The 213074-nt window shown below is 45.8% G+C and overlaps 8 protein-coding genes and 1 long non-coding RNA gene across 27 annotated transcripts; 4 read left to right on the top strand and 5 right to left on the bottom strand.

Moving 5' to 3' along the window:
* Positions 1-4539: 4539 nt before the first annotated feature.
* On the top strand, positions 4540-5609 carry C28H10orf95 (chromosome 28 C10orf95 homolog). The gene is made up of 2 exons (XM_025467048.3): positions 4540-4776; positions 4931-5609. Exon 2 carries the CDS (start codon positions 4950-4952, stop codon positions 5607-5609), a length of 660 nt encoding a protein of 219 aa, XP_025322833.3. The 5' UTR covers positions 4540-4776; positions 4931-4949.
* An 8739-nt stretch (positions 5610-14348) lies between these two features.
* Positions 14349-16578, bottom strand: LOC112672250 (uncharacterized). Its single transcript, XR_003144138.3, has 3 exons — positions 16161-16578; positions 15761-15930; positions 14349-14802 (listed from the first exon to the last, which is right to left on the bottom strand). It is a non-coding gene; the product is annotated as an uncharacterized LOC112672250 (long non-coding RNA).
* An 83-nt stretch (positions 16579-16661) lies between these two features.
* On the top strand, positions 16662-24210 carry CUEDC2 (CUE domain containing 2). The gene is made up of 9 exons (XM_035707872.2): positions 16662-16717; positions 22236-22322; positions 22670-22813; positions 22911-22972; positions 23061-23188; positions 23274-23456; positions 23589-23650; positions 23732-23792; positions 23876-24210. Exons 2-9 carry the CDS (start codon positions 22249-22251, stop codon positions 24020-24022), a joined length of 861 nt encoding a protein of 286 aa, XP_035563765.1. The 5' UTR covers positions 16662-16717; positions 22236-22248; the 3' UTR covers positions 24023-24210.
* A 120-nt stretch (positions 24211-24330) lies between these two features.
* On the bottom strand, positions 24331-26454 carry FBXL15 (F-box and leucine rich repeat protein 15). Its single transcript, XM_025467047.3, has 4 exons — positions 26330-26454; positions 26005-26158; positions 25179-25684; positions 24331-24661 (listed from the first exon to the last, which is right to left on the bottom strand). Exons 1-4 carry the CDS (start codon positions 26380-26382, stop codon positions 24472-24474), a joined length of 903 nt encoding a protein of 300 aa, XP_025322832.1. The 5' UTR covers positions 26383-26454; the 3' UTR covers positions 24331-24471.
* Positions 26455-27318: 864 nt separating this feature from the next.
* Positions 27319-47944, top strand: PSD (pleckstrin and Sec7 domain containing). Of its 3 annotated transcripts, none has more exons than XM_025467034.3 (17): positions 27319-27452; positions 30074-30810; positions 31092-31194; positions 31689-32055; positions 32794-33234; positions 34431-34625; positions 34778-34858; positions 35049-35161; positions 35696-35754; positions 35870-35959; positions 39529-39572; positions 40954-41144; positions 41229-41299; positions 41409-41566; positions 41737-41881; positions 42155-42298; positions 46303-47944. In XM_025467034.3, exons 2-17 carry the CDS (start codon positions 30157-30159, stop codon positions 46348-46350), a joined length of 2904 nt encoding a protein of 967 aa, XP_025322819.3. In that variant the 5' UTR covers positions 27319-27452; positions 30074-30156; the 3' UTR covers positions 46351-47944. The 3 variants fall into 3 exon arrangements, with proteins under 3 accessions (XP_025322819.3, XP_025322817.3, XP_025322818.3); XM_025467032.3 differs by lacking the exon at positions 46303-47944 and adding an exon at positions 42757-43567; XM_025467033.3 differs by lacking the exons at positions 27319-27452; positions 46303-47944 and adding exons at positions 28663-28818; positions 42757-43567.
* Positions 43654-51504, bottom strand: NFKB2 (nuclear factor kappa B subunit 2). 3 transcript variants are annotated; one of them, XM_025467036.3, is made up of 23 exons: positions 51346-51504; positions 49991-50085; positions 49633-49714; positions 49478-49518; positions 49114-49212; positions 48883-49034; positions 48544-48650; positions 48293-48451; positions 47897-48001; positions 47695-47780; positions 47447-47585; positions 47063-47191; positions 46727-46933; positions 46507-46648; positions 45984-46098; positions 45678-45891; positions 45358-45527; positions 45128-45230; positions 44840-44991; positions 44643-44712; positions 44270-44442; positions 44038-44149; positions 43654-43939 (listed from the first exon to the last, which is right to left on the bottom strand). In XM_025467036.3, the coding sequence occupies exons 2-23, from the start codon at positions 50009-50011 to the stop codon at positions 43815-43817; spliced, it is 2703 nt and encodes a 900-aa protein (XP_025322821.1). In that variant the 5' UTR covers positions 50012-50085; positions 51346-51504; the 3' UTR covers positions 43654-43814. The 3 variants fall into 3 exon arrangements, with proteins under 3 accessions (XP_025322821.1, XP_025322823.1, XP_025322822.1); XM_025467038.3 differs by having other exon boundaries at positions 43654-43936; XM_025467037.3 differs by having other exon boundaries at positions 49991-50056; positions 51346-51487.
* Positions 51505-57963: 6459 nt separating this feature from the next.
* GBF1 (golgi brefeldin A resistant guanine nucleotide exchange factor 1) lies at positions 57964-178779 on the bottom strand. 9 transcript variants are annotated; one of them, XM_025467018.3, is made up of 41 exons: positions 178639-178779; positions 165633-165738; positions 162924-162990; positions 91238-91369; positions 86090-86208; positions 85406-85514; positions 84833-84893; positions 83522-83576; positions 82702-82797; positions 79638-79785; positions 79083-79306; positions 78402-78570; positions 77750-77961; positions 77114-77212; positions 76355-76549; positions 75933-76122; positions 74630-74770; positions 74214-74302; positions 72579-72781; positions 71996-72119; positions 71530-71655; positions 71179-71261; positions 70278-70514; positions 69659-69752; positions 69117-69293; positions 68722-68786; positions 68515-68638; positions 68270-68341; positions 68032-68126; positions 67637-67790; positions 63521-63746; positions 62849-63009; positions 62469-62715; positions 62143-62348; positions 60847-60997; positions 60616-60746; positions 60310-60411; positions 59919-60032; positions 59587-59767; positions 59294-59422; positions 57964-58814 (listed from the first exon to the last, which is right to left on the bottom strand). In XM_025467018.3, exons 2-41 carry the CDS (start codon positions 165726-165728, stop codon positions 58534-58536), a joined length of 5685 nt encoding a protein of 1894 aa, XP_025322803.1. In that variant the 5' UTR covers positions 165729-165738; positions 178639-178779; the 3' UTR covers positions 57964-58533. The 9 variants fall into 9 exon arrangements, with proteins under 9 accessions (XP_025322803.1, XP_025322805.1, XP_025322804.1 ...); XM_025467020.3 differs by having other exon boundaries at positions 62155-62348; XM_025467019.3 differs by having other exon boundaries at positions 78402-78567.
* On the top strand, positions 178738-194050 carry PITX3 (paired like homeodomain 3). 6 transcript variants are annotated; one of them, XM_025467028.3, is made up of 6 exons: positions 178738-178878; positions 179717-179789; positions 184247-184366; positions 191595-191724; positions 191888-192090; positions 192642-194050. In XM_025467028.3, exons 4-6 carry the CDS (start codon positions 191607-191609, stop codon positions 193227-193229), a joined length of 909 nt encoding a protein of 302 aa, XP_025322813.1. In that variant the 5' UTR covers positions 178738-178878; positions 179717-179789; positions 184247-184366; positions 191595-191606; the 3' UTR covers positions 193230-194050. The 6 variants fall into 6 exon arrangements, with proteins under 6 accessions (XP_025322813.1, XP_025322811.1, XP_025322814.1 ...); XM_025467029.3 differs by lacking the exon at positions 178738-178878 and adding an exon at positions 178885-179052; XM_025467026.3 differs by lacking the exon at positions 184247-184366.
* Positions 194004-198393, bottom strand: ELOVL3 (ELOVL fatty acid elongase 3). Of its 2 annotated transcripts, none has more exons than XM_035707860.2 (4): positions 197470-198393; positions 196440-196571; positions 195428-195579; positions 194004-195170 (listed from the first exon to the last, which is right to left on the bottom strand). In XM_035707860.2, the coding sequence occupies exons 1-4, from the start codon at positions 197484-197486 to the stop codon at positions 194743-194745; spliced, it is 729 nt and encodes a 242-aa protein (XP_035563753.1). In that variant the 5' UTR covers positions 197487-198393; the 3' UTR covers positions 194004-194742. The 2 variants fall into 2 exon arrangements, with proteins under 2 accessions (XP_035563753.1, XP_035563752.1); XM_035707859.2 differs by having other exon boundaries at positions 197533-198391.
* Positions 198394-213074: the final 14681 nt, after the last annotated feature.

Raw genomic sequence — 213074 nt, 5'->3', positions numbered from 1 at the left:
GTTTTTATTCTCCAGGCTTGCTTTGACTACCACACAGGCAACAAAGCCAAAAACATGTGCCTCCACCTCTATTCAACCCTCTCCACCCAGGCAGTTATACGGGGTCAAATCTAGATGAATCTGCTCCCATCTCTTTTCCGTCCTTTGCTCCTGTTTTGGTTGTCAATTTTCCTGGGTTAGTGTGAGAACATCTTCCAAGATTAGCTTCCAGCCTCTCACCAATCTATCCTCTATTTTGCCAATAAGAGAACCTCTAATCATGGAGTTCACTGATCAAAAATTTCACAGGTTGCTGCATTTTGGAAAATTTTCCTAAAATGCTAGGGAAAACACTCAAGGTGTATTGGTTGCAAACAACAGAAGACTCCACTCCACAGTGTAATAACCCAAACTTTCAATTTTCTAAGGACTCAGGTGATGGTGTTTTGTAATTAAAAATAAAAGTCTAGAGAGACCTGGGTGGCTCAGTGGTTGAGCGTCTGCCTTTGGCTCAGGGTGTGATCCCAGAGTCCCGGGATTGAGTCCTGCATCGGGCTCCTTGCATGGAGCCTGCTTCTCCCTCTGCCTGTATCTCTGCCTCTGTGTGTGTGTGTGTGTCTCATGAATAAATAAAATCTTAAAAAAAATAAAAGTCTATTTCCTTATGTCTTCTGTAGTTAAATTTATATAAAGTAAACACAACTGATGTGTGAAATGAAAAAAAAAAGACCCATTCAAACCAGATTAAGCAAGAAAGGAATTTATTGGGGGAATGGGTGGGAGGAGGAGGCATTGGATGAAGGTAGTCGAAAGGTAAAGTTCTAGGAATACTAAGTACATAATGTACAACTTGATGATTGTAGTTAACACTGCTGTATGCTGCATGGTATATCTGAAAGCTGTTAGGAAAGTAGATCCTAAGAGTTATATGGGAAAATTTTTTTTATCTATAAGATTATGGAAATTAACTAAATATGGTAATCACTTCACAATATTCATAAGTCAAATCATTTGCTGTATACCATAAACCTATACAATGGGGTATGTCAATTATATCTCAATAAAACTGGAGGGGGAAAAAAAGAATTTATTGGCTTATGTCACTTTGAAGTCCAGGGTTCAAATGAGGTCATTGGGACTTCTCTTTCTGTCCCTTGGTTCCACTTCTTTTGTGGCTCCACGTTCAAACAGGCCTTCACCTCTCCACCCAGACTGCATTTTTTCAGATTTCTGTCCAGGGGAAAGAAAGCAATTCCTTCTATCCCAAAAGAACAAAGTCCTGGAACTAGCTCCCACTGACCAACTGAGTCACCTGTAAGAGGAATGGCAGTGCAACTGATCTAGCCATAAATCACCCCTAACTTTAAGGATAGACTAGAGCCAACTCACCCAGAACAACTTTATTGAGTAGATAAGGTATGGGACCCCAAAATTCTAGAAGCTGTTACTAGAGTCAAGATGAATGTTGAGAAACTCATAGTTTGGTCTTTATTTTTCCAATTTACCTGAACCACCCCCAGACTAGCAGAGGTCTTCAGCAAGCATACAGGGACCAATTATTAAAATACAGGTTTCTCACTCTCCCAGCCTCCAACTTGAGCTGGGTCTCACATGCTCCCCACCTCCCACCCAGGTGAGACTAGATCCTCATGTGGTAGCAGGTGGAGGAAAGGGCCAGTCCCATGGGGCCCAGATAGAGCCCCAGGCTAGGGTGAGGTCAGTTTATAGGGAGTCTTGGACATTCCTCAAGTGCTGGGATTTGGAGAGGGCAAAGTTATAAATAGGAATGAGGGGATGCCTGGGTGGCTCAGCGGTTGGGCATCTGCCTTTGGCTCGGGGCATGATCCCACGGTACTGGGATTGAGTCCTACATTGGGCTCCCTGCATGGAGCCTGCTTCTCCCTCTGCCTATGTCTCTGCCTCTCTGTGTTTCTCATGAATAAATAAAATCTTTAAAAAATAGGATTGGGGAGGTAAATTAATTAATTTCCTATCAGCACTGTAACAAATTACCAAAAACTTAGTGGCTTAAAACAATACAAAGTTATTATCTCACAGTTCTGGAGGTTAGAAGTCTGCCTCATTAATGAAAATCAAGATATTGACAAGAATTGTGTTCCTTTCTGGAGGCTCTCGGGAAGAATCCATTTCCTTGCCTTTTTCAGTTTCCAAAGGCTGCCTGCATTCCTCAGCTCATGACCCCCTTCCGTCTTTAAAACTAGCATCATCTGGTTCACTCTCACATAACATCGCTGACTCTCCTGCCTTCTTCCCCACATTTAAGGACCTCTATGATTACAATGGGTCTAGCTGGATAATCCGGGATAATTTCATTTTATTTTTTAAATATTTTATTTTAAAAAATATATAAAATATTTTATTCATTTTTCATGAGACACAGAGAGAGAGAGGCAGAGACACAGGCAGAGGGAGAAGCAGGCTCCATGCAGGGAGCCCGATGTGGGACTCGATCCCAGGACTCCAGGATTACACCCTGGGCCAAAGCAGGCCACTCAACCGCTGAGCCACCCAGGGACCCCCTAGGATAAGTTCATTTTTTTTTTTTTGATAAGTTCATTTTAAGGATAGCTAATTCACAACCTTAATTCCCCCTTGCCAAGTAACATAAGGTATTCATAGGTTTGCAGGGATTAGGTTGTAGACATCTTAGTGGTGGAGGCCTGTCCCAACAAAGGCCACTGTGTCCTGGGACCAGTTTTTTTTTTTTTTTTTTTAATTATTTCTTTATTTATTCATGAGAGACAGAGAGAGAGAGGGAGATACACAAGCAGAGAGAATAGCAGGCTCCACGCAGGGAGCCTGATGTGGGATTCGATCCGGGGACTCCAGGATCACGCCCTGGGCCGAAGGCAGATGTTCAACCCCTGAGCCACCCCGGCGTCCCAAATTTCTAAAGTGCACAGAGGATGAGGCTTCCTTCTTGGAGCTCTGGGGCAGGGAGGGGAGTGTTTTTTTTTTTTTTTAATTTTTATTTATTTATGATAGTCACACAGAGAGAGAGAGAGAGACAGAGACACAGGCAGAGGGAGAAGCAGGCTCCATGCACCAGGAGCCCGACGTGGGATTCGATCCCGGGTCTCCAGGATCGCACCCTGGGCCAAAGGCAGGTGCCAAACCGCTGCGCCACCCAGGGATCCCAGGGAGTGGAGTGTTAAGTATATACCCTAGACCAGTTCCAGTAGCCATCTCCACCAGGCCAATGACTCAGGTTAAGACTTGGAGAGGAGCTCAGTCAGGAATATAAAAGTGTGACATCATGAAGGTGAGTGTGGAACTTCCCAGAGGGTAGCCGGACTTTGAGGGATGCTGAAAGGAGAACCTGTGGGAGTTGCTAGTGATGCAGCTTGAATCAAGTGAAAAGGAAGGAATGTATGATGGCCTGGAAGCCCAGCAGTTAGGATAGAGTATCAGGTTTTTTGGTTTTTTTTTTAAGATTTTATTTATTTATTCTTTTCTAAAGATTTATTTATTTATTCATGAGACACACACACACACACAGACAGAGACATAGGCAGAGGGAGAAGCAGGCTCCATGCAGGGAGCCTGATGCAGGACTCGATCCTGGGACTCCAGGATCACGCCCTGGGCTGAAGGCAGGCGCTAAAGCACTGAGCCCCCCAGGTGTCCTGAGAGGGTATCAGTTTTAAGCATCCAGCAACTATTACTCACCCCGATGGGAAGGAGAGAGGTGGAAGATTGTAGCTTGCCGCCAGAGGGGACTGGAGCTTAGAGCTTAGCCAGGGCTTCACACCTGGATGAAGCAATCTATCTGGTTTCACCCAAGTAGCTTCTGGGCTTTCACCTTAGTTGGACTGAGTTCAAATCCCACTGTGCTACCTAGACTGTGTAAACCTAGGAAAGTGGCCTAACTTCTCTGAGCCTCTGGTTCCTTATTGATTAAATGAAAATATTATCATGTTCTTCATATGGCTATTAAGAATTAGTTCTTATGTAACACTCTAGAGAGGATTGGGAGACAGTGTGAAAGAAGTCCCAGCATGGATTGGCTATAAGGCTAATTACCAATCATGAGTCTTGAGACAGACACAGGGCTGAATTTTGCTCTTACCATAACTAGGTGTGTATGTTTGGGCAAAATACTTAACCTACATAAGCCTACAATATGGGAGTGTTTCCTAGTCATAGAATACACTTAGCATGTACCAAATCTGAGGCAAACAGCTTCCTCCTATGTAAAGTGGAAAAAATACTAGTACCTGCTTTCTAGGGTTTTTTTTTTTCCCTAGGGTTTATACAAACTTAAAGTTAGATGCTCATAAGTAACTTGATTCAGTGCCTAATGTAGGAGCTTCACTCAAATATTAGAATATTTGGAAGGGCTGGGAGGATGGGGTGCCGGGAACAGGTGGCTAATTGGAAAGAGCACCAAGATATCCTCAGTAATGTAGTGGTGAGGGCATCCCTAAGCACAGGCCTCACCATTTGGGGCAGGTGGGTATGACCAGAAGTGTCACCAAGCGTAGACACAGACTAGCTGGCTTCTGGCCAGCAAAATGTGTTTCCCTTTGCCTGGAAACCGGGAGGAGTGGCTGAGGCACGCACGGCATGGAGGAGAGCAGTGCCACTAAAAACTGGTGAGGAGTCTGCTCCGGACCTCTCTGGCTCCCCCAAATGCTGGGGACCAGCTCCCCTGGGCTGAAGGAGACGACTGGGGAACCACCTGGGAAGAACACTTCACCGCTAAGGGCTTGAAAAGGCCTTGGGTCCTTACTGCCTACTGAGAGCCAGGGGTTCGGCCCAGCCCTGGGACAAGAGGTGAGATGGAAAGTGAATGCCTTAGGAAGAGTTCCCCAAAACCATCAGGCGCGGTGCATGGGCTCCTGCTGTGAACCAGAACTGTGGGTTACAAGGCCCCAGGGATGGGTAGTGGAGGTAGAACAAAGGGTTTCCCCACACACTCCCACTGCAGGTGCGGACCAGCTCCCAGCATGTACTCCTTCAGCAGCCTGGCGCCCGGGGAAGGCATCTGGCCTCCCCTACAGCCCCTCCCCTATGCCTACCTGACTGGCCCTCTGCTGCTGCCCCCCATCCACGCTCACAGCTTCTGCAGCCGGCCCCCCGGCCTGATCGCAGGTGAGTGGCCGGCTCCGCGGGAATACCACTGCTTCCACGGCCCGGGCGCGCCCCTGGCGGCCGCGCCGCCCTCGTGGGCCTTCCCGCAGGCCTACGCCGCGGCCCTGCGCCCGCGTTTCCCCGCTCCAGGCTGCCTGGGGCCATCGCTACGAGGGACCGCGGCGGAGGGGAGCGCGGCTGCCCGGCGCGAGGCCCCGTGGCCGGAGGGCGCCAGCCAGCAGGCCGAGCTGCGCTGGGGCCGCGTGGAGCGCGCGCTGGACCCGCGCCTCGAGCTGCCGGACCTAGTGCGCCGGGAGCTGCGGCGCGTGTACGGCACGTACCCGCGCACCGACGTGCGCGTCACCTACCGCGGCGGGCAGTTCCTGCTTCGGGCCGCGCCGCGCGTCCGCGAGCACGAGTACCGTGTGCAGAGGCGCGTGCTGCGGCCGCCCGCCAGCGGCGACAGCGGCGACAGCAGCCAGGCCGCGGAAGCGGCGGAGTGTGGCCGCCGGAGGAAGAGGAAAGGCCCGAGCTGAGGACGCCGCAGGGCCCGGCGGCCGGCCCGGTGAGCACGCGCGCGCCTCTCCTCTCCTGCGCCCGCCGCCTCCGGCCCGCTACTGGGGAGACCTCCGCGGCGCGCCGGCGCCGGTGCACCTGTCACCTCGCTTTTTGCTTTCGTTTTTTACCGAGCCTACACGCCGCCCACCTGCTGCACTTCCCTAATTTCCCTCGCGTTTTTGCTGGATAGCGGGGGAAGGGCCAGAAGAGATCCAGAACATCTCGGGCGGGTGTCCTGTTTCTCTTCCCTTCCACTCGGACTTGGGAAACGTGGGTGTGAGCTGGAAGAGGGGCGTGGACCCTTTGTTTCGCCCGCCCCTCCTCCTCCGGGTCTTAGAAGCCTGCCCGGCACCAAGCCCCCACTTTCCCTTCCCCTCTCCTGCGTCTCACAGAGCTCCCCGAATTGCCCAAGCTCCTCTCCAAGCTGAGGGCCCACCTCTCGGCAGATTGTAGGGAACAGTAAATAAATGAAGTCAAGTGTATGCTTCGAGATCATTTTTCTGTTTGAGGGGTGGGGATGGGATGTTCCTCATCTCTGTAATGTGAGCCTTACTTCCCCGTCTCCGCACGGGCTGCGCCGGGCTGGGCCGAGCTCCCTGCTCCAGCAGCTGTGTTTCAGGGTGGCGGACGACATGCACCTAGGCCCGGCAGTGCACCAGGTCCCGCGGCCTGCCACCCACGGAGAGAGTCTTGAGGACATAAGCTCTTGTTGTAGCATGGGTGGTAGGCGTGGCTGAGGAAGGAATGCCTAAGACATAGATTTAGGGCTTTAACTGACATTTTCTAGTCTTGTAACTAGGCTTTCTGAGCCTCAGTTTCTTTATCTGTAAAAGAAGCATAAAATCAACCCAGCCTACCTAGAAAATTCACTAGGTTTGAAATTTAAGTTTCATGTCACTTCTTGTCTCCTCATTCTTGCTAACAGTCTTTAACGGGCTGAGTTTGCAGTATTCCAGGAGTTTGCTGGCGGGTTAGGCCACACATCCAATTTTGACTATGGGTCTGGCAAGACTCCAGATCTGATGCCCAGGCTGTACAAATGTGGCTCCTTGTGGAATTGCTTTCATTGAGTTTCCTTTTGTTAGATGGCCAACAGCTGCCTGGGTACACAGGTAATTATTGAAGCCATACACCACTCGACTGAATATATTGCTGTATTTACGAACCTCACGGAAGGGCTTGCAAGCCTTACCACTTGGGAAGAGTGTTTCTTCTGATGAGTGGTTTACCTTTATCTTGGAAGCACCAAGGATCTCATAACTGATCATATTTTTCTTTTTGCCCTGGCTTCTAGAGAGCTCAGAGTCAAATTTGCATAGCATCTTTTGTGTAAAACCTGGATCCTGAATGGTCACCCCTAGTTTCATCTTATTTTCCTGTCCTTTTTTTTTTTTTAATTATAAAAACAGGGAGGTGGTGTAGTGTAATGCGTCGGCTGTGTGACCTTAGGTAAATTGCTTAAAGCCCCTGAATCAGTTTCTACGTTGCAAATAGGGATAGTATTAGGACCTCTATCTCATGAGGTTATTAAAAAGATGCCGTAGGGATCCCTGGGTGGCGCAGCGGTTTGGCGCCTGCCTTTGGCCCAGGGCACCATCCTGGAGACCAGGGATCGAATCCCACGTCGGGCTCCCGGTGCATGGAGCCTGCTTCTCCCTCTGCCTGTGTCTCTGCCTCTCTCTCTCTGTGTGTGACTATCATAAATAAATAAAAATTAAAAAAAAATCTTAAAAAAAAAATGCCGTAAAGTGCTGCACACAAAATGTTTACCACAGTGCCTATAGCATGTACTAAATGATCAATTTAGTGTTTGTTTAAAAAAAAAAAAAAAAGTTTGTTGGGGCAGCTGGGTGGCTTCATTTGTTGAACATCCTACCTTTGATTTCAGCCTGGGTCATGATCTCAGATAGTGAGATCTCTCCACACTCAACGGGGAGTCTGCTTCTCTCCCTCTCTGTCTCCCCTCCCCTTACCCCTCCCTCCACTTGTGCATGCTCTTTCATTTTTTTTTTTAAGATTTTATTTATTTATCCATGACACACACACACACACACACACATACACACACACAGAGGCAGAGACACAGGCAGAGGGAGAAGCAGGCTCCATGCAGAAGCCTGATGTGGGACTCGATCCTGGGTCTCCAGGATCACGCCCTGCGCCAAAGGTGGTGTTAAACCGCTGAGCCACCAGGCCGCCCATGCATACTCTTTCAAATAAATCTTTAAAAAAATAAAAAATGGGGATCCCTGGGTGGCGCAGTGGTTTAGCGCCTGCCTTTGGCCTGGGGCGTGATCCTGGAGACCCAGGATCGAATCCCATGTCGGGCTCCCGGTGCATGGAGCCTGCTTCTCCCTCTGCCTATGTCTCTGCCTCTCTCTCTCTCTCTCTCTGTGTGTGACTATCATAAATAAATAAAAAAAATTAAAAAAAAATAAAAAAATAAAAAATGGGATCCCTGGGTGGTTCAGCAGTTTGGCGCCTGCCTTTGGCCCAGGGCGGGTTCCTGGAGTCCCAGGATCAAGTCCCACGTCAGGCTCCCGGCATGGAGCCCGCTTCTCCCTCCTCCTGTGTCTCTGCCTCTTTCTCTCTCTATGTCTATCATAAATAAATAAATCTTTAAAAAAATATTTAAAAAAATAAAAAATAAATAAATAAATAAATAATATTTTGCTATACAGAAATATATAAAATAGGAAGTTAAAATTTTTTTAATATCCTTATCCCCAAATGATTAGTAGGGTCCAAGCTATTATTTTTCCTTTTCCTGTGCACATAGTATTAACTACATAAAAGGAATTGTACTGTTTTACCTGTTACATCTTACCATATTTTGGACATCATTCCATGCCAGTGCACATGGAGCTACCTCATTCTTTAACAGCCACCCAAAATTCTATACTGTTTGGATTCTTTCCAGTCAAAAGTCCATCCAACAAATTTCTTGAGTGCCTATTATTTGCCAGGAACTGTTCTAGGCCCTGGAGATAAAGTAATGAATGAGAACTATGACAGTTTCTGCCCTTATGGAGCTTGCATTATAGAAGGAGAAATGGAGATGAGGCAGCAGGCAAATAGATAAAGGAAAGTTGTTATAAGTACTACAGCAAGAATGAGAGGCTGAGATAGGAAATGCAAGTGTGGTCGTGGAGCTTAGAATAAGGTAAACAGGGAAGTTTTCTGAGGAAGTGGCCTTTCACCCAAGATCTAAAGAATGTGACATGGGACACCTGGGTGGCTCAGCGGTTGAGTGTCTGCCTTCAGCTCAGGGCATGATCCTGGAGTCCCACATTGGCTCCCTGCATGGAGCCAGCCTGCTTCTTCCTCTGCCTATGTCTCTGCCTGTGTGTGTGTGTGTGTGTGTGTGTGTGTGTGTGTGTGTCTCATGAATAAGTAAATAAAATCTTAAAAAAAAAAAAAAAGAATGTGACAAAGCTAGCTGTGCAAAGAAAAAGATGAGGAAGAAGCCAGGCAGAGGACATGGTAGGTGCAAAAGCCTCAAGAATGAAAGTTATCTTCATTCCCTCAGCAGGTATTTGAGAATCTCCAATATGCCAGGCAGTATTCTAGGGACTGGGGTTACAGGAGAGAACCAAACAAGCCCTTGCCCTCATGCCCCTTACTTAAGAGATGTAACACAGAGAAAGAGAGACTGATAACAAGCAAATGGGTGAACATATGATGTAATAATGTCAGACAGTGATTAAGTGATAGGGTGCTGTTTTCAATAGGTTAGCTAGGGAAGGCTTCTCTGAAGAGGTGATTCTTGAGTGGAGACTTACTAAAGACCTTCACAAGCCATTTGAATACCTGGGGGAGAAAAGCAGGTACAACAGCCCCGTGGCTGGAGTGTCCTTGTCCTGTGAGCAAGCAAGAAAGTGGCGGTTAGTGAGGTTAGGGATGATGGCAGATCCTGTGGCACCTTGAAGCCATGCTGAGAATTTTGGATTTATTCTTAGTGGATGGAGTGTTATGAGCAAGAGAGAATGTGATCAGAATTTTTTTTTAATTATTCTGGATGCTGTGTGGAAAAGAGACTGTAAAGGGGCCATTGCATAAATAGGGAGACTCGTTGGGAGGGGCTTTTAAAGTAATATAGACAAAATCAAATGGTGGCTTGGTCTTACTTGGAAGTAGTGAGGGTGAGGAGAAAAAGAATGTCCTTGAATATGCATTTTTGTTCACATATACAAGTATTCAATTGTTGAATCTAAAGTCTTAGAAATGGAATCATTAACCACTGCCATTGAGCACTGGTAGCAACAAGTACAGCCAGCACCCTGATCTTTGATTCCACATTTCATTCTCCACTAGAAGGAACCAGGCCCACCAGGAAAAGCTGCTTCCGAGGCTGTAGCCAAGAAGGTATAAGATAAGCCTGAAATGTCTTGTGCCGTAAAATAAAGATTTGTTCAGAAATGTCAAAGAAGCCAGTTTGAAGGGACTTCCACTGGCTAAATCAGGGACAATTTAAGCATCAAAATAATCACAGTTGGGTGCCTGGGTGGCTCAGCCGGTTGAGCATTGCCTTCTGCCTTGGGCACAGGTCATGATCCCTGGTCAGCATCATGCTCCCTGCTCAGCGAGTGGGGAGCCTGCTTTTCCCTCTCCCTCTGCCCCTACCCCTACATGTGCGCTCTTCCTGTCTCAAATAGATAAATATAAAATCTTTAAAAAAAGATGGGATCCCTGGGTGGCGCAGCGGTTTGGCGCCTGCCTTTGGCCCAGGGCGCGATCCTGGAGACCCGGGATCGAGTCCCACTTCGGGCTCCCGGTGCATGGAGCCTGCTTCTCCCTCTGCCTGTGTCTCTGCCTCTCTCTCTCTCTGTGACTATCATAAATAAATAAAAATTAAAAAAAAAATCTTTAAAAAAAGAAAAAATCACAGTAACAGATTACCTACTGATTAAATAATAGCTATTACGTACATCCTAACATTAAACAAATATGAAAGGAAAGCTCTTGCTCACAGCAGGAGGAATAATGAGGTCAGAAAATCTGTCTCCAATCAATAATAATTGATCCTGGTGAGAATCATTCATGGATACTAAAATGAATGGGTAAAAGTTTGATGAGAAACAGTGTTTATTTAGTTTTGAAGTATGTTCCAAGAAGATATTTGTTAATTACAAAGAAAAAAATAGTAACCTAGTAGAATTGTAGGGAAAATTGATAGACAACACTTGAAGTGCACTGCAGTGGTTCCTCTTGAATAAAGTCTTTCTCACCATCTAATGAGTGTCTTGAAAATTTTTTCCTTTAACATAAAGACAGGTCGACATTATGTGCTTTATGATATATTAAACTGAGAAAACACAACATCAATTCAGCAGCAATACATAATCATGAGGAAACTTCAGATAAATGTAAACAGACAACCACAGTGGTCTTTATTGTTAAAAAATATCAATGTCATGAAAGACAAAGGAAGGCTGAAAAGCTCTTTCAGGTCAAAGGAGACTAAGAGACATGAAAACTAAATGCAACCCATAATCCTGTGTTGGATTCTTATTTGAAAGCTGTTAAGAAGGACATTAATGGGACAAGTAGCAAGATTTGAATAAGGACTGTAGATTAGAGAAAGCAAAATGGCAAAAGGTTAACGGTGAATCTGGAAGAAGGATAAGCAAGATTTCTTTGCAGTATTTGCAAAATTTTTGTAAGTTTAAAATAATTTCTAACTAAAAATAAAAATACTAAGAGGGCATCTGCCTTCAGCTCAGGTCATGATCCTGGGGTCCTGGGATCATGCCTCCCGCCTGCATCCAGCTCCCTGCTCAGTGGAGAGTCTGCTTGAGATTCTTTCTCCTTCTGCCCCTCCCCACTGCTCCTGCTCTCTCTCTCTCAAGTAAATAAAATCTTAAAAAAAAAAAAAGTAGGGGATCCCTAGGTGGCGCAGCGGTTTGGCGCCTGCCTTCGGCCTAGGGCGCGATCCTGGAGACCCGGGATCGAATCCCACGTCGGGCTCCCGGTGCATGGAGCCTGCTTCTCCCTCTGCCTGTGTCTCTGCCTCTCTCTCTCTCTCTGTGACTATCATAAATAAATAAATAAAAATAAAATAAAAAAAAATAAAAAAATAAAAAGTAAATTGACTCTCTGGGTCAAAAAGTAGTAAATGTATTACATAGCTATGTCTATGTGTTAATTTTTTTTTTATGTGTTAAATTTTAATCTTGGAGAACTATCTGCATGCCAGTAAGTCTCCTCAAATCCTTTTTTTTTTCTTAAGATTTTATTTATTTATTTATTCATAGAGAGAGAGAGAGAGGCAGAGACACAGGCAGAGGGAGAAGCAGGCTCCCTGCAGGGAGGCCGACGTGGGACTCGATCCTGGGTCTCCAGGATCACACCCCGGACTGCAGGCGGCGCCAAACCACTGCGCCACTGGGCTGCCTTTTTTGAAACAAGGCAGGTTTCACCTAAATCCTGAGTTTCATGTCACAATAAATGTGTTTTGTTATCTCCTTACTTCTCTCTCCTCTTGGGTTCAGACCTTGAAGTTTCTTAACTTCCTCCATCTCTGACAATCTGCATTGCTCACAGACATTTCTCCCCAGGGCTTCCACTTCTGCCCTAGAAATGCCCATAGGTTGCACATCAGTTTACCCCCAGCCCCACTAAGGAAGGGTCCCAAGCCTGATTACAGGCTTTTTGAAGGAAGTACAGCCACTCATCTCAGTCCAGCATGCTGCCATACACATCTTTCCAAATCCCAGTGCTTGCTCCAGGCCCTGTGGATGTAAGGGAGCCCTGCAGGGAGCCTAGGTGCCTCCTTCTTTGATCTTTTATTTGAACTTAACCCTTAGAAGCTTAGAACTCATAAAACATCTCCGCTGCCAGGGACTTTGCTGTTCACCCGGTCCAATCCCCTCAATTTACATTATGCTGGGAATCCAAGGCCAGAGAGAAAGTGTGACTCAACCAAGGTTATCCAGAACTCCTGGATCTCAGCAGGGCTTGGGCCACCAAACTCTGGCCTCCTCCTGGTTTTGCCCCACCCTTACCTGACCCTGGCATCTGGTCTGGAGCCATTCACTCAATAAACTCTGGCTAATTTTAAGCCTTATCCTACCTCCCAGTGGGGTAGCTCACATTCTATTTAAGGGAAGATAATAAGAATCATAATAAACTCACACACTTAACTGAGAACTTACTGTGTGTAGGTACTATGTTAAAGCCCTGAACAGAAACTATCAAATCATTTAAGCCTCACAAAACTTTGATGTCCATATAATTATTTTTTCCATTTACTGAGGAGGAAACTGAGGCCTATAGGGACGACAGCTTACCAAGGTCACACATGGATAATGCATCTGGGAAATCTGACTGTACCTTAATTTTTAGGCCAAACTGCCTCTTCATACATTAGCCACACTTAGCAAAATGCAAGCAATATTTACTGAATAGCTATGAGGTGCAAAACACAGGACTAGATGTTATGGAGCTCATGAATGAGCAAGCCCCTCTAGAGAGGAGTATAGAAGATTTGCAGGAGATCATCTGCACTGTTGGGAAGTTGAGGCAGGCTTCTTTGAAGAGGCATCTCAGAGAGACTTCGTGAAGGATGTATAGGATCCCAACAGACAGTGATGGGAAAGAGGTGTCCCAAGAAGAACTGAGGAGGGTTCAGCATGAGTAAAAGCAGCAGAAGCAGGGAGCAACGGGGGTTTCATTAGAGGGCAGGTTATGACTGCCCTCTAATGGGCAAATGAGCAAGGGAATCTCTGGCTTGAAAGCTAAGTGGAAGCCATACTGTGAAAGACTTTAATGACAAAGGGGCTTGGGGGAGCCATTGAGGTCTTTGAGCAGAAGGGTAGCCCAAGTTGAAGTTATTAAAAGATCTGGCTGGTGCCTGGAGGAAAGCAAAATGGCAAAAGGTTGGAATGCTGTGAGCCCAAGCCAGCAGCTTCCCCATGGCCTCCATATTGACGGTAGAGCACAGCCGGGCACCAGAACTGAGTCCCTAGGCTGTTTGCTCAAGCTCACAGCCTATGGAATTCAGTTCTCAGAGCCAGGTGGCCAGCGTTCTCTCAGCCTTGATACTTCCCCTCCTGTGTTCTCTTCTGTGAATTCCCCCCAATCTCATGGTGGGTCAGAGGAGGAACCTGTGATCTCAAGATTCCTCCTATCCCAGAGAGGGTCTGAGCTTACAGCTGAAAAACAGGGCCCATCCCCAGGGAAAGGGGCAAGGGCTTTCTAAATTCCAATAGGATTGATACAGGATATGAGAAGGTCTCAGGGCCATGGCAGGGATTCCATGAGTACTGTGGAATCACTTCTTGCCCAGATGTGCTCGTGGCGGGGCCAGATGTGGAGAGGTACTCCAGGGGGATTTGGGGGCTGGGAGAGAGCCAGAATATGTACACCGAGGAGGGCATCTCTCGGGAAACTGGGAGGCTTCCTGAGCCAAAGGGGACCCCTAAAATATGAATCCCCCAAATTCCCTGAAACACACTTTCACTTCTGGAGAGTTAAACTGAGGGATGGATGCTCTTCCCCTTCACCAGGCAGAGCTGCAGCCTATCCCTGGAGAGGGAAAGGCAAGCCTGCAAGCTCAGGAGCCACCCTACCCCCACCCTGCTTGAGTTGTGAGCAAGGGCCCACACTTACCCATGAAGCCTCCTCTCTTGCTCCTAAGGCTGGATCTGCAGTGATGCTCTTAGAGAATGCTCCTTAAATAGGGCCCCCTCCGTGCCCCAGCCAACTCCCACCCCCGCCCCATCCTGGCTCTTCTGAGAAAGGAGGAAGGTGTGGGAGGGCTGGGCACCTTGCCCAGAGAGCCCTTTCTGACCTCAAGCAAGAGCGGGGACTGCTCCCTTCTCCCCATCCTTTTGAAGTGTCCCCTTCCTCACCTCAGTCTCTAACTGAGTCCCTCCCACCTGTTGAGACCAGCCAGCTGGGCTTTATCACTGCCCTTAAGGTCTGGGAAATCAGCCCTTTATGCCTAATTCAAGCCCAATTTCTCATTCTGGGGTTGGAAGATGGGGAATTGATGTGCTAGGCGAAGCTTCAGCATAGGCTTCTAGCTTTTCCCTTCAGCGGAGGTGGCCTAGGCTGCAAAACCCACTTGAGGGGATCGGAAAAGAGGGGTCATTATGTCACCTTCCTTCACCCCATGTAGCTTCTAGCAGGTGGAGTCTGTTCCCATCTTGGGGATGGAGAGACTGAGACCTGAGGGGACAGAAAATCAGGGGCTTGAGGTCCAGCCAGCTGTGGAATGCCTAGCAGGACAAGTGTCCCTGAGCCCCTTCCTTACAGTTTGTGTGTGTCCTCGTGTCGGTGGCAGTCCCTTTCCTCTGCCTGCCTTCTGTCCTCTGACCCCAGAACCAAACCCCTGCTGCACAGAATTGGGACCCTTCCCGATTTGAGCTAGGAATCAAGGGGCTCCCCCTAAGAGGTCTTTCCCATCATCCTTCTCCCAAAGCTCTGGAAGTTCTTTCTGATGATATCTAGCTACATTCACTGCCAGCCAAGAAACAGGCCAGAGGGGTGGGGGGAAAGGCACACAGGGATGGCTGCAGGGATCTCGGGCCAGAATTAGGGACAGCTCTACTGAGGAAACCTGAAAGTTCCCGTAATGGGGGTGGTAGGGAGAGAAGAGTCATCAGCATTGTGCAATGAAGCAGGAGGAGATGGGGTGGCAGGGAGGGGGTGGAGGGAGGGATGGCCAAGCCTTTAAAAGGCTGGTAGAGGCTGGGGCTGATGGAACTGCCCATCACCCCCCTTCCCAGGGGCCAGCCTAGCTGGAGTTCAAAGTTGCTGTCTCTCCACCTCTCATTAACCCTAGCAGCGCCAGGCTGGCAGCGGCAGTGTTTTTATGGGAGACGCGACGCCAAACGCGCTCCCTCCTTCCTTCCTCCCCTTTCCTGCCCTCTTCCCTCCAGCCGTGAATGTTCTGCTCTTTGAGGCCAGAGGACCCTGGTGGGGGGAGGTGGAAGCCTGCAGCAAGGGAAGAGGGAGCAGTGAACCCCGCTTTCTCCATATTTTGGCACTACCTCAGCCCTTAGGGAATAAGAGAGGATGGGACTTTCTACCTTGGACCATGAGCTCCTGAGGGCAAGGACAGTCGCTGAGTACCCAGCACCTTATGAGAGGCTCATCCCTGCTGATTGGGGATGGGCTAGCTCACCCTGGAAGAGAACCCTTTCCTTTCTGACCCCCAGCGGGAGTCCTGGGAAGGAATGGCTGTGGGTCTCCTCAGAGGATGGCACCTGGAAGCTGAGGCAGCAGGAACAGAAAGAAGCAGATGAGGCCTTGCTGGGTCCTGGAATTCAATGGTCTTGTCCTAAATGAGAGGTCCTGCCAACACGGGCATGAAGGTCTTGGGTGTAGGCATGGCCTTTAGACTGTCCTGGATTTGGGCTCAGGTCGACCGCCCCCTCCCCGCCCCAGCATCTGCTCCCCTCTACCCCTGCCCAAAAGACGCTCCTCAGTCCCAAGACCCAGACGGCATAACCCACGCTAATCTTGGGGGAGACATCGCTGTTAAGGGAAGGCAAAGGGGACAGGTATGGGGGGGAAGTCATCACCTAAAAAGTTGACTGGATGATGGACCTCGAGCCTAGACTGGACTTAAACGGGGAGAGACACTGGGATTTGGGAAGAGCACCGGATTCTGGGTGTAGGGGCCACCAGACCCAATCAGGGAGCCAGGTCTGTGGAAAGACCGCAGAGACAGGGAGAGAGGAGGAAGCTACGGGACTTGAGGGCGGAGATTTGGGGGCAAGGAAGGCGGACGGGAAGACAATGGGTGGGGTCGAAAGGTTCTTGGTCTTTCGCAGCTGATAAGGAACCAGGCGGGGTTACGGTCAGCCGTTGAGACTCCACCCACTGGCGGGACCCACGCCGAATTCCTCCCAACCCGCAACAAACATGGCCGCTGCGGGAGCCTGTCCAAACCCCGAGACAAACGAGCACGGGCCCAGAAGCCCCGCCCGGTTGTGGGCACTTGCCCTTCTTAAAAATGGCTACCGCAGCGTTTCTGAAAGAGAACCGCTCTGGGCCTCGCCTTTGATCTCGTTGGTGGGGCTGGGGGATGAGAGCTGCACCGCGCGGGACAAGTCGCCGGCGGCGCCCGTCGGAGCAGGTGATTTCCCCTCCGGCCCCCGGCCCAGGGCTAGGAGAGTCGCAGAGAACGCTGCTAACCCAGGGTACCGGTCCTGTGTGTCCCCCCCATGGTACTCCCTGGGGCCCCTCGGCCCCCCATCTCTGATTCTCGCCGTGGCCTGTATCAAGGCACATCCCAGCTTCCTCAGGCCTCTCTAGTCCTGTTTCCCCAGGGCTGCAGCCGCATCCCGGTTCCCCCCGGGCCCACTGTTCCGGACCCTTATGGGTACCCCGCTAGCTTGTGGGAGCTCCGCTTCAGGGGTGGACCAAGATCGCGGTCCCACTTCCTGTGCACCCCACTATCCCCGTTTGTGCTCCCGCCTGACTTTGGATGCCAGAATCCCTTGTAGCCCTAAGTGTCCTTGGCGCCTCTAAGACTTGACTTGGAGAACAGGGGCAATGATGTCCTCTGGAACCCGTGTTATGGGACTAGAGGGCTCCAGGAGCTGGGCTTCATAGCGGCTGAGAAAGCAGTGAAGACCTCCGTGCTAGACCCTCTGAATGCCCACACTGCTTCCCAGGACTCCTTCCACATGGCCTTCTGCTTTCTCTCCACCTCTTGAGCACCTCCCCACCCCCAAGGGAACAACACGGTGCTCCTTCCCCGAGTCTCACTTAAAATTTTCCAGAGGGTCTGTTTTGGGCATGGGAGAGTCCAAGGTTGTGCCTGGTCCTGGAGAGCTCTCAGGCCACCTGGGGGCAGTGAGGGTGGGGTAGCCAGGGTTGGCTACAGGAAGAAAGTGAGTTCTGCAGAATGAGAGGCAGAGGGAAAGACTTTCTGAGTGGGGGAGAAGGGTGTAAGCAAGGATCCTGAGGTAGGCAGGAGGGCCAGCCAGGCAAGATAGGAGGATCGGCACATGGGCCTAAACTATATCGTTTACTTCATGAGAGGTGGTGTAGCCTAGTGGTTACCAGTAAGGGTCCTGAAGTCAGACTGCTTAGATGTAAATGTGCCATTAACTTACTGTGTGACCTTGGGCAAGTTACTTAACCTTTCGATGTCTCCATTTCTTTTTGGGTAAAATGGGTTAGTATAAATATTAGTATCTATATTTTAGGGTTATTGTGAGGATTGGGTGAGTTAATAGGTATAAAATACATAGAACTATTATTACCATTATCATAGGTATTTATTTATTTTTAAAGATTTTATTTATTTCACAAGAGACACACAGTGAGAGGCAGAGACACAGGCAGAGGGAGAAGCAGACTCCATGCAGGGAGCCCGATGTGGGACTCCATCCTGGGATTCTGGGATCATGCCCTGAGCCAAAGGCAGATGCTCAACCTCTGAGCCACCCAGGTGTCCCTATCAGAGGTATTTAAACAGGACTTATGACAGGATGACAATCACATTCCATGGACACCACTAACCAGTAAGCCCTGATTTGAGCCTCAAGGAAGTAATGGAGCTTTGTAGACTACATCCAGAATTTGGAAAGTCTCATGAAAATCATGTTCTTACCCTGGAGAAGGCTGGCTGCTTAGGCTCCAGCTTCCCTAACTCGGGGACTGTGGAGGAGAAATATTAGTAATAAGAAGCCTCTGAGCAGGAAAGCAATGCTGAGGAAGGCTAGAGGGATGGAGAAGGGTAAAAGAAAGAAAGAAGTGCACAGCAAGCTTTAAAGGCTGGGTAAAATTTGGGCAGCCCCAGAATAGAAGGGGGGGTGTTGCCTTAGGAGACAAGCTAAAGCAAAAGCTTAGGGGAGGAAGACTTTCTTTGGGGGAACAAAGAAGGAGAAACTAAGGAGTTTCCAATAACTCCCTGGCCCTCAGACCTTGATTAGAAACCAAGAGGCATCAAACACATCCCTGAACACTTCCCTAGAAACTAGACTTTCTTGCAGCAACGTTTGTCCCAGCAGAGGTTTCCAGGCAACTGACAGCAGCCAGGATTTGATATAACCTGGGCTATGGGATCCCTGGGTGGCGCAGCGGTTTAGCACCTGTCTTTGGCCCAGGGCGCGATCCTGGAAACCCGGGATCGAATCCCACATCGGGCTCCCTGCATGGAGCCTGCTCCTCCCTCTGCCTGTGTCTCTGCCTCTCTGTCTCTCTCTGTGTGACTATCATAAATAAATAGATAAAATCTTAAAAAAAATAAAAAAAAAAAAAAACCTGGGCTGAGTGTAGGTCTCTGCAGAGGGCTGACCTCTTGGGGGAACTGCGTAATAGTATCTGGCATGCCTGGTCTGAGCAGTTTTTTGTTTTTTTTTTTTAAGATTTTACTCATTTTATTTATTCATGAGAGACAGAGAGAGGCAGAGACACAGGCAGAGGGAGAAGCAGGCTCCATGCAGGGAGCCTAATGTGGGACTTGAGCCTGTTGTGGGACTTGATCCCGGGTCTCCAGGATCAGGCCCCAGACTGAAGGTGGCGCTAAACCGCTGAGCCACCCAGGCTGCCCTGAGCAGTTCTGCTCCTCTCCAGGGCCCATGCTAGAGTCTGGAGCAAGAGGCAGCCATCTCCCCACACATACACAATAGGCTAGGGCTTCTTAGTCTTGCTGTTCAAAGTGACCCCTGTGCTGTCATAGCAACACTATATTGCTACTCAGGGGACTGAGGAACTGTGATCATAGATTGTAGCTCTGTCTCAACCCCTTGAGTCTTGAGAGGCCCCCCCATCCCTTGGAATATACACTCAGCTAGGTGACCTGGATTTAAATCTTAACTACCACAGCGCAGCCAAGTGATGTTGGACAAATCATTATACTCACAGAGCTTCAGTTCATTTGTAAAGCGAGGAGTAACTATTTGCTGAGTATCCTACTTCACGCGATACTGAGTGAACAAGCCAGGAGTGTAGTCCCTGTCCTCATGAAACAACTAGAAGAAACATTAAACATTGCCCAAATAATTGCTTAATTATAGCTATGAAAGGTACTGCGAAATAAATGAAAGCACAGTCTGCAAGGAGGGTGTAAGATGGAGGGGACCAAAGTAATTCTCAAGGGTCAAGGGCAGTGTCCCTTGGGGAAGAAAATTGTAAACTGAGACCCTACAAGTGAGAAGGTGTTAGACAAGTGAAGGGGTGGAGGTGGAAGGTTGTCCAGGCAGAGGAAACAATTTGTGCAAGGGCCCTTGCCATGAAAGAGCTTGAATGTTGGCAAACTGAAAGAAAGCCAGGGTGGAGGGGAGTGATCCAGGGAGGATGTGGTACACGGTGAGGCTGGAGAGATGCAGGGGTAAGGAACTGAAGGGCACAAAAATAATCTGAGCTAATCAGAAGGGAAGGGGGAAGTCAGTGATAGATTTTAAACAGGAAAAACATGATTTTTGTACAGATAATGTAATCATGATCTTTATAAAGAATAGGTTCTTGGGGGAAAGATGGTAGTAAGGGGAAGGGTTAGGAGGCTCTCGCAGTGAAGGCAAGAAGTGGAGCAGAATGGGAGGAGAGATGGAGAGAAGCACATGGGTTGAAAGGTGATGGTCAGGGTTTGGTGACTGGATGTGGGAAGGCCTGGAAGGGATAGGATGCTGTCAGGATAATTCTCAGACTTGCAGGGAGAACAGCTGGGTAGGTGCACGTGCATTTACTGATGACAGCCTTGGAGGAGCAAAGAAGTTGGAAGAATGTCAGTTTGGGACATATTAAGTCACCCACATGGAGGTCAGTGAGGAAGATATGCAAATGTGTAGCTCAGAGGAGGGTACTGTGCTAGAGGATTTGGGGATTGGTGACATAGAGTTGGTTCATAAAGATGTGGGCCCAGATTAGAGATGGGGTGCAGAGCAAGGAGAAAGGAAGAACAGCTTTGAGCCTGAGCTTTCCTGCTGGCAGAAGAGAGGGGGACAGGGAAGGGAGCCCAGGAAGAGATGGTTGGAGAAGAAGGAGAGTGTGATGCCTCAGAAGCCAACACTGATACTGCTTGAAAAGGCAAATATTAGGTGAAACCATAAGAAATAGCCTTTTCTCTCTTTTTCTTCTTTCCTTCTTTTCCTCCTTCCCTCTGTCCCTTCCTTCCTTCCTGTAGATCAAAACCAGGCTGTATTGGCAAGCTTATATGGTTCAACCTAATTAGACCAAAACCTGAAAAAGTAACTCATGACCTTGGACTGAGAAATTTTGGTAGAGATATTGGAGCAGAAGCCAGATGAGCTGGGGAGAATGGATAGAAAGGAGACTAATAAGGGAATAGAATCAACAGGATTGGATTGGCTGAGTGCAGAGATGGGGTTGAAAGAGGGTGAAATCAAGGGTAATTCCCAAGTTTCAGGTTTGGCTGCTGAGTGAGTGGTCGGGTGAAATAGCAGGGGGCATGTACACCGATCATGAAAATATTATGACTGTAGGGTAGGTGGAATTTGAGATACCTCTGAGACTTCTGAGTGGGATGATGAGCTGACATTTGGACCTGTGGGAGTGGAGCCATTCATTACCATCTTTGTGTTCCTGACTCCCACATATAGACTGTTGAGAGTCAAAAGTATGTAGATAGGAATGAGATAGACCAATGAGTATTTATTGAACATCTCCTAAGTACAAGCATTTTGGTGCTGGGGTTACACCAATGAATAAGACAAAGTCCCCCTGCACTTTAGAGCTTACAGTCTATGAGGGAGGTCAGACAATAGGCAAACATAAAATAACATTAAGCTGTAGTAAGTACTATATAGAAAATAAAGCAGGGTAAGAGATTAGGAGTATAAGAAATACCTATTTTTGGTAGGTTAGTCAGGGAAGGTCTCTCTCAGAAGGCAACATTTGAGCAGAGCATAAAAGGAGGTGAGGGGATGAACCATGTGGATATTGGAGGAGATAGGAAGAAGCTGGGGAAGTTTGAGGACTAGCAAAGAGGCTGGTGAGGCAGGAGTGGAATGAGTGATGAGGGTGGAGAGGCAGGCAAAGGCCAGATCTTGTAGGACTCCATTGGCTTTGGGAAGAAGGATGGAAAGTGCTTTGTAGATAGCTCCAAGCTGCTGGATTGGGCAGGAAGAGAGAATTTCTGAAAGACTTCCCCTTCCATCAGAGCCCCATATCCAGAAAAGCCCCTTTGTGCAGTGGGTGGGCGGCCCATTCTGGCCGAGGGAAGGCTGTGCCAGGTCCTGAGGCCTGCTCCTTGGGGTGGCTGGACAATGGGCCCCTTGTGGTTGAACTTGAGGGCCAAGTGACCCTCTCAATGATGGGATTCCTCAGCCAGGAGGCATGTGACCCCAAGACCTTGGCTTCTTGCCAGAGGGTCTGGGCCTGCTGCTGGGGAATGGGGTGGCGAGATGGGGAGAGGTTGGGGGATGAGGGGACCACTGTGGAGGCCTTCTCCAGAGACAGGTCAGAGCCCTCTCTCAGGCTAAAGGAGGTGGAAAGATGGGCAGGGAGGGGGCTGTAGCTCTGCTTGAGGGAGCAGGGCAAGGCTGCAGAGCTGGAAGCTATGGATAACATCAACAAGTGTTTTCCACAGCAGGGCACGAGGGAGGAGCTGGCTGCCCCTGGGCCTTAGTGGGTAGGGGCAGACAGAAGAGGGCCTGACAAACCTACATCTTCTCTCCTTCCAGAAGAGGAGAGAGCATGGAGCTGGAGAGGATTGTCAGTGCAGCCCTCCTTGCCTTCGTCCAGACGCACCTCCCAGAGGCTGACCTCAGGTAGAAGCAGCTCTCCTAGAAAGATCGTGCTAGTGTCAGTGTTGGAGCTGATGGGCAGCATATGGGGCCCTGGGCAGACTAATGTGGGAAGCTCTCAGTTCTAATCCTAAGGTGGAAAAGAGCTGATTCTGATTTGCTGGTATGGCCTTACATCTTAACCTGTCTCTGTCACCTTGCTGGACAGATGGGAAACCAAAGCTCTGTGGCAGGGTGGATTACTTTCTGGCTTCAAAGCTTGAAGTCTGGCTCATGGACCCAGTGAAGCTGAGAGCTTGAGTCTCAGGCTAAGTGGGGGTGCTGGAAGTACCGGTGTCCTACCCAGGGCTTGTTTTGTCCCCTTCCTGCAGCGGCTTGGATGAGGTCATCTTCTCCTATGTGCTCGGGGTCCTGGAGGATCTGGGCCCCTCTGGACCATCAGAAGAGAACTTCGATATGGAGGCTTTCACTGAGATGATGGAGGCCTATGTGCCTGGCTTTGCTCACATCCCAAGGTGGGAGCTGGCTGGGGGGCAAAGAGGGGGTGGAGGACTGGCTGATTGTGGAAGGTGGGCAGAGTTGTCCTCTTAATCACTTTCCTTGTCTTTTCAGGGGTACAATAGGGGACATGATGCAGAAGCTCTCAGGGCAGTTGAGTGGTGCCAGGAACAAAGGTGAGTTTGGGGACTGGGCACTTGGATGATTCATAACACCCACCCCACAAAACCCTGGCAAACCTGATACTCAATCTGCTTCCTTAAGAGAACCTGCAACCACAGGGCTCTGAGGTCCAAGGTCAGGTACCCATCTCCCCCGAGCCCCTGCAACGGCCTGAAAAGCTCAAAGAAGAGACTAGGGCTTCTACTGCTGCTGGAGACACCCAGGATGAGGTACTGGTAGAGGAGGGTACTGGTGAGAGAGTTAGGGGCCAGGAAAGAAGGAAGTACTGCTTCTTGTCAACATCTATGCCCACAGGCAGCTGGTGCTCAGGAGGAGCTGCTGCCGGGGGTGGATGTACTCCTGGAGGTGTTCCCTACCTGTTCAGTGGAGCAGGCCCAGTGGGTGCTGGCCAAAGCTCGAGGAGATTTGGAAGAAGCCGTGCAGATGCTTGTAGAGGGGAAGGAGGAGGGGCCTCCAGCCTGGGATGGCCCCAACCAGGTATCCTCTGCGAGACATCCCCCTCAACCCAAATAGCCTTTTCCACCTTAGTGTTAAGTCCCTGCCCCTAGCCTATCCCTGTCTGCTTCTGCTGGTGCCCTAGGGTTTAGACTAGGCTTCCCTTCTCTGCAGGACCTGCCCAGGCGACTCAGAGGCCCCCAAAAGGATGAACTGAAGTCCTTCATCCTGCAGAAGTGAGTCTGGGCTGGGCTGGGCTAGACCCTTAGAGGGTCTTCCCAGGGTGGCAGGAGCTTCACCCAGCCAGTTTTTGGCAGGTACATGATGGTGGATAGCGCAGAGGATCAGAAGATTCATCGGCCCATGGCTCCCAGGGAGGTGAGAGGGTTATGGCTGCTAGAGGTGTGGCAGTGGGTGGACTGTTACCTGGTTTCTGCTGCTCACTACCCAATGCCTGACAGGCCCCCAAGAAGCTGATCCGGTACATCGACAACCAAGTAGTAAGCACCAAAGGGGAGCGATTCAAAGATGTGCGGAATCCTGAGGCTGAGGAGATGAAGGCCACATACATCAACCTCAAGCCAGCCAGAAAGTACCGCTTCCACTAAGGCATTCACCAGACTCTGCCCGAGCCTTCTAGGCTCAGATCCCAGAGGGATGCAGGAGCCCTACACCCCCACACAGGGCCCGCTCTAACTCCTGTCCCCCTTCTCCACTCTGCTTTCCAATTTCTTGCCCCACAGTGTTAACCTCCTCTTGGAGCTGCCCACGGGCACAGTAAAGGTGGCCCCAGGAAGGTGTGAGTGCATTCTGGTCATTTCTGCTCAGAACTGGGGTGCTGGGGTACTGTGTCTGTCTGACTTATCTCCCAGTTTCATATCCCTTATCTCCAACAGGGCAGCAGCGCCAGGCAAGAGGGGGTAAAAAGCTCTTTATTTGAAGCTCCAGGGTGGGGCAGGGCATCCGCCTCTATCCAGAGGCTCCCACGGTCCAGTTTCCCTACAGTTCATAGTCAGGCCCCGCCACACAGTCCAGCTGTGCCCCATTCGCAGGCAAGTCAGACCTGCAGGTTGACAAAGGGTGCAAAGCCTGCCATGTCCTGCAGCAGCACCAGGGCCTGATGCAGCGGCGGCTCCACGTCGATGTCCACGCCGCGCTTCCGCAAGCGGCTCAGGCTGGGCTCGGCCACATGGTGGCAGTGCCGCACCCGCAGCGAGCGCAGGGCCGGGCAGTACTCGGCCAACGTCCTGGGGGAGGAGCCGGGTGAGGCTAGGGGCCAGGAGCCGCCTCGCCCGCGGTGGGGGAGCCAGCCAAGCCCCTGTCTCCCTGAAACTCAGCATACTTTTTCCCTCCATAAACGAGGGAGGGGGCCAAATGGAGTCATACATTCAATGTCTCCCGTGAAACCGAGACTTCCTCCTGCCTCTTAAAGGGGAGAACTGATCCTCAACTCCGCCCAGGATTTCAAGGTTTTCCCCTTGTTGAAGAAAAGCCAGAAATCTGACTGTGAAATCTGCCAGTGTGTAAATACTGGTTCAAAAGTGTTTTTTTGTTTTGTTTTGTTTTGTTTTTTGTTTTACTATGGGCTCTATGGACTAGGCAATCTTAGAGGCCTTTCCTGGTCTGAATGGGGGTGCCGTGGTAGCAGAGAAATCCAGACACCACGGTTTTGCCTTTCGACAGCTACAGCCCGCCCCTAACCCAGAAGTTAAGTAAGTGATTGTTTTCTTCCCAACCCACCGATCCCATGCCATGCCCAGGCACCTGACGCCGTCGCTCCCGACGCGGAGGCAGCCGGTTAGGTCGAGGTGCTCGAGTTCCGGGCAGTTCCGAGCCAACTCCTGGACGGCGGCGTCCCCCACATTGGCGTTGACTGCCAGCGAGAGGCTGCGGAGGCCCGCGCCGCGCCTCTGCGCCAGGTATACGATGGCCTCATCCTTGAGCTGACGGCAGGCGGTGAGGTCCAGCTCCTCAAGCGCCGGACAGCGGTCGGCGAGGCCGCGCAGCGCCAGGCCATCTACCCAGTCACAGTGCGCGAGCGAAAGGCGCTGCAGGCGGGGGCAGCCCTCCGCCAGCGCCCCCAGCGCGCGGCGGCTCAGTTGCCCGCAGCCGGCCAGCGCCACGCTCCGCAGCTGTGGATTCCGCGTCAGCACCGGCACCAGATCCTCGTCCGACAGCCATTCGTGACACGGCGCCAGCGCCAGCTCCTGCAGCCCCTCAGCGTCCCGCAGCAGCCAGGCCAATGCGGCCCGCGGGATCTGCGGTCCCACCTGCGGGCAGAGAGGCACCTCGACTCTCAGCTGGTCCCGGGGGCGGGACGGGTGCCGCCTCTCCGCACCTGAAGAGTTCTTCCCCGGGGGCAACCCGCCCTCGGGGCTTGCCATCTGCTCTCCCAGGAGAGATCCCAAGTGCCTACAGAGTTGATACCCGGTACTGCCCTTTGAGAGTACTTCCCGCAGGGGGGCTCGCTTCCCGGGCATTCCTGTAGGCCCGGGAGGACGGGTAAGGGTAGACAGCTGGGCTGGGGGCTGGGCTGGAGGCGGGGCGGGGGCGGTACCCCGACGAGGCGGGGCTCTGGCCCCCGGCTCACCTGAGCGGCGTCGAAGCGGCGCAGCCCCGCCAGGTGCAGCTGCACTAGCGCCCGGAAGGCCCGGCTGACGCGCTGCAGCCGGAGCAGCTGGCGCAGCGGCACCCGGCTCAGGATGTGCGGGAGCAGCACGTCTTCCCAAGGCAGGTCCAGGAGCCTGCGGGTAAAGGGGCGGTGGCGGTGGCGTCCCGGGCCGCTGTCACCTGCGAGTCCGCCTCGGTTATGTTTCTGCGCCCGGGCTCCTAAGAACGGCCCCCAGACACGGCCCAATTCAGCTCCCCTCCCCTAGGTCCTTCTTCCCTTTCTCGGCCCCTCCGGTGCTCGGTACCTGACGGCTCCCGGCTCTTGCTCCCCTCCGGACGGCTCCATCGGTGGCTCCATCGGCTGCCTATTGCGCGTGCGCAGTAAGGTCTTCTCGCTTTGGCCGTGGAGCGGCCTCAGCGAATCCGCCTCCTTGGGCTGCAGAGACAGACCGATTCAATCGAGTGCGGTCTCACTGAGGATCCTATCTGAAAGCGTTCCGGATGGATCTCGAAACAGAGAGCGGAACAGACCGATGGCGTAACATCAGATCTCGCTTTCTCGGCTACAGGGCTTGAGAACTGAAGCTGAAGAACGCGATGGTGCAGAAGAGACTGGCTGTTTTTTCGTCTTGGGCCAGTGGCCGCCTCTGAGTGAAGTGGTGATGGGAGGAGCAGGCAAAGCCAAACGCAGAAGGGGCGGAGCCAAGACTCCAAGGTTCTGGGCCTACCCTCTGCCCTCTGATCGCGCTTAGCGACTTTGAAAAATGGGGAGAAACTATCCAGGCTTTTACTCTCTGGCACGTAGTAGGTGCCCAATAATTGTTGAATGAATCGAATGGGCGAAGCTAGAAGTATTCTTCCTTCATCAAGCAAACTTGCCCAAACCTCTCATTCCTGGTTAGTTGTGACGTACAGAGCTGTCCAGCCCCGTCCACTCCCAGAAGATTTGGAATGGGTTTGCACCTCGAGGGGAGAGACAGAAGGAGCTAAGAAGGACTGTCTCTCCAGCTGGGTCCTTATCTTCTCCCCAGGAGGTCTAGAGTCCTGAGAAGAATGAGTGCTCAACCCAGCCCACCAGGACTACCACTTCTCGGTTGACCTGGGGATTTAGTTGTGGGATTTGGGGCTGGGCCCGCTCTGGGGGCAGTGATGTCCCACAACTCTAAGCTCAGACTCTGGGCGGCCCTCTCACCGCGTCCGCAGTTCCTGGTTCCGGGGTCCGCTCTGGGGAACCCCCGGAGCAGTGCTTTCCCCATCATCCATTGGTGTGGAGGGTGTGAAGGACGCTGAGGGTTACTACTGTCGCCGAGAGCTGCCCCCTAGCAGGGCTGCGCTCTCCCTTCGTGCAGCCGCTTCTTCATCTCCCTCTGCATCACGAAAACTGCTTCCCATCCATTATTTCATCAGGGCTTCGGGCACTTCTGCAAGGTGAGCAGCTCTGTGCTGTTGCTCCATTTTAAAGATGGAACCGAGGCCCTGGAGAGGACGCGTCTTGTCCAGGGTCAAGCGAGTCGCGATAGAAAACTCAGGCATCCTAGTTTTCCCAGAATCCCTTCCACCCTCCCCCACCCCCAATGCAGCAAGAAGGGAGAAGCCAGAAGCAGGGAAGGACCAAAGAGAGTTAATTTGGGTGAGGGACTTGCTTCCTCTTCCTTAGCCTGCTTGGGGAGGGGGTAGGTGGGAGAACCGACCTCCGCTAAGATAGAGCCTTGTAGGCGCGCACCACCTCGCGACGCGCGCCTCCTCCTCCTCCTCGCTTTGTTCGCGCCTCTGCGCCTGCGCAGTGCGACAAATCTGGCGCTGTCCCCTTCAGCACCACGCGGAGCCCGCGCCGCCCCTCCCCGCGGTGAGCCCCGCGCGCCCCCGCCGCGCACGTCCTCGCGCCCCCTGACTGCCCGAACGGACCCCTTCTTCCGAGGTCACCACCTGCATGCCCTGGCGTACCCAAGGAGAGCAGTTGCCATAGTAACTCTGGCAGTGCTTTCCTAAAATAGCTGGGCCCCTTCTACCTTGGCCAAGGGCACAAGGGTTGCCTGCTCCCCACTTCCTCCACTCCTGGCGTCATCCCGTCTAACATTTTACCCTCAGATAGGCAGGACACCTAACTCAGACAGCAAGGAAGTTCTTTCTGACGTCTGACTAACATCCCTCCTGCTGCATCCTGGGCGAGTGGTCAGGGTTGGGTCTCCTGGATCCTAAACGCAGAACCTCTTAGGGTTTGGCCTCTCCCCATATCTCTCTCCCATAAGTTGATGGTCTCCTGGATTTAGGGGGCGGGTCCGGTCTACACCCATACGGTGTGCTTGGCGCGGACGCGTGCTCGTGGGGGCGGGAGCGCGTGTGGCATGTAACAGGTCATGTGGCAACCTCCTAGGGACACGCGTGGGGTCTGGAGCGGGACACGCGAGTGCAGCTGGGTCCGGCGTGTGGCTCGGGGGGCGGTGGAGGCAAGGGACGACTGGGGTGGGGCACGTGAGGGTCTTGGGAACAGAACCGGGGGTTCCATACATCCTCCGCCTCGTCAGGGGCGGGTCTCAGGTTGGCGGGAGAGCCCAGCAGGGACCTAGCGTCGGGAAGGGGGGCCAGCCTCCCGGGCTCAGGGCCGGAAAAGGGCGGGGGGGTGGGTGGGGGGGATTAGCTCTGCCTGAGCTGCGCGTAGGGGGGAGGGGGAGGGACTGAGAGGCAGACGGGCCTGGAGCAAGCGGGAGCAAGCGGGAGCCGCGCTGCCTTCACTGCTGAGCTGGGCCCAGCCTCTTCCCCGCCTCTCCTCGGCCCCAGCTCCAGGCGAGCAGCGGTGAGTACTGAGGCAGCTCCTGTCGGAGCTGCAGTGGGGATGCCCTGGGCCCCCATTGAGCTTCAGAAACCTGCCCGGCAGGATTGCTGCTCCTGACCTCTGCCCCTACCCTGCATTGCCACCAGGGGCCCCTTTACCCCTTTAAGGGCTGGACAAGATCTGTCATTCTTTTAAGAGGGAAGGAGAGACAGGGTCTGGTGCAGCCTTCACACCCAGAGACAGGTGACTGGTGGGGGTTGGGGGAGAGGGTGTGTGTGTTCCTGCTTAAGTATGTGTGTGAGGTACATCTGTATTTTTGTGTGTGACTAGTAGGTCTCTGTGTCTGAATACGCCTGTGTCTGTGTGCATTGGAGAATGAGGGCCTGTGTGTATATTTGGGTGTCTCTTTGTGTGTTCTTGTTTGATGACAGTATGTGTATAAAATAAGCATGTGCCTTTCCATTACACACATATTTGTTATGACTGTGAGAGTGTATGAGGGTGTGTCTTTGGGCAATGTGTATGTGTGTGTATGTGTGTGTGTGCCTGGGTCCATGTGTGCTGGAGGTGTTGCCTAGGAATATGTTCAACTGTGTACTGATATTATTTGTGTGTGTGTGTGTGTGTGTGTGTGTGTATGAGTGTGTGTACCTGTATAGAGAACAAGAATGTCCCTTTCCCATTCAGCATGTATACATTAGGAGTAGAGGCCTCAGTTCTCCCCTTCACCATGTGCCTCTCAGCCCCTCATGATCCCTCTATAACATCCCCCTCCATCGTCCTGCCTTTCCTTCTAGGAAGCCTGAGTTCTCTCTCACTGAGTAAGGGGCCTCCTTAAGAGAGACTCTGGGGTGGGGGGCATGGCTGTATGATGGTTAAGACTGACTGATACTCCTGATCCAGAGGGTGGGCTACCAGTCTTCCCCCTCCTCCACCAGAAGTACCTCCAAAATGCCACAGGGACTCTGAACTCACTCAACTTCTGAAATAGCTTCCTTTTTCCTCCCAAGGTGATGCTCACGGCCCCCAGACAGAAGGAAGAGAGCCTGGGCCCATTAGGGATACAATTCTTTTCTCCTCAGGCCTTCAGGGAAGTAGCCCAAGTAGGAGGCCTGATCACTTCTAGCTAGGGGTGGGGTTAATGATGCCACATTCCTAGGATGGGCTAAGCCTCTGGCGCTTAGATGGCCCATCCAGCTTTCCCCTCTCTGTCTCTGCTCTCCTGCCCATCCACCTCCCCTGCAGCTCACCCTCTGCTCCCCTTCCTCTCTTGCAGGCCTGTCCGAAGAGCATGCTGCCCCCTCACTCCCCGCCTGGCCTCGCCATCCCTGCCCCCCCAGCCTGACCCCAGGCCCCAGCATGGCCCAGGGTGCCATGCGCTTCTGCTCGGAGGGCGACTGTGCCATCTCCCCACCACGATGCCCACGCCGCTGGCTCCCGGAAGGCCCAGTGCCACAAAGTCCCCCAGCCAGCATGTATGGCAGCACAGGCTCCCTGCTACGGCGGGTGGCAGGTCCTGGTCCCCGAGGCCGGGAACTGGGACGTGTGACAGCACCCTGTACACCCCTGCGTGGCGCCCCCTCACCCCGTGTTGCTCCCTCACCCTGGGCACCCTCTTCACCTACTGGGCAGCCCCCACCGGGGGCACAGAGCTCTGTGGTCATATTCCGCTTTGTGGAGAAGGCCAGTGTGAGGCCACTAAATGGGCTACCTGCTCCTGGAGGCTTGAGTCGGAGCTGGGACCTGGGTGGGGTCTCTCCTCCCAGGCCCACCCCAGCCCTGGGGCCTGGCTCCAACCGGAAGTTACGACTAGAGGCATCCACATCAGACCCACTCCCAGCTGGTGGAGGCTCAGCTCTGCCTGACAGACAGGGCCTTATACATGGGCCACCAGCCCAACCTCAGGTTGGGGCAGATGGCCTTTACTCCTCTCTCCCCAATGGGCTGGGGGGACCCTCTGAGCACCTGGCCAAGCTATTCCCAGGACCTGCTGACAGTGGACTCCTGAACCAGGTAAGTGACCTCTCTTGGGCCCCCTGGAACCCCAGAGTCCCAGCAAAGGGGCAAGGCTTGGCCCCTTGGCAGTTTTGGGCCTGTCTGCTGTTCATGCCAAATTCTTCTACCTTTCCTAAATCTGTCTCTTTCTTGCCTTCCGTGTTTGTCCCTGCACCTTGGTACCTCTATATCTGTCCCTGTGTGGTTTTCTTTCTGTGTTTCGGTCCTGTGTTCTTGTGTCTTTGTATGTATGGTTTTATCTCTGGGTGCTTGTGTCTATCTCTCCCTCCCTGGCTTAGGGGGACACCTGGTCCTCCCCCCGGGAAGTCTCCTCTCATGCCCAGAGAATTGCTCGAGCCAAATGGGAATTCTTCTATGGCTCCCTGGACCCCCCAAGCTCAGGTAAGATCCTGGACTGAGGCAAGGGGAACAGGGCAGGGCCTTCTCCACAGCAGCTGAGGCACGGTAGGGAGCCTTCCTTTAAATCTCCCCCCAATCCTTTCCTGGGCTCATAAGTTGACTAATGCCTCTCCAGGCCTCAAATTTCCCATCTGTGTTAGGATGGAGGGTCAGGGGGATCATGGCTGGGTTGAGCACCTGGAGGAAGCTAGATTGTGGAGAGAGGGGATGGCAGGATATCAAGGGTCATTCTATAAAGGACAAAAGAAGCTGGTCTCCCTCAGGCCCCTTGAAGTTATTTGACAATAATTTGACTTGAAACGAGCTTCACTGGCACCAAGAACAAGCTGAGTTTGTAGCAGGAAGAATGGTGGCTAGACAGTGAAAGAACTTCCTGCCAATAAGAGGCAGCAGGAAAGAGCTCCTTCCTAGAACAGAATCCAGACAGGGAGCTGAGCAGGATAACCTCCTGACCAGGATGCCTATGCACACTGCAGGTGCTAAGCCCCCAGAGCAGGCCCCCCCATCTCCACCTGGGGTGGGCTCAGGGCAGGGCTCTGGGGTGGCTGTGGGGCGAGCAGCCAAGTACTCCGAGACGGACCTGGACACGGTGCCCCTGAGGTGCTACCGCGAGACCGACATCGATGAGGTGCTGGCTGAGCGAGAGGAGGCTGACTCGGCCATCGAGAGTCAGCCCAGCTCTGAAGGCCCACCTGGCACTGCCCGCCCACCTGCCCCACGTCCCAGTCCACGCCTTGGCCCTTATCCCAGCCTGGGCAGTGACAATGAGGACGAGGACGAGGACGAGGCAGGTGGGGAAGACGATGTGGACGACGAGGTGTTTGAGGCCTCAGAGGGGGCCCGGTGAGTGGGGGAGTGGGACAGGAACGTGGCCTGCTCCTTGGAGTTGGCCCAAAGGCAGAGCTGGGGTCAGAGGGACAGGAGGGGAAGATGAGGGTGGGCCTGGGAGGGTCAGGACCAAGCTAGTGGTGTAACAGGGCGATGCAGCTGGAGATTCAGGACAGAGGCCCCAGGCCTAGCAGAATGCTGGGGATGTGGGTGGGGGGCTGTCAGAAAGAGCCCATGGGGTAGGGAGTAGCCAGGACAGAGCAGGAAAGGGGTTCCAGTGAAGAACAGGAGGCAGAGTGAGGGGTCAGAATCAAGCCTGGGGGCATGGGAGCATCAACCCGGATCCTGGATCCTGGATCCTGGCAGGAGAATGGGGAGTGTGGGGGCTTTCCTCTCCGTCTCACACCCCACTGCAGCTTGGAGCCTCATCTTCTTCTCCTAAGATGTTGCCAGAAATAGAAATGGGATGGCAGGAGGGGAGAGGATCAGGGAGGAGGAGAAAGGGAGATTAGCAGGAAGGAAGAGAGGAAATGATTGGGTGCTAGGGATGGGTAAGGCTGGGGTGCCTCAGGGGGACTGAATAGCTTGGTCAGCCTGTAGTGGGGACTCCCTACCTAGGTGGCTTTTTTAGAAGACTAGTGGCCTGTGAGAAGGAGGTGATAATCCCCTTCACAGAGTCATATGAGAATTCAGTAAAATGTTAACCAAGAACTGTCCTTTGGCCCCTGATCCGAGACTCTTCTGCCCCTGCAGGCCAGGCACCCGGATGCCCCACCCTGGGCCTCTGAAGTCGCCTGTGCCCTTTCTACCTGGGACCAGCCCCTCAGCTGACGGGCCTGACTCTTTCAGTTGTGTGTTTGAAGCCATCTTGGAGTCACACCGAGCCAAGGGCACCTCCTACACCAGCCTCGCCTCGCTGGAGGCCCTGGCCTCACCTGGCCCAACCCAGAGCCCCTTCTTCACCTTTGAGCTGCCTCCCCAACCCCCTGCCCCCCGGCCTGACCCGCCTGCTCCTGCCCCACTTGCACCTCTTGAGCCAGATTCTGGTACCAGCTCTGCTGCTGATGGGCCTTGGACACAGAGAAGGGAAGAAGAGGAGGCAGAGACTGGAGCCAAGCAGGCCCCAGGGAGGGAGCCCCCTAGTCCCTGCCACTCAGAGGACAGCTTTGGGCTGGGGGCGGCACCCCTGGGCAGGTGAGTGATTCCTTTGGTTCCTCAGAACTGAGGTCCCCGGGGCCCCAGGTACAGCTGCTCCAAGGGAAAGAGCCTCGGTGCAAAGATGTAGTTTATATTCCTGACCCCTGAAAGAATGGCTAGGGGATGCGGATGTCAGTTTTTCCATGTGGAGGGCTACTACTGGCGGTGATGGGGAGCCCCTCACAGCCTCCTCCCTTGGTCTCACATCCAGTGACTAGTAAAACCATGATTCTAGATTGAAGAGTTCCCAGAGAATGCCCTCTTTTCTTCTCAGGAAGGCCCTTCCTTCCCCAGGTAGAGCCTCTCATCTGGTTAGAAGTCTTGTGACCTTTCCCCACCCCACCTGGAGGCTTCTTTCAAAGGTGCAGCCACCAGCCTCTCCCATTGCCTCCCTCCCCTGTCACCTCCCCTTTTTCAGGCAGGAGCCTCTCACCCTTCTCCAGGAAGTCCTGTCACCAGTCTAACCTTTCTGCTCTCCCTCTGCCAGCTACCCTCTCAGTCATGAAGCCATGGCAACAGGAGGGGGTGGCCGGGGAGACAGTTGCCTAGCAACCAGGAGTTTCCGGCCTCTGTCTCTGGGGTGACAGGTGGCTTTGCGAGTAGAGCAGCTGGGCGGGAAGGGAAGGGGAGGAGGAGACAGGGGATGAATGGGGTGCATGCTGACCCCCAGTCCCCTCTACCCCAGAGCCTGCTTCTTTGTGGGTGGAAGAGAAGGACCAAGGAGGAGGCTCCTCTCCCTAAAAGGCCAGAAGGGGAAAGACATAGGAGTGGGATGGTGTCCCTGCTGCCCTCAAATCATTGTTTGACCCTACACTGTTCCTCTCTGGCAGCCTATCTATAGCCCACCTTTGCCCATATTCTCAGAGATAGAGGACTATGTTCTCAGTAGGGCCAGCGTGGACACGGGAAACCTGTGCCTAATAGCGAACTCCATAGGGAGCTTTGGAGAAGCAGTCAAAATTCCCACAGCAGAATGAGGGATGTGGGTTAAATTTGATGTAGGAATACCACAGAGAGATAGTAAGTATGGAATCAGCTGATAGGACCTGTACAGTGTCCTCTGGAGAAAAGAAAAAGACTTTCCCCATGCCCCAGTCTCGCCCTCTCTGCCTTCCGGGTTTGGAGGCCCAGGAAGGATCCAAATGGCCCCAGAGGGACTGCCTCACCTCTGAGCTGGTGTTCTACCCTGGCAGCGAACCACCGCTGAGCCAGCTGGTGTCCGACTCAGACTCAGAGCTGGACAGCACAGAGCGGCTGGCCCTGGGAAGCACAGACACCTTGTCCAACGGGCAGAAAGCAGACCTGGAGGCTGCACAGCGCCTAGCTAAGAGGCTCTACCGACTAGACGGCTTCAGGAAGGCTGATGTGGCGCGGCACCTGGGCAAGAAGTAAAGCCGCTGGTTGGGACTTCGAAGGGAGGGGTGGGGGGAGAATGCATCCCGGACGGTCACACCTCCACATCCCCTCTAGCTAACTGCCCCCATCTGGCTCCTTGACCCTTTCTCCTGAGACTCCACCTATCTGTCTGTCCTGCCCACAGCAATGACTTCAGCAAACTTGTGGCTGGCGAGTACCTCAAGTTCTTTGTCTTCACTGGCATGACTCTGGACCAAGCTCTCAGGTGGGTGGTGAGCCTTTGGAGGGTGGCCCCCACTCTCTGGACCTGGTGTGCCTCCTCCGAGCCCCTGTGCCTCTCCTAAGCTGCCCTGATGTCATCCTTCCCAGGTTGGCTGGGCATGGCCAGAAGTTGGGGCTGCCTGGTTAGGGGACCTCGTGTAGGGGTGATGTGCTCCCTCTTCCCTTATCCCCAGGGTGTTTCTGAAGGAGCTGGCCTTAATGGGTGAGACCCAGGAACGGGAGCGCGTGCTGGCCCACTTCTCCCAGAGATACTTCCAGTGCAATCCCGGAGCCCTGTCCTCAGAGGGTGAGGAAGCCAGGGGGCAGGGGTGGTCACTGAGGCAGATGGGCACATGTGTGTGCATAGGAGCAGGAGTGTGTGTGGAGGAGTGAATGCATGCACAAGCTTGCAGGCCTGTGAGCATGCATGTGTGCAGTGCTGACATGGCTGCATGAATGTAGAACTGTGGGTGTGGGCAGGCTTTGCTGGGGTCTATGGTGTGTTGTGAAGAGCAGGTGTGTTTGCATGCCATTGTTCACATACAATGTGATTTGGCTGCACTGGTCAGCATAACTGGCTTGTGTGTAGTGCATACTCACAGAGGCATGCAGGTGTTGGGGATGAGGTCCCTTTTAGGGATCTGCTGGAAAAGAGATCTTTGGCATGAGGAGGTAGGGTTCACTATGGGGATGTGAAAAAGTATGACTATGTACAAAAGTGTGACTATGGGCCAAAAGGGACAGGAGATGAACTGGAAGGCTCTGGAGGATAGCTGTGGGAACGAGTCCCTGGGAGGTGGCCCTGGGAGATGGCCGAGGCTGAATGTCAACTCTCCCCTAGACGGTGCGCACACGCTGACCTGCGCTCTCATGCTACTCAACACCGATCTCCACGGCCATGTGAGTGGGGGTGGGGGGGTGCTGGCGGGAGGGAACCCAGAAAACAGACTTCGTCCAGAGACTTCAAGGCCTGGGGCCCAAGGCCCCCCTCACAGGCCTCTGTGCCCTCACTTAGAACATTGGGAAGCGCATGACCTGTGGAGACTTCATCGGAAACCTGGAGGGCCTCAATGAAGGCGGAGACTTCCCCAGGGAGCTGCTCAAGGTGGGGGGGCGGGGGTGAGGGGAGGAGGGGTAGGGTAGAGGTTGCTGGAGTGGAGGGATGGGGGCCTGTCGGCAGCGTGGAGGTGGAGGAGGTGAGGGGCTTGGATGCCCCCCAGCTCTAGCGCTGGATCCTCTAGTGACTCAGCTCGGGTACCTCCCCCTCCCCCAACCCCCACACGCCGGCTCCCCCGGAACATGCGCACTGGCGTGCAGTTGGGGCCGCGCGCAGTGGGGGAGGGGAGGCGGCTCTCAAAAACCAGCGATCAGGCGGCCTTGAACCCTGCTTTGGCCTTCTTCAGTGCCTCTCCTCCAGTATTCACTGAGGGTGGGAGGGGCCCCAGCGTAGGGCGGGGACACACAGGTGCACTGCTTCCCTCCTCCTGCTCCGCCCTTACCCCAGGACAGATGGCCACAAAGGCCCTTCTGGTACCAATGCCCAGGAGGGACCCAGAGGTAGAGGGGTCCAAATGGGACAAAAGCTCTTCCAAGGTCTCAAAGCCAGTTACATTCAACCTGGGACTAGACACTGCTCTTCTGACTCCCTTGTTGCCCAGCCCTGCTCTCAGACGCCAACACTTGAGGGGTTTAGCTACACAGGGAGCTACACTGGGACTGGTGTGCGTGGGAGGAGAGGGTGTCCCTGTCCTGTAGGTTCACTCTTTTCTCTGATCCGTTGGTTTTATGCAAGGAAGCTTGGACTCACTTGAAACCTCTAGGGTTGGCAAAGGGGTCTCTGGGCCGTCACATACGTGTGACTGCACAGGAGTGTCTTTGGGTGCGACTGTGAGCTTCGGATGTGTTAGGCTTCCGAGTTGGGGAATATATCAGAGTGGGAGGTGTCCATTGTGAGTTTGGGGTGTCAAAGAGTTGAGGTATATGTTTGAGTTGAGTTGCATATATATGCTTTTCGGAGTTGGTAAATCAGGGGCTTCGGCTTGGGGTATGTTTGTGCTTTAAGGGGTTACGATATAGTGTGTCTGAGTTGGGGTGTACGTTGGGTGTTTCTGTGTATTAGGGTGTATATCTAAAAATTGGCTGAATTATGCCATGCATCCATGAATAGGGGTTGCATGAGTTAAAGACTAAATTCTGAGGTGAGCATCAGAATTTGTAGTGTCTGCGAGTCGGGGTGAGTGGATTGGTGATCTCGTTAGTTGGGGTTTATGTAAACTGGGGTGTGCGTACGTGAGTTGGGGCATACAGCCTCGGGCGTTCGAGCTATCTTCGGCTGGGTGAGTTATGAGGCTGGTGCGATTCCACGCTGCCTCCGTCCTTTGCCACCCCTCCCGCGTGTCCTGTCCTGCCTCGGGGGTGGGGGCAAGCGGCCAAGGGGACGCGTTCCGACCTCCTCTGCCGCTGGTGCCCCAGCCCGGACCGGCCGGGAGGGAGCTGCAGACCCTTCAGGGTCCGCCCACCTTGGCAGCGGCGGGCCGAGGGGCTCCCGGCGCCCCGCCCCCGCCGCCGCCCGGCCGGCCCCCGAGGCCCCGCCCCCGTGGCCGCGCGCCGCGGGCCCCCGCGCGGTCGGGCGCCTCCATTTTGCGCCGTCCCCGCCCCCAGCCCTCGCCCTCCCTCCCCGTCGGCGGCCCCCTCCCGCTCGCGCCCAGCCGCAGAGCCGACAGCGCCGCCGCCGCCGCCGCCGCGCGCTCCGTGCGTCGGTGGGAGCCGGGCCGGGCTCGGGCCGGGCCGGGCCGCTCGCGCCGGCTGTCGAGGGAGCCGTCCGCGGGCCGTCCGGGCCGTCCGGGCCGAGGGCGGGCGGGGGCATGGCCGGGGGCCGCGGCGCGCCGGCCGGGCCAGCATGATCGGCGTCAACAGCATCCACAGCAGCGCCGGGCGGCTGCGCTCGCGCTCGCTGTGCTCCGTGCGCTACGGGCGCACCCACCGCGGCGCCGAGACCCTGTGCTACGGCTGGCCGCAGCGCTCGCGCAGTCTCAAGCCGGTGCTCTACACCGACCTGGTGGTCAGCCGCCTGCAGAGCCGCAAGAAGAAGAAGGCGGTGAGGGCGTTGGGGCCGCGGCCCACGCCAGGCTGGGGGGCGGCCGAGGGGGTTGTGCAGGGCGGCGGAGCTGCGGGGGCGTCTGAGGGAGGCACCGGCCGGACCGAGCGGGGAAGCCCGGCAGGGACAGAGGCCGTGGGTAGCCAGGAGTGGGCATGGACTGGAGGGGGAAGGGCACAGACCGTCGCATTAGGTGGGCATCTCCAAGCAAAGGGCCTTTGGGTCTTCCAGCTGGGAGCGTGACGGGGCTCACCGATAGGGCTCAGGACTTTGGAAAGAAGACGTGGTTGTGGGCCAAAGAGGGTCCTCCGAGGGGGCGGGGGATGAACTGGAAGGCCGCAGACGGGGTGGATCTGGGTGGCCACTTCAACCTCCTGGCCAGAGTTGGAGAGTGAGGGTGTGCTGGGAGGGCTGTGTGTGCATAAGGCTGGGACGTGCTGTGTAGGGGGTGGAGGCTGTGAGATGTACCCACCCCTGGATAGGGTGTGCATGTGTGGGATGCTGGGCTAACCTTGTGGCTGAGTGTGACAGTGGGCAGTGAGAGAGGCAGTGACTGTGGTATGTTGGTGGTGGGGTGGGGGGCTGTGTCCCATCGCGGAGAAGGCACCGACGTCACCACTGCACCCAGCTCACGCAGGCAGCATCACACGCCACACGCTTAGCCCAACACGCACATGCTGGGGACACACCCACTCACAGACAGGCTGGTGTAATCGCCCCCACAGTGGGAGGTGCAGCTGTGGACTCACACTGCAGGCCACTCCCAAGAAGGGTCCCCTCTGCAACTCCTGGAGCCCATGCTCTACTGACTACCCTGCTGCCCCCACAGGTCCCCCATGACAGATGTACAGAAGGGCAGTGACTGCTTCAGGAGGTCACAGAGAGCTTGGGGTGGGCAGGATTTGGAAGCTAAGACTTCTGCCTTTTAGACTGGTGTTCACTCCACAATCCTGGCATTAGACTTGCTGTGGCTGTCTGGGCTGGGTTAAGTGCTCAGTTTGCCCAGGGGTTAGGAGCCATGAGAGTATGTTCTTTGTTAGCCAGAGAGGGAGGTGACAGAGTGAATACCTGTTGCCGGGCCTCAGTTTCCCCATATGTTGTGTGGGGTTTATCCTATGGAAACAGGGCCAACACACACGATTGGGGAAAGGAGAGCTTCGTGGGATGCTCTTTTCTATTCCTTCCAGGGCTGTGCTTCTCCCACCCAGGATCTGGGTTGGATGACCCCTCAAAATAACAGCAAAGATAATAGAAGCTGCCATTTATTGTGCATCGATCATATGCCTGGGTGCCCTATGCTGATTGCCTGCCCTACGTTACACACCGTTACTACGTTTGTTCTCCCCATGGATACTTGCCCAAAGTTCTGCAGCAGAAGTGACACAGTATTGTGTCTTCCGTGTCCCAGTTCTGTTTCAGAGCCTGTGTTCTTGCTCATTACACCCCCTGCTGCCCCACACTCCCCATTGTTTCCTCTCCTGAGTTGGGAGGGAGGGCTCTGAGCTCTGGCATTGGGGTACATAGTTTGCCTCCCCCAGGAATGACCCATACCTGCCTGATTTGTTCCTCCCCACCAGGCCTTGTACAGCTCCATCAAGAATGAAAAGCTGCAGTGGGCCATGTGAGTCCTGGGGCTGTGTGGTGAGGGAGCTGGGGTGTGGGGAAGGGGCTGCCCCGAGAGGCTGAGTGTGCTCAGGCGGCCCCTGTGAGTCCAGGCTGGGTTGTGGGGCAGGGTAGGCGGGTGAGGCCATGAGAAACACTGAGGCTGCCTCACTTCCTTCTTTGGAGATGGCTGCCTGGGCTTGGGGTTCTGTGTCTCTTCTCTAGCTGGGTTGTTATGACAAGCTAGGTTGGGGTGGGTGGCCACTGTCAGCAGGCCTGGGAGAGGAGTGCTGAAACTATAAAGGGAAGGTCCCCTGGCAACTCAAGTGGGAAAGCAGAAGTCTCTGGAAGTAGAGCCCTGACCAATAGCACGAGAGGCCCCTCTCGGGTCCTAGGGAATCCAGAGTATCACAGAACAAGGGACAACGTTGTCTACTCTTGGCAGTCTCAGTGGAAACAGACTCAGAGTTGAATCTTAGAGGAGTCCCAATTAAGGGAGGAGGTCCAGTTTCAGCCTTGGGGCCCCCTGTCTGAGGGGCAAAGCCTCATCTAAACAGTCACTACGATCACTCATATTTGCTGGTATCTGCTGGTAGTCCAGGCACGAGTCACTTGGGTTGGGGGCTCCCAACCTGCAGGAGACAAGACCTCAGAGGAGGCAGAGCTCCGGACTGGCGTGCACACTGGGACTTGGGGCAGGCCTTGAAGGAAGGGAAGCATTTGGCGAGAGGGGAGTTAATATCTGGGAGGCAAATAACTGTGTGGTGGCTGAAATGAGTGTGGGGTGAGGAGACCAAAAGGAGGCAGGCCTGGCTGGCTGGAGGGTGGAAGGAGAAAGAGACAGTGTTGGCAGGGCATAGACTCTACGTGGGAGGTGATAGGGAGCCACTGCAGGTTTTTGATCAACAAAGTGACAGGATAGAACCTGACTCTTTAGATGATAACAGAGCCTGCTGACCAAGAGCTACTCAGTGATCACTAGGAAGCTACTTCTGCCACCATTTAGCCAACAAACTATGAGCAAAGGGTGTTGCTGGGTGTGGTTGAGACCGCTGAGTCAGATGTGCATCTGCCCTTGTGGAGTAGGGTGGGGGGGTTGGTGTGTGTGTGCAGAAACAGAGAGGATGGGGACGAAGGGACAGTCATGGCCCTACCGTGCCAAGCTCTAACATGTGAGGAGATGTGCTACCTAGAGGAATCTCACCTGAGCAGGGGGCACAGCTACCCCCAGGGAGATGTGGTGTGAGGTGGGAGATAAGGCTCCAGCAGCCTCGGGTTGAGGGGAGCCACACCCTGTGAGGGGCAGACAAGGGGGTGCTTTCCTGGGTGGGCAGAGGCTAGGGCTGAGGGGGGGGTCATGGCTGCAAGGCCAGCCCCCTCTGAGGTGATCACACCTGCAGAGACGAGGAGGAGCTGAGACGCTCTCTATCTGAGTTGGCCGACCCCAACCCCAAGGTCATCAAGAGGGTCAGCGGGGGCAGTGGCAGCGGCTCCAGCCCTTTCCTGGACCTGACTCCTGAGCCTGGGGCTGCAGTCTACAAGCATGGGGCACTGGTGCGAAAGGTGCACGCAGACCCTGACTGCAGGAAGAGTACGTGGCTGGGTGGGGAGGGTCTGGGGGATGGAGGGGAGGGGGCCTGTCTCAGGCCCCCTGACCTGTCTTCCTTCCCCCCAGCACCTCGGGGCAAGCGGGGCTGGAAGAGCTTCCACGGGATCCTCAAGGGCATGATCCTCTACCTACAGAAGGTGCGGGGCCAGCCCAAGGGGTTGGGGTTGAGCTGGCTCAGGGGAATGTGGGTGGGCTGGGCTAGGCGGGGCAGGGACCATGGCCAGGACAAGATGGGCACCCTTGTAGGAGGAGTATCAGCCCGGGAAGGCCCTATCAGAGGCGGAGCTAAAGAATGCCATCAGCATCCACCACGCACTGGCCACGCGTGCCAGCGACTACAGCAAGAGGCCCCATGTCTTCTACCTGCGCACAGCTGACTGGCGGGTCTTCCTCTTCCAGGCCCCGTGAGTGCCCTCCTCCTGCCATCTGGACCGCTTTGCCCCTCTCCCACTGTGCTCCCCTCCCTTGTCCCTGGATTGCCTCATTTCTTCCCAGGCCACACCCTGAGCCAGGCCAGGCATCCCTGGACAGGAATCCTGGGCCCAGGCCCTAAGCGGCAGTGTGGTCTCCCCAGGAGCCTGGAGCAGATGCAGTCCTGGATTACTCGCATCAATGTGGTGGCTGCCATGTTCTCTGCACCCCCCTTCCCAGCTGCTGTTAGCTCCCAGAGGAAGTTCAGCCGCCCTCTGTTGCCCAGTGCTGCCACCCGCCTCTCCCAGGTACCCCCAGCTCCATCCACTTGGTGCCAGTGGGATGGAGTGGGGCAGGCCCAGCCCGACTGCGGTGTGGGATTATGTAGATGTCCACCACACGGGGACATTGGCCTGGGGCGGGGGTGAATGAACGCTGAATCATTTCCACTCCAGTTATGAAGGTGTTAAACTAGACGCGGTGTTTGCCTGTCCAAAGGATGGGGCACCTTTTTAAAAAACTTTGCACAAAGGCACTACATGTACTAGAGTGACCCTGACTGCACTCCCCCTGGCCTCTAGGAGGAGCAGGTGCGGACCCACGAGGCCAAGCTGAAGGCCATGGCAAGCGAGTTGCGAGAGCACCGGGCTGCGCAACTGGGCCGGAAGGCCCGGGGCAAGGAGGCTGACGAGCAGCGGCAGAAGGAGGCCTACCTGGAGTTCGAGGTGAACCTCCCGCCCTATGGCTCCTTTCTCCATCAGGGAGGTTCAGGCTAGTGGTTAAGGGCACAGGCTCTAGGAGGATGGGACCAGCTGGGTGACCTTGGAAAGACTGCTTACCCCTCTGTGCCTGTTTCCTTTTCTATGGGCCAGGGATGACATTCCATACCCACTAGGGTAATGAAGTGAGATGAGGTCTGTCAGGTGCTGAAGTGCTCACTTTTCCCAACTAGTCCAGGCTCCAGAAGTATTACCTGTTATAATATGCAGCCTCAAGAGAGCCCAGAGAGGATAACCAACTTACCAGGGGATCACGTCACAGTCCCAGGAGGCTTTGGGGGTCTCAGAGGTGGGCGAGAACCTGCCATCTCCTAGCCTTTTTTGGCACCCCTCCTTGGTCCAGATGGGGGTGAGATGGGCAGAGGGTGGAGAGCAGGCTCACAGCCACTGCCCCTCTACCTCAGAAATCCCGCTATGGCACATATGCAGCGCTGCTTCGGGTCAAGCTGAAGGCAGGCAGTGAAGAGCTGGATGCAGTAGAGGCAGCACTGGCCCAGGCCGGGAGCACGGAGGATGGACTCCCCCCACCTCACTCCAGTCCCTCCCTACAGGCCAACCCCTCCAGCCAGCCCCGGGCTCAGTGTCCTGGCTCAGAGCCTCGCACAGGGGCAAGCAGTGGGCGGTGGAAGCTCTGAGTTGAGGGTAGGAGCGTGGGGGGTTGGCACCTGCTGGGCACCTGCATGACATAGCCCTGCCTGAGCCCGGGCCGGCCTCGGGTCACCCATGAGGGCCCCTTGGCCCAGAGCCCGACCGCGCCGGACGCGGTGTCCGGGGCAGGGCAGGGCTAGGCCATGGGCCTCGGGAGCCTAGGTTAGGGGCCCCTCTGAGACCCCCATTTTGTGATAATGTTTTGCACTTTTTCGTACGAGGGGCGGGAGGCTGGGGGGGGAGGGGCCAGGGCCCTTTGGACTTTTGATGCTTTTTTTGGGGGGGAGGCCTGACGTTTCTGCTTTCTGCTGAGACCACCCCCACCCAACACCAGCAATCCCCCTCCGTCCTGGGGCCTGGCTCAGATAGAGGCCAGGAGTTGGGGCTAAGCTGGTTTTCCCTCCTTCCTCCCTGAGACTCACCCTCTCTCTTTCCAGAGGTGAAGGAAGGGTATCCATGCCTAGGCCCCTTACACAGTCGGGGGACAGCACGGCCTTGCTTTCCCTCCTTCAGTGGGTCCTGCCCTTTGTACAGCCTCCACTCCCATTAAAACTGCTCTGGACTTGCTGGCTGTGCCTCCTTCTCCTCTCTCCAGTACCTGGCTTGGGGCCAGGTTAGGCAGATGGTTCCAGGGACAAGAGTCACATCAGGGGTTGCCATAAGTTAGGAAGGGTGCTGTATCCCCTCCCTTTCCCATGAGAATCCTTTATTTGCCCCAACTGAGGGGTGGGCATGGGGTGTTAAATAAGAACTGGAATAGGCAGGGGTGCTGTACAGAGGGGCCCAGGGAGGGGGCTGGTTGGTGGGCAGCAGTTCAGTGCACCTGAGGCTGGGGGTGCCCATGGCAGAGCCCTCCTGGTGGCTCAGGGGGTGAGCCCAGCTTCTCTGCCTCCTGTTCCACCGACTGGCTCCCGTATGCACTGTCCTCCTTCACCTCTGCTAGGAGAGTGGGCACAGGGAGGGGGAAGGGAACAGTCAAGGTCTTAGGCCTCCCACCCTCAAGGCCCGGATCTGCCTTCCCGGTAGGACCCCTTTACCTGTGCTGGGCAGCTTGTCTCGGGCCTCAGGGCCCCTCAGCAGCCTCACTCCTTCCTCCAGGCCCATGTCAGACAGGGCGCACAGCAGGCCTGCCAAGTCCCCACCAGCCAGCTGGAGAGAAGGAAGACGAGTGAGATCAGAGTGGGGTCGGGAGCCCTGGGGCCAAGGGAGCACCTGAGAGCGGAGACAGCAAAGAAGCCAGGCATGGAGCAGGGGCGGGCGCCAGCTGACCTTGTAACTGCGCAGGAGGCTGCCGCTGGGTGAGGCAGTCTTCCGGTATGTGTCCACCAGACTGCGCAGCCCCAGCCGTTCTGCTAGCTCTGCCCAGCTGCCCTGGGCTCCTGGCCCATCTAGCAGATGCTCTAGATTCTGTAGGACTGCATCCTCAAGTGGCAGATCTGGCCCTGACAGGGACACACACACAGATGTGTCTGTTAGCCCCAGAGATGGACACAGGCAGGCACCTTTCTCTCATGGGACTCTCACAGTCCTGGGGCAGCGGGTGGCAACAGGGAGGGAGCAAGGGAGCCCTCCTTCAGAGGCTCTAAAGAAGAGACCTCTGTGAGCAGGGATTGGGGCCTGGCAGTGGGTGAAGAGATCTCACCTGCAGGGCTGGGTGGGGTCAGGGGAGGTGCCATGGTGTCCTGAGCAGCATTTAGCAGCAAGGTCTTCACCTGGGGAGACAGCCTCAGTTTGATGACCTCCCATCCCAGTCCTTAAGCCCAGGTGCAGCTTCTCGGGTCCCCATCCATAAGCCCAGGTACCCCATTCCCTGGTGCTTCTAGTTCCCACTAGCCTCACCTTGGTGCTACGAGTGAGGTCAAGAGGTGTATGGCCCCGGGAGCTGCCTCGGGCGTCCCTCTCAGGTCCCTCAGAATCTGAGTCACTACCAGAGGTAGGGGGCGAAGGCAGTGGGCACAGGGGCTCCTCATTCTCTGCATGGATATCAGCACCTGGGGAGGGAGGTAGTCGTGAGAAGGTACAATGGGAGCCCACATTAAGAACTGCAAAGTGGGGGTTGGGAGGCACCCCTCTTCCTCCCCCCAACCTTGGGGCATCCCATTCATATGCCCCAAGGATGAGGCTCACCAGCCTTTAGAAGGAGGCGGGTGAGAGTGGGGGATCCCAGTCCCGCTGCCAGGTGTAGGGGTGTGTTTCCCGCAAAGGTGCGGGCATTCACGTTGGCACGGAGCTGTGGGGTGCAAGGGAGTGGTTGATCACAGCACCTACTGACTGGCTGGCCGCCCCTACCCATGCATCTTCACCATCCTTGTTTCTACAACCCTCAGCCCCACCCCCTCAGCAGTCCTCGGTCCCACCTTGGTGACCAGATGTGTGACCAATCCCAGCTCCTCCATCTCTGTGGCTAGATGCAGAGCTGTTCGGCCCCCCTGCCGCTCTGCAGCCTCTACTTCAGCCCCGCTGTCCACCAACAGATCCAGGCACTCGGGGCTTCGGGCACGGACTGCCAGGTGTACTGGATACAGGCCTAGGACAGAGATACTCAGCCTATAGCAGCCATCCCCAACATGGCCCCTGACCAGCTGGCCTCAACGCCTCATGTTCACACCAGGCACTTGCCAGGTGCCCTCCCTGGGCTCCACCTTTGCCCCCAGTCTGCAGGGGGTGAAAAACTCACCCTCGAAGTCCGGCATGTGCAACAGTTGGGGCATGGTGGGAACCCCACTGCGCAACAGGGCACGCAGCAGGTCAGGGGCACTGGTGCCGGCCCGGAGAGCTAGATGCACTGCGGAGTCTCCGTGCCGATCCAGCAGTGCCGGGTCTGCGCCCACCTGCAGCAGGAAGCTCACCACGCTCGTCTGCCCGGTGATCACCGCCAGGTGCAGTGGTGTCTGGGGACGCAGGCAGAATGAGCCAGGTCCGCCCCTGACCTAGGCCCACCTGCCTTCCCACTCCTGCCCCCTCACCAATTGGTGCCCCTCACCTGGTGCAGGTGATTGGTGAGGTTGACAACACCCAGGTGCCGGGCATGGTAGATGACGTGGGCTATTTGCTCGATGACACTGGTCTGCCCATGGATGATGGCCAGGTGCAGCGGCCTGAGGGGTGGGGAGCAAGAATGTAGCCAAGCAAGCCAGGCCACTCAGAGCATCCACTGCCCTCAAAACGCCCACCGCTTCCACGATCTCTGTCCCTGGGGCTTGTGGAACCCAGACGTCTCCGGAGGCATCGCTGCACCTGAACTGAATCCTTCCGAACACCCAGTGCAGTATATAAGTACTATCATTGTGCTCTTTTAACAGCCTACAAAACTGAAGCGGGGAGCGATCAAGTACCTTGAGCACAACTAGTACGTAGTGAAGCCGGACTTGGAACCGGGTCTCTCCGACTCCACAGCCCTGGCTCAGGCTCCTTCCCCGCCCCGCACCCCACGACCTTCCATCGCGCTCCAAGTCCGGCCTGGCCGAGGGAGCCCGGGTGTCCCTTCCTCCCGCTCGCCCACCTACGTGTCTCCGTTCTCGTCCTGAGCCGTCAGCAGGTGGCGCTGTCCCGCCAGCAGCGCGCGCGCGTCCGCCGTGACGCCGTAGTCGAGCAGGGCCCGGGCGCTGCGCTGCGCCAGGCCGAACAGGCGCGCGTTGTACTCCCGGGCTGGGGGGGACAGGGGCGTGGGCGCGGGCTCGGTCCCCACCCGCAGCGCCCCGACCGCCCGGATTCAAGAGGCTGTACCTCGCTGCAGCAGCTCCGGGGCCTGCGGTTCGCGCTGGGGGGTGAGGGGGGACGCGCTCGGCTCTGCGGCTTCCTCCCCGGCATCCACGCCAGGCGCCCCGGCGGCCATCTGCGCCCCGCCCCCGCCTCCGGGGTAGCAGCCCAAAGGGGCCGAGCCGGTCGGGTAGGGGCTGTAGGCCAAGGAGGGGAAAAAGCCGAGGCTGCCACCTGCGGATACAGGCCGGGCTGTGGGTAGGAGGCACCAGCCAGGGCTCTCCCTGATTTCTTCCCCCACAACCTCTCTCCCCCTTACTCCTCCCTCCTCCATCCCCCTTCCCGCCACCAGCAGCCCCTCACCTCCTCCTCCAGCTCCTCCATAACCCCCAGCCGAGCCCCCAGAGCCTCCACCCATGTGGGAGCCACCCCCGAAGTGCTGGGAGAAGGTGGGCAAGGCTTTCCTCCGTTTCCGCTGCACCTCCTCCTTGTCTGCGGCCAGAGGGAAACGAGATGTCAAAACCCCAATTCATGCACCACGCCTCAAGAGCTCTGTCCTGAGTTTGGTCATGGCCCTCCCTCAAAAGCCCTCAGGCTGTCTCCTAGGACCACCTCTTCCTGGGACCTTCCCCACTCCTGACTTGACTCATGGGTCCCCTGATCTAGCTTTGGGACACTCCAGCCCAGGCTACTCCCCCACCCCCACCCCCGCACCCCTCCCTTCCACCCCCTTCAGCCCAGCTCCACCTTCCACCAGAGGGTAATAGGTGAACTGTTTGGAGTCGGAGACATCCCCCCCACGCTTGCGTTTCAGTTGCAGGAACACGGTTACAGGACGCTCAATCTTCATCTTGTGATAGGGAGGTGTCCGGAACACAATGGCATACTGGAGGGTGGGGGGGGCGGAGGAAGACAGAAGGTGTTATTGAGGCCTTGGCCCAGTTCAGCCTCCAGCCCTGGCCCTGGCCCTGGCCCTAGCCCTGGCCCTGGGGTACCTGTTTATGAACATCTGTGGGAGAGAAATCCCCAAAGGCCTGCCATCCATTCTCATCATCTTCGTAGAACCGAACCTCAATGTCATCTATAGGGAAGAGCGAAGCATGGCCATGGCTCCTAATAGAATCTGCAGGGCCTTTTGTCCTAGAGCTGCCCTGGCTCCCCATCTTGATACCCAGCATCCCAGGCTCCCAGCCTCACCTTTCTGCACCTTGTCACAAAGCAGATAAACCTCATCTCCACCCCGCACAGACCCAGCTGTCTTGTCCATTCGAGAAATCTTCAGGTTCGAGGCCCCAGGAGACTCTGTGGGGTGGGATAGCAATTACTTGAGGCAAAATAATAGCCATGGCCCCATTTATGGAATCAGGTGCTTTGTATTATTATTTGAACAACCCCAAGATGTACAAGAACTACTAGTATCTTCATTTCCCCAAGATGGAAGCCATACTAGGGAAATGACTTGCTCAAGATCACTTGGCTCATATGTGGCGGGTCAAGTTCAAACCCAGGCCTGTCTGACTCCACAGCTTGAGGTTGCCCCCCATGCTCCCTCTGGCACCTAGACCTGGCACCCCAGATGATCAGGATACTCACTGCTGTCATGGATGGGCTGAGAAATAACTGGCTTCAGGGGCAGGGAGAAGGAGCCATCGCTGGCTCGAAGGAAGGCAGAAAAGCGCAGCCTCACGATGCTCAGGTCCATTACCTTCTTCAGCTCCTTGGCCTCTTGCTCCAGCTCCCGCCGCTCAGCCTCTGGGTAGTGGACATACATGTGACCCCTGCACTCCTCCTCCTCCTCTACTCCTTCCATGAACACCTCCCATGACCCCTCCTCCCCCCCATACCAGTAAGGCCCTGGGGCCTGGAGCGGAGTCGCTGCCTCTGAAGTTTTTGTATCATAATCTCCATCATGTTCTTCTTGGTCACATGCAGGACGCCCAGGTTGTTAAATCTGGGTGGGGGAGGGGGCGGAGGAGTCAGAAGCTTTGTAGGCAGTTCTTTCCTCCTGAGGCACCCTCTCTACTGCCAGGCCTCAGCTCAGCCCTCATTCCTCCAGGAAGCCTTCCTGGTTTTCACTTGGGGCCTGGGGTTCTGAGGCCAACCTGTCTCTCTCCTTGGTCAGATGCTAAACTCACAGAGGCAGGCTGGGGCCTAGGACTGGGAGGCAATGAGGGGGCACCTACTGGGCAGTCATGTCCTTGGGCCCCACAGACACGGCGCAGACCCCCAGCTCCGAGCATTGCTTGCCCACCAGGCTGTGGGCATGAGCGCGAGGTGGGTCACTGTGCGTTACCAGGTCCACCTCAATCTTGGCTGGTCCCTCGTAGTTACAGATCTGGGAGGGGTGAGGGTTGTCAGTAATGCTCCTGAACACACTGTTAGCCCACCCTCCATCCAGCACCATCCTGACTCACCTTGACTGTGGGATAAGTCTTCCGACCCTTCTCACTGGAAGCCCCTGGCAATCCTCCATGGGAGGGGCCTTCACAGCCATATCGAAATCGGAAGCCTCGCTGAACGTCCCAGGGCAGATTGACAATGTGAACAGGAGGGACCCCTCTTTTCCCCCCAAGCCAGTCACACTCCCAGCCATCAGTGACCACAATTGGCAGTGTCTCTCCTGAACCACAACACCTCCATTGTGATCAGTAGCAGTCAGCCGTTTCAACCCGAAGTGGCCTCCGTGATCAGTGACCCTCCCCATGGCCACCCAACTACAACTACCCCACTGGTCCCTACAGCCGAAGTCCTCCCACACCATCCCTTCCATTCACTCACCTGCTTAGGCTGTTCGACTATCACCAAGTAGGGTCCATCAGCTGGGGACAAAGGGGCCTTGCTGAGCCAGGATTTCAGGGCCATCCCCCAGTCAGAGGGCACATGCTCCTCCCTCCCCCCTCTCTAGGACAAGGGGAGCTAAGGAACTCACTAACCTGTCTCTGGGGCTGGCTCCTTGGGCTCTGCAATGCACGGGTCGAATTTGAAATCATCATATTCAATCATGCCATCCAGACCCTGGTTTGGAAACAGATTAGGGTGGCAACTGAATCTGAGACACCGGAGAGCCTTCCACTTCCCAGCCCTGGGTAGCCACTCCCTTTCCTCCCCAGACCCATAAAAAGCTCCTCTTGGAAAAAGTTTGCAGACAGGCAGGCAGACTGACAAGCAGGTTGAGATAATCAGAGGGCATTACAGGTGTAGGGGGGCAGAGGGGACTCCGACAGACAGGCAGACAGACAGACAGACATGGGGGGCAGCCGGCCGGTTTTAGGGCCAGGAGGCGTGACTCACTGGGTCGTAGCAACTTTCCATGTCTCTGGGCTAGGCCCGGCTCTGTCTGGTGGCTCCGGCCAGGTTCTGTTTCCCAGAGTGTTTCAGGCGCCCGCCTTAGGTGGGGGCGGGGGGGAGTGACGGGGGGGGGGGGAGGGAGAGACAGATCAGGACACGAGGGGGGGGCGAGTGGGCCCCAGATTTGGGGGAGGGTCTGATCTCTTCCAGCCACCCGTCCGGGTGTGGCGGGCGAGATCCGGCAGAGCGCGAGATCCGGAGCTGGGCTGGGCAGGGCCGGGGAAGCGGCAGGAAAGTTAGAACAGCTTAGGAAAGTCCCGAAAATACCAGGGGGAGGCGGGGCCGGAGGGGGCGGGCCTGGAAATGACGCCACTGGCCCCGCCCCCGCGGCGGGAGGGGCGCGAGGTCGGCGGCGGCCTCCGAGCTTGCAGCGGCTCTGAGGGCAGAGGGGCAGCCAGACCCAGGGAGGCGCCCCTGGTGATTGGGCCCCCTTCCTCGTCCCAGGGCAGGTGCGGGGGGCTGGAGGGCCTTTCAAAGGTGGGGGACGCTCTTAGGTCGGGGCGAGGCCCGCCTCCCGCCCCCTCCCCCTCCCCTGTCCTGGAGCAACCTTGGGATTTTCTACCCTGAGGGAGGCCACGGCTGATTCACCCGGGGGCTTTTGGGGGGACATTCCTGCTGTAGGAAGGCCTCCTTTCCGAAGGCCTGTAGGCGGGGGCTCTTCCCAGCGGGGGCCCCCGGGGTTCTGCCCCGAGAACGGACTCTGGGGCCGTGGGGCGGGGGGAGGAACAGGGTCTCCTTCTTGGGACGGGCCCTTCTGTTGCCTCTCCCCGAAACATCTCAGCAGTCATTGGGTTCCCACACCGCACCTGCTCCGGGTGCCCACGCCCCCTGCCCCAGGCCCATGGCCGTGTGTGTGTATCACAGGCATAGTGTGCGTCGTCCCATGTGCTTGCGTGGTGTCAGTATGCATGTACCAGTGAGCAAGGCTGTGTGCAGGTGAGCGTCTGTGAACTTCTCAGTGTGGACGCGTCTGAGCGTGTTTTGATATGTAAGGGCACAGGTGAACATAGGAGTTCGTGCGTGAAGGATATGGGTCCAGGCACCTGTGCACGGGTGAGCATGTTTGCGTGTGCGCGAGTCTGAATGCATGGACAGTGCTGTGCACTCGTTCGCATACGCGTAGGTGCACGTATGGGTCCGCGTGTTTTGTTTTGTTTTTTTGTACAAGGATGTCGATGAGTATCCGTACGTCTTGTTCGTGTGCGTCCTGTGTGTGCTTGCAGATACCGCTCTCCAGCCCTGAGCCTCGGTTAGTTAAGGGCCCTCCTTCCGCCCTTCCCCGTGTCCCGGCCACTCACCGCGGCGGCGGCTCCGGTTCCGGCTTCTCTCCGGCCCGACCCACCTCGGACGGGTCGCGACACTTCTCCACAGCCACCCAGGCTCCAGCCGGGAAAGCCCCTTTTCCACCCCCGGGAGGGGGGAATTCCCGTGACGTTTCCGTGCGTCACGCCCCGTGCCCTTTTTCATTGGCTGAAAGTTTAACTCCGGACTCGTGCAGCCAATCCGGAGCGACTCACGCACGCCCCTAGAGGGGAGATACTAGCTCAGGCGGAGGAGTCGGGAGGTAGGATGACGGGCCGCTACTGCTAGGGCTCTGGCAGGGGGACCTGTCGCAGGCTGGATTCGCTGACCGGGCGCCATCTCCCGGCCAAGGGCCCCGGCTCCGGTCTCTTTACCCGCCCCGCCAGCCCCCAGACAGCTGGCAGTCCCTGCTGCTACTCGGCTCATGCTGCGCCTAACTCTTGCCCACTTCTGAAGCCGGGGAACCCCAGAGGGAAGCTGGGGGGCCCCAGGCCTCGGGTCCCCAGCCCGGAGCGGGGCCCCCGCTGCCGGGAAGAGTTGGGGGAAGAGGAAGGAAGTTGATCTCGCAGTTGGTCCCGGGGCGCCATCTGGCGGCCCCTGGTGGAGGCGCACGGAGACTCGGTAATCCTCTCGTGTTGTCTCAACTCCGTCTCCCTTCGAAGAGAGCATCTGAACCTGAAACTTATTGTATAAATGGCAAGGTCACAGAGGGAGACTTCTAGATCTGAGCTCCGGCTCTCTGCGCCAGGGAAGGTAAATGAGGTGTTCATCTTGGAGACTCAGATCTTGCTCATCCATCACGGAGATTTGGAATATTAGAATTGAAAAGGCATCCAAAATCTTAAACGGTTCGAACTTCCTCCAATGTAGGAAATAACCTTTTATAGAGCTTCCAACCCCGCTTGAACACTTTCAGTGGCAACAAGATCAGCACTGGACTTCATAAAATACTGACTCTGAGGCTGAATATCTGTGATAGGTGGAGTCCTGGTAGAACACAGGCTTTTGTTTCAGTTTTTTTTTTTTTTAAGATTTTTAATTTATTTATGAGAGAGAGAGAGAGGCAGAGACACAGACAGAGGGAGAAGCAGGCTCCATGCAGGGAGCCCGACATGGGACTCGATCCCGAGTCTCCAAGATCAGGCCGTGGGCCGAAGTCGGCACTAAACCGTTGAGCCACCTGGGCTGCCCTGTTTGATTTTTCAAGCAATTTGCCCGTGACCTTTTTTTTTTTTTAAAGATTTTTTAAAAAAGATTTATTTATTTATGATAGACATAGAGAGAGAGAGAGAGAGGCATTGGGAGGGACAAGCAGGCTCCATGCCGGGAGCCCGACGTGGGACTCGATCCTGGGGCTCCAGGGCTCCAGGGCTCCAGGATCACGCCCTGGGCCAAAGGCAGGCGCCAAACCACTGAGCCACCCAGGGATCCCCAAGATTTTTTTTTTTTTAATTCATTTGAGAGAGAGAGTGAGACCACTGGCAGGAGGGGAGCAGAAGGAGAGGGAGAAGCAGGCTCCCGGCTGAGCAGGGAGCCCTATGCCGAGCTCTATCTCAGAATGCAGAGATCATAACCTGAGCTGAAGGCAGAAGATCAAGGACTGCACTACCCAGGGGCATCTGCCTTGACCTTAATAATGGAATTACGGGCCTGCATAGGTCAGCATGAGAGGTAGATTGTTATGGCCCTTGATATAAGCCACTTCCCCTTCCTCTTCCTCTTGCTGGCAAATGGAATGTGGCAGGTACTGTGTTAAAGGTACTATCAGTATAAGTTCTTATTTTTCCTCCCAACAATGCTTGGAGGTAAATATTATCTTTACTGATGAAGAAATTAAGGCTCAGAGAGGTGAAGTAGTGACCAAATACAAAGCTAGAAAGGGATAGAATCAGAATTCAAAATACGCAGTCCATTAATTCTAGGATGAAGCTCTTTCTTAAACTGATATAAAACAAGGCAGGCCTTTCCATCCCACTGTGAGCCTCTCAAGTGAATATCATAAGATATCACCAAAATTTTTGCTGAAATCCGGGGATATTGTCTACTACATTTTCCTGGTAAATCAGATCCTTAATCCTTGAATTAAAACAATTGAGGTTAGTTTGGTATACTCCAACTTCATGAGCCTGTGCTGGTTACCAACGATCACAACTACCCTTTTAAAGTACTCATAAATTACCAGCTGGAATTGGCATGAATCTTCCAATCTCCACAACTGCCTCTAAAAGAACCCTTAAAGGTTGAACTATTTTTAGTTATAAGATTCTGAGCTGTAATTTATCAGAAGATTTTTTAAAGGTTTTATTTATTCTTGAGAGACACACACACACACAGAGACAGAGACAGAGACATAGGCAGAGGGAGAAGCAGGCTCCCGTGAGGAGCCCAATGCAGGACTTGATCCCAGGATTCTGAGATTACGCCCTGACCCAAAGGCAGACACTTAACCACTGAGCCACCCAGGTATCCCTATCTGAAGATTTTTATTTATTTTATTTTTTTAAAAGATTTTTATTTATTTATTCATAGAGACACACACACACACAGAGAGGCAGAGGCTCCATGCAGGGAGCCTGACATGGGACTTGATCCTGGGCCTCCAGGATCACACCCTAGGCTGCAGGTGGCGCTAAACCGCTGCGCCACAGAGGCTGCCCTGAAGATTTTTTTTTTTTTTTTATGATAGAGAGAGAGAGAGAGAGAGAGAGAGAGAGAGAGAGAGAGAGAGAAAGGCAGAGACATAGGCAGAGGGAGAAGCAGGCTCCATGCACCGGGAGCCCGACGTGGGATTCGATCCCGGGTCTCCAGGATCGCGCCCTGGGCCAAAGGCAGGCGCTAAACCGCTGTGCCACCCAGGGATCCCTGCCCTGAAGATTTTTAAAGAAGAAAAACTATTATAAAAAATTTTAAGCTTAGGGCACCTGAATGTCTCAATTAAGTGTCTGCCTTCTGCTCAGGTCCTGATCCAGGGGTCCTGGGATCAAGCCTGCATTGGGCTCCCTGCTCAGCAGGGAGTCTGCTTTTCTCTCTTCCGCTGCCTCCTCACCCCTTTTGTGCTCCCTCTCTCATAAATAAATAAATAAATAAATAAATTAATTAATTAATTTAAAAAAACTTCCCCAAACATATAGAATAGTATGATGAACCCCCATATATCCGTCAGTCAGCTTCAACAATTCCCAGTGTCGGGCCTGGAGATTTTAACTGATTCATAGTAGTTTGCCAGTTGCTGTAGCCTTATCTCTCTGGAATTAAGAAACGTCTTCATTGTTATTCCACTAATTTCCAGCCTAATAATGGAAACAGCCTCTCTGTTTCTGTACCTAGCCCTAGCGCTACACCTGGTCCAAAGCAGAGGTACCATAAATTCTCTCCATTCATCCACCAACAGTGAGGACCTACTCTAGAAAGCAATGTCCTTGTTTGTAGATAAAAATCAAATGGATTGTATCAGTTGGTGATAAGTGCTAGCAGAAAAATTAACTAGGCAAGGAGGTAGCAACAAGGTTTTTCTTTGTAGCAGTGGAGGGAAGGCTTCCCTAATGAGGCAATGTTTGAACAGTGACTTGAAAAAAGTGAGGGAGGGAGTGATGTGGATATCTAGGGGAAACACAATCCAGGAGGAGGGACTAGCAGTGTAAATTTTCAATACAAATGTGTTTGGTTTATTTGAGGAAGAGCAAGAAGCTTAGGAAGGTGGGATAAAGTAAGAACTTTGGACTTTTTTTTTTTTTTTTAAAGATTTTGTTATTTATTCATAGAGACACAGAGAGACAGAGAGGCAGAGACACAGGCTCCATACAGGAAGCCCGACGTGGGACTAGATCCTGGGTCTTCAGGATCGCACCCCAGGCTGCAGGCGGGGCTAAACCGCTGCGCCACTGGGGCTGCCCTTTGGATTCTTTTTTAAAAGATTTTATTTATTTATTCCTAAGAGATACACACACACACAGAGGGGCAGAGACACAGGCAGAGGGAGAAGCAGGCTCCATGCAGGGAGCCTGACATGGGACTGGATCCCGGGCTCCAGGATCAGGCCCTGGGCTGAAGGCAGCGCTAAACCGCTGAGCCACCTGGGCTGCCCTGGACTCACTCTGTTCTGAATGAGACGTAAAGCCTTTAGATGGTTTTGAGCAGTGGAGTGAAACTGATAGGACTTTTTTTTTTTTAAATAGATTTGTTAGAGCAAAAGCAAGAGTGAGCAAACAGAAGGAACGGGGTGAGGGAGGGGGAGACGGGCAGATTCTGCACTGGTCACAGAGCCCCATGTGAGTCCCAATCTCACAATCCCAAGATCATGAACTGAGCTGAAATCAAGAGTCAGGAAACCAACCAACTGAGCCATCTAGGTGTCCCAATATGACATGTTTTATTTTTATTTTTTCCTTTTTTTCCATATGACATGTTTTAAAAAAGATACACTTGACTGCTGTGTGGAGAGAGAGTACAGGACTGGAATGAAGGAGGGGGCCCAGTGGTACAAAAGATGGTGGCTTAGACTTGAGTGATAGTGGGTGAAGATGATGAGAAGTAGTCACATTGCAGATACATTTGAATGATAGGATCAACAAGACTTGCCAAGGAATCAGATGTAGGATATAAGCAGGGATGGGGTAGGTTTGGCATGAGAACCTGGAAGAATGAAGTTGTTCTTTAGTAACATGGGGCATGGTGGTGGGGGAGCAGAATTGTAGGAGGGGAGGAATCAAGAATTTTTCCTTTTAAGTTTGTTATATTTAAGAGCCTATGAGGTCTGCAAGTTGAGATGATGAGGACAAAAAGTCAATGTAATGGATGGTATTTAAAGTCTTAACAGTAGACAACATGACCCAGCAATTGAGTGTGGAGAAAGAATTTGAGGACCAAGGTAGCCCTCAGGTGTTCTAATGTCCACAGGCTGTGGAGATGAGGAATGAGGAGCCAACAAAAGAAATTTAAAAGGCATGGCCAGTGAAGTAGAGGAAAGCTAGTCTCTCAGGAGCCAAGTGAGGGTACTTGAACTAAAATTCTTTCCCCTCAGCTGAAGCCCAGGGACTAAGTGGTTCCTGCTTACTCGTGGCCACTCGTCTCTCAAGCAGTGAATCCTGAACAAAAGTAAAAACCCAAGGGCTCAAATATCCACATTTTTTGTTGTTCCTAGCATTTTGGGAGGATAGGGTGAAGTGTGTGTCCCTTGTAGCTAATTCTGTAATTCATCCTTCCTGTCATTATGTGCTTAGAAAATTCACATTTATTCTTGTACATTTCTTTCCAGTTTTTTAGTCAACTCTTAACTCACTAGGTAATAACCTGCTTCTTCAGATGCTCAACCTTTTATTATTTATTTAAAAGCTTTATTTGTATTTATTTGAGAGAAAGCGAGAACAAGAGATATCACAGAGGGAGAAGGAGAAGCAGACTCCCCACCGAGCAGGGAACCTGACACGGGGCTTGATCCCACGACCAGGAGATCATGATCTAAGCTGAAGGCAGAGGCCTGACCAACTGAGTCAGTCACCCAGGAGCCCCTCAACCTTTTATTTCTTAAGGGAAGCTATGGAAAATTAGCTTTGAAGGGTTTCCATACCACCACCGCCACTTTTAAATTGTTTTAGTATCACAGGAAATGCCATAATGAGGTTTAGTGAGGCAGACCTGGGACTTGGCCTCTTTGAACCCACTGCCTCATCCATAAGAGGAGTAAACACCTCTACACAGTTGTGTGGGCAATGCACTTACTATTGATACATATAAGTGCTCCAACAATGTTACTTCTCCGCATTAGGGTCTTAGGTCTTTAGCTTTCCTCTGGACGTTTTGAAATGGAGAGGGTGAAAAAATAAAATGGAGAGGGTGAGTATCCCTAAATCTCCATGGGGGAGGCCAGCTGGTAATACGACAGGTAGTACCACTCCCTTGCCTCTCCCTAGGGAGGGAGGGGGCTACTGTGGAGGAGGAAGCCAAGACATGTAGATGTTTCAACTGGGAAAGCTTCATACATAGCATTCTGCATCCCACCCACAGTGCCTCAGCAGACAGAAACCACACTGCCTGCCCATGTATACTTCCACTTGTCTTACCCTGACACAAAGAGGAAAAAGTGGAGGGGTTCCCCAATCATGTTAGTAACTGAGACGGAGACTATAGAGCAGGACAAAATTGTCCATCCTCAGTCTGGGGCCAAAATGAATGCCCCGTGCCCAGAAATACACAATCATAGCTGTGGACAAGATGGCTTCCCTCCTAAGCCCCAAAGGCCCCCCTTTGTGCTCCTGACCATGAGGAACATCTGAGGGAAGACTTTTGAGTAACTACAGCTCAACTCTGGTTCATTTTCCCTGAGTCCAGTTTAGGCTGTCTCAAGTGTCAACCTTGGAGCAGTTAGGGAAGAGGACAAATAACCAAACCCCTGGTATATCCCTGGGGACAACAGCGCATTGCTATGGTGGTGATGGTAGGGGCAGCAGCATTGGTGAAGGAATCCTGACTGGAGTCTGGCTGGCTGCTGGCCTGTGGTCACATGGGCCAGACTGTTGGTAGGCTCAGCCTCACTTCTGTTCATGCAAGGCCCAAGCCCTGGGTACCCCAGTAACAGATGCCCATAAGCTCAAAAAGGAAACCAGAGTGAAAGGCAATGACATTGATACTAAGACATTTATTACATCATAAAAAGTCCATTGTTGTCCTGTTTTTCCATATGTACATGTTCCTGTGCGTAGTCCCTCTGTCCAGCCCCACCTGCCAACCCTCCATGGTGCCAATCAACTTTCCAAACTAACTAATCAATAAAAGAGGAAGAACTGGAGGAGATGGCCCAGCGCTGATGAGAGTGGAGATGGGAGAGGGACACAAAGTGCAGAGTGGTTGGCTTGGCTCTTAATGCCTGACCACAGGCAGGAGGAGCACGAGGATGGGCACTGTAGGGTTGGCTCACAGATACCTCTCCAGGGCTGCCAAGTTGCAGGTGATATACCTGAGGGTGTTTCTCAGGTTAGAGCCCCCAGGAATGGAGAGCAGAGGAAGAAGGTCCCCCAGCCTGATTATGGGTTTCAGGCTATAAAACTTCTCTTTTTCAGGTCTCCATCCAAGTGGCAGCCACAGCAGCTCAGGCTGGGCCTGAAAAGTTTGTGCCCTGGGGACAGCCCGAAGGGTGGCTGGGGACAGCCTGGTAGGAAGTACTGGTCCTGATCTCTGTGGGGCCTGCCTTAGTTGACCTCGGAGGTGGGCATTGGGTCTGTGGGGCGGGGTGTGGCCAGGAGGGGCACTGGTGAAGTGGCCTCAATGAGAGCAGGGTTGAGGATGATTGGTAGAGTCATGGGTGGTACGCCCACCTGCAATGGGGAGGCCAAGGGCTGCAGGATCAGTGGAGGCTGAGCCAGAGGAGGAGGCCCATCTGAAGTAGGGCTCAGTCTGTTGGGGCTAGATGCCACTGGTGATCCAGGAGAGCTGCTGTTGGCAGGTCGAGGGCCCTCAGGCTTCTCGAAGTCTACAGGGAGAGCAAGGGGCTGGTCACACTCCTTCATATTCCCCAGCTGGTTTACCTAACTTCTGCTCCTCCCCATTCCTGTGAGCAAAATGACCTCTGCTAGTCTAAGCAGTTGGGAATCTCCCCTTGAAACTCATTCAGATATCCAGCTATCTTCTATCTACCTTCTACCTTCTTTGCTGTACCTCCAGTCAGGTTAGTTCTGGTCTGATCTTTACTAGAATCCCCAAAGGGCAACCTTTGCATATTTATTCCAAGTTCTTGATCTGGCCCCTCTTTCCAAATCTGAAAATCTCAAGCAGATAGCCTATTTGATCCTGCCATTTCCCACAGGAAGAGCAGGCAACCAAAATACTCTGGTTCCCTTCTTCCCCTGGCTCACAGCCCATGCTCAGCAGCAATCCCAAACTACCCTGGGCCTCCTCTTAGGCTTCCTACTTCCTGTTCAACACCCAGGAGACTAGCTAAAAAGGACTCACCACAGGCCCCCAGCTCAGAAGGCATCTCTGGGGGAGGTGGATGGCCAGGTGTCCTTGTGTCTCCAGCAGCAGGAGTCATGTGGGCTGAGGCCAGAGTTTTTTGGGCATGTGGCTCCAGTGGCATGGGGTCTGGGAAGGGCAGAAAAGCCAAATGGCAGCTCTTAGTGCTTCCTTTCAAGCGTAGCCCTGGCTACCCATCAATCTTCCCACTGACGGCAGTACAGAGAACTGATTTTTAGCTCTAGACTCTTTGATGGGGACTCTCTTCAACAAAGTTGAACTAAGCCTCCTACCCTGGATGACAGTCTGCTTGAAGAGCTCATCTCGTAGGTGGGGCAGAAAACAGTCAATGCGCTCCCAGGTGATCTCCCAGAGGGCTGAGGGGCTGCCTCCTCGGGCATCTGCATTGTGGAAAATCTCTGCTGTGTCCATCACCAGGAGCATGTTCTTCAGAGACTCAGGGATGGCCTCTGACTGTAGGTGGCAGTGGGACCATGTGAATAGGAAAGAGGGCATCCAAGGGATATGGTAAGGAGGAGGCAGCCACCAAGGAAAAAAAATGCATGTCTTCCCAGGAGGTGCGAGAGGAAGCAGGCAGTGGGAGTCAGGCTGAGGTAGAACATACCAGTAAGTCACTGGATCCTGCATGCATATACTTGTCCATGAAGTCCAGGATGGTCAGCCAGAGGGCCGCAAAGGTAGAGAGTGACAGCAGTGGAGACAGGTGCTGCAGGAAGACCTAAGGCCCACCAGCCCGTTTCAGTGAAGGGTCAGAGCTGTCTGCATCCTTCCCTAAGGCTGGGAGGCAAGCCTGCCCTATCTTGCATGGGAATCCTAAATCAGAGATTCCTTCGAATTCCAGAATCCTCCCAGGTCCCTGGGTCCTGTTAAGTCTCCATAGCTGGGGTCCTGAGCACCCACATTGCATCTCTAGGTCCTAGCAGAACCCCTAGCTTCCCTCCTCGCAGAAAGGCAGGTGTGGGAAGAGTGGGTAAGTGAGGGTGGTGAGCAGGTACCTTAGACAGCAGTGTGGAAGCCCTCATTCGAGTCTCCTCCATCCCACCCACATCTGCAGGGCTGATGTTCTCCAAGAGTTTGGTCAGTAGAGGAAACAGCACCTGGTGGGTAAAGAGCCAATGTCTTCCTAACAGGGTCAGTTGGCAGCCTTGCTCCAAGGTAGCCAGTGGTTGGGGTGGATGAGCATAGAGTAGGAGGAAAGGTAGGAATGCAGATGGAGGATTGACATTAGGGGCTCTTCAGGCTGCCCAGTTCTCCCTGTCTTAAGGATTTGAACTTTACCTTAAGACTAGAGGAAGTCCCACCTTGTTAAAACAGGACTCCCACTCCAGGGCATCTAGCTTCTGCAGATCATGTACCAGTAGTGCTCGTTGCAGATAAGTCAGTGCTTGCATCCGCACCTGGCGCCGGGCATCACAGCACAAGCAGGCAATGCCTAAGAGTGAAAACAGGCTCAGGATCCTTTAGACATCCTGATCCTGGTACTTCCCAAGTTCCACCTCTGCCCCTGCCCTGCCTGCTCCCCTAAGGTTTACCCTGCAGTAAGGGACACCAGCAGTGGGCCCAGAGGGTACGTGAATCCGCTTCTATCTTCCGGCCACCTGTCTCTAGGTGGCGCTGTTCCTCCGCCCAAGAGCTGTAGATAGAGGCTGCTCGCGTGTGCAGGGTGTGCATCAGATCTAACAACTGGGGTCACAGGAGGGGCAGGTTATGAGTTGGAGTAAGGTCTGGTGGATGCCCCCTCAAACACTGTCCCTGGCTGAATCCTCAAGGGAGCCCCTAGTACCAGTCACACCATACTCCACTCCTCTCATCCCTCTTTTTTTTTTTTTCCAAGATTTTATTCATTCATTCATCACACACACACACACACACACACACACACACACACACGGGGGAGGGGGGGAAGCAGACACAGGCAGAAGGAGAAGCAGGCTTCCTTCAAGGAGCCCATCAGGCCCTGAGCCCAAGGCAGACGCTCAACTGCTGACCCACCCCTCTTTTCTCCTCAGCTTCATGAACTGGTTGCCCCTGCCAGCCAGTGTTTCCCAGAGTTGGGAGAGACATAAGGAGGTGTGAGGAATGAGTGTTTCGTAACAATGAATTGGGGTGCCTGCGTGGTCAGTGGTTGAGTGTCTGCCTTCGGCTCAGGTCATGATCCCAGGGTCCTGGGACTGATTGAGTCCTGCATCGGGCTCCTCACAGGGAGCCTGCCTCTCTCTCTGCCTATGTCTCTACTTCTCTCTGTGTGTCTCTCATGAGTAAATAGATGACAAATAAAGCCTTATCTTGTTAATTTCATTTTAAAAACAAAGCAAACTTTAGTTGCACAGGCTTTGGTGGGCAATAATGTCTAGTCAGCTTTAATAACTTTTTGTTTTCATCATTTTTCTAAGGTTATTCTATTTAAGGCAATTAGTTCTCTATTTAGTGATACGAAGTCTGTTTGTAAAATAAATTTTATATATCTTGAACAAAGAATAACTCTGGAAGGACAAGAAACTGGTGGCAGTGTCTACCTCCAGGGAGGGGGAACTTAGCAGCTGGGGGCAGGAATGGAATAGGACTTACTTTTATCTGTTTACCCTTTTATACTTCTGAACTTGTACCACATGCATACACTACTTATTCAAAACATAAATATTAAATATTAAACAAACAAAAACTTACAACAGGTGGTCTTGGATAGGAGAACATTGTGGAAGCGGTGGACAAGGGCCTAGGTTGGAAAACATAAGCCCTTCCTCTCAGCCCTGGCTGTCCCTAGCCCTGCCTATCCTCCCAATGTCAGGGGCAGGAAGAGGAGAGGAAGTAAAGGATGCCATACTTACGTCCTGACTGACCTGTAAAGACACCGTATGGTAGCTGGCAGGCACCCCTTCATCCTCATCATCGTCACTATGCCCACCCCGAGTGGCATGTTGGCCAGAGGTTCGAGGCCGCCGAAGCACTGAACCTTCCTTGGATTTCTTCTTGAAGCGGTTTCCTTTGCTGTCATATTTGTGACTCTTGCCACGTTTCTCCTGGGACTTGCACCCTGAGCAGAGGCAGATCCAGGTCATATTTCTACATGGACACAAAGGGCCTACCTTTCCTCCCTTTCCCCCAGTATATTCACATAGCTACTCCCCTGCTGCCCCTTCATTGGGTAACCCACCGCCATTCAGACTGGCCTCCACAAAGATACGGAGAGTCTTCACGCAGAGCTCAAAGTTGTCAGGTGTAATGTGGGCAGCATCACGCACAATGAAGGACAGAGATTCTACACATTTAAGCAGGGACTTAGTGTCGTGTGGCCCGAGGTCCAGCCCCACTGTTAGGCTGTACTGATTGACCAGGGGTGAAGGGCCTAGCCGGCTGGGCCCAGGACCTGGCTTGGAGTTATCAATGTCATCCTTCCCCACCTGAAAAGTACAAAGAGTTGCTGGGAAGCCAGACTTGAGCCTGATCTTCCCTCAGATGCCCTCTTGGAGGAACAGGAATCTTTCCCACAGGCCAATGAGGGAAGACTCATCCACTGCCCATATGCTCACTTACCACTAACCAGCCGCTGTTGACTACATCAGCATCAGTGGCTGATCGGTGGATCTTGCCAGGCCTGCAATGGTCAGCATAGACCTCCGAGTCAGAAGTGTATCCTCGGTCCAGGCTCACATCATTCTGATGGTAGGATGGGAGTTCGCTGTCTGATTGGGCCCCTGAGACAGGAGAGAGAAGGGCAGAGTCAGGGTGGAAATGGGGACACTGGGATGAGGGATGATTTCAGTTCTGAGAAATAGGTGCTGAAGCCTGGTCTCTCCTCTTTCTTGGTCCAGCTTTGTTTCAACCCTGTCAGCAGGGTGCTGAAGGATGGTCTGGACAGATTCTCTTGACCAAATGGGGCAGTAGGCTAATTTGGGCCCCTGATGGCATCTAGTAGCAGCTGTCAGGGCATGGGGGTGGTGGTGAGGACATAGTTTCTGAGAAAACAGTCCTCAGGACAGTAGGAAGGCTGGGGTCATAGCCATCTATGTTGCTTTGTAGCCTTCATACTGTTTAACCTGGGAAAAGCCAGTGGCTATAGGAAGCTCTGGAAGCACATGGTGGAAGCCAGGGGTGTTTGTTTAATCTGCTAAACACAATAACCTATTATTTTGTTTTCCTGTCTCAACCCCCAGGGCCATAACTACTTATCTGCCAATCAGAGAGTCTCCCTGGAAAAGGGCTTACCGGCATCAGGTGCTTCAGCCCTGGCTGTGGCCTGCAGGGCAGCTGGAGGCTTTACACCTGAGCCAATGCATTCCAGCAGTGTGAAGAGAGTGGCCCAGTCGTCACCTGAGTGGATGTTGGCTGCGTTGGTCTTAAGAAGTTCATGGAGCCCATAGGCTACCTGGTGACTGACTCGGGACAGCACGCTGGGCTTCATTAGTAGCAAAATACGCAGGGAGAGCAGCACCTGGGTAGGTGGGGAGCAGGAAGTGGGCACATAGCTTCTTTAGAATCCTTCCCCACCAGTTTCCTTAGGCCACTGAGCATGGTTTGGCTAGGACCCACCTAAGAATACTGCTGCTGGTCTTTTCTTTTCTCAGGGTTGTTTTTTTTTTTTTTTTTTTTTTAAGATTTTATTTGAGAGAGAGACAGTGCGAACAAGCGAGTGAGCCAGAGAGCATGAGCAGGGGGAATGGCAGAGGGAGAAGGAGAAGCAGGCTCCCCAATAAGTAGGAAACCCAACATGGGGCTTGATCCTAGGACCCTGGGATCATGATCTGAGCTGAAGGCAGATGCTTAACTGACTGAGCCAGCCAGGCACCTCCTTCTTTTCAGTTTAATTAAAATTCTTATTGAGCTATAGATTTTTTTTTTTTTGCTCTGCTTAATGGTCACATTACATAAAACTCCAGTATATAAAAAAAAAAACATAGTATATGATAAGAGTGATACTGATATTGATACAATCCACTGATTTTATTCAGGTTTCCCCAGCTTTACATTACTAATATATGTACGCCTATACATATTAAGTTCTACACAATTTAATCACCTAATTTTAGGTTTGTGTATCCTTAACTAGTCAAGATGTCAAATGGTTCTACCACCAAGGATTTTCCTCACATTGCCCTTAAAAACACACCTGCTTCTTCTTTTTTTTTTTTTTTTTTAAGATTTTATTTATCCATTCATGAGAGAGACAGAGAGAGAGACAGAGACATTGGCAGAGGGAGAAGCAGCCTCCTTGCGGGGAGCCCAATGCGGGACTCGATCTCAGGACCCCAAGATCACAACCTGAGCCCAAGACAGATGCTCAACCAATGAGCCACCCAGATGCTCACACTTACCTCTTTTTGCCCCCAACCCTAACCCCTGGCAATCTGTCCATAACTTCTAAAATTCTGTCATTTCAAAATGTTATTTAAATGAAATTATATAATATATAGCCTTTGGGATTGGCTTTTTTCACTCAGCATAATTCCCTGGAGATGCATCCAAGCTGTTACCAATAGTTTGTTGCTTTGATTGCCAAACAGAATTCCATGGTATACATGTAACACAGTTTAACCATTTACTTGTTGAAAATCATCTGTGCTGATTCCAGTTTTTGGCTACTACAAACAAAGCTCCTATGAACATTCATGAATAGGTTTTTATGAGAAAGTAAGCTGTAATGTCTCTGGGATAAATGCCTCAGAGTGCAACTGCTGGATTGTGTGGGTAACATGTTTAGTTCTATTAAGAAACTGCTAAGAGAGGGGCTGTACCATTTTACAGCCACTCAGTATTTCATTTCATTAAAGCACTTGTTTTGTTTTCTTAAAGATTTTATTTATTTATTCATGAGAGACACACACACAAAGAGAGAGAGAGAGAGAGGCAGAGACACGGCAGAGGGAGAAGCAGGCTCCATGCAGAGAGTCCCAGGTGTGGGACTCGATCCCAGGTCCTCAGGATCGTACCCTGGGCTTAAGGCAAGTGCTAAACCGCCGAGCTACCCAGGCTGCCCACATTAAAGCACTTGTAAATGATATTGTGTTGTTGGTTTCATTTTCTTTTCCTTTTTTTTTTTTTTTTTTTTAAGATTTGTTTATTTATTTGAGAGAGAGAGAAGGTGAGAAGGTGTGCACACAAGCAGGGGGAGCGGCAGGCAGAGGCAAAGGGAGGAGCAGCAGGTTTCCTGCTGAGCAGGGAGCCCAATGTGGGGCTCAATTCCAGGACCCTGAGATCATGACCCAAGCTAAAACCAAGAGCTAGATAGATGCTTAACAGACTGAACCACCCAGGTGCCCCTGAGTATAAGTTTTTAAAATTAACAAAGTCCAATTTACCAATTTTTCCTTTCATGGATTGTGTTTTTGGTGTTAAGTCTAAGAATTGTTTTCCTAGCTCCTGAAGATATTCTATGTTGCTTCCTAAAGGACATTCAAATCCATGATTCATTTTGAGGGCACATAGGTGGCTCAGTCGGTTAAGTATCTGACTCTTGATTTTGGCTCAAGTCATGATCTCAGGATCCTGAGATCCAGCCCTGTGTCAGGCTTGCTGCTCAGTGGGGAGTCTGCTTGATAGCCTCTCTTTCCATCTCCCTCTGCTTCTCCCCCCTACACACTCACACATTCTTTCTCTCAAAATAAGTTTTCTTTTAAAAAAAAAAAATCTGTGATTCATTTTGAGTTAATTTTTCTATATGGTATGCAGCTTAGGTCAACGTTCACTTGTTTGTTCCCCACCCACAAATTTCGATTGTTCTAGCAACTGAAAAGGCTATCCCTTCCTCCAGAATTGTTTTTGCACTTTTGCCAAAAAATTAGTTGAGCATCTCTGTGTAGATCTATTTTTGGATTTTTTTTGCTGTTCCACTGACTTATGTGGCTGTCTCTTCACAAATACCAGATAGTCTTGATTACTGCAGCCATATAGTAAGCCTTAATAGCAGATGGAATGATTTCTCCCACTTTTTTCTTTTTCAAGATGTTTGGATATTCTAGGGCTTGTGCTTTTCAATCTAAATTTTAAAACAAGCCTAGCTCTACAAAAAAACCTTGCTGGGATTTTCATGGGAATTGCATTAAACTTACAGATGAAGGGGAAAAACTGACATCTTTACTACCCTGAGTCTTCCAATCCATGAACATAGTATGCCTCTTCATTTATTTAGATCTTCTTTGATATCTTTCATTAGCGTTTTATAATTTTTTTTAGCGTTTTATAATTTTTACTGTATTTTAAAGATTTTATTTATTCATGAGAGACACACAGAGAGAGGCAGAGACACAGGCACAGGGAGAAGCAAGCTCCCCACAAGGAGCCCAATGCGGGACTTGATCCTGGACCCTAGGATCATGCCCTGAGCCAAAGGAAGATGGTCAACTGCTGAGCTACCCAGGCATCCCACATTTTAGAATTTTTAGCAGAGATGCTATACATGTTTGTTAGGTGTATTTCTCAGTATTTCATTTTAAGCACTTGTAAATGATAGTGCTGTTGGTTTCATTTTCTATTTTTTTTTTAATTTTTATTTATTATTTATGATAGTCACAGAGAGAGAGAGAGAGAGAGAGAGGCAGAGACATAGGCAGAGGGAGAGGGAGAAGCAGACTCCATGCACCGGGAGCCCAATGTCGGATTCGATCCCAGGTCTCCAGGATTGCGCCCTGGGCCAAAGGCAGGCGCCAAACCGCTGCGCCACCCAGGGATCCCTGGTTTCATTTTCTATACGTTCAGTGTTAGTATCTGAAAATGTGATTTTTTTTAAGATACTGGGACTCTAACATTGTCTAGAATTTGTTAAATTGTTATAAAGGCTCATGTACATATATTTTTTTTAATTCAGATTTAAGTTAGTTAACATATAGTATTTGTTTGAGTAGAATATAGTGATTCATCACTTACATATAATATTCAGTGCTCATCATAAGTGCTCTTCTTACTGCCCATCATCCATTTAGATGATCCCCCACCTACCTCCCCTGTGAGGTGCTAATCTTACATCCTGTGACCTTGCTGAACTCACTTATTAGTTCTACGGTGGCTGTCTTTTATACTTGAGCCAAGAGATCTAAGGAGGGTCCTAAGCATGGGAACCAGGAAAGCAGGTATAGGGCAGAGAATGTCACAAGGCAGTAGCCATCCAGGCAGATTTACAGGAGCCTGCAGAAGTGCTAGGTATCAGCTTCATGCCTGAGGATCATTTTAGACTCATTCTTAGTGCCACCTGTTAGATTCCTCCAACTCTGTGGCAGGTCACTGGACTCATGTACTAAATGTACTCTTTGTCTTAGGCCATGCCCACAACTGACACTGTGGCTTTAGTCTCCTGCATACTTCCTGCCTTCTCAGTTGTACTCTGCTTACCTGGCCACTGATCTCTTCTCTTCGGAGTAGTCGAATGGCCAAGCGGAGCAGCCCCACCACTGCCCGCTCCACAAGGAAGCAGAAATCCTGTGCCTGGACACACAGGTGATATAGATGGTCTCGGACAGTCTGCCACACACAACCCACACGGTCCCTGAGGAACATAAGGGTGAAGACAGTTTCAGTTGGGGCGGCCACTGGGAAATAAGTCTCTCTTTTTGATCCAGGTTGGGCCTTACAGGGCTCATTGGCAGGCAGGTATAATGAATAAGCTTCTCCACTGCCTACAGCTTCATGTGCTTCTTGCCCCTAAAGCCCATTCAGCAGGATGGCTCCTGTCTTCCATCCCTTTGGCACAAGCCCAGTATGAGGCCTGCCTAAAGACTGCCTTCTACCTGTTCTCCAGCACAATCCTCAGCAGCATCTCTAGGCAGAAAGCAGCATCCTCCTCATCATATGTCTCTTCATCTGGCGTCACTGAGACCAGAGCCTAGAGTACAACAACAACAGGAAAGCATGGAGAAGCCAGCCACTGGCTGTGCCCTGACAGAAATTAAAGCAATCACCACTGTCTCCATCTTCCCTTCCAGACACAGCCAGTCCTTTCATCTCTCTTCCCTCTTCATTCTGTACCTTCATGAGCTCCTGCAGTGACTCCAGCTGAAGGAACTTGCTTTCTGTGATCATCTTTTCTGGGTCACAATGCTAGAGGGGATGCAAGAGAGAGGGGGGTCGGTGACAAGGGCTGGAGGGAAAAGAATGTTCCCAAGAGCTAGAGCGAGAGGACAAAAGGAGTCAGCTCTGGTCATAAGCCCTAGATGATTCTACTCTTCAGTTCCTAGGGAAGCAGCTTATCAGGGGTAGGCAGAGGCAATTACCTTGATGCAGTCCAAGGCCGCTCTTTTGGCCTCTTGGTTCTCAGTGGATGGGCCCCGCACACTAGACTGCTCAGTACCACTTAGTGTTAGCCAGCTCACAAAGCTTAGCACTGTCGACTCTCCTCTGTAGAAAGAGTTCAAGCCTTGGTGAGCTCCATTGTTCTGATCCTCCCTCTCCAAGGCCTTTAACTTTTGATCTGCCCTTACCGGTTTGATGGTGTCTCCTCCCTCTGTAGAGAGATCTTGCCATTGGGATCCACAAAATCTTCTACCTGGAAAATCAGGTCAAGAATAATTTCTTTCCACATGCCCTTTGCATTTCCTGCTCTTCCATGCAAAGTTCTCTGGGTTTTTTTCCTATAGCTCAGTGCCCCACACTCCTGACTGGGCCCCCTACTGTTGGTTATTGGCAATGGCTTATCTGGTTACTGGCCTTCTTTTACAGCTATCCTCTTGCCCAAGATCTGTGGTCTTACATTTAAGGTGCTTCTGGTAAGCTTCAGCAGTCACTGGGCCCAGTGCTACTCTCAACCAGTTCTATATGCAGATAGCACACAGTTTATGAGCTTTTGCCTTGTCCATTAATCTCCTACAAGAATTACCTCCACCATAGCTTTGGGAAGCAGTTGGGCTCGGAAGAGCTGCAGCATGGCTTCCATGATATTCTTCCAGCCCTCCCGCAGGATATCACCATGACGATGGGCCAAATGGAATACTGTCTTGGCTGCAATGTGGGCTTTGGGGTTGCTTCCAAACACACTGGGCAGATTCTCAATAGACTGAAAAAGAAGATGAGAAAGGCTTAGGGTTTGGCGAATGTCTGGAAAGGAGATCTCTTAGGCCTTTACCTATAGTTCACTAAGAGTCCTTTTGCTTGCTGTGGTTCAATCTGCTCTAATACTGGTAGGAAGGGCTAACCTGGTTAAGGCCTTTCCCACTGTACATCTCCTCTCCCATCCCCACTGAATGAGGGGACACTATTCTCATCCTAGGGGCTATGAAACAGAAACGCCTAAGTGGTACTGTAGTCTAGAGGGAGTGAAGGAATATGCCGAGGAAAACAGCTCCACAGATAAGGATAGATTTATGGCTAAGAGAGGTCCTACTTTGGAACTCTAATTACACAGTTCTTGCCCCTGCTCACCTCACTGCTAAGAGCTGTGAATTTGCACAGAGATATGATGAGATTGTCAAACACATCGCTGAGGCCATAGTGGGCGGAGATCATGGCGCACTTCCTGTAATGTCACATTCCAGAAATAGAGTGAGTCACTGGAAGTCCAGGCAGCCCTTCCAAGTCCCTGAAGAGGCTTACTTAGGATTCTTTCCCAGGATTCTTCCCCAATCAGTCCCAGGAAGAAGCCTTTTAGTCTTCAATCTATTTAAGACTGAGCTTTCCCTTGGGTGCTGGGTGGCTCAGTTGGCTAAGCACCTGCCTTAGGCTCAGGTCATGATCTCAGGGTCCTGGGATCCAGCCCTGCATTGGGCTCCCTGCTTGGCAGAGGTCTGCTTTTTCCTCTCCCTCTCTCTCTCTCCCCCTCCCCCAACTTGTGTGCACGCTTTCTCTCTCTCTCATGTGTGCTCTCTCTCAAATAAAATCTTAAAAAAAGAACATGATTTTCCAAGCTTCAGCCTCCTTCTAAAAACTCAGAGAAAACCCATTCTAACAAAAATATGAGTAGGAATCAGAAAGGCATGGAGGCAACCATGTTTATGCCAAGACAGGTGAGAGGAGGTCAAGACCAAGGCCATAGCTGGGCTACCTGAAGCCTGAGATGGCTTTCTGGATAATTGTTTCCTCAAGGCTTTTGTCAAAGACATAAGAAAGGGCAGCAATAGTGGGGCCCCACGTCATGGTGAAGAGGTCAAGATCATAGCTGCCAGCAGGCACACGAAGGAATATGCCCTCTGGGGTGGCACCTCGATGAAGTAGCACATTCCACACATAGTTCTCCCGAACCAAGCCTGTCTGCTCTTCAGGCATCACAATTTCCTCATTCCTGTCAGGAGGTAAAGGAAAGTAGGTACACTGCTGTTAACCTGACTGGTTCCAAACTAGAACACCAGGTTTTGCCCATATTGGAACAATCCATCAATGAGAGGTCACCAAAAGTGCAGCTCAGTAGTCGGCTTCCCACCCACTAATGGGATCAGGGAGAAATAAAGGAAGTGTTCAATAATCCCCCATAATCTCAAAGCCCTGTCTCTTAACTGGGGCCGTTAGTTCTGTAGTAAGATCTCCATTCTTTCTGGGTATTAGAGGATGAACATTTCTACCTTTTCTTATTTACAATAAAAAAATAAGTGTCCCATCTCTGACCTCTGACCCAAACTTTGCCCTCCAGTGCCCATCCTGGGTTTTCTACCAGCTTCAGAATACATTTTGTGAGCTGGACAGGAAAACCTAGCTGCTTTGGGTTCAGAAAATGGGCCCATGATATTCCACCTAGCAAAGGAAGTTTAGATTCTAGCTCAGTACTAGAGCTTCAGTACTGTTCAGGCTTCTTTAAGGAAGAAATGGGAAGAGGGGCTGCCCAGCTGAGTCTCAAGGCTAAATCCAGGGCATAAGAATCATTGAAGTCTGATGCAACTCTAAAATCTGGAAAAGCAAGCAGTGTGTTTCTGCTTAAAAGAGATGCCGAACTATGCTCCAAAAATACTCACTTGATGGCATGGTACATGTCCTCCAGGATGTCTTGCTCAAAGTCCTTGCCTCCATTCACACCTTTTAGGTTTTTGCGAAACTCCTAGAGACAGGCCGATAAGCTTTTCCCCCCATGTGTCAATGCTGAAGCCCCACCTAAGGAACTCCTGGGTCTATGGTAAATAGGGTTTAGGAAACAGTAGTGAAAGAGCCCACCTCCCTAACCCAGTTCTTTTCCTGTATTGGCCAGCCCTCCCTGATTCCCTTGGACAAACTCTGTCCATCGTGCCTACTGAAAATGCCATGTATTTCCATCTATACCTCCAAAACTGTGCTGGACCCTCTCTGCCTTGGCTGGAATCCAAATTTACCTCTAGAGTCATGGGTGCATTCTGTTTGCGAACGTTGTGGTTGTGCTGGTCAGTATTAAGCAAGATGACAGCATAGGCCAGAGCAAAGCAGGCATCGCTATTGGCAAATGGGGAGCCATTACAATTCTGAAAAAGCAAAGACCCCACCTGTATCAATACACTTCTCTGCCCAATCAAACCCTTCACTACCAACCCACTGACCAATGCTGGGTACATTTTCTTTCTGGGGGCTAACTTTCAACCCACTGACCAATGCTGGGTACATTTTCTTTTTGGGGGCTAACCAGCCAGAAAGTCCCCAATCTCTTGCCAACTCCTTAACAGAGCTGGTCTCTCTATCAAAAGCTTGCTGATGTTGCTCTCAGCCTTCTTAGGAGACAGCAGCTGGGTCCTTCAGTTGGAACTATAAAAATCTTCCAGTCAAATGAACCTGGGATGCAGGGCTCAGTCCTGCCACTCAACTCACCCTCCAATGCTCTGTGAATGCCTCCAGCAACCTCTGGATGACTGGTGCTTCCCCAGGTAAGCGAAAGGCTTCCAGGTAGAGACGAAGAGCTTCATCCAGCCGCAGACCCTGAAAGCTGAAGGTGCTAGAGGAAAAGGAAGAGGGATAAAGAAGCTAAAGATCTATAAACTGGAAATGTTGGGCTCTGGTCCCTCTAACCTTCTCATACTGGAACAGAGGAGGCTGAAGGCAAAGGGGAACAATCTTGTGGTCATCTCTAACACAGACTAGAATCTGACAACTCCTAATTTTAGTACTTTCCACATCAGTGCATTCTTGCCTGGAAACCTCATCCACTGGAACTCTAACCTACCTGTGCTCAGGAACCCTGTTCTATCCCTTTGCAGTGCTCTCTATGCAGAATGGAATGGCTCCCCAAGCTATCTTGCTGGAGACTCTTTCAGGTCCAACAGACATAAATCATGGGAAGAGGAAGACTGTGTGACCTAGGTCACCAGCAGGAACTGACTGAGATTGTTTTGAGGGAGAGAAGCCTTGCCCTTTGATCACCAACTATATCCCCCATTTCTTGCAGTTTCCTCACCTCACAAAGCTCTCCAACAGGTCAATGTTTTTGCGGTCACTCACAAACTCTCCAATCATTTTCTTGTCCAGCCGAGGGTTCTCTCGGAGCCACTGGGCTACCTCTGTGTTGTCCATTGGGATGGTGAGGAGGCCTTTCTCCTGCAGAAACTGGATTCCCTTCTTTGGTTTCTGGTTGAACTGCTCTGTGCCAGTGATTAGCAGCTGAAGGAAAAATACTAGAGGTGTCACAACCTGCTCTGCTCCTAAATCAGACAAGGCCAGGCTGCATTCCATCACAGTGCACAGCTGGTCACATAAGGGGCTCCGAGGTTGTGGTTCTAAGTGACTCCCAAACTAAGGCTGGATCATACTGGCCCTAGCTTCCCTCAATCTTCATGTCTAATTAGAACTGATTGAGAAATTGGGGTGCCCAGCCAGCATAGTCTATAGAACATACAACTCTTGATTTCAGGGTTTAAGTTTGAACCCCACACTGGGAGTAGAGATTACTTAAAAATAAAATACAGAATTAAAAAAAAAATTTGCACCATAAGGGGCACATGGCTGGTTCAGTGGGTAGAACATGTGACTCCCGATCTTAGGGTCATGAGTTCAAGCCCCACATTGGGCATGGAGCCTACTTAAAAAAAGAAAGAAGGAGGAAGAGGAGGAGGAGGAGGAGAAAAAAAAAGAGAAGAAGGAAGAGGAGGAGGAGGAGAAGAACAACAACTAGCTGAGAGGCTCCTTTTCACTCATTTTCTGAGTTCTCACGATACACAGGGGCAGCTCCTGTCCCTCAACTTGGGGACCAGGAAAAAGTAGAAGAGAGGCTAGAGAAGGTTCTCTCCTTTCCAGTTTTATAGTCACTCCAGCATTTGTTTATAAGCCTAGCTTGGATTTCCCTACTTTCTTCAGTTTCCCAGCTTTTAAGGACAAGGTGAACTCACTGATTGAGAACTCAACTTTTTGTCTGTCTAGTCACAGCCCTGCAATCAAGGGAACACATAAACCAAAGTCATTTAGGCTGACCATAAGAGGAAGAAAGGTTTAAAGAAAAGGTTTTCTTTGTTTAAAAAACATTTTTTTAGGGATCCCTGGGTGGCGCAGCGGTTTGGCGCCTGCCTTTGGCCCAGGGCGCAATCCTGGAGACCCAGGATCGAATCCCACGTCGGGCTCCAGGTGCATGGAGCCTGCTTCTCCCTCTGCCTATGTCTCTGCCTCTCTCTCTCTCTGTGACTATCATAAATAAATAAAAATTAAAAAAAAAAACACATTTTTTTAAACTTTATTAAGGCACCAGATAAATGTCAATTCCCTTTCACTGCCAATCCTCACCCCAGAGCTTGAGATTACCAATAACCTCCACTGACCCACATGATACCAGGTCCCAGGCTCTTGTTACCACAAGTAACACTTGGCTCTCACATAGGGCAGCATTTGCCCAGCAGCACACAATAGGGTATGCCTCATTACATGGCCTAGAAGTAAAGGGTTTCAAAGGAGAATGGGTGGTTGCTGAAGTCCCAACAAACATAAAGATTCACCTTGGGAAACCATTCAACGAGCTGCTAGACTCTTCCTTATCCTCTTTTGTAGGGTTTCTGTCCTAGGCAGAGGCAGGCAGAGGCTAAGCTCTGGGGATAGTTCTACATACCTTCTTTTTGTTTTTAATTTCAATCAGTTCCCGTGGATCTGGCAGGAGACAGGAAAATCGAGGTGGCTTCCGGGTAAACTTTTTGTCAGCTAGGAATGGGAGATGGGAGGAAGAAAAGGAAAAATCTTTAAGACCTCTTTTACCAGTATAATGGCTTTTGGAAGATTGCCAATATACTCTCTAGTGAAGGAGAAATGTCTTAGAAATTTTCTTGTCCTCATCAGTCTTCCATTTCCCTAGAAGTCCTATCTTCTTGGGCTCCAAATGTTTTATTTCCTCTCTCCAGGTTTGAGGGCATGGGTGAGCAGTCAAGGTTCACTCACATACTACCTAGGGTATCTGTGCCCCATTTCCCTCTGCTCTCCACCAGGCCCCCCGGTTGAGGGGGCTGAGGATCATGGACACCCAGTACCCACCCCCAGAGTCAGCAGCTTCCTCCAGATCACTGCATCCTGGCTTCCCATGTTCTGCTGGCAGCCGCCCTCCACCTGGCAGATGTAGACCTGGGATGTCTGCGGCTATGCCTACAGGTTTCCCATCGCTGGCTGCTCTCTCACCTGGTAGGAGAGAAGAAGATAAAGGAAGATGGGGTAGGAAACCAAGTAGAGCTGCAAGAGGAGTACTAGGCCAAGGAGACGTGGATAGGTCTCACATAGACCCACATAGGTGACCAGCCCTGAACAGAACAAACCTAAGCCTACATAAGTAGTCACTGTTCCAGGTTAGTCAAGCATTAGATTCTATAACTTAATAGAGATTACCTATTCCCATTCTCTGATCTTCTGCAACTTCAGTCTCAAAGGGATGTCAGAGAAGATTAATTAGGGTGGAAGCAGATACTGGGGTTGGGGAAAGGTAGGGCCTGGAGCTTTCAGGAACAGTAATCTAGGTTCTCTTTTCTCTCCATAAGGAAATAATAATACTCCTATGTTGTATATCTGAAACTAATGTACCATTGTATTTTAACTATGCTTTTATTTTTTAAAAGATTTTATTTATTTTAGAGAGAGAGAGACAGTACACAAGAGTGAGAGTGTGCACACGAAGAGGGGGAATAATAAAGGGAGAGGGACAAGTAGACTCTGTGTTGAATGCAGAGCCCAATGCAGGGCTCGAGCCCATGGCTCTGAGATCATGACCTGAGCTGAAATCAAGACTCGGATGCTTAACCAACTAAACCACCCAGGTGCCCCTGTTAACTATACTTTAATTAGATAATAATAATAATAATAATCATCATCATCATCATCACCATCATCATCATATAAGCAAGCTAAAGTGTGGAGGAGGAGAAAAGGACAAGTCCATGAGTCTTGCTAACCTGCCTGACCTATGATTCAAACCACCAAATCCTGGAATTGGGAGAGCCCCCAGGGGAAGTAATATAAGGGAAGGAGAGAGGATTCAGTGAGTAGAGATGATAAAAATAGAACTCTGGGATCCTCAGGGGCACCTGGGTAGCTCAGTCAGTTGAGTGTCTGCCTTCAGCTTGGGTCATGATCTCAGGGTCCTGGGATCGAGCCCCATGTGAGGCTCCCTGTTCAGTGAGGAATCTGTTTCTCTCTCTCCCTCTGACCTTCCTTCCTGCTTATGCTGAAAGAAAGAGAGAGAGAGAGAGAGACAGACAGACAGAGAGAGGGGAAGAAAGAGAAAATCAGTCTTAAAAAAAAAAAAAAAAAAAAGAACTCTGGGATCCTCAAAGAAAGAAATGCCTCTCACTATTGCTGGATTCTCGGGTACCATCCACCGCCTCATAGCCAGATCTGGCTGCTTCTTTCTTCTCTTGCTGGGTAAGACTGTTGAGGACTTTGGCCTGGCAATGGGCCTCAGTGCTGTCAATCACTGTCAACAGGGCATCAAGAGACAGGAGGTGTGTTGTATAGAGCTGACCAGACACAGGGAAGGCATTCTGGAAAATAAACAGACCCAGTAGACCTGAGGTGAGAATACTTTACACTTTATCTTTTTCCAAAAACCCTGAAACCTCCTATAACTTCTACATTATCCTGAGAAAATGCCTTTCTTCTTCCTGTTCCCCAACTTTCAAGTGTTTCCCACCCTGCATATAGAATGCTTACTACTACCAGAGAGATTTCCTTAATAGAGCCTTCTTTCTAGAGGCTAGTAATAATGCTCAGCACCTTGGACAGCAGCTTGGTGAGGTCTTCAAAGAGGTTTGAACAGTAGTAGTCACAATCATAGTTGATATAGAGCTCAGTGACAAAACTGGGGATGTGCCAGAGCTGCACAATGGCCTCCAGTGCCATCTCTTTCATCTCATAAGGCATTTTGGGGTTCTCCACAGTGATGATCTCCATGAGCTTTTTGATGTACATCTGGCAATAATCCAGTAATAGCCATTTGGGTGGGGAAGCAGTTAAGATAGAGAAGAAAAATTAGACAGGAAAAACATTAAACACAAGAAGCCCAGCCAGGAAGCATACATTAAGAAACCCTTGAAGGTATTCTATCCTCCTCTTTGGCCTCCATGTTGGGGGAGACCTGGCTCTCTACCTCACACTTGATCAAAAACAAGTTGCCTATTGCCCCTCTTTGTGCTCTCTATGTAAGCCTGACCTGGTACTACTCAGAGTTCCATTTTGCAACTTAGTGCCAGTTGGACTTGACTGCCTGTGCTGCAGAGGAACTGCTGAGGAGAAAAGCCATACCCACTCATGGCAAGGTTCTCCATCAGTCCATATTTGGCTTTTCTCATTTTATAGCCAGCCAGTGCTCCTTTTAATTTTTCCACCAAAGAGGCCAGCCAATGAACCAAACTATGAAGGCTAAAAGCACTCTCTTGCAGGAGCCCCTAATTCCCATTCTTGCAGAATGAGAGAGCTGACCCCAATGAATGTCATACATCTTATTTTTTTCTTCTCCAAGTTCAATAAACTCACCTCCAATTGGAACTTGAGATGTTCCCTCATGCTCTCAAAAAGCAGGAAGCATACCCGCAGGGAAGCAGCATAAAGGTTGAGTCGCTCTACACTGAGTAGCTGGAGATCAGAGTAGGGTTAAATCATTAGGTTTCTGAACCTATGGCTCAACCAACAGAAAAGCAGGAGAGCAAAACTATATGAGGTTGCCACTAAGGTCCTGTGTTCTAAGGGAACTCTATATCTAGTTATTCCCATATTTCTCTATGGCTGCCAGAGTCCCCAGGGAACTAGTAGAGTCCTATTCACAAAGACCTCTGGCTAATTGGGGAAGGAGGTTCCTTCCCAGATCCTATATCCTTTGCACCAATCAGCCAAATCTTCCTGTGCCCCCTGGTCCTTAAGAGACCCTGAAAAATAGTCAGGGGCTCAGAGCCCCTCTAAAAATTCAGTGTTGGGGATCCCTGGATGGCTCAACAGTTTAGCGCCTGCCTTTGGCCCAGGGCGCGATGCTGGAGAATCGGAATCAAGTCCCGCGTCGGGCTCCCAGCATGGAGCCTGCTTCTCCCTCCTCTTGTGTCTCTGCCTCTCTCTCTCTCTCTCTCTGTCTATCATAAATAAATAAATAAATATCTTAAAAAAAAAATTCAGTCTCACCTGGAGTAAGTGGCGGCACATCTCATCTTTGATGAGGCCCAAAAGGGTTTGGCACTGGGCTACAGGGGCAGATTCAAGAGCCACTGTCAGCAAATGCAGTCCCATGTGGATCATAACTTCTGAATTGTGGCGGTCATGTGGATTGGTGAGGGAGATGAGGAAGCGGAAGAGCTCACGGATGCAGGGAAGACCATAGGGAACCAAAGCTGTACCTAGGGAAGGCCAAGAGTAAAGTGGGATTGCTAAGAAACAAACAGCTTCGTAGCTTGGCCTGGGCTGCGCTGTATTATTATACAAGGCAATTTCAGGTAAGTGATTCTCTTCAAGAAAAAAAAAAAGTTTTCTTTCTGGGGAGGTAATATTACTCTCACTTATTAAAGCGATCAGAATTGATGACCCTACTTTCTGTTAAAAATCCCAAGCTTTCTAGTCTTCCCTCTCACTTCCTATTGTCCACCAAAGTCCCTCTGTATAAGCTAGAGAAGGGGTCCATCCATGCCAACAGTCCTCTGGCTTGATTCTATTTCCTGATTAGAAAATGGCCTAGAACCTGAACTAGCAGGCACTTTGGTTCCAAGATAGTCTAGGTTCAGAATGCTCAGTGGGCAGGATGGGGGAGGTGACTAGACAGAGCCTGTCTGAGAGAACTCACCTTCTTTCTGGGAGGACTGTGTAAAGCGCACACCCCGGGGATTGACGTAATCCATGTCATGGACAGAGGCAGAGTCAGAGTGGTCAGCAGGAGACGTGCACTCCTCTAACACTTCGGGGATGGATTCCACAGATGCTGACTGGGCCTTTTCCACATGGACTCCTTCCTGCTATGACCAGTGGCCAGGGGATAGGAAGAGGGATGAAACAAGAGGAACTTGGGACTTACTCCCCTGAAATATCTATGCTCCAAGTGTCTCTAATGGACTACAGGTGCAGGGCTAGATCAGTGGGCTGTGAATCAATGCACAATGCAAGATGGCTCAGAGCAGGGTATGGTGAAAGACTCAGAAAGCACCTCCTGAGGTATCAGTGACATAAAGTGACTAGAACTCTAAAGGCAACAGAGGCTCTCTTAGGTTTGGGATTTAGAAGATCACCACTACCTTCCATACAAAGCTATTACTTCACTTTTGCAAAGTATTACCTGTATGCATGACTTCATAAATCCCATGAGCTACTTCTCACAGTGAGTGATGCTGTGGATTTTCTACATAGGAAATACGAAATAACCCCCACCTCAACCTTCTTTTGAGCCAAGGCCTGGACAAAGGATGCAAAAGATCAAGCCAATTCCCATAGGAGAAGACTAGAAAAGGGCCTTTAAAAATCAAAGCCATACCTGCGGGTCAGGCTGCTCAGGAACCCCTAGCTCACTGCTACCAGGCTCTGTAGCTGTGCTATACCCTGGAGAGCCAGGTTGCTCCAGGTCAGTGAGGTCCTCCTTGGAGGTGGTCTGAGAGGAGAACTCCAGGCCACTGTCTGTAGAGGGGCTGACCACCGTTGAGGCAGCTTCTGAACTTGCAGAGGAGATGGGAGTGGGCACATCAATGAAGGGCATGCCCCCTGCCAAGCAAAGTAAGTAAGGCTTGAAGATGACAGACTCTGTGTGAAACACATACCCTCCATGGCACCAGGGGTTCTATTTCCTAGACTGCATACTAATTTCTGCAAATGCAGGTCTCTAAAGTAGCCAGAGTTCCTCTGGAAGGAGAACCACCTTACGTCACTGCAGAATTGCTAAATGGTCACAGTCTGAACAGACCTGCAGTTTTCCCTTTTTGCTCTTAGCAGAAGGACCAAAGCCCCTCAGTTGGCTGGTTTTCAATGTTAAAATCCCTGAGAGAAGAAGGATGTTTATTTTATCTAATCAGAGGAAGCAACCCAGGGTACTCACCAGTGAGGTTAGAGGATAAGGTGGTTCCATTGGAGGTGGGCAACTCTGAACCTGATGTTACTTTGGTCATATGGCGCAGGGGCCGGGGGGATCTCTTCTGTTTCTTCCACTTGGATGAATCACTCATGCCTCCTGCTCTCATTTTCAGCTGGAAATATCATATCTCATTAGCACTCATATTCAAACTAATATTCTTTCCCTAGAAATCTCCCTTCTTTTATTCCTATTAGTCCCTAGAAAATAGCCTATATGCTCCATCTGTGCCAAAGGAAAAATCTTTTATTATTTTATTTTATTTTATTTTATTTTATTTTATTTTATTTTTTATTTTTCCTTTGGAAAAATATACCATCAGAATACATTCCTATACCATCAGAATACATTCCTACTCCTCTAACCTGGCTTCTACATCTGCCATTTTACAGGTCAGCCTCCTAAACATTTTACTTTTAGGCTTGCTACATATTACTCTACTTCCCTGAGTCCTGGGTCCTGAGCAACCCTATAAGTCCTGTAGATGGTGCCTGACCCTCTTGCACAAAGAGTAAGGGCAGAAGCTCCTTTGCCTGAAGCTTCAGATCTCTAGGTCCTAGATTCCAGGTATTTGCTCAGGTACCTGTAGCACAGCCTCCTACTTCTAGTTCTTACCCAACTATGAGAGCCTGCTCCATCCCTGTCACACTCTTAGCTTTCCCACTGCTTTGTGAACTGGGCCTAGACCCTAAACATATTCCTGGCTCTCTGAAATCTTTGCATCAGATTGGTCAAAGGCTCATTCTCTGGACTCAAGGAAGGAATGGTATCCCAGTTGATTTGTGGAGTTAAGGATGGAGGTCTTGACATGCCTCTGTTCTGCTCTCAATTTTGGTACATCAGTGAGACCTATCCTTCTTACTGTTGGGTCTTTCTAGATGCAATTTTATATTCTCAGATGGTAAGCCTACTGATTTCTTGGACCCGTGCTCTATTCCATTTCCTTCTCTCCTGCTGTATTTCCATTCCTCCCATAGCTTCCTTTTAGTTGCAAAGGAAAATCTCTAAAACCCATTGTGGGAACTATTTTGGGATATAAGTTTTAATGCATTTTCTCCATCCTAACCTCATAGTTACTTTGTTTAGGCTCATTTCATTTTCCTGGTCCCAATGCCTTCTGTTAGGGTTTGAAACAAATCCCTCTAAAGTTATATCATACTACTCCTAGACTGATGGACCATTCCTGGATCAGACAACAGTAATGGTCCAGGAATCATTAGAATGCCTCTAAGAGGGTAGAAGTATTTTTCTTCCCTCTCTAAAGGCTAAACACACGCATGTTATCCTTGGCCTGTTCAATTCTTCTAGTATTTGGGGGATAGGCTTCCTTCCTCAACCTTCCGTAAGCCCTCCTGAACATGGGTAACCACTGATCCTTTGCTTAGAAATCACATAATTCTTCCTTCCTTACCAATAGCTCCACTCAGAAAGGAAAGATGTCCAAGAGATGAGCCCTGCATCCAGCTCTTACTAATGCAGCAACAGCCTCACACTGGATTTACACTTCTTGTCCCTTCATCTCCAAAATGCCTATAGTAAAATGCCTAGAATGGAACTTCAAGTGCTCTGAGCACTGTGGCTAAACAGTAACCAGGGTGCTCTCTCCAGTAACCACTAAAGGTCATCTGTGGGAAGTTCATGGTAAAAAGAATATTATGGGAATAAGAGTCAGCCAAATATACAGTCAAGAAGCTCAAGAGATCAGTGAGAAAAAACAAGAACCCCCCCCCCCGCCCCGACATAATCGACAATTGTTACTGAAGTCCAATAAGTACTAACATCTGGATCCACTTTTGTGAGCTACCTTTTCTCTCTAGGCAGCCTCTCAATTTCAGGGACTTCTACTTCCACTGAGTCCAGTCACTCATTGAGAATTGAGATTCCTTCCTACACCAGGATTGTCCTTCCTGTTTCCTTCTCTAACCTCTGCAAAGCTAGCTCCAACTTGATCATTCCAATTAATATTCTCTGCTTTCTGGCTGGAGTAGGAGACAAGATGCTGCCAGTTCTCACAAATGCCTCAGTCCTTAAAAAGTACAGTTAGGCTCCCTAAGGTTCCAAGGTGGGGGTGGCAGTAGGTGTTCAGGGAACCCTATAACACTTTATCCATATAACTCTGTATTTCCAAACAGCAGTATAAGCTTTACAAAGAACGGGCAGGTCCTAGGTCAATAATCATGGCAAAATCCTGGGCAGCTATTATAGAGAAATGCAACTTGAGACAAGTCAAGCACACAAATGAAAACTGACACAATTCATGCAAACAGAATGCAGGCCTATAGACCATTTAGCTAGGTATATACACACACACAGTTCTTATCTTCCAGAATGTACACTCTTGTGATAGACAGCCTAGACAGTCCATACCTCCTTTTCTCCCTCTTCTTCTAAGGCAGGGATATGGGGATAGGGGTAATCTTTAACTTGAACCCCTCCCTTAGGCTCCCCTACATCTTAACTTTTAAAGGACAGAGACCATCTCTGCAGAGCCCATCCTGGGCTATCCAGCTCCTTTCCATTCATCTAGAGTCCTAAATCTTCGAATAAGTCCTTTAATGTTAACTAAGAAACAAAGACCCTAACTAGATGGACCATCCTTTCTTTCCAAACCCAGTTCAGGTATCCAGATAGAGTCAAGAACTGTGCTTAAGCTCTATATGCCAGCTCTGAGATAGGGAGGGTAGAAGGGGAAGGGCTTTGCTTAGAGGTCCCTCACAGTTCCCCTAGAAATGATAGACATTAAACCTCCTAACAAGATGTCAGCAGGACCCAGGCTCTCTACATGATATATCACCAGTTCAAATCTTCCTTCTGCCTCCAGACAACCAGATGACCTAGGAAAATTCCCAACCCTGCAAAGCTACAAAAACACACAGCTCTTCCAAAGCCATGCCGTGTTACTAAGGAGGGTAAGTTGTGCTCTGCACAATGGAAATGGGACCCAGATGTTACATATTTAAAAACAACAACAACAACAACAAAACATTTAAATAAATTAAAAGGGGGAAAGGAGAGGGAGAGGGAGAGAGACCTTGAGGTTCTTAAAGAGTAGTACCCTCTCTAACTGGTTCAGGGCTTTGGTCTGCTCCCCACTACTTAGCTCCAGTTTGTTGAGACATGGAGAAATCTGTGAAAGACAGGCAAACGAACGATTTAAACAAAGTGAAATAAACTCAGACACACGCCAACAGGGCAGAGGGCAGGAATGGGGATGGATAGCTAGGGAGAAGGGAAGGTCAGGTGCATGCACCAAATAGCCAAGGGTCATCTTCATGGGCAGAACATCTTACGGCTGCAAGTGGGATCCTTATCAGAGGCCTGTGAAGTCCAGGACTTCAGTTCAAGATAGAAAGAGGCCATTCTTCTGACCACCATTCTTCTAGTAGTTTGAGAACCTTCTGATCTAGAGTCAGGCTTGATTTGTCTCATCAACAGAGACTAGTGCAAGTGTGATCCCAGTCTAATCCAGCATTAGGGTGGTACTTAGGGCATAGGGTCCTTGGGCCTCCTACCTGCTGACAAGGCTGGGCCTTGAGGGGATGGTAGGACGTTCACCTTTATCAGCATACATTTTTATTGCAACTTGATAGGCCTCACCAAGTTTTCATGAAGGACTGGCTCACCAGCTTATGTGGTGGGTCAACAAAGATAGGCTGGGAAGGAAAAGTTGGGGAAGAAAAGGTATCTGGGGAAAAAATAAATTTCTCACTAAAGGAGTGACAGGTATTTCTAGATTCCAAGCAGAACTGTATAGACAAAAGCATGTTTTTGCTAAGCAGAGGTATCCAGGAAAATCCCCATAGCACTGAAGTTGGGAAACCAAGATTTGGATGAGGGACAGCAGGTCATACCTTCTTCATGTTGGTCCCCATATAGTTCTTGGGTTCTTCTTTAAACTGAGGTAACCTATAAGACAGAGAATCCCACAGACTGCCATTAGGGATAATAACAAACCTCCCCTGCATGCCAGCTCCAGCCCAAAGATACTCTGGGCCAGAGTATGCCCTGTCTCTTAGGAAAAGCTAGGAAGAGAAGCAGCTTTTTTAGAGCCTCATCAAAGGAAGAAATGGGGGGACTTATAACAAACACTTTCTTAAAAAGAATGTAGTCACTAAGGCAAGGTGACTAAGTGCCCTTGGAGTGTGGTGGCTCTTTTCATCCTAAACTGACTCCTTCCTTTCCTTATTTGGCAAGAATTGATGAAAGACACAATATGGGGACATCATAGTCCATCAAAACCCCAGGACACTGGGCATAGAGTGAGGAGTTAAAGGCAGGTCAAGTTTTGAAACCAGTAGATCTGAGCCTGAGGAGTAACAACGCTTTGCATCAGGGTCCAGGGGCAGATGTAGTTTGTAGATAGTAAGAATTATAACTTATGGATTTGAGAGCAAAATGAAGTCCCCTCAGGAAGCTTTTTTTTTTTTTTTTTTTTTTTTTTTTTTTACTTTTTAACTAGACTAGGTTTTAGAGCAATTTTAGGTTCATAGCAAAATTGAGCAGAATATACACTGATTTTCCCTTGTAGAGTCCTGGCTCCCACAGATGCATAGTCATCCTCATTATTATTATCTTCCTAAAGAGGCTTTAAAGCTCTTGCCTCAGTCAGTTCATCTCAAAGTCTATTGAAAAAAGGTGTAGGAAACAGGCAGTTAGGCATAGTATGAAAAGGCCTCTTAGACCCTAAATTGAGGGCCTCGACTAAGGTAACCAGTAGTCTTGGTTTGCCAGAGACTGAAGGGTTTGCAGGGATGCAGGACTTGCAGTGCTAAAATCAGGATAGTCTAGGCAAACAAGGCAGTCACCCTAGCCTTGGTCCTTCCTCAGAGAGCTCAGCACCCTATTCCGGGCTCCCTTGAATTTGGCTTCCTCTCGGGTTCCCTTTCCCAGCTGCTACCCGCACAGAAACAGACACAACTTTGGGAAGCAAAACAAGGTCTGTCAGCCTAGATCAAATAACCCTCTGCATCCCCCTGAGGCCAAGCCAGCTCTCTCCTCCTCCCTTGTTCAGTAACCCTGGACCTAGAGAACTACCCCATCCATACTCCCAGCAGCCTCTGAAGTGGCTGTGGGGTTGGCCAGGTCCCTGAAGTGGCTGTGTGGAAGCAGGAAGGCTCAAGAGGCCTGGGCAGCCGGGCTGAAGCAAACAGCAGCAGGTTTACCTTGTGAAGAGCAGCTGCACCATGTCTACGAGAGTGTGCTCTGCGGATTTTCTCAATAACTCTGCACAGGAAAAAACAAATAACACAGGTGTCATTACTTGCTGTGCTATTATCAGGAGGCTTCTCAGAGCAGACTCCCCTCCAAACCTTGTTTACTAAGGATTATGCCAAACTTATTAAAACCAGCTCCAGCTCAGCCTGGCAGCCACAACTTCACTATCCCACTAGGTGGCACTACTGAGTCAGGCGAAAAAAAAAGGAGGGGGCAAGATATGTTTTCAAGGTCTACAGGCTAGTCTCAATCGTAGAAACCCCAAGGGAGGAAGATTTGGTGCCTGGGTTGAGTCCGTTAGGGATCTATCCCAGTTCCTGCCCTAGCAAAAAGTACTAAGGTCTCTATTCTAGCTGTACAACAATCAAGTAAAGACTTCTAGACCCCTATGGCTCCACAAGGTAGGTGATGGAGAAGTCCTGAGTTTTCTACCTCTCTGGGGTTCAGAGACAGCATCCTTTATTTATACTCATGGATACTGGCCCTAGGAATGATGGTAGGCCCAATATTAAAGCACCTACCACTGAGCCTCATTTCAAAGCAGATCCGGAAACAAGACTGCATAATCTCACACACAGATTCATTGGTTAGGTGGGCACCCGCTGGGGTCAGCAACAGAGTCCGAAGCACCTACCAGGAAGAAAGTGGAGATACAGTGATAAATAAAGCAGGCTAGGTAAAATGGGGTTACCTGAGGGGAGAGAAGCTGCCTCCTGTTCTTTTAGTCTCCTACGAAAGCATTCAGGGATGAGAAAGAGAGGTTAGCAAGAATGCTGACCTCACTTCAGTTTGGTAGTGGGGGGGGATCTCCTAGGAGCTTGTCTTGGGAACTGTGCTTTCACTCTGTATGACCCCAACACAGTTCAGCACTCACTCCAGCCCTAGCCCACAAGCCCAATAGATGGATGGCACATATCTGCCAGAGGTACAAGTATATTAAGGGCTTCCGGTATTTGATATCAATTCATTTGAAGCTTTTAATTATTTCCTTAGAAAAACCTTTTACAAAAAAAACCCCCCAAAAAACAAAACAAAACAAAACACCCTTTACTTTGGGTACCCGAGCTGCTTGTTTGGAAACAAAGTAGCTCCCTAAGCTCCAGTGGAGTCAAAACACAACTTCAGGCTGCGGGCCGACTTAGGTAAGGAGAGCCGACAGCACCAGCTCCTGGCCATTAGCCTAATTGCTCTTCCCCTCCATTTACCTGAAGGATTTTCATCAGGACAACCTCATCGCTGGCAGGATCTGTGCCCACAAAACGGGCGTGGGTGACAGCATCTGCCATGTTCTCCATGCCCTCTGCTGTGCCCTCATGAGTGGGATCTGCTCCAACAAAAAGAGGGAAGACTAAATGGTATGGAGAGGGAGACAGAAAAGGCAAGATATCCTGTATAGGGACTGCTTTGAGAGACTGTTCTTTCTCCTCTGCAATTTCCTAACCCATGGCTACTACTTGAGCTACCTGAGAATTTTGCCCATAAAGATTTAACCAGCTCCTCAGTACAAATTGCACTATGTAAAATGGTGGTTCTCAAACTTAAGGATATTATCAGAATCACCCATTAGACTTGTTAAAAATACAAATTACTGAGCCCACTCAGACTTTTGATTTAGTGGGGCCTGAGAATTTGCATTTCTAACCAGATCCCAGGAGAAGTTAATGCTGCTGGTCAGAGGAATCATACTTTGGATTCACTGGTGTAAGGCTACTCATTCCACAGAGGAAGGGCCTAGAAATACGAGTTTTTGACCCATAGCAAGGGCCAAGTAGGGTGAGACCTTTGAACACCAACGTTGTAGCCTTTCTCTGTTCATGTATTCTCTTTCAACACATCTCTCTCTGGTTGCTTTTAGAGTTTTGTGTTCAGGTGTAAGCAGGGTAGGGGAGTAGGGGAAAGAAATGGACAGTCCCTCTGCCAATACTAAATCTGGGTACCACATTACAACAAATCAGAGACCTGTTCTTGCTTTGGTTTCATTCTTATTTAAAACAATGTGACATGAAGCAAGAATCATTTTACCAGCTTAACTAAACAGGTATTAGAAGAGAAACGGAACAAACTAAACATAACTAGAGCCTGGCTGACTGGGGAGGAGGAGGAGGAGAGAATTTCAACAGTGAAGAGGGGAGAAGATAGCTCAGACAACCAGCCCCGCTAGAAACTAACACAAATGCTGCCAACGGGGAAACTGCTCCCATTCATGTGTTAAATATCCACAAGGAGAACCAAAGAAGGGGCCTCCATCAAGACCTACAAAAGTCCCCACAGAACTGCCTGGATTATCCTTGAAAGGGAAACATAAGTAGGAAAAAAACGCAAAAACATTACAAAGCTTTGCAAGTGACCAAAAAAGTTGCTCCAGAGGGGGCATAGTATAATATAGGAGCACCGGGATTCCTGGGTGGCGCAGCGGTTTGGCGCCTGCCTTTGGCCCAGGGCGCGATCCTGGAGACCCGGGATCGAATCCCACATCGGGCTCCCGGTGCATGGAGCCTGCTTCTCCCTCTGCCTATGTCTCTGCCTCTCTCTCTCTGTGACTATCATAAATAAATAAAAATTTAAAAAAAAAAAATATAGGAGCACCTGTGAGTTTTAAGTGGTGGGAATTAAAAGACATCCTACCATTTTCTCTTTCCTGGTACCTGAAATTTAACAGAGTTCCCAAGCCTAAAGCTCAGGGGGATAGGTGAGAAACCAGAATATTTCCCTTGCAACAATTAGCCTAAAGACTTTCATTAATTGTAATGGTTTTCATCTTTATCTTCCGTCCTGATTACTCTCTGACACCTGGCCAAAGACTCAATTCGTCCTTACAGCATTGCCCTACTCAGCATCAGGGGTGGTTACTTAGAGGTCATATACAAGGAAGCCAATTTCATGATAATATATAGTATATGGGTGACTCAGCCACTTCTATTACTCCAACTGTCTCCATGTTTCTCCCATTCAACTCATTCTATACTCTGTAGGTCCTTGGCCTGAGTCTTCTCTCTCAGCCCTGCCCGACCATCTTTATTCAGGCCAACAGGGGCCACAGCAGGACCCTTCCTAGCACAGGAAAATTCAGGTCTTCAGTGTTGTATGGTGTTTCAGAGCTCAGTGAATGGCAGTGTTGCTTCCACATCACAAGGCTCCCAGGGGTCTATTTCTTCCCCTCTTTCAGTAATCTCCCTTGTTAAAGTAGTTTAACTGATCTCTTTGTAGCTCTTACCCTCTGAGGTTGAATGAAGTAGCAAAGTTAATTTTCTAAAAAGGCAGGTAAAAGTGACAGTTTTTTTTTTTTTTTTAAGATTTTATTTATTTATTCATGCAGAGAGAGAGAGAGAGAGGCAGAGACACTGGCAGAGGGAGAAGCAGGCTCCATGCAGGGAGCCCAACGTAGGACTCGATCCCGGGTCTCCAGGATCACACCCCGGGCTGCAGGTGGCGCTAAACCGCTGCACCACTGGGGCTGCCCGTTTTGTTTTGTTTTGTTTTGTTTTAAGATTTTATTTATTTATTCATAAGAGACACACAGGGAGAGGCAGAGACACAGGCAGAGGGAGAAGCAGGCCCCATGCAGGGAGCCCAATGTGGGACTTGATCCTGGGACTCCAGGATCTTGCCCTGAGCCAAAGGAAGATGCTCAACTGCTGAGCCACCCAAGTGTCCCAAGAGTGACAGGTTTTTAGAACTACAGCAGAGCCTGTCAGGTAATCAGTGGCACGAATCCTAGTCTGGCAGCTGTGTAGGGCCAAACAAAAGGTGATCCTTGGAGTAGGATCTAAAATAATCCTAGAAGCCTTGGGTCACAGGATTGAGGGGTGAGGGCTATTTCTTCCAGGATAGCCTAAACAAAAGATTGTTTGGTTTAGGATTACTTAGCAGAACTTGTCTGCCCCAGGACCCCTTCCTTAGAATGTCCTTTCCTGGTCACTCTGGAGCAGACTGCAGGCAAATTTGCCAATCTCAACTCCTTTGCCTTCTGGCTTTCATTCACTCCTTCCTGCCCTCTTTCTCATGCCCACTGCAATCACCACCTCCAGCATTCTCTTTTCCCACCACAGGAAACTTCAATGACCAGCTGGCCTGAGGTCTCCAATGACAAGCCTGTCTGCCAAGACCAGGAAGGGGGAGAGAATAACACTGACAAGAGACTAAAGGGAAGAAACAGAGGGCGGCTGGAGAGAGATGACCTGCAGGTGGTGCTCAGGGCAAGGCTGAAAGTAGCTGAGGGATTTTTTTTTGCTTAGGAAAAGTATGAAGCTAGGACTAGTGCCTAGAGAAGCTGATGCACCTCTTCAGAACTTAGCTGGCACCCAGGATTTCTAAGGGTCCTGAATGCTTCAGCTAAGCAAATCCCATTTTCTAGAAAAGATAAAGGGTTTTATTGCCCTGAACTGAAGGCCATTTTTTTTTTTTTCCTGGCTGGCTACAGCCTAAACGGTCTCTTTTCTTGTCTCCTTACTTAGAAAGAAAGACAGCTGCCTATTTTCTAAGTTCCTCACCCTTGCGCATGGGCTAGCAATAAGAGAAAAGGAATTCAGGATCCAACTACAAAGGAATCTGAAAAATACAGCATAAACAAATTCAGAGATAAACAGCCTGAATAAAATATTTCGGCTAGATTGGGAGAAAATATTTATAATACCCTGATAGACAATGGACTAATATTCCCACTATACAAAGAACTCCTACAAATTAGTAAGAAAAATAAAACTCGGGATCCCTGGGTGGCGCAGCGGTTTGGCGCCTGCCTTTGGCCCAGGGCGCGATCCTGGAGACCCGGGATCGAATCCCACATCGGGCTCCTGGTGCGTGGAGCCTGCTTCTCCCTCTGCCTGTGTCTCTGCCTCTCTCTCTTTCTCTCTGTGTGACTATCATAAATAAATAAAAATTAAAAAAAAAAAAAAAAAAAAAAAAAAAAAGAAAAATAAAACTCAATAAAATAACAGGAAAAGAGGAAACTCAAATGTTTAACTTAAAAATACATAAAAACAATAAAATACCAGTTTTTACTCATCAAATTAGCACAAATGAAGAATCTAATATTCAGTGCTGGTGAGAGGGTGGGGAAATGGAAATTCTCAAACATTACTGTTGGAAGTATAGATAACTATGATTTTCTAGGAAAGCTGATAGTACCTATGAAAATATAATATGCACATGGCCATTAATCCAAAAATTTCAAGTATAGGAATCTGTCATACAAAGGAAAATTAATAAATAAGGACATATGAACAAGAATGCTTATTTTAACATTATTTAAAGTGGCTCAAAATAGGATACCCATATAAACTTCCAGTTATATGATACATAAATTCTGGGGATGAAATGTAAAACATTGTAACTATAATTAAAAATACTACATTGTATATTTGTATATGTGCTGCCAAAGCTAGCAAAACTACATTGTATATTTGAAAGTTGGTAAGAGAATAGATCTTAAAAGTCCTCATCACAAGAAAAAAAAAATCTGAAACTATATGAGGTGTTGAGTGTTAACTAATATGTATACTAGTCATTATGCTGTATACCTTAAACTAATACAATCATATCTCAATAAAACTGGAAGAAAAAAGAATAAATCAGATAGATAATTATATCACATACATTTTTTTTTCACGTACATCTTTCTACATTAATACTATTAAGTGGAAAAAAAGAAAATCCGTAGCACATAATCCTATTTTTTTAAATGGTACTTTACATATATTTATATATGTGTAAAGAAAGGTATAGAAAGATTCAAACCAGCCTGTCAACATTATTTGCCTAAGGAAGAAGAAGGAACATCGAGAGAGGAAAAACCATTCATTTTTCTTTTAGTCACCTCTTTATCTTCTTAAAATAAGTATACATATTTGAAAAATAACTTTAAAAAATAAACCAAATCAAACCTCCAAGAGCACCATACCCATAATTCCCTTTCTAAAGCACAAAGAAACCAGAGTCCCAAGGAAACCCCTTCTTCCTCCCCACTCTCCATGACCTGAGTCAATTAGCATGATGAGGGATGCCTGGGTTGCTCAGAGGTTGAGCACTGGCCTTTTGGCCTGGGGTGTGATCGTGAAGTCCTGGGATCAAGTCCCACATCAGGCTCCCTGCATGGAGCCTGCTTCTCTCTCTGCCTATGTCTTTGCCTCTCTGTGTGTGTGTGTCTTTCATAAATAAATAAATAAAATCTTCAAAACAAAACAAACCCCTTCAATTAGCATGATGAGTAACCAATTAAGAGTCTTACTTCTCTCCTACAAGGAAACAGATGGCTAGGAGAAACTTTCCATTATCATCAGCTCACTGTCTAAAACCTGACCACCCCACGAAAGGCAGGAAGTACTGTGGTCATCTAACAAGGCCTGAGTTCTTACCTATGAGTGCATAGGACAGGAACTTGTTGACAGAGGTAAGTGCCAGTCCAGTGATAGGGCCAGTGGTATCTTCAGAGCGAATCACTTCCAGAAATGGACGGAGGAACACATTGGGTTCAATTTCGGAGAGTTCTGCACGAAAAGAAACAGGAATGAAGGGATGCCATCTGACAAACGCTAAACCCTAGAAAAAGACCCTTCTTATTTGTGCCATAAGGCTAGAATTCTTAGTTACTGGGCCAATCTTCCTTCCTCTGAATTAGCTTAAATCATCACAGACACTGTATCATTTTACCTGTAAAATTTTTAGTATGTAGCTCAAAGATTAAGAAGTTAAAAAACAAAAACGCTACAGTATTGAGGTGCCTGGGTGGTGCAGTTGGTTAGGCATCTAACTCTTCATTTCAGCTTGGGTCGTGATCTTAGGATCGTGAGATTGAGCCCTGCACTGAGCTCAGCACTCAGTGCACTCTGCTTGAGATTCTCTCCCTTACTCTCCCTCTGCCCCTTCCAGTTGTGCTTTCTTTCAAATAAACAAATAAATCTTAACCACCCTCCCCCGCCCCCAAAACACAGTATCATTATCATGCTTTAAAAAGTAGCAATAGGGGCACCGGGGTGGCTCGATAAGTTAAGAGTCCCACTCTTGTTCTTAGCTCAGGTCTTGATATATCAGGTTGTTGTTGTTGTTTTTTTTTTAAGATTTTATTTATTTATTCATGAGAGACACAGAGAGAGAGAAAGAAAGACAGAGACACAGGCAGAGGGAGAAGCAGGCTCCATGCAGGGAGCCCGATGTGGGACTCAATCCCAGGTCTCCAGGATCACATCCTGGGCTGAACGTGGTGCTAAACCGCTGAGCCACCTGGGCTGCCCTTGATAGCAAGGTCTTGAGTTCAAGCCTCGCATCAGGCTCCACGCTGGGCATGGATGAATCCACTTAAAAATAAATAAGTAAATAGCAATAAAATGGTTAAGATGGTAAATTTTGTTATATATATTTTACCACAATTTAAATGTTAACAGTAATTCTTTAATATCATCAAATACTGTTGGGTCAATTTTCCATGTCCATTTCACCACTCTTCCTAGTTGCACATAGATAAACTTCATCTCAAGTATAGCCAATGTGGCCAAAGAGGTCCCAAGGTGAGCTACCTTTTTTTTTTTTTTTTTCTCTGTTATGGTTAAGGTCACTTCTCTTAGAGATAAAGAATGTAGCACATCCCAGGAAGATGAGGGAAAACATTGAGGCTTCTAGTCCCTTGCTGAAAAATAAGCCTAAAAAGAACAAAAGCCTGTGCAGTCACTACTCTTAGAGACAGTTTGTAAGCTTGGAAGGTCCTAACTACTCTTCGGCTGCCTTTTTGCCTAGCACAAAGTAAAGGGCTAAAGGAGCAACTCATAATCTTCATTTTACAGATGAGAAAAATAAAGCTTAGATAAACTACATAATTGGCCCCAAACACATAGCTAATAAGCACCAAAGCTGGGATTTTAACACAGTCTATATACATGGTTTCAAAACTTGTGAAACCATGACATCTATTCTACCTACCAGCACAAACTCCTGAATTTAGAAGGCTTCATTTCAGCTCTAAGAATATAGACTGCAATGACTTTGTTCTCTACCCTACTCTATAGAATTTGTTTTTCTAGAGTCTGTTATGCTTTCATCTTTCAGAGACCAGCTCCCTAAAAAGGCTTCCTAAATTGCCCAGAAAGATTTGAGGACGTGATCAAGGCTGCCCACCTTTAGAGACAAAAGAAAGCTAGGTTTTCTAAGTACCTTCATTTTCATGCAAATGTAGGGAGCTCCCACTCATTTCCTACCACCTCCCTCTTTGAGTAAACAGTTCCCTGGGCCCGGTTGCTCCTCTGATTAATGCTTTAATTAATTGGCAGATTGGGTAGCATTTTCCAAGCCTGTATGTACAGTGATCACATCAGCTGTATAAAACCTGCTTCTTATCCCCCAGCTACCCCCACCTAGAGATGTACAATTTGCAGGAAAAACCTAGACAAAAACCTTTGTGTATGTGAGGTGGTAGAGGGTTGAGATGTAAGGAATAGAAATACTAGGAAAAACAAATATATAAAACACTTTTATAAGATATATTTTATAAATATAAAGTCATCTAGTCTTGCTGCTTTAGAAACATTATTACATATGATTTGGTGTGTCATTTAAAAAATATGGCCATGGTAAGTATAGCTGAGATATAAAAGTCTAGAAGGAAAAATAATCTTTGAGAGGTTAGAAAGGAAACATTTTTTGAGCTTTCATCCAGTTGCTGTAAGAATAGTTTCTTCATGTCTTCCTTCATGGTGAAAGACTAGGGAAATTTCACAGCCATAGTTTGACACTTCCAGAGCCATGTGCATTTTCTTTTAATTTGGTAAAACCAACTATTGCTGGTATAGTGTTCTATAAATTTTAACCTAATGTGACAACTGGGACACAGAACAGTTTCATTGCCCCAGAAACCTTCCTCTTATTTCTTTATAGTCACACCCTCCTCCCCACTCGCACACCTGTCAGTCAACTATCACCACAGTTTTATCAAGAGGGTCATGAAATGAAATCATACAGTATGTTACTTTTGAGACTGGCTTCTTTGACTCAGCATGATGCCTTTGGGACTCATCTAAACTGCTGCTCAACAGTTTGGTCCCTTTTTATTGTTGTGTAGTATTCCATCGTGTGTATGTACCACAGTTTATCCATTTACTAATTTTTTTTTAAAGGTGTTCTTTTTTTTTAATTTTTATTTATTTATGATAGTCACAGAGAGAGAAAGAGAGGCAGAGACACAGGCAGAGAGAAGCAGGCTCCATGCACCGGGAGCCCAACGTGGAAATCGATCCTGGGTCTCCAGGATCGCGCCCTAGGCCAAAGGCAGGCGCCAAACCGCTGCGCCACCCAGGGATCCCTCCATTTACTAATTGAAGGACATTTGGCTTCTCCAGTTTGAGGCAATTTTGAGTAAAACGGCTATTAACGTTTGTGTACAGTTTTTTGTGTGAAGGACAATGGTTTGCATTTCTCTAGGATAAACACTCAGGAGTTGGGATTTCTGAGTCAAAGGATAAGTGTATGTTTAGCTTTATAAGAAACTGCCAAACTGTTTTCCAGAGTTTCTGTATCACTTTGCATTCCCACCAGCAATGAGAATTCTGGTTTCTCCATATCCTCTCCAGTACTTGGTATTTTCAGTATTTTTATTTAAGCCATCCTAGTAGGTGGGTAGATGGTGGTTTAAATTTGCCTTTCCCTGAACATCTTTTTCATGTGCTTATACGCCTTTCCCTGAACATCTTTTTCATGTGCTTATACGCCATCCATGTATGCTTTTTTGGTTGACCTGTCTGTTCAAGTCTTTACTCCATTTTTTTTTTAAAGGATTTCATTTATATATCTGACAGAGAGAACAAGCAGTGGGAACAGCAAGCAGAGGGAGAGGGAGAAGCAGGCTCCGTGCTGAGCAAGGAGCCTGATGCAGGGCTCCATTCCAGGACCCTGGGATCATGACCTAAGCTTAACTGACTGAGCCACCCAGGTGCCCCATCATGACCCCATTTTTAAAATTGAATTGTATGTTTTCTTGCTGTTGATTTTATTTTTTTATTTTTTAAAAAGATTTTATTTATTTATTCATAGACACAGAGAGAGAGAGAGGCAGAGACACAGACAGAGGGAGAAGCAGGCTCCATGCAGGGAGCCCGATGTGGGACTCGATCCCGGGTCTCCAGGATCACACCCCAGGCTGCAGGCGGCACCAAACCGCTGCGCCACCAGGGCTGCCCCTTGCTGTTGATTTTAGAGACTTCTTTATCTATTCTAGATTCAGGCTTTTATTGGCAACACAATGATTTACAAATGTTTTCTCCCAGTCTGCAGCTGGTCTTTTCAGTATCTTAATGGTATCTCTCATAGAGCAGGTTTTTACTTTTTATCAGGTCTGGTGTGTCAGGTTTTTTTCTTTTGTGCATTGTGGTTTTGGTGTCATATCTAAGTACTCTCTGCATAATCCCACAAAGATTTTTCCTGTGTTTTCCTCTAAAAGATATAAAGGTTTATGCTTATTGTTTACATCTGTAACCTATTTTGAGTTAATTTTTCTATAATGTGTGAGGTTTCCATGGAAGTTCTTTTTTGTTTTGTTTTGTTTTGCATAAGGATGTCCATTTGTTCCAACATTTGTTGAAAAAAATTCTTTGCCATTGAGTTATCATTGCAGCTTTGCCAATCATTATTTGACCTTATTTTTGTAAGTATATTCTGTTCCATTGATCTGTGTATCTAACTCTCTGAAAGCAAACTGTCTTGATTAACTATATTCTGTCTTAAAATCAGACTCGTGTGATCCTTCCAACTTTTTTTTTTTTAATTTTTTTTTTTTAATTTATTTATGATAGTCACACAGAGGGGAGAGAGAGAGGCAGAGACATAGGCAGAGGGAGAAGCAGGCTCCATGCACAGGGAGCCCGACGTGGGATTTGATCCCAGGTCTCCAGGATCGCGCCCTGGACCAAAGGCAGGCGCCAAACCGCTGCGCCACCCAGGGATCCCCAACTTTTTTTTTTTTTTAATACTTCTTTCAGCATTCTAGTTCCTTCCCCTCCCCTCCTCCCTCCTTTCCTTTCTAAGATTTAATTTATTTGACAGAGAGAGGGAGAGCACAAGTTGGGGGAATGGCAGGCAGAGGGAGAGAGAGAAGCAGACTCCCCGCCAAGCAGGGAGGCCAACACAGGGCTTGGATCTTAGGATCCCTGAGATCATGACCGGAGCCAAAGGCCAATGTCTAACCGACTGAGCCACCCAGGAGCCCCTGCCTTTCCATTTCAACATAAATTGTCTATATTTACAAACAATTTTGCTGGGTATTTGATAGGAGTTGCACTGAGTCTATAGATTACTTTGGGAAGAAATGCCATCGTTACTAAATTGTGCCTGCCTACCAACCCATGGATATGGTAGTTTCTTTATATCTTCTTAATTTCTTTCATCAGTGTATTATAATTTTCAGCATACAGATTCTATATATGTTTTATAACATGTATACTTAAGAATTTTATTTGGTATGCTTGTAAATGGTATTGTATTTCAATTTCAGATCCCAGATAATCATTTTTAATAAATAGAAATGTGACTTACTTTTGTTGTTGTTGTTTTAATTTTTTAAAATATTTTATTTATTTATTCATGAGAGAGACAGAGAGAGAGAGGCAGAGACATAGCAGAGGGAGAAGCAGGCTCTGCGCAGGGAGCCCAATGTGGGATTGGATTCAGGGACTCCAGGATCACACCCAGGGCCAAAGGCAGGCGCTAAACTGCTGAGCCACCCAGAGGTCCCTGTTGTTGTTGTTTTAAATCAGAACATTTATTATGTGACCAATCACTGAAATCCTAAAGATGAACTGGATGCTGCAAGAGCTGCCTTCCTGGGCATAAGTGTTGTTCCTTCAAAGAATCCATGCCTGAATCTGCAGTTCAGATACAGATGTTACAATACAATTTTGAGGTACCTCATTCAACCAGTCCCAGTGGTATTTCATTGTTGTTTTTTAAGATTTATTTATTTTAGAGTGAGAGGAGAGAGAAAAAGAAAGAGAGGGAGAGAGAGAGAGAGAGTGTGTGTGGGGGGGTGGGTGGAGGGGCAGGAGGGGGAGAGAAAATGAAGCAGACTCCTCACTGAGCATAGAGCCAGATGTGGGGCTCAATCCCACCACCCTAAGATCACGACCTGAGCTGAAACCAAGAGTAGGATGCTTAACTGACTGTGCCACCCAGGTGCCCTGGTATTCATCTTTAGCCTTGGCACTCCAGTTATGCTTCTTTTCTGTTTGGTAGGATTGTCCCATTTGCCATAGGTTTACTTCTGAAGGTGGTAGGCCTTAGAGCCACAGTGGCAACACAATGTGTATATCTTACTTCAATGCTTTCCAAATGCTATCCCCTTTGTCATTTCACTTGTGTGGCTGAGACCAAAGAGACAAAATGAGACTGATGTTTTTTTAAAGATTTTGTTTATTCATTCATAGAAGACACACACACACAGAGAGAGAGAGAGAGGCAGAGACACAGGCAGAGGGAGAAGTAGGCTCCCCGCAAGGACCCCGATGCAGGACTCGATCCTGAGTCTCCAGGATCACGCCCTGGGCTGAAGGTGGCACTAAATCACTGAGCCACCCAGGCTGCCCTGATTTTTGTTTTTTTAAGATTTTATTTATTTATTCATGAGAAACACACACACTGAGAGGTAGAGATACAGGCAGAGGGAGAAGCAGGCTCCCTGTGGGGAGCCCAATGTGGGACTTGATCCCAGGACCCTGGAATCATGACTCAAGCCAAAGGCAGATGCTCAACCACTGAGCCACCCAGGCATCCCACAAAATGTGACTGAATTTTGTGTGTTGACTTTATCCTGTGACCTTACTAAACTCACTTATTAGTTCTAGGATTTTTTAGTTTTGGTTTTATAGATTCCTTGGTGTTTTCTACATGGACCATTATGTTATCTGCATACAGTGAGTTTTATTTCTTACTTTCCAATTTACATGCCTTTTATTTCCTTTTCTTATTTCACTGCACTGGCTGGGATTTCCAGTACTATGAAAGTAGACCACTTTCCTTGCTGTCACCTTTAGGGTAAATGCATTCATTGTTTTACCATAGTGTATGATGTTAGTCATAAGTTTTTTGTAGATGTTTATTATCAGGAATGGATTTTTTATCTTATCAAATTTCTTTTCTTCATCAATTTATATGATCAAGTGGTTTTTTTCCTTCTTTAGAAGGAAAATATGGTAGATTAATTGATTTTCAGATTTTATTTATTTGAGAGAGAGAGATGGAACAGGGGTGCAGCAGAGGGGGAGGGAGAAGCAGGCTCCCCACTGAACAGGGAGCCTGATGTGGGGTTCAATCCCAGAACCCTGGAACCATGACCTGAGCTGAAGGCAGATGCTTAACAGACTGAGTCACTCAGGTGCCCCTAAACCTCACTTAGTCTTGGTATATATTATTCTTTTAATATGTTGGTAGTTTTTATTTGCTAATCTTCTGCTTCATAAGGTGGAAGAACTCACTATGGCATGAAAGGCCGGGTTGACATGAGTGATACCATATAAAGGTTTGGACAAAGTTCCTAGAGAATTCTCTGGAGGTTCTCGATGTGGCCCTCGCAGAGTATATATAATCCAGTCAATGGAAAAGGGATCATTAGTTTCACTACTACCAATAGTAGGTATATGACACCCAAACTCATCTGTCAAATTAGGTAGTTGAAATATAAACCACTAAAATACGTTCATTCTGACACTATTCTGTGAATCAATGCTTTATGGAGACTTAGTGATGGAAAACTAGGACAGCTGGACTTTTTTTTTAAGAATTTATTTTTAAATATTCTCTGTACTCAAGGTGGGGCTCAAACTCACAACCCCAACTGAGATTAAGAAGCACACCAACTGGGAACCCTGGGTGGCACAGCGGTTGAGCGCCTGCCTTTGGCCCAGGGTGCGATCCTGGAGACCCGGGATCAAATCCCACGTCGGGCTCCCGGTGCATGGAGCCTGCTTCTCCCTCTTCCTGTGTCTCTGCCTCTCTCTCTCTCTCTCTCTCTGTGACTATCATAAATAAATTAAAAAAAAAAATTAAAAAAAAAAAGAAGCACACCAACCAACTGAGCCAGCCAGAGTTGGAATTTTTAATGAACCCACCAGGAACATTCCCTATCACCCTCACTCCCATACCCCTACAAAGAAAAGAGAATTGTGATATATAAAATTAACTTTCCAAGGGTTTGGTCTAGGCTGAATTGGAGTTTTGCTCTCTATGTTCAACTACTAATTGCTAGGAGCATCAAAGATATTCTAACAGGAAAACCCCTGCAGTTTTTGGTGCTAGGGGTGTGGGACAGACACAGCAGGGGAGACTGTGCTACTAGCAGAGTACCACTAGTGAGGACGTGAATTAAGAGGTACCTCTTTGTGAACATTTTTTTTTTTTTTTGTGAACATGTTTAAAAAACAAAACAAAGCAAAACACCAGTCCTGGAATTTCAATTAAAAATCCTGTTAAGATGTTCAGATGGTCTCTAAAATAGTGCTTCTCAAACAGTCTGTGGTTAAGGCCAATTTATTTTTTTCCTTAATGTCAATCCACTGCAGACTCATCATATTATAAATTACAATAAAATGAACTGCTAGAGAATGATGTTTTTAAAACAAAGACATAGGGACGCCTGGTGGCTCAGGAGTTGAGCATCTGCCTTTGGCTCAGGTCCTGATCCTGGGGTCCTGGGATTGAGTCCTGCATCAGGCTCCCCGAAGGGAGCCTGCTTCTCCTTCTGCCTATGTCTCTGTCTCTCTCTCTCATGAATAATTTTTTTAAAAAATCTTAAGAAAAAAAAAAGACATAAACTCCACTTTATTATTACAATCAACATATATAAAATTACTCTTAAGATATTATAAAAATTTCTAAATGCTTTCCCACAATTTCTGTATACATCCTATCATGTACTAAACAACAATTTAGGCACCTAAAATAGTTTACAGATTATACTTTGAGTAACAGTGCTCTAGAAAAATAAAGCATAATTTTCAACTGGTCATTCTAGAAAATCCTCCAAATCCTAGGATACTATGGCTAAAATAGGCCCTAAAAATAATTTACAAATGAGATAATTATGATTTAGAAAGGTTAAGTATTTTGTACAATGCTACAAAATCAGTTAGTGTTAGAACCAGGACTGGAGGTTGAGGGCACTAGGTGAAAACATGGACTTTTGAATAGGATTCAAATTCTAGTTGGGCAACTTAATGGTTGTGTGATAGATACTAAATTTTTTATCTATTTATTTTATTTTTTTGTTTTTTTAAAGATTTTATTTGTTCATAAGAGACACACACACAGAGAGAAAGAGAGATGCAGAGACACAGACAGAGGGAAAAGCAGGCTCCACGCAGGGAGCCTGACGTGGGACTCGATCCTATGTCTCCAGGATCACACCCTGGGCTGCAGGCAGCGCTAAACCGCTAGGCCACCAGGGCTGCCCTAGATACTAAATTTTTTTTTAAAGATTTCATTTATTCATAGAGGCACAGAGAGAGAGAGAGAGAGAGAGAGAGAGAGGCAGAGACACAGGCAGAGGGAGAAGCAGGCTCCATGCAACAAGCCTGATGTGGGACTCGATCCCCGATCTCCAGGACCACACCCCGGGCTGCAGGCGGCGCTAAACCGCTGCGCCACCAGGGCTGTCCGACACTAAATTTTTTTAAGCCTGTATTTTATCACCTGTAAAATAGATGTTAAAGAATTAAAATTATGTTTAAAAATAAATTAACAGGAGCTAACATTTACTGAGCATATACTATCTGTCAGGCACTGTGCTTGGTAATTTACATAAATTATCTTATTTAAATATAATTAAAATATATTGTACATGCATGGAATACAGTAAATGTGTAACAGATATAACTAAGATATTATTCTAGTGTTTTAGTCTGGGTCTCAGTTCAGGGTTCTTAATACTGTAAGTTACTATGAGTTTTTTTTGTTTTTTTTTTTAAGATCTTATTTATTTTAGAGAGAGAGAAAGAGCACAAGCATGCATGCAGAGGGAGGAGCAGAGGGAGAGGGAGAAACACTCCACACAGAGCATGGAATCCGATGTGGGGCTTGATCCCATAACCCTGAGATCATGACCTGAGCTGAAATCAAGAGTCAAGACATTTAACTGACTGAGCCACCCAGGTGCCCCTATTCAGTTTATTTCTTAAGATCTAAGTAATTATCAAAAACATCAAAGGCAAGCCTTTTTTTTTTAAAGATTTTATTTCTTTATTTGACAGAGAGAGGGAGGGGGAGGGAAAGAGAGAGAGAGTGAGCGAGCGAGCACACAAGTAGGGGGAGCAGCAGAGGGAGAGGGAGAAGCAGGCTTCAAACGAAGCAGGGAGCCCAATGTGGAGCTCGATCCCAGTACTCTGGGATCATGACCTGATCCAAAGGCAGACACTTAACCAACTGAGCCATCCAGGCTCCCAGCCTTCTATCTTTGATTACTAAACCCTAAAAGGAATAAAAATTAAGGACAGATACCAAGATAACTAGTGGTTGTTACGTATGGTGCAATTTGGAATAGCTCTTTTATTTTTTTTAAGGATTTATTTATTTATTTATTTATTTATTTATAATAAATTTATTTTTTATTGGTGTTCAATTTGCCAACATACAGAATAACACCCAGTGCTCATCCCATCAAGTTGCCCCCCCTCAGTGCCCGTCACCCATTCACCCCCATCCCCTGCCTTCCTCCCCTTCCACCACCCCTAGTTCGTTTCCCAGAGTTAGGAGTCTTTATGTTCTGTCTCCCTTTCTGATATTTCCCACACATTTCTTCTCCCTTCCCTTATATTCCCTTTCACTATTATTTATATTCCCCAAATGAATGAGAACATATAATGTTTGTCCTCCGATTGACCCATTTCACTCAGCATAATGCCCTCCAGTTCCATCCACGTTGAAGCGAATGGTGGGTATTTGTCATTTCTAATGGCTGAGTAATATTCCATTGTATACATAAACCACATCTTTTTTATTTATTTATTCATGAGAGACACAGAGAGGCAGAGACATAGGCAGAGAGAGAAACAGACTCTCCGCGGGGAGCCCAATGTGGTACTCGATCCCAGAACCCTGGATCATAACCTGAGCCAAAGGCTGACAGACGCTCAATCACTGAGCCACCCAGGCACCCCAGAGGCTTCTCTTTTCTAAACAAATGGACAGTCCCGGTGGCGCAACGGTTTAGTGCTGCCTGCAGCCCGGGGTGTGATCCTGGAGACCCAGGATCGAGTCCCACGTTGGGCTCCCCGCATGGAGCCTGCTTCTCCCTCTGCCTTTCTCTCTCTCTCTGAATAAATAAAAAATAAATAAAGATTGATTATCAATCAGTATTAAAAAAATGTCTAAACAAATGATTGAAATATTCACCCTCCTTTTAAAAGAGATAAAAATAACAGTAACAATAGTAGCTACTATTTATTATCTTGTGCCATGCCATGTGTAAGTACCATATATACCTTCTCTCTCATAATTATCCCCATTTTGAAGATGAAAACGATACTCAGGAAGTAGGTCTACCCACCAGCTGACTGTACAACTAACAAGTGGTTGAAATGAGAATCAAATCCAGGTTCACGTGACTCCAAAATATGTGTTCCTGCAGCTATTCAACTCCACTGCTTCCTATGAAGCAAGAAGAGTAAAGTTTCTGCTGTTCTGCCTCCTGGCTCAGTCTGCCAGCAAATGAGATTCAATTGTCTAGATCTCCTTTAGAAGAGTGAGAAAAGCTGCCTGAGTCCTTCAGGGGGAAAGATGCCATTGCTGCTGCTCATAGTAAGCAGGCTGAATAATTTCACAACCAAGGAGACATCTGACACCACTGCCAAGCAGCCAAAATTCCCGCCCTGGAAGGCTGTCAACTTCAAGGCACAAACAGTCCAGTAAACAGAGAGTGCAGATCAGGTAGAGGGGTACTCTGAAGGTGACTGGTTCATGTTCCAAGATGAGAGGGAATGAGTACAAGGAGGGGAAATGCAATTCCTCATTGAAGAAAGAATACTTGGAATCCTTCTAGGACTAGGCCACCTGCTTCTAAAACCAAATCTGATTCCTACTTCTGGCGAGGCAGTGTTGAATAAGAACGATCACAACAAGAATTATTGAACTATTTTTGGAGAAGCTCATGAATCACTTCAACACCAAGCAAAATGAAACCCTTTAGAGATGTCTTGGGAGTGTTCCACCCATACTCTGTTTAAGAACAGTGAGCAGGGAGCTCAAACCCCTATATTATGATATTAAAACAGAGAAGTCTCAGTTTGGCCCAACATCAATTTGAGAATCTGCAGATGTCCCCCACGTCTCTTCTTTCCAAGAGGAGCTGACCTGTTCAAAAGGGAATGAATCCTGACACTGTTTTCTCTTTTTACATCATAGCTGCCACCCTCTCTGATAATTTATGTCAAAGGTCTCAACATGTGGCATCAAGCACTGCCCTTAGACAAAAGGGAACACTCTCTTCTTAGTCTATGGGGGAGCAGTCACTATCCTCTCAGGAGGTTGGGGTTCTCCAGCCTGCAGCAGCCTTTTCTCATTTGGCCAGCATTGGGCTGGCACATTCCTGAGCCAAAATGCACACATAAGCTGCTTTCCCTGGTAGCGAAGCTCTTCACTCCTGAGTGACTCTTGTCAGGGGCGGTTGGGCATTCTCAATTGGATTACGCTGACAAGGAAAAAGGCCTGTGGTATATTATTTCAACACCATTTGGCTTCAGAAATGCCTGTCTCGACCCTTTTGCCCTCAGAGCCTACTTCTCCCTTCTTGCTTTCTAGAGGATCACCAGCCTGCTCCCATCCTTCCTCTTTATCCTGCAAATACTGGCTCATGTTCCTGGAGACAGAATATTGTCATTTACAAGGTGGATCATGTATAACAGACTAACACATCAGAGCATGATATAAACAAAACTCAAGTTCATTTACCCCCACCTTTTAAAAAATATTTTATTCATTTATTTGACAGAGAGAGAGCGCACAAGCAGGAGGAGCTGTAGAGGGAGAGGGAGAGGGAGTAGTAGACTCCCCACTGGGCAGGGAACCTGATGCGGGGCTCACTCCCAAGACCCTGGGATCACAACTCAAGCCAAAGGTAGACGTTTAACCCACTGAGCCTTCCAGGTGCGCCTCATTTACCCTTCTTGATATTTCTGTATCCAGAGATACATAACAAAATTATTTGAGCATTAAAAACTTTTTGGTTTTTGGCTTGTGTATGCCTGAACATTTCATTTTAGGAAAAAGTCTCAGGTGCTCATACTCTACTTTTCTGACTATCTTATACCCAGGAATATTTCTTGTAAAAGTCAAAGTAAGATTGGGAATGATCTACAAATGGAATTTTTAGGAAGAAGCTATGCTCTTTGTGGTCACTAGGGGACATCAAGAGTAGCGGTTCAAAGAATGAGCAAAACTAAACTTTGGTAAAGCCAGAAACCACTGGAGTATCTGCCTGCCATACTAGTCATACCTTTACTTCCAGACCTTGAATGGTCAGATTGGGATTTAGGCTTGACTTCAGGTACTGACTTGAAGGAAGATTGCCAAAGGGCAGCTTTTAGAGAAATGTATGACCTTCCAGGTTTAAAGGGTCAAACCCAGACAAACCATTGCAACCTTGCTCTATACAACAGGAGAAATAAAGAAATGCACTTGGCCCAGTCTTGGCCTAGTACTAATTATGTGACCTCGGGCAAATAACTTCACTTCTCTGGCTCATAGTTTCCTCATCCACAGAGTTTTCCTAGGGAAGGTGGTGGTGGCAATAGTTTAAATTCTTTAAGTCTCCTTTAGATTTCCAAAACTTATAAAATGCAAAGTACAGTTTGGGAGTAAGTGCACAAGAACACAGTAAGTTACAAAGGTAGCCTGGGAGAAAAGCAAGCCCAACTTGTTTGTCTAAGCTCCTGACAGTAGATCCTCTTTTTTTTAGCTATCCCCTAATGGTTCTCAGATCTGTCCCAAAAGCTTAGTTTCTTCAGGGGCCTTTAGACTTGGGAGGGGGGGGTCAATTATCTCTGATATTATGACCCTTAAGAGACAATATATGATGATGGCTTAATGACTACCTTATCTAGGTACAAAGTGAATCTACTGACCAGCAGAAAATAATGGTACCAACCACTTATACTAAGAAAGGCAAATTATTTCTAATACTTGATCTTTAAAAAAACCGCTTTTCTAAGTACTCATTTTTTTTTAAAGATTTTTATTTATTCATGAAAGACACACAGAGGCAGAGACATAGGCAGAAAAGCAGTCTCCATGCAGGGAACCTGATGTGGGACTCGATCCCAGGCCTTCAGGATCATGCCCTGCACCGAAGGCTGGCACTTAACCACTGAACCACCCAGATGTCCCAGTACTCATTTTTTTAAAGCTGATCCTAGCCCTCAATGACCAACCCAACCTGAATAGCCAGTTTAGCTTGCTGCTAGGAGCTGCTATCTACCACCCTTACAAGAAGAATCCTATTCCACTGCCAAGGACAACAACCTTAATTTGATTCACACAACAGGAACAGCTACACAGATTATTAAGCATAATTATTACACATAGATTATTTTATCCTCCCAAGAACTCTGAAAAACAATATTACTGTTCCCATTTTACAGATAAACCAAGGCTTGGGCGTGTTAGTGGCCCAGTCAAATGTCTGAGTCTTGATTTTGGCTCAGGTAATGATCTCAGGATTGTGAGATTGAGCCCTGTGTCTAGCTCTGCACTACTGAGTGTGGAGCCTGTTTAAGAATCTTTTTTTTTTTTTTTCCTGTTTTTAAGGATTTTATTTCTTTGAAAGATAGGGAGTGAGCACAAGCAGGGGAAGTGACAGAGGGAGAGGGAGAAGCAAGCTCCCTGATGTTGGGCTCAAGCCTGATATGGGATGGATCCCAGGGCCCTGGAATCATGATCTGAGCCAAAGGCAGGCGCTTAACTGACTGAGGCACTTAAGCAGGTGCCCCCCTGCTTAAGATTCTCTCTCTCTCCCCTCCCCAGCTTGCTCTCTCTCTTAAAAAAACAAGAAAAAGAAAAAGATGCTAAGAGGTTAAGTGATTTGCCCAAGATCACTCAATAAATGAAAGAGCCAGGATTTAGAGCCAGGTCTGTCTGGATTCTAAAGTCCATGCTCTTAAACACTGTATTATGTTCTTAAATATTATACCATGCTATTGCTATAGGTTATACTCGATATATTTATTAACTGCATGAGTTTGATGGCAGAGAAAAATTTAAAACTCAACTATCCTGGAATTGAAGTTTCTTCTCTACCTTTCCTCCTCCTAACCAATGACAAAACACTGTTAGTTATTGATTTTACTACTGCCACACGAATTAAGCATCAGGTTTGCCCAGGTTCCCTCCTAATCCAAGAGGAAGAGTGAGGCCCCTTAACAAGACCAGCAGAGCTAAATGAGACCCACAGGGACTGGCCTCACATGTATTGCAGAGGCCCGAGGACAGACTGATCCATCTGTCTTACTGAGAGCAAAGTTTGATGTGTATCAACTCTATAAACACTAGTTTTCTCCCTTCTAGAGGAAATTGGCACATATTGAAAGGAAAGCAATTAGGTTGTAACATACAGGCAAGCCATACAGGCAAAGCTCTGGTCCTTTACTCTGCCTTGCGGTTTTCTGCATACATTGTACAAGACCAAGCCCAAACTTAAGTAGGCAATTTGAAAGCCCAGGAGAAATTAAAAACTTCTGTTGCTATACTTTAAAAGAGAACAATTCACCCCAACTTTATGCAGTCATTATACTTGGAGTAACTTTTTCAATCCAAATTCCTCTTGTAGTCTTGTAAAAAGTTCCAGTGTTTGATGGCAGCAAGAAGAGAAGACAATTACAGGTTTATTATCAAGTACCATCCTGTCAGGTCTCCTCTAGGGGCCTGACGGGAAGTAAAAGAAAATAAAAAAAAACTAAAGTCTGAATTCGCATTAGCAAAGTCTACATATAAAGAAAAGAACAAAGGTCAATAGCCGAAACTTTTGGAGAAGAATGAGAGAATTTCCAAAGAGTAACAAATACAGGACCAGTAGCAGTCTTTCCCTGTCCCTTAAGTGTACGGAATCCTATTTATTCACTTTACTCCAATAGCTGAAAATGGTTTCTACAGCAGCAGATCATAAATTCTTAGTAATGCTAAGACTAAGGAATTTTATTCTACCTTAGCCACCCTTTGTGTCATTGGGCTATAGAAATTGACAACAAGGTACATTTCCCATTTTACAGACGGGGAAAACAAAGGCATCAAAAATATAACAACCCATAAGGGCCAGGACAAGTATCCTAACCATGTGCCACTGCTATACCTAAAGACATGTCTGTGAGCTAGAGAATGAACAAAAACATTTTTGGAAACAACAGTGCTCCGAGAAGTCACATTCTTTGTTCTGAAAGGTGCCCAGGGAATCTTTAAGACAGCCGAAACTGGAGGAGCAATCCTGAAAGCATTGGGAAACAACCATGTTCAGAAAACATGGGACAGAACCCGAGTTCAGCCAACACCTGTTTCCCCAACAATATCTGTCTATCTATCTGTCTCTCATTTTATCCCAACTGCGCACAATACAAAAGCTGCATTATTCTGGTAAAGTTGCATTCCAGCCCAGAGCACACAGTTAATGTTTTTTACAGCCCACATGCCTTCTTGTGATGGATGGCCTCTTTATAATGAAATGCCTTATGCTCAATATACTCACAAATAATAAGTGTTCTATTACATGGCATTAAAAATAAACCCAAATTCAGAAAGACTCTGAAAGAAATAAGGAAGGGTATAAGGGTGATTCCTGGAAAGTGAGGAGGAACCCAAGAAAGAATCCCTCTGTAACTCCTTCATTCCTAAAGAAGGTACAGTCCTAAGGAGAATTTGGTCTTAAAAAAAAAAAAAAAGGCATCAATTTCAACAAATGATATTGGAACAAATGGACATCCATACACAAACACACACACACACACCCAAAACCAACGAAATTAACAGAAAAACCTCCATGGAAACCTCACACATCATAGAAAAATTAACTCAAAATAGGTTACAGATGTAAACAATAAGCATAAACCTGTATATCTTTTAGAGGAAAACACAGGAAAAATCTTTGTGGGATTATGCAGAGAGTACTTAGATATGACACCAAAACCACAATGCACAAAAGAAAAAAACCTGACACAAAAAATAAAAATGTCTGCTAAAAAGTAAAAATGATAAAAAGTAAAAATGTCTGCTCTATGAGAGATATCATTAAGTTACTGAAAAGACCACCTACAAACTGGGAGAAAACATTTGTAAATCATTGTGTTGCCAATAAAAGCCTGAATCTAGAATAGATAAAGAAGTCTCTAAAATCAACAGCAAGAAAACATATAATTCAATTTTAAAAATGGGGTCATGATGGGGCACCTGGGTGGCTCAGTCAGTTAAGCATCTGCCTGTGGCTTAGGTCATGATCCCAGGGTCCTGGAATGGAGCCCTGCATCAGGCTCCTTGCTCAGCACGGAGCCTGCTTCTCCCTCTCCCTCTGCTTGCCATTTCCCCTGCTTGTTCTGTCAGATAAATAAATGAAATCCTTAAAAAAAAAAAAAAAATGGAGTAAAGACTTGAACAGACACGTCGACCAAAAAAGCATACGTGGATGGCGTGTAAGCACATGAAAAAGATGTTCAGGGAAAGGCAAATTTAAACCACCATCTACCCACCTACTAGGATGGCTTAAATAAAAATACTGAAAATACCAAGTACTGGAGAGGATATGGAGAAACCAGAATTCTCATTGCTGGTGGGAATGCAAAGTGATACAGAAACTCTGGAAAACAGTTTGGCAGTTTCTTATAAAGCTAAACATACACTTATCCTTTGACTCAGAAATCCCACTCCTGAGTGTTTATCCTAGAGAAATGCAAACCATTGTCCTTCACACAAAAAACTATACACAAACGTTAATAGCCGTTTTACTCAAAATTGCCTCAAACTGGAGAAGCCAAATGTCCTTCAATTAGTAAATGGATAAACTGTGGTATATACACACGATGGAATACTACACAACAATAAAAAGGGACCAAACTGTTGAGCAGCAGTTTAGATGAATCCCAAAGGCATCATGCTGAGTCAAAGAAGCCAGTCTCAAAAGTAACATACTGTATGATTTCATTTAGTGACCCTCTTGATAAAACTATGGTGATAGTTGATTGACAGGTGTCCAAGTCGGGAGGAGGATGCGACTATAAAGAGATAAGAGGGAGTTTTCTGAGGTAATGAAACTCTTTTGAATCCTGATTGTCACAGTGGTTATGGGGATCTATGTGTATCTTAAAAATCATACAAACTGGGGGTGCCTGAGTGGCTGAGCTTGGTAAGTGTCTGACTTTCGATATTGGCTCAGGACATAGTCTCAGGGTCATGAGCTGGAGCCCCTCTTTGGGGTTCATGCTCAGCTGGGAGTCTGCTGGAGTTTCTCTCTCTCTCTCCCCCTCTCTCCCTCCCCCCTACCCCCCACTTGAGCTCACATGCTCTCTCTCTCAAATAAATATTTAAAATTCATATAATTGTATACTAAAAAAAGTTAATTTTGCTATGATAATTAAAAGAAGAAAATATAACTATTGAAAGAATCATAGTCTATTAGTCTCAGCCTAGTTCATTACCAAGAATGGCATCCACATGATGCAGCCCAGACAGCCAGTCCTGCCTTTCAAGACAGAGGTCTGAAGATATCTAGATTAGGCTTAAAGGAATGGCCACCTATGAAGGTGGGCCTAAATTCAGAAATGCCCTTTCCCCTCAAGGATTTGTTGAAAGGCTAGACCAGCATAGGGAACTTATTTCTTCTCCTCCTGGGCTCTTTTCACCAGTATTAGAAAAGATTTAGAATTGAAACATATTCTTTCAAAATCTTCAGCTGAAGCTGCCCTTTAATGATACACTACACGTCTGTCAACTCCAACCCCACTGAGCATGGTTAAACTATTGCTTTGGTATTTTTTTTAAAAGATTTTATTTATTTTTATTTATGAGACAGAGAGAGAGAGAGAGAGAGAGAGAGAGGCAGAGACACAGGCAGAGGGAGAAGCAGGCACCACGCAGGGAGCCCAATGTGGGACTGGATCCTGGGACTCCAGGATCACGCCCTGGGCTGAAGGCAGGCGCTAAACTGCTGAGCCACCCAGAGATCCCTGCTTTGGTATTTTAAGTTATTTGCCTTTGGGAGGCCACACCATAACCTTCGATTTCTTGCTTTAACCATTGAGAATTAGTTCCCCCAGACCTAGGTAAGATCGAAGCATTAAGAATATACAGAAATAGATATTTCTATTTCTATATATTTCTATATACCCAGGTGTCTTGGTTGGTTAAACATCTGCCTTTGGCTCAGGTAATATCTCTAGTCCTGGGATGGAGCCCTGCATCAGGCATCCTGCTCAGCCATGAGCCAGCTTCTCTCTCTCTCTCTCCTCCCCACTGCTTGTTCTCCCTCTCTCTCTCTCTCTCAAATAAATAAAATCTTTGAAAAATAAATAAATTAATTATTTTTAAAAAACAGAGAAATGGTTTACCGGGAATAATTTATCTCCCATAATATCTGATGTACAGGATACCAAATCCTACCTGGCTAAAGGCCCTTGGCAAATTTAACATCACGAAGGAAAGTGCTGACTCCTACTGCACACAGCTTCAAGGAGAAGAGTGGTGGTAAGAAGCAAGGTAAGGAGGGGCTTTCATCTGGTACCAGACTACCCTATGCTCAAGAAGCACTTGGGACACCAAAGGCTCTGCTCCTACATGAAGAAGATACATTTACCTGCTCAAATGTATCAAGTCACAGTATATATACTATTATGTAGCCATGTCCTACAAGGAAAAGTCTCTCATCCAGCATCCATTAGATTAGGTCTGAATTCTGTTGGCCAACTCCCAGCCTCTCAGGGGACTAGCATCAAATAGGGAGGCTGGAGTAGGGTTTCAAACACCTGTTCCAGCTTTTTAAGTGTCCGATTCAGGCCACTGTGCTCTGGCAGCAGGAACCCTGATGATGTGGGTTCTCTTCTCCTGCCAAATCCTCAATTTAAAGAGCCTAGTTCCTCAGAGGAGAAAAAAGATAGACTGGGGTTACAGCCACTTTGAAAAACTATTTCTTTTTAAAGTTAAACACACATCTAGCTATGATGCAGCAATTTCGCTCTTAAGTATTCATCTAAGAGAAACTAAAACATACATTCACAAAAAGACTTGTATAAGAATATTTATAGCAGTCTATTCATAACAAATATTGGAAACAATCCAAATGTCCTTCAGTAAGAGAATAAATTCTCTGTGATTTACCCATATAATTGAAAACTATTTAGTAAAACAAAATAAATCAAAACAAACAACAAATGCAGCCCGGGTGGCTCAGCAGTTTAGCACCGCCTGCAACCCAGGGCGTGATCCTGGAGACCCTGGATCGAGTCCCACATCAGGCTCTCTGCATGGAGTCTGCTTCTCCCTCTGCCTGTGTCTCTGCCTCTGCCTCTCTCTCTCTCATGAATAAATTTTAAAAAATCTTTGAAAAAACAAACAACAAACTAGTGAAACATGCAACAAAGGGGTGAATTCCAAAAATGTGCTAAGTGAAAAGAAGCTGGATATGAGAGGATTTTCAACTATATGAAACCCAAAAACAAAACTGATCAATGGTAATAGAATACAGGAAGTGGTTTTGTATGTGTTAGGCATAACTTAAAGGAGGCATGAGGAAACTTTCTGGGGTAATTAAAATGTTCTGTATCTTCTTTTTTTTGTTTGTATGGTGGCTACAATGTGTTTATATAATTATCAAAATTTATCAACTAAACACCTAAGGTCTATACATTTTATTGTGTTAATTGTACCTTAATTTTTATTTTTTTTAATTTTTTAAGATTATTTATTTATTTATTCATAGAGATGCAGAGAGAGAGAGAGAGGCAGAGACACAGGCAGAGGGAGAAGCAGACTCCATGCAGAGAGCCTGACGTGGGACTCGATCCAGGGTCTCCAGGATCACGCCCTGGGCTGCAGGCGGCGCTAAACCACTGTGCCACCAGGGCTGCCCTGTACCTCAATTTTTAAAAAAGAAAGAGAGCTAGGAATTCGGGGTAAGCCTCTCCTACTTGGCATTATTTGGGAGAATGAAGATATACAACAGAACAAACAAATTTGCTTCCCAACTCACCATTCTGGAAGCAGAGGCTCAACAGCCAACTGAACTGCCACCTCAGCACCCCCTGGGCAACCGTTGGGGAAAGAAGAGATTTTTCAGGTGGTAACTGATATATCCTCAATGGGGCCTGTTGAGGAGTGTCACTGAAATGTCTTCAATAGAGTCTTCCCTATTGCTAAAAGTATAATTAGGGTTCCAATTTAGGAGAAAGTTCACCTACAACAAAAACTAGGCCCTTAGTAATTACAACTCAGTCTTCAAAAAAAATTAAATTGTAACCCAACAGGTCAGTCAGCACTCCAGTTCCAGAACTGCCACTACTCTGCCATGAGGCTTTGCATTAAGACATGACGTCTAGGACGCCTGGGTGGCTCAGCGGTTGACTGTCTTCGACTCAGGGCATAATCCTAGGATCTGGGACCAAGTTCTGCGTCAGGTTCCTTGCAGGGAGCCTGCTTTTCCCTCTGCCTGTGTTTCTGCCTATCTTTCTCTGTGTCTCTCATGAATAAATAAATAAAATATTTTTAAAAAAAGATTATTCATGAGTGAGAGAGAGAGAGAGAGAGAGGCAGAGACACAGGCAGAGGGAGAAGCAGGCTCCACACGGAGAGCCCAATGCTCGATTCCAGGACTCCAGGATCATGCCCTGGGCCAAAGGCAGGCGCCCAACCACTGAGCCACCCAGGGACCCCCTAAATAAAACCTTAAAAAAAAAAAAAAAAAAGAAAAGAAAAAAAAAAAAGATATGACCTCTAAGCCACAGTTCTCTATACGATGGACTAGATGACTTCTATGTTTCATTTCAACTCTACCACTACATAAGTTCATGTGGCCTTCAGGACCAGATAGGAAAGGCAATCCTTCTCAGTATTGTCACATAGACTCATCCTTAGTGAGGACCTCCAAAGAGAGTCTGCATTTCATGTGAAATGTCTCCTCATTAATACACTTACAGAGTTAGCTTCAGAGAGAAAAGCAACAAATCTAAGATGTGAGAAGCTGCTTAAATGACAAACCCAAGATGGCACAGGATAAAAGAGTAAATATCCAATAAATCCAGTAGGAAGATTGGAAAACGAAAACAAACGAATAAATGTATATTGAGTACCTACTATATGCAAGGTACACTTACACACATTTCATTAATCCTCACAAGAACCCTATAAGACAAGTTTTTATCTCCATTTTACAGAAAAAAAAAAGGGGGGCAGGTTCAAATAAGTAACTGCCCAAGACTACCCAATGGTAGAGATGGGATCTGAACCCAGGTCTATCCAACTCCAAAGATTTATGCTTTTTCCACAACCATTTGGTAGGAAATAAGTTGAAGAATCCTAGATCTTCAAGAGGCCCTGTAAAATCCTAGCATTTTCTTCTTCTTGCAAATAACTCATTTCATGTATCTTGGGTAGCCTTTGGCACTCAGAAAAAAAGGGTTAAACTTACAGTTAGGAAGAGGAAATTCCCTGGAAAATTGAAACACATGCTGTGGCTCTGACTAAATTTCACACTCATTCTGTTGAGCAACATCCATAATGTGTGAGAAAAGATTCCTCCCCCCTCCTTCCCCGGCCCAGCCCCCCATCTTTTATGCATTCCATCACCTGCTGCCTTCCTTCAGACCAAGATGAGGGAGAGGAAGGGAGGAAGACTATACTTTGCTTGGTGCATATTAAAGCCAAAAGTTAGTGAACCCAGGTTAGGAAGTACTACATGAAAAAAGAAAAGGAATAACACTTTCTTTAATTTCTACTTGAACCAGCCTAGGAGGGAGCTCTTATGACAAGCCATAATGAGGGAAGGGGTTGGACTTCTGCTGGAGAGGAAAGGGGGAGGCTGTCCTTCCTGGAGAGTAGGCAGGACTCAAGAGAACAAGGCCAATTTACAGCTGTCCCCTTGTCTGGTATTTCATGCTCAAGCAAACTCTATATTTCTGTCCACAAGAGTTATGCCTCACCAAGGAGAACAAATGGGAAGGTGAAAAAATTTTTGTTTTCCCTCTGCTACCCTCTTCAACCAGATTCCAGCTTATATAATGAATATAGTTATTTGGTACTGCAAGTTGACTGTACAAAAGATGCTTATGGGAACATAAGAGTTTAGGGTAACTACTTGGTATAAAGGAAGGAATTCAAAAGAAGGTAGGAACAGGAGCCTGCTTCTCCCTCTGCCTGTCTCTCTCTCTCTCCTCTCTCTCTCTCTCTGTGTCTCTATGAATAAATAAATAAAATCTTAAAAAAAAAAAGAAGGTAGGAACAAATTCCATTATTGTAATTAGTCTCCGAAGATAGTCCCATACAATACTACCTCTACATGTCCTTCTTCCAATCAAGAGGTAGAACTTATATCTGCTTCTCTTGAATCTAGTCTGTGAATACTTTGACAGATAAAATGTAGAGGAATGACAATCTGGGACTTCCACACCCATGTGCTAAAAATGGCCTTGAAGTTTCCATTTCTTCCATTTTGGGGATCACAACTGCCATGTACAAAGTCTAAGCTACCCTGTGGGAGAGAGGGGTCATGAGGAAAAGCTCTGGAGACTAAGGCACCATGTCATAAGAAGCCACATAGTGCCACACATCCAAGCCACAGCCATAGTGGACTATAACCGCAGAAGAGATCTTGAATGACACTGTTAGAACTGTTTCATGAATAAATAAATAAAATCTTATTTAAAAAAAAGAAATTTATGGCACAAAAATGGGGGGGGGGGAAGAACCTACAATTTTTACTAGAATTAACAGAAGAAGTCTTGGACGAATGAAGAAGCCATAGTATGTTTCTGGATAGGAAGGCCAAATATATTATAAAGATGTTAATCCTCCCCATACTAATTTATGTTTTTGAATCAAAATCCCAATGGAAAAATTTTTTTAAAGATTTATTTAGGGGATCCCTGGGTGGCTCAGCAGTTTGGCACCTGCCTTTGGCCCAGGGCACGATCCTGGAGTCCCGGGATCGAGTCCCACGTCGGGCTCCCGGCATGGAGCCTGCTTCTCCCTCTGCCTGTGTCTCTGCCTCTCTCTCTCTCTCTCTCTCTCTGTCTATCATGAATAAATATTTTTAAAAAATAAATAAAAGATTTATTTATTTATTCATGAGAGACAGAAGAGAGAGGCAGAGACACAGGCAGAGGGATAAGCCAGGCTCCCCGCAGGGAGCCCAATGTAGGACTCAATTCCAGAACTCCAGGATCATGCCCTGAGCCAAAGGCAGATGCTCAGGCATCCCTCCCAATGGAAATTTTAAAAAGAACTTGAATGACTTTGTATGTGAAAGAATAACCAGATAAGGATAGCCAGAATATTTTTTTAAATAACTAATGATGGGATGTCTGGGTGGCTCATTGGTTGAGCGTCTGCCTTTGGCTCAGGGCATGATCCTGGAGTCCGGGATCGAGTCCCACATCTGGCTTCTTGCATGGAGCATGCTTCTCCCTCTGCCTATGTCTCTGCCTCTCTCTCTGTCTCTCTCATGAATGAATAAATAAAATCTTTAAAAAAAAAACAAACTAATGACAGAAAATTTGCAGTATTTAAAAATGTATGATAATGCTATAACACATAAGTGACAAACTGATAGCAAAGAACAGGTAGCACAATATATAGTATATTATATATAACGAATATTCAATAAATAGTTCTATAATACAGTTAATTATCATGGGGTAAATGTTAAATTCCTATTTCATTCCACTTGATAAAATAAATTCTATTTGATTAAAGGAAGATACTAATTAATTCGCTAAACAAATATTTATGAGCACCAACACTGCACCAGTCACTGGAGTAGATAATAGAAATATAGTGGTTAACAATGCAATCCCAGCTCCCCGCCCCCTTGTGGAGTTTCCCACTTAGTAGAAGAGAAAGACATTAGGCAAGGGCTCACACAAGTATTATGAAGAAGTGCAAGGTGCTAAGAGTGTTCAAAAGTTAAATATAAAAACTGAAGGATATAATTAATGGGTATAATAAAGTGACCTGAGGTAAAGAGAAAGTAGTGAATGAGATTCATCAATATATTCTTAGCAGAAAAAAGGAAATGGAAGCAGAGCTGAAAAGACTGAATACACCAGTGCTTTTAAAGAGAAGCACCAAGGAAGAACAAGCTCTGAAATGGAAGGACCAGATGGAAACAAGAAAATAGGAGGAGCAGTTCAGAAAACTGAAGAAAAAAAAAATAAAAGGAAGAGGGGAAAATCACTAAAGAATTAAGATCATCTAAAATCAAATAATATGATTTTCTAGATCAAAAGGACCCTCACTAAGAACCTAGCACAATGAATAAAAAGAGACCCACACCAAGTGTTTTAGAACACTGAGAACAAAGAGATTGTTTAAAAAAATGTCTAGTTCAAATACAAAGGATTAAGAATCAATATGGCACTAGACTTCACAAGATCAACACTGGAAATGAGAAGATGAAGAAGCAAACCTATCATATTCTGAATGAAAATAATTTCCAAACTAGATTTCTATATTCTATCAAATCTTCAATCTAGTGTCAGTATAGAATAAAAATAATCACAGATTTGCAGGGTCTAAAGAAAATTACATCCCAGGTATCCTTTATCCAGGGTGGCTCAGTCAGTTAAGTATCTGCCTTTGGCTCAGATCATGATCCCAGGGTCCTGGGATCAAGCCCCGCATTGGGCTCCCTGCTCAGCAGGGAGTCTGCTTCCCTCTCCCACTCCCCCTGCTTGTGCTCTCTAATAAATTAAATCTTGAAAAAAAAAACCAAAACTATATATTACTTAAATATAAGTAAAAAAAAAATAAAAAAGAATCTACCATGAGGAAATAAAAGTGATAAGGCAAAGAATTCTGTACAAAGATATTTATATCACTTAAAATATTGAAAACTGGAAATAATCTAAATCAATGACAGGAAACCATTTAAATGAATTTTGAAGCATTCATACAATGAACATCATTAGATTTGTTTTCTAAAAATATGTGATGCCATCGAAAAATGCTCATAATAAAACAAAAGAGAAAAAGCAAGAGGCAAAAGAACCATATAAAATATGGTCCCGGGGATCCCTGGGTGGCTCAGGGGGTTAGCACTCGCCTTTGGCCCAGGACGTGATCCTGGAGTCCCAGGATTGAGTCCCACATCGGGTTCCCTGCATGGAGCCTGCTTCTCCCTCTGCCTGTGTCTCTGCCTCTCTGTCTCTCATGAATAAATAAAATCTTTATAAATAAATAAATAAATAAATAAGGTCCCAATTTTGCTGAAGGGTGTTATTTTATGTGTATGTGTGAGTGTGTACATATAAAAAGGGATAAAATAATAATCATTTCTAGGTGATTGGACTCAGGATGGTTTTTATTTCCTTCTTTTCATACGACTTTGTATTTTCCAAATGTTTCTATGTGAAATATATTATGTATTTTTGAATATTATTTCTAATACTTTTATTTATTTTTTAAGATTTTATTTATTTATTCATGAGAGACACACAAAGAGAGAGAGGCAGAGACACAGGCAGAGGGAGAAGCAGGCCCCATGCATGGAGCCCGATGTGGGACTCAATCCTGGGCCTCTAGGATCATGCCCCAGGCCAAAGGCTGCACTAAACCGCTGAGCCACCCGGGCTGCCCCTCTAATACTTTTAAAAGCTAGTTGGAAAAGAGGGAGAATTAGGAAGCTTAAATCAAGGTGTGATGGAATATTATTACTCAGTTTGAGTAAAACTATTACTACCCAAAACTTAATATGAATACTGATTTTGTTGTTCATAAACAGCTGAGAATGATTTTTTACTGTAAATTTTTTTTTTTTTTTTTTTTAGAAAATGAACAATAATCACAAACACTTTGCACTTATAAGATCACTGAAACAACACTGGTCTTTCTGGATTCAAATCCCTTGTCTTTTCCTTCAATGAATACTATTTTGTACCTCCTGTGGGGCTTGGTCCTATGCTATACTTTGGAGATACAAAGATGAATAACCTACAATTCTTATTTACAAACTATAGACTAAACTAGTTTGTCTGACCTTAGCCAAACTTCAAATTTGAGGGGAGGTGTCTTAATTTATTCATTTTTCTATTTACCTGAAAGAATAGTAACTGGAAATGATTATGCAACTGAAATTAATGACTATGATTCTAATTGTCACGCATGTCACTTGTTAACTAGGGCACAGTTTTATTTTTTTATTTTATTTTATTTTTTAAGATTTTATTTATCCATTCCTGAGAGATACAGAGAGAGAGACAGGGACACAGGCAGAGGGAGAAGCAGGCTCCCCGCAAGGAGCCTGATGTGGGACTTGATCCCGGACCCCAGGATCATGGCCTGAGCCAAAGGCAGACACTCAACTACTGAGCCACCCAGGTGTCCGTAGGGCACAGTTTTAAATCTGTAGCTCACATAGGACTTAAGTGGTGGTTCTGTTCCTAATGCTTGTTGAATAGTCACCAATACTGGGATGAAGTACAGTATGAGGAAAGGAGAAAGGGAAGAGGACAACTGAGATTACCAAGAGATAAGCAGGCCATGTCCTCACCTAAACTATACTCAGTCAAAAACTAGAGAGGTACAGGGGCACCTGAGTGGTTCAGTCAGTTAAGCATCTACCTTTGGCCCAGATCATGATCCAGAGTCTAGGGATCGAGTCCCACATTGGAGTCTGTTTCTCCTTCTGCCCCTCAATTTGCTCGTGCTCTCCTGCTCTCTCAAATAAATCTTAAAAAAACAAACAAACAAACAAACAAACAAACAAAACAAAACAAAAAAAACCACACACACAAAACCAAAAACTAGAGATAGAACCTCTTATAAATATGATCTAAACATAGACCTGACAAAAGACTATTGTCCTCATTTAGATATGAACCAGTATGCTACTTTGAAATAAAGTAGATAAATGGAATGACAAAGAAAAGTGAAGAGTGCAAGCAATGAAGAGAACTACTACTGCCCACCTTGCAGTAAAACTAGGAAGGCCCCCTTGTCAAGATTCCTATTCTGGGTTAGTTCTTATCCACTGGTTCAGGTACACAAGATCTCTGCTTTGATGGCAGTAACAAAACCAAGACCTTTCCAAGAGTTTAGACGTGGCTCTCTCACTATTTACTTTCTCAATTCCAGCCAGGATGACTATATTTGATTTCTTGCTACTAGAATCAATCTCACCCTTCCTGGTACTTCCAGAGTGCTATTGCTTTAGCTTATGGAACAGCTAATCATAGTTTGTAAGTTCCTGGATGGCAGAAAGGAACAAAGGCTTCTTTGCTTTTGTGTTAACTAGAGGGCCTACTGGAAGGCCATAAACAGTATTCAACCAATGTTTTTGAATTAGTTGGAAAAAAGGTCACAGGGAAGTAATAAAGAAATCCATACCCCAGTCTTCCTGTGGAAGATTTCTTGTCATTTCCAGGAAAAACTGGTAAAAAGTAATGTTTACAAGGAATAGGGCAGCACCTGAACAGAAGGTCCCCCCATATGTAACCAGTGGCCAACAGCCAAGAGTGAGAGTTTAGAGAAGTAACATCTCTTGAGAACAGCCTGCCAATAGTGATGGAAAGCAGCCTAAACTTTGAGGTGGCTGTATTGGGAGGGGAGATGGGAGGAGAGGCCATTTTGTGCTCTTTGGGGAAAATGTTAATGAGAGGTTTCACAAATGTCAGACTTGCCTGATTAAACGAAGCCAGCTAGATAGATGTTTTTCATACTAATGCCATCTCTGCTAAAAGAGCAAAGAGGGAGAAGAAAAGGAGGTCTGAGAAAGGAAAACGATAAACCTCAATTATTTGCAAAAGAAATTATGCTTCTGCTAGCTTGGGCAAGGATATCAAAGAAGAGAACTGTTATCTGGAAGGCTTGGCTGCTCTACATCCTTATCCCTTCAAAAAAAGAAAAAAGAAAAAAATTAAGCCCTGAAGCCAGAAGAGGAGATAGACCAGTATGCCCAGTGCCCTGCCTAGGGTGTCTACTGAACTGAACTCAAAGAATCTAAGCAAGTTAAGTCATGGAGAAAGTTCTATTTGAATAGTTACTCTGAAAACTTAAAGGAAGAAAAAGGATAGGAGAAAAATCATTCAAATAATTGATATGTTCAAGGGATTTCTTTCTCCCTAGTTTGGGCCTATGTCTTTAGAGTTTTTGTAGTTTCTACCACTTAAATTAAAGACTAGGGGTGGGCAAATGCTTTTGATTAGAGAGCTCAGCCTCCTTTTGCCCTTGTTTCTCCCTCACCCAGCCTGCAATTGCATCCCAATCAACCAGCATTAATACAGATACACAGAGGTATTTATTTGCTGCTGATTCTGCCTGGCTGTATTCAGACTCGATCTCCATGTGTATTTAATAAATCACACTAGTTAGGTGGACAGGATTAGTTCCAAGTCACCTAATGACTATATCATGAACTGCAGCATTAAAGGGATTAATATTAATCTGAGCCGTTGCCGTTCAGTGGGAAAGGCCAGTACATTTTCCAACAGGAGCTCTAGAGGGCAAGAAATCCTCAACAAGATCAGAAAGATTAATGAGGGCTTCTACGTTCTGCCTGCAAATCTTCACCTACCAGGGTGTGGGGTGGTGAATCCCAGCCCAGACGAGCTCATAAATAACCCACAATATCACAAGTATTTGGGGCAGCTGAGCCCCAGCAAGGGAGGGCCAGCTAGCCCTCTCCATCTTCTCCTCCTGTAACCCACACCACTGAGGTGGCACAAGAATTTTACAGGCCCACACAGCAACCGTTTTTGTTTCTTTCACGTAAGGGCCCACACCTCGTAAATCACTTTCTCATTTCAGGAAAAGAAGAGTACTAACTGCAGTAAGGACTTGCGTATACTCAGAAGAACATGAAGCTTCTTGCAGAGTCACTTCCCTGAAGCGGGAAAAGAACCTACCCTCCACAATACAAGGAACCTGCTTTCAAAGTCACAAGATACTTCCTTTGCCCAGAGACACAATTCCTCTTCTTAGCACCCACAGCATGCTGCACTGGAAGGGCCTCTGAAGTACACATTCAGAACCACGTTCTCGGTCCTGCCAAAGTGAGCACTCACTAAGAACTATATCGGAAAGACACCACCACAAGAACCATGAGATTTCCTCACACATTGGCCCTAATCTCACCATTACAAGACCACCAAGATGAGCCTAGCAAGCCTCAGATCACAGGACAAGGCAAATCTTTGCTTTGACTGGCTCAGAAAGCAAACTAATGGTGCCAGTGTGAGATGCAGGGAAAGAATGAAACAGGCCACAATTAAACTCAATTTACTAGAAATCTGTTTCTTCCTCAGTGACTACAAGCACCTGAAGAAGGCACCTGATGCAGTTTCATGAGCAGAATTGTTTGCGCTGGAGAAACCAAACTGAAAGAGCTGCTTCTACGTTGCAGCATCAGTTTCGTAGTTTGGTAACACCATAAGTATGTGTTTACTCAAACTAAAGACTCTTAAATTGCACAAACAACAGTGGATCAGCTGCCAAGACTGCCTGTCAATGGGTGAGATTCCCAACTACAAGTTAGGCCCCTAGCAACAAAGGTTATCTAACTAAAAGCTAAATTTCACTAGCATCAAAACATAAGTGAACTGAGGGCCTGGTGCCAGGTTATTCGAAGTTTATAAATGCTTGCTAAGCAACCTAAGCATAGACCTGCTGTGGCTGTAGCTGAGAGGAGACTCCTTAAGTGCATTATGCCTCAATCCCTCAGCTGAGTGCGGGCAGAGAGAGACTTAACATTTTCTAAGTTTATAAACGTTCCACCGTATTTATAGGAAGGGAGTCTAAAAGTGGGGTCCACTAAAGCTCTTCATTAAGGAAAGGAGGAGCTGAGGGAATTATTAAAGGCTGGAGCTGTGTTTTCCTGTTAGGATTCAAGGGAAGAAAACCCTCTTGTGGGAGGTGGGGGTGGGGGCAGGAATGACATGATAAGCTAGAGAACCTGTTAGCTTAGTTCCACTGGAATAGTTCAACTTTGGGGAAATTCACAGGGCGCAGGAATGGCTGGTTCAATAGCCAACAAAGGCAGCTCACCTGGGTGGGAACAGAAGAAAATTAGGTCCATATCCAAAATTCATGTTTTCCTGACAGCCAGGGTAGTTAAGCATGATGTTCTCATGGGATTGACGGGGCTAAGTGACAGGAGCTTTTTCATGATCTTTACCAAACCAATGCTCAGAAGATGCCATCAGGTATCTAAGTGTCATTCTTCACAAGACAAACAGGAATAATAGCATGCGATCATCCTGGAGAAAAAGATGGGTGTGCACAGCAACTTTTCTTCATGGTTGCAGAAGGCTCAAGTCTCTCTCTCTCCACCTACAATCCCTGTACTGTGTATTCACTCTCTCCTCTCCTGCAGCCTCTCTCCTGATCATGAGAAAATTAACTACCCCATGCATAGACTCCAAAGCTCTTTCTTCACAGCCAAGTTAGTTCAATTTAAGGCTCAAGCCAGTGGCCTCAGGACAGCTAAGGACATTAATCAGAAATGTTACCATGCTAAGATCATGTGTATAAACCACAATAATCTGCATAGAGCTTCAGCCTCAATAGAGTAGGAGTATTTATAGTACTTAAGAGCTCCTGTTTCTTGCCAGACATTCCTGTCCTTCTAACAAGTCCTCAAACTATCAGAGGAAAGGTGCTCCCCAGACATGAGGAACCTGTGTAACATAGGGAAGGGGACTTCGGCAAGCAGCAATAAATGTTCTTTCCTCAAAGCACTCTCTAAAGGAGAGTACCCTGCACACTGCTGAGTCCCCAGACCATCATGTACACAGGAACAGGGCCATCCAGTGAGATGCATCAGGCTCCAGGAATGCTGAAGTCTACATATTTGCCATTCAACACCAAAATGGCTTTTCAAGTTCAATCAGCTATAAATGTTGCTTTGTTTTAATTTTCCACTGAACTTCCTGGAACCTATTATCCAACTGTCAGGGATGTATATTTAGCAAAAGCAACATGGCCTCTTTGCCACTGCCCCACTGCTCATGTCACCTCTAATAAATAGAAAATCAACCCCTTCCTCAACCCCTGTTCAAACCCCCATGGCTTGGGGCTGATAAAGAACAGCCTTGTGTAGAAGCAATAAACTAACCAAACCTTCATAGTTACCTGCAAACCCCAAATCTCTCCTAGGTTAATGCTGCTGGAAGGTTTTCTAACAGTCCCAGAAAAAACCCGTAGTGCTTGTACTCATCAGAATACAAGCATTCATGCATGCCTCTATTTCAGGGGATGCCAGTAGTAGAAATGATTTAAGATTAACAGGGATCTCAACCAATACAGTCATAGCCAACTCTGAAATATTCAATGCCAATATAACATATCATATTTAATAGGAAAGATCTGAAAAGCCAAAATCAGGACAACAAGAATAAGCAGGGCAAATGTACAACTTTAGTTTCTTCTCAGGAAGCTAGTTTGAAAATATAACCTCCTCTCAGTCAATAGAAGAGAGGCACAACTTTTTCCACTCTGTTGAGATGCTTTTGCCTTATCAAGCTACTGACACTTTTTACTCTGACATCAAACAGTAAGAATAGACTAGACTTGAATGAAAAACACGTGTATCCTACTACTTTTCCAATTCACCACTTCTACCCACTGCAAATCCATCTAAATCCCATAACTATCCACATGGCCTCTTTCCAGTTCTACAATATCCAACACAGCTCTTTAAGCCCAACAGAAAAGATAAGGCCTATATATATTTAAAATGCAGACGGTCATATTTTCTTAAATTATACAAATGTAAACCAAGAATCATCAGATTCTTCTATAACTCAGAAACACAGAATAAATTACACAAGGATTGAAGGCAATTTCTAGGACTAACTCCATCACTAAATTAGCTTCTTTTTTGGTTGGTGTTTTTTTTAAGATTTTTAAAAAATTTATTCATGAGAGACACAGAGAGAGAGGCAGAGGCATAGGCAGAGAAGCAGCAGGCTCCCTGCAGGAAGCCTGATGCAGGACTCGATCCCAAGACATCAGGATCACGAACTGAGTCAAAGACAGATGCTCAACCACTGAGCCACCCAGGTGCCCCTAAATTAGCTTCTGATTAAAGCTTTATGACAGTAGATCTAGAATAGGAAAAAAATTCAGGATTTTTTTTCAGATGTATTTTTTCCAAAATATGTATCTTGCCTTTCATTCCACAACTAATAATGAATCAAGTTCCAGATCCACAAACAAGGACACATAAAAAATTGTAACTAGAAAGACCAAAAATTTTCACACAAAAAACACAAAATCCACAAAAAAATCCAGCCTAATCTGAATATAATGAACAAGAGCAGCTAAACAGCCAAGAAAGTTGGGCAAGCAATATCTTACTTTGAACAAAGCCAGGCAGAACTAAGAAAAGCCACAAACTGAACAGCCTAAAGAGAAAGAGCAAGCTTCACGTATACAACCTCTGGAGCCTGTGATGGGGGAAAAATTACTATGGGGGTGGGGTGCCTGGGTGCCTCAGTCGATTAAGTGTCTGCCCTCAGCTCAGGACATGATCCTAAGGTCCTGCAATAGAGCCCCGCATCAGACTCCCTACTTCTCCCTCTGCTCCTCCCTCCATCACTCATGCTTTCTCTCTCTCTCATAAATAAATAAAATCTTTAAAAAACTAATATCAGAGTAAACAGAACACCTCCTCTTGCCACTTTATTTTAGTGATCTTACATTAATTTCCCCAAAGGTCATCTTATCAGTACTGATGACCAAAATAATATATATCTTTGCATCCATAGATCTAACATTTACTATTTCAACTATTTAAGAGTGACTCTGAAGATCCAAGACAAATTGTAATTAATAACTTTTCTGAGATAGGTTTGAATCCTGTTCTTTTTTAAGATTTTATTTATTTATTCATGAGAGACACACAGACAGAGAGAGGCAGAGACACAGGCAGAGGGAGAAGCAGGCTCCATACAGGGAGCCGGACATGGGACTTGATCCCGGGTCTCCAGGATCACGCCCTGGACTGAAGGTGGCACTAAACCGCTGAGCCACCCAGGCTATCCTTGAATCCTGTTCTAATGCTGGTTTGTAACAGTAAGTTATTTAGCTAGTAAGTGAGCTGGCTGATTCCAAAGCATCTGCAAAATTAAGCCCTCCTAAAGGAAATGTTTAAGTATGTAACATTCAGTGTAGCCCAATGAATTTTTACAAATTTAACCACCCATGTAACACCAAGATCAACACACAGAACATTACTAGGATCCAGAACAGAAGTGCCTATCATGACTTCTGGTCACAATCTCTTCAAAGGTAACCATGATCTTGACCTCTACTACCAGTGATTTGCTTTGTGTAATCAATGCAAAGGATTTAATATATAAATAGTATCATGTAGTATGGACTCTTTTGTGTGTTTGGCTTCTTTTGCTCAATATTACATTAGAAAAATTCATCTGTGCTATAGTTCACTAATTCTACTTGCTGTATAGTATTCCATTGAGATTATAGTATGTCAAATGAGAATATACTACATTTATCCATTACATTTATGATGGACTTTCGGGTAGTTTCCTCTTTTTGCCTTCTATGAATAGCACTGCTATATATATATCCTTATACACAGCTTTTGGTGAATATATTGTATAAATTCTTTTTTTAAAAAAGGATTTTATTTATTTATTCATGAGAGACAGAGAGAGAGTCAGAGACATAGGCAGAGAGAGAAGCAGGCTCCCTGCAGGGAGCCCAATGTGGGACTCGATCCTGGGACTCCAGAATCACGACCCAAGCTGGAGGCAGAAACTCAACTGCCTGTATAAATTCATATTGATTATATCTGAAATATGGAATTGCTGGTTCACAGGGTATAAGCATTATCAGCTCATTCTAGTCATTCCACTCTATGTGTAGTATTCCACTGTGTCTTTGAATTTCTCTGATGACTAACAAAGTTGAGAACCTTTTCTTATGTTTACTGACTGTTCTGATATTCTCTTTTGTGAAGTGTCTGTTCAAGTCTTTTGCCCGTCTTTCTGTTGGAAAATCTGACTTTTTCTTAATTTATTCAATTCTTATAAAGACTTATTTGCCAAGTTTGGTGATTTGTGAATATCATTAGGAATATTCCTCTAAAAAATCAGGAGTTTACTCTATTTCATACATATCTCTATCATGCTTGGATAAAACCCAACTCCAACTAAGCCTGTACTGCAACTTTTAATCAGCAGTTCCAAACTCTGATCCTATCATCCTGAGTCCCCTGGCATCTTAGGAATAGCAGGAAGCACTAAAATGCCAGATCCCAGAAGAGCTACAAATCACCTTCCAATATAATAGGAACAAAGTGCAGAGAAAGAGAGAGAGAAAGCCATACTTTTCCTGGGATGAAAGCCCCTATAGCACACAGACCTGATTAGTAATTGGAAATTCTAGATAGCCTCTGAATAGAATCCTTTTCCACCTTTCAAATAATTTACAGCTTAATGTCAGCTAAACTTAGTAACTTCTCCCATTTGTCCATGGCAAGGAGATTTTTGGCTGGCTTTCTATGGTCATTACAGGCCTTCTCATAGATCCTGAAATATGATGTGGCCATCAAAATGTCAGCACTTACCTGCTGCCCACACTCTGGACACATTTTCCAACTCTCAGGTCAGTGACTGGGAACATGAGGAAACAAGACTAGCTTCAGATCTGATTCAAGAACAGGTACCTGGTAGTTCCCAAGTCCTTGAGAATACAACCTAATAATGATAATGATGGCCAACTCCTTGACCACATCAAGAACTATCTAAAGCGAAAGTCCTTCCAGATCAATCACATAAAAGTGAAGGAAGCAGTAGCATTCAAGCAGTGAAATAATAATAATTCTGCTGATGAAAACACCAATGCTCAGAAAACTTCAATGATTTCCCAGTTCTAACTGAATTAAGGAGAATAACAGAATTTTAGAGTTGTAAAAAAACATTCATCCAGTCCATTTCCCAACTGTGTGTGTGTGTGTGTGTGTGTGTGTGTGTGTGTTGTGAAACTGAAGTTAACAGAGGTTAAGTCACTTACTCAAGATAACACACATAATTATAACTAAGCCCAGCCTATGTCTTAAGTCTTCAGACTTCCAGTTAGGTCTCTTTTCACTATACCCAGTAGCATTCCTCAGTTGGCAGGTAAGACCCTCTACAACATGAATTCAACCTACTCCCTCACTAGATTCCTTGCTCTTCCCCAAACCTTGAATTGTCCTACCTCCATCTTTTGGCAGGAATGTTCTCCTTTTACCCTTTACCTGTTCAAAACAGTATCTGTCGCTCAATAAATGTGATTATTTTTTCATTCCACAAAGCACCCCAAAGTGTTTGGCATACCAATGACATTCAATTAAAATTTATTGAAATGATTCTTTAGGAGAGAAATATAGCTGAAAGGACTTTACCTTCTGTAGCTGGAGATACTGCCCAGAATTAGAAGTGGTACCTCTTAGTACTTTTTCACTGTGATCCAGTTTAAAGCTAACACTTTCTCAGGCATGTGGAACTAAGAATGCCAATTCATAAAGAAAAGGAAGTCTGAACACCAGAGTTGGAAAGAAACTAAGGATCACAGGATAGCTCCATCATTTTACAGATGAAAGAAAATGAAACACAAAAAGGTAAAGTTACTTGGCTAAGTTCATAGAGCTTTAGAACTTAATAGCGCTGTTTGAGATTCTGATGAAGTACAGATCTTCTCAGAAGTGTGTGTGTGTGTGTGTGTGTGTGTGTGTATATACACACACACAAGTACAATTCTCCATATAATTTCAGGAAGTCTATTAATCTCCTGAATCCCATTCCTAGACCTCAGATCAGAATCCTTCTTGAATCAATCCCTTGTATAAAATTTTTAAATTTATTTACAAACACAAGGAAGAATGTTTTCTTATACCTGATTTCAATTTGAAGATTATGTTCCTGAATTCTAATATTCTAAGACTGGAAGTCCCCTATTTATTTTTTTTACCCTTCTCTGAATTTTTTTCATGTTTTTATTATTTATTTATTTATTTATTTATTATTTATTTATTTATTTATTTAAGATTTATTTATTTATTTATAAGATATAGATAGATAGATAGATAGATAGATAGATAGATAGATAGAGAGAGAGAGAGAGAGAGGCAGAGACACAGGAGGAGGGAGAAACAGGCTCCATGCCAGGAGCCCGACGTGGGACTCGATCCCAGGACTCCAGGATTGCGCCCTGGGTCAAAGGCAGGCACCAAACCGCTGAGCCACCCAGGGATCCCTTTTTCAGGTTTTTAAATATATATATATATTTCTTAGATGCTGCAACCAGAACTACATATAGTGTTCAAGGTGTTGGCATGCTGTAATTTTGTTTTCAAAATCTTGTAGAATGAGGCCCACCATTGTAAGAGCCTCTTCAACTATACAGCAAGTAAGAAGTCCAGTGTGTTTAGAGAACAGTCTACTTTGCCTTTCTGGATCAGAATACAGACTACAAAAGGTCCATGATTCCTAAACATAGTGTAGATCACATACACGCATACACACACACACACACACACACACAGACCCCAAGTATATATTGGTTTGAACTTAAATTCAAGTACCATTTTTCTGTTTGCTATTTTTAGTTATTTTATTCCTATAGAAGGACTCCATTCTAACTCAAAATGGATCAAAGACCTAAATATGAGTTAAAATTAGACAAATCTTAGAAAAAAACAGCCAGATAATTCTGTTTTGCAAGTCTACTGTGTACACTGGAGAATGTTTAGTAGCATCCCTCCTGGCCTCTACCTGCCAGATGCCAATAGCCTACCTCCCTCCCCAATATATGTCTCAATATAGTGTCAGATTTCCCTTGGGAGGCAAAATTGCCAGTTAAGATTCATTATTATAAATTAAATGATGCTCCTTATCCTCCTCCCTTGCAAAATTACCGATGTCTACATCATGACTACCTGAATGATTATTTGCTTAGTAGATGAACCCTAAGAATTTTTCAGAAAAGTCATTTAATACTCCCATCATTTTTAGATGATTTCAGGATCCTACCTAAATGCCAATATCCAACTGGAAAATTCTTAGTCCAACACCTTCCATGAAAAGGTTATAGATCAGTATGATAAGTTTTTTTGGTATGGCATGTCTTGGGGTAACAGCTTTATTATGATATATAGTTCACCGGCCATATAACTTACCTCTTTAAAGTGTACCATTGAATTTTTTAAATATATTCACAGTTGTGCAACCAAGCATGGCGATTTTTGAAAACACTGATCCTCTTTTATTTTAAACCACTGTCCTAACCAACTACTCAGCATTAACTATCAAGGAACTAAAAACTAAAACCAAAGCAAAACAATAGACTAGTCACCTTGGTAATGTTTCCTCATAACCTAGAAAGGAGTAATATTCCTCACAGCAATCACTTAGTCAATGTATACAATAAGACAAGCTATGAAAGAAGCAAAATGAATGATAAAATTTTAGTGTCCTGCTGTGAAGAAACTAGGAAAAAGTAAGTCACTTTTAAACCACACTCAGTCCTATACTTAGATCCCCAAACATTCCATTTTTTCCTGCTTCCTCAATTCCAGTGTCATTAGCTAAAATGAATGTAATTCACAGACTAGTAAGTGCTAGTAATACTGGTTAAGTAACTAATATAGCAAATATTGTAAGGTCAGAATCCTTTTTACTATCAGTTCAACTTGTTTTAATTCAAGTTCTGAGCTCTTATAAAAGACAATCAATCTACGTGGTGGAAAAGTCAAGGTTTCACTTGAGAGCCTCTTTTTCACTGCTAGTACAACTACAATGCCACTTCGACCTTAACTTTTTTTAGCCCTTGAATAATGCTTGCCCTGCTGCTGTCACTGTCTAATACAGAGACTATGGCTGGCAGGAGGAAATGGTTCTGGAAGCCACAGCTGTTATACAGACCAGCTACCATCTTCCAAGTATGAGAACCACTTCCAGCTCCTTCTTTGATCAGTTTGCTCAATCAAAATTTTAGCTCTAATCTGAAGCCAGTGAAAGAAGCTGTGGCTTCTGAGACCAAAGCTATTTTGTTGAAGAATAATATCAAGAGAACTACAGATGCAGCCAGAAAAGAAGCCAGCTGCAAGATACTCCAGAAATACTAGGCCTAATCTTTCCCTACCCTCCAGAAGACCTCAAGTCCCTTGCCAAGACATGTGAAAACACATACTCTATCTGACTCACAGTTACTCATTTTTCTGTTGACTGACTATACTCATGCAGATGGTGTGAAAGTATATTCCATTCTCCTTTCAATGAATGACATTATATTTAATATCATACTTTGATGATAAAAATAATAAGTAAATAATAAAATAATAAAAAAACAACCATTTAGTCATTTGTACTACATACTAGATACTGTGATGAACACTTTAGTGACATTACCTTGTTTTTAACTTTCATAATGACCTTATGAGAAAGGTTTTATTACTGTATCCATAGTTTTGCCTCTTCCAAAATGTCATATAACTGGAATTATTCACTCAGTATAACAGCTTTGAGATCCATCCAGGTTCTTGTAGTATATCAATAGTTTATTCCTCTTATTGCTGAGAAGTTTCCACACTGTCCTTGTTTTGTACATAAACCAGATAAGGCTCCAACAGGTTAAGTAATCTATTGAAAGTCACCAAACTGAAGACAGTCTTCTAAGCCAGGTCTTTGTGGCTCTAGAATATATATTAGATTTATTTATTAAATTGAGGAGGGAAGGGACAGAGGGAGAGAGAGAAAAAAAACTCAAGCAGACTCCACGCTGAGTGGCAAGCCCAATGTAGTGCTAGATCTCACGACCCCAAGATTAGACCTGAGCCAAAACAAAGACTGGGATGCTTAACTGATTGTGCCATCCAGGCACCCCTAAACCCATATTCTATACATACGCTATACATACCATTAGCCACCTAGGCTCTCAGAAGAGCAATCCATCATCCTAATTTATACATGTAGGGCTCTAGACCCACAGAATAAATGACTTTCATATTTACTAAAAAAAAGAGACTGAGAACAGATTAAGACTTATAGCAATAGGGATCCCTGGGTGGCGCAGCAGTTTGGCGCCTGCCTTTGGCCCAGGGCGTGATTCTGGAGACCCAGGATCAAATCCCACATCGGGCTCCCGGTGCATGGAGCCTGCTTCTCCCTCTGCCTATGTCTCTGCCTCTCTCTCTCTCTCTGTGTGACTATCATAAATAAATAAAAATTAAAAAAAAATTTATAAAAAAAAAGACATAGCAATGATTCCAAAGCTCTTAAGGGAGCATGATATGAAGGTAAGAATAGGAGCTATCATCAGTGAAAATGGCCTAGGTTTAGAATCTGAATTCTGCCACTTATTAAGAACATAAATGTATACAAGTTCTTTACTTTTTGGAACCTCAGCTTTTCCCTTCTATAAAATGATGATGATACTATGTTGAAGTCTTCTGGGAAGGATTAAATGAAAAAATATATAAAGTTCCTATCATATTACTGTCACCTAAAAAGGGAGGAGGGGTCTGGCTGGCTCAGTTGGAAGAGCATGTGACTCTTGATCTTTGGGCTGTGAGTTCAAGCCCCATGTTGGATGTAGAGATTACTAAGAAATAAACTGCAAAAATAAATAAATAAATAAATAAATAAATAAATAAATAAATAAATAAATAAATAAATAACTTAACAAGCAATATTATTGCCCCCTGAGTTTAATAGAGCCAATAAAGTCATGCCAAACAAAATATCTACTAAATACACAAGTCAGTATTTATCAAGCTGAAAAATGTAAAGGGCATAGTCCCTGACTACAAGGAACATATATTCTGGCTAAAGAGACAAACACTTTCCCCAAAATAGAATTGATATCATTATAATATGATGCTAAACTGTGTGACTGGATCTATAAAACTATAGAGATAAATTATTTTTTTTAAGATTGATTTATTTGTTCAGAGAGACACAGAAAGAGACAGAGAAGCAGAGACACAGGCAGAAGGAGAAGCAGGCTCCCCACAGGGAGCCTGGTGCAAGACTCGATCCCAGATCCCAGGATCACACCCTGAGCCGAAGGCAGTCAACCACTGAGCCACCCAGGCATCCCAAAATAAACTCAATTTAATTTTAGTCAATAGCTTTAACTTTCTATTTAATTTTTTGAAAAATGAGAATCAAACTCAGGTAGGGAAGGGAATCTACCTGTCTTCTAGTCTAGAATATTTCTTAGGCATAGTTAAGGGCAAAGTCTTTACCAGTGAACATCTAGAATGTAGTTTCCAAACTACTGGTTCTAACTCTTTCCTTCCAGGTATCTGCATCAATTTCAAAAATGATATTTTCCCTAATTATTGATACCTGAGTGGAAGAAAAATATATAAAGGCCTAAAATCTGTGACAGATGAATGAGTGATGACTAACTAGTTTAACAAAATTTTTGGTTTCTTTAGAAAAACAGAGTATGCTTCAAAAAGGTTATTGAACTAAAATCTAAAGGAACTCGGGATGGCTGAGTGGCTCAGTGGTTGGGCAGCTGCCTTCAGCTCAGGGCGTGGTCCTGGAGTCCTCGGATCAGGTCCCACGTCGGGCTCCCTGCATGGAGCCCCCTTGCCTGTGTCTCTGCCTCTCTGTGTCTCTCATGAATAAAGACATAAAATCTTTAAAAATAAAAAATAAAGGAACTCAACATCTATACCCAAAGGAATTCTGTAAGATCACTTCCTTCTCTTTTGCTTCTGTTTGGTCTTGGTGGGAAAATATATAAATGAACAGGCTTAGGGTAGGAAGGTAAAAAGGAGAAAAGGTTGGAATGGTGGAAAGACTATTAAAATCTATCTACAAGAGTCATTCTGCTTTCTTCTGGGCTTTCTATAATTCTTCTTCCTTCAACTGGTGTGTACTATGTGAATTTTTGCCAGTATAGAAATAACTCTTTGGAAGTCAACTCAGGTTTATCAGACTTTTAAATTAAGCATGTAAATAAAATATATACAAAACACGACTAACCAAATCCTTATTTCCCAATTTGACCTGGGTACAAAACCTAGTAACAGCTCTACAGCAAAGAGTCTTACCAAGGCTCTGTCACAGCTACTTAGTAACACATTCCCCACAGTTGGCAAATCTACACATCTATGCTGTTGGCTTAATGCTCTAGACTTGGAGAAAATAGTTTTTAAAAAACTTTTTAAAGTTCATGTATACAAGTAGTTTTTAGTGGAAGTGAAATCTCACTTGGGGATCAAATAGAACCAATGGGTTCATTTTTCTAGTCTGCCTCAGCTAAAGTTTTCTGGTTTTTGTTTTTTGGCTTTTTCTTTTTTTAGGTTTTATTTATTTATTGGGGGGAGGAGAGAAAGAGAGCATGAGTGGGGCGGGGGGCAAGGTGGGCAGAGGGAGAAGCAGACCCCTGCTGAGCAGGGAGCCTGATGTGGGACTTGATCCCAGGACCCTAGGACCAGGACCTGAGCTGAAGGCATATGTTTAACTGATTGAGCCACCCAGGAGCCCCCTGCCTTAGCTAAAGTTTTATGCTTATAACTTGCTTAAGCTCTGTAATTTCTCATCGTCTTAAGAAATATAACCATCCCTAGGCTTGGATTTCCACCAGACTTTAAGACTGAATCTCTCAGCCCTATCACCTTACAAAAAGAGAGAAGCCAAATCTCTAGCCAATGTTCTAAAAACAAGTATCTAAGGTTAGCAAACAAGAAAACTGCCAGGCATAACCATAACCCTTCTTTCTTAAGTCAACTGGGCAATTTTCTCATAAGAAACAAGGAATATGCAATCAGGAGACCTGAGCTCTAGTTTTCCCTCTAATAACCTGTGTGGCCTTAGTCAAATCATAACGACTCTGTGCTTTAATTTCTTCTCTGAGACGGCTGGGGCAGACTCAGAAATCACAAACTGGAGGCCAGGTAAAAAAATCTAGACTGGGGGCACCTGGATGGCTAAGTCAGTTATGCTTCTGCCTTTGGCTCAGGTCATGATCCCAAGGTCCTGGGTTCGAGTTCCACATTGGGCTTCCTGCTCAGCAGGGATTCTGCTTCTCCCCCCACCCCTACCCCTGCTCGCTCACTGTCTCTCTCTCAAATAAATAAATTTTTTAAATTTGTGGGCTGGATCCACAGATGTGGGTTTTTTTGGTATATGTTGTGACTTCAATTTTTTATAGCAATAAATGAATTTATTGAGAATAACTGAAACCACATTTTGTAATTATATGTTATTACCTGCTACTTAAGAATACAAACAAATATTTAACAGAATATTCTAGACAAATGAATATTTATAACAATAAATAAATAGTTATTTAACTGAATATATTAAGGGCCTGGTGACAACCTTTAAGCAGTACAGCAAATAGAACTGCCTTTGCTCTAGCCTATTCTAGATTCCTTTTCTCCTCATTCTATACTCCTGTGCTAAGGAGACTAGGTTCTGAATAATATAATTTAACCTTTATTATGAAAATTTTCAAAATTACATAAAAGTAAACATACTACTATAATGCACTCCGTTGTACCATAAACCCAGCCTCAATAATTAGCAACTCAGGGCTAATCTTGTTCTTTCATTATCCCCTTCTACTCCCATATTATTTTGAAGCAAATCCTGTACATCACATTATTTCATCCATCAAGAACATAAGCATATTACAGTCATCACATTTAAAAGAATAATAATGGACAAAAATATATAAAAGAATAATATTATATTTTATCAATTACTGCTGTAGTGTTCAATTTGCAACTATTCAATTTCTATAATTATCATAAACTTTTCTTTCATATTATGTTTGTTTGTATGAATCAGGATCCAAATAAGGTCCAATATATTGCAACTATTTGATATATGCAGTTAAAAACAGAACACAGGGCAGCCCCAGTGGCTCAGTGGTTTAGCGCTGCCTTCAGCTCAGGGTGTGATCCTGGAGACCAGGGATCGAGTGCCACATGGGGCTCCTGTATGGAGCCTGCTTCTCCCTCTGCCTGTGTCTCTGCCTGTCTCTCTCTCGCCGTGTCTCTCATGAATAAATAAATAAAATCTTCAAAAATAAATAAATAAAAATAAAAACAGAACACAATGTTTAGATGAGGGTAGCCTTCTAGTTTGCTACAGACCACACTGCTCCCTACTGTCATACTATCTGCTAGGTCCTTGAAGTTTTTTAAGTTTTTTTTTTTTTTAAATTTTTATTTATTTATGATAGTCACAGAGACAGAGACAGAGAGGCAGAGACACAGGCAGAGGGAGAAGCAGGCTCCATGCACCGGGAGTCCGACGTGGGATTCGATCCCGGGTCTCCAGGATCGCGCCCTGGGCCAAAGGCAGGCGCCAAACCGCTGCGCCACCCAGGGAACCCGAAGTTTTTTAAGTTTAAGTCTTTGGAGGATCTGAAGTCTCTTCTAGTTCTAGGATACCTTGGCTCTTGTAAACATCAATAGAGAAACAAATGAGTAGAACTTCATGCTTAAAACTGAAAAATCGGGGTGCCTAGTGGCTCAGCCAAATAAGCAGCTGCCTTCGGCTCAGGTCATGATCCCAGGGTCCTGGGTTGGAGCCCCATGTTGGACTCCCTGCTCAACAGGGAATCTGTTTCTCCCTCTCCCTCTGCACCCCTCCTTGTGTGCATTCTTCTCTCTCTCAAATAAATAAGTAAAATCTTTAAAATAAAAATAAAACAATACAAGCTTATAACTTAAGTATACAACTGTAGAAGTGAGTTCCAAAAGAGTCTGCTAGAAGAGGTAAAAGGAGATGCCAAGGGAGTAGCATATGATGGAAAGAGTAGGTACTGGGGAATGTGATTCCACGTCTTCATGCCTACTTCATAGAATTGCTGTGAGGCTTAACTGACATTTGCCTATATATCTTCATATATATTAACATACAAAATGTAAAGCATTTTAATGTGAGTAAAAATTTTTAAATAAAAATAGAACATATTCCCTTGACATTCATGCAATATTAATCCATTTTCAAGAATTACTAAAAATTAAGAGATACAAAGATCTCAAAATCATTCACTTGAAACTAAATGACTATTACACAAATAAGTTACAACACAGTTCATCTGAAAAGTGACCTAAGCAACACAAAACACAAAGGGAAACTATAAAGCTAGACTATCTCAAAACACATAGGAGTAAAGACTGTATATATTTTCTTCTTTAAATTACGTTCTGTAATATTCCAACATCAAAATTTTTATTACAAATACAGTATAATGACATTCATATAGAATAGAATCTTCTGAAAGGATTCCTAAACTTTTATGAGAGGCCAATGAACTCAATCTTAGGACTTGAGGGACATTAGAGATCATTTGGCCCACTCTTCTCATTTTGGAGAAGAAAATAGAGCCAAAGAAAACACTAGATACTGCCTCCATAGACAAAGTTCTAAGAGTCTGGGCCTCTGACTCTGCAGAGAGACCAATGAGAATGATTGGGCACAAAAGTCTATAATAGAGGTAAAAAAAGGACCTTGTTCAATTGTGAAAAGAATGACACATGCTGGGTGACCATGTAAATCTGTCCTAGGCATGGTGCCACAGCAAAGGAATACCAGGGCCTTTCACCGTTTAGAATTCCACTTTCTTACTTAGGAAGCTAGATATCATGTCTAGTTAAACAAATCCCCAAACCCAGACTTTTCACTCAGTCATCTCATTCTATGAGAATTGAGAAAACAAGAGGCAGGACACTCTAGTATCAGTACTCTTCACTTCTCTGAGAGCTGAAAACAGTAGCATTTTCTCCCCAAATCCTTATGCCTCTTCTTCATAGCCAACCAGTAAAAAACGGGTAAGACAATAAAAGTGACCTAATTTCTATTTTAAAGTACAAAGCTAAACCTTACGTTATTTATAGGTCTGGTGTCAACCTTGTCCTCATCTCCCCTCCTTACACCTTGGATGGCCTGCTCTCCACACAGGGAGGCTCCATGGGTTCTCACAGGACCTCTCATTTCTACACTTCAGATGCAAATAAACTAGTTGATGCCCAAACACTTTTCTGTAAGGACCCAAAATACCACTACCTACCTAGGTTTTATTTTTTTTTTTTTTTTTTTTTTTTCCTACCTAGGTTTTAAATAGCCCACAGTAATAGGGGGGAAAAAAAGGCCTGGCAATAAATATGAAAAGATAAAAAAAGCATTATCCAGATATGAAAGGAGCTGAGGATAATATCCAATTTCTGTCAAATAAGTGGCCAAGAGTTAAGGACAGATAATTCACACAGGAAAAAATTCAAACAGTAAAACAGTTGAAAAAATGCTCTAGTAATTAAAGAAATGTAAAGCAAATTATAAAGGTATCATCTTGTCAACTAAATTAGCAAAAACAAAAAGTTAAACTCAATATAGGATATATATAGCACAGTTATAAAACTCAGTCATTCCACAAATGGACTATTATTTCACAAAAATAATTAAAAAGAAAAACAATATTATTACTACAAAGATGATTAAAATTTCATTATACATAATAAAGACTTGAAAACAATAGTTAACCTATGACATTCTGATTCAACATATTTTTATAGTACCGTTAAAGATAATAAATATATAGGTGACTCCAGGGAAAAATTCTGGATTAAGTTGTGCTAAATGAATAAAAGGAACAAAAATAATAGGGCAAATTGATTAAGCTATTTAAATTATATGTCTATAATGACAAGGACTAGAGGAGGTCAGGGAGTTAGATAAATAGTGATTTTATAGTAAAAAGGTTTTTCCCTTTGCCTGCTTTGCCTCTTTTGTTTATACTCCTATATAGAGTTAAAAACAGTTTTGGATTCTCTCTGGTTCTGTATAGCCTAAACCAAACCTCCCCCCGCCCCCAAACACCAACCAAAAAAAAAAAAAAACCCTGAAAAAAAGCCCCATATCCAATAGATTTTCCCAGGTATGAATTTTCTACTAAGCCAAGTCAATGGCAACAGGAATACGAGGCCAGAGTTCATTCACAGCTTCAGACTGTTTCCTAGGAAGCCAAAGATGATCTATAATTTTTGAGGAAGTAAACTATTCTCTATTTTAATCACCCTCCCACTCCATGCACCCCCACCCCGCTCCAGAGCTGAACAAGTTCAATTTCACAACAAAGATTCTGTTTATCAGATACAGTTTGGTATATACCAAGGTGGGGGAAAGATGTCAGTGTAAAGCATGGCTCACATGGTCACCAAGTAGGCAGGGCAGTGTCCCTAGTCAGCTTTAGGATTAACCTATGCATTCTTCTTCACTATGACTATAGACCTGCTTGTCCTAGAAAGGTATCCAAAGGATAAGGTGAATCTATCAAGTAACAGGTAAGTAATTTAGTCTTTAAATATTTCCCATGCACAAGGCCTTTACCTCCATTTCAGAGCTCCTGAATAGAATCTAAGAGCTCACATCAAAACATATCTCAGTCTGGAACATCCATGGTGGCTCCATAAACTCTGGTCACTCTAGTCTATTTGCACCGAATTTTAGAGGATCAGTAGTGAAAAGGATTGAGGAAGCACAAAAGATTACCTGAATCCAACTGAGGGACTGTCATGAAAAGAGGGCTCCTTGGACCAGCTGCCATAGATGTCCCCTCAAAAGAAAAAGAGGAGGGAGGAAAGAGAAGGAAGAAGCAGCAGGAGAGGGAGGGATCATGCTTACTGGCTTGCTTTAGAAAAAGAGAGGATTTTTATTAGTATTTACAACTAAGGTGACCATGGAAGAGAAAGAGATTCACATGTTGATGCAATATTCACACATATATTTGCCATATACAAAACTGGATAATTTCAAAACTTCTTCAAAAGAGTTTGAGAAAAGAGAGAGAGAAGGCTGAGCAGAGAGAATATAATTTTTAGGGGGAAAAAAATCAATCTTTAAGTCTAAGTAAGTATCTAAAACTTTCCAATTAACTTCCTGTGTAGCCAGCCTCGAAGATAATACACCTTGTGCAATCTTCTCCCAGACCATATCAGAGTTGGTCTGGGTGACCAATATAATATGGCATAAATGGTACTAGATTGCTTCTAAGACTAGGTCTGAAAAGCAAGTCTGGCTTCTGCTTTCCCTCTTGAATATCTTTCCTGGATCATTCACCAGGAGAAAGCCACCCACCATGTAAAAACATAGCAGCTCCATAGCAGCTCTATGGAGAGGCCCACATTCTGAGGAACTGAGACCTGATAACAACAGTCACATGAAACTTTGATATGATTCGCCAGCCCAGCCAAGCCTTCATATGACTGCAGCCCTGGCTGACTATCTTGACAGACTCAAAGGCAGAACCACTAGCTAAGCAGCTCCCAAATTCCTGACTCTCAGAAACTGTGGGCAATAACAACAACAACAAAAAGCTTCTAAGTTTTAGGGTATTTGTTATATAACAATAGATAATATGATAATATAGCATCAAACTAAATACGTTTGATGGAGAACTATGCTGTATGATAAAATCATAATTTCAACTACTCTGTAAAGAAAAGAATCACCTTCAAATTAAAAGTAGTGTGCTGCCCAAGATACCACTAAAAGCTAATAAGCAAGGCTAAAGAAGAGGTTCCACTTGAGGAAATGAATGGTCTTGCTATCCTAACACTAATTTAAGGACTGTCACGGTCAAAGGGAAGAGTCCAAAACAATTCCTTTCCACTAATTATATTATCCATCCTGTAGCCACAGACATGGGTTGGTGAAACTAAGTTTCACAGGCAAGCCACTATGAGAGTGTTGTTCCATATCAGAGCAGTCAAGGGTTAAAGTTGAGGCAGCAAACTTATCCCCAGAGATATATGCCTGGCACTAAGCTGAGATTCACAAGATTCTCCTTGAGTTTTCCTTACCTCTAAATGCTGGGATAACTGATGCTCACTGAATGCCGACATTTGTATGAATAAAAATGAAGGGATTTAGCAAATCTTGTTCCTGCACACAGTTGTCAAAAAAAATCTGACCTTTACAACAGGAAAAAGAGGGGGGATTTAAAGATTTAAAGAAGAGGCAGTGACTGTCTGATATATAACAAACCTTTGAAAAATTATGAAGCAGTGAAAATCCCCTACAGGTCCCAACAAAATGTGTTCAATTTGCATTCCAGCAAAGCTTTCCATACATACCATTTGGCTCCTGTGTGTACTTCCAGGCAAATAAATCCCGAGGAATAATCCCACTGGGACCTAAGTCTGATCTCTGATATATTACTGCTCCACAGCTCCAGACCAGCTCCACAAACTGCCTTTTTGGTTCCAAATAACTAAATCAAAGTCATCCTGATAAGCTTTGAAAACAGGGAATGTGAGGAGTGGTTTAATGAATGTTACAACTCAACCTATTATAGACCACAGTGTATTACTGGAAGAGAGAAAAGAAAAAAACCCTCATACTTTTACATCCCCAAATCTCTCAAGACCAAATCCAGACATACCTGTCATTCAACCATACCTGACTATAAAGCCTTATTCAAAGCCTGACTTTGATCAAATGGTTAGGATGCATTTGCAAACCTAACAGTGTGTGTTGGGGGGGAGGTGCATGCAGTAGAGACTATATTTCTATTTACTTTGAAAACTGGTCCATTAAAATAAAAAAGCCAACAATGAAAGCAATAAACACTGACATGTATTCTGATTTAAAATATTACAGGGAAAATACCCAGCAAACACATCATGGTAGCAAAAAAAATGTTTTTTCTAAAAGTCAGAGAAATCTACCAAACCCAACACATAAACTAGAGAAAGCAGTATCAACAAAAAAAGGAAAGCTAGATTTATAGAAAAAACTGAGAGCTGGAAGCACAAGCACCCTAGATTCCAGCATCAATTTTCTCCTTCCACATGAAGAAAGTAATGTTCACAAAAGAAAAATAAATTTAGATTAAACATACTAAAACATTAACCATAGTGACTACTAGGCAAACCACAAAATATATAAACACAAGAAGTAGAAACTGATGACTGAAAAAGAGAAGGTAAGAGAAAGGCATGTAGGAGCTCAGTAATTTGATGCAAGACATCAAAATAAGAAACCATCAGGCCAGAGAGCAAAGAAATGGGAACTTTAGAGTTTTATTATCTATATTTAAGTAGTAATAGAGTAATAACTGAAATCAGTTTATATAGCACCTTAAAAAGAACCAGTCACCAATCAGGAATTAGAGTTAACCCTCTCTCCAGAAGGTTATTCAGTAAGCAGGAAAATAAGCTAGCAATCTGTGAGCAAACTGAGCTTCCTGTATAGTCAGCAAGACCCCGCCCATCGCATGGTCCAGGATTCTGATGCAGATGAAACCAAAAATACCACCATCTACTCTCAAGACCCAAAGTGTACCAACACTCTTTTTTGACAAGTCAGATTTCAACCCTGTCTAGGCAACCCGTATTGGATGCGATCACCATGTTTGCTGCAGATTTTGGAATCAAGTCATTCTTTAGCACAAAAGGTAGAACTTCAATACCTTTTTTAGCCTGAAAGAGCCATCCAGCTACTGCAAGAGAAGCATTCCAGGAGATCCATAAAAACTGGAAATAGTTTTATCATCAAAGTCCCATCCAGTCTCAAGATTTTGCAGTTATAATAACCCCAGAAAATCTCAAGTGTTGATAAGGATGTAGAGAAACTGGAATCCTCACACACTGCTGCTGGGAACTATAAGTGTTCAGCCACTGTGGAAGACAGTTTGGGAGTTCCTCAGAAAGGTAAACATAGAGTTATCATATAACCCAGTAATTCCACTTCCAGGTATGTAATTCAAAATAATTGAAAACAGGCAAGCAAATACATGTAAACACATTCCTTAGCAGTACAATTCACCATAGCAAAAAGTGGAAATAATCCAAATGTCCATCAGTGGATGAATGGATAAACTGTGGCAGACACATACACTAGAATATTAGTCATAAAAATGAATAAAATACTAATACATGCAACAACATGGATGAACTTCAAAAACACTATGCTAAGTGAAAGAAGCCAAATACAAAAAGATCACATATTATATGATTCTATTTACATTAAATATCCAGAATAGGGGTGCCTGGCTCAGTGGTTGAGCACCTCCCTTTGGCTCAGGGCGTGATCCTGGGGTCCTGGGATCTAGTCGTGCATCAGGCTCCCCGTGGGGAGCCTGCTTCTCCCTCTGCCTGGGTCTCTACCTCTCTCTCTGTCTCTCATGAATAAATAAAATCTTAAAAATATATATAATATCTTTTTTAAAAAAAAGGTAGATCCACAGAAAAAGAATGCAGATTTGTGGTTGCCAGAGGTTGGAGGGAAGGGAGAAGGGGAAGCAACTGCTTAATGAGTACATGGGTTGCTTTTGTGGTAATGAAAATGTTTTGGACTAGGCAGAGATGGTAGTCACATGACATTATAAATGTACTAAGTGCCACCGAATTATTCCCTCTAAAATGCTTCATTTTATTTATATAAATTTTACCTCAAAATTTTTTAAAAAGCTCTTGAAAATGAAAGTAAAGACTCGCTTATCTCTAATTTTACTTTATTTTTCTAAAGTGCTTTAACAGGATATCAGCTTCCCTTCTGAAGGGAAACCATAAACAAAGTTCCAGTTAAAGCCTGCTGGTGTCTCCTCTGAAGCTTTTGTAGAGACAAAGCTTACCTCAGGCTAAGGTGCAAAGGGATCATTTTAGATTCTTACAAAAGTGAAGTACCCTGGTAGCTTTCCACTCACCAAAACTGGTCGCCCTTAATCAGAAATGTCAGTAAGCCATCTCTGTCTTGCATTCCCACTAGAGGCTTACTGAAACTGAGCTTCAGCTGGCCACAAACTCCTTTGTATCTTCCGAGATCTCATGAAGGTTTCACATCATGCAAGGCTACAGTAAGGAATTTCCCCCTCCTCCATCACAGCTCAGTGCAGTTTTCTGGAGACACAGGTACTTCACTGACTCTTGTCTTGCATTCTGAACGAGTATTTCCCAGTCTTTTTTTCTAACCTAACAACAGTTTCAATCTCACCAATCGATGGGATTTTCTGGTAGAAGCACTTTGAATAGTCATTCTTCATATTGTCACTTTGTCTTTCATATTTTCTCTTTCAAATTGTTGAAGCAAAAGCATTCTCAGAACATGAGGTCCAACCCATGATGTTTAAAACCTGTCATCATTTTTGTTCCCATCAATAACCTCTCGGCCCCACAGAAGGCCTCAGTTACCCATGTCTTTCTTTAAAGACTCCTATAATTGCTGGTTTATAATATTTACCCTGTTTCCAACCCACTCTAGGATGACATGAAGATATATAACATATACAAACTACCTGAAGCTCTTCCTCATTGCTATTTCCACAGCTTTCCTTTGGAGAAATCAGGCTTTTCCCAATCTCAGAGTTAACCACAAAGGGCAACAAGTCAGTCACTACCAGGAGGTCCCAAACCAGCCTCTATGCTCACAACAGTATATCACAAAAGCATAAACTGAAAAGTATCCCCTTTCTCATTAATAATAATTAAAAAAGGAGGGCAGCCCCGGTGGTGCAGCGGTTTAGCGCCGCCTGCAGCCCAGGGCGTGATCTGGAGACCCTGGATCAAGTCCCACATCAGGCTCTCTGCATGGAGCCTGCTTCTCCCTCTGCCTGTGTCTCTGCCTCTCTCAATCTGCATCTCTATGAATAAATAAATAAACCTTTAAAAAAATAATAATAATTAAAAAAAAGGAGGAGTGCCTAGGTGGCTCAGTCAATTAAGCATCCAATTTTTGATTTCGGTTTAGGTAACAATCTCAGGGTTATGAAATTGAACCCCACATCAGGCTCTGCATTTAGTGTGGAGTCTGCTTGAAACTCTCTCTCTCCTTCTGACCCTCTCCCAACTCATGAATTCTCTATCTCTCAAAAAGATAAATAAATATATTTTTTTAAAGATTTTATTCATTTATTCATGAGAGACACAGAGAGAGAGAGGCAGAGGGAAAAGCAGGCTCCCTGAAGGGAGCCTGATGCAAGACTTAATCCCAGGATCCCGGGTTTAGGACCCGAGGCAAAGGCAGACACTCAACCACTGAGCCACCCAGGTGCCCATAAATTAAAATATTTTTTTAATTGCTCCAATAAAAGTAGTTATTATGGGATCCCTGGGTGGCTCAGAGGTTTAGCGCCTGCCTTCGGCCCAGGGCGTGATCCTAGAGTCCCCGGATTGAGTCCCGCATCAGGCTCCCTGCATGGAACCTGCTCTCCCTCTGCCTGTGTCTCTGCCTGTCTCTCTGTGTGTGTCTCTCAGGAATAAATGAATAAAATCTTTAAAAAAAATAGTTATTAATGGTATCAATTACCTCTTACTTACCCTGTCATCTAAAGTTGGAACACTTGGGATCCCTGGGTGGCGCAGCGGTTTGGCGCCTGCCTTTGGCCCAGGGCACGATCCTGGAGACCCGGGATCGAATCCCACATCAGGCTCCCGGTGCATGGAGCCTGCTTCTCCCTCGGCCTATGTCTCTGCCTCTCTCTCTCTCTCTCTCTCTCTGCGACTATCATAAATAAATAAAAATTAAAAAAAATAAAAAATAAAAAATAAAGTTGGAACACTTTAAAAGTTGCTCTTTAAAATCCAAGTACAAAAAAATAAAATAAGATAAAATCCATCCAATTTTATTATTGTAGTCATAAGGTACAATTCTTATGACTACTTCTCTAAGCAAAATGCCATCTCTTAAGATCTGATGGTTTGGGGATGCCTGGGTGGCTCAGTGAGCATCTGTCTTTGGAGCAGGTTGTGATCCTGGAGTCCTGGGATCGAGTCCCGCATCAGGCTCACCCCAAGGAGCCTGCTTCTCCATCTATGCCTCTATCTCTCTCTGTGTCTCTCGTGAATAAATAAATAAAATCTTAAAAAAAAAATGATCTGATGGTTTGTGTCCCCAATAGTTTCCATCACCCTGAGATGATCAATAGTATCTCGGATTATCAGTACCATAATTCACTTTACCTCCTCACCTCTCACTCATCCTTCTGAGTAGAGCATTCAAGAGCCAATAATTGCCACATCTTGTTGGATTTTTAGTCTTCCTACTATCTCTCAGCATCACATTTCTGTGAATCTCCTAGCTCCAAGAAAGAACATCAGCCTTCCCAACTAGATACTGAAACTAAAAAACTCACCTGCTTTATTCCCGAATAGTTATTACCTTAACATACACCTCAAACAGTCTGGTTGTGTCAGTGTGTATGCCAAGCTTTCAGTGGGCCTTTCTATTGAACTTGGGTGTCTAACAACAGGGGCCACCAAGTAGCCTGAAATTGGCTGCTGGAGAACAAGAGCAAAAGAAGAGCAGGCCAGGATTCTCAGAGCAACAGGACAGCAAGCCAGGATTCTCTGGGACCAGCTCCTTTGGTAGACAAGGCAGAATTACAAAGAGAGAGGGTATCTCCTCTTGGTCTTGTGATTAAATGAAAATGTTAATTTGTATCCAAGTAAGACATAAAACCCCCAGAAAAAAGTTAGCTATGTTCACCTCTGTCTCTTGTTCCTCTCCAAATGGCCCAATTAAAGGTTAGCTACAGTTCTGCCCTCATTCACATAAAAAGCAAACAAAGTTACCTCATTCCCTTTTTCTAAGTCATAGTCACATTTTAGGGACGCTCAGCGTTTAAGTGTCTGCCTTCAGCTCAGGGCATGATCCCAGAGTCCCTGGATCAAGTCCCACATCGGGCACTTTGCATGGAGCCTGCTTCTCTCTCTGCCTGTGTCTCTGCCTCTCTCTCTCTCTCTCTCTCTCTCTCTCTCTCTCTGTGTCTGTCATGAATAAATAAATAAAATCTTAAAAAAAATCATAGTCATATTTTAATAGAAAATTTTACTAACTGTGTGGCCTTGAACATGTTACTTACTCTTTTTGGAGCCTGAGTTTTATCTGTGAAAGGGGAATGCTAATAAAGGCCCCGTCTATTTTGTGAGTTGTTATGAAATTTAAATTAAAAAAAAAAAAAAAACATATGCAAACTGTCACAGCCAAGAAGAGCCTAAGGAAACATGACAACTAAATGTAATGTGTTATCCCAGATGAGATCCTACAACAGAAGAAAGCATTAGTTAAAAACTAAGGAAACCTGAATAAAGTATGGACTTTAGTTAATATAGTGTATCAATCCTGGTTCATTAATTGTAACAAATGTATCATACTAATATAAGGTGTAGATAATGGAGGAAACTTGGTATGGAGTGTAAGGGAACTTCTTTACAACTTTTCTATAAATCTAAATATTTTAAAAAGTAAATATGCAAAAGCACTTTATAAAAATTGTAAAGTTCTAGTCAACTATAAACTATTGCATAATTTAGTAGTCTCAGTCTTTTGTGTAGATTGTTGGTAGGTAGGTAGCCATCTTAATCGCTCATATAACAGGCATGGCTTGAGGAGTTAAGTTCTGATGTGGAAGAGTCTAGCCCCCAAAAACATCCCAGCTGTTTCCTGCCAGCTGGTGCCTCATGTCTGACTTTCAGTAGAGCTGATTCTCATTGTATAATTATTTCTGTCTCTCAACCTGTCAGTTTTACTAAAAGAACAATTACTTTTTAAAGAGGCTCTATATAGGTATGTGCCTTAAGATTGCAAAATGTGAACTGTAAGGCATGGATATAGCTATTTATTGGGTCCATTTCCTAATTGGCTAAAATAGATCTGATTTCTATTCCCAATTTCAAATGAAGGAACAGACACCCAGAGATAGAATGCAGCAAGTGTACCCAACTCCTGCCAACTCCTATTCTGCCCTGGAAAAAAAAAAAAAGAAGAAGAAAAAGCAAAGAAAGCAAGAGTCTCAGAAGTGCAGGAAATTGTTTCTCAGACGAAAGACAACACTTCCTTTCCCAGAACAATCCATCTCCCACACTGACATCCTGCTCCTGCTATATTTACCCAACCCAAATCTGCCGATGATATACTTCCAGCTGCACTCCTGCCACATGGCCCTGTCACTCAGCCACAGCACTCTGAGGGGAATCTGTCCAGAGGGCAGAGCCTAGAAATCACTACACACTAATCCATGCTTCCTCTATCGGTAGCCTTCAGAGTAAAGTGAGACAAAATACGGACAGTATTACTCCCTGTTTATTTTGGAAGTGACTGGGGAGACAAGAGGTACTTCTCTTTTATATAGTTGCTAATTTTGACTGCTCTCATAGTAGCCAATGAAGGAGCCTGAACAATGAAGGGGTTGAAATGGGAGGTTAAAAATAACTGTTAATGCTAGCTGCCCAAAAAGCATCACTTAATAGCCTCTTCCACCCCAACCTACTAGGCTCAAGCTTTCAAATCACCTTATTACAGGGTAAACTCTTTCAGTTCTGAGTGAATGAATCTAAAGAGTAAAGGATGGCAAAATTTCATTCACCCCACCTCACCCTACCTTGTAGCATACTCTACTGAAGAGGAAGCCCAAACACTGGGCTGGGTAAAGGTAAATGCTAGAACTGACTCTCATTTTCCTATTTTAGCAATTCTGTATTCTTGGTCCTTCCCTTCCACTTCTGTATCCCCAGTTCCAAGTCCTTTTCTTTTGCTCCTTTCTGTTCACTCCTCCTTAATTTCTGCCTTTCTAGCTCTTTTTTCTTTCCCCACTTATCTCTCTCTTTTGTTAAATTTACCATGAGTAAGGTTCCCTCAACAAAACATAACTGATAGCTGGTAAGGCTTTCATTAGTAATGTATCATTAGCCTATTTTGCAGAGCAGTAAGAGCAAAGAACCTGAGACTCCAGAGCAACACCTCTTTCTCTGTCCACCTTTTCTTAAGGCAGCTCAGTCATGCACATTAATCAGATTCTTCTAAGGAAATAAAAGGAAAAAAGAGTCAAAAGGGAAAATGCAGAGGAAAAAGAGGGAAGGAGAGAAAAGGGAAATACTAAATAAGGATGGGGAAATGTTTTTCTAACCTTCTCTCTCTCAAAGAACTGAACAATGGGCATTTTAAAACTTTACAGATTTTTAAAAGCTGAAGGAGGGAAAATGAAAAACAGAGAAGGCACCAGCTTCCCCTGTTTGTAGTCTATCTTAGAGAAGCAGCATTTATGCTGTTGGTTGAGTGGAGAACAAATGCTACTTAGGTGATGTTGCCAGATTCTAAAAAATAACCAAGCCCCCAGTAAAGCCTAATTGAGATAAACCTTTTTCAAATTTTGGAGACTTTTTTTAGTTACTATTTTTTTTTTAAAGCATCATCAAAGCCATAAAGAGATACTGAACTTTAGGGTATACAATTGTGTTCCTTTTTTTTTTTTAATTTATTTATGATAGTCACAGAGAGAGAGAGAGAGAGAGGCAGAGATACAGGCAGAGGGAGAAGCAGGCTCCATGCACCGGGAGCCCGACGTGGGATTCGATCCTGGGTCTCCAGGATCGTGCCCTGGGCCAAAGGCAGGCGCCAAACCGCTGCGCCACCCAGGGATCCCCTACAATTGTGTTCCTTAAAAAGAAAAGAAACTCTTGAGGTGCCTGGCTGGCTCAGTTGGTGGAGCTTGCAATTCTTGGACTCTGAGTTGTGAGTTCAAGCCCCACACTGGGTACAGATTACTTTAAAATAAAATCTTAAAAAAAAAGAGAGAGAGAAGTAAAGAAATTCTGAAAACAAGCAAGCTAGGAAGACAGTTCATGTCCACCCCTAAGAAGTCCTTTAAGAACAGGTACTTTAAACAACCACTCAGTATTTACCATCACAGCAACCTGAGAATTGTTCAGGCAAGAATCATCAATGTATGATAAATCATGAGGGGATGTTTAACAAGGAGCAAAATCCTATCTTAAAGTCGTCTCCCCACAGATTGCTTATGAGTTCCAACGGGAAAATAATATCTATCCTATGGAAAAACAAAGTAACACTTTGACCAGGCAATCAAAATTAATATCACCAAAGGAGGGGTACCTCTATATATGAAATCCTCAGGGCACTATTATCAATAATGGCATGTAGATTCATGCCCATGAATAACTTGCACTAAGTAATCTATTTATCTATCTATTTATTTATTTATAGGCTCCATGCCCAACATGGAGCTTAAACTCAGGACCAGAGATCAAGAATCGCATGCTCTACTAAGAGAGTCAGCAGGTGCCCCCATAACCTGAATTTCATATAAGAAAACATTAGACAAACCCAAAATGAAGAATACTGAAAGAAGAAAGAAAGAAAGAAAGAAAGAAAGAAAGAAAGAAAGAAAGAAAGAAAGAAAGAAGAGAGAGAGAGAGAGAGAACTGGCTTGTAATCATAAAAAACAAAAATGTTGATGCCATGAAGGACAAAGGGCTAAAGAACGGTCTTAGATTAAAGAAGACTAAAGAAAAAAAAAAACATGACAGTTACCTGCAATATGCAATCCTTGATTGAAGGGGAAAAATGTTTATACCTTATTACTGGGAAAACTGATAAAATTAGAATATCAATAATAAAGTATTGTATCAATGTTGAATTTCTTGAATTTGATAACTTTACTAAAGATTATGTAAGAAAATATCCCTGTTCTTAGGAAACATACACTGAAGTATCAAGGAATAAAAGGTTATAATGTATATATAACCTACCCTCAAATGGTTTAGAAAAAAACTATATATATGTGTGTGTGTGTGTGTGTACAGAGAGAAAGAAAATAATGAAAATAGTAGCAAAAGAGTATATGGGAGACCTCTGTATTATCCTTGCAATGTTTCTATAAGTCTGACATTATTTCAAAATAAAAATTCAAAAAAAAATTTACCATCAGTTGACCCGATCAAATGTCCTGACACTAGTTAGGTAAAGAGAACACTAAAACAACCTCTAGTAGAGGAACAAGCCAAACTTTTCCTTCCCTTTGGAGCCTTTAAAGAAAGACAAACATAAAGATTTCCTATTCTCTGCCTTCTGTTACTGCATGCACACAACCTTGTGTAAGCCTGGATTCTTCAGCCTGTAGCCTCCTGAGGACCTTGGCAAAATCTTCCATTTTCTGAGTACCAAAGAGTTCTACCAAATGCTCATTTCCTTCCTTACAGAGAATCTAGAGAATAGAATGAGTCTTAAAACCTCTGAAATGTGACTGATTAAGATGCTAATCTTGGGCTCACTTGGGAGGATTAATGAGCCATATTTGGATTCTGGAAACAGAAATCCATTTTCCCTTGACTACTTTCCCCACAATGCTTCTGACCAGGTGGGCTAAACCAAGAACTTCCTGGGCCAGAGGGAACCAGGATCCTCTTGCCAGAGTCACCAGGCTTTGGTCACAAAAAGTATTTGGCTAAACTAGGTAATAATGATGTACCTTGGCACTAGGTTCATCTCAGAAAAAAGGCAAAGGAGAAAAAAAAGAAAACCATTCTTTAAATTCAGAACACAATAAGCCATGAAGCAAATGATGAGTCACTGCTCTTTTTGTGGAATATATCTGTATTCCAACATCCACTCCAACTTTCTCTTTTAGAAGTATCTTAACCACTATTTAATTGCCTCACTGTCTCACTATCTCTCTCTATCCTTGAAAATTTTAGGAAAACTTTTCCTGAGGAAAAAGGGCATTTCTAAAGGGCATTCTCTCTGGGAGCACAAGTTCCCCAAGGGTTATTTCTAAATAAGGGCGCTTCCTCTGGGATTCAAAAGATAAATATATGATTGGATATTTTACTAATCTGAAGCCAAATCCTATCCAAAGTTACATGGGTTTTGATACTTCTTTCCTCACATGAAGCTCTTGTGTTGCTGCTAAAAATGTTATTTTTGAACTGGAACTAGTAGATCCAAGCTATAGCAAAGGATTTTCCTCATTCTTTTAGCATCTTAGCTAAATAACCATTAACATCTCGTTTTATGCCCCTAGACTTCAAAATGCTAACAAATGGGTCAGAAACCCAAGCCTGAGAGCTGAGTTTTATTAGAATATTTTATATTTTATTAGAAGCAGAATTTTATTAGAAAAGGTAAACAGCCATTGATATCCTATGGTACAATTTTAGTTCAGTTCTGAAATGCACAGATTGATTAATCACAGGTGAATATTAATGGGCTAATTGAGCCCCAAGATATCCAAGGACCTAAAGTAGCTCATGAAGCTGACATGCACTTGGTTACCACTGCCAGGCAGCCAGAGCTAGGGCAGAGGGTGGGAGTAGGATAAACAACACTGAAAAATACCACTGCTATTCTTCTGACCATCCTAGAACCTCTTTCAGCACACCAGGGCATACAACAATTTCCTGAGGTCACATGTGGAAGATGGGCAGACTTCAAACCAGTGCCCAGCTGTCTACTCAAATTCCAGGGCTTCTCAAATCACCAGCCCACTAGACCATAAACTTTATGAGGACAGGAATTGTGTCAGTCTCCTGAAAACTAGGTCTCAAATACCTAATTCACCGTCTGGCACACATTACATGCTCAAGAAATATCTGTTGACTGAATATATAAATGAATTCCTGCCAAGAACAAACTTCCTGGAGAAGATGCTGTTTTGGAGTCTTTCCAGAACAAGTGACTCTATTCTCATCTCATCAAAAGGACTCAAAAGCATGGCCAAGCCATATGTAACATAATATATTATCCCTCTTTGCCTGAATAATCCACTTAACATCACATAAAAGGAATCAGGTACAAGGTACAGTGACTAGTCAGGCACAATTTCACCTACAATCCTATTTCCTTGGGAAATAATACTTATTCTAACATTCTCCAGGACTGTTATGATTCAAATGGTCTCAAATTCATCTCTGCCTTGCAAAAACGGACTCATCCAGAGAGAAATCATCATATAAAAGGAAGTGCTCAGCCATTAAAAAAAGAGGGGGGGAGGGAATCCTGCCATTTGCAACAACATAGATGGACCCTCAGGATCTTATGCTAATTGAAAGAAGTCAATTTTAAGAGAAGGAAATAATGTATCTCATTTTATGTGGCATCTAAAAAAAGCTGAATTTGGGGTACCTGGGTGGCTCAGACTGTTTAGTGTTTACATTACAATTCAGAATACAATGTCTAACTAAAACAAAAGTTCCCCAAAATGATACTTATCCTTATTATGTGTAATGCATGGATTCTTTCTATCCTATTCCTTTTCTTTCCTCCCTTCATAACTGAAGCTGGTACCAGAAAACAGGAAAGTGCTCAAAGGGGTTATATCAGGGATGCCTGGGTGGCTCAGCAGTTGAGCATCTGCCTTCAGCTCAGGGCATGATCCCAGGATCCGGGATCAAGTCCCACACTGGTCTTCTTGCAGGGAGCCTGCTTCTCTCTCTGCCTGTGTCTCTGCCTCTCTCTCTCTCTGTGTCTCTCATGAGTAAACAAATAAAATCTTGAGGAAAAAAAAATAATAATTAAAAACAAAAAAAATTAAAAAGGGGTTATATCAAACAACAAAACAACTAATTTGAAAGAGCTAAACTCAAAATGATTTGAGCACCAAAAATAATCAAATGTAATGAATTGTAAAACACCAAATAAATAAAAGATTCACAAGCCCCCCAAAAGGGGGAAAACCCTCATTTGCCACCATTAGTGATCATTATTAACACTAACTCCTTACTCTGAAAGTTATCAATTAAAGGAAAATAATTAAGCATTTTCCCTGCTTTCTTAGGAGAAACTATGGTTCATCCTCCAGTTTATGAAGGAAAGTGATTCTTTACAGAGAATGCCAGCTTATCAATGTAGAAAAAAATGACAGAATTAGAAAAATCATCATTTTGCAAACCCCACTGAAATAAATGACTGGCAATAACTCATCGGTAGGTGATCATTAGGTAAAATGATACTAGAGAACAGGATAGTCACGAGGTGCCCAATTACTACTTCACAGATTACTTACTAATTGCAAAGGGAAAAATAAATTTATTTTACAATAAGGAAATGTGGCAATCACAAACCAGAAGCAAGTAATCAAACTTAATACCACCAATAGTGGGACAAACCTGACAATATATACTCCCTGTGGTGATATAATATAAAATACATAGAATCACCTACAAAGTACTCTTGCCAAAAATGTTTAACCTGCATCAAGTTAAGCCTTTAATCCTAACTTCTAGAACATAGGAATATATGAGATAGAGGAACAAGTTAAATGATACCAAAAAGACACAGACAAACCTAGAACATACAACATTCTAAAGATAAATGGCCTAGTCTCTTCAAAGAGTCAATGTCTAGAAGAAAAAAAGGTAGAGAAAACTATATTAGATTTTAAAAGTCTAAGGAGTTATAACTACCTAATGAAAGAGAATTTTGCTTGGATTTTGGTTTGAAAAACCAGCTATCACTAAAAAAGGCAATTTAGGGGCAAATCATGGACTGGATACTAGCTAATATCAATAAATTAAGTTTCTTAGGTGTGATAATGGTATTATGATTATGCAGGAGAATGTCCTTATTTAGGTGCATGCTGAAGTATGCAGGGGTAAGATACCAACATGTGTGAAACTTATTTTCATATAGCTCATAAAAAATAATACACACACATATATATGGATAAAGCAAATATGGCTGTTAATAAGTGTGAAAATAACTGCAGAAGTTTAACTTTTTTCACAATACAAAACTGAGAAAATGCTGTGTGACCTTTTAAAAAGTGATTTCATAATCCACTAATGGAATGCAACCTGCAGTCTGAAAGATACCACTCTAGCCCATGGTAGGACAGTCATAATAATACCTTAGAGCTCATTTTATTAATCAATTTGGAGCCAGTATGCTTAAACTTTTTGTTTGTCCAAAGAGAAGAATGAGCCGTCATGGAAAATCTCATGTGGAATGAGGCTCTCTCATTCTGCAACCCCTTGTTAGGAGTCTCCCAAGTTTTGTATTTTTCCCGCCAATTAATAACTCACTTTATTTGAAAGGAAAGAATAATCAGTGGAAAAATTCCTACCAGTATCAGGAAAATTTCATTTGTCCCTCTACTCTTAGAGGATTTTTCCCAATCCAGGGGCCCATCACAGATAACACTGAAGTCCTTTTGATCCTTTTCCTCCCTAGTTAATGTTCCCAACTACCCTCAGCCTCCAGTTCCCAAGCTGCTTTCCAGGACACCTGGAAGCAAGCTGCATAGCTGACTAAAGAAAAATCTTTGCTCCCACACTCCATCTGGCCCTGCCTTTCCACCAAATCATATGCCAATTTATTGCCCTCTGATGCACAGTCTATCAGACCACTTCCTGGATGCTCCCACTTTACACTGGGCCAGAAACCTAAGGCAATAATGTGAGTTCTACAAATGGGCAAGTAATTGCTCAATAAGCATGGAACAAGGAAAGGTCAATTGTGATGTATGCACATGTGGCAGCCCTTCACAACTCAACCTACAGCAGTAATAGTGGTAACAGAAGGCTGGTGTTAACAAAGAGGTATATGATAAGAAGCCAGACAGACAACAAGCAGCCAAGAGTGCTTGTCCATCTAAGTCCTTCAGGATCTCCAAAGACCTAAGTAAAGAAACAAAAGCCTTAAACCTGCTAAGGAGCATCTTATCTTCTGGTTTCCAGAAGCAAAACTGAGAGATTAAGGGAGTCACTGCTCTCTATCAACCAACCTTTCTTAATGAGGTGATCTGAGCTAAAATGATTGAATCTTCATTTTGCTCTATGCCCTGCTCTATTTTCTAATGGGTGCCAGGAGAGAAAAGACAAATGCACTCATCCTTTCCATTAACATATCCATATCATTTTAGAAACTAGGGTGACCAATTAAGCGTCTAGGAACATAGAGAGGTGGTTAGAGAAGGCAAGGCTGAGACAAATAACTCTTTACTATCTCTAATCAAAACTGCACGTTGAATTTCAAATATTTGGCTTCTTCTGAAACTCTCTTGGCACTTACCCTGAGTTTGAGTGAGTGGAAAAGAAGAAAGACTCTCTGCTTGCATCCTTGTTAAAAACAAAGCAGCAGCTGGCTTTTCCTCTTTTTACTCATCTGATTGATGCCATGGCAAGCTGGGCACATACTCAGAAATTTCAGGCCTCAAGAAGTGTCTGTGCCAAAAGGACAATGGCAATGACAGCAATACCAGTAACTTTGTTGCCTACTTCAGATCACACTGTCATATCATGCTTTAACCTATACCACAAAAAAAACTAGACTCTTCTGCCTCTGCTTCTGAACCCAAGCTATTAGGAAAGCCCTTTTTATCATAACCCACTTTCAGATACATGTAGTGGAAAATTTGCCAGCAGACTAATTCTGATGGCTAAATGTGTTTAAGTATTACGGAGAGAAAAAGGGAGAGCTGGGCACCTAAGAAGTCAGACTAAGCAGAGCTGATTCTTCTCCACAAAGTCTTCATTTTTCTAATCTCTAGGACAAACATATGTTTGGAAGAGCTTCTTGGTTTAGAAGTGTCAACTGAGAAGGGTTCAAATCATTCCCAGGAATGACAGAATCAACAAATTTAGGTCTCTTAGAGTCATCTTATTGATATGAATATTCCCTGGGGAAAAAAGAATCACAGTGCCTTTATTTTCCCTAACTGTGCTAAAATGCCCACAAGTCTAAGGCCACTCAAGCTACCAAGATTCTAAGGTGCCAATGTTAGTCTGACTCACATTCAGGTCACATCTTACTTAATGTGTTGCTAAACCATCTCTAAACTAACACAATCTATTATTTATAGAACAAAAAAGTCATAAAGGGCACAGGAAATAGATACTTGTATGCCCAGCCTTGTTCTTCCAATACTCAACCCATTACATGAAATCGTCTGCCAGATTTTATCATACACACTTGGTTCTTTCAGTCTCTACTTAAGTCTTGAACAATTCACAAGCTCAATTCCAAGTGGGACAAAGCCAATGACTCATTCAACCTTCTTTCCATGCTAATAATGATATATTACTTACTACTCCCCAAACTACAGGCTCCTAGAAAAAAATGATTATGCATTCAATTAGTTTGGGAGATGATAACTCTAGCAAAATTTTTATTCAAATAATGTACCCTTACTCAATCTTTTTCCTTACAGAGACTACTTCAGTCTCTTTTCCTGATACCACCCCATGTGCCAAACAAAACAGATTAAACTTGAAGTCTGAGGCATCCTTGAACAGTTTCACTTCTACTTAGAAGGGTATTTCTAAGAAATCTAAGCCAGACAGGTGTTAAGTCATTGTTCCTCCCAGGTTGGCTTCCAGACTCTGTTTAAATGTTCTCTGCAAACCTCTGGAGTACGTGGATTCAAACCTCCTAGCTCTGAATTCACAGAGCTTGAGACAGACAGTATTCTACAGGTGTGTTTGTCCAGGATAAACTATATTTAAATAAACTCCTGATACATCCACTTTCTCCAGGCACCTGCTTCTCCTTCTTCAACTTAAGTACACCAATCTTGCTGTCCAGTAAAAAAATATCCTCTCCCTCAAGAGTTACTGTACGCAAACCACTGATGTCTTTTGGAGTATCTAAATTCTGGCCAGAACTGCTTTCCATGAGAAAGCCAATAAGCAAATATATAAGCTATAATTTTTGTTCATTTCTTTGGCTTGTTTGTTATCAAGGCATGAAAAGATGGCAATAGATTGCCCTCATTCACTATCAGCCATTCCATGCCTGATAGGCAACCATATGACACAGAATAGAGGCCACAAACGTTAGCCTTGGAATGGTCAGCTAGAGCCACTAGTCTTGTAAAACCAGTAGCTATGAGTGGACTGTTTACCATTATAGACCCAATCCCTAAGTGCCTAATCAAAATGCCTAGAACATAGCAGATATTGAACAAATATTGGTTAAAAGCAATTCAAATAAATAAATAAATAAATAAATAAATAAATAAATAAATAAATAAATGCAATTCAACAACCCAGACCCAGAAGGAATTCAAATCTTAGTGAACCCCAAAAAGAAAAATTCAAGAAGCTAAAACAGTTCCATAGTTAACAGATGCTTATACTAGGCCTCAAGACCACCTTAGTTCTATGCCAAATACCCTCAATCTTCATAGGTTCTCAGAATTAAAAATGCCTAGAGTTAAATCTCCAAAGGCAAATTCACTACCCACCCCACCGAACCCCCACCATCCCTAACACATACACTACTAAAAAGTCTCCCTCAAACTCTGGCCCTAAGGGCTTTAGAGTCACTAAGAGGTAATCCCTTAAGAAAAGATTCTGGTTATGATACTTTTGACTATTCCACTCTCTCTGCTTTAAATCCAAAATTTCCTAGATAAGAACCTCTTTGTAATGATCTAAGCTTAAAGACCAAGGACAAAGGCAACCTAAATCTGGAGACAAATGATCATAGTCAAACACCACAAATCACAATGGACTAGAGAGCCCTTTCCATGAAGCTCTACTGGATGAGGGCACTAAGGCTTGCAAGGACTTGTCCAGTTAGGGAACACAGAGATCAAAGACCACAGACCATGCTGGCTAGAAGGATTCTTCTAAACTGCTTACCTTCTTCTTCTTCTTCTTCTAATTTTTTTTTAAACTGCTTACTTTCTTCAGACCTAAAACCAGGAGCAGTACCAAGTATCCTGATATTTCCCTTTTTCTTTCATCTCCCTATCCCATGCCACAGATCTTACCACCTGGTCTAGCTATAAGACTGAAGATAACTCCAATATGCCAAGAGCCCCCTTCTAGGTCTCTAGAAGAATAAAAGAAAACATGTCCTTAGGATCTACGCCCAGGGCAGAGTTTGGGCAGATGTAAGAGAGAGGCAGTAGTCCTTCTACCCCTAAGGCCAAGACACCCCAGCCCTGCAGGCAGCACAGAGTTAACTACCCACCCGCTTTGAGAAGCACAAAGGTACATCACTGCAACATGCCTAACATTTACATTGCCTCTCTCTGCTCATTAAACAGGTTTTGGTTAAATAATGAACAAACTGTATTACAGACTCCGATGAGAATTCCAAAATTATAAATCAACTGGGAAAGCCCATAGGGGCAGACAGACAGGGAGGGGGGAGAAGGATAATATTGACTAATATAAAGGGCGCAGCTTGACAGTGGATATTCCTGCCACACCTGATCAAACACACTCCGTGGGGGGAGGGGAAAGAGAGCAAGAGAGGGGAGATGGGACAAGACAGCCTGAAATTTGCATCCGGAAAAGATTAAAACGGATTCTTTGGGGATAGAGAAAATACATAATATATATTACTATAAATGCAAAACTGTACTAAAAGCTAACTCAAATGTCAAAGATTACAGCTTGAATAAATTTAAATATAAAAGCCATGTGCTTCTTGAGTTAATGAGAGAGACATAAAAGGACAAACTGGGCCAGGAGACTGAAGAGAGCCTTGTGCTGCCTTTGCTGGGTAATGGGCTCAAAGCACAGCAGCAACTACAGTCAGAGACTTCCCTCCCTAGCTCTGAGTCCTGAGGAAGAACTGGTGAATCCCATTACTCTTCCAGCTCCTACATTTGCTGTTTTTAAAAATTAAGATGTAATTCACATGCTATAAAATTTACCTTTTTAAATTGTACAATTCAATGTTTTTAAATATATTCACAAAGTTGTACAACTATCACCATTACCTAATTCAGAACATTTTTATGTTTTGTTTTATAACATTTTACGTTTTGTTTTATAAACATTTTATTTTTTCTCCAAAAAGAAACCCTATACTCATTTGTAGTCACTTCCCATACCCCCTCCCAGTCCCTGGTAACCGCACATCTGATTAACTCTTTCAGAATAACCTCCTAAAAGGATTTCTAAGAGAACTTAAAGACCAAATGAGGGCCAGCAGTCAAGTCCCACTGGTGGTAGGCCAAAGTTTTATACAAAATAGCAACAAGCAAACTTTGCTCTTAGGTGCCCTGTATCTTCAAAGTGCAACATCACTTTAGATTTGGTATTAGACTATTTTATTACTCTAAATGCTACAAAGCATGTAGTCATCATGCAGTTTGGGCAAATACTGAATGTAGTCCAGAGACATGAATTTGTGAGAATAGTATGGACTTAGCTAACTAACCTTATTAGAGACAATAAACTTATTTCTTCTGCAATGCTCAGATAATACTTATGGAAGAGTAGGTACTGCTTACCTACTTAAAAGATCCTCTGTTTATAAGAAAAAAAATCATTTGGTTTACTGACAATGTCCAATGAACTACCCCTTTCCAACAGTGATATTCTTAACCAACCAAGCCAGCAAATGTCTAGAAAAAAGCAAATAGAAATCCTTCTTATAGGATGCCTGGGTAGGTCAGCAGTTTGGCACTTGCCTTCGGCCCAGGGTGTGATCCTGGAGTCCCTGCATGGAGCCCACTTCTCCCTCTGCCTGTATCTCTTTCTCTCTCTCTCTCTTTCTTCCTCTCTCTCTCTCTGTCTCTCATGAATAAATAAATAAAATCTTAAAAAAAAAAAAGAAATCCTTCTTATAAGAAGAGTCTAAGCCCAAGTCAGTTTCATGAGTTGAACTGAATGAAGTCCTAGAATTCCTGACATACTTCTCCAATCTAGGTGGGACACCATTCTCAGTCACACAGAGCAGGCAGTCCCTTCAGTTTCTCTTTCCAAGTTCAAAACCTTTTCCCAGCCTCCTACCACTAATACATTAATAGGCTTCCAAGAAAGCAGTCCTCCTGACACTGCCAATCAGAAAAATCTGTTTGTCTCAGTAAAAGAAACAAGAAATTGGTCATGGACTACAGATTCCAGGACCACAGGGGCAGCTGACCTATAAACTTGCTCCTGGAAGCCAGCGCTGGGGGAGGGTGGAGTCAGAACCAATCAGAAGACTATGAAATGTTCCATTTCTGGTCCACTCAGTCATTTTTTCACACAGGTGATATGTTAAGACCTGAGAACAATGGAAAACCTTGGCAGGCACCATTTCAACATCTGCCCTGGAAAATACTACCACCTTCTTCCTTGCTCCAAGAGAAAGCTTGGCAATACCCAACTATGTTCCTAGTACCACTGACAGAACTGGCTCCTCAGCACATTCTGGTTTTATTAAGTTTCAAGCAGCAGATAATATGGATTCCTGACTCAAAGATGTAAGAAAATTAAGCAGCAGACTCAATATTGGCAGCTCTTAGGTGGTCTCAAACCCCAAGTCCTGACTGTACCACCTACTACATATATGGTCTCTTGAGATATGTCAGGGATATGTCAGGATAGAGAAAACAAGTATGGGATATAGATTAGATGAAAAGTAGGAAATGTAGCTCTGTCAGGATAGCAGGACTATCTCAGCCCCTCAAGGTCTACAGAGTGCCCAAAAAGCCTACAAGGCTACTCCAGTCTGATTTCAGCCATTTTAGGGTGTTTTCAACCATAAATAATACCAATACCTCACTGTGTATAAATTTTGTTTTATATTATGTTTCCAAATATATTAACATGTTTAATTCTTTAACATCTTTTAAAAGATAGTACAGTTGACCCTTTACCAACCTATGCGTTTGGCATACCAAAACGCCCACCCTTGCAGTTGAAAATCCATGTATGGGGCACCTGGGTGGCTCAATAAGTCAAGTGTCTGCCTTCGGCTCAGGTCATGATCCCAGGATCCTGGGACTGACCCCCACATTGGGCTCCCTGCTCAGCGGGGAGCCTGCTTCTCCTTCTCCCTCTGCCGCTCCCCTGCTGTACTCTCTCTAAAATAAATAAATAAAATCTTAAAAAAAAAGAAAAGAAAATCCATGTATAACTTTCGATTCCCCCAAAACTACTAATAGCCTGTAAACCAGAAACCTTATTAATAACAAAAGCAATCGATTAAAATACATTTCATTTGTCATGTGTATTATATATTGTATTCTCATAATAAAGTAGCTAGAGAAAAGAAAATGTTAAGAAAGTCATGGTGGGGGGATGCTGGCTGGCACAGTCCGTAGAGCATGCAACTCTTGCTCCTAGGGTTGTGGAGTTCAAGCCTCACATTGGGTACAGAGATTACTTGAAAATAAAATCTTAAAAAAAAGAAAGTTAAAGGAAGAGCAAATATATTTACAGTACTATATTGCATATACTGAAAAAAATCCACAGATAAGTGTTCCTTTTTCTTTTTTTAAGATTTTATTTATTTATTCATGAGAGACAGAGAGACAGGTAGAGACATAGGAAGAGGGAGAAGCAGGCTCCATGCAGGGAGCCCAATGTGGGACTCAATCCCGGTACTCCAGGATCATGCCATGAGCCAAAGGGAGATGCTCAAACGCTAAGCCACCCAAGTGTCCCCCACAGATAAGTGTTCCTACACAGTTCAAATCCATATTATTCAAGGATCTACTACTCGCTGAACTTTGGCCACCAAAATAGTTGTAAATACCCATTCACTACATTTTCTTTCAAAATGGGATAGGTAAACTTTATCTGTAAAGTAAAAAAACAAAAAAACAAAACTTCTGTGCAAGTAGCCAACTTCCTAAAGCAGCCAAGTCACTTATGCAGGCTATAAAACAAGAAAAGGCCACCAAGTTGCAGCTTTAATCCTGACTAACCAGCTAACCACCACTTCCTCTATACTTTGATCCTTGCCTAACATTTCCAATGCTTTTCAACTGAGTGAAATCGCTCCTTTAAAGAAAACATGTAGGGAAGGAACCCTAGGAGCAAGCCCATGTTTAAGAAAGTAAAAAGAAACTTTTCTCCAGATATTCTCCTACATTTCTCATGAAAGGAGAAAATTTATTTACTGCTTACTTAACTTGCAGAAACCTAAAAACTATTTCAATTGTTGTCTTAGATACATTACTAGTTAAAAAGCATTCCAAGTATATTGCAAAAGCCCTTTATGGTTGACAGAGGAACACAGCTCTGAGGCTGTCCCTTTCACTCTCTCCCCTTGAAAAACCCAAAGGTGCTGAGACTTGCCTCCTCTTGACACATAACATATAACTAACAGGACGTACTTCCTGTATACATCCTCCTCTAACTGTATGAACAGAAGCAATGCAGACCAGGGCACTAAACCAGGCCAGCATTCTGTTTTTGACTCCAGCTCTTAGGATCAACGTAACCTCAGCTAAATCATTTAAAATGTCTCTGGACTTCAACTTCATTCATAAATAGGGGACAATATCTGCCATGCTCCTTCACAGAATTGTGTAAAAGTCAAATAAGGTAATAAACACGAAAGCAGCTTTGAAAATTCTAAACATATAAATATTACATGAAGTTATTATAATTAGGAAAACAGGGAATAAAAAAAGGACAAATGATTCTGGGAACACATGAAGACTGAAAGATTTGTATTAAGAATTAAGGCCCTAAAAGTTGATAACAACATTCTAGAAGAGAAAGGTTTCATTGTCAGTACTAAAAACTTCACTTGTAAAAATAAGTAATAAAAACTTCTGGGACGCCTGGGTGGCTCAGCGGTTGAGCATCTCCCTTCATCTCAAGGCATGATCCTGGAGTCCCACATCAGGCTCCCTGCATGGAGCCTGCTTCTCCCTCTGCCTATGTCTCTGCCTCTCTCTCTCTCTCTCTCTCTCTCTCTCTCTCTGTGTGTGTGTGTGTCTCATGAATAAATAAATAAAATCTTAAAAAAAAAAAAAAAGTAATAAAAACTTCATTTGTGCCACCAACTTCCTACCTCATGGCATGCAAGAGGTAGAAAAAGAAAGTAGTTAAAACCATAAATAACCAAAAATAATTTCATATAACTCAAACAATAAAGGGAGCTTATAATTGTATGAACACTGATTCCCCAGTAAAGTGGGACATTGTACTAGGGAACTCAAGGAAAAGAATCAGCAATGCAGTAAACCGGGGCAAACTACACCCATGGGCCAAACATGGCTTGTTCTGTTTTATTTTTTTTTTTAATTTTTACTTATCACTCATTCATGTAAGTATTATCTATGTCTACTTTTGAGCTATAATAGCAGAACTGAGCAGTTGCACAGTTAATACGGTCTGCAAAACCTAAAATATTTACTATATAGTTCCTTACAGAAAAAGTTTGTTCATTCCTGCAATAAATCAAACACGTATTTTTCTACTAGTATAAATAATCCTATTTAGGTGTGGGGACTTACCTGTTATATTGTTTAAAACCTCCTTTAGATTACTGAAACTATGCAGCAGAGGATCCCGTTCTTCATCCTGTAATACATTGATTCAAAAAAAAAAAAAAAAGTCAGTATCAGATAAAGAGGAGAAGGGAAATAACAGACAGATCAAGGGCACTTTGTCTGAATCCAACAATTAAGTTTCCCTTCTGAGGAAAAGAAAGTTAGCCATGGTTCAGATTTCCAGTTCCCTTATCTCCTATTTCATAAAGATACTCTGGGCTTACCTAAAATAGTAAATTCTGAAATACTAATCTATACCATGACCATAGCACTCTAGCTACCATAGATTGCCAGGGTCTTTACATGTGCTATGGTCTGAACATGTGTCCCTTCAAAACTTATATGTAAAAATCCTAATGTCCAATGTGATGGTATAAGAGGTAAAAGCCTCTAAAAGGTGGGTGATTAGGGCCTCCAGAAGGAACTAATACCCTTATGAAAGAGACCCAAGAGAGCTCCCTTGCTCCTTCCATCATGTGAGGATATAAGAAGCCTGAGACCTAGAAGAGGGCTCTCACCTGACCTTGCTGGCATCTTGACCTTGGACTTCCAGTCTCCAGAACTGTGAGAAATAAATTTCTCTTGTTTATAAGCCACCCAATCTGTGGTACTTTGTTACAGTACCCCAAAAGATGAAGATAATGTATTATTCTATCTCTTCTCCTTCTTCATACTCATTATATAATCATACATATTCATTTCAAAGACATTGCTGACTCCATTTTTATTTTTTTAAGATCTTATTTTTGGGGCACCTGGCTGGCTTAGTCAGTAGAGCAGGGGACTCTTGATCTCAGAGTTGTAGGTTCAAGCCCCACACAGGGCATGGAACCTACTAAAATAATAACAATAAGATTTTATCTATCTACTTATTTATTAATATTTTACTTTTATTTTATTTTATTATTTTTTATTTTTAAATTTAATTTGCTAACACATAGTGTAACACCCAGAGCTCATTTCATCATGTGCCCTCCTTAATGCCTGCACCCAGTTACCCTATCCCCCCACCCACCTCACCTTCTTCAACTCTTTGTTTCCCAGAGTTAGGAGTCTCTCGTTTGTCTTCCTCTCTAATTTTTCCCCACTCAGTTTCCCCCTTTCCTTTATCGTCCCTTTCACTATTTCTTATATTCCACATATCATTTTAAGTAACCTCTATATCCAGTGTGGGGTTCAAACTTATAACCCTGACCAAGAGTCTCACCCTCTAAGAATGAGCCAGTCAGACGCCCCTAAACAATCCATTTTTATAAATGAACATGAGAAATTTCCAAACACATATACATATATTCACTAGGCTGGAAATGTCTAAACTTGTTTTTACAATGTCAAATACAATTCTATACAACTGTGCAAAAAATATCCTTGAATATACATATGCAACAAAGAAAGTCAGCTTTACAACAGGTTAAGTTTCTTACTCATCTGATTGGCAATATATGGCCTGCTCTATATACTCCCAAGGAGTACTACCACTAAGATACACTCCACGCATCAATTTTTTTTTAAGACTTTATTTATTTATTCATGAGAGTCACAGAGAGAGAGGCAGAGACATAGGCAGAAGGGAGAAGCAGTCTCCTCACAGGGAGCCTGAAGTGGGACCCGATCCTGGATCTCAGGATCATGTCCTGAGCCAAAGGTAGACACTCAACCATTGAGCCATCCAGATGTCCCTCCATGTATCAATTTGATAGCTAATTATAGTCCTAGGGAATCTGAAGGGTAAAACATCTTCCTGACATTTTTAGGCATATTTAAGAGGTTTCAAGTGCTACCTTCAGTTGTCTACAAAAATAGAAGAATAATTATCATCTTTTGGGTCCCAGAGGCAAAAAAAAAAAAAAGCAGCCTATAAATTTGACATTAGTTAGAATAAAATAGAAGGGTCCTTGATAGGGGTGCCTGGGTGCCTCAATCAGTAGCATCCAACTCCTGATTAGCTCAAGTCATGATCTCAGGGTTGCAAGATCAAGCCCCATGTAGTGCTCTTCACTTAGTGGGGAGTCTGCTTCCCCTCTCTCTTTTTTTCTGCCCATCCTCCCACTCGTGTATCGCTCTCTCTCTCTCTCTCTCTCAAATAAATAAATGTTTAAAGGGGGGGGGGTCCTTGATACCAAGAACAACCCTGAGTTTCTACTATTCTCATTATTACTAGGAAATTGATCATGGTTTTGTTTTGGGTTTTTTTTTAAGACTTTATTTATTTATTCATGAGAGATACAAAGAGATAGGCAGAGACAGGGCAGCCTGGGTGGCTCAGCAGTTTAGCACCTGCCTTCAGCCCAGGGCGTGATCCTGGAGACCAGGATCAAGTCCCACATCAGGCTCCCTGCATGGAGCCTGCTTCTCCCTTTGCCTGTATCTCTGCCTCGCTCTCTGTGTCTTAAATAAGTAAAATCTTAAAAAAAAACAAAAACAAAAACAAAAAAACACCAAATTCTAAAAAAGAAAAAAAGAAAAGAAAAGCAGAGACACAGATAGAGGGAGAAGCAGGCTCCCTATGGGAGCCTGATACAGGACTCGATCCTGGGACCTGGGCACCACACCCTGAGCCAAAGGCAGATATTCAACCACTGAGACACCCAGATGTCCATAATTATTGTTTTAACCATGCATTAGATCCCTTACAACTCAGTGACCAAGCTATCTTGCCCATTCCCCACTTACCAGTGGAGTATGAGTGCTCCATCGGGCATTTCGTTTGATTGCCCCAACCACAATGTTAATCTCCCCTTGAATGATGTAAATATTTTTATCCACCATCCTGGCAAACCTACCAAAACAGTTCAAAGAAAAATTAGTTAATATTTGGTTACTCAGAGCATACCCACATTTAAATCAGTACCTGGTAATGTCAAAATTATGATTTAACTTCCCAGTACCACGATTCCCCATCAGTAATACTAGGATAGGATGAAGTCCATTTTATGTTATGAATCCAGCTACCTGGCTCTCCTAGAGGTCTCCAGAAGTTCAAGATACAACTCAAAAAGTATCAATCCAGAAAATTTCTCAAAAGCACCCAACAATCTCTAGCAAGCATATCAAATTCTTCAAAGCCAACTATCCCCAAAACCTCTCCTGTGAGGATTTTAGGTATGCAGATACTTCTGTGTTACTAAAGACATATTTCAGATTTTCCTTTTGTTCTTCTTTATTCCCTCACAGTAACAATAAAAGGTCAAGTGAAAAGAAAAGAACGAAAGCTGTTAGAAAAATAGCCTTGGTTTAGAACCACAGTTAGAATGTCAGCTTATAGACTACATCCATTCTACCAAGTCAGCTCTACAAAACTGGATAGTGGCCGTAATACAACCTTTGAAAAGTTCTGAAAAGTCAAGTTCACTTGCTTATAGCAGGAACTGTCTAATAAGTTAGATTGACAGATAGACTCATTTTAAAGCTGCTTCTGTATGAATCTCTGAAGTGAAGCTAAAACACTACTTTAGTACTTTAAGTGTTCCCAACTGAATTATTATAGGATATATGTGTGTGTGTGTGCGCACGCGCACTGCCTAGAACAGCACTTAGAAAAGATACTTAATTTTCTTCCCACGTGAAAAAAAAAAAAAAAAGAGTATCTTCTTAGCATAGAGAAAACCCTAGGAGCATGTAAAAAACCATTTCCACTTTACATTATTTAGAAACCCTCCTCACAAGGACAAAATTTTAAAAAGCAGACAGGGAAGGGTGAGGGAGGCATATAGTCAAACATTTATATCAGGCTCCAGGAAAGTTAAAACAGTTAGGCTATTAGGATAAGGGAAGAGGGATCCCTGGGTGGCGCAGCGGTTTAGCACCTGCCTTTGGCCCAGGGCTCAATCCTGGAGACCCGGGATCGAATCCCACGTCAGGCTCCCGGTGCATGGAGCCTGCTTCTCCCTCTGCCTATGTCTCTGCCTCTCTCTCTCTCTCTCTCTCTCTGTGTGTGTGTGTGTGTGACTATCATAAATAAATAAATTTTTTAAAAAAAGGATAAGGGAAGAAAGAATTCCACAAGTATTACTAAGCACCTACTATGCATATGACATCTTTCATAGTACTAAGGATACAAAGTAAGTAAGACATGGAAAGAGCTCTCAGACATATGGAATGAAAACACAAAACAAAACTGGAGTACAAGACCCTATGTTACCATTTATGTAAAAACCAACCAGGGCAGCCTGGGTGGCTCAGCGGTTTAGCACCGCCTTCAGCCCGGGATGTGGTCCCGGAGACCCCGGATGGAGTCCCGAGTCAGGCTTGAGTCCCGAGTTGGGCTCCCTGCATGGAATGGAGCCTGCTGCTCCCTCTGCCTCTTTCTCTCTCTCTCTCCATCTCTCATGAATAAATAAAATCTTAAAAAAAACAAAAAAACAAAAAAACCTACCCACCCTACATAAAATACCAGATTTTTGTTTTTAATATTATGCAATATTTAACACATAGTATAATATAAAGAGCAACAGAATAGCCAGTATCCAGATAAAGAATAGTACAACTAAAATTTCTGTAAATTTTCCCTAATCATATCCTGTTCTCTTTCATCCATAGGTCTCACTATTCTAAATCTGATATTTATTAAACTTTTATGTTGCTTCATACTTTTGCTTCACTGATATATATCTTTAAATAACATATAGCATTATTCTGCATATTTTTGTACTTTATGTAACTAATATAATATTGCATGTATTTTTCTGCAGTTTGACCTTTTCCCTTGAAACATTATGTTTGAGTTATCCATGTAGTTAAGTGTACTTAATGTATTTTGTCCAGGTAATATATACATAAGTAAATAGAGAATATATACATATGTAAACTCCCCAAAGGGAGCCTGCTTCTCCCTCTACCTATGTCTCTGCCTTTCTCTCATGAATAAATAAATAAAATCTTAAAAAAAAATAAAACAATAATCAATTTCCCAGTAATAATGAGAATAGTAGAAACTCAGGGTTGTTCTTGGTATCAAGGACCCTCCCCCCACCTTTTTTTTAAAGATTTATTTATTTGAGAGAGAGAGAGAATTCACGAGTGGGAGGAGGGGCAGAGAAGATTTTATTTATTTATTCAGAGAGAGGGGATGCCTGGGAATCTCGGTTGGGTGTCTGACGCTTGATTTCAGCTCAGGTCATGATCCCAGGGTGAGATTGGGCCCCACATCAGGCTCCACCCTGCTCCACGCTCAGTGAGGAGTCTGCTTGAGATTCTTTCCCTCTGTGTCCCCAGACCCCCACTCCCCTTCTCATCACTCTCTCAAATAAATAAATAAATGATTTTTAAAAAAGGTCTGGGTAGATGTACCCCAAACTCAGTAACCATAGTCATCTCTGGAGAAGGTATTATGAAATCAGGGTGTAATCAGAGGACATTTGTAGCCTTACTACAATGTTTTAATTTTTTTACAAGGAGAATTTTTTTAAAAAATTATAGCAGGATGGAGAATTTATTCCATCAATTTATACCATCAATAATAATTTAAAATTAATAATGACGAAAGAGATCAGATGTCATTTCTGCCCATGAGGTATTTACAGAGTTTAGTCAGATCTAAAAGAAAATAAGCTACAGATACACAGAAAAAAATACATCCTTCTAGTAGTACCATTTGCATATTTTGTATAAGACAGGGCCCTCAGAAAGCAAGAAGTATGAAAAGCATTATAATAAAGGGGAAAAGGACAGGTAAAAATGTTGTCAGGACCATAACACCTTCTTCAAATCCACAAGAGAATCCAACATAATAATACATTTACCTTAATGATAATTAAAAGATACTAGGCTTGGGTTTGTTTTTTTTTTTTTTAAGATTTTATTTATTTATTCATGAGAGAGACAGAGAGAGAGAGAGAGGCAGAGACACAAGCAAGCTCCATGCAGGGAGCTCGATGTGGGACTCCATCCCGGGACTCCCAAGATCACGCCCTGAGTATAAGGCAGGCGCTAAACCGCTGAGCCACCCAGGGATCCCCCGATACTAGGTTTAAAAAAAAAAAAAAAAAAAGGAAAGAAACAATTAAGTTAGTCCCAGAAGACCATCTACTTTCCTTTTTTTTTTTTTTTTTTTAAGATTTTATTTGGAACGCCTGGGTAGCTCAGCAGTTGAGCGTCTGCCTTTGGCTCAGGACGTGATCCTGGAGTCTTCCGATCGAGTCCCACATTGGGCTCCCTGCATGGGGCCTTCCTCTCCTCTGCCTATGTCTCTGCCTCTCTCTCTCTGTGTCTCTCATTAAATAAATAAAGTCTTAAAAAAAATAAAAATATTTTATTTATTCATGAGAGACAGAGAGACAGAGACAGAGACAGAAAGAGGCAGAGACATAGGCAGAGGGAGAAGCAGGCTCCATCCAGGGAGCCTGACGGGGACTCGATTCCGGGACTCCAGCATCATGCCCTGGGCTGAAGGCAGGCGCTAAACTGCCGAGCCACCCAGGCATCCCTATCTACTTTCCAAATGCCCTAGGCACACAATGTTCTCTTCTGAGAAGATTCAACAATGAATACATACATAACAATAAGGAGGAGAACCAAGAAATAGAAGATGAACAAATTCAAAAATAAGTCAAAGTATCAGAAAAGAAAAAGATAAAATCTTTAGTATCATTCCTTTCTTAAATTATTTAGGCAAGATGAATATGCTCTATATCTCTAGAAGGATTTTGAAGAAATTGCTAACAGAGGTTGCCTCTTAGAGAAGGGAAGTGGGGAACAAGGATGAGAGGAAGACTTGCTTTTCTCCGTATATTCTTTTGTATCTCTTGAGTTTTGTGTCACACATATATGTTACCTATTTTTAAATTAGAATAGTGAAGGGGTCCCTAGATAGCTCAGTTGGTTGAACGAACAACTCTTGGTTTCTGCTTAGGTCATGATCTCATGGATGGTGGGACTGAGCTGAAGCTGGACTCTCCACTTAGTGGGAGTTCTGCTTGAAGATTCTCTCCCTCTGCCTCTCCCACCACACTCACTTGCACTTGTGACCACACTCACTCTCTCTCTCTCAAATAAATAAATCTTTATGGGATGCCTGGGTGGCTCAGCAGTTAAGCGTCTGCCTTTGGCTCAGGACATGATCCCAGGGTCCCAGGATCAAGTCCCACATCGGGCTTCCTACATGGAACCTGCTTCTCTCTCTGCCTATGTCTCTGCCTCTCTCTGTGTCTCTCATGAATAATAAATAAAATATTTTAAAAATAAATAAATATTTACAAAAATAATTAGAAGAGTGAAAAGTAGTTGTATTTTTCCATTTGTAAATGATTAGGCGTAGCCATCAAATTTAATTAGCTAAAATTTATTTTGGTCAGACATTACCTAATACATGCTAAGCAAAAGAGTAGGCACAGCATACAGTAACTGTCATTACCCACCCAAAAGGAATTTATAATCTAGTAGATTAGATAAAACACATACATATACACACAAACCCATGTATATCTCCGATGCATGAGTAATACATACTGTCACAATACTGGAGCAAAGAAAATTATTTCTGGTAGAGGGCTCTGGAAGGCAACTGAAAAACAAGATTCCATTTTCTTGAGAGAGAGAGTGCAAACACAAGAGAATGAGGAAAAGAGGGGCAGAGGGAGGGAGAGAGAGAAGTGGACTCCAGGCTGAGCATGGAGCCAGACTACACAGGGCTTGATCTCAGGAACTAGAGACCATGACCTGAGCCAAAATCAAGAGCCAGATGCTTAACCAGCTGAGTCACCCAGGTGCTGCCAGACAGGATCCAACAGTCAAAAATATAAGGGAAGAATGGGAAGGGTAAAGGCTCATAGGTAGGAAAATTCAGTAGGTGTTTAGGGGATCATGATTATTCCAGACTGGCTGGAATATTATTCCTAGGGGAATAAATAATAGGAGGTAAAGCTAAAACAGCAAATGTGGGCTATATCATGGAAGGCCTTCAATACATAGTTATTATTCAGTATGTATACTGAATACCTACTATTATAAAAAATATTTGGGGAGCACCTGAGTGGTATAGTCAGTGTCTGACTCTTGATTTCACCTGGAGTCATGATCTCAGTGTTGTAAGCTTGAGCTTTGTGTTGGGCTCTGCACTCAGCAGAGTCTGCTTGTCCCTCTCCCTCTGCTCCTCACCCCGCTTGCAGTCTCTCTCCCTCTCCCTCTAAAGTAAATAAATAAAATAGCAAAATATTTATATATATTGGAGACACCTGGGTGGCTCAGCAGTTGAGCAACTGCCTTCAGCTTGGGGCATGATCCCGGAATTCCAGGATCAAGTCCCACATCGGGCTCCCTGCAGGGAGCCTGCTTCTCCTTCTGCCTGTCTCTGCCTTCTCTCTCTCATGAATAAATAAAATCTTTAAAAGGCCTATAAAGAGACATTATAACAATATTTAATTTCTCTTTCAAAGAACTAAGAGAATGAGAGAAAACACCCATACTGAAAATAACACAGCAGCAGGTAAACAACAACACTATACTACAAAATTTTTTAAAGTGCTAATTAATTAATTGATTAAGGATCTACCAGCTATTTGGAAGGCTTCCTGGAGGAAATAAATTTTGAACTGAGATTCCAACTGAAGTAATCAACCTATCATTTTATCAAAATTTATTAAGCACCAGGATGCCTGGGTGGCTCAGCAGTTGAGCATCTGCCTTTGACTCAGGGTGTGATCCTGGAGTCCCAGAATCAAGTCCCATGTCAGGCTTCCTGCATGGAGCCTGTTTCTCCCTCTGCCTATGTCTCTGTCCCTCTTTCTCTCTCTCTCATAAATAAATAAATAAAATCTTAAAAAAATTTTATTAAGCACCAAAAGCTAACAACTTTCTAAGACAGTGGAGATCTAAGCAAAAAAAAAAAAAAAAAAAAAAAATCATTGTCTCAAGCTTCTTTTCATAGTAAAAAAGAAACAACTAGAGAATGAAGAATTATTTTCAAAGATTATACAGAGTTGCTTAATCACCTGCCAGGCCTCTGAGCATTTGTCTCCTCACAGAGGGATTCTCCCAAGGAAATCTGCCCTTCAGCTTCAAATGGGAAGCTCAGATGAACTACATGCTACCTGGTAGGCCAACAGCCTAGAACCCCTTGTCACAAGGTCACAAAGGCTTGCAGAGACCTCATATAAATATGGCAAAAAAGAACTTAAGGTCTATCTTGTATCAGAAATAACATTAAAAGGAACAACCAAATAAGCAGCAACTAACATCCCCAGCCAGACAAGCCACTGGTCCAGAGACTGTAAGCCACACATATTCTTTGAAAGTAGTCTATTTAAAGCTGAGTCTAGGGGTACCAGGGTGGCTGGTACCCAATAGTACCCAATTTGACTATACTAGGAGTTGGTAAAAAATGCAGGGCAAGTGGCTGGTGAGTATGCAGATTGATACAACTCATCTGGGTTACAATTTGGCATTATCTTGCAAAATTGAAGAACTTCATATCCCATATCTCAGCAATTCCAGTTAAGACTATACATCAGGGAAACGCACAAAAAATTCAGAATAGTGGCCAGCAGGAGGGGGAATGTGACTAACAGGGAAGGACACACAAGCAGCTTTGTTTTGGCGACATTTTGGGTTTTTTTTTTTGTTTTTTTTGTTTTGTTTTAATAATTTTTATTTATTTATGATAGTCACACAGAGAGAGAGGCAGAGACATAGGCAGAGGGAGAAGCAGGCTCCATGCACCAGGAGCCCGACGTGGGATTCGATCCTGGGTCTCCAGGATCACGCCCTGGGCCAAAGGCAGGCGCTAAACCGCTGCGCCACCCAGGGATCCCGACATTTTGTTTTTAAGCTGGGTAGGGGATACTGATGCCCCATATATGCTATACATATTCTTTGCATGTATGACATAGACCATCACAAGTTCCTTCTTTTTTTTTTAAAGATTTATTTATTTATTTATGATAGACACAGAGAGAGAGAGAGAGAGGCAGAGACACAGGCAGAGGGAGAAGCAGGCTCCATGCCGGGAGTCCGACGTGGGACTTGATCCTGGGACTCCAGGATTGCGCGCCCTGGGCCAAAGGCAGGGGCCAAACTGCTGAGCTACCCAGGGATCCCAAGTTCCTTCTTTTTAAAGTCATGGTCTTTGTTGTCCTTTTTTTTTTTTTTTTTTTTTTTAATTTATGATAAGATATAGAGAGAGGGAGAGGCAGAAACACAGGAGGAGGAAGAAGCAGGCTCCATGCTGAGAGCCCAATGCAGGACTCCATCCTGGTACTCCAGGATCGTGCCCTGGACCAAAGGCAGGCGCCAAACCTCTGAGCCACCCAGGGATCCCCTGTTGTCTGTCTTTACACTTGCTGCTCCTTTTCTGTTTTAAATATTTGGGTGGGGTGGGGGGGATGCCTGGGTGGCTCAGCGGTTTGGCACCTGCCTTCAGCCCAGGGTGTGATCCTGGAATCAGTCCCAGGATCGAGTCCCACATCCAGCTCCCTGCGTGGAACCTGCTTCTCCTCTGCCTGTGTCTCTGCCTCTCTCTCTTTCTGTGTCTCTCATGAATAAATAAATGTTTAAATAGTAATAATAACAATCAATCAATCAATCCAAAAGTCAGTGAAAATCAGAATACCAGTGGTTACAAGAACAAGCTTCAGAAGCAAAACAGTCCTGTTACCACCTTTATGATCTTAGCCAAGTTTCTTAGCCTTTTTGAGCTTCAATTTACAATTCTCCATTGCAAAATGAAGGTAGTACCTCCTCATCTGTTTGTTGTGAGGCCTACATAAGAAGACTGTAAAGCACCTAGTATGGCAAGAGCACTATTTAATAAACCCTCCAAAAATTACCTGTTATTATAATACCTAAGACCTTCCCTAGCTAACCCACTGCCTCCAGAGAGTATTAGGACTCCTTTTTTGTCATCCCATTATACCGTACATAGCTCTAAAGAACTTATATTGATTTATACTTATTCATTTAATCTGTCTCTCCCATGAGTCTATAAGCATCTCAGGAAGACATCATGATTTATTCACCTTTTTATCTGCAATGCCTGTAAGATAAATGATAAATACTCAAGGAGCAAATGAACAAAGGGATAAACTAATATCAAAGACTGACTCTTCAATACAGTGCAGCTCACATCCAACTCCTGTGAGAACAATGACTTCATAGAAAACAATGATTCTAAGCCAGGCAGGCAAACCTTTCTGCATCCCATATTTGTTTCCCTATCAGAAGTTACAAATTCCACACAGGCTACTCTGTAGACAAAAAGAACCCACATTACCCACCAGTCTATTCTATTTTCACATCTATTTTCCTGAAGTTTCCTCATGTGCTATATGAATGTTCACATTTCTTCTCTGAAATATTTAATTATTTAACTGTCAATTCTTCATATATGTATGTTGGGTCTTATTTTCTTTGGTTTTAAATAAATTTTTTTTTTTTAAGATTTTATTTATTTACTTGACAGAGAGAGAGAGCACAAGCAGGGGGAGCGGTAGGCAGAGGAAGAGAGAGAAGCAGACTCCCCACAGAGCAGGGAGCAACTCAGGGCTCCATCCCAGGACCCTGGGATCATGACCCAAGCTGAAGGCAGACACTTAACTGCCTAAGCCACCCAGGTGCCCCAAGAGATGTTATTAGTATACCATTGTTTAAGGGTCTTTTTTCTTATTTGCTTTTAAAATTGCTTATCCAATAAGGGGCGCCTGGATGGCTCAGCTGGTTAAGCATTTACCTTCAGCTCATGATCTCAGGGTCCTGGAATGGAGCCCCTCATCACTCCCTGCTCTGTGGAGGAGTCTGCTTCTCCCTCTCCCCCTCCCCCTGCTCATGCTCACTCTCCCTTTCTCTCTCTCTCTCAAATAAATAAAATCTTAAAAAAAAAAAAAAAAAAAAAAAAAAGTTGTCCTTACCCAATAAGAAATTAGATTCTCCAAAGGCAAAAACTGTTTGTCTGTTTCATGGTGCTTTGATGTATAATACAGAGCTGTGCAAACCAAAAAAATTAATGGGCTTTTTGAGAGGGCAGAAGCTAAATGACCCACAACTGGCCATTCCAAGGCTTATCTTTACTCAGTATCTCAAACATCCCAGAGAAACACTAGAGATGCAACTTGTAAGATTCCCAGAGCTGGCCAAGGAATATATCCTATGCTAATAAAGCACGGAGAGTGACCAAGAATTACTAAATTAGTAAACAACTTACTGGGTTCAAGAAATTTACCCAAAGAGTAGAGGTAAGTGAAAATCAAACTAGGAAGAGTTGGTGCCCTGAGAGGCCACAACTGGAAAATCCTCCCAAACCCAATAATCAGGTGACTAGTGTACCTCAGCTCTGCCATGGCACCTCCTTCATGGGGATTCTGAGTCTATCCCAAGAACTATACACAAGGTAACCCACTAAGAAATGTACAAAAATATCCTTTCTACTTAGAGATGAAAAATGAAATAGAGCTTCTCTTTCTCACTCCTCTTTTAACAGAGCACCCAAGGTGACAACTAAGGGTGACAATTTACAGAGTAGGACAAAGAAAAAAGTTAGCCTGTGTAATTATACATAAAGAACTACAACGATTAAGTCTCATAAGGATGCTTATCTTGTATATTAGGGGACATCATCCACTGATGATGGGTAGAATACAATCCAAAGACATATTTTATTCTATCTCAAAAAGGCTTTAAAAGGGGATCCCTGGGTGGCGCAGCGGTTTGGCGCCTGCCTTTGGCCCAGGGCGCGATCCTGGAGACCCAGGATCGAATCCCACGTCGGGCTCCCGGTGCATGGAGCCTGCTTCTCCCTCTGCCTGTGTCTCTGCCTCCCTCTCTCTCTCTCTCTCTCTCTGTGACTATCATAAATAAATAAATTTTTTTTAAAAAGGCTTTAAAAGACTTTAACTAGTTGCCAAGAGTTTAAAACACAATGATCTGAATTTCAAGTTTCTCCTGAAAAAATAGGAAGACAGGTCATACTGTGCCCACATTCCAGTACACTATAGTCCCCGCTACATCCTAATATATTTGTACCTGGCTTGCTTCACTCATTTACATTACCTGCCTGATACTCAGGCATTTAAGTTTGCAATCCTTGGTTTATATGATACTAATAAATTGTTACTTCTATGATCACTTCCACTATGACTGGGGCTCCAAATCAACACATTGCTCTATTATGTTTTCATTTAATTAAACAACTGCTGTTGAACATACTGAAGTACAGAAAAAGAACAATAAAAGCCAAACAGCTGCTGACTACATTTGCACAAGCCCTTCCAACGTGATGATAAAACAAACCTCCCCTTCTCCCTTCAACTCAACTCCATCATTACCCGAACAGCAGAATCATTCTAATTAGTCACACCGAACTACAGGGACAGACTGTGATCCATCAACAGAAGTGGCAAACAAAGACTAGGATGATCCTTTCAGAGAGTACTGTATAAATACTGTGAGTCTCCTTAAAAGCAGAAGCTGAATCTTTTACCTCTCTACTGCTCACATTAGTCAAAGTACCCTTTCAGTGAGGTTATTATCTTAATAATAATAAGATCCTGCATTCTGGAACACTGGGGAAGTAAAACAGTAGTGAAGCTCTGAGAACTGAGAGTTCAACTGGGATTGATGCCAGGCTACTCATGAGGAGATGTGTCTACAACCTGAGCTCCTACTGAGCCAATAAGCATCACTGTCAAGATTAGAAGGTACTTTTGTTACCCTTGGGAAAAAAAAAAAAAAAAAGATTAGAAGGTTCTATCTACAGCCACGTTTGCAATTTAGCTCAAATTCAAGTCTTGAAGAAGAACAAATTTTCTTTTTTCTTTTTTTAAATTAGAGTATGGTTGACATACAAAAGAAGAACAAATTTTCTGATGTGGGGTGAGGGCTGCAGGTGAAAAACTATTCCTACCTAGAAAATGAGTTTTTGGTAAAGACAAGGGAAATCTTTGATGTGTGAGTCACCTCTGGGCCCAACTGAAAAGATGCCGGATTGGTCATACTATCTACTGAAATACTAGACTACTATTATGCAAAGTCTATCAACTCAACAGGGCTCAACAGGGCACATCAAGCCAGGTGAACAAGGCAAAAGTTATCAAACCTGGATACTTCCTAGGCTATGTCATTTCATAAGCCTCTTTCCTTTTTTTTTTTTTTTTTTTTTAAGAAATTCTGCAACTTAGATCAGCAAGTTAAAATACAAACTTGTTTCCTGGACCACTTCCATCCTACTTATTTTAAACAAATAAATACAAAAAATGCTATTTCTCCACCAACACACACACACACACACACACACAATTTCAGGAGGGCAGAGGGCATTAGGTAGGATGAAACTGAGTTTAGTCCCTGTAGATCCCATATAGTTTTTCCTTCTAACACAGTGAGGTTTTGATCCTCCTTGTCACTACCTTACCGTGCAAAATCCTGACTGCCAAGGCCAGAACCAGGCCACGAGTCAGGATCACATACTGCAACTAATCCTTGGTACAGATAACATTTATTGAGTGTCCATTGCTTTCTGAAAGGCATTAAATTGATACTCCTTATCCTTACCTTATGCTCTAGGTAGGCTATTGCATATATGCTACTGCTTTTAAGACGTGGGTAAATTAAACAGAATAATCCCAAAACAGACCTTTCTCTTTGTATCCTCCCATATGGCCCAGAGAAGTGCCTTACATACCTGAACTAAAGGCATAAAAATTTCTATGTTGTGCATTAAAAAACACCACACTATTCCTCACTTCTGAAGGCACTCTTTACCCTTGGGTAGTTTTACAATATAGCAGTTTATCAAAGGTCACTACAGTGCCATAAACTACTCCTTGGGAGTTATGCTCCATCATTCACTCTGCTGCCCTGACTCTACCACTTTTAAATTAGCTGAACATCTTTCATGACTCTTTTTACCCGCTAAAAATAATAGGCCAACAGTACCAAACTTCACCAATACCCAACTCCCTCTCTGTTCTCAGCCAAATATGTCATAATAGAGTGGCTCCCTTGTGATTAAACGTCTCCTTAGGCCAAATGAAGAGAAGACCTTGTGGGGAAATGCCAACCAAAACATACACCAGAAGATAATATCCGTAAAAGATTGTGTAAAGGAAGAAAGAGTCTCAGAAGATAAGTCCAGTGTTTAGATACAGACACAGACTGGCAGTGAGCTACCCCAGAAGTGGAAAGTCTTCTCTTAGCCCAGGTCTCCGTAAGACTGGCCTCAATCCTTCCACACCTCTTCTCACTACCTGAGTCTAGGTTGCACTAGCTCATCATCCAGTATTAATGAAGCAGTTCACAGCTGTATTAACGAGGCAGTCACACAGAAGTGGACGTTGTACAGGATCTGCAGAGACTCTCATACCTAAAGTTTAAAAATCAACCCTAAAAAGTAGATACAACGTTCCTTAGGTTTGCTTTCAGCTTTTGAGGACTGGGCTCTCTAGGATACAGAAAGCTTTAGAAGAGGGGAGCTGAAGGCTAAGTTAAGCCTGGAAACACAGGAAGAAAGATTCGGGCACCCGAAAGGGATCAGAAGTCAGAGCTCAAGTCGCCCCTCCAGCCGCAGGGGCCTGACCTTTGCCCCCTGCATGCCTCCCAGTTCCCTCCCACAACAATCTCTCCCTGTCTCATTATTCCCCCTGCGTCCTTAACCCACCCACGTCGTCCAACGTAAGGGCCCTCCTCCCCTCATTCCCTATGGTGATGTCAGGGCGGCCTTCAAGACACTGGAACTCTAAGAAGAGACTTCGCTGACCTGTCAGCGGATCCAAAATGGCGGGGCCTAGTCCCAGGACCCGCAGCCGCTGCTCATGTCCAGCCCAGGCCCCGAAGGCGTCTTTAAGCGACTCTCCCGGCTCTGGTGGCAGATGGGAGAAGGGAAGGAGCCCGATTCCTGGGAGTTGAGACCGAAGTCAGAGAGCGCACAGACTGCCAGGAAGACTCGGCCGGAACGAGCGGTGGAGCCGGCTACCTTCCCTGTCAGCTCACTGACGTGGTAACTAGCCTCAGTCTAGCCCGCTGCCTGGTAACTGCGCGAGCCCTGGCGCGCACAGCCAATCATAGCTTTGTGTCGTGAGAAGTGGCATTCCGTATACCCAATCAGAGAAGGAAGCTGGCTGAGGGGGGCAGGTACAGCCTAAGGAGGCGAGATTACAAGGGAAAGAAAAGGGTAGGTAGGGGACAACCAACGGATACAAGGATTCTCTGAGTGACAGTTACAGAAGCCAATAAAAATGAGACATTGTGCTGGGCGGTTAGAGAGGTGGAGTTAGGTAGAGTTCGGTTGCAGTGCGCGGCTTAGCAGTGGCTGCTGGGCATTATGGGGAGGAAAACTATGATTTGCTAGAAACGGGGCGGGGTTCGTTTTGAGAGCCTGAGCGGGCGACCCTACTCCCCTCCACCTTCCTCCCTTGCCCATCCCCGGCCACCCCCCCCCCCCATCAAAGTCACCTAGGATCACTTACTGTCGAGGTATCTCTGGGTTCTGTCCGTCCTAGGACCGGTCCCTCAATCTATTCCAACCTCCCCTCCCCCACCGTCCCGGCTGCCTGCCCTGTTTAGCTTCTCATTACACGTGCGTGTCCCATCCCAACTCTGTGTCTTGTGCCCCATTCCTATCATCCAGAAATAGAGAAAATGAGAGGAGGCAGTAATCTTGGATCTCTGATTCAGGTCTCAATTTACAGAGCAGGAGGAAACCGAGTCCCAGTGTGAAAATATGTCCCCCAGGTTCACATAGCTTGTTAGCGTCAGAGCAGATAGACAAACGCAGGTCTCCTCACCCTCAGTCCAGCTCTCCTTTTCACTGCCTCTCACTATCTTTTACACCTTAGTTTATCAAGCTGTGACTCCCAGCTCTGCTCCTCGTACTAAGCCTTGGACGCTCCTTACCTACCTGGAAAACAGGTAATCATGGGGGGTTAGCCAACATCACCAGTGACAGGAAACTGAAGCCTTTCCTGTTTGCCTTGGAAATGCTGAGAAGACTAAGGACTAGATGCCCACCCCAGTCTTCACTCTTCTACCCTCAGTGGTCTCTCCCCTTGCAAGAGATGATAGAGTTGCCAGGATATTTAGAATACATAGAAGTGAGAGTGTGTGGGAAGAAGGATGGATTTTCTCCTTGCTGATTGAATGATGGAATTCTCAGACTATCTACTGGGCAGGTGTCTGGGCAGACCTGAAGAGACTGCTGAGGGAGTAGAAAAAGATACCAACTTTCCATTTCTTCCCATGTATGGATGACCCAAATCCAGAGAAACTCCATACCTAACCCCATAGTAACATGGGGATCCTCTAGATTCCTCTAATTTGAAGAGCCCATAAGACTGAACATCAGACCTAAAGAACTCAGCAGCTCCCTGCACCTGCACATTGGGCTCCTGAACTCTGGGTCCAGATCTTTCACCCAAACAGAGTCAGAGGAAGAAATACAACCACCTTAGTAACTCTTTCCACAGTACACCTGAGCCATTTCCACTTTCTTTCTTTTTTTTTTTAAGATTTATTTATTTATTCACAAGAGACACACAGAGAGAGGCAGAGGCATAAGCAGGCTCCTTACAGGGAGCCTGATGCGAGACTCAATCCCCGGACCTGGGATCACAACCTGAGCCAAAAGCAGACACTAAATCGCTGAGCCACCAAGGGGTCCCTGAACCATTTCCACTTTCATTTGAAAACTGGGATTTGGTTTTCTGGGCCTGTCTCAGATTGAGAGGTCCTGGATAGCCAACTGGAATATCCTAGTTGGACCACAACTCCCTATCCTCTTCATCTCCACTCTCATATACCTCCAAAAATTAATCAACCAAAAAGCATGAATAGTTGGGGTGCCTGGTTGGCTTTGTCAATGGAGCATGCAACTCTAGACCTCAAGGTTATGAGTTTGAGCCCCACATTGGGTGTAGAGATTACTTAAAAATAAAATCTTTTTAAAAATAAAAAATAAAGCATGAATGGGATTGTGTGACAAATGAGGAGGAGAAAGATTACAATGCCCATCGTCTTACCAGGCAGAACATCTCCCTCTTAGATTTCAGTACTGAGTCTCACATTATGCCTAGGAATAGAAATATAAGGGAAGACATAGTACTTACCCCCCCCCCCAATCTTAGAATCATAGAGGACATCATATAAGCTGACCTCTAATAGAGGGTATGTGTAAGAGGGTTATGGGAGCAAGAAGCTAGACATCTGGCTACCTTGGGAGTTCAGGAAAAGTTTCTCAGAGAAAATAAAACCTGATTGGAACTTAGGAAAATGAGTAGGAGTTAGCAAGATGAAGACTGGAAATATGTTACTGTCAGAAGGCCAGAGATGTGCAGGAAACCACAGGAGATTGGAGAGTAAGACATGATCAGGTCCAGGCAGCTCTTCCTGCCCATGGGTCCTGTCCCCATGCTTTAACAACAATAATAACAACAAGACAAGGTCAGGTGTCAGGTGCCGAAAGTCTTGTATGCTGGCCTAGGCAGTTTAGCCTTTATCTTGACAATCAGGAGCCATTGCAGGGTTTTAAGTAGGGTAACCCTAGCTACCCAGTCTGACTCCACATGTTTCTTGGGACAACTGTCTTGTCCCTTGCAACTCCCTAGCTAGCAAGCACCAAGCCCACACCTTGCCCACAGGACTGAATCTGGTGTCACCAGGGAGAAGTTAGCCCTATTAAGGCTGGGAGAGCATAGCCTGGGCAAACCAAGGGTGCAGACTAATGGGGGAGCCACCCAGGCCTGAGTGCCCAGCATAAGTCCTGACATCCAGCGAGTGCTTCCTTTAATTCTGAGATGTAGGTGGGAGAAGAGGAGTGATAGCTAAGTTACTTGTCCAAGGGCACACGGTGATGGTGGGAGGGTTAAAACATTGGTGTTAGAATGCTGCTTTGGGTTTGCCTCATTCCAAACTTTGCTTTCTCCACGAAGCCATCTTACTTGGAAGAGAGGAAAGGTGGGGGGACAGAGCGGGAGATAGCCAGAGAAGAGGAAAAAAGAAAGATGTGAAGAAAAAGAGGAGCACAGAGAAAGATAAATTAGCCTTTCAAAGTGGCAGAGGAGGAAGGAGAGGGACAAACACCAAGAGCAAAAGGGCGGAGGAGAAAGAACAGGAAAGAAAAAGTCAATATGCGAGAAGACTGGAGCAGAAACAAAAGCGCTGAGAGACAGACAGCGACAAGTGGAGAAAATCTGCGAAACTTGAGCGGCAACCAAGCGCTGAAACCCGGTGGCCTCTCCCGGCCCGTGCGCCCTCCCACGTGGCGCCCCGGCTGCCCTATACCCCAGCACCACTGCACACACCGCTCAGGGTGTTGGCTTGGCCCCATTTCTCTGCCGCCGGGCCCGGCATCCACGGGGCCTCCGGGCACTTTAGACTCTCGCCCGCTGGACTCTGCCAAAACGCTCTTGCTCAGCTAGGTTTCAGCCACGTGGGGAAGGGCGTGGCCCAGATGCTGAGGAGTACCTCCGATTGGCCAAGGGGCGGGCTTCTTGGCGGCGCGCCGGCCGGACCCCTCCCCCGAAGGCGGGGCCTGAAAATTCACAGCTGGAAAGGGTGGAGCCTGGGCGGCGCAGCTGGAAGGGGGCGGGGCCCGGCGCGCGAGGCTGGCCGCGGCGGGCTGGGGGCGCCCTGGGCTGCCATAAAGTGAATGGGCGCCGGCGGGGGGTGGCAGTCCGCCGCGAGGCTCACTCTCTCCCTCTGCGAGGCGGAGAGCGCCGGAGCGGAGCGGCGGCCCGGGCGCAGGGGGGCGGCCCCCACCCCGGCCGGGTGCCCGGCCCCTGGCCCCTGCCTGCCCTCCAGACTGCCGCCGCCGCCGCCGCTGCCGGGAGCCTGCCTGCTGCGGGACTCACTGTGAGTGCTTGACCATGCGGGGGCAGGGGCTCATGGGGCCGAGGGGCCACGGCCGAACTTCGGGATCCCCAGAACAGGACCTGGGTGGCTGAACTACGGAACAGTGCCTGGGGAACGGGTCTAGCCTGGGAGAGCGTACTGCAGACCCGGGGCCAGGACTTACGAAAAGGGAAACTCAGCGTCGGGACTCGGGGGACACACAAGACGGAGACTCAGGGGATCCGGAGGGAAGCCAGAGACATGGAGCCAGGACAGGAGCTCCGCGAAGCAGGGAGTAGAGTCGGGAAATCATTACCAGAAAGCGCCCTGGAATTCGGGGGCGCGGGGCAGCAAGCCAGGGAGAGAAAGGGGTTGCCGAGGCCCTGGCCAGCGGGGGGAGCTGGCGACGGCCACACAACGTGAGGGCAGTTGGCGGCTCCGGACGCCCCTCGCCCAGGGCTCACACCCTAGGGGCTGGGAGCAGGGGTGAGTCTCACACGCTTCTCTTCCCAGCCGCTTCGCAGTTCGGATAGGAGCGAGGGGGAGAGCCTGGCTGCGACCGGGTCAGACAGCCGCTGTGCGGGCGGCAGGGCCGAAGCTGGGAAGCCCGAGTGACTAGGCGGCCGGGCTGGCATGTCGAGCTTGGGGTGTCAGGGCCCACATGGGTCCCGGCCTGGAGCCGCATGGAATTGGACGGAATGTCCGCAGTGTGCGGGGCTCAGTGCGGACAGAATGTCCGGGGAGGCTAGGTGGGTCTCTCCGGAGCAGGCGCTGTGTCCGGCAGGGGCGGACAGAATGTCCCTGGCCGAGTGGCATGTCCATGTACCCGGCCGCGCCTTGCCCAGCTGCTGCGTGTGCAGTGGGGTTCTCTGTGATGGGTCGCCTCAAATCCCAGCTCACACTTTGCAAACTAGTTTCTGCTCCTAGGGGCTGTGGGTTGGGGGTCAGGGGGTGCCAGGAACAGGCAAGTGAGAGTAAAGGCCTGGCCTTGGAGTGCAGTGGCACTGGAGGACATTCCCTCTCCAACCCATACTAGATCTGAGCATCACCCTGCACTTCTAGAATCCAAATTTGTGGAGAGAAAGCCAATAGTAGGACCGCTAGTAGAAGACAAGGGAAAAGGGAAAACAAACCACAAGGACAATGGGAGGGGAAGGAGGAATCCAGCAGAAAACTCCCTAACAGCTTCAGTTCCCTCACAAACTCAGCGTCAACCCCTAATTTCAATACTGCTGACCAGATAGCCCCGGATTCCTACCTGGGTGTCAGCAGGCTAAAGGCTCCTTCCCTGCAAGAGGCAGGAGCCCAGGCCCAAAGAGAAAACTGCAGCCCTTTAGCAAAGCAAACCCTGTGGGTTTGTTTCCCTTTTGGTTCTCTCAACCCCACCAGTGCCAATGCCATCCTGGCGGCTGAGAGGAAGGAGGAAGGAGAATACATGGAATCCAGACTCTGGGGTCAACATGGGACCTATATGGCCCTCCAAGTCTGGTTAGGAAGGATGTCTCAGCCCGACCCAACTGTCCCTTTTGTTTTCTCTGTAGCTGGGAAAGGGCCCTGATTGCCTTGGACCCATACAGTGACCACCCACCCTGACCCCAACTCTTTAACCAGAGCCCAGATACGCTAAAGCGAACAGAGAAGAGAGAACTTTCCCAGACTGTGTAAGTGAGCAAAACAACTCAGCTGGACACTGAGTTTTCATGAGATAAGTGCAAGGTGATGTATTTAGCAATTTAAACAAGTGGGTCTCAACCTCTTTAACCACCCACCCATGAATGACATACAATATGTATTCCCCACACTCTCACCTCCATTCCCTAATTTTAAAGTTGGCCTATCACTGGCTAGGACATTGTTTCTCAACCTTTTTTGTCCTTGTTCCCTTTTGATAAATATAAAGGTATACCTCAATTAACCCTACCATATTCTGATACCCTTTTCAGGGGCTTGTGCTCCCATCACCTTTGAAAATCACTGAAATTATGGGTGAAATTAAAGTCTAAGTCAGGAAAGGAATAGAGAAGGCATTGCAGATGGTTCCCTGAAGACCTTAGCCCAAAGTTCTGCATTTGCCAAAAAGGCGTAATGGCATTATAATGAAGATGAGTGGAAACAAAAGACAGAACGTTCTCTCATCCTCGCATAAAACCATGTAGCTGAGTGCATGCCTGGTCACTGGCTCTTAGGGAGAATGTTATGGACCCAGAGAAGGGACAGAGAATGATCCACCAAATAGGGAGCCAGGGGCTGCTACACAGAGCAAACTTCAAAGCTTAGGCCTCTGGAAGGTGAGACAGGATGGACACCCACAAATAATGAAAGGCCTAGATAAGCAGATTTGTTTGTTCCCCAAATCTTGAAATGGGAGATGAGGGGGTCTTATAGAACTGGGGTGATGCAAATTCAAGATGAATAGGAAAATGTTCCTTGGCACACTGTGGGCAGCAAACTTCCAGAGCTCCTTTCCAGAGAGGAGGTAGAGGCAGGAAGTAGAAATGGAATCCTCCAGGGCTTGGGAGGATCAGTGCATGTCAGAACCACAAATGGCTGCTGGGGTAGACGAGGCAAGGCGTGGAAAGAGCTTAGACTCTGGTTTTAGAACTGGATTCGAGTCTCTTCAATCTGTGTCACTTTGGACAAGTTTATCTTCTTGGAGGTGAAATGAGGATGGATAGTCCTGTTACTCAAGATGGTTTTAAGAGTTAAATGGAATCATGTATTTGAAAGCCCTTTGCAAATGGAGATGCACCAAATAAGTAAGTAGGTCCCCTGTAACCACAGAATCTTTGTTTGGAAGGAGGGGTCTCAAGTCTTAGAGAAACCTGATAGCACCCCTGATCAGACATAGGAAGATTCTCAGTGACAGATGGAATACCCCATCCCAAGCTTCCAATGCCAGCCATTACCCCTGTTCCTTTTCAAGAAGAGGTCTAGGGAGTTCCCCAAATGCTTAACTCCTCCACCAGGCCAAATATCCTGATCTGATCTCTGTCTGCCTCCTGCTCAAGGATATGAATATGGGCCCAGGACACAGGTCTAGGAGAGGAGAGGGGGGCAGGCTGGAGCTGCGCTGGGGATAGGCTTGAGAGAGGGACAGAGCCACTCACATCTTTTCTTCTCCATTCACTCTAAATGATGCATCCTAGAGTATGGGGAGGAAGAAGGCAGCTAACCTGAAAGATCCATTAGGTCCTGAGCTTTGGGATTACCTGGAGTGTCTAGCCCATTCATAGTCATGGACAGGGACCCCTGATGAGAGTGGTAGAAACAGAAAGGCAAAGAAATAGGCAGTGGGGGGGAACAAGAGCTGCTTTCAAAATTCTCTCCACTCCTTCTCCATTGTCTTCCCTGGGGGCATTCCTTACACTTTGTAGTTAAAGTTTCCCCTTTCCCACCTTTCCACTGCCCAATCCATTCTGCTCACCACAGCCAAATAAAGGTCCCAGAGATGATGTTCTTATGTTTCTCCCCTGCCTACAAGCCTCCAGTGACTCCCATTGCTTATAGTACGGCTTCTCAAAAGGAGCAGACAGGACAGGAATATAAGGGGCATGAAGCTGCATGGCCCATCTTCCTGGTGTGGTGATGTCACTTGAAGATGTCCCTTGGAGATTTGGAGAGAAAACTTTATTTTTTATATTAAAATAAATATACGTAAGTATGGAATAGAATGAAATTTTGCTTCAATTTTGAACAGAAGGCTGGAGATCTCAAAGAAATTTCGTAGTAGTGGCAGCTGTTTGAGGTAGTGCTTCCAGTTTCCTAGAGTGATGTTCTTTCTTACTGGTCATAGCTGTTTTTGATGGAAAAGCTGGAGACGCTTTAACTTAGACTCCATCAAACCTGAAGCACCACCCCATGCCCTTCATTGAAGACTCCCTCAGCCTGACCTGTTTTTCTCTTATGATCTCAGTTAGGCTGCCCGTTGCCCTCTGAACCTGCCAGCTCCTTCCCAGTCCTGCTCTCTTATTTAGGAGCTTCTTTTCCTTCTCTGCCTCCCCAGTTCCCAGCTCTGTCATGTGCTACATTCTCTGAGCCCCATAACTTGATACCACTTTACATGGGCTTCCATCTCTCTGATCCCCCACAATGTGAGAATTATGCCCATTTAGCCCATCATTGTCCACCCTGTTTGCCTCCCCAGACTGTGGGCTCCTAGAAGTTAGAGTCTGTGCCTTACCATCTCTGTTTTAGCACCTAACACCTGCTGAAGGAAAAAAGGAAGGAAAGGGTGGGTGTGGGGGCCCATTTCTCTGATCCCTAATTTACCCCTTGATACATACTGCATCAAATCATTGCTGCCTCCACTTAAATCTTAGGGTTTCCTCTTGGAGCTGTGAGCCTCATCTACAGCTGTCTTCATTTGCTCCCATTTACTTACTGCAGCTCAGCAGACCAGACAGTCTGGGTGCTCAGCATCCCTAATGAACCTAAGGGCCTTACTTTAGATCCAGGTTTCTAGGCAGGTTCCATGCTAGTTAAGGGCCCTGGTTTATATTCTATATATTCTATCATCAACTTGCTACTTGCTGAGCACTATGACTCCTTCCTTTCTATCTTCCTCTTCATTCAGGGGTTTTCTTCCATCTCAGTTCTAGGGTACACCTCCTGCCTGGGTATTATTATTGCAACTCCTTGGGAACTCTCTGGCTGTGGCCCTGATTTGCCCCTTTGGCATCAGGGTGAAAGTGGGCACACAAGTTGCCTTCTTGCTGTAAGCTTGGCTTCCTTGGAAACCATGGCCTGCCTTCTATGACCTCTTTGACCTGTGATAACCTCTGCTCTCCACCTTAATATATCTTGAATATTTTTTCTTGCTGCAGTCCATGATGTAATTCCAGCCTATACTTCAGAATCAGAGCACACCTGCAGGTCCTTTCTTCTCCTCAGGGCTGGGATTGTCACCCTAACATCATGGAGCCTGTCCTATACATCCCCAGTCAGGTGTGCAGGAAGGCAGGAGTGGGGACCAGCAGCCCCTCTCAGAGCTCGATTCAGCACCGCTGTTATCTCCTGACTTTCTCTGGTTCTGCCTGCTATTTCCTACCAGCATCAACCAATCTTGCAGCTTCCAGACCTATTGAGGGAGGCAAAGCCCCTGGTCTCAGTTCCAACTCCCTAGCTTCCTGACTTTCAACAGTTTGGGGGAGCTTAATCCTCAGCCAGCCTGTCTCCAGCTCAGACAACAGCTTGGTGCCCCCAGCTTCTGCCTGGCTAGCCCACCCAGTCAGGAGTCTGCTGGAGGCCTGTGTCCCCCAACCTTCTACCTCTATTACCAGCCTGGCTGTGGTGTTCTTGCCTTTTCAGTTTCACAGGCAGGGCTCTTCTTGGCCTCAACACCTCTTTCCACTATTACTACCCCAGTCAAGAGCCTGAAGTCTTCCTTCTTCCCTTTACCAGTGGTTCTTGGCTTCAGTAACTCTGCCCATTTTGCTGTTACCTTGTTGGCGAGGCCCTCCTTTATGTTCAGGGCAAAGAATTCACAACACACCTTTGCATCCCACTCTCAGATGCAGCATACTCACCTTTATTCACCAGAGGAATTCTTTACTGGGAGATACAGAGTCTAGGAAGGTGAACTCAAGCAAAGGCAGACACAAGGATGAGATCTTACCACTCTATCCTTAGTGCCTAACTCAATGCTCAGCGTCTGTTTAATGAATGGGAGAGGAAGAAAGCAACTTGGATAGAATTTTTCGCCCCCACTCATTTTTACATTGTTTTATTTTAACCTTAGAGCACTACCAGAGGTAGGTAGGGAAGGGAGTATGATCTCCCTTTTAGAGATGAAAAAACATGTCCAAAGAGGTAAAGCACTTTGCCAAGAACACAGAGCTAGTGAGTTGGGGAGCCAGGACATGAACGCAGATCTTTTGTTTCCAAACCTGATTTCTTATGGCTATATGAGATCACTTTCCTAGGAGGGGCCTGGGCAGTTTCCACCCTCTACCCTCAACCCATCCTCTTCCCTTGGATTTCTCCCCACCCAGCACAACAGGCTACCCCCAGCAGCCAGAGTATAGACCACTCCTCTGGCCTCTTTGGCCTCCTCCTCCCCCACAGAGTCCTTAGTTCTGGGACTGAGAGCTGAGGTTCAGAGGGGCCAGGAAGGGGGGGGGGAGAGTAATGGCTAGCTCCAAAACAGCCAAGGCAGCTGTCCCTGTCACAGAGAGAGGAGACTATGTAATGGTGTGGGTCTGTCTGCCTGAATGTGGGAGAGCATGTGTGGGAGAGTATGTGTTTGTATGCCTCTAGCTCCAAGTCCAAGTGCTTATTTTGTCTGAGTGGGGGCCCATGTGTGTCTCCATGTGTGTCTGTCTGTCTCTGGGAATACATAGCCTGAACTCTGCTTTCTCGGCCTCATCTTTTACTCTGGCTCTTATCTCTCCTCACCCTGCAATAGAGGGTGAAACAGAAACACAGGTATGGAATGCTGGAAGGGAGAAGGGGAGTTCAGAATACTGGAAATCCGGAGCCAAGGCAGACTGGAAAGACAAATGGCACTGATGGGATTTAGTTTTCCCTACAGGTTAACCCAGTCGTCCCTCTTTGCCCAGTGGTGTTGCTCTCATGGCCTCTGGAAAAGCCATGAGCATGGTTTGCATTTCAAGAGCATCTTGGGTATGAAGTAAAAGGAGACTTCAGAGAACCCCTTTTTCTAGCTCTCAGTTCTAAGCCTTTTGAACTATTTGGGAAGAACTACTACTCAAGGCTGCCACAGGTCTCATCCAAGGGCATCTCCCTTCTATCAGAGCATCACTAACTCCTGACCTCAGACCTGGAAAGGGAGGTGAGCTGAACCTCCCCACCCTTAGCCTGACTTCTCTCCTTCCTGGGTTTCCTTTAGTCCTGCCTCTCCAACCCTAGGAAAAGGCCCAAGGTCTAGACCCCTCTCCCTGCAGAAAGAACAGGGACTGCTTCTCAACCTCCTGCCTTGACCTCTGTTGCACCCCCATTCTCACTTGAGAGGTTGGGGGGGGCAGCTGTCCTCTCTCAGCTGGTCGATGGGGGCATTACCATGTGCAAATACAGGCCGCTGCCCATCTGCGCCTCCCTGAGAAAGGCTCCTTATAAATTCAGAACAGTGAAGTGACACACGTCTCAATCTAGGCTAATCCACCACATTAATGCCACCCTGCACAGCGGGCATTAAGTCCCTGTTAATGGAGAGGCAGATGGACCCCTCCTACCCTGTTCTTCACCCCTGTTCCTCTGTACATAGCCTCTGTTGGTTCTCCTCTGAAGGAGAGGCATCCAAAGTACTTGAGCCTCACTAGAGCCCCTTTCTCCTCATCCCACCAGAGGGTGCTTGGGAGAGCTAACAGGAAGGGAGATCCTGCTGGGGAGACTTGGAGAGGGACCCAGGCTGTCTCCTGAGCAATGTGAAGCAAGGTTTGGGATAAGGAGTAAGGGTGGTAGGGTGGCTTTAAGAAGCTCACATCTAGGGGTGCTTGGGTGGCTCAGTTGGGTAGGCAGCTGCCTTTGGCTCAGGTTATGATCCTGGGATCCTGGGATCGAACCCCGAGTCGGGCTCCCTGCTCAGCTGGGACTCTGCTTCTCCCTCCCCCTCTGTTCCTTCCTGGTGCTCGCTCATGCTCTCTATTGTGTACACTCTCTCACATAATAAATAAAATCTTAAAAAAAAAAGAAGAAGAAGCTCACATCTACTGCTGGGGGTACGGGGTGGGAGTGCTGGTAAAGGCTGGAAAGAGCGGAACTGGTAAGGGTGTGACGTGTGTCTGGGCAGGCACAGAAGCAGACAAGGCCAGAAAGCCTAGGGATTTTCTTTTTCATTTATTTATTTATTTATTTATTTATTTATTTATTTATTTATTTTTATTTATGATAGTCACAGAGAGAGGCAGAGACACAGGCAGAGGGAGAAGCAGGCTCCATGCACCGGGAGCCCGATGCGGGATTTGATCCTCGGTCTCCAGGATCGCGCCCTGGGCCAAAGGCAGGCGCTAAACCGCTGCACCACCCAGGGTTCCCAAGCCTAGGGATTTTCAAACTTGTTTTTGATCCTGGAACCCTTTCTTCAAATACTCTCCTGGGATGCCCGGGTGGCTCAGCGGTTGAGCATCTGCCTTTGGCCCAGGGCGTGATCCTGGAGACCGAGGATCAAATCCCGCATCGGGCTCCCAGTGCATGGAGCCTGCTTCTCTCTCTGCTAGCCCCAAGTTCTACCCTGAAGGGATTTCTGGGTAGGGCCCCAAGGAACACAATTTGAAAAAGCAAATGAAGAAAAAGCATTAGCTTTGGAGTTTCCCCAGACCCAGTTCAGATCCCAGTTTTACCACTTACAAGCTCTGTGGCCTTAGTGGTTACTTCAAGTCTGTGTCCTCACCTGAACAAGGGTGATAGTATTTAATACAGATGCATTCTTGTTAGGAGAGAGATAGTGAGGTAAAGGCATATAGTATGTATTCATAAATAATAGCAGGGATTATCCTTATGCGAGACACATGGGCCTTCGTTCAAAATCTAATCTGTCCCACTGGAGGGTGAATGACAGAGGTTCAGGCTGAGTTCAGGTATAATTGGTTGCGGGGCATGTATGAATTTGTGGGGATAATGGACATACATGTGAGAGGGAACTGAAGTTTTAGAGGATATGATATACAGTACGTGGTGTGCAATGGTGCGGTTTTCCTTAGCTAATTCGATAAATATCTAGTATGCATATCTGTGCATAAAACCCCCGGGGTAGACACCTTTCTCCCCTTAGGCTGCTGTTTCCCTATTCTATCCTAGGGTACTCCACACAGGGGTAGCTTTGTGCTGGTAGCTGAGGAAGGGGCAGTGAACCTGAGGGGAAACAGTACTAGAACCGGATAACCGGGAGATTTTAACCCCATCAACATGGTCTGTGCCTTCTCTCCCTTCCAGAGTCCTCCCTCCATGGAGTTTGGCCTGCTCAGCGAGGCGGAGGCCCGGAGCCCGGCCCTGTCGCTGTCAGATGCGGGCACTCCCCACCCGCCACTCCCGGAACACGGCTGCAAGGGCCAGGAGCACAGCGGTGAGCGCACCCTCTACCGGAGATCACAGTTCAGTGCCTCCTTGGGTGGCATTTGGGAGTGGAAGGCGGGGGTGAGGGGGTGGGGGGGGTGGAGGAGGTCCTCGAGCCGCAGAATCCGCGAAGGCCTGGGCGCCCTGTGACCTGCCCCCACCTCGGCCCCCAGACTCGGAAAAGGCCTCGGCCTCGCTGCCCGGCGGCTCCCCAGAAGACGGCTCGCTGAAGAAGAAGCAGCGGCGGCAGCGCACCCACTTCACCAGCCAGCAGCTGCAGGAGCTGGAGGCGACCTTCCAGAGGAACCGCTACCCCGACATGAGTACGCGCGAAGAGATCGCGGTGTGGACCAACCTCACCGAGGCCCGCGTGCGGGTACGCCCCCCCCCCCCCGCCCCGCAACCCTCCCTCTGCCCCGCGCCCTCTCCAGCCCAGTCTCCATCTCACTGGCCGCTCAGCGAGCCGCCCTGGAGCCAGCCCTGTGCCTCTGCCCTGACTGCCTTTCCCGGGCTTAACGCCGACGTGCCCCTGCCTCCATCTGCTGCCCCGCATGGCCTCCTTCGCACTAGCCTCCAGCCTCTGCCCTGACTCCCCCCGCCCTGTCACTACGGGTGGCTCGTTCCTTCTCCCCACGCCCCCTCGCACTGTCCCTCGTCTTCTTCATTCCTCCTTGACCCCATCCTACGCGTCCAGACCCTGTTGCTCCCGATTCAGCCCTGCCGTCCACTCCTGATCTCAGCCCCCTGACTCGGTGCGCTCCCCCCACGCCCAGCCAGGCAGCCTCCACGCTGCCCCATCGCGTTTCCAGACACTTGTGTTTATCCTCCACGCGGCGCTGGCCCGAACCCCGGTCTCGGTGACCCAGCCGCCAGCCGCGCTGACCCCGCCCGGCTCCGGCCCTGACAGCCGCTCTCCGACGCCCGCAGGTGTGGTTCAAGAACCGGCGCGCCAAGTGGCGGAAGCGCGAGCGCAGCCAGCAAGCGGAGCTGTGCAAGGGCGGCTTCGCGGCGCCACTCGGGGGGCTGGTGCCGCCCTACGAGGAGGTGTACCCCGGCTACTCGTATGGCAATTGGCCACCCAAGGCGCTTGGCCCGCCGCTTGCTGCCAAGACCTTCCCGTTCGCCTTCAACTCGGTCAACGTGGGGCCTCTGGCCTCGCAGCCCGTCTTCTCGCCACCCAGCTCCATCGCCGCCTCCATGGTGCCCTCGGCCGCGGCCGCCCCGGGCACCGTGCCAGGGCCCGGGGCCCTGCAGGGCCTGGGCGGGGGGCCCCCCGGGCTGGCTCCGGCCGCAGTGTCCTCCGGGGCAGTGTCCTGCCCTTACGCTTCGGCCGCTGCTGCAGCCGCTGCAGCCGCCTCTTCCCCCTACGTATATCGGGACCCGTGTAACTCGAGTCTGGCCAGCCTGAGGCTCAAGGCCAAACAGCACGCCTCTTTCAGCTATCCCGCCGTGCCCGGGCCGCCCCCGGCCGCCAACCTCAGTCCATGCCAGTACGCCGTTGAACGGCCCGTATGAATGGCCCGGTCCGTCGACCATCCCCGAGGGTGGGGCGAGAATTTACAGACTCCCCGGACTGGGGTCGTCTTGACTGGCTTGCCCCTGCCCCGGGATCTGAGAGGGGTGCTGGGGCAGCTCGGGGTGGGGGGGGATGGTGGGTGGCCAGCTCAGGAGAGAGCCTTCCCCCTGCCGGCCCTGAGGGGTGGACTGGGCCCTATACACCCTACACACAGTCCGCGCCCCTGGGACTAAGGCCAGGAACAGGGACCAGTTCCCCGGGGGCCAACTGACCCTTGGCCCACCCCGCCTTCTCCAGACTCCCCTCCCCCATTTTCAAAGATAAACGAAATAAACGTGCGCCGACTGCCAAAGGCTTGATGATTCAGAGTTGCGGTTGAGCTCCCTCCCCTGTGGCTAAGGAAGAGCCTGGTGTACAGGAATAAAGTGAGAGCCCGGGCTTCTAGGGCTTCAGTCCCCTCTCAGTTCCCAACACCAGGATGGGGAAGCTGGGGGATACCTGGAGCAGAGGGGCGCACCTGCGTGCAAATATGTAGGTGTGGCTTAGGGAACTAGCTACTTGGCTGGTGTCAGCCAAAGCTGGTGCTGCGGTGCCACCTCGTGGCCTCATGGAGGATAACTGGAAGGTCCAATTTGGACCGCTTACTTGCCAAGTGTCAATTCTGCAACTTAGGAAGCTTATGACCTTAGATAAGTTACACCACCTTTCTGCACCTGTTTCTCACTGTTCCTATGAGGGGCTTGGGCCTCTAATAGCAATAAAATTCTGGTCTGTAACAGACATTTATTAAGTGCCTATCAGGCCTAGGATTCTTATTGAATGTCTCTTGTGTGTGCCTCTCATCTTTCCACACATCTTAGGCTTCTCACCCAGCAGCCCTCTCCCATCACAGCAGTCTTCCTCCCCCCAAGTCCCCAAAGACCCATTGAAATCTTTAATTTAAAAATGGAGCAGAACACCTGGGTGGCTCAGCAGTTGAGGGTCTGCCTTCGGCCCAGGGCGTGATCCTGGAGTCCCAGAATCGAGTCCCACATTGGGCTCCCTGCATGGAGTCTGCTTCTCCCTCTGCCTATGTCTCTGCCTCTCTCTCTCTCTCTCTCTCTGTGTCTCTCATGAATAAATAAATAAAATATTTTTTTAAAAATAGAGCAAGAAGATTTCTGGATAGAAATATAAATAATTTAGCTCTGGGAATCCTCTTCAGTTCTACCCCTATCCCAGGGCCTTCTTGGCCTTCATATTTATTTATTTATTTATTTAAAGATTTTATTTAAATAAATAAGATCACTGAGCCACCCAGGCATCCCGGCCTTCACATTTAAAATAGAAACATCAAAGTACTAGATTACACCCTACCCAGGGCTGCCACCTCTTGCCTGACATAACTTCCAGCCACCTTGGGGCACACATTCCATGGGAAAAACCATGCAGGGAAGGCATCCTAATCATTCTCCCAAACCTAAGCTCATCCCCTCGGTGGGGAGAGCCTGGGGCTCCTTTTTCTCCAACCTTTCACTGACTCTTGGTCTTGGCTTTGACCTTGGGCACTATATAGGTTTGGTGGAAGAAATGGGCAAAGAGGATGAAATAGGTCGCATATAAGATGAGGGACCAGAAGAAGTGTTCCGCTGTGGTGTGGCATCCCTGTTCCTGTCTCCAGATGTAAGTTAGGATGCTGATAGTGGCTCCCATAAACATCTGCAGGAGCTGCAAGCTGGTGATGAGCATGGGTAACCACGTGGGGGACTTCACTTTGGCAGCCCTCAGAGTGTAGTAGATGTACATGATAGAATGCACACCGTAGTTCATGGTCATGAACCAGCCGCCTGAAGGCACTTTGTTCTTGTATCCAAAGCTTGTGTACACTAGCACTGTGCTGTGGTGGTACCAGTGTACAAAGATGAGTGGCCGCTTACGCAGGATGATGAAGGCCGTGTCTCCTGGGAGATGGGGAGTCATAGCTGGCAAACCATCCAGTGTTGGGCCTGCCCACCATGCTGGATATTGGGGCATGAAGGGAATTCTCAGGGCATGAGAAGGGTCTTTGTGGCAAATAATTTGAAAAGGGGCTTGATAAGAGGTGTTGTTAGGACTCAGGGGTGGGGAAGGGACTTTCCATGGGATGGGTGAGGTTGGGGGGCGGATGAGGAGGGATGCAGTTAACTGGGCACCAGAGAGACAAAGCCTTGTCACTCACCAAGTTCAATGATCTTGCTGAGAAGAAAGAGGCAGGACCAGAATTTGACTATGGGATTGTTGATGTAGATAGAGAAGCACACAGTTTGCTTTAGACTCCTCCTAAGTAGCAAGGCCCCCATATGGCCCCATGTCCTCACTGCCCCCAGGATACTGAAATGGGACAGAAGAAAAGGGTGTAAGAGTTACCTCCCCAGGCACCAATTCACCCTTCCCCCTTGACCTGGCAGGTCACTCCCCAAACTCCACCACTTTCCCCCTTCCAGCATAATGGGTCACTGCCTCTGAGATCCTGGGGCCAGAACCCAACCAGTAAACTAGAGGAGATGAAGGCTGGGGAAGGACCCGGAAATGCCGGAGGATCGGACTCAAAATTGAATTAGGGACTAGAGTTCTTGGTATAGGAAGAGCCTGGGAGGGGATGGACAACAGGATTGGGGCTATAGAAAGAGTTTGGGAAGGAGGGGCTAAAGAAGTTGTTGGAAGGTCTTGGAAAAGGGTGCTGAGAGTTATTAGAGGCAGGAGAAATTTGTTAAAAGTACACAGACTCCATGGGCACAAGAAGACTCATGAGAGAGAGCAGAAGCTGCCAGTCTGGGGCCTAGGGAAAGGAAAACGGGGTAATATGGGAGGAGGAGGAAGCTGAGAGGGTGCAGGAGCTGAGGGAAGGGGTTAGGAATAGAGTTAGAGGGGGGCGCATGGGTGGCTCAGCAGTTGGGCATCTGCCTTTGACTCAGGGCATGATCCCTGGTCAGGGATCGAGTTCCGCATCAGGCTCCTTGCAGGGAACCTACTTCTCCCTCTATGTCTGTGCCTCTCTCTCTGTGTCTCTCATGAGTAAATAAATAAAATCTTAAAACAACAACAACAACAACAAAACGGGAATAGAGTTAGAGGGCAATTTAGGGCATTGACTCAGTTGGGGTTGCTAGAAAGCTTTTAGGAATAGAATGAGGTTCTAGGGTCTACAGCATAGGCAGGGAGTGGAGATTAGGGGGAGGGGGGTGTCTTACCTGAAGACTGCAAGGCAGAAGGACCAAAGGATCAGAGGCCTCTGCAGGTTGAAGCCTTTCCGTGCCTTCATGTAGTTCTGCCCCACAAAGATGAGCAGCAGGTAGACCAGAGCTATGGGGAATGAGGTTGCCCTGGCAGGCAGAAGGCAGAGGGGTTTATAGTGGGTGCTGGTTAGAGGAATGCCCATTCATATCTCAAGGTGAGTGCTCTCGGAGCCCCAGCTCTGCCACTTATTAGACACACACAGAGAGAGAGGCACACTGAAAAAAAAAAACTTAGTTCTCTGAGCCTCACTTTCCTTATTATAAAAGAGAAATAGCACTCTTCTGACAGTGGGAAGGTATATAAAGGACCTACCACAGTGCAGGGGCTGTGTTCAAGGTTTCTGTGATTCTTGCTCTCAGAGGAATTGTGTGGGTGACAGCTGCTGGTCCATACTTACAACCAACCCAGGGCTCTGATGTAAGAAAAATGTGGCAATAGTTTCTGCCCAGTTGGGTCATGGCAAATTGGCTGGAGCATAAAGTCAGCGACAAGCCCCTCTAAGGAGCTTTAGGGCAAAATCAAAGAGCCTGGGGAAATATTGAAAGAGCTCCCTGTGTCTCCTCCACAGCAGGGACGATGGAGCATTTGGGAAACGTGATATTTGTGAAGGTAGACAGTCCCTGGGCACCAGCACTATGCCCGCAGGCCTGCACACACCACCACAAAGGACAGAGGAGAGTCGTCTACAAGGTGGGTGGGAGTAAGAGCTCAGATCAATCTCTTCCTCATAGATCACTTCTCACTACACTCTTTCCTCTTGGTTTCTATCTCCTACTTTCCTCACCCCATTTTCTTCCTTTCTCCCTCCCTCCGTCCCTCCCTCCCTCCGTTCTCTCTCTCTTTTTCTTCCAGATCTAATCTCTTTGAGATGCCACACCAACTGCATCTTGGACAACAGGGATATGGAGCCAGTACAGGGGAGCTGGATACCTTTGCTCTTTAAGAAAATCATTGCAGGCATTCAGTGTCTCCTCCCCCACCCACCTCCAAATAGCAGTCATCAAGGTCAGGACCCTGGCACAGAGCTTCGCCTTCCCCAGGTCTCACCAGTACTCTTCCAAAAAGGGCCTCATGTCCTGGAACAGCTCGAAGTAGTAAGGCTGCAAGATCTCTATGCCCTCCTCCGAGACATTCATGGCTGTGACAATTCACTCTGCAGAAGTCGACGTCCGGAGCTTTGGGAAGCTGGGCGAGAGGTTAGGGGACGGGACTTTGAGGCTGGACAGAATGCACGCGGGACCCAAGGAACTCCGTGGCCAGGCAAGCGAGGAGCTTCAGATTCAGGCACGTGCGCCGCGCCCAGCCCACCTCCACCGCCGCCGTCACTGTGGTATATGGAGCTGAATTGCAAAGCGCCGGGCCCAGGCGGCGCGCAGCCCCTCCCAACGCCAGGCCGTTATCCAATCTCGACCAAGATACGTCCCTGTCTTGCCCCTGCGCCGCAACTAGCTCTCTGATTGGTCATCCTCAAGGGAGCCTCCCCCTGGTGCTTCTCACACCGCACCCCAAATCCTGTGGTAGGATCCGCCACGCCCACTTTCGCATCCTTTTCTTCCACACCTCCATTCCCACCTGCTTGGCTCAGGCCCTATGGCCTCGCCACTACCGCGACAGACCAGTTGTCCCCCGTACTGCCAACCGTAGCCTTTGCCTCAGTTCGCTTTAATCCCACTACCTGGTAGTGAGATGAGCGTGGAGGTGTCCTCGGCCTCTGATGTGTGCATTCAGAAATTCTGATGTCATGGGATCCCTGGGTGGCTCAGTGGTTTAGCGCCTGCCTTCGGTCCAGGCCTGATCCTGGAGTCCCCTATAGGACTCACTGCGTGGAGCCTGCTTCTTCCTCTGCCTGTGTCTCTGCCTCTCTGTGTGTGTGTCCCCCATGAATAAATAAAATCTGAAAGAAAGAAAAAGAAAGAAGAAAAAGAAAGAAAGAAAGAAAGAAAGAAAGAAAGAAAGAAAGAAAGAAGAAAGAAAGAAGAAAGAGAAAGAAAGAAAAGAAAGAAAGAAAGAAAGAAAGAAGAAAGAAAGAAGAAAGAGAAAGAAAGAAAAGAAAGAAAGAAAGAAAGAAAGAAAGAAAGAAAGAAAGAAAGAAAGAGAGAGAAAGAAAATTCCAATGTCAGTTTCCCTACTCCCTGTGACTCTGGGAAACCCAGACTCTGGATGAGAATAAATCCTCGATAGTCCCATCTGCCTTCTTCAGGTCTGTGGTTGTGGGTGGGAAGGAGATGAATTTTTAGATTTTTTTAAAAAAGATTTTACTTATTTCAGAGACGCCTGGGTGGCTCAGTGGTTAAGTGGCTGCCTTCAGTTCAGGGTGTGATCCTGGAGTCCCCAGATCGAGTCCTACATCAGGCTCCTGCATGAAGCCTGCTTCTCCCTCTTCCTATGTCTCTGCCTCTCTCTGTGTGTGTCTCTCATGAATAAATAAAATCTTTTAAAAATAATAAAAATAAATAAGATTTTACTTATTTGAGAGAGAACGAGCAGTAGGGAGGGGCAGATAGAAGCAGACTCCCTGCAGAGCAGGAAACCCTATGCCTAGCTTGATCCCAGGACCTGGAGATCATGACCTGAGCCGAAGGCAGAGGCTTAACCAACAGCCACCCAGGCACCCCAAATTTTAATAAATTTTATTGTCGAGGCTGTTGATGTTGATGTTTGGGGAGATGGTTATCGAGGCTGCTGTGAATTCTTTACAGTTTCCTGAATTCTTGACCTGCTCCAGCTTGAAACCCAGTAATAACCTTGGAGAGGAAATGCAGTCATCTTCTTGGCTTCTGGGATTACTGTCCTCAGGTTTCCTGAAGGTCTTCTACATTTTATGGAAGAGGAGATGCATTGCAGTATCTTACTATTTTCTCCCAGAGTTTGTGCTTATCTAATCAAATCTATTTTTTCCTTGCCTGGGTACCCAGCCCCCCCCCAAATAAATATTTTAAAACTTTTAAGATCTTACTTGTCTGGGGGATCCCTGGGGGGCTTAGCGGTTTGGTGTCTGCCTTCAGCCCAGGGCATCATCCTGGAGTCCCGGGATCGAGTCCCACATCAGGCTCCCAGCATGGAACCTGCTTCTCCCTCTGCCTGTGTCTCTGCCTCTCTCTCTCTCTCTCATAAATAAATAAATAAAATCTTTTTTTAAAAAAGATCTTAACTTGTCTATCCTTATGTCTCTCCTAGGCTTTATGAAAGTGAGGGAGAAATACAAGACCTGAAGATAGTTTGAAATAAGATGGAGATTTGCAAAACAAGGGACAAGAGACATAAATATTTATTTATTTATTTATTTAACTTTTATTTTTAAAAATATTTTATTTATTCATTCATGATAGACGAGAGAGAGAGAGAGAGAGAGAGAGAGAGAGAGGCAGAGACACAAGCAGAGGGAGAAGCAGGCTCCATGCAGGAAGCCTGATGTGGGACTCGATCCCCGGCCCCCAGGATCACGCCCTGGGCTGAAGGCAGGTGCTAAACCACTGAGCCACCCAGGGATCCCTAAAGATATAAATATTTAAAATCGAGATATGGTTATAAATGACTACATGTAATAAGGTGCACAGGCTCCAGAGTCTGAGGAATCTCAGACTCCAATTCTTTGAACCTCAGCCACTGTCCTGGCCACGCTAACTAAATGACCCTCAAGTGTATCCCCTCAGTCTTGTACTTCATCACCTCTCACCTGGTTGGTTCTTACTACAGCCACTACCTTAGTCATGTTAACTCGTTGCATCACCCCCTTCTCTAATATAGTGCTTCCCTCTCTCCATTGCATTAGAATTGGAGAGGAATTCCCAAACCTGGATGATCCTTGACATTCCTGAGCTCCAATCACAGAGATTCAGACCCAGTAGGTGGTCCCAGACCCTACTTTGGAAACCATCACTTTCTGAACTCTTATCTAAAACTTAAACTGGAAGGGCACCTGCATGGCTCAGTCAGTTAAGCACCTGCCTTTGGCTCAGGTCATGATCCCAAGGTCTTGGCATGGAGCCCCACATGGCTCCCTGCTCATTGGGGTGTCTGCTTCTCCCTCTCCCTCTGCATCACCCCCTGATCATGCTCTCTTGCTTGCTCATTCTCTCTATATATAAATAAATAAAATCTTTTTTAAAAAACTAAATTGTATGAAGCTGCTTTCCTGCTGCTTCAGTAGCTCTTGACTGCTCCATATGTAGGCTGACACTCAGAATGTGATTAGTGCATATTTGATGAATCAATGAATAAATATAAGAATGAATACTACAAGAATAATACAATCTAGGTGCTAAAGACCTAGATTCAAATCCAAGCTTCACCATTAAATAGTTATGTCGTTTTAGGCAAGTTATCTAACCTCTTTGAGATCGGCAGTTTTCACCGGTAGAGTAGTCATAGTTGCCTGCTTACCTCACAAGGTTGGGGTCAGTATACAAATCATACAATTTCGAGGAAAGGATATTGTAGATTAGACACATGGAAGTGTCAGGGTGAATAATTCTGAAAGGTTTACAAATGCATATAGCATAGGTATACTTGGTCCTGAGTTTCTCTCAAATGAAGATACTTTCCATTGTCTTTCCCTGTGAAGTTTAATGATTTTATTTTTTTAAAGGTTTTATTTATTTATTCATGAGAGACACAGAGAAAGAGGCAGAGACATAGGCAGAGGGAGAAGCAGACTCCCTGCAAGGAGCCTGATGCGAGACTGATCCCAGGATCCCGGGATCACAACCTGAGTAGAAGACAGGTGCTTAACCAACTGTCTGAGCCACTCAGGCACCCTACCTCTATTTTTTTTTATGATTTATTTATTCATTTGAGAGAGAGTGTGTGCATGCGAGTGGGGAGTGGGGAGGGACAGAAGGAGAGAGAGAATCTCTAGCAGACTTCCGTCTGAGCTCAGAGCCCAGATATGGAGCTCAATCCCAGGACCCTGAGATCATGACCTGAGCCAAAATCAAGACTCTCACGCTTAACTGACTGAGCTACACAGGTATCCCTAAAGGTTTTATTTTTTTTTTAAGATTTTATTTATTTATTCATGAGAGACACAGAGAGATAGGCAGAGACATAGGCAGAAGGAGAAGGGTCTCTGCAGGGAGCCTGATGTGAGACTGATCCCAGGACCCGGGATCCCGCCCTGAGCCAAAGGCAGATGCTCAATTGCTGAGCCACCCAGGCGTCCCCTAAAGATTTTATTTTGAAGTAATCTCTAGACCCAACTTGGGACTAGAAATCACAACCTCAAGATCAAGAGTTGCATGCTCCACCAATTGAGCTAGCCAGGCGGCTCTTATGATTTCTTGAAAAATACATGTTTCCCCCACTAGTCCTTGAGCTCTATAAATGCAGGCAGTATATCTGTTTTGCTCAACATGATTCTCCAACTGGGCGCATACTAGGTACTCAGATAATATTTGCTGCATGACTGATTGGATGGGTGAAATCCTCAGCCTATAAATCTGTGTGACACTCTTTATTTCTCCAGGATAAACACACACCCCAAGCTTATCTGGTCTTTTAGCTCTTGGCCTCAGCTTTCTCATCTGTAAAACAGGGATAATATCTACCTCAGAAGGAGGTTTATAAGGTTCAAATGAGATCATATATGTTAAGGAGCATCATACAATGTAAAGTTTTAAGCAAACATCAGTAATTGCTACCTCCAAAAAAGTGAATTTGTACAAATTGCAATTTCTTTCTAATAAAAGTCAACTAAATTAACTTGAAAGTCATGATCTGGTGACTGGTTGCACAATGTGGAATGTACTTAACACTACTGAATTACACACTTAAAAATGGTTAGGATGGTAAATTCTATGTAACACATATATCTTACTATATTTTTTTTAATTTAAAGGAAAGCTATAAAATGGGAACAGTTTTAAGATAAAGAGTTAATGTGCATACTACATAAAAAGCTTATCCTTAGTCCTATCTCTGAACCTCGGTAAGTGGCTAAAAACACAGATAGGCTCATCTTATAGACTCCAGTGTCTCCAAATCCACCTATCATTAGCTTCTAGAAAGATCTTCCTAAAACACACGTTAGCTCATGTCATTCCTCTTTAAGAAGAAAAAAATTCTCAGGGTAAAGGTCAGAATCCGGAGGTCAGCCCTGACTCTTCCTTTCTTTCTTTTTTAAAAAAGATTTATTTATTTATTCATTCATTCATGATAGACACAGAGAGAGAGAAAGAGAGAGAGAGGCAGAGACAAAGGCAGAGGGAGAAGCAGGCTCCTCACAGGGAATCCGATGAGGGACTCATTCTGGATCCAGGGATCACGTCCTGAGCCAAAGGCAGAAGCCCAACCACTGAGCCACCTAGGCATCCCCTGACTATTCCTTTCTAGCCAATGTATTCATTATCCTTCTGTCCCAGCATTCCACATTTTAGCTTTAGAAAAGCCACATCCTGGACGCCTGGTGGTTCAGTGGTTGAGCATCCGCCTTCGGCTCAAGGCAGATGCCCCCAGTCCAGGGATCGAGTCCTGCCTCAGGTTTCCTGAGAGAAGTCTGCTTCTCCCTTTGTCTATCTCTCTGCCTCTCTCTGTGTGTCTCTCATGAATGAATAAATAAAATCTTTAAAAAAAAGTCACAACCCCATTACACAAGTACTATATTTTATGTTTTTCAACCTGTTTACCTCTCTCCACACTGTTTTATCTCTCCAGACCTCTTCTCACCTGGACAAAGCTTACTCTTTGTTTGGCCTTAGTTCCAAAGTCACTTGACCTGCAAAAGCCTAACCTGCTTCATAGGGAGTCAACACTTTCCTTCTCTGTCTTCCACCCAGAGGACTTTGCCCAAACTACCTGCTGGTATTGTGTTTCTACCAATGGAGTAAAGTTAATTATATATTTTCTATACTACTTGCCTCACCCAACCTATCCCATACAGTCATTTCTGTTAGGGCACTCATCCTTGAGGGAAGCACAAAGCACTTAGCACATAGACGGCACTCAAAATATGTCTGTTGCTTTGAATTGAATAGGCATCTAAAAGGAAATACAAACAGTAAACATACATATATATATTTTAAAGACTCAACTTCCTTAGTAATTATGGAAATGCAGATTAAAGACTATCTGTATAGTATGGTCCCAATTAACTGCCATTAAGCCAAGTAAAAATTAATTACCCAACGCCAGTCAAAGCCTTGGGAAAAGATATATCCATACCTGGCCAGTAGCCAGGTAAATTGACTTAATCCTTCTAAAAGCACACTTAGGTAACACTATGCTTTGCTCCAGCTCCCACTAGAAATGTAAAATCCAGTGATACAGGCCAAAAAAAAAAAATCTATATGTACTGAAATGCTTACATCAGCAGGATTTAAAAATAATAGAGATGTGGAACCCACCATTGGATGATTAAATTGTTAAACACTTAACAGTGCAAAACAGCTTACAGCTACCAGAAAATGGAGAAACATCAAACCATGTTTGTAAAATAATGTGAAAGGAAACATTTGAAACTGTATCTATCCTATTATCTCAGTTATCTAAAAGTGATGATGTTTTTAAAGATTGAAATTGAAAAGAAAACTAAAACATGAAATCATTTGATGGAGTGGGTGAGATTACAGGAAAAAAAATCACTAGTATTTTAAATTTTCTTTCGTGGGCGCCTGGGTGGTTCCATTGCTTAAGTGTCTGGCTTCAGCTCAGGTCACGATCTCAGGGCCCTGGATCAGTCCCAAGTCTGGCTCCTTGCTCAGCGGGGAGTCTGCTTCTCCCTCTCCCTCTGCCTGCCACTTCCTCTGCTTGTGCGCTCTGTCTCCTCTCTCTCTCCCTGTCAAATAAATAAATAAATAAATAAATATATCTTTAAAAATAAATAAATAAATATTCTTTCATAATATTTTTAAATTGATGTCACAAGATCTTGGAATGCTACACATCCAGGGGAAAATGATTTTAATGACATAGAAGTGCTCTGGATAGAATATAAAATCTAAAAAATGTAGGATATGAGACTATGTATAGTATGGTCTCAGATTCGTGGAGCAAAACATGGAAGGATATAGATAGAATATTTGTAAACTTTCTCTAGAGGAAAAAATATGGAAGAAAACTATGCTGAGAACAAACATTGAAAGGAAATGCACCAAAATGCTAACAGTTTATCTGGATGGTGGAATCTGGGTGATTTTAAAATTATGTTTAATTAACCAGTAGATGTTCAAAACTAATAATAGATGATTGAAATTCCTTGGGTTGAAGTCTTTCTTTTCCATGTGTTCTGTCACTAAATTGGCTTTTCTGCTTCTACATTCCCTACTTTCAGATCCTGCTTGTCCACGTCAGATCATCTCCTTTCCTCAGTGTTTTTACTGTCTTGGTCTTGCTCCTTCTTCTTTTTTATTTTATTTATTTATTTGACAGAGAATAAGAAAGAGAGAGCACGAGCAGGAAGAGCAGGCTCCAACCCAGGACCCTGGGATTGTGATCTGAGCTGAAAACAGACTTTTTTTTTTAAGATTTTATTTATTTATTCATGAGAGACACACATAGAGAGAGGCAGAGACACAGGCAGAGGGAGAAGCAGGCTCCATCCAGGGAGTCCAGGATCCAGGGACTTCAGGATCATGCCCCGGGCTGAAGGGACGTGCTCAATCGCTGAGCCAACCAGGCGCCACCCCCACCCCTTTTTTTTAAGATTTTGTTTATTTACTCATGAGAGACACAGAGAAAGAGGCAGAGACATAGGCAGAGAGAAAAGCAGGTTCCCCACGGGGAGCCTGATGAGGGACTCGATCCCCAGACTCTGGAATCATGATCTGAGCCAAAGGCAGACAGACACTCAACCACTAAGCCATCCAGGTGCCCCTGAAGACAGACTCTTAACCAACTAAGCTACACAGGCCGCCCCCCCCGCCCCCACCTTGGTTTTGACTCTACATTTCTTCCTGTGCCTTTGCTTGTTCTTTTTCCCATACTTCTCATGTCTTTAATGCTGTTGTTTCTTAAAGTCCTGCCCTGTCCCTTATTCCTTCTGTGTACTCTCTGTCCTGGCTAACTCCCTTTCATGACTTCACCTGTTACTTCTAGTTGGCTAACCCCAATCTACTTATCTTCTATCTTGACCTCTGTTCTTCCTCATATTTCCAACTTCCCACTGGACTTCTCCACCTGGCTGATCTGAGTTACAGACAGCTCACATTCAAGTGTAGAAACCCAGTTCACTTTCTTCCTAGGCCTATTCTTTTTGCTGACTTCCTGTTTCTAGTTAAAGTCACCACCAGGCTCCCAGGCTCCTAGGCAGGACAGAATACATAATTTGTGAGGCCTAGTGCTAAATTAAAATGTAAGGTCCGGGATGCCTGGGTGGCTCAGCGGTTAAAGTGTCTGCCTTCGGCCCAGGGCATGATCCTGGACTCCCAGGATCAAGTCCCGCGTCGGGGTCCCTGCATGGAGCCTGCTTCTCCCTCGGCCTGTGTCTCTGTGTGTCTCTCATGAATAAATAAATAAAAATAAATAAAATAATAATAAAATAAAATAAAATAAAATAAAATAAAATAAAATAAAATAAAATAAAATAAAATAAAATAAAATAAAATAAATGTAAGGTCCCCGGCAGTCCTGGTGGCTCAGCGGTTTGGCGCTGCCTTCAGCCCAGGGTGTGATCCTGGAGGCCCGGGATCAAGTCCCGCGTGGGGCTCCTTGCATGGAGCCTGCTTCTCCCTCTGTCTGTGTCTCTGCCTCTCTGTGTGTGTGTCTCTCGTGAATAAATAAAAAAAATCTTTAAAAAAAATAAAATGTAAGATCCCTTGTTCAAAAGTTTTCAAGACTCTCAAGATGGTGACAGCAGAACACAAAATAGAGTGTAAGGCACTTCCAGGTGCAGGGCCCTGTGTGATTGCACAGGCTGCATACCCATAAGTCAACCTTGTGCCTAGGCTTAACTATGGGGATCCATCTTTGATTCCTCTTTCTCCTTTATCTTGGTTTGGTTGACAGGGTATATAGTGCATCTACTCACAAAAATGGGAAGTAATGGGAGAGGAATATATTTGAATAGCGGGGTGAAAAGGAGATGAGTTCAATTTAGGCCCTATGAATGCAAGGAACATCCAAATCAGAGGATCCAATAACCAGTTGTCTAGAACTCAGGCTGTCAATCTGCCTTCAATACTCGGGGTAGAGGATATCACTGAACTTGGCTGTGGATGAAATTAGTCAGGGAGAGGTCAAGTAGGGCCTTTCAAATTGGGGTCCATAGACCATTTACACTGTCATCTCCAGCTTGTTAAACATAAAGTCTCCTCAGGTCACCCCAGCCTTCTGAACCTGAATATATTTAGAAGTAGGTAGGGCTTGGGAATTATAGTTTCAACCATCTTCCCAGGTGATTCTTTTGCTCATTAGAGTTTCGGAACTATTAATGTGAGTCAGAAGATTGATGAGGCTACAACCCCATAGAACATATCAATGTACAAGGTAGTGGCTTTCATAATTTTTTTAAATTTTTATTTATTTATGATAGTCACAGAGAGAGAGAGAGAGAGAGAGAGAGAGGCTGAGACACAGGCAGAGGGAGAAGCAGGCTCCATGCACCAGGAGCCCGACGTGGGATTCAATCCCGGGTCTCCAGGATCGCACCCTGGGCCAAAGGCAGGCGCCAAACCGCTGCGCCACCCAGGGATCCCTAATTTTTTGACTGAGACACACAAGGAGAAATAGATGTTATGTTGTAGCTCCATACATACACATGTATTGGAAACAACATCTTTCAAAACATACATGTCCTTTCCATGTTGTGTCTGATATTTTTATTCCATTGTATTTCATTATTTAAAAATGCCCATCATGGGGCTCCTGGGTGGCTCAGTCAGTTAAGCATTGGACTCCTGATCTCAGCTCAGGTCTTTTTTTTTTTTTTTTTTTCTCTCAGCTCAGGTCTTGATCTCAGGGTTGGGAATTCAAGCCTCCAGGTTGGGCTCCACGCTGAGTGTAGAGACTATTTTTAAAAAAATGCCCATCATGACACATGAATAGGCTGCATCTTGAATTTGAAAAACACCGGTTAAGAAGTTAACAGAGGGAGAGGGTGTTGCTAGGGCCAGGAAAAAAACAAATCTAAACTCTCCACAGGTTCTTCAGGGTCTAAACTACATTTCAAAGCTTCTGAAAGCAAGCCTGCATTTAAGTTATATCTGAAGAACCCTCAGTTCATTTCTTAACTGTTACTGGACAGATGAATTCATGGAAGCCATGATTCCACCAACAGCCCATAGTGACCCCTGCTGTCCAAGCCACCAGCCCATCTCACAAGGAGGCTATGTAAGATGGGGCAGCACCACCAAATGTAGGCACTTAAAGGAAACCCTCCCTCTCTTCCCTTGTTTGCCTTAAGTATCCTAAAGTGACTCTGCCATGTCTCTTTTCTCCAGCATCATCCTCTGCCTCCTATTGCCTTTTTTTTTAATTTTTATTTTTTTATGATAGTCACAGAGAGAGAGAGAGAGAGAGAGAGAGAGAGAGACAGGCAGAGGGAGAAGCAGGCTCCATGCACCGGGAGCCCGATGTGGGATTCGATCCCGGGTCCCCAGGATCGCGCCCTGGGCCAAAGGCAGGCGCCAAACCACTGCGCCACCCAGGGATCCCTCCTATTGCCTTTCATCTCAGAACTTACTCTGCATTTGTATGTTGTTTTCTCATTTTCATTCATCTCAAAATATCTTCTAACTCCTCATGTGATCTCTTCTTTGACCCACTGGTTATTTGAGAGCATGTTGTTTAATTTCCACATATTTGTGAATTTTTTAGTTTTCCTTGTTACTGATTTCTAGTTTCTCATTCTATTGTGATAAGAGAAGATACTTTGTATGACTTCAACCTTTAAATTGATTGAGACTTGCTTTGTGGCCTAACATATGGTCTATCCTGGAGAATGTTCTCTCTGCAATTGAGAAAAATATGTATTCTGCTGGTGTTGGATGGACTGTTCTGTATGTCTGATAGGTCTAGTTAATGAACTAGTATAAGTCCAAGTAGTAATACTAGTACAAGTCCTTCCTTTTTTTTTTTTTTTAAAGATTTATTTATTTATTCATTCAGAGAGAGCAAGAGAGAGGCAGAGACACAGGCAGAGGGAGAAGCAGGCCCCATGCAGGAAGCCCGATGCGGGACTCAATCCCGGGTCTCCAGGATCACACCCCAGGCTGCAGGCAGCACTAAACCGCTGTGCCACCGGGGCTGCCCAAGTCCTTCCTTTTTTAATTGACCTTCTGTTTAGTTGTTCTATCCAAGTTTGAAAATGAGGTATTGAAGTCTCCAAGTATTACTGTAGGACTGTCTATTCTTTTCTTCAATTCTGTTCTTTTTCGCTTCATACATTTTGGAGCTCTGTTGTTAGGTGAATATATGTTTATAATTGTTTTGTCATTTTTGACGGATTGAAACTCTATCTATCTATCTATTTATCTATCTATCTATCATGTCCTTCTTTGTCTTAATAACACTTTTGGACTTAAAGTCTGTTATTAGTATAACTACTCCAGCTTTCTTTTGGTTACCATTTGTATGAAATATCTTTTTTCATCTTTTCACTTTCAAACTATTTTTGTCTTTAGATCTTCCTCTATTTTATTTACTTTAATTTTTTTTCTTTATTTATTTATGATAGTCACAGAGAGAGAGAGAGAGAGGCAGAGGCACAGGCAGAGGGAGAAGCAGGCTCCATGCACCGGGAGCCCGACGTGGGATTCGATCCCGGGTCTCCAGGATCGCGCCCTGGGCCAAAGGCAGGCGCCAAACCGCTGCGCCACCCAGGGATCCCAAGATCTTCCTCTATTTTAAAAAGAATTTGGGATCCCTGGGTGGCGCAGTAGTTTGGCGCCTGCCTTTGGCCCAGGGCGCGATCCTGGAGGCCCGGGATCGAGTCCCACATCGGGCTTCCGGTGCATGGAGCCTGCTTCTCCCTCTGCCTATGTCTCTGCCTCTCTCTCTTTCTCTCTCTGTGACTATCATAAATGAATAAAAAAATAAATAAAAATAAAAAGAATTTATTTATTTATTTATTTATTTATTTATTTATTTATTTGAGAGAGAGAGATTGAGCACAAGCAGAGGGAGTGGCAGAGGGAGAGGGGGAAGCAGGCTCCCCGACGACCAGGGAGCCCGACGTGGGGCTGGGTCCCAGGACCCCAGGATCATGACTTGAGTGGAAGGCAGCCGCTTAACCAACTGATCTACCTAGGTGCCCTGGATCTAAAGAGTCTCTTATAGAAGGCATGGAGTTGGATCATTTTAAAATCTATTCTGCCAATGTCTGCAATTTAATTGAAGAGTTTAATCCATTTACATTTAAAGTAATTATTGATAGGGATGCCTGGGTGGCTCAGCAGTTGAGCATCTGCCTTTGGCTTAGGGTGTGATCCTGGAGTTCTGGGATCGAGTTCCGCATGGGGCTGTCTGCATGGAGTCTGCTTCTCCTCCCTCTTCCTGTGTTTCTGCCTCTCTCTCTGTGTCTCTCATGAATGAATATATTTTTTTATTTTTTTAAGATTTTATTTATTCATGAGAGACACAGAGAGAGAGGCAAAGACATAAGCTAAGGGAGAAGCAGGCTCTTATGCAGGAAGCCCAATGTGGGATTCATCCCAGGACTCCAGGATCACACTCTGAGCCAAATGCAGACGCTCAACTGCTGAGCCAACCAGGCATCCCTCTTATGAATGAATAAATAAAATCTTTTTAAAAAATAAAATAATTTAAAAAAATAAAAAATAAAAAAAATAAAATAATTATTGATAAAGAAGAATTTATTTCTGCCATTTGTTATTTATTTTTTATATATATCTTTTTAATCCCCCAATTCCTCCATTACTGCCTTCTTTTATGTTTCATTTTTTTTCTAGTGTACTGTTTTGGTTCTGTTCTCAATTCTTTTTCTGTATTTTTTAAAAATTGTTTTCTTGGTGGTTTCCCTGGGTGTTATAAATAACACATTAGGTTGATAATAATCTAGTACAAATGGATCCAACTTAGTTTTAATAGTACACAAAACTGCTCCTATGTATCTCTGTCTCCCCCTCCTCATCTTATATTGTTATTGTCACAAATTACATCTGAATGGGGACGTCTGGGTGGCTCAGCAGTTGAGCATCTACTTTGGCTCAGGGTCTGATCCCGGGGGTCCAGGGATCAAGTCCCGCATCAGGGTCCCTGTGAGGAGCCTGCTTCTCCCTCTGTCTGTGCCTCTGTCTCTCTCTGTGTGTCTCTTATGAATAAATAAATATAATCTTTTTTAAAAAAAATTACATCTGGATGCACTGTGTGCCCATTAACATAGATTTAAAATTACTATCTTATGCATTTGTCTTTTAAATCATATAGGAAGGAAAAAAAGAAGAGTTACAATTCAAAAATATAATACTGGATTTTATATTTACCTATATGTAGATGTGATTACTATTGTTCTTTATTTCTTTGTATGGTACCTAGTTACTGTCTAGTGTTCTCTCATTTCTGTCTGAAATTTCTTATAGGGAGTTTCTTATAGGGCATTTCTTGTAAGGCAGGTCTACTAGTAAAGAACTTCAGCTTTTATTTATCTGGAAATGCCCTAATTTCTCCTATCAAGTAAGATTGAATACATTTATTCATAATGATACTATAAAACCTGTTTTATTGGTCTCTCTTGAAGAATGGTAGGGAATCAGCTCATTATTTTGAAAATTGGCAAAGAAAAAACAATCAGCATCTGTTAATCGTTTTCCTATCCAAACTCAGTATCTCAGAATAACTGAATAGGTGATAAAAGGAAGTTTCTCTCCTTATAGAAATAGTAAACAGAGTAGAAATAATTTCTAGAATGCAAATCAGTAGAAATTAAAACATAACCAGTTGGTAACCCCTAATGAATTAAGAAAAGGCTATCAAGAGCTGATAACATTGCAAAAAGAGACAAGGAAATTGTGTTCCTTATGATAGAAGCACGCAACATCATTGGTAAAGTAGTCTGGCTTTTAAAAAAAGCTTTTAAAAGCAAAAGCTTTTAAAAAAAGCAAAACCTATACAATAACAATGAGACAGAAGAAAGAGAAATTAAGGAGTCAATCCATTGACAATTGCACCCAAAACCGTAAGATACCTAAGAATAAACTTAACCAAAGAGGCAAAGGATCTATACTCAGAAAACTACAGAACACTCATGAAAGAAATTGAGGAAGACACAAAGAAATGGAAAAACATTCCATCCATACTCATGGATTGGAAGAACAAATATTGTTAAATTGTCTATGCTATCTAGAGCAATCTATACATTCAATGCAATCCTTATCAAAACACCACAATTTATTTCACAGAGTTGGAAAAAATAATCCTAAAATTTGTACGGAACCAGAAAAGACCCAAGCAGTGAAAAGAATATTGAAAAAGAAAACCAATGCTGGGGCATCACGATGTCTGACTTCAAGCTGTATTACAAAGCTGTAATCATCAAAATAGTATGATACTGGCACGAAAACAGACACATAGATCAATGGAACAGACTAAAGAACCTAGAATTGGACCCTCAACTCTATGGTCAACTAATCTTCAACAAAGCAGGAAAAAATATAAAATGGAAATAAGACAGTCTCCAACAAATGGTGTTGGGAAAATTCGACAGCCACATGCAGAAGAATGAAACTGGACCATTTTCTCACACCATACACAAAAATAGACCCCAAATGGATGAAGGACCTAAATGTGAGATAGGAGTCCATCAAAATCCTAGAGGAGAACACAGACAACAACTTTTGTGACCTTGGCCACAGCAACTTCTTACTAGACACATCTCCGAAGGCAAAGGCAAAAATGAACTACTGGGACTTCACCAAGATAAAAAGCTTTTGCACAGCAAAAGAAACAGTCAACAAAATCAAAAGACAACTGATAGAATGGGAGAAGATATTTGCAAATGACATATCAGATAAAGGGCTAGTATCCAAAATCTATAAAGAACTTCTCAAAATCAACACCCAAAGAACAAATAATCCAATCAAGAAACAGGCAGAAGAGGGATGCCTGGGTGGCTTAGTGATTCAGCATCTGCCTTTGGCTCAGGTCATGATCTGAGAGTCCTGGGATTAAGTCCCACAACCGGCTCCAAGCAGCAAGCCTGCTTCTCCCTCTGCCCATGTCTCTGCCTCTCTCTGTGTGTCTCTTGTGAATATATAAATAAAATCTTAAAAAAAAATAGGCAGGGATCCCTGGGTGGCGCAGCGGTTTGGCGCCTGCCTTTGGCCCAGGGCGCGATCCTGGAGACCCGGGATCGAATCCCACATCGGGCTCCCGGTGCATGGAGCCTGCTTCTCCCTCTGCCTATGTCTCTGCCTCTCTCTCTCACTGTGTGCCTATCATAAATAAATAAATTAAAAAAAAAATAGGCAGAAGACATGAATATGTCTTCTCCAAAGAAGACACACAAATGGCCAGGGAAATACAAATCAAAATTACAATGAGATACCACCTCATATCAGTTGGAATGGCTAAAATCAATACTTTTCTTTATTGCTTTTGGATTTTTTTTTAAAGATTTATTTATTTATTCATTCAGAGAGAGCGAAGAGAGAGGCAGAGACACAGGCAGAGGGAGAAGCAGGCTCCACACCCGAAGCCCG

This window comes from Canis lupus, chromosome 28 (genome assembly GCF_003254725.2).
Source record: "Canis lupus dingo isolate Sandy chromosome 28, ASM325472v2, whole genome shotgun sequence".
Classification (NCBI taxonomy): domain Eukaryota; kingdom Metazoa; phylum Chordata; class Mammalia; order Carnivora; family Canidae; genus Canis; species Canis lupus.
Note: the sequence above shows the minus strand (reverse complement) of the source record. Positions and strands in the feature narration are given on the sequence as shown.

Bases quoted from the DNA above. Each gene is read 5' to 3' on its own strand.
- NFKB2 (XM_025467036.3), bottom strand. From the start codon at position 50,011: ATGGAAAGTTGCTACGACCCA. The intron at 45,231-45,357 runs GTGGGACCGAGG...TGCACCCCACAG, and splicing joins TCACACATCTGGTCACCAAG to CTCCGTGCCAACGTGAATGC. The intron at 44,150-44,269 runs GTCAGCTGGCGC...CCTTCTCTCCAG, and splicing joins GCCTCCTGCGCAGTTACAAG to CTGGCTGGTGGGGACTTGGC.
- ELOVL3 (XM_035707859.2), bottom strand. From the start codon at position 197,621: ATGAATGTCTCGGAGGAGGGCATAGAGATCTTGCAGCCTTACTACTTC. The intron at 196,572-197,532 runs GTGAGACCTGGG...TCTGCCTGCCAG, and splicing joins CCCTTTTTGGAAGAGTACTG to GGCAACCTCATTCCCCATAG. The intron at 195,171-195,427 runs GTGAGTGACAAG...CCCATCTCCCAG, and splicing joins CAGCAAGATCATTGAACTTG to GAGACACGGCCTTCATCATC.
- PITX3 (XM_025467026.3), top strand. From the start codon at position 191,607: ATGGAGTTTGGCCTGCTCAGCGAGGCGGAGGCCCGGAGCCCGGCCCTG. The intron at 191,725-191,887 runs GTGAGCGCACCC...CTCGGCCCCCAG, and splicing joins CAAGGGCCAGGAGCACAGCG to ACTCGGAAAAGGCCTCGGCC. The intron at 192,091-192,641 runs GTACGCCCCCCC...CGACGCCCGCAG, and splicing joins TCACCGAGGCCCGCGTGCGG to GTGTGGTTCAAGAACCGGCG.
- FBXL15 (XM_025467047.3), bottom strand. From the start codon at position 26,382: ATGGAGCCACCGATGGAGCCGTCCGGAGGGGAGCAAGAGCCGGGAGCC. The intron at 26,159-26,329 runs GTACCGAGCACC...CTTTACCCGCAG, and splicing joins CAAGAGCCGGGAGCCGTCAG to GCTCCTGGACCTGCCTTGGG. The intron at 25,685-26,004 runs GTGAGCCGGGGG...CTCTGCCCGCAG, and splicing joins GCCGCTTCGACGCCGCTCAG to GTGGGACCGCAGATCCCGCG.
- CUEDC2 (XM_035707872.2), top strand. From the start codon at position 22,249: ATGGAGCTGGAGAGGATTGTCAGTGCAGCCCTCCTTGCCTTCGTCCAG. The intron at 23,651-23,731 runs GTGAGTCTGGGC...AGTTTTTGGCAG, and splicing joins AAGTCCTTCATCCTGCAGAA to GTACATGATGGTGGATAGCG. The intron at 23,793-23,875 runs GTGAGAGGGTTA...AATGCCTGACAG, and splicing joins GGCCCATGGCTCCCAGGGAG to GCCCCCAAGAAGCTGATCCG.
- C28H10orf95 (XM_025467048.3), top strand. From the start codon at position 4,950: ATGTACTCCTTCAGCAGCCTGGCGCCCGGGGAAGGCATCTGGCCTCCC.
- GBF1 (XM_025467018.3), bottom strand. From the start codon at position 165,728: ATGGTGGATAAAAATATTTACATCATTCAAGGGGAGATTAACATTGTG. The intron at 74,771-75,932 runs GTGAGAGGCATT...CTCTCCTACCAG, and splicing joins TACCCGAGAATCCAGCAATA to GTGAGAGAGCAGCCAGCGAT. The intron at 58,815-59,293 runs GTGAGTCCTTTT...CTCTCCCTGTAG, and splicing joins TTCTGAGCTGGGGGCCTGTG to ACTTCGAGAAGCCTGAGGGC.
- PSD (XM_025467032.3), top strand. From the start codon at position 30,157: ATGGCCCAGGGTGCCATGCGCTTCTGCTCGGAGGGCGACTGTGCCATC. The intron at 34,859-35,048 runs GTGGGTGGTGAG...CCTTATCCCCAG, and splicing joins ACTCTGGACCAAGCTCTCAG to GGTGTTTCTGAAGGAGCTGG. The intron at 35,755-35,869 runs GTGAGTGGGGGT...GCCCTCACTTAG, and splicing joins ACACCGATCTCCACGGCCAT to AACATTGGGAAGCGCATGAC.